This window comes from Lissotriton vulgaris, chromosome 9 (genome assembly GCF_964263255.1).
Source record: "Lissotriton vulgaris chromosome 9, aLisVul1.2, whole genome shotgun sequence".
NCBI classification, from domain to species: Eukaryota; Metazoa; Chordata; class Amphibia; order Caudata; family Salamandridae; genus Lissotriton; species Lissotriton vulgaris.
The window spans coordinates 639,151,816-639,440,173 of NC_141697.1; positions in this window are offsets into that span (position 1 = coordinate 639,151,816).

Genomic DNA, 288,358 nt, shown 5'->3' on the forward strand with positions numbered 1-288,358 from the left:
TATGCTACCAGATTACCACCTAATCCAACACTAACTCCTACAACTCCCATAATCCTCTGTTACTGACATCCTAAAACACTATTCAATGTAATACCACAACTCCAAATCAACCGAACCTTTACGGCTCGTACAGACTGATAAAACATTAGTAAAGAAATTGTCCTCAATGTATCGATCGTATGTCCAATAATTATCTTCTACATCTGACTCTTATAAAAAATAAACTCGCTCAATGAAGCAGGGTCTTCCGCCTTGCTTGAAGTATCCAACGTTTTTTTAAAAGTACTTTTCTGAAATGTCTTTCTTCTGCAGGGTGCTAACCCTTTGGGGCTGAAAATAGACGACATCACATAAGAACGGGTTGCACACCATTACTTAGCTCAAGTTTTTTTCGAATATTTAACCACAATTTTATCATTCGGCGTGCTCACTGCTTGACATGCCAAGCCCACACCGCATGTGACGAACATGAATATCAAAATTTTGAGGCTTCTTTTTAGCCCCACTCCGGTGGCGACAGCCTTCTAATTAACTTTGCATTTGCAACCATTTCTTCAACTGTATAATTTTCGCTTCAAATTGAAATCATTTCTTAATGCTCAACCATTGGTCCTTTCGTTTAATCATCGTTCTTTAAGACATCTTCAGGCAAAGTAATGTGAATTTCCTGGGTTTCTCATGTCTTGGTGGGCCAAACGAACCTCTCTTCCCAAAAACACGAACAAAAGCATGGTTCTTTTTTAGCAGTATATTGTTATCCAATGCATTTCGGACCCTTACATTGGTCCTTCGTCAGAGAAAACTGTGAACAAACAATAGGACATATCTTAACAATCGTTTTTAAATCATTTTTGTGATACATACATCTCAATTCATCATTCTAACATTTTAAAACTACGCAATCCTCTGGATTACCACTATTTACTAAGCTATCTGTAGCGTTAAGATGCCCTTTCCTTTCTAATTTCTCGTATCTACCTCTCCCCGCTGTGCATCTAATTAGTGGCTCTCAAATGTTTCACCATCCCTCCGGGTCTGCCGCCTTTCTTTCAGCTGTTAATTCCGTTAATTCTCTTTGCCCCCTCTTCCTACTACAAACCTCCCCTTATTATTCTTTACAAACATTTCTCAAACCTCCCCGTAACCTCCCATCCTCTCTCTAAATACTCCTTCCCTCTAACATCCCTTTGCCATTTCCGTCAACTATTCCCACCTCGCATACCTGCTAAACTGTTATCGTCCTCATCTCTCATGGAATCAAAAGGTGTTTGTTACCTTATTCGTTACTCCCCGTGTTTTAAATAGGAACTCCCTCCCTCATTTCTTCGACCCGCCTCTTCATTACGCTACCAGATTAACACCTAATCCAACACTAACTCCTACAACTCCCATAATCCTCTGTTACTGACATCCTAAAACACTATTCAATGTAATACCACAACTCCAAATCAACCGAACCTTTACGGCTCGTACAGACTGATAAAACATTAGTAAAGAAATTGTCCTCAATGTATCGATCGTATGTCCAATAATTATCTTCTACATCTGACTCTTATAAAAAAATAAACTCGCTCAATGAACCAGAGTCTTCCGCCTTGCTTGAAGTATCCAACGTTTTTTTTAAAGTTATTTTCTGAAATGTCTTTCTTCTGCAGGGTGCTAACCCTTTGGGGCTGAAAATAGACGACATCACATAAGAAGGGGTTGCACACCATTACTTAGCTCAAGTTTTTTTTGAATATTTAACCACAATTTTATCATTCGGCGTGCTCACTGCTTGACATGCCAAGCTCACACCGCATGTGACGAACATGAATATCAAAATTGTGAGGCTTCTTTTTAGCCCCACTCCAGTGGGGACAGCCTTTTATTTAACTTTGCATTTGCACCCATTTCTTCAACTGTATAATTTTGACTTCAAATTTAAATCATTTCTTAATGCTCAACCATTTGTCCTTTCATTTAATCATCGTTCTTTAATACATCTTCAGGCAAGGGAATGCGAATTTCCCGGGTTTCTCATGTCTTGGTGGGCCAAACGAACCTCTCTTCCGAAAAACACGTACAAAAGCATGGTTCTTTTATAGCAGTTTATTGTTATCCAATGCATTTCAGACCCTTACATGGGTCCTTCGTCAGGGAAAACTGGGAACAAACAATTAGACATATCTTAACAATCGTTTTTAAATCATTTTTGTGATACATGCATCTCAATTCATCATTCTAACATTTTAATACTACTCATCCCTCTGGATTACCACTATTTACTAAGCTATCTGTAGCGTTAAGATGCCCTTTCCTTTCTAATTTCTCGTATCTACCTCTCCCCGCTGTGCATTTAATTAGTGGCTCTCAAATGTTTCTCCATCCCTCCGGGTCTGACGCCTTTCTTTCAGCTGTTAATTCCGTTAATTCTCTTTGTCCCCTCTTCCTACTACAAACCTTCCCTTATTATTCTTTACAAACATTTCTCAAACCTCCCCGTAACCTCCCATCCTCTCTCTAAATACTCCTTCCCTCTAACACCCCTCCGCCATTTCCATCAACCATTCCCACCTCGCATACCTGCTAAACTGTTATCATCCTTGTTAGACCCGGGACCCTGGGCTGGCCAAGGCTCACGCCAAAGTCAGTCAGAGACCACCATGTCCAAGGTCAGGGCAAGGGAGTTACACACGAAGATAACCCCTGCTCACCCTCTAGGTAACGTGACGCAAGCAGCAAGGCTAATCTCGGAGGCGATGTGTAAATCGTTTGCGCGCGCACCCAGCAACAACACCTAAGGCCCACCACAAAGGAAACTCCACACAAGGTTATATAAAAAAATAGCCTTTGTATTATAGTAAAAACACATTAGATAACACACACACTTTACAATGTGCCAACAGGCACGGGCAGAATTTACAAGGGATTATGTACAGGGCAGGGCCACATGGACCACTGTCAGGGGTAGGCACTTGTTAGAAACAATACTTGTAGGTATAACACTTAGAACATAAACATATAATGACTGTAGCACTAAAATAGTAAATGTAACACACAAACAGTAATCACTGGTAAGGGTAAATACCTCCTACGCAATCCTAAACACTGTAGGAAAATCACGCAGGGAACTAGGACCTTATCATCAGGACCTATAGAAGGAAAACCATCACCTAAGCAGGTCACTTTTAGCAAAGGGAAGGAAACCTAAACAATCACCTAAGCAGGTCACATTTAGCAAAAGTAATAAAACATAAAACACCTAAGCAGGTCACTTTTAGCAAAGGGAATAACATAAACAATCCTCTAAGCAGGTCACTTTTAGCAAAGGGGATAAAACATAAAATACATAAGCAGGTCACTTTTAGCAAAGGTAATGGGACATCCACAATCCTCTAAGCAGGTCACTTTTAACAATGGGTATAAAACATAAACAATTGCACATGAGGCATTAAAACACATTCAGAGGTGCAGGTAGAACATTTGAGCAGGAATCACATAAGCAAGTAAATTACAATGCGCAGGGTGCACATAGCACAAAACTAGAACTGTCCCTCAGGCCAACTGGCCTCGCAAGGGCTGAAATGCCCTGAGTCCAAATTGTCAGGGAAGGCTGCGCAGGCAGCACAGAACACAAACCTAAACGTAGCAACTGTCCACTAAGTGCTGGACAGTTGTAAATAATGATGGCCAACTTGGAGCCTCGTGGGCTCAAGAACACAGGTGTGGCGAAACACAGCGTGGGAGCCACGGTGCTCTGACCAACTGCCTGTGTCCCCTCAAGAGCCTCTCTGGGCTCTAAACAAATGTGGGCACTCAAGAGCCTTTCTGGGGCTCTAAAACATATAGGGGCGCTGTGAACCTTCTCTCAGGGCTCAAAGAACAAGGACCTGGCCCCTCGAGTCTCTCGGACTCGTAAAACAAATATGGCCGGGAGCCTCTCGGGGCTCGTCACAAATGGGGGCGGAATGTTGGAGTCACTTATGGGGGACCCAGGATCAATACAACTTCCCCCAAGAGCCTCAACCAGCTCTTCACTCTGATGGGGAGGGGCGGGCACCGGCAATGTGCCCCGACGCCCTCCTCCCCGATTCTGCACACTGAGCCCCACTCACCGGTTGTCTCGCTGGTGGGACGGCTCCTCCTCTGGGCAGCGCGGGGCTCTCCAATCCTCACGGGAGGCCCGCGAGCACCGGCAGTCTCTCTCCTCTCCTTGCGCTGCAGTGCCGGGTCTATCGGTCGGGCCGCACAGGGATTGGCCGGCCAGCCAACCACTTCCAGGTTGTCGCGGGCAGCGCGGCGGCACGTTTCAGGCAGGCAGGCGAGGTGTCAGTATCCGAGGGGTGGGCTCCCTCGTGATTAATCAAAATCCAAGAACGGGGCAATGCCGGGTGGGCACCGGCTTTTAAATAAAATATAAAGCGAGGTGGGTACTCGCTCTGCCAAAAATCGGCAATTAAAGCGGGCAAATACCGGGTGGGCACCGGCTGCACAAAAAGCGCTCCCAAGCGCTTAGGGGCCTATAAAGCGCTCCCAAGCGCTATGAGCAAAGTAAAGCACTCCCCAGGGCTAGGCGTGGGCGGAAAATCCGTTCCGCTCGCGGATTTTGCGGATTTTCGGGAAATCCGCAATCCGCGAGATTTGCGAATTTCCCGCAAAATCCGCAAATCCGCGAGCAGCGGATTTTGCTCGCACTGTTCGCACTGTTAGCGTGAGTTCGCGCCCCGCGAATAAGTGCGAAATTGCAGAAATACGATCTTGGCAAAACTGAAAGTAACTACTTACCAGGTTCAAAAGTTCAGGCACATCATTAGTAGCCATTTCCTGTAGGGCTTCCTGAGGGGCCCCTCCAGAGTTCAGTTGCCAGTTGAAACTATTATGTGACCCTGCTCTGAACCTCAGAATAGTTACACATATGCCACAAAGGTCCTGAATTACAGCTAAGGGAGACAAGCAGGAGCCAGGCTGGAAGTTAAAATCCATTAATCAGCCCCTAATTCATTATTGTCAGTTGGGGCAGGGCAGGTGTTGTAACTAATTTTGCAACAATGAAAGCACTTAGCAAGTGCAAAAGATCACTAATCAGGGCGCACTAAGGAAGCAGGTGCCAGCTAAAAAAATATTCTGTGACACATTAATCAGCCCCAAATTAATTCAGGTCACTTGAGGCAGGGAAGGTGTGCTTTGCTTTGCCGAAAATAATGTACACTGGACAACCAGAGGGTGTAGTGATGAAACAGAGGGTGGCATGGGTGGGCCAGAGGGTGGCATGAGTAGTCAGAGAGTGGCAGTGGTGACAGAGAGTGGCAGTGATGAAGAAGAGTGTCCCAAACAGGCTGGACACGTAGAAACAACAAGTTCGCAAAACTTGCGACCCGACAGGTAAGTTCGCAAATTGCGAAATTGTAAAAACCCTCGCGAACTGGCAGAAACACGGGCGAACACAAAAAAAAAAAAATCCGCAAATTCGCGGGAATTCGCGGATTTTGCGGATTGCGAATCCGCAAATCCGCAAAATTCGCGGATTGCCAATCCGCAAAATCCGCTCATGCTTACCCAGGGCTAGCAGAGAGAGGAAAGCGCTCCCAAGCGCCAGGGGAGAGAATCAAGCGCCCACAGCGCTAGGGGTCAAAAGCAAAGCTCCAGCAAGGTCTGGAGGCAGGCAGGGGGCAAGGCTGGGCCCAGAGCCAGCTCACTGGGTCTCCAGGCAGGGAGACAATCCAAGTGGCGGTCCTCCTGGCCCCAGCAACAGCAGCAGCCCCCTCAGCTAGGATCCAACAGCAGAACCAAATTGTATGGGGACACAGCCCTTTCTTATACTGTAAATTCCTTTGTCTGTAGGTGCAGGGTGGGGGAGAAACCAGTCGCAGCTGGTTTTGGAGTACCCTTGATAGCTCAACCACCCATTTCATTCACTGGCAGGTCTAGGGTCATCAGTCGCACCACAGGGGGTGGAGCCATCATTGTGAGGGGAAAGTCTAGCCCCATCAGGGACCAGGTGCATTTCTCCCCAGCCATCGACATGCTAATCTCACCCTCACCACCGGGCAGACCCATCCAGCCTTCCTGGAGCCAGGCTCACCAGCCAGCTCCAGCCAATCACACGCCAGGCATATTTTACATCAATATGCCAAGTCCTAGAAGTGGCATTTCTACACAAGATACACTCATGCCACATACATCATTGCGAAGCATTCATTCTCACGAGCTCGCACATACCAAATTCGAGTCTGCACTCCCCACGCATCAGGAACTACCAGGGACACAGACATTCTACATGTATCTCTATGGGAGAATAGGCCAGCCTAACTACATGCACGCACTTTACTCTGGGACACAGGGAAAAAGTGCACACAGACCAAAAATCATCACCACAGATTACAGATTAAAAGCAAAAAGATTAGGGGTGAACCTGCCAGAAGGGCCAAGTCCAACAGTCCTCATCTCTCATGGAATCAAAAGGTGTTACCTTCTTCGTTACTCCCCGTGTTTTAAATAGGAACTCCCTCCCTCATTTCTTTGACCCGCCTCTTCATTACGCTACTATATTACCACCTAATCCAACACTAACTCCTACAACTCCTATAATCCTCTGTTACTGACATCCTAAAACACTATTCAATGTATTACCACAACTCCAAATCAACCAAACCTTTACGGTTCGTACTGACTGATAAAACATTAGTAAAGAAATTGTCCTCAATGTATCGATCACATGTCCAATAATTATCTTCTACATCTGATTCTTATAAAAAATAAACTTGCTCAATGAACCAGAGTCTTCCGCCTTGCTTGAAGTATCCAACGTTTTTTAAAAGTACTTTTCTGAAATGTCTTTCTTCTGCAGGGTGCTAACCCTTTGGGGCTGAAAATAGACGACATCATATAAAAACGGGTTGCACACCATTACTTAGCTCAAGTTTTTTTAGAATATTTAACCACATTTTTATCATTTGGCGTGCTCACTGCTTGACATGCCAAGTCGAACATGAATATCAAAATTGTGAGGCTTCTTTTTAGCCCCACTCCAGTGGCGACAGCCTTCTAATTAACTTTGCATTTCCATCCATTTCTTCAACTGTATAATTTTCGCTTCAAATTTAAATCATTTCTTAATGCTCAGCCATTTGTCCTTTCGTTTAATCATCGTTCTTTAATACATCTTCAGGCAAGGGAATGCGAATTTCCCGGGTTTCTCATGTCTTGGGGGGCCAAACGAAACTCTCTTCCCAAAAACACGTACAAAAGCATGGTTCTTTTTTATCAGTTTATTGTTATCCAATGCATTTCGGACCCTTACATGGGTCCTTCGTCAGGGAAAACTGTGAACAAACAATAGGACATTTCTTAACAATCGTTTTTAAATCATTTTTGTGATACATGCATCTCAATTCATCATTCTAACATTTTAATACTACTCAACCCTCTGGATTACCACTATTTACTAAGCTATCTGTAGCGTTAAGATGCCCTTTCCTTTCTGATTTCATGTCTCTACCTCTCCCCGCTATGCATTTAATTAGTGGCTCTCAAATCTTTCTCCATCCCTCCGGGTCTGCCTCCTTTCTTTCAGCTGTTAATTCCGTTAATTCTCTTTGCCCCCTCTTCCTACTACAAACCTCCCCTTATTATTCTTTAGAAATATTTCTCAAACCTCCCCGTAACCTCCCATCCTCTCTCTAAATACTCCTTCCCTCTAACATCCCTCTGCCATTTCCCTCAACTATTCCCACCTCGCATACCTGCTAAACTGTTATCGTCCTCATCTCTCATGGAATTAAAAGGTGTTACCTTCTTCGTTACTCCTCGTGTTTCAAATAGTAACTCCCGCCCTCATTTCTTCGACCCGCCTCTTCATTACGCTACCAGATTACCACCTAATCCAACAATAACTCTTACAACTCCCATAATCCACTGTCACTGACATCCTAAAACACTATTCAATGTAATACCTCAACTCCAAATCAACCGAACCTTAACGGCTCGTACAGGCTGATAAAACATTAGTAAAGAAATTGTCCCCAATGTATCGATCGTATGTCCAATAATTATCTTCTACATCTGACTCTTATAAAAAATAAATTCGCTCAATGAAGCAGGGTCTTCCGCCTTGCTTGAAGTATCCAACGTTTTTTTTAAAAGTACTTTTCTGAAATGTCTTTCTTCTGCAGGGTGCTAACCCTTTGGGGCTGAAAATAGACAACATCACATTAAAACGGGTTACACACCATTACTTAGCTCAAGTTTTTTTCGAATATTTAACCACAATTTTATCATTCGGCGTGCTCACTGCTTAACATGCCAAGCCCACACCGCATGTGACGAACATGAATATCAAAATTGTGAGGCTTCTTTTTAGCCCCACTCCAGTGGCAACAGCCTTCTAATTAACTTTGCATTTGCATCCATTTCTTCAACTGTATAATTTTTGCTTCAAATTTAAATCATTTCTTAATGCTCAACCATTTGTCCTTTCGTTTAATCATCATTCTTTTTTTTTGTGGAAAATTTCTTTATTAGCAGGATATATGAAGGTATATTGAGCAGAGCATAACAGTTTGGTGCATAAGTCACATATTTGCATCATATGGTCGCACTGACAGGATATATCCATTTTTAATTTTTCAGTATGACACTATAACACCCAAACTATAATCATCATTCTTTAATACGTCTTCAGGCTAGGGAATGCGAATTTCCCGGGTTTCTCATGTCTTGTGGGCCAAACGAACCTCTCTTCCCAAAAACTCGTACAAAAGCATGGTTCTTTTTTAGCAGTTTATTGTTATCCAATTCATTTCGGACCCTTACATGGGTCCTTCCTCAGGGAAAACTGTGAACAAACAATAGGACATATCTTAACAATCGTTTTAAAATCATTTTTGTGATACATGCATCTCAATTCATCATTCTAACATTTTAATAGTACTCATCCCTCTGGATTACCACTATTTTCTAAGCTATCTGTAGCATTAAGATGCCCTTTCCTTTCTAATTTCTCGTATCTACCTCTCCCCGCTGTGCATTTAATTAGTGGCTCTCAAATGTTTCTCCATCCCTCCGGGTCTGCCACCTTTCTTTTAGCTGTTAATTACGTTTATTCTCTTTGTCCCCTCTTCCCACTACAAACCTCCCCTTATTATTCTTTACAAACATTTCTCAAACCTCCCCGTAACCTCCCATCCTTTCTCTAAATACTCCTTCCCTCTAACATCCCTCTGCCATTTCCCTCAACTATTCCCACCTCGCATACCTGCTAAACTGTTATCGTCCTCATCTCTCATGAAATCAAAAGGTGTTACCTTCTTCGTTACTCCACCAAGACAAGAGAAACCGGGGAAATTCGCATTCCCTTGCCTGAAGATGTATTAAAGAACAATGATTAAACGAAAGGACAAATGGTTGAGCATTAAGAAAGGATTTAAATTTGAAGCGAAAATTATACAGTTGAAGAAATGGATGCAAATGCAAAGTGAATTAGAAGGCTGTCGCCACTGGAGTGGGGCTAAAAAGAAGCCTCACAATTTTGATATTCATGTTCGACTTGGCATGTCAAGCAGTGAGCACGCCGAATGATAAAATTGTGGTTAAATATTCGAAAAAACCTTGAGCTAAGTAATGGTGTGCAACCCATTTTTATGTGATGTCGTCTATTTTCAGCCCCAAAGGGTTAGCACCCTGCAGAAGAAAGACATTTCAGAAAAGTACTTTTAAAAAAACGTTGGATACTTCAAGCAAGGAGGAAGACTCTGGTTCATTGAGCGAGTTTATTTTTTATAAGAGTCAGATGTAGAAGATAATTATTGGACATACGATCGATACATTGAGGACAATTTATTTGCTAATGTGTTATCAGTCTGTACGAGCCGTAAAGGTTCGATTGATTTGGAGTTGTGGTATTACATTGAATAGTGTTTTAGGATGTCAGTAACAGATGATTATGGGAGTTGTAGGAGTTAGTGTTGGATTAGGTGGTAATCTGGTAGCGTAATGAAGAGGAGGGTCGAAGAAATGAGGGAGAGAGTTCCTATTTAAAACACGGGGAGTAACGAAGAAGGTAACACCTTTTGATTCCATGAGAGATGAGGACGATAACAGTTTAGCAGGTATGCGAGGTGGGAATAGTTGAGGGAAATGGCAGGGGGATTTTAGAGGGAAGGAGTATTTAGAGAGAGGATGGGATGTTATGGGGAGGTTTGAGAAATGTTTGTAAAGAATAATAAGGGGAGTTTTGTAGTAGGAAGAGGGGGCAAAGAGAATTAACGGAATTAACAGCTGAAAGAAAGGCGGCAGATCCGGAGGGATGGAGAAACATTTGAGAGCCACTAATTAAATGCACAGCGGGGAGAGGTAGATACGAGAAATTAGAAAGGAAAGGGCATCTTAACGCTACAGATAGCTTTGTAAATAGTGGTAATCCAGAGGGATGACTAGTATTAAAATGTTAGAATGATGAATTGAGATGCATGTATCACAAAAATTATTTAAAAACGATTGTTAAGAAATGTCCTATTGTTTGTTCACAGTTTTCCCTGACGAAGGACCCATGTAAGGGTCCGAAATGCATTGGATAACAATAAACTGCTAAAAAAGAACCATGCTTTTGTAAATGTTTTTGGGAAGAGAGGTTCGTTTGGCCCACCAAGACATGAGAAACCTGGGAAATTCGCATTCTCTTGCCTGAAGATGTATTAAAGAACGATGATTAAATGAAAGGACAAATGGTTGTGCATTAAGAAATGATTTAAATTTGAAGCGAAAATTATACAGTTGAAGAAATGGATGCAAATGCAAAGTTAATTAGAAGGCTGTCACCACTGTAGTGGGGCTAAAAAGAAGCCTCACAATTTTGATATTTATGTTATCATGGGCAAACACAAATCATGCATGTGCCCCTTGATACAGGCCTGTCTCACAAATTGCCGTCTTTTTGGACCTGGAGCAGCACCCAAAGTTCCCCCCCTTGTGGTGCCTTTTCCAGGAGTTAAGTATTGCAAGTGCGTGGTTGTAGTATACCGTGTAGTGATAAGCAGAAGCGAACAGGCCCTTTTTTGGTCTCTTCGAGACGTGCTGTATTCAGGATATGGGCATGAGGCTCCACCCATGTTCTGCCTATACATTTTATTGGCTCCTTGCAGTGTCTTTTAGAATTGTTTTTATTTCATTGGTTTAGTTGTTTAATAGTCCCTCCTTTTCCCTCTTTAGTACCTCCATTTTCTCAGTTATAACCTCCCCTAACGACAGCTCCCCTTACATGTAACTTTACTAGGTTCTTGTTATTTTCGCTTTCTCAGCACTCTTTGTTTTAATGACTTCTTCAAGGTAGCTGGAGATGCAGACACAACAGCCCCTTCTTCGACCACACTTCCCCACACACCCTGTTTTCAGCCTCCAGCTTGTTTTTATTTGCAGCACGCACTTTCACTTTAATAAATCCCATACCCAGCTTTCACTTTAGCAATGGCTGCCACACCCCTTTTGTTCTGCGCTGCTCGCCATATTCAAATTCTACAATATGCATGTTTATATTTTGCGGCACGTTATGCCACACTTTCACGTAAGCAATGCCATGCCTTGCTTTCACTTTAATTCTCTTTAAAAATGGTGGCCGTGCATTTCTTTTGTTCTGTGCGGCTCGCCGTATTGAAGTTGTTTGTAGTTCCAGTCCTGTTGCTGGTTGCTTTCTCTTCCTCACCCTGCCCCCTATTCCCCTCCCTCGCGTTCACTTTAATTCTCTTTAAAAATGGCAGCAGTGCATTTCTCCCCACCTATTGCTTGTAGCCCTGGTCCCTCTATCTGTCTGCTTTTTCTCCCAAGTGCAATTGAGTGATGCAAATTCTGACACAGTTAAGCACTGTTCTTTTTTAAGCTCCTAGCGAGCATTGTTGAACTTTCCCGTGTTCACGGAGTGAGTCTGTTCGAATTAGTGGACTTATGAAGTCAGTATTGTCACGCGCTCTGTCGGGTGGTGGAACATTGCGTACACATTATCACGAGAGCGTATCTAGCTACACAGTAGCGTTAGATTATACTTTACGGTCACCACGTCTATGGTATTTTCCTATCCATTTTTCACTCATTGTCGCATACTTCACTCGTTAATGGGCCATTATTTTTGAGCACCTTTTCAGTTTTAATATTAATGACATTGTTGCACCAACGCTGTAGGAATATGTCATGAACCCTGTTTCATTTGCGCGTAGACCAGTCACAGATTCTTTTTCTATTGTTAATATGGGTAATGCACAGATTATGGAATGCTAAGGTCCTGTATGTTGCTCTTATTTCACAGACCCCTGATGAAGGGTCATTCTGCAAGACCCGAAATGCATTGGGAATGTTGAACTACAGTGTCATAAGATAAAAATATTGAAGTTAAAGAAAAAATGTATGCAAGATTGCCTTTTGGAAATTAAAGAAGACAATCGTATGGATTACCAGATTACGTGTGATCTATGAAATTATTTGAATGAAGAGCAGAAACTTTGTGTTTCAAGTTGAACGAGCGCATACTTCAGTGATTTTCAAATCACAAAAGAATTGATGTTTTGAGGGCACTGCCTGACACAGTGCAACAAGAATAGCGCCAATAATAAACAGTTGGAACATTGTAACAATCAAGTGCACAGAGATAACATACTTTATAATATTGATTTTTTGTCTACCCTATCTCTGACTGCACCAACGCAATAATGCAACTCGGCGAAATTGCACAAATTACCTCGAACCAAGCTGAAACTTTAGCATTTTCATCTGATGCAGCAGAACAAATTTATGGACTCATGCAGGAGACCAAGCATTCAGTCCGAACATCACCACAACTGCACAACTCATCCGACAATTCAAATTCATGAGCAAAAAAGAAATCAATCAACGGCTTTAAACCACAACATTAATACATTATCATAAGAATAAAATAATACCCAGGGGACTAAGAATAGCCCTAAAACCAATGCTATACAGGAACAACAAAAAATCATAGAACAATGGTATCAAATTCTGAACAAATGTTCATTAGATTTGATTTTATTAATTATAGAGGACCTTTCAAAGGTTCTGAAGGATATAGAAGAATAACTTGAAAGAATGAAATTGGAATTGAGTAAACGTCCTGATCTAGAATCTACATTGGAAGACGTTAATAAGAAACTTGACAAATATGCCAAGGAAGTAAATGACCGTAAAGTGAGAAAATACAGACGTGACACAATTGATTATAAATTAGAGGAAGTAAACACTTGGGTGGAAATTTATAATCAAAAGAAATGGCAGCAACCACAGCAAAAACCCCAGACTAGCTCCTCACAAGAAAGCCTTGTGTCCGACACGGACATATCACAATCCATGCAACCAATAAGCAAAACTGGAAAACCAACAGAAAGACAAGTGCAACCCAGTACATCATCCAAAACATCTTTTTTTAGACATAAGCCCAGCTGCGAACGCACCACCACCAGAAAAACAAGGAGGAGCAAAAGAAACAGAGGAAGAAAGAGTGAAAAGAGTCACAAGGAGCCAAACGACAAAAATCACCTAGTGATTAATATTTCATCGAAGCCACTTAATACAGCACAAATGGCAGTTTTGAATAAAGGAACTTCCTTTGTTCCAACATACAGCTCAAGCTTACCAGAAACTGAAATTGCCCTGTTTAAATTCTTCAGAATTCTCAAATTGAAGCACTTCTTTAAGGATGTACAGCCTGCCATTGAAGAGCAGACTCAAACATTTAAACCTAAAAGCACTTTTTGCGCTCCCTATTCTCACAAAACGATAGAAGCATTTGAAAGATCAGTACTATCCGAGATACAGAAGATTCAGTTCGCCAAACCTAAGAAAAGAAATTTGTCAGCCACAGAATGGAGTACTCTGAAAAACTTGGCTAAGGAACCAGAGTTAACCTTCCAAAGAGCAGATAAAGGAGGAGCTCTTATAGTACTGGACAAAAATTTTTTATGAAACCAGCGTTGAGGAACATGTGAACAATCAAGAAATATACATGGCACTGGATAGTGACCCAACGGAGGAATACCAGCTAATCCTATCTCAAATACTCAACCACGCTTTAGAAATGCAGTGGATCAATGAAAAAACGTATAAATTCCTCGAAACCAAATTTCCACGCAGACCAACATTGTATATGCTACCAAAGATTCATAAGGATGCTAAAAAACCACCTTTTAGACCCATTGTATCAGCTTGTGGTTATATCTCAGAATCCATAGGAAAATATGTAGACTGCTATCTTCAACCCATGGTACAAAAATGCAAGACCTACATTAAAGACACCACAGCTTTTTTGAACTTGTTGAACAACATGAAACTGGATGAAAATTCAGAATATTGGCTATGTACCATTGATGTCATAGCCCTGTACACCTCGATTCCCCACAACGAGGGGCTAGAAGGTCTTGAGTGAAGTCTATTGAAAGAAGAAGAACTGGGGTCAAACAAAATATTTCTGATTGAGTTTTCATTATACCATAGTTATTTTGAATGGAAAAACAAGTTTTATAACCAATGCAAAGGTACATCTATGGGCTTCGGGGAGGGGCTTCCTCGTACGCCAATATATTCATGTCAAAATTTGAAACAGAACATATATTACAAAATCAAGAATGGACAGACCAACTGGTCATGTTTAAAGGTTTCATTGATGACATATTCCTGATTTGGAAAGGTGATAAAGATCGGCTAGAAAAGAATATCATGAAGATGAACACTCATAATGAGCGAATAAAATTTACCTACACCATCAATAAGGAATCGATTGCATTTCTTGATGTATTCGTCAGTATAAAAGATCACCAACTACACACCAAAGTGTATAAAAAAGCCACTGACAGAAATGCGAGTCTTCTATACCAGAGTTTTCACCCGGAGTCATTAAGAAAGCACCTTCCCACATCTCAACTTATCAGACTGAAAAGAATTACCTCAGACTCTCAGATATTACAAGAATCTTTCAAATATACTGGACAAATCCATAAAAAAGGTGAATAAACTTTCTAGAGACTAACTACTGAAACCATCTACACAAAAAGAGTCAAAGAAAACAGTTTGTGTACTCAAATTTTCCACAGAAGCCAAAACGATAAAAAGTATCATCAATCGACATTGATCATTGATTACAACTGAACCAGACTTACAACATTTATACAGTGACCCTATCACTTTTGCTTTTCAGAGATCCAGAATTCTCAAAGAAATATTAACCACGCCCAATGTTGAAGTCAGGAAGCATAAAGGCATGGTCAAATGCCAGAATTGTATACATTGTAATAATGTTATGACAGGCAACACCTTTATGCATCCCATGAAAGGTGGTGAAATCAATCTACAATACTCTGAAACGTGTGACACAAAAAATGTTGTGTATGCAATTAAATGCCCTTGTGGCAAGATTTATGTCGGCCAAACAGAGAGGAAAATCAAGGTCCGCATGACGGAACACAAAAGTAACATTCGTCTCCAAAATTTGAAATCAACAGTAGCCACACATTGGCTTGAAGCAAAACACCAAATTTCACAAATTAAATTCCTGGTTCTGGAGGTACTACCTCAATGCTGTGACATGGATCCTGTTAAACAGCGTTTAAAGGCTGAATTCTTTTGGATCAAAAAATTGCATTCTCAACGTCCCACAGGGATGAACTACAGGATTGAACTTTCATGTTTTTTATGAGCCCAAATAGCATTGCAGGACAGTCTATCTGAACCCCCTGGTATCATTTGTATATTGTTTTTCGCTTATTGAATAGAATATTATTGCGATGAAAATATTTTGAATATGCACACCACTGAACGTTTATTTGGTCGCTAACCGCGCCCGATATATTCTACATTTAACCATGACTTCGATCCACTTATGGTGCGCACAATTTTATTTCAGGTGCATTGTTCGACTGATTTTTTCTTTTCTTTTCATTTCAATTCGTTCACCTACTTTATTGGTATGTTTTTGAACATCGCGGGCTTTGTCTGCCATGGTGAAGCCGTTCTACTCACATCACATGACTCCAGCACACATTAGTATTGACACGCCCACTCACCAACGCTAGCAGCGTTTACACCCGAGCCACCGAAGGGATCGAACACGCTGACCACAATGGTGAATACTAAGTAAGTACTAACACTGGCATAGTCCGGTTAGGGTGCATGCCTTGAGCACGTAGAATCGTCTGTTGTATAACAGCGGGATCTGTTCTTTTTTAAGCTCCTAGCGAGCATTGTTAAACTTTCCCGTGTTCACGGAGTGAGTCTGTTCGAATTAGTGGACTTATGAAGTCAGTATTGTCACACGCTCTGTCGGGTGGTGGAACATTGCGTACACATTATCACAAGAGCGTATCTAGCTACACAGTAGCGTTAGATTATACTTTACGGTCACCACGTCTATGGTATTTTCCTATCCATTTTTCACTCATTGTCGCATACTTCACTCGTTAATGGCCATTATTTTTGAGCACCTTTTCAGTTTTATTATTAATGACATTGTTGCACCAATGCTGTAGGAATATGTCATGAACCCTGTTTCATTTGCGCGTAGACCAGTCACAGATTCTTTTTCTATTATTAATATGGGTAATGCACAGATTATGGAATGCTAAGGTCCTGTATGTTGCTCTTATTTCACAGACCACTGATGAAGGGTCATTCTGCAAGACCCGAAATGCATTGGGAATGTTGAACTACAGTGTCATAAGATAAAAATATTGAAGTTAAAGAAAAAATGTATGCAAGATAGCCTTTTGGAAATTAAAGAAGACAATCGTATGGATTACCAGATTACGTGTGATCTATGAAATTATTTGAATGAAGAGCAGAAACTTTGTGTTTCAAGTTGAACGAGCGCATACTTCAGTGATTTTCAAATCACATCAGAATTGACAGTCAAGCACACACTCATTAACTGACTCACTCACTTATTTTTATTTTATTTTATGTTCTTGTAAAGCGCCTGAATAGACCCCCGAAGGGGTATCTCTGCGCTGTTGCTGCAAAGGGAGTGTTCTGGATAGGTATGTTACGATGGTGGTACGCAAGCAAGAGAGGCATTAATTCCTGGGATACAGGTATGTTTTTAAGGTTTTCCGAAAAATCAGGTGACTGGTAAGTGATCTTAGTTCGGGGGGCAAAGAATTCCAGAGTACTGGTCCAGCACTTATTCACTAATTCATAGATTTGGACACTCCATGACACACTAATAGCTATACTAACACACCCCTCCACACACTGATGCATTGACAGTCTAACGCAATCATTACACATTACACGTTGATACATACACTGACACAACCCATGAACACACAGATGCATACATTGACACACCCAGAGAGTCACTTATGCATACACTAAAACACACTGGCATACACTGTGAGTGTGACATACACTTATACACCTATGCAGACACGCCAGAGATACACTAAGGCATACACTGACACACCCAGGCATATAGTAATTTATGTAGTGACAGGCCCAAACACAGACACAGGTAAGCACACAGTGATACATAGACAGACACACCCACTAACACACTCATTGATACACTGAGATACGCATCCACACATCTACATATACACTAACACACTCATAAGGACACTCACATATAAACTGATGCACCCATAGACAAAGACGTTCATTCAGGATGAGACCGAAACACACACTGACGCATTAACTGTTGGTATGGGGCATACACTTATTCATGTATTGACAGACCAAAACATACACTTACATGTACTTTGACACAAGTAAGGACACGCCTACACATATAGTTACACAGGTAGGCACACAGTAATACATAGACTGACACATCAATTGACACACTGATTGACTCACTGACATAGCAAGGCACACATCGATGGATAAACTGATATACCCAGACACACACTGACATATACTCTGACACACCCATACACACCATCATTCATTCACTGGCAGACCGAAAGCAACACAGTAATGCATACAGAGTTACACTGAGACATACACTGACAGGTAGTCTGACAAACTCGTGTACATACTTTTATCTGCAGAGACACATCCAAACACACAGTAACACATACATGGCCACATCAACACACACTTATTTAAACACTGACATAACCAGTCACAAACAGATGCATACACTAAGACAACCAGGTATAAAATTATTCATTTTGTAATACACCAAAGCATACACTAAAGTATATATTTCTATATGTAGGGACAAATTAACACATACACATCTATGGACATTTTTATTCATACTGAAAAAGACCCAGATACATAGTAACATATATAGTAAGATACTCACACACTGATTTATTAAAACCCTCATAAAACTCTAAAAAAATTAACAACATTAACATAGCTCTTTAAGGACGATGTGCAGTGTTTTTTAAAAACATTTACATTTTGCAGAAAAAGTACTCTATTTTTTATAGTAAATGCTTGGAGAGTAAAGTTCTATGCAACACTGTTGCATATGAACAAATACAACTGTGTTAAAACAGTAAAAAAGTAAAGAAATCATCAAACGTCTCCGTTGTATTTCTTGAAAAAGAAAAAAACGTCCTCAGATTTCCAAATAACATCTTGGGACAGTCACTATTTGAAGTTCACAGATGGTTGCATGATGGTACATCTTCATCATTCTCTGTCACTTGAGGAACTTCCACTCTGTTTTACAAATGTAACATTAGCACATGTCCTTGTGCGTTTGTAATGATAAAAAGCAACCAAGAAGAAATTAAACATTGAGTCCCTGAAGGAAGTCATGTCCTCTAAGAGAACCTCTGATTCACAAGACCTCCCCTCTATTTACACTAACAGGTCCAAAAAGACAAAACATTGTGAAAGCACTACAGGCCCTAGCGCCTCTCACAGTTCGGGAGGTCCTAGCACCTCACTTTGGATGGGAGGCCACTGCGCCTCACTTGAACGTGATGTCCCTCGGGACACTCCCTTGATCGGTGTCCATGGCGGCACAAATATGAACGGTGTCCCTCGCGGCACGCTTTGCAGTAGTGCTAACCAAAAAAAGAATGTTGCTTTTGACTCCTCTTCCTCCTCATATGATGGCGACTCCCCCAGAGATCCCTCAGACGAATTCGTCTTTGACCTAGATGAGGTCCTGCATGACTTTAATTCTCAACCTGATTCGGAGCCCGCCTCTAAAAATACCATCCTTAACCCTATAGGAGAAGAGATGTTCTCTCCCCTAAATATCTCTCGCCCTTATAGCTCGAAGTGGTTCCCACAGAAACATGTTTCCCAGTTCGTCACACGTTGGTTAAGAAACCTTCTAGATAGAGATACTAGAAACACAATGAGATCTGAATCTCCCAGACCTACTATTGATGAGAAGGTCTGTCAGACTCCAAACTTAGATCCAGACCTTATCAAATTCCTATCTAAATTAGGGAAAGACCCTAGAAAGGGCCTGGAGAGAGCTCTTAAGGGCTGTCAAGACTGACTTTTGGATGTCTTAAGTCCACTTGTTAGAATCTTGGACATGGCGGAACAGTCCCACCTCTCCTCTACCCCTTTGGATGTTGATCTCATTCGAGGGTGGAGCCAAAGAGCCGTTGTTCTACTTGGCAACGCTAATTCCAGAATAAAACGTTGAAAGGAGGAGATCCATTTTGAATTAAATTAACCCCAAATTAGGAGACATAGCAGAGAGAGAACCCTCTCAAAACCCTAAGGGCCTCCTTTTCGGGGAATATATTACCAAGGAGATTGGTAAATATGTGTCTACCTTCACTGCTCTCGATAGGGCTCAAAATAACCTAAGACGGGTATTTAACACCAACCTTTTTGGTCAGGCCGGTAGAAGGGGTCGCTCTTCCGGCCGAGGTAACCAACGACCCTATTCGTCATTCAGAGGAACTGGAAGGGGCTTCTACCCCCCGAGACAACCCTTCTTCCCCCAAAGAGGAAGGGGTCCAAGAAACCGTGGTTCGAGAGGTCGTGGTACTCCCAACACCTCCAATTCTACAAGTAAGTACTACTCCTTCTTTCCCTCCAATAGTAGGGGGCAGACTAAAACAGTTTTATCATGTTTGGTATTCAATCACCCACGATCCATGAGTTCTAGAAACCGTTATGGGCTTCAAGATAGACTTTTTGCAGATCCCCTTCCAATCACGCTTACCCCAACCCTTTATCTTTTCAGAGGATCAGGAAAAGATCGTGGAGGAAGAAATTATTTCTATGCTCATAAAGGGCGCAATAGTGGAGGTGCCCTGGTCCGATGCAAGATTCATAAGCACACTGTTTCTTGTTCAGAAAAAGGACAAAGGGTGGAGACCCGTAATAAACCTTCGAGAAGTCAACAAATTTCTGGTTTATCGTCATTTCAAAATGGAGGGTACCAACCTTCTAAGGGATCTCCTCCTCGAAGGAGATTGGATGGTCAAGTTAGACCTGAAGGATAGCTACTTCACCATCCCTATGTACAAAGAACATCAAGCTTTCCTTCAATTTGCTTGGAAGGAACGTCTTTACCAGTTTCAAGCTCTTCCCTTCGGCCTCTCTTCTGCCCCTTGGTGTTTTACCAAGATCATGAAGTGTATCGTTACAATTCTAAGAGAATGCGGTATCCGTCTCATCATCTACCTGGACGATATTCTTATCATGTCCCAGTCCCATTCAGATCACCTAAGAGATCTAAAAACTTCCATGAATTTATCATCTAGAGAGTCTAGGATTCATCAGCAACAGAGAGAAATCTATTCTCTCTCCCTGCAAGACCATAGAATTCCTTGGTTTCACTCTAGACACCGTGAAATGTCTTCTCCTTCTTCCTACCAAGAAGATTGCCAAGATCCGGAAGGAGATCAGGCCCGTCTTGAAACAAGAGTCTTTAACACTCCGCGAACTAGCCAGACTTCTTGGGCTTCTTTCTTCTTCCATCTAGGCCATTTTCCCCGGTCCTCTGAATTACTGCGCGCTTCAGAGAATAAAGAGAAAAGCACTCAATTCAGTTCTATGGTATGGGGATCTTGTCTCTCTGGACCCAGATGCCAGAGCAGAGCTCTTTTGGTGGCTGGAGAACTTAGACGCCTGGAACGGCAAAGCTATCTTCGGCTCATCCCCGGATTTCGTCCTAGAATCAGATGCCAGTCTTCATGGCTGGGATGCACGTTTGGAAGACCAGAACACCGATGGGGTTTGGACCCTGATGGAATCTTCTCAACACATCCATTTTCTGGAATTGACAGCTGGTTTATACGCTCTTATGAGCTTCAAACACTCCATTCAAGGGAGGTCTGTTGTTCTGAAAATGGACAACATTTCTGCTGTGGCCTATATCAATCATCTTGGAGGAACGAGATCTGCAGATCTCTTCAATCTTGCCAGAAAACTTTGGATGTTCTGTCTGGAACACAAAATTTCCCTCAGGGCGGAATATCTTCCCGGGAAATCGAACATTTCTGCAGATTGGAATTCAAGATTCCTTTTAGACTTCTCAAACTGAAAACTCGATGTGAACGTCTTCAATACCCTCTTCCACTTTTGGGGTTCCATAGACGTGGACTTATTTGCCAGCAGGCTTACTTTCCAGCTTCCCAACTACTTCAGTTGGATGCCAGACCTGGGCGCACTTGCTGTGAACGCCTCTCTCCAACCATGGTCTCACTTCCTGGGTTATGCCTTCCCTCCTTTCGCCATGATTCAGAGGGTCCTTCAGAAAGTCAGATCGGAACAATGCCTTCTGATCCTAATAACTCCTTTTTGGCCGTCCCAAGCTTGGTTCCCGACAGCCCTGGAACTAGCATGCGACATTCCCTTTCTGATCCCAGCGTCTCCAGGCCTGGTCTCAAACACAGACGGGGAAGATCATCATCTTATTCTCGAGGGGAATTTGAACCTTCTTGCCTGGAAAGTGTCAGGCAATCTAACGAGTTGTCTGGACTTTCGTCGACAGCTCTCTATCTTCTCGGAGAATCTTGGGCACCCGGAACACACCTTAGGTATCCAACATTTGGACAAAATGGTTTCATTGGTGCCTGGAAAGGAGTCTGGGTCCCGTGGAGGCTCCTGTCGTCAATATTGTAAATTTTCTGGTCGAACAATTTGACAGAGGCCTATCCTATCGTTCTATTAATTGCTTTAGATCCGCAATCTCCGCGGGCTATTATTATTATTATATTCTTATATAGAGCCAGATTCGACCCCCGAAGGGGTATCTCCGCGCTTGCCTTGGGAACCCGTCCTGGCTTTTCCCTGTGAGATAGCCCCTACAGGGCATCCCCAAGGTGAAAGCCAGGCATCCCACCACGGGTGGGCCGTTGTGGAGATTAAGCAAGCTTAATGCCCAGAGTTGCAGAGTGTGAACCCATGATTAGGTCAGGCACCGAAGCGAGAATTATCGAGTCCATGGACATTTGAGCTCAAGACACTGCCGCGTCGGGAATTGAACCCTGGTCCCGGGTCTGACCTTTGCTTCAGGGTCTGCCTGCTCTAACCAGTGAGCCACAATTCCCCTATCAACTGTAAATCGGTAGGTAAAAATGCTATCATTTGTAGAGTCCTCAAGAGTATAAGGCTAAGGAGACCCCCTAGACCTAAGTATCAGACCCTTTGGGATTTCAAGTGTATTTTTGACCTTTTTTGTTCTTGGCCAGATAACTCTTCCCTTAATAGAAAATTTCTCTCCTTCAAACTCGCCAGTCTCTTGTGTTTAGTCTCCTGTAGGAGAGTATCTGACATCAGAAGCTTAGATATTTCAAATAGATGTTACGATATTTTTGGTGTCAAGTTTGAATTACTAAGAAGAACTAAAACCATGTCAGATTTTATCTTTTATCCTCGTTTTGACAGTTTCCCTAAACTTTGTGTAGTTGCTTGTATGAAAGAGTATGACGCAAGGATGTCTCTCCTACGCCCCAACAATGCAAATCAACTTTTAGTTTCTTTTGTGAAACCTGTTAAACCTGTTTCATCCACCTCCATAGCTAGATGGGTTAAGTCTACCATGAGCCTTGCTGGTATCGACCTCTCTAAGTTTCAAGCACATTCTATCAGAGGAGCTATGGCCAGTAAATCCTTCTTTTCAGGTGGTAAGTTGGATGATATCCTGAAAGCTGCTGACTGGTCAAATGCTAACACCTTTGCGCGTCATTATTGCAAGCCTATCGAGCATATGTCTGATGTTGTCCTTCGGGGCTACGAACATGCATAATGTAGCCTCCGGTCTTGTAATGAAATTGCGATTCTCCTATTAACATGACCAGAGAATCTGGATTTCATTAAAGACATGGAGGCTGACATTATCCCTCCCTCCTCCCTTTTACAACTTTTGATATGTCTTTTATGAACTTATTACATCTTTTGATATGTCTTTTATGAACTTATTGATTGCTTCAATTGGTGTTACTCTATTATTATGCCTATGCTTCTGTTATCTTTCTGATTGTAATGAGGTCTTTAGCTCTCTAGGCTCTTGGTTCTTAATCATTTCTTTCTTTCAGGTAATTCCGTTTAACCGGCTGTCCATTGAGACACTGAAGTTTGTTCCATGATGTTTTTCAAGCTCTACTTGGATCTCTCCGTTTATGAAGTTCTTTCCTGCTGCGATTCTTTTAAAAGAGGCAGATCATCTCCTGGATACATCCTTTGTTCACTGTTGTTAACTCTAGAACTTTATCCTTTATGATGTAGTGCGGCTGCTGTGAGTTGCTATTAAAGGATAATGCGTAATGTCAGCCTCCGTGTCTTTAATGAAATCCAGATTCTCTGGTCATGTTAATAGCAGAATCGCAATTCCCCTTCACCTTTTCCAAAATGGTGATATTGTCATTATTTTATATTAAAACAATACCTTGACATTTGAAACAGTGAACAACCATGAATTTGAATTCTGTACAAGTTGGTGCAATGCTGACATTTCCTGAAAGTTGGTCGGACGTAGATGACAATTTTGTTGAGCGCACTGCATCATCAAGTGCGATGCAGTGCGCGCAATGAAATTCATTTTATTTATTTATATGTTTACTTACCTATTAAGGTCCGTAAGCCATACATTACTTACCCCCCACCCTGTCCCTCCCCCTCCCCACGTCACTGCCCGGCAGGTACTCCCTCTACCGGCCGCGGCTGTCTTTGCCACTACAAGATGTTGCTTTCTCATTCAGCTTTTTAAGATAAGCACATTGATGATTATTCTTGATGTGTTTCCACGTCTAGGATGTGCCATACTATACTTTTTCATGCACTGGCCGGCAGGTACTCCCACTACCGTCCGCGGCTGCCTGTGCCACTACAAGATGTTGCTTTCTCATTCAACTTTTAAAGATAAGCACATTGATGATTATTCTTGATGTGCTTCCACGTCTAGGATGTGCCATACTATACTTTTTCATGGTACCTCTTGAAAACAGCTTTCCACACAGCTTGCATTACGTATTCCTGGCTGTGGTTTTCTTTTCTCCAACAGGTGATATATTTGCTTCTGCCATAATGAAAGGCACCAATCAGCTTTCAATATTTCATCACTAACAGCCAAGATCAAAGTGACTGTTCTGGGCGTGGTTTTATCAAAACTTTAATGTGGTTCAAGAGGAGCCAATAAAAATGAAGGTTTGTTTTCTATTTTTGACCCACTCTGTGGATTCCACAGCAAATCCTCGAGTTTGCATAATAATAAAATAGCTCATTTGAGCAGGAAAGTGAAAAGAAATATTTTAAAAGGTTTCAAATATATTCTAACCTAAAACTATAATGTAATTATGAAGTTCCTATTCCCTAAATAATTATTTAGTATTTCGCCAAATCCACGGATTGTATCCGCAGGTTTGTTGCTATCATGTGATCACAACGAAAAACTATAGAGTTGGAACCAGGGCTTGGGAGATCAGCGGATTCCAAATTTTACATTAAAAAAAGTTTATAAAACTTATTTATAAAAAACTACCAGAGTTCAATAGTTCTTTTGCTAAACAAAAAGTATCATTATGTACATCTTACTAAGATTATAAGTCTGCAGCCACAGGCCATAAGATGGGGCCCGAGCCCTTGTATTGTTTACTTGCATTAGTCCGGAATCCCAAGAAAAAGAAACTCCCGTATAAGCTCCTACAATTAATACTGGTACTAGCCAGGCGCAGGGTGGCAATAACTTGGATGGGGCAGAAGGCCCCGGCGGTGCCCATCTGGCTTAAAGATGTTCGTGAGTGGTCCCTAGCCGAGGAAGCTCACATGCAACTCATTCGAAGGGATGAGAAAATACAAGACAACCTAATGGCTTGGTGGGTTATGTGTACTTCTGGGTTAGCAGAAGTGGAGCTCTCCTCACAGGATACAACTGACAGTGAGGAGAGTGGATTAGACCTAGCCATTGGGTCTGGGCCCAACGGGGAGTGAAAGGGTCCGCCCCAATAATGTCCGCAGTGAGACTCAGTGTCATGCCCAGTTCCTTCCTAACGTTTCTATGTTTTCAACTTATTTTTTCTTTCCCCCTTGTACCTTTCCCTACCTGATGCTACCTGTTGTCCTATGTGCCTTTAATGATGTCATAGATTTGACTGCATACAATGATCTGATGCCAGTTTGTGTTTTTTGTCGCTATAACCTGTAAACTGACAAATAAAGTTTATTTAAAAAAAAGATTAGCAGTCATCTGCAATCTATTTTTTAACTATATGTGGTATATTATTTACTACCTTTTTGCATTATTGTCACAGGTTTCAACTTATTATTTTTGTATCATTTAGAGAACTTTCTCAGTCTAGTTTTCTACGAAATTAATAATCTCACCTTTTTATGTCATATTCTGCATCTGAATATTCTTTATTTGTTAATAATGGGATTGGCGAAAGACTGTATTCATTGAACACATCCTGTAAACAATTACTACAGTATGAAAAAATATGAAAACAGATGTTCAAAAAAAGTAGAGAGATGTTATACTTAGTACATTTAATTAAAAGAGCTATAGTAATTTATATAAAAAAAAACAAAGGTTAGAAAACTGTTATGCTACTAAAATTTAAATTCAAAGAACTATAGAAATTCACTGAAAAAAACAAAGGTTACAGGGACTATATAGTTAGAAAATAGAATTAAAAAAAACATACAAATTCACTGAAAAAAACAAAGGTTAGATGAACCTCATAGTTAGGAAATATAATTAAAATAAACCTTAGAAATTCACTGAAAAAAACAAAGATTACAGGGACAGTATGGTAATACTGAGAGATCACTCATACATACAAAACCAAAGAAATTCATCAGTTATAGTTAGCTGGGCTAATTGTAACTTACGCCCCTGCAATTCACTGCTAATGACCTCACATATTACATATACGAGTGACATGGTCAGTTACATCAGTCATGACATCACTGATGACATCTCAAATAACATCACTGATGACACCATCCACAGAACCATTCACAGCCACACACACACACACCCATACCACCTCTCATACACCCATTCCCAGACAACCAGTGATATAGCCATTCACAGTACCGTACAAACAGTAACACACCTACTCACTGATACATACAGCCACTCACACATCAAATTACCCACATGGCTACTAATGTAACCACTAATTCACATATACAGGCCATCATGCACGTACTCACTTACCAATACACACACTCACATATCCATTCATACAGAGATAGACACTTAACCACCTAAAAATCCATATAGCCATTCACACACTGAGTCAGTCACTTATACACTTACTCACACATACTCACCTATACAGTTACTAACACAGCCACTCACTCACCACTACAGTTACTCACACAGTCACTTACGTACTTATACCATACTAACACAAGTACTCACTCTCTTATACCATTACTGAGACAAGCACATACTCTCCTATACAACCTCTCTCACACTCACTATGGAGGGAAGCTGCACGGCCCCCTCTACGATTTGAGAAAAGCTAGGCCCCAGGGAATGGGGTTGCCAGGGCCAAAATCAGCACAGGGAGGTGGGCCAAGCAGCCCCTCTCTTATTTCAAATTGGCTGGGCTCCAGGGGATGGAGTCACTGCATCTGAAATTGTCCCGGTAGGGGGGCAGCACAGTCTCCCTCCCTAATATTGTATTTTAAATTAAAAGGCAGGGCCCCGGGGGATGGGGTCCCTGCTGGCAAAAATTGCCCTCCCCAATACAACAGCCCTCTTTTCCCTCTTACTCTGCAAACGCACCTCCTGGCGCACTACTATTTGGGGGATGAAGTTCCCTTGACTCACAAGGGTCCTTGGAGGCCAACTGCCCCCCGTTACCTCCAGTAGGTCCCACACTGCGGGATTGCTGATAGGTCTTTGGAGGCCCTGCCCCCGTTCTGCAGCACTCTGCAAATGCACCTCCTGGCGCACTACTGCTTGGGGAATGAAGTCGCCTTGGTTGCTGAGGGTCCTAGAGGGTCAAGAACCACTCCTGTTACCTTCAGTAAGTCCCACACAGTGGGATTTCTGTGAGTTTGTTGGAGGCCCTCCCCCTTTCTCCATCACACTGCAAACAGAACTACTAGCTAAAAACCATAGCAAGTCAATTAAAAACAAAAGGTGACAGGGACACTATAGTTAGGAAATATAATTTGAAAAACCTTAGAAATTCACTGAAAAAACTCAAAGATTACAGGGACGTTATTGATAGGCTCTGATTTCACTTGTACAAAACCATTGAAAATCAGCAGTAATAGTTACCTGAGCTAGCTATAACTTACACCCTTGCAATGCACTGCTTATGACCTCACATGTTACATCACTGATGACATGGTCAGTGACATCACTGATGACATCTCAATGACATTATTGATGACCTCACTGATGATATCATCCACAGAACCTCTCACACATACACTCATACCCCCATACAACCTCTCATATACCCACTCACTCACCCACACAAACAATCACATACTGATTCACAGACCCATAACAGTACTCACACACCTACTCACTCTTCCATAGAGCCACTCACTTACTCACTCACTCACTTGTACAGCCACTCATAACACCACTCACTCACCCATACAACCAGTCACTCACCCGTACAACCAGTCACACAGCCACACATTCACCCATGCAGTTACATACACACACCCACTTATTTACCTACAGTCACTCACACGCCCACTCACCCACCCATACAGCCTCTCAACACAGCCACTCAGTCATGCATACAAGCACTTACACACTCACTCACACACACACTCAATCACTTACATACCCATTCTCACACATTTGCTCAGATCTATTAGATTCTATGAAGTTAGTTAGCTGACTGTTGATGATCTACTCAGTGACTTTGGCGGTGAAGGGGAGGAGAGAGCTGGGCCTGAAAATCTTGAGGTCCATCAGGTCTGCAGAGGGCTTCTTGAGGAGGGGTTTGACTTCTGCACGTTTCCAGTCGTCGTGGAAGGTGCCTGTTTCGAGGGTGCAGTTGATTTTCCGTCATAGTTCTGGTGCAATCCCAGAGGCGGCCCTGTGGTAGATGTGTGGTGGGCAGGGGGTCAGTGGGTGCACCAGAATGTATGCTCCACATGGTCTTTGTGGTGTCTTCTAGGGTAACAGGGGTTCAGGGGAGGATGGTCGGCTGAGTGGTGTTGCTGGTAGAAGGTTTTGGGTCGGTGCTTTGGTCGTGTTCGTCGAAGTTGTCGTAGAGTACCTTGATCTTGTTATGGAAGAAAGAGTCGAGTTTGTTTCAGAGGTTTTGGGACAGGGGGACATCAGAGGTTTCACTGGGAGGTCTGGTGAATTCTTGTACGATGTTGAAGAGTTCCTTGGAGTTGCAAGAGTTAGAGAATATTCTGTCCTGGATGAAGTTCTTTGTAGATCTGATGAGTTGGTGGTGTGCTGTAGGGGTGGTCCTGTAGGTGGTGCGTGCTTCCGGGGTTTCGTGGTTCCTCCATGCTTTCTCGAGTCTTCGTCACAAGGGCTTGGATTCTCAAAGGTCCGCAGTGAAGCAGGTGGCTTTCGTGATGTGTTGTCTGTCACTGTTCAGGAGGCGTACACGTGTTTTGGCGCAGTTGGCGATCCAATTGTGGCACCGTCTTATGTCACTGTTTTATTGTTAATCATGATTTAGTGGAGTACTTTATCAGGTCCTGTTTCATTTCTTTACAGACCCCTGATGAAGGGTCCTCTTGTGTTGACCCGAAATGCATTGGGTATCTTCCAAAAACTGTGAACAACATTGATAATTTCACCATAAGATGATGATTATGTCTGCAAATCACGCTGAATTTGAAAGATGAATATTATCAAGAACCTTGAATGGATTACAAATTTTTGAATTGAATAAAATTGAACCTTGTGAAGAAACCGGAGAGTTTCATGATATATTGTGCGCACATTTTGGTGGGCAGATGATCCTCCCCACACCACGCTTTGGTGTTGAGGAAGTCCCAGATTTCTACTGAGTGTCTGTGCAGGAAGCGTAAGTTGAGAAGGATGCAGCTCAAGTGTTTGGGTGCGCTGCCGTCCAGGGGGTTGGCGGTAGCTGTCAGGGTCTGGAGGTGGGTGAAGGTTCGGCGGCAATGTTGACAGGAGAATGGGCCTTGTGAGTTCATGCAGATTTTGGGGCTCTAACTGCTGTTAGCTGTGCCTGCTGTTCCTTTCCTCACGGCCCGGCTTGGCTCCGCCCCCCCTGCACTGTGAACGACCGGCCGGGCTTCGCTCCGCCAGTCCACCTCTCACCTCCTGCCTACAACCCCCAGGATCCCTCAGGGCAACGCTGACGAGTGACCGCACCAGAAGGCGCATAAAGCCGTGTCAGGGGCCGAGTCCCCTGGTGCTCTATTCACGCAGAATTTGGGGCTCTACCTGCTGTTAGCTTTGCCCGCGGTTCCTTTCCTCACGGCTGGGCTTGGCTTCGCCCCCACTGTGAACAACCGGCCGGGCTTCACTCTGTCGGTCCACCTCTCACCTCTTGCCTACAACCCCCAGGATCCCTCGGGGCAACGCTGATGAGTGACCGCGCCAGGAGGCGCATAAAGCAGCGTCAGGGGCCGAGTCCCCTGGTGCTCTATTCATGCAGAATTTGGGGCTCTACCTGCTGTTAGCTGTGCATGCTGTACCTTTCCTCACGGCCGGGCTTGGCTCCGCCCCCCTGCACTGTGAACGACCGGCCAGGCTTCGCTCCGCCGGTCCACCTCTCACCTCCTGCTTACAACCCCCAGGATCCCTCGGTGCAACGCTGATGAGTGACCGCGTCAGGAGGCGCATAAATCCGGATCTGGGGCCGAGTCCCCTGGTGCTCTATTCACACAGAATTTGGGGCGCTACCTGCTGTTAGCTGTGCCCGCTGTTCCTTTCCTCACGGCCCGGCTTGGCTCCGCCTCCCCCTGCACTGTGAACGACCGGCCGGGCTTCGCTCCGCCGGTCCACCTCTCACCTCCTGCCTACAACCCCCAGGATCCCTCGGGCAATGCTGACGAGTGACCGCGCCAGGAGGCGCATAAAGCCGCATCAGGTCCCTCGTCCTGCGAGGACGCGCGCAGGAAGCACCAGGCTAAGCCCGGGCAAAGGGCGGGCCATCTTTGGCCGTCATTGGCCAGAGGAGGCTGGGCTGGGCCACCCCTCTTGGCCTTGGACTAAGAAATAAGAAAGTAAGTTCATGATACATGGACAAAGTACTGTACTCTATCGACTTGGCTAAAGGATTGTTTAATCTCCTGGTGGTGTTTCGCTGTACCTATTGCTAACTTGTTAAACGTGTTCATACTGTATATAATATGGCTGCAAAAGGGGTCCCTAAAATGATTATTTTGCAAGGAGGATCCCTTAAGGGGACTTTGGATCATTTTTTAATGCGGGCAACAATAGCCGTAGAACGCAAAATTGTGAGGGCTGAGAGTCGCTTATCCTTAGAAACGATAGGTAATAAACACTCTTCCCTGGGACTACCTGATTCATCTCAAACCCCACCAACATCAGGGGTGGTAAATGACCCAAGCAACATTACTGGTACCCCGGTAGAGTTGGACTGTGGATCTATTAGGACCGCAAGCTGTGACTCGACCACGGGAAATCTAAGTATTGAGCCCTGTATGCAAATTATATCGGATGACAGACTTCTAGGCTCTCCACCTATTCCAATAGTTAAAGATAATTTGCAACCTATTGCACTTGGACAGGGCCTATCCTCTAAAAGGAAGCGGGGGGGAGTTAAGCATAGGGGGAGATTAGCGAAATCAGCAAAACTGCATATAAGTCCCCCGAAGGCTAGCAGCTGTGCCCTCAGAAATATGAAGGATCACTTAGGACCACAAATGCCCGCACAAAACCTATCCTCAGATCTACTGGTACAAATTGAAATATTAGTGAAATCCTTGATCTTACCACTAGTCAAAAGAGTTAAGAGAATAGGGGAGAAGGTGGGGACCATAGAGGAGGTAATAAAGTCAAATGCTGTACTTATTAAAAAATTGGCGGATAAACCGCAAACCCAGAACTCTATTCAAACTAACCTGGGTAAAACAAACGGGGAAGTGAAAAGTATTTTTCCAAGTCAACCGGCTTCGCTGACAGCACCATCTCCCAATGTGCAGGATCCAACACTAACCCCTAGACCTACCGTACCAAATACTGCTGCAATTAAAGATGGGCAGATCAATAAACAGATAACCTTAGATAGGCAAGGCACTAACCTGGGCAGATTAAATAGAACTACCACTCGTATTGATTTACCACCAGAGGCGGCACCCTTCGTGAGCGTCCTGTCAGGGGTGCCTGAGCTTGCAATTGGGAAAATTGAAGGGTATCAGGAATTAAAAAACAAAGTAGCCTTTTGGTTAAGTAAAAATAGACCGCTTCCACCTAACATTGACGGGAAAATTCTACACGTCAGAAGGGTGGGGTGGTTAGGACATATGACTAAGGATATAGAGGGAGATCTGGTTATAGTGAATTTCAGGGACAAAGGTGTGATTCCCTACCTCCAAAGTTGGAAACCTCAAATAGGAGATGGAGGAATAGTCATGTGGGAACTAGGCCATTTCTGTCCCAGACCACCACACATGACCTTCGAAAGACGCCAAACAGGAAACACCTATTTTGGGAGTACTGTAGGTCCTGGTTTAAATGGTTATAATATCCCAACATTTAACCGGTTTGATCTACTTTCAAGCCCAGAAGCGGTCGATTGACTTACCAGTGACACCCCCAGCCTCAATGTAAAACCCATTCAACAAGATAGTGTGATAGACAAGATTAATATGGAAGTACTTATGCCCTGCGAGGGGATGGCTGTTTCAAACAACTTAGACCTTGTCTCCTTAGAGGGATGCATGTCCCAAGAGGGGGAACTAACCAAATCCATTTCTGAAACCGATATAGCTTAGGTAGGAGATTGTTGAACATCTAGAGGCCTAGTTGTAACGGGTGATATGGTGAGGGTTGGGTCCCCAGTGTGGGTACTGTGTCTAGGAATTCTATTAGTACCATTGCAAAGAAGGAAACATGTTCTGTCATTTTTTGGAACGTGGCAGGACTAAAATCCAAAATAAATAATACTATATGGGAAAGCTTTGTAAATAGGTATGATATTATGGATTTACAGGAAACATGGTCAATAGAGCCCATACATATTTGCAGATATAAAACCCTGTTTATACCAGCAGTGGGGGGATCACATGGCAGGGCTTAGGGTGGTCTGTCTATGTACCTGTCCAACGAGCTCAAATATGAGAAAGTACAATTACTATCCCAAAATAGCTACTATCAGCTGGTGAAGATAGATATTAACAAGGCTGCCAGTGTTATTATCATACATTTTTATAACAACATCCCGATTATTGATATTGTTTCGACTATAAAAATGTTGGGTGTTGATTTAAAACATGAAATAGACACAAACATAAAAGAAATACCGGTTATTTGGGGGTGGGATTTTAATTGTGCTCTTTGTAAACGGGGCCGACAAAGCATTTGTGGTCTTATGCTGGACCAGGACACTAGCCTTACTCATTTTGAGCATACCACATGTGGGGACTTGCTAAATGAAATATTGTTCTCTTGCGATCTGGGGTTTGTGAATGAAATTGGTCAAATAGGATCCCCTTTTGTCCCGACCTTTATTGGTAGGGGAGCGTCCACCACAATTGATTTTATTGTATTCCCTACTAGGTATGGACACCAGACTAAAACATCTAAGATCCTTGATTTTGTCATGAGCGATCACCGACCGTTAGCTATGGAGATCGAAAACCCATTTCGGGACTTGGATAGGGAACAGTCAATTAGGCAGTTAGTTTCAGACGTGATACTTGGAAGGCAAAACGGTTACTCACTTAATGGAGTAAACTGGCCCCAGATAAACTTTTGCATACAATAGTGACTACATGTTCAGAAAGTTTCATGATTTGTCTGGATGAGCACGCAGACAGTCAGTGTATAATTAAACATTTTAACTTTATTGCATCCTCTATCAAGGAGAGTTTAGGGGTTGAATCATAGAATCGGGGAAAAACTAATAGGAGATGGTTTGATTCAGCATGCAAAAAGGCACTTTCTGATCTTAAAAATGCCCTACATGGGAATCCTCGCGACCTTTTATTGGTTAAAGGGCTGAGGAAAACCTATAATGAGGCATTGAAAAAACGGAAAGCTGCAATAAAAAGGGATGCCTGGGAATCCCTTTGTGAGGCTTCGCTTTCTAGAGACCCAACGGCATTCTGGAAAGCGGTAAATGCCCCCTTTCTCTATGATGACACAAAAGCACGCATAGAAATAGCGATCACTGAGGACGAATGGGTAACTCATTTCTCCATGTTGTATAGTCCTACACAAGGGGCATACCAATTACTACCTGATATATCTGGGGAAGAAAGGGTTAAGGACATGAAATTGGCTGTAACCCTGAAAGAAGTTAAAGCGAGCCTTAGAACAACCAAGGGCGGAAAAGCTGCAGGACCGGACGGCATCCCAGCGGATTTGTTTAAACACAATATTGAGCTCTGGGGGCCTATGTTAGTACAACATTTTAATGCTGCCTTTGCGAGGGGTCTAAATGCCTCATGGTTCACTTCGGTAATCGTCCCAATATTTAAGAAGGGAGATAGGCAAAATTGCGCATGCTATCGACCCATTTCCCTTTTAGATTTATCCATAAAGATTCTTGGGAGAATCATTTTAGGGAGACTTCAAAGCTGGGCAGAGGATAATGGGATAATCAGTGACCTGCAATACGGCTTCCATTAGGGAGTTGGAACAGTAGAGCAGGGCCTAAACCAATTTATTATGCACCAAAAATACACCAAGGCAAAGGGGGAACGTATATATTTTACATTTGTTGACGCGTTGATTCGATTGCGTCTCCCACAGCAAACTTTGGGCAATATTAGAAAGTTTAGGGGTTGAAGAAACTATCATTTGTTTCCTAGGGGAACTATATTCAGGTGCCACAGCAGTTGTTCGTTACGGGAAGGATGGAGAATGCACTAGATCCTTTGGGATAGGCTGCAGGGTACGCCAGAGGTGCGTTCTGGACCCCTTTTTATTCTTAGTCTACATTAATGGCCTTGAAAGAATTCTGCTTCAAGAGTGCAGGGATATGCCCATGGTAGGTAAAAGATCAATCCCTGCACTCTTGTATGCAGATGACGCGGTCATAATGGCACGGACGCCCCTTGCCCTACAGGGCATGATAACATCCTATAATAACTTTATGCTAAATTTGGATCTAAAAATAAACTGTACAAAAACGTTCTCCATGAACTGTGGCACAGGTAGCAGTAGACGGAGAAAAAACATGTATATAAATGATAGTCCCCTGGATTCCACCCCTACCTTCCCTTATTTAGGTATCCTGTTCCACGAGTTTGGTACCTGGGCAAGTGCTGTAAAAAAAAAGAAGCCTTTTGTTTTCCAATTCAATAATGGCCTTAAAAAACTTTATTAATAAAATGGGAAAAAAACGATCAGGGAAATTTTAACAATTTTTAATGCGACCTGTATATCAGTTGCTCTTTACGGCTCAGGACTCTGAGGATATGCCAACACAAAATCCATCCAAATAGTGGAAAATATGTTTCTGAGGCACATCTTAGCTGTACCTGAGAGTGTCTCGACTTATATTTGCCACACGGAACTTGGCTAGCCACACATTGAAGATACAATCAAAATCCAGCCTATACTTCTCTGGCTTTGGGTTTGGACAACCAATTAGTGTGTATTGAATCGTGCTATTTTGATGGACGTTCTAAATTTAGAACACGTGAGTAGGATCAAATGGCTTGTCTATGTTAAACGCTTCCTTGTTGAAATTGACTGCCACAGTTATTATGATGATACTCTTACAATGGCTAATATAGCGAGGAAGATACTGAAAAAACAATGTATAGAGTATCTTGAAGAGAAGAGAGCTAACGAGGAAGTAAAGAAAAAGACTGTATGTTCACACCAATTGATATTAACTCGGGACAAACTACAGCCATATTTAACCTTATATATGACCAACTATGAGAGGTTTGTCCTGACACGTTTAAGGTTAAATATTCTTTTTAGACTTTTGAGTTTCCCTGTTATGAACACCTGGTCCCATGATTTAGTTGAGTGTCCATGTGATTACTCTTCAGCCCTATCGGACATTCATATTTTATTTTTCTGTAAATTTTATACACTGCCTCGTAGGAAATTGATTATCCCAATTTTAGGTTTAAAGTATTTTATTAAGGCATAAAAAACACGGGGAGGGGAGCAGGAGGTCAGGCAAGCATACAATACAAGAGGCAAAACGTTGCAGCGAGTCAGAAGAAGAAGAGGGAGGCAGGGTGCCCCAGAGGGTAACAAGGCAAAAAACATAAGGCAGTAGGTCACTGTAAACAACCCCCCGTAGGCCCCCACTCCCTAGGCAAGGCCAAGCCAGAATAGCGCTCTGCGACACAGCAAAGGAGAAGCATACCATACCACCAGCCCCTCGACCCCAGAAAAGGAGAAGAAAGAAAAGCAAGGAGGAAAGAAAGGAAAACAACACCCCAACATCCCCGTCCGAAAGCAGCATTAGAAGCATATAACCCCACTTCCCGCCCCCAGCCCCCGGTCCCCAATCCGCGCAATCACTCCGCCGCTGGCGCCGGCGGTGTCAGCCTAAGGAGGCGCAAGTACCGTGGGCACGTTAGCTCGCGAAATTCCGTGGACAGCAGTGCCAAAAAGGGATGCCAGAGCTCCTCAAACTGGTCAACATTCCCAGCCACCGTTAGCGATATCTTCTCCATACCCAGTACCTGCCAGAGCCTATGCAACCAACCAGTGACAGAGGGGGCAGTGGGGGTGCGCCAAAGGACAAGTATGTTCTGAACGGCTGAGCCTAGCGCAATCGCAATCTGCCTGCCCCTGCGGGATTTCAGCGGATACATCAAGTCATTGGGGAGGCCAAGCAAGACATACGCGGGGAAGCGCGGGAGCTCAATCTCAAAATGCCTATCCACCTCATCTAAGACTTCCTTCCAGTAGGCCGACAGCACCGGGCACTCCCAGAGAATGTGCGTGAGGGTGCCCTCCTGTCCGCAGCCGCGCCAACAACCCCTATCGCCCAGTTTGCGCATCTCGTAGAGCCGCTCCGGGGTGTAGTACCAATAGGTGGACACTTTAGTGAAGGTTTCCGTCAGCCCAGTGTGGTACGCAGAGTGCCTCGCCCGATACGCAATCTTGTCCCATTCCTTGTGGCTCAGGGTCCTGCCCAGTTCCCTGTGCCAGCGCTCTCTCCCCGGGTTATGGTAGTGAAACGGCGGGGGTTGGAGAAATTTATACAAATCAGTGATGAGTTTGGCGTCCGAGGCCCGGGTCACCAACCATCGCTCATAAGGCGTAATCGTACGGGCGGCGACGTCACGCACTGAGGGTTGAAGAGCCCAGTGGCGGACTTGCATGTAGCGCAGTCTGTCCCCCTCCGTCAGGCCAAACTCCTGTCGGAGCTGCTGGAAGGGGAGCACGCCCTCCGGCCCGTAGATCTGGAAAAGCGCTCTACATCCCACACTCACCCAGTGGGAAAAGGCCCCCGGCTCCAGACCCGGAGTGAAGTCCGGGTTGCCAGCAATGGGAGTGAACGGCGACGGAAAAGTGGTGAGCTCCCGGAGCTCACACACCGCGTCCCACACTCTTAGCGGGACCCGGGTGATAAAGGAGGCGTATAGATTAGGCGGGCGGTGAACGCGCCGCAGGAACGGGACCTCCTGGAGGGTACGGCCCGCAACTGCCTGGTCTTGAAAGAGCCAGTGTTTGTCCGATTCCCACCGGCTCCACTCCACCAGGTACCGGAGCTGCGCCGCCTGAAAGTACTTCCGGAGGTCCGGGACCCCGAGACCTCCCGCCTCCGGGACAAGCATGGAGAGGACCCGCTTCATCCGAGGCTTACGGCCTTGCCACACAAAGCGGGAGATGTCTGCCTGCGCCTGCCGTATCCAGCCCACGGGGGGCTGAAGAGGTAGAGCGCGGAAAAGGTACAGGATCTGAGGCCGTATCGTCATCTTCACCGCCGCAATACGGCCCAGCCACGAGAGTAGGCCCTTGTTCCATCGGCCGAGTTCCTCCTTCATCTTCTTGCCCAGAGAGGAATAGTTAGCTGCGACCATGGCAGGCAGGGTGGGAGCCAGCAAAATGCCCAAGTAAGGCACCGTGGAGGAGGACCACTGCAGAGGGAAGAGACTTTGAAGGTCCCGTCTGGTGTCGGCAGAGAGCGACACATCCAGTGCAGCCGACTTGGTCATGTTCATTTTAAAGCCCGCAACGCGGGCAAAAGCGTTCAGCTCCTGGACGCAGGCAGGGAGCGACCGCCTGGGGTCATCTAGGGTCAACAAGACATCGTCCGCGTATAAGCTGACAGTGTGTGTGTATTGCCCCATCTTCACCCCAATGGCGTCCGGGTTGTCGCGGATCCTCTGCGCAAACGGCTCCATATAAAGGGCGAAGAGGAGCGGCGAGAGAGGGCAACCCTGTCTCGTGCCGCGCTCAATGGTGAAGCTGCTGGAGCTGTGTCCATTGACACGCACTGACGCCGACGGTCTCCTATAGCAGTTAAAGACCATAGTGCGGAACTTCTCGCCGATTCCCAGTTTCCCAAGGACCAGCTCGAGGTATGGCCAATGAACCCTATCAAAGGCCTTCTCCGCGTCGACCGATAGCAGCATCCGCTCCCCCGGGACTCGTGAGGCCTTTTCCAGGACGTGCGTCACTCTCTTCGTGTTGTCGACCGTCTGCCTACCGTGTACAAAACCGGCCTGATCAGCCTCCACCAAACCTGGTAAGTGTAAACCCAGTCTGGCCGCCAAGATTCCGGTGTAAAGCTTGAGGTCCACATTTAGGAGCGAAATGGGCCGGTACGAGCCGCACAAGGTCCGGTCCTTCCCCGGCTTGGGGATAACCGACACAGTCGCCGAGAGGAGGTCCGGTGGGATGGCGCCCGGTTCGGAGAAGGAGTTGAACAAGCGAGCCAGGAGAGGAGCAACAGTGGGACAGAAGGTCTTGTAGAACAAGGCCGTGTAGCCATCCGGGCCCGGGGCTTTGCCATGCTTCAGCCGTGCGATCGCGGAGATGACCTCCTCCACGTGAATGTCCCTCTCTAGGTGGTCCGCCTGGGAGGGGTCCAAGGCCGGGAGGGCCACGGATTCCAGATAGGCCTCAGCCTCTCCCGGTGGGGAAGAGTCTGAAGCGTACAGTGCCTCGTAAAAGGATCGAAAGGTATCGGCCACCTCCGCGTCACCAGAAACCGGGATCCCATCCACTCCCACCAGCTCCTTCACCACATTGCGTTGCTGCACAACCCTAAGCCTATGGGCCAGGAGTTTACCGCACCTGTCTCCGCCGGTGTAAAAGGCATGTTTCAGGCGCAGCGCTGCGTACTCCGCCCGATCTAGATCCAACGCAGAGAGGAGTTTTCGTGCCGCCTTCAGTTGCTTCCAAACCCGAGGTGCCCCCGTCCGGCGGTGGACCTGCTCAAGCTCCCTAACCTGCGCCGTCAGTTCTTCCCTCTTGCGCTGGCGTTCCTTATTTTCCGCCGAGGAAATGGAGATAAACTCTCCCCTGATGACTGTTTTCAAAGCCGCCCACTGTGTAGCCAGGGACGTGTCAGAGTTGTTATTGTGGGTCAGGTAGTCCTGGATGACCTCCTCCACTCGCTTCACCACCGATTTCTTATGGAGAAGCGTGTCCCGAAGCCGCCACATCCCTCTCGAGGGGGGGGGGCGCCGGCCACGCAAAAACTCCGGAGACCGGTGCATGATCGGACAGAGACAAGACCCCGATGTCCGCCGCCATGGCGGCCGAGCGAAGTGGGCCGCTCACCAAAAGATAATCCAACCGCGAATAAGTGCGGTGTGCGTGGGAAAAGTAGGAGTAGTCCCTATCGGTGGGATGCATGGTGCGCCAGAGGTCATGCAGGTCCATCTCTGCAATCTGGTCCCGCACCGCTCTAGAAAGCTCCCCTGTCTGCGGAAATCGCTGGGCAGACCTATCCAGAGTGGAGTCGAAGACCATATTCAGGTCTCCCCCCAGGATGACATGGCGATCGGGCGAGGCAGTAACGTCCACCAACACCGAGTCCAGGAAACGATCCTGGTGATCGTTTGGGCTGTAGACCGAACCAACCGTAAAGGTAACACCTCCTAAGCGCATGCGATACACTAAGAGTCTCCCCTTCTGCTCGGCATGTTTATACAGCACCTCCCCCCTAAAGGAGCTGGCTAGAAGAATGGCCACCCCAGCGGTCTTAGTCGCAGCAGAGGAAAAAAGTTGCGTGGGGAACTTGGCAGAGCGCAACCTATGGCAATCTCTGGAGAGTAAATGGGTCTCCTGCAGGAGGCAAATATCCGCCTGCGACCCCTCCAATAGGGAGAGGATCGCCCTACGCTTTACGGGGTTATTCAGACCCTTGACATTAAGGGTCACTACTTTCAGGGGTGGCATCGCCTCCAGAGAAACAGCGCGCTATGCAGCAGGTGGGGGATCAGCGGAGGGGGCGCGCGGGGTAGGGGCGCAGGGAAGGCCAGAGGCGGCATCGTACTCGTTGGGACAGCTTCGGACGGGACCCCCCCCACAACAAACCAACAATGAAACCCCCCCAAAAACCAATGATGGCAACCGGCCAAAACAAAAAGCAAAAAACAACACCCCATAGTCTCAGTCTAGCCCAAATGGGCGAGTCTGCAGAAAACAGTCAAGTGGACGTCCAGCCACACACCACCCCCCCGCCCCCGACCCCCAGCCCAGCATCGTGAAAGCTAAGAACCTCTCCCCCCGGAGAAACTTTAGGCCGTCAAGGCCACACCAGTAGATTCAGGCAAGTTCCTGGCCGCAGTCCTCAGGGCCTCCGCCATGTCAGCTCTGATGGTGGGCGAGTCCGGACGACTCACTGGCGCTGACGATGGGCGCCTTCTCGACCTTCGCCGGCCCCGCCGCTCGGGGCGCCTCCATGCGGGGGTAGCCCCGTCCTCCTCCGTAGCAGTAAGGCCCAGCACCCCACAGACATCTTGTAAGGAGCGCAGCTGGTGCAGTACCCCATTCCAACGAAAGATAAGGCGGAAGGGGTGACCCCAGGAGTAGGCTGTCCCGTGCTCTCGTAGAAAGTCCGTAGCGATGCGGAAAGACCTGCGCTTTTGCAGTGTGATGGCAGACAGGTCCTGATAGAGCGCCACAGGTCTTTCGCGGAAGGTCAATGGTTGCTTCCTACGGGCCTCAGTCATGATGCGCTCCTTTAGAGAGAAATCCGGCAAGAATGCCAGGATATCAGGCGGGGGTGCCGATGACTGGCGCTGGCGGCCCACCCTGTGTGCTCTGTCAATGCGGATGGGGAAATCCGCTCCCTCCTCCAAGATGTCACGGAACAGGTCCTGCAGATAAGCCACTAGGTCCGCACCTTCATCGGCGGATGGAACACCCCGGACCCGGATGTTGTTCCTCCTGGACCTGTTCTCGAGGTCCTCCGAGTGGGCCTGGAGCTCGACACATTGCTCCCGGAGGCGGAGGACGTCCTGTTGGAGATGGGTTATCTCCTCATCGCGGCGTTGAGCCGCCGTCTCCACAGTCTCGACCCGTTCGCCCAGGCCCTCGACTTCCCTGCGCACCTCCCGGACCTCTCCAGCCACTTCGGTCTTAAGAGTCTGAAATTCCTCCTTGAGGGAGGTGAATAAGTCCTCCATGAAGGACCGCGTGACCGGCGGCTCGCCCGCAGTTGCTTCCGTTGATGCCCGGGAGGCCCCCGGGGACGGCTGCGTCCTGTCGCGTAGTTGCTGGGACCTGCCGAGCATTTCCGGCAAGGTGCGATCACCCCGTGCCGCGCCACGTCTTCCAGTCATCTTGGGGCCCGGCAAAGCCCAGGGTCAGTTGCTGTAGGCGAGCGCCATCGCGGGCACCAGATGTGAGGCCTTCGCCGAGGACAAGGGTGGTGCGTCACAGGCGACAAAATGGCGGCCCGGGCATGGGCAAGACGGCCCTCGGGCCAGCAGGACCGGCAGCAATGTCCGAAGAGTAGGCCTCCCGTCTCGCGTTCCCAGGGAGGGCAGTAGATGAGCTGGCGCCAGAACGAGTCGAGGCTTCCGTGCGTGAAGGGCGCGGGCAGGGCCACCGGGCTCAGCCACACAAAGACAAGATGGCGGGAGGGTGGGACCCAAGAAGGCAGCCCGGGCCAGCAAGTCCGTGGGCAACTCTCAAATGATAACGGGTCCGGAAAGTGCAAACCCGGTGCCTCCCCCCATCACCAGTCGATTGCCCGGTTCGGGCACTGCTCGAACTCCGCCATCCAGCGCCTCCGGGCGCGGAGTTCGCAAGGCGTCGCCCCTCGAGACCCCGGGCAGAGGGGGGGTCGCCGGTACAGAGCTAAAGTCCGTCGTTCAGCAATGGTGCTTGCCACCAGGGCACCGCCAGGAAGCCACCTCGCTCCGCGGAGTCCGCCTAGTCCGATCCTTCGAGATCTCCGGCGTTCCGTGTTTCAGCACTCGGGCCAGCCAAGGTGCGCGGACAGCGCCGCACTACGCTCCGCCTCCAGGCTCCTCTCCTCGGGGCGACCCGGGCTCTAATCCTCGGAGCGATCTCCGAATAAACTTTTCGGGAACTTCCCCCGGGGCTCCAGAAGTCAAAGTGGCACCAAAATGTGCCCCAGGAACTCCGGCACAGTTCTCTCGCCCGCAGTGCAGCCGCGGGGGGAGAGAGGCGCAGGAATCGGGGCTCGAGCTGAGCCGGGCCGGAGGAGCTACGGGAGGAAGCGTCCGCTCACCCCGCCATCTTGGCCACGCCCCCCGATTATCCCAATTTTAAAGGAAAGGAATTTAAATCGATGCCTCCCAGCATTCTTAGAATTGCAGAGAATGGACACTGTATTAACTGTTGCATCTATTTCTGAATAAAAAAAAAAAAAAAAAAAAGTTTTTATACCAGGAAAATCAATCTGTATGGATGAATTTTATTAGCTTTTTAAATATAAAATTGCCTTTTTATGTATTATGTACGATACTTCCTTGTAATGAATTTTTATGTTGTGTACTTTTATGGTTATTGCTGATTAACCGAATAAAGTAATAAAATTGAATTGAATTGAGTTGTTTGGTGTCGAGAGCTGGCAGTTGTTGTTGTGTCCAGGGTTCAGTGCATGGAGGGTTGCTGAGTCGTAGCAGGAGAGGGTCGGGGGTCGGAGGACCAGTGTCCCTGCCTCTGGATGTGGTCAGATCGTGGACAGGTGCAGACGGGCTTGCATTAGGTGTGCCAGCGGCACGCCAGTAGCGCACCTTCTGCGTGCAGTGGCCACCATTAAGTAGGGGGAGGGAGAGCAGCTGGGAGGCGTGAACATGCAGGGGGCAGCAGCGGCAGGAATGGGACAAAAAACAAAACAGTGGAAGCAGCAAACAGGCACAAAAAGAGGCACAAAGAGACAAATGACGCACAGATAGACAGGGATCGGCTTGGCTCCGCCACCCCTGCACTGTGAACGACCGGCCGGGCTTCACTCCGCCGGTCCACCTCTCACCTCTTGCCTACAACCCCCAGGATCCCTCGGAGCAATGCTGACGGGCGACCGCGCCAGGAGGCGCATAAAGCAGCGTCAGGGGCCGAGTCCCCTGGTGCTCTATTCATGCAGAATTTGGGGCTCTACCGGCTGTTAGCTGTGCACGCTGTACCTTTCCTCACGGCCGGGCTTGGCTCCGCCCCCCTGCACTGTGAACGACCGGCCAGGCTTCGCTCCGCCGGTCCACCTCTCACATCGGCCTACAACCCCCAGGATCCCTCGGTGCAACGCTGATGAGTGACCGCGTCAGGAGGCGCATAAAGCCGGATCAGGGTCCGAGTCCCCTGGTGCTCTATTCACACAGAATTTGGGGGCTCTACCTGCTGTTAGCTGTGCCCGCTGTTCCTTTCCTCACGGCCGGGATTGGCTCCGCCCCCCCTGCACTGCGAACGACCGGCCGGGCTTCGCTCCGCCGGTCCACCTCTCACCTCCTGCCTACAACCCCGAGGATCCCTCGGGGCAACGCTGAAGAGTGACCGTGCCAGGAGGCGCATAAAGCCGCGTCAGGGGCCTAGTGCCCTGGTGCTCTATTCATGCAGAATTTGGGGCTCTACCTGCTGTTAGCTGTGCCCGCTGTTCCTTTCCTCATGGCTGGGCTTGGCTCTGCCCCCCCTGCACTGTGAATGACCGGCCGGCCTTCGCTCCACTGGTCCGCCTCTCACCTCCTGCCTACAACCCTCAGGAACCCTCGGGCAATGCTGACGAGTGACCGCGCCGCGAGGCGCATAAAGCCGCGTCAGGGGCCGAGCCCCCTGGTGCTCTATTCACGCAGAATGTGGGACTCTACCTGCTGTTAGCTGTGCCCGCTGTTCCTCTCCTCAATGCCAGGCTTGGCTCCGCCCACCCTGCACTGTGAACGACCGGCCGGGCTTCGCTCCGCCGGTCTACCTCTCACCTCCTGCCTACAACCCCCAGGATCCCTCGGGGCAACGCTGACGAGTGACCGCGCCAGGAGGCGCATAAAGCTGCGTCAGGTCCCTCGTCCTTCGAGGACGCGCGCTGGACGCGCCAGGCTAAGCCCGGGCAAAGGGCGGGCCATCTGTGGCCGTCGTTGGCCAGAGGAGGCTGGGCTGGGCCACCACTCTTGGCCTTGGACTAAAAAATAAGAAAGTAAGTTCATGATACAGGAACATAGTACTGTACTCTATAGACTTGGCTAAAGGGCTTTTCAATCTCCTGGTGGTGTTTTGCTGTACCTATTGCTAACTTGTTAAACGTATTCATACTGTATATAATATGGCTGCAAAAGGGGTCCCTAAAATGATTATTTTGCAAGGAGGATCCCTTAAGGGGACTTTGGATCATTTTTTAATGCGGGCAACAACAGCCGTAGAACGCAAAATTGTGAGGGCTGAGAGTCGCTTATCCTTAAAAACGATAGGTAATAAACGCTCTTCCCTGGGACTACCTGATTCATCTCGAACCCCACCAACATCAGGGGTGGTAAATGACCCAAGCAACATTACTGGTACCCCGGTAGAGTTGGACTGTGGATCTATTAGGACCGCAAGCTGTGACTCGACCATGGGAAATCTAAGTATTGAGCCCTGTATGCAAATTATATCGGATGACAGTCTTCTAGGCTCTCCACCTATTCCAATAGTTAAAGATAATTTGCAACCTATTGCACTTGGACAGGGCTTATCCTCTAAAAGGAAGCGGGGGGAAGTTAAGCATAGGGGGAGATTAGCGAAATCAGCAAAACTGCATATAAGTCCCCCGAAGGCTAGCAGCTGTGCCCCCAGAAATATGAAGGATCACTTAGGACCACAAATGCCCGCACAAAACCTATCCTCAGATCTACTGGTACAAATTGAAATATTAGTGAAATCCTTGATCTTACCACTAGTCAAAAGAGTTAAGAAAATAGGGGAGAAGGTGGGGACCATAGAGGAGGTAATAAAGTCAAATGCTGTACTTATTAAAAAATTGGCGGATAAACCGCAAGCCCAGAACTCTATTCAAACTAACCTGGGTAAAACAAACGGGGCGGTGAAAAGTATTATCCCAAGTCAACCGGCTTCGCTGATAGCACCATCTCCCAATGTGCAGGATCCAACACTAACCCCTAGACCTACCCTACCAAATACTGCTGCAATTAAAGATGGGCAGATCAATAAACAGATAACCTTAGATAGGCACGGCACTAACCTGGGCAGATTAAATAGAACTACCACTCGTATTGATTTACTACCAAAGGCGGCACCCTTCGTGAGCATCCTGTCAGGGGTGCCTGAGCTTGCAATTGGGAAAATTAAAGGGTATCAGGAATTAAAAAACAAAGTAGCCTTTTGGTTAAGTAAAAATAGATCGCTTCCACCTAACAGTGACGGGAAAATTCTACACGTCAGAAGGGTGGGGTGGTTAGGACATATGACTAAGGATATAGAGGGAGATCTGGTTATAGTGAATTTCAGGGACAAACGTGTGATTCCCTACCTCCAAAGTTGGCAACCTCAAATAGGAGATGGAGGAATAGTCATCTGGGAACTAGGCCATTTCTGTCCCATAACCACAACACATGACCTTCGAAAGACGCCAAACAGGAAACACCTATTTTGGGAGTACTGTAGGTCCTGGTTTAAATGGTTATAATATCCCAAAATTTAACCGGTTTGATCTACTTTCAAGCCCAGAAGCGGTCGATTGACTTACCAGTGACACCCCCAGCCTCAATGTAAAACCCATTCAACAAGATAGTGTGATAGACAAGATTAATATGGAAGTACTTATGCCCTGCAAGGGGATGGCTGTTTCAAACTACTTAGACCTTGTCTCCTTAGAGGGAGGCATGTCCCAAGAGGGGCAACTAACCAAGTCCATTTCTGAAACCGATATAGCTAAGGTAGGAGATTGTGGAACATCTAGAGGCCTAGTTGTAATGGGTGATATGGTGAGGGTTGGGTCCCCAGTTGTGGATACTGTGTCTAGGAATTCTATTAGTACCATTGCAAAGAAGGAAACATGTTCCGTCATTTTTTGGAACGTGGCCGGACTAAAATCCAAAATAAATAATACCATATGGGAAAGCATTGTAAATAGGTATGATATTATGGGTTTACAGGAAACATGGTCAATAGAGCCCATACATATTTGCAGATATAAAACCCTGTTTACACCAGCAGTGGGGGGATCACATGGCAGGGCTTAGTGTGGTCTGTCTACGTACCTGTCCAACCAGCTCAAATATGAGAAAGTACAATTACTATCCCAAAATAGCTACTATCAGCTGGTGAAGATAGATATTAGCAAGGTTGCCAGTGTTATTATCATATATTTTTATAACAACATCCCGATTATTGATATTGTTTCGACTATAAAAATGTTGGGTGTTGATTTAAAACATGAAATGAACACAAACATAAAAGAAGTATCGGTTATTTGGGGGTGGGATTTTAATTGTGCTCTTTGTAAACGGGGCCGACAAAGCATTTGTGGTCTTATGCTGGACCAGGACACTAGCCTTACTCATTTTGAGCATACCACATGTAAGGACTTACTAAATGAAATATTGTTCTCTTGCGATCTGGGGTTTGTGAATGAAATTCGTCAAATAGTATCCCCTTTTGTCCCGACCTTTATTGGTAGGGGAGCGTCCACCACAATTGATTTTATTTTATTCCCTACTAGGTATGGACACCAGATTAAAATATCTAAGACCCTTGATGTTGTGATGAGCGATCACCGACTGTTAGCTATGGAGATCGAAAACCCATTTCGGGACTTGGATAGGGAACAGTCAATTAGGCAGTTAGTTCCAGACGTGATACTTGGAAGGCAAAACGGTTACTCACTTAAATGGAGTAAACTGGCCCCAGATAAACTTTTGCATACATTAGTGACTAAATGTTCAGAAAGTTTTATGATTTATCTGGATGAGCACGCAGACAGTCAGTGTATAATTAAACATTTTAACTTTACTGCATCCTCTATCAAGGAGAGTTTATGGGTTGAATCATAGAATCGGGGAAAAACTAATAGGAGATGGTTTGATTCAGCATGCACAAAGGCACTTTCTGATCTTAAAAATGCCCTACATGGGAATCCTCGTGACCATTTATTGGTTAAAGGGCTGAGGACAACCTATAATGAGGCATTGAAAAAACGGAAAGCTGCAATAAAAAGGGATGCCTGGGAATCCCTTTGTGAGGCTTCGCTTTCTAGAGACCCAACCGCCTTCTGGAAAGCGGTAAATGCCCCCTTTCTCTATGATGACAAAAAAGCACGCATAGAAATAGCGATCACTGAGGACGAATGGGTAACTCATTTCTCCATGTTGTATAGTCCTACACAAGGGGCATACCAATTACTATCTGATATATCTGGGGAAGAAAGGGTTAAGGACATGAAATTGGCTGTAACCCTGAAAGAAGTTAAAGCGAGCCTTAGAACAACCAAGGGCGGAAAAGCTGCCGGCCCGGACGGCATTCCAGTGGATTTGTTTAAACACAATATTGAGCTCTGGGGGCCTATGTTAGTACAACTTTTTAATGCTGCCTTTGCGAGGGGTCTAAATGCCTCATGGTTCACTTCGGTAATCGTCCCCATATTTAAGAAGGGAGATAGGCAAAATTGCGCATGCTACCGACCCATTTCCCTTTTAGATTTATCCATAAAGATTCTTAGGAGAATCATTTTAGGGAGACTTCAAAGCTGGGCAGAGGATAATGGGATAATCAGTGACCTGCAATACGGCTTCCATTAGGGAGTTGGAACAGTAGAGCAGGGCCTAAACCTATTTATTATGCACCAAAAATACACCAGGGCAAAGGGGGAACGTACATATTTTACATTTGTTGACCTAACGTCAGCATTCGATTGCGTCTCCCACAGCAAACTTTGGGCAATATCAGAAAGTTTAGGTATTGAAGAAACTATTATTTGTTTCCTAAGGGAACTATATTCAGGTGCCACAGCAGTTGTTCGTTACGGGAAGGATGGAGATTGCACTAGATCCTTTGGGATAGGCCGCGGGGTACGCCAGGGGTGCGTTCTGGACCCCTTTTTATTCTTAGTCTACATTAATAGCCTTGAAAGAATTCTGCTTCAAGAGTGCAGGGATATGCCCATGGTAGGTGAAAGATCAATCCCTGCATTCTTGTATGCAGACGACGCGGTCATAATGGCACGGACGCCCCTTGCCCTACAGGGCATGATAACATCCTTTAATAACTTTATGCTAAATTTGGATCTAAAAATAAACTGTAAAAAAACATTCTCCATGAACTGTGGCACAGGTAGCAGTAGACGGAGAAAAACCATGTATATAAATGATAGTCCCTTGGATTCCACCCCTACCTTCACTTATTTAGGTATCCTGTTCCACGAGTTTGGTACATGGGCAAGTGCTGTAAAAAAAGAAGCCTTTTGTTTTCCAAATCAATAATGGCCTTAAAAAAACCTTATTAAAAAAATGGGAAAAAAACGATTAAGGAAATTTTAGCAATTTTTAATGCAACCTGTATATCAGTTGCTTTTTACGGCTCAGGACTCTGAGGATATGCCAACACAAAATCCATCCAAATAGTGGAAAATATGTTTCTGAGACACATCTTAGCTGTACCTGAGAGTGTCTCGACTTATATTTGCCACACGGAACTTGGCTAGCCACACATTGAAGATACAATCAAAATCCAGCCTATACTTCTCTGGCATAGGGTTTGGACAACCAATGAGTGTGTATTGAATCGCGCTATTTTGATGGACGTTCTAAATTTAGAACACGTGAGTAGGATCAAATGGCTTGTCTATGTTAAACTCTTCCTTGTTGAAATTGACTGCCAACATTATTATGATGATACTCTCACAATGGCTAATATCCCGAGGAAGATACTGAAAAAACAATGTATAGAGTATCTTGAAGAGAAGAGAGCTAACGAGGAAGTAAAGAAAAAGACTGTATGTTCACACCAATTGATATTAACGCAGGACAAACTACAGCCATATTTAACCTTATATATGACCAACTATGAGAGGATTGTCCTGACACGTTTAAGGTTAAATATTCTTTTTAGACTTTTGAGTTTCCCTGTTATGAACACCTGGTCCCATGATTTAGTTGAGTGTCCATGTGATGACTCCCCAGCCCAATCGGACATTCATATTTTATTTTTCTGTAAATTTTATACACTGCCTCGTAGGAAATTGATTATCCCAATTTTAAAGGAAATGAATTTAAATCGATGCCGCCCAGCATTCTTAGAATTGCAGAGAATGGACACAGTATTAACTGTTGCATCAATTTCTGAATTTTTAAAAAAAGTTTTTATACTACGAAAATCAATCTGTATGGATGAATTTTATTAGCTTTTTAAGTATAAAATTGCCTTTTTATGTATTATGTATGATACTTCTTTGTAATGAATTTTTATGTTGTGTACTTTTATGGTTATTGCTGATTAACCGAATAAAGTAATAAAATTGAATTGAATTGAGTTGCTCAGTGTCGAGAGCTGGCAGTTGTTGTTGTGTCCAGGGTTCAGTGCATGGAGGGTTGCTGAGTCGTAGCAGGAGGGGGTCGGGGTCGGAGGACCAGTGTCCCTGCCTCTGGTTGTCGTCAGATCATGGACAGGTGCAGACGGGCTTGCATTAGGTGTGCCAGCGGCAAGCCAGTAGCGCACTTTCTGCGTGCAGTGGCCACCTTTAAGTAGGGGGAGGGAGAGCAGCTGGGAGGCGGGAACATGCAGGGGAGGGGCCATGGGGGCAGCAGCGGCAGGAATGGGACAAAAAACAAAACAGTGGAAGCAGCAAACAGGCACAAAAAGAGGCACAAAGAGACAAATGACGCACCGATAGACAAAAGAGGCACAAAGAGACAAAAGAGGCACAAAGAGGCAAAAGGGGCACAGCGAGACAAAAAACAGCGAAGACAGGCAGAGCGGACCAACAGAAGAGCAAAGCTCTCCCACTGGACCACCAGGGATGAGGTAAAGGCAGGAGCCTGCGGGTGGAGGAGGGCCTTGAGCACCTGTCTGAACCAGAGAGGTGCTGGGGGCAGAGACGCAAACACGGAGCTGCGCGAGGGGAGAGCAGTTTCCTTGACCAGGAGGTCAGAAGTCTTGATTCTTTTAATTTCAGGACATCTTTTTCCTGCTATTTTAAAGTTGTTATGTGTGTAATTTATCATAACACCACTGAAAGGTACATTCAGTATATTAATTACTGTTTTCTTTTTCTTCTTCTTCATTTTTAGCTTCAAATTCATTTGACGTATAATCCAGATCTTTACAACTTTCTTATTTATTTTTTACAGTCATTATAGGTCCAACACCCAGAGTAGGTGGACAACAATCTTCCACTGGGGATACCTACACTCCTGACCAGGAATAAGCCTGCAGGGATGACTCCGCTCATGAATGTCTGGTCTGCCTAGGCAGAAAGCTCCAGTGAGTCATGGTTAGCCCAGACCTACACCCCCCACGCTAGCTGTTACCACCTTTCAGACTATGGATTCCTCCACTTTCTGTGTCCAAAACAACATCACCCCACTCTTGTGCCCACCAAACCTGGTTGCAGTTCAACAAACGACAACCTCCAGTTCATCCAGGAACCAGTAGGGTGGTGCATACTGGTCACAGAAACAGGGTAGTGAATGCAGGGTTCATTGGAGGGTATATGTGGGCCAACAAAGTGAGTCCACTGGGTTCACTGTTAGTCTGTCACCCAGGCCACAATCATCCAAGTCTTGGGATCCCTTCATCAGTCCCAAACCATGATGGGCCAGGTCCTTACAGAGCTCTGAGAGATGAAACTGTTGCACTGGGAGCATAATGTACAGATGGAGAATCTGAACTCCAATTTGGGCACCATGGCTGGGGTGCTGCCTGTTGAGTGAACGTCTGTGCTGCTTCCCCTCCAATACATACCAAGGGCAGGGCCCCCTCCGTTCAAGCAGGTGCGCGTGATTCCACGCACTAAGGACCCGCATTAGCAGTGGGGCATACACCAGCGGCACATGCACATACACCTGTTTGCCGAACATGCCAGCTTCCTTCTCTCATTAAGCCAGTGATCAAGAGCACGTGGTGTGCTTGAAACGCGTTTGGCAGCCGATTTGGGGAACGTGATGGCATGCTGATTTTTCTTCCACCGCTGGTGTATGTGCATTTCACCCCCGTGAGTGGCGTCTTCAATGGGGCAACCTTTGTTTTGGGATTTGTAGCGGCTTGTCCAGCCGCGAAGATGCCCCACTGCTAATGCGAGTCCTTGGTGCGTGGAATCACGCGCACCTGCTGGAATAAAGGGGGCCTTGCCTGCGGTATATATTGGAGGGGAAGCAGCACAGACTTTCACGCTTCCGAAAAGTGTGGACATTTTTAATATACTCACCCACTGTGGATCAGAATAGTTTCAAGGAGGAGGCACAGGCACCCACTGGTGTTTCACTTGCGGAACATTGGTCCTTGCAGTAAGATTAATGGGCTACAATGCCCTGAAGGCTATGTTGCAGAAGCCCACTGTGGCGGGACCTTAATTTGAATAAACACCTGTTTGCCGAACATGCCAGCTTCCTTCTCTCATTAAGCAGTGACCAAGAGCACGTGGTGTGCTTGAAACGCGTTTGGCAGCCGATTTGAGGAACGTGATGGCATGCTGATTTTCCTTCCGCCGCTGGTGTATGTGCATTTCACCCCCCGTGAGTGGCGTCTTCAATGGGGCAACCTTTATTTTGTGATTTGTAGCGGCTTGTCCAGCCGCGAAGATGCCCCACTGCTAATGCAGGTCCTTGGTGCGTGGAATAACGCGAACCTGCTGGAACGGAGAGGGCCTTACCTGCGGTATATATTGAAGGGGAAGCAGCACAGACTTTCACGCTTCCGAAAAGTATGGACATTTTTAATATACTCACCCACTGTGGATCAGAATAGTTTCACGGAGGAGGCACAGGCACCCACTGGTGTCTCACTTGCGGAACATTGGTCCTTGCAGTAAGATTATTGGGACTACAATGCCCAGAAGGCTATGTTGCAGATGCCCACTGTGGCGGGACCTTAATTTGAATAAACACCTGTTTGCCGAACATGCCAGCTTCCTTCTCTCATTAAGCAGTGATCAAGAGCACGTGGTGTGCTTGAAACGAGTTTGGCAGCCGATTTGAGGAACGTGATGGCATGCTGATTTTCCTTCCGCCGCTGGTGTATGTGCATTTCACCCCCCGTGAGTGGCGTCTTCAATGGGGCAACCTTTGTTTTGTGATTTGTAGCGGCTTGTCCAGCTGCGAAGATGCCCCACTGCTAATGCAGGTCCTTGGTGCGTGGAATCTCGCGCACCTGCTGGAACGGAGAGGGCCTTGCCTGCGGTATATATTGAAGGGGAAGTAGCACAGACTTTCACGCTTCCGAAAAGTATGGACATTTTTAAAATACTCACCCACTGTGGATAAGAATAGTTTCACGGAGGAGGCACAGGCACCCACTGGTGTTTCACTTGGGGAACATTGGTCCTTGCAGTAAGATTAATGGGACTACAATGCCCGCCCAGAAGGCTATGTTGCAGACGCCCACTGTGGCGGGACCTTAATTTGAATAAACACCTGTTTGCCGAACATGCCAGCTTTCTTCTCTCATTAAGCCAGTGATCAACAGCACGTGGTGTTCTTGAAACGCTTTTGGCTGCCGATATGGGGAACGTGATGGCATGCTGATTTTTCTGTCGCCGCTGGTTTATGTGCATTTTACCCCCCGTGAATGGCGTCTTCAATGGGGCAACCTTTATTTTGGGATTTGTAGCGGCTTGTCCAGCTGCGAAGATGCCCCACTGCTAATGCGGATCCTTGGTGCGTGGAATCACGCACACCTGCTGGAACGGAGGGGGCATTGCCTGCAGTATATATTGGAGGGGAAGCAGCATAGATTTTCACGCTTCCGAAAAGTATGGACATTTTTAATATACTTACCCACTGTGGATCAGAATAGTTTCAAGGAGGAGGCACAGGCACCCACTGGGGTTTCACTTGTGGAACATTGGTCCTTGCAGTAAGATTAATGGGACTACAATGCCCAGAAGTCTATGTTGCAGACTTCCACTGGGGCGGGACCTTAATTTGAATAAACACCTGTTTGCCGAACATGCCAACTTCCTTCTCTCATTAAGCCAGTGATCAACAGCACGTGGTGTGCTTGAAACGCGTTCGGCAGACGATTTGGGGAACGTGATGGCATGCTGATTTTTCTTCCGCGCTGGTGTATGTGCATTTCACCCCCCCCCCCGTGAGTGGCGTCTTCAATGGGGCAACCTTTATTTTGGGATTTGTAGCGGCTTGTCCAGCTGCGAAGATGCCCCACTTGTAATGCGGATCCTTGGTGCGTGGAATCATGCACACCTGCTGGAACGGAGGGGGCATTGCCTGCGGTATATATTGGAGGGGAAGCAGCACAGATTTTCACGCTTCTGAAAAGTATGGACATTTTTAATATACTCACCCACTGTGGATAAGAATAGTTTCACGGAGGAGGCACAGGCACTCATTGGTGTTTCACTTGCGGAACATTGGTCCTTGCAGTAAGATTAATGGGACTACAATGCCCAGAAGTCTATGTTGCAGACGCCCACTGTGGCGGGACCTTAATTTGAATAAACACCTGTTTGCCGAACATGCCAGCTTTCTTCTCTCATTAAGCCAGTGATCAACAGCACGTGGTGTTCTTGAAACGCTTTTGGCTGCCGATATGGGGAACGTGATGGCATGCTGATTTTTCTGTCGCCGCTGGTTTATGTGCATTTTACCCCCCGTGAATGGCGTCTTCAATGGGGCAACCTTTATTTTGGGATTTGTAGCGGCTTGTCCAGCTGCGAAGATGCCCCACTGCTAATGCGGATCCTTGGTGCGTGGAATCACGCACACCTGCTGGAACGGAGGGGGCATTGCCTGCAGTATATATTGGAGGGGAAGCAGCATAGATTTTCACGCTTCCGAAAAGTATGGACATTTTTAATATACTTACCCACTGTGGATCAGAATAGTTTCAAGGAGGAGGCACAGGCACCCACTGGGGTTTCACTTGTGGAACATTGGTCCTTGCAGTAAGATTAATGGGACTACAATGCCCAGAAGTCTATGTTGCAGACTTCCACTGGGGCGGGACCTTAATTTGAATAAACACCTGTTTGCCGAACATGCCAACTTCCTTCTCTCATTAAGCCAGTGATCAACAGCACGTGGTGTGCTTGAAACGCGTTCGGCAGACGATTTGGGGAACGTGATGGCATGCTGATTTTTCTTCCGCGCTGGTGTATGTGCATTTCACCCCCCCCCCCGTGAGTGGCGTCTTCAATGGGGCAACCTTTATTTTGGGATTTGTAGCGGCTTGTCCAGCTGCGAAGATGCCCCACTTGTAATGCGGATCCTTGGTGCGTGGAATCATGCACACCTGCTGGAACGGAGGGGGCATTGCCTGCGGTATATATTGGAGGGGAAGCAGCACAGATTTTCACGCTTCTGAAAAGTATGGACATTTTTAATATACTCACCCACTGTGGATAAGAATAGTTTCACGGAGGAGGCACAGGCACTCATTGGTGTTTCACTTGCGGAACATTGGTCCTTGCAGTAAGATTAATGGGACTACAATGCCCAGAAGTCTATGTTGCAGACTTCCACTGGGGCGGGACCTTAATTTGAATAAACACCTGTTTGCCGAACTTGCCAACTTCCTTCTCTCATTAAGCCAGTGATCAACAGCACGTGGTGTGCTTGAAACGCGTTTGGCAGACGATTTGGGGAACGTGATGGCATGCTGATTTTTCTTCCGCGCTGGTGTATGTGCATTTCACCCCCCCCCCGTGAGTGGCGTCTTCAATGGGGCAACCTTTGTTTTGGGATTTGTAGCGGCTTGCCCAGCCGCGAAGATGCCCCACTGCTAATGCGGGTCCTGTCCTTGGTGCGTGGAATCACGTGCGCCTGCTCGAACAGAGGGGGCCTTGCCTGTGGTATATATTGGAGGGAAAGCAGCACAGACTTTCACGCTTCCAAAAAGTATGGACATTTTTAATATAAGTAAGCAAACACCTGCGCAACCACAAAGTAAAACAGAACAATAATAAAGTCTTTGGTTTTGATTTACAGCAACAACAGAGAACAGTTGGTGAATGTAGCAATATTATTTATTGCGCCAGCCGACACGTGTTTCATTGGAGTGTACTACACTCCAAATCTTCAGGGCCCAATCCAAATGGACAAAGGCAGAATGATCCCCCACGACTGGTGATAATTCCAACCCAGTCCGGGTACTAGGATCTTCAGGTCAGGTGCACCGGTAGCGTGTGGAATATGCTTGTCTATTGGTTCATGCAAAGTAAGGGATTATTTGAGTAGATATCGGCCTCAAGGACGGTGGTACTGTAGTCAGTGGCTGTTAGGTTAGCAGTGACCATACAGAAAGCCTCGATGGGCAAAAGAAGTCGGCACCGCCCTGACGAATACAAGTAAAGAAAACCCAAATGAGTCGATAGTTAGCGTATGGGAAATCATAGAAGGAGAGCTACACGCCCTAGGTCGGGGATTGCTCGCTGTCTAAATTCAAGCTGCATACCTCTCAAACGATCTGTTTCGCCTTCCCTGGTGTGCTGCTGTCTCCGAGTCAGACTCATTTGGGTTTTCTTTATCTGTATTCGTCAGGGTGGTGCACCTGACCTGAAGATCCTAGTACCCGGACTGGGTTGGAATTATCACCAGTCATGGGGGATCATTCTGCCTTTGTCCATTTGGATTGGGCCCTGAAGATTTGGAGTGTAGTACCCTCCAATGAAACACGTGTCGGCTGGCGCAATAAATAATATTGCTACATTCACCAACTGTTCTCTGTTGTTGCTGTAAATCAAGACCAAAGAATTTATTACAGTTCTGTTTTACTTTGTGGTTGCGCAGGTGTTTGCTTACTCAAATTATACGTAAATGTTTGTACTTTACATTGTTTAGGGGTTGTACAGGTCACCCCTTTTCCTAGCTGCACCACCTCAACACAATCATTGTATAGACCATTCCAATTACCCAGTGGTGCGCATAGTATCCCTTCAGCTAAGTACCTGTTCTTTGTTTGGAACATTTTTAATATACTCTCCCACTGTGGATCAGAATAGTTTCAAGGAGGCGGCAAAGGCACCCACTGGGGTTTCACTTGCGGAACATTGGTCCTTGCAGTAAGATTAACGGGACTACAATGCCCAGAAGGCTATGTGGCAGACTTCCACTGGGGCGGGACCCTAATTTGAATAAACACCTGTTTGCTGAACATGCCAGCTTCCTTCTCTCATTAAGCCAGTGATCAAGAGCACGTGGTGTGCTTGAAATGCGGCCGATTTGGGGAACGTGATGGCATGCTGATTTTTCTTCCGCCGCTGGTGTATGTGCATTCCACCCCCCGTGAGTGGCGTCTTCAATGGGGCAACCTTTGATTTGTGTTTTTTTATATATATATATATATATATATATATATATATATATATATATATATATATATATATATATATATATATTTTTTTTTTTTTTTCTTTTTTTTTTTTTTTCCGGCACTCGTTTTTCACCAGCCTCCGCTCCGCTCGAACACGGGTGCCTCTCTCGCACGGTGAATGCGATACGTATTGGCAAAACTCAGAAACCCCAAAGCTCCCGGGTTTCAAGGAATGAGAGCACTCAAAGCAAATGTGGCGTAGGTCAGCCAAGTCTTTATTCATTACACTCCCTCGATAGTCAGTTAGCAAACGCGTTTCGGCGTTTCCGCCTTCGTCAGTGTAACTGACATTATTTACAAATCAAGTTTAAATCAAATAACATCGTGATCGTCATTGGTCACGTGTCAATTCATGTGCATTGACATAAACAAAGGTACTAAGAACAATATATTCACTGCTTCTGCGGCGGCCATCTTTGAATGTGTAATTCACTATATTACATATGTACATACAAATACAATGAAAAAGAACTAATAACTAATTCATTTGTCATATCCATTCAAATTAAAGAAAGGAACCATTCAATTCATTACAATGCTCGATATTTCTTATCACCCATAGATTAAGATGGTGAATGTGCCGCTAGTACCAACAGATGCGAGTTTCACTCAAAATTAATCGTGAAAGTCGTCTATGTTCACATGGTTTTACGTTACCATTCTTGCATCGCAGTTGTCATATATACAATTTCAGCCCTGGATGGGCATATGAATTATTTACATTATTTACATTCCAGCCTTGAATAGGCATTTCATCAATGATCAAATCTAATCAACTGATAAATAACTGCATTTGTATTAGTCAATACATTGAAAAATAATATGCTAAACATTAGTGGTAACTTCACTCTACTCTGTTTTAAGGAAACTATATATAAATTTACATCACTGGTTCTTCAACAAAGAGGGAAGGAAACAATTAGAGGGATGCTCAGATGTGAGTCCACATCTCTTCTTCATTATTCATCCCTCCCGGGGTTTTGGTCTGTAACTGGATAATGAATCGTGATTCCAGTGTTCTCAGCTTTTTTACCCAATTGCCCCCTCTTTCTGTTCTGACCAACTGATCTAGAATGAAATAAGTCAGAAGATTGCTATTGCTAGCATGTTCCTGTTCAAAATGACGGGCTACAGGGTAGTTGGGGTCTTTTGATGTAATCGCCCTCATATGCTCTAAGACCCGGAGTTTGGTTTGTTTGACCGTGCTCCCTACATACCTCTTTCCACAGGGACATGTTAGACAATAGACTGTGTAGTCAGAATTGCAATTCAACAGTTTGGTTATTCTACCTTTCCTCTTTTGACCAGGTATGTAATGCTCCTTGACTTTCTGCGAATTCTTACAGGCCTTGCACTTCATGCAAGGATAGAAGCCGGAAACAGGTGGTTTTGTCTTCCTTTTGTGTTCAAAGTGGCTATTTACAAGATGGTCTTTGAAAGATTTCCCCTTTCTGTAGGTTACCAAGGGGTGATCAGATAAGGACTTCCCTATTATAGGATCTGCTTTTAAGATCTTCCAGTTCTTTCGCATCACGTTAAAGACTTCTGGAGATTTTTCAGAGAAGCCAGTGATTAGCCTGATCTTGTCATCTTTAGGTTTGGATCGATCTATTAATAGATCCTTCCTTTCGACCAAATTGCTCTTCAACTCTGCTTGTGTGAGAATTCCTTTCCCATAGCCTCTCTCAGAAAATCTCTTTTTTGACTGTTCCCTAGAGCTTACAAACTCCTTAGGGGTCGAGCAATTGCGTTTCATTCGCAAGAACTCTCCCAGGGGGATGTTGTTAATGACACTTCGGGGATGATAGCTACGTGAGTGCAGTATAGTATTACCCGCCGTGGGTTTTCTGAAAACGGCGGTTTGTATTTTCTTGTCTTCCACGAAGACCCGTAGGTCTAAGTAGAACACCTCACTTTGACTAATGCTGCTTGTGAAGCTGAGATTTAGACTGTTTTTATTTAAATCTGAGATATATTCCTCAGCCTCATTCTGTGAACCCCGCCACACCAAGAACAAGTCGTCGATGTAGCGGGTCCAAAGAACAATATTGTTCATCCACCGTTCGTTAGTCCCTGCCCAGGCCACGTGCTTCTCCCACCAGCCCACGAAAAGATTCGCGTAGCTGGGAGCGAAGCACGTGCCCATCGCAGTTCCCTGCAGTTGCAAATACAATTTTCCTGCAAACAAAAAAATGTTATTACGAAGACAGAAGTCCGTGAGCTCTAATAACATGTGGTTGTGGCTTCGGTACTTGATAGGTCTTAATTCAAGGAAGCTTCTCATCGCCATAAGGCCGTCCTCATGTTTGATCGATGTGTACAGGCTGGCAATGTCCAAAGTTATAAGGAACATATCTTCTTCCCAAACCACATCCTGTATGATCCGCAGAAAGTCCTTCGTATCCTTTAGATACGAACTGAGATCCTTCACGAAAGGGGCAATGAAGCTGTCGATATAGCTTGATGTTTTCTCTAGTAAGCTGTCCTTGGCAGATACAATCGGTCTGCCTGGGGGCCAGATTTTACTCTTATGTACCTTAGGCAGGTGATAGAAGGTCGCAATTTGCGGGTGATCACATTTCAGATTTTTCCAGTCTTTGAGATCAAGGATGCCTTTGTCCTTCCAATTATTTATTAGGTCATTGAATGCTTTTATACTTTCAGTATATTTAATGCATTTGATCTCCACATAATGTTTCTTGTTGTTCAGTTGGGATAGGGCCTCATCCTCATATTGTCCTCGTTTGAGAATAACAATATTGCCCCCTTTATCACTGGGTTTGATGATTATACTGTTATCATCTTTTAAATTCTGAATTGTTGCCCATTCATCCTTGGTCAGATTCTTCTTGTTGGCATTAAAACCTTCCAATTGGAGATACTTAAGTTCCTCAATGACCATCTCCTGGAAAGTGTCTATTCCGTCATGTGGTGTTCTCGGATTTATCTTTGATTTTATGATCATATCACTCTTGCAACCTTGTTGAGTAATGCCACAGTCTTCCAGAGTCTGTGTAGGTTGAACCTCCCAATCCTGGGAATAACTAGTTCCAATGAGTGTTTGTGCTACCGCAATTGCCTCAAAATCTTGTCCTGTAATCATTGAGAGTGGATCTTCTCCTTCAATATTAGTTCCATCAGATGCTTTCGGGTTCAGAGTATGAATTTTATGTAATTTCAATTTTCTGATAAATCTAAAAAGATCTATCCTGGTTTGTGTGTAACTAAACGCAGGAGTCGGGCAAAAGGTAAGTCCAAGTTTCAATAGTTCTTCTTCTTTGGGAGTCAGTATCCGGTCCGAGAGATTGATTATGGTGTTCTCTGTTGTATTCATTGTGGTCCTTTCCAAGTCTTCCCTCGGGCACTCCTTGTTACCACCGGTGTAGATCTTCCTTGGGCGCCCCCGCCTCCCCCTCCTCGTTTTCCTTTTGGTGTTTTTGGAGGGTGTGTTGTTGCTGCGGGTCGCTCTCTGAGTCCTCTGATGACCTCGTACTCCTCGAAAAAAGGATCGTCTTCAGTAAGATCGTCTCTAGCCCGTCCCCCCTCTGCACCTCCCGATTCCACGGTGCTCCTTGCTCTGATTGATTCGTCCTCTGAAATTTCAGATTCTTCAGTGCTAGCTGGGGTTCGATTCTTGAGTTTGTCCTGTTGTATCTTCCTTCTCGGGGCGTCGTATTTTCGTGCAAATGTTAATATCCTCCCATTTGCATAGTCCTTTTCATCTCGGATGTATTTAGATTGCTTCCTCAATTTTATGGTGTTTTCATAATCTATTAACCTTTTCTTCATCTGTTCCCGCAACTCCTCACATTTTTTTGTATCTTTTTCGTCGCTAATCTTAGCTTCTATTGCCTTTATTTCTTCCTGCAATTTATTGCGATCACTCCATGCGTGTTTCACCAGCAGTTTTAGCATTCCTTGCATAACATCACTCATAAATTCAGACCATTCCTTTAAAAGTTCATGGTTGGGTTTTTCATACGAGGGGACCAATAGGATTCTCAATCCCCTAGGAACCCTCCCAACTTCCAAATATTTCTGAAGGCTGGTGGCCTCCCACCACTTGCGGATTTCTCGCTCATATGTCTTTTCAAGGGTGGCAAATAACTTTGTTAATGTATCAGGTATGCTTGCTGCCGTTGATGGAGTTGTTTTCTTCCGTGCCCCTGTTTGGGGGATAAACAGAGAGTCTGCTGCTTGCTCTCTTTCACTATCAGTGAACATAACTTTGATCGAGGGGTTAAATTTCTTTGCGTGGCTCGACCTCTCGCTCAGGTTACATACCTGGTCAAAAGAGGAAAGGTAGAATAACCAAACTGTTGAATTGCAATTCTGACTACACAGTCTATTGTCTAACATGTCCCTGTGGAAAGAGGTATGTAGGGAGCACGGTCAAACAAACCAAACTCCGGGTCTTAGAGCATATGAGGGCGATTACATCAAAAGACCCCAACTACCCTGTAGCCCGTCATTTTGAACAGGAACATGCTAGCAATAGCAATCTTCTGACTTATTTCATTCTAGATCAGTTGGTCAGAACAGAAAGAGGGGGCAATTGGGTAAAAAAGCTGAGAACACTGGAATCACGATTCATTATCCAGTTACAGACCAAAACCCCGGGAGGGATGAATAATGAAGAAGAGATGTGGACTCACATCTGAGCATCCCTCTAATTGTTTCCTTCCCTCTTTGTTGAAGAACCAGTGATGTAAATTTATATATAGTTTCCTTAAAACAGAGTAGAGTGAAGTTACCACTAATGTTTAGCATATTATTTTTCAATGTATTGACTAATACAAATGCAGTTATTTATCAGTTGATTAGATTTGATCATTGATGAAATGCCTATTCAAGGCTGGAATGTAAATAATGTAAATAATTCATATGCCCATCCAGGGCTGAAATTGTATATATGACAACTGCGATGCAAGAATGGTAACGTAAAACCATGTGAACATAGGCGACTTTCACGATTAATTTTGAGTGAAACTCGCATCTGTTGGTACTAGCGGCACATTCACCATCTTAATCTATGGGTGATAAGAAATATCGAGCATTGTAATGAATTGAATGGTTCCTTTCTTTAATTTGAATGGATATGACAAATGAATTAGTTATTAGTTCTTTTTCATTGTATTTGTATGTACATATGTAATATAGTGAATTACACATTCAAAGATGGCCGCCGCAGAAGCAGTGAATATATTGTTCTTAGTACCTTTGTTTATGTCAATGCACATGAATTGACACGTGACCAATGACGATCACGATGTTATTTGATTTAAACTTGATTTGTAAATAATGTCAGTTACACTGACGAAGGCGGAAACGCCGAAACGCGTTTGCTAACTGACTATCGAGGGAGTGTAATGAATAAAGACTTGGCTGACCTACGCCACATTTGCTTTGAGTGCTCTCATTCCTTGAAACCCGGGAGCTTTGGGGTTTCTGAGTTTTGCCAATATATATATATATATATATATTCACTGAAAAAACTATAGGTTTCACACCAGTTATAGTTAGGAATTAGCATTTAAAAAAACCTATGAAATTCACTGAAAAAACCATAGGTTTCACACCAGTTATAGTTAGGAATTAGCATTTAAAAACCTATGAAATTGACTGAAAAAACCATAGGTTTCACATCAGTTATAGTTAGGAATTAGCATTTAAAAAACCTATTAAATTCACTGAAAAAAACATAGGTTTCACACCAGTTATAGTTAGCATGAAGTTTTACTCGCATAAAACCATTGAAATTCCCACGTTATAGTTAGTTGGACTCACTATATCTTGCGCGTGCAATGCACTGCTGATGACGTCACATATTACATCACTCATGACATGGTCAGTGACATCACTCATGACATCACTGATGACACCATCCTTGTGACAGACTGACAGACCTCCTTTCAGTGTAATGTATTTTTGCATTGATAAAATCCTAACTATAACTACCTACTGGCGACCGCCAGTAGGTAATATATATATATATATATATATATATCTTGCTCCTTCACACGCCATAGGCGGGGCACTTCCTGGTCGGGTGCAGAAACGCGGTGGCGTACCGCGATATAAATCCCAGCTCCAAAATTTCCCTTTATCCTTCAGGAAAAAATAGCACTCACGAGGATTCTGTAGCTCAGCAGCAGTTTATTCAGGACAAACGCGTTTCGGATTTACATCCTTCGTCAGTGTCGTAAACTCTGAACAAAATACTGGCGGCCATTTTTATTAAAACATTACATGTCACGTGTTCATTGTGGGAATAAAGGACGGACTTGGCGTCTTTGTGTCTAACGTGGGCACCATTTTAACACAGTAAATACTGGTTGACAATTACCATATTTCACAACAGAACCCAATTTAGGATATCGGTTTGAAATTACAGTTGTAATACATTTCAGCATTAACGCAATTTATCAATTGAAATGATATTCATGAGTTATAATTTAGCCGTGGATCGGCAATGCAGCCTTCTGAAGAGGCTGCTGGTCCAATGTTGCCCACATAAAATTATGCAGTGTATCGGCTCAAGCGACATGTTAGAAAACGAAATGGTTGCAGACAATGCCTCATGGATCATTCTCAAAAATCACAGTGTTTCATTTATTCAAATGGATGGCCAACTCCTCCCCACTGTTCAGCCCTTTCGGTATTTTCGTTCCCAGATCGATAATATAACGGGACTCTAGCCTCCTCAGTTTTAGCAGACGATCTCCCCCTCTAATATTTGAAGGTAAATAATCCAAACAATAATACTGCAACAGGTCCCTATTGCTATTGTGTTGTATTGAGAAGTGTCGTGCTACTGGGTAGCTGAAGTCCTTATTTTTTATAGCCCGCATGTGCTCTAATATCCTCAGTTTAACCATATTGATGGTGCTTCCCACGTACTTTAGTCCGCAGGGGCACACGAGACAATATACTGCAAAGCTGGTTTGACAGGTCATGAATTTGTTGATCTGCTTGTTTTGCTTCATGCCCTCTATCTTATATGATCTTACTCTTTTGCTTGCTACACAGGTTTTGCATTTCCCGCAGGGAAAGAATCCTTTCATTTCCTTGAGGGTATTTTGAGTTTTAGATGGGGACTTGTCTAAATGGCTTGATATCAAGTTATCTTTGAGAGAACAAGCTTTCCTAAAGGTCACCAGGGGATGGATAGGAATATCTGAGGCTATAACCGCATCCGTTTTAAGTATATGCCAGTTTCTTCTCAGAATATTCCTTATAATGTTGGACTCCTTGGAGAAAGTAGTGATCATTCTGAACTTTCCTGTGTCTTTGGTAGTTTTCTCTTTTTGTATTAAAAGATATATATATATATCCAAAACCAGACAAATTTTCCGCAGTTCCGTTTAGGCAAACAGAGGAACACGAACCCTGGAAATAAGGGCAATGATCTTTATTGCTCCTCAGATATGACCCGTTTCGGACACCACTTGTCCTTAATCATGTCTCAACAAACGCAATCTGTTGTCTTTTTTAAATATGCTTTGTCCCTCAACCATATGATAAATAGACATAAAAGACACACTGGCACAACAATATACATAGTGGTAAGTCTGTTTTCCTTTTTTTTGCTACACATCTTTCTATAAAATGAAATAATGCTTCGTATGTTGGTATTGGTTGCATAAAATACCCAAACTATTACATTATGTTCCATTAAAACGATATATAGAATTCTCAACAACCTAGTTAATTCTAGTTGTGAATAATACATCATAATCGCATCCTTGTAACATTTATAATAAGTACATTCTGCTCCGTAAATAAATAGTAAAAAACATGTTTCTAAAAATGTTATTTGATAAAACCATGAAAATACTATTAAAAATAGCAAACCGAAATGTGCAAAAATCGCATGGAAACTGTAAACGTCACAATGTGCAAAATGCTGCAAAAGACTAAAGAACCACGGTTTCACCATCTATATATATATAAGTGGCGTTTCATTATAATTTAACACAGCATGTAATATTGACACTTTTTCTTAACAAATACCATTTTTTATCTGTCTATTGTTTTAAAAAGAAATTGTATATATAGTACATTTTAAATGTATTATTTACACATTTTTTTGTTATTTCTTTCCACCAAAATACTATCAACTGAAGTGTAAACAATACTGCACAACTTTTGCATTTAACCACAGTAACACACTACATATAAATGGTTATTTTTAAATTACTGAATGACATTATCATTTTGTATATGTAACAAACTAGCCACCATCTTGAGTGGTGGTGATGCACTAAACATTCAGAAACAGATGATCTAAAATGGCAGCCGCCTGACCTCACCGTTAGGATATTTGGAATTAGATGGCCGAGGCGGAAGTTGACCAGGTAGTGGTTGGGAATCTCCACGACGGACACAGCCAAAGACTAACGTTTGTGAAAGCAACGTATGAATACCAATGGCTGTGTCCCTGTCCATTGATAATCACATTTGTCATGTACATGAATGCAGCTTTTTGAAAAAAGCTCACTTGTCTCCTAACACTACAGCCAACAAGACCTCCTCAACATTTTCTACTGTTCCCGACCTCTGGGAACCGCGTTGCCTGCAAGAACAGGTGAAAAGGTCCTGGCCTTCTTGCCATAGGAGCTGGAATTGCTAGCAATGGAGGTCTTGTCCCTGTACAGCCAGCTCTATGGGTCACCAAAGGAACAGGTATATGTTTAAAATGTATTTGTAAATTTGTCTGTCTTTTAAAAAAAACACAGGTTAGAATGTCCCTTTCAGTTCCTTAGTGAAGAGTAGTGATTGAGTGTCATTTATTTTTTACATTACACAGAACAATGATTGTGTGAATTTGTAGGCACTTTATGAGACAACAACATTTGAATGTGTGTGTTTTAAGCCCTACATTTTATTTGCTGTGTATTTTGAGATGTACATCTATGTATATGCATGCTATTCATGTGAAATGTAGAGATTTCGCATCATGTAAAATTAGAAAACACATTAATTTTTTTTTACAACTTTACAGATATAGAATTTTTTAAATACCAAATAAAAATTATCTTTGTTATGTATATTGTGCCACAGGTCACTCAGCCTGGATCAGGTGTCTCCAACCAGTCGGTTGGGAGCTACCAGTAGCTCTCAGACACCTTTTGAGTTCATTTTCAAATGAGCACAAGGCCATATTTTCAGTGCAAAGTTAAGGGAAGGCTGTTTTCATTTGGCATCAATATAATCAGACCGCAGATAGTAGGGCCTGACGATGAGCAATGTTCAGTTAGGTGTATGGGCCAGGCTGACTCACAGAGGTGAACAACTGAAACGCTGGGGAATTTGACTCTTAAAGATAATTCCTTGTCAGCTCAAACTTGGAGTTGTAAACAAAACGATGCATCTGAATGTTATTAAATGGACACAAACTAAAATGGAGAGTTACCTTAATTATTGAGTTATCATTTCATTTCAATTTTCTTCTATTTGAAAGTGTTGCATTTACTCCCAGTTGGCAGTCTACACAGTGCCATAAGTATTTAGGAAAAATACAGCCCTATTTTTACATGAAAGAAATTAAAAGTACAGAAAAATGTTTCATGATATGATGATATGAAGTGTTTTGTAGAATATTTATCTGTACTTTTAATTTCTCCAAATTAAAAGGAGCATACAATTGTATGTTTGTGTCATTCATTTAACAGTGCCACACATGGTGAAAGGAAAGTCCTGTGCTGGAAGTATAGACATGACACAGGCTCTCAGTCGCCCATACAAATATATACCCTTCGCACGCACACATGTTCATACATCCCCAAAGACCATGATCTCACTGACACACATGACAGCCCTTTCATTGTGTCCTTAGTCATAGTGCTCAGTTCAAACCATTGTATCTGGCTCGATGTACATTAGGCTTCAAGTTAATGTAGCTGGACATTGCCGTGTCTGGTTACAATGTGCACGTTTTTTAGCATTCAGTATTCCAAATTATGTTTTCTGATCGTAAGTAGCTTCCATTACAGATTATATGGGAGCCACCAGGCCTAGATAATGTCACCGGTCTGGATTAGTGATTTTAGGAAAATAGTAGAGATAAGGGTAGTCAACAGGATGCAATAAAAGTATAATTTATTGTTTTATGTTGGCAGAATGCAGAAAAAAATATATTGTGTAGTTACTTGTGACTAATGCTTGTAATTGATGTAATAAAATTGTGTTACATCAATACAGACAAACAAAAATTCACAAAAGATTTTTTTTGTTCTTTCAGTCTTGTATCCATACAGGTCAACGCCCATTGGAAAAAGTCCATTTGAAAGGCCATCGCCAAGAAAGTGCGGACCCTGTCAGTTTACAAGCAGCACAACATTGATTGTCAAAAGATGTGGAAGGACCTAGGACACTGGTCCAGGAAGTCATCAGAAGTGCAGCTCGGTCAGTCATCCCAACGTGGGAAATGCGTGCGCTGCACCCTGATCCCCTAATGGCTGGCATTCCTGTAGTGGCCTATACGGAGCTTGATGGGCAGCAGCATCAAGGCGGTACGTTCTAGTTTGAGTTTCACATGCTAATTGACTATTTTTTGTTACAGCAACACATTATGCCATTAACATTAAGGATGCCACATGTCCAATAGCCAAAAAGAGTTCTTAAAGGTGAAAGTTTTGCAAAAGGTGTATGATGATGTGTTTTGTATATGCATTTGTGGAAAAGGATACAACCTAATTTCCATTAGTCTTTATTATGTCACCTGTGATGCTCCTTCATTATTGTGAGTGATGTAATGTTAGCCCTATTACAGGTGACACAGCATAAAATGCACTTATGATACATAGTGGATGCTTCAAATGCCACACTGGTAAATTCGTTTTATACACAACAAGAGTGAGCATGTAAGCCAAAATGACTAGCAACATCAGATTAAATGGCTACAGTTGTCATTCAAAACATATCCCAAATGTGTCTGCAAAATTACATTAACTTTAAAAGTGACAGATTTGCCTGATGTCTTACTCCTTCACAAATGTGCATGTAAGTCAGTCTGTGTTTTGGGAAATTAATCATGAAAGGCATACAATTTTTGGAAAAACACAGACAGGAATGTGTACAAATTGGTGGCAGAGTAACAGATACCCAAAACAATTTTTCAATGTCCTTTTATGTCCAAGGACAAATAAATGTGATAATATTTTTGCTCTGTACTAAAGTGGATTAGAAATGAGCTACGCACTAAATATATATCCATGCTGTAGAAGTCATTTGTCAATTCACCCCAAAAATATTTCTTAATTTCTTCTACAGCATAGGTATATACATAGCGGGTGATACATTGATAATCTACTTTAGTACTGAATCCAGATATTTTTTACATAGTGTCATAGCTAGGGGGATGGAAGTGAGCGCAAGGTAAAGGCTGTCACCATCGTCGTCTGTCACCACCCCCGCCCCCCACTCTTACCTGCACATCTGTCACTGGGCGTCAAACTGAGGGATCGCCCCGGGAAAGTTACTTGAAATAAGTGTTGCCAATGTGAAATGCCCAAACAAAGGAAACAGGCTTTTGGTTTATACAAATATTGTTGCAACATTGCAGTATTTGTTGAAACATTGATTCATATCTTACTTTTGGTGAATGAAAATAATGCAGCTTTTTTGGTTTTGTACAGACATTGTACAAATGTATTTTTGGTTTATATCCTTTTTGGTGATATAAGTTCACTATTCTAAACAACAAAGCCCAACCATTCAGAGGTGTTCAAAAGTTCATGTAGATAATTAAAAATGCCTAAGAACAAGATCATAAAAAAAATAGAAGCTATCATGGGGAATTATAAAACTGTGATTTTTTTTATTTTTTTTTATTTTTGAAAACCTTTATTTGTGTAGATGGTTGCATACAAATACGGGCCTACAACCCAGAGACCGGCCACAGAACAAACTGGAAAGCACCAATGTCAATAAAAAGTACGGAGTGGTTACGCAATACTACACAATGCTGCGAGTCCATAATGCTAACTGAGTGTAACCCCCCGGCACAGGATCACAGAAGGTTAATTTTATGTTAAAGAATAAAGGATCGGTTGTATAATAGGCGTCCTGGTGCACAGGGCGGGGAACAGAACCAACAACATTATAATAGGGAATCCATAGATCTGTCATCAGAATAGTCCAAAGCATTCAAGCCATAGATGCGATGCCCTTGCAATTCTTCTTCGGTCAGTGTCCACCCGCAACCTCATGTGCCCAAGACAAGCAGAACATCACTCTCATGATAATCAAATTATCAGCGAGACAGATAAAGTTGCAATCATTATACAGCCCAACCCGGAGAGTAAAAGAAAACGAAAATATTAGAAAAAAGGAAAAGAGGACTCCTCGTTACTGTACCCGCCCAACGGCAATAATGGCGATCAACAATCCAGACAGCAAACGTTCTTAGGGGCGGGGCGGCTAAGTCAGGATAAGCGGAACCTGAAAGTACCATATTATATAGGAATACCCAGGGGGGCGTGGCTAAGCACGCAACGTGAATGGACGCCTCGGGGTAGAGCTCCGCTCCGAGCTCCCCTTCCTGGTGTAATTATCCGGTGAAACACATCTGAAACCGGCCGAAAACCGACGGCGCAGCGGTGGGACTCCATCCTCCGGCTCCCTGCCGACTTTGAAGGCGATCGGCGCACATACGCCGCACCGAGAGCTGCGACTCGCCGGAGCCGCCCAAACTACATCCCGCTCCGGCTAGAGGACTACGCCAGGCCGAGGCTTCGCCACGTGTTATAGGCCTCACTCTGCGGCCTACCTGCGACTCATTTGCATGCAGCTGGCGCACTAGCGGACTGCCTGAGACAAGACCAGGCGCGAGACCACTGCTGGGGGCGATCCAGGGACAGGCCCCCGCGGCCCCCCGCCGGCCAGTTGAGAACCCCCCCAAGGCCTACCACAGAACAGCAACCAGGCTGGGAACGGACCGCGCGCGGCGGGCCCGGGCCTTCTCCCATTGTCTGATCGCGGCGAGACGATTTCCACCAGGCCACTGAGCTGAAGTGGCGGGCTACGACTGATGTCTACTGGGCCCAGAACTCGAACCGGAGCGGGGGCGGGCGGCCCCAATTCAAAGGGTAAAATGGACAAATCGGGGAAAGGCCCCGACTCGGACCAGACGGCGGCAAAACTGGACATCATGTTGGCGGCCATGGAGAGACTGGAGGAGTCCATACAACTGACCCGCACGTCCCTAGCCACGAAGATAGACAGCGTTGCCATAGACTTGACTCACTTGCGGGCGGATCATAAGAAATTGTCGGAGCGGACCACATCCCTGGAAGGCGATCTACAAGCGCTCAAGCCTCAGGCAGACCAGTCCCATAAACAGATACAGGATCTGCTTAACAGGGTGGAATTTCTCGAGGACAGGACGGAAGGCAGGGCACGGCGGAACAACGTGCGCCTAGTGGGGGTCCCGGAGAAATGGGAAGGGCGTACCCCTGAAGTACACATGGAACAGTGGCTGAGAGACCTGCTGCCGGAGGGATCGTTGTCCCCACACTTTGTGATCGAACGGGCACACAGAGTCCCCACCAAACCGTTGGCGACGGGGTCCAATCCCAGACCCATGCTGATCCGTATCCTGAACTACCGGGACAGGGACACGATTCTGAGAGAAACACGCAAACTCCATGAGATCCGCATTGACAATGCGACCGTGATGTTCTTCCCGGACTACACAATACAGGTACAACGTCACCGCCATTCATTTCTGGACGTGAAAAAGCGCCTGAGACAGCTGGGGCTACAGTATTCCCTGCTGCTCCCGGCGAAGCTACGGGTGGTGGCGGGAGAGCGCACTCACTTCTTCACTGAGCCCGCGGACATGGAGGCCTGGTTGGACAGTGGTGTGGACACAGTCCCCAAGACCCGCACGGGACCCGCGCCCCGCCGCCAACCCGGGGGTAACAGAAGAAGGCGCAGGCCTCGCCAGCAGTCACGGCCGGATGCCACGGGCACACCGCAAGCCTCCCCCCGGAGGACGCCTCGAGGAAGGAGAAGCAAGACGCCCTCCGCCTCGTAATGGAGCTCAGTGGATCCCCTACACGCAGCGAGACTGCAAGTGGCAGCGTGCGAGACCTCCAAAGCGACGATGAAGCCATCTACGGAATGTCGGACTCACAGACATCGGGGAATAGACCGGATGTCACTCCACAAACTTCGGACTACATTGGCTATAATAGCCGGCACCAGCCACGCTGCAGCAGACCTCTGTGGGTAACACTAACGAATGCTCCTTGCCTGCTGAAGTGACTCGCACCGACCACGGGACCTAGCGACTACACATTGTGAGGTCCGGGAATGGCTTCACTGGTCGGGGAAGACGACGGACACGTAAAGTATGCCGATTGCTATGTACTCTAGTGGGGTCCCCTGCCTAGCCGGGCGGTACGGTCTGGCATATCACCCCCGGGACAGAGGCGATCCCACTCACGAAAGTACTATAGACTCTTTGCTGAGAGATACTGTGCACATAGCAATTCCACCCCCCTGAAGAAGGTTTAAAACTTTGTTGCTCTCCTAGAGAGTATGGACGGGAGCACGTTTTGCATCCGACCCTTTGGCATTTTGATAGTTAGAGTTGTTCCATGGCTACATGTTCTGTTGGCCGAGTTTCCCCCTCTTCCCCCATTTGTACTACAGTGGTCAACTATTATTTGCCTCAACAGGCCGGTGGGTGGGGACAGCCGGGTGGAGGAAGTGGCTTGCATGGGGGTGGTCGGAGGGACCTGGAGGGGGGTGCTTGCTTGTCAATGCAATGTCTGCGGTTAGATTGTGCATGTGGAACGTGAGAGGCATTCACACACCGGCACGCCGCTTTCAAATTCACTCTTACTTGAAGCGCCACCGCGTCCAAATAGCTCTCCTCCAAGAGACGCACCTGAGTAACGCGGAGGTGCTTACACTAAGACGCAGGTGGCGAGGGCAACTACACGCCACGAGCTTCTCCTCCTATGCCAGGGGTACATTGTTATGGGTGCGACCGGGCCTACCCTGGACGACACTGGGGACACATATAGACACTGAGGGGCGGTATTTTCAAATCGGAGGGGGACCCCACATCAATTTAGGCAGGTCGATGGGGAAAGCAACAATCAAACACTGGGAGGGGACCTGCCCGCAGTATTTTTAGTAAGTGGCCTTGGAGAGGTCCTTTGTATTATAGAAATTGCCCTGAACCCAAGCACATCATATAACACATTGAGTTTTATCAAAATTTATTTTTTTATTTTTAAGAATTCATTATCATTGTGTATAGATATAAATAGCTTAGCATCAAAATAAATAAGCATCTTCACAACAATTAAATAGTGGTTCTATCTCCATACTTGCATACCATTAACACTCATACAAAAAAGAACATTCACACTTCATACATCCTACAACACTAGGCAGAGATGAATTTAGATGACATGGGGACCGATGATCAAATGTCCGGGTTGGTTCAGTGGGTTCCTAAATAGGAACAGACGCCAACGCGCGTTTCGGTGTATGGCCCCGTCCGGGGCAGCACCTTCATCAGGGCAAAGTGGGGCAGAGAAGGAGGAACCACAAGTGTACAAAAATTCTGTATGGGAAAACATATTAAAAACATATATTTAGAAAGCATACTTGCGTGGGTTCAAGGCATAATAAGGTATGATAGCTTCGATACTCATACAAATAATGACTAACAGTTTGTCCCGACTAGACTAGGCCCAGAGACACCAATTGTACAGTGAGAACACCACATCAATATATTAACGTTTTAGATGAAAGAAGAAAAGGACAAACACTTAAACGCATGAGAGGGGATATCGACAAAAGGCATCTCCAATTGATAAGTACAAAATGCGTTTGGCCCGACATAAAAGTAGTGCTGTATTGAATTTTACCTATTAGTAGCAAATGAGGCTGGTGTAAAATAAACGCAGTAGATGGCGATTTGATAGTGCCAAGAAGAGATCGCGTTGCCTTAGGAAGTATCTGGTCCCAGTTATACGTGGCGGAATCCACCCCATGGGGGGTAGCGCATGGATGGTTAAGAGATGTGTATCCCTGAGATGGAAGAAAAGGCACATCAGTATACTTATCATGCCTAAGGCTGGTCTTGCCTAAGAGTAGAAAGGGCGTTGAGAGAGGGCGTACCTTCAGATCAGAGGGAAAATACCATAGGGGATTCTAGATCGATGCTGACCTTGTCTGTTATCGGTACAAAAATGAATAAACCTGAAACGTAGGAGATAGCGGCTTAATTAAGCGGTAACTGCAGTATCGTCCTGACTCAATACCAGAATACATTATAACAACAAAAGGAGTTATTCCGGGGGTACCTTTTCAGTGGTGAAAGGAGAGCCACGAATTGGATTCTGGTCAGTGCTGGGGCCGCCGACTGAGGGTATAGGTAATGCTAATCTACAACGAGAAAAAGTGGGGTGATAGGATGAAAGGAGGTTAGGCTGTGGAAAGAGCCGGCTAAAAGAAAACATCAAGAAGAGACACTACCTACCAATGAGGATGTCTTTGGTAGTCAGTCAGTTCTGCCGTTTTGGTCGGGTCCCTCCTGGAAGGAACCTAGTGGGCGACAGACGTGTATTACCGAAATGCGGGAATCGTGCAGAAGTGGTGGTTATAGACTAGGAATGAGACTGCTCGATTTGGTCTGCAGAGTTAGCTTACCTGGCGTATTAGAAGGGGGCAGTCTCCAGTCGGCGGTCCGGGTCGCACGCACGGGAACAGGCTATGCGTACTGTGTTAGATCCGTCTATATATCTGGAAGGCGGATGCCGTTATTGGATTCAGGTGTGGAGGCGTCGGGGAATCCTAGCGTTTAAGCGATATAAACGACGGGTCTAAAAAGGTACGACCCCTACATTGCAATAGCGGCGGCCATCTTATAATGGGGACCCATCATTAAACAACAAAGGTTCGAGATGGGATCTCATCGAAGATAATGAGACTTAATAGGATGGTCGTCCAGGGGTACGATAATCAAACTGAGGGTATTGGTTCTAAATGGAATCCAGCCATTAGCATAAAGATACGGTCAAAAATTACGGTCGAAAATTACTGCCGCGTCTCGAGTTACTATAAGTGGTAGTGATATACTTAACCTGCGCTATATATGGAGATAGAGCCCCCCTGCGATATGTTAATTGTGGAAGGACAGGGCAAATGTTAAAAACGAAGATGGGAAAAAGAATAAACGGAAAATAGAAAGATAAAATAATACAGAGTTTTTGGATACTTTAAGGCAATCGGCAGACCAGAAGGGTACAAAGAGCAGGGAGCGGGGCTCAGCGTTACCGAAGTTTATAATAAGGCATTCGCCCATGGGCATTCCTCATTCAGGCCCTTCTCCATGCTGTTGAGAAAGAAGATCCAAAAGACCTCACGTTTTTTTCTCAGCAATGTGGGATCGGTGCCTGCCGGGGTTTGAATTTTTTCCAATATGGACCATCTGAGGTCGATTTCGGAATGCCCCTTGGATGCCCAGTGCTCAACTAGAGGGGCTCCTCTTTTGCCAGTGCGGATGTTTGATTTGTGCTCTCCGATGCGCAGCCTAATCTCCCTTCCTGTTTCACCAACATAAGGTATTTTGCATGGGCATATGATGATGTAAATACAGTTGGAGGACCTACAGTTGCTCATTTTAGAGAGGTAGATGGTACGAGTGGGAGTCACTATTTCCTTTCCCACTATTGCATTCGGGCATGCCTGGCATTTCCCGCATTTATGGTTGCCCGTCACCGGGCCGGTCCCAGTGATGGAGCTCTGAGTTAAGGGTTCCGGTCCTCGCAATTTACCTCTCACCAAGTGATTTTTGAGATTTTTGTTGCGTTTAAATGCAAAGATGGGTTTGGGTAGTGCACTTTGGTCCTGGTTCAGATTGAGCAAAAACCAGCTGGAGTTGATGGCTTGTCTTAGTTGGTTGTTGATGGTCGAGTGTCGGGTGATACAGACAATGGATTCTCTGGGGTTGGGATCCCTAGGTTCGAACATAGCTTCACGGTTATAATATCGGGCCCGTTTGAAGCTATCCTTAACCAGCCGGTAAGGGTACCCCCGTTGCAGCAACTTCTCTTTAAGTATATCTCCCTCAGTCAAAAAATCTTTGATATCTGTGCAATTCCTTCTAATTCGAAGGAATTGACTGAAGGGGATGTTGTCACGTTGGCAACGAGGGTGGTAACTTCCATATTGCAGTATGGTGTTTCGGGCGGTAGGTTTGGTAAAGAGAGACACAGTGATCTCCTGGTTGCTATGTTCGACCCATAGGTCCAAGAATTCAATCTTGTCTTGATTGAAATGGCTAGTGAACCTCAAATTGGGGTCCGCTAAATTGAGCCATGCAATGTATTCAGTTAGGGTGATGTCATCCCCCTCCCAAATAAAGAAAACGTCGTCTATAAAACGAGACCAAGATCGCACGTTTTCGTAGAATGGCGACATCTCGTTGTAGATATTAATACGTTCGAATTCGCCCATGTATAGGCAGGCAATGCTGGGGGCGCAGGCGGCGCCCATGCTTACTCCGCCTACCTGGTGGTAAAAGTTGTTGTTAAACTCGAAATAGTTCTCCTTTAGCACTATTTTTAGGCAGTCCATGATAAAATTGGAATTTTGTATTTGGGGGTTAGATGTTAGGATATCTTGCACTACAGATAGGGCACCATCCTGGGGGATGTTGGAGTACAATGACTCCACATCCAAAGTCACCAGGAGTTCCCTGTTGTGATGGTATGGGGTTCCCTCAACCTTGGAAATGAAATGGCCGGTATCTTTGATAAAGGAGTCTAGAGCTCCGACCAGAGGTTGGAGAAATTGGTCAATATATTTTGATAGGGGCTCCAAGGCTGATCCTATCATGGATACAATGGGCCTCAGGGGTGGATCAAGTTGGTTTTTATGGGTTTTAGGGACCCCATAGATGATCGGTATCCTGGTGAATGAAGGAGTAAGAAACTCAGCTTCCTGTTCACAGATATCGCCATTAATGACTCCTCTTTCGGTCATTTGCAGGATACGCCGTTTGAGGGCGGGTTCCGGATTTCTGGTGATTTTGACATAGTATTCATGGGCAGACAAAAGGATGTTCATCTTCTCTATGTAGGTAGGTGTGTCAAAAATGACAATACCCCCACCCTTATCACAGGGTTTTATAGTGAGGGAGTCGTTTGTTTCGAGGGACTTTAGGGTTTCTTCCTCAATGCTACTTAGATTTTTGGGTCCCTTAGGGACAAATTTCAGAATTTTGTTAATTTTGAGAGTAACCGTTTTTTCAAATGTTCCTACCTCATGGCCAATTTCTTCCAAGCTAGGGGTGAACGTAGATGGAGGTTTGAGACCTGATTTGTTATCAGAGTCGACCAAAATTGGACGACTTGAGAAGAATTTTTTGAGGCGTATTTTTCTAAAGAAGGAATATAGGTCCCTCAAAAATTCAAATTTATTGAAGTGAGTAGTGGGCACGAAGGATAGACCCCTGGTGAGAAGTCCCACTGTTTCAGGGGACATGTGCTTATTGGACAGGTTAAATACCGGAATGGTTTTCACCTTGTCCAGTATTGTTGATGTCGGGTTTGTACATATGGCTGAGGAGGACCCTGATGGTAATTCCCTCTGTGGGGGTTCCGATTTCTCGGTCTGTAATTCCCCCGGCGGTTCCCTAAAAAACGATTGGGTCGTGGGGGTCGATCTGTATTGTCCTGTCTACTTGTCTGAGGGTAGTTGGTGTCATAATTAGGGTCATAGTTGGAATTATGCCCATTGTCACCATCGGAATCCGTGGTGTCGGAAAAAGTGGTTATTCGTTGGTTGCCCCATCTTTGATAACCGCTTTGCTGGTCAGTGCTGCTTTGAGTGTTGTAGAAATTGCTGGTAAGGAACGGATAGGCTCTCTCTTGGGTGAATAAACGGATGTCCTTACGGAACTTATCCGTTTTCCTTTTTAATAAATACTCAGAGAATGAGTCCAGTTCTGCTTCGATCTCCTCGAGTTTCTTTTTTCCTAGGTCTACGGCATCTTCAGATTTTAATTTAGTTTCCAGTGTCTCAATTTCTTTGGCCAGGAGATCTAAAACCTGCCGGGCGGTCTCTATGATGAGCATCATCCAGTCCCTGGAGCAACGGTTCGAGATGAGAGCCCATTTCTCCAGGAACTGTCTGATCTCAACAAAGAGACCAGGGATATTCCTTACTCTCAGGCCGATGGGAATTGTGCCTGCTTTGAGGTAGTCTAGGATAAACTTGGCATGCAGTTCTGTGCGTTTGGATTTTTTACGGAGATTGAGGAGTTTAGACCAATCCCCTTGTAATCCTTTGGGTAAGGGGAACGCAGATTCGTTACTAGATGTGGCTCCGACCATTTTGGCGAAGTCCTCGTCAGAGAAGCCAAAAGATTTAATACTTTCCATCTTGGAGTGTCTGAGAAAGAGAAACTGGGCCGTGAAAAAACAAAGATCCAAAAGATTAGAAATGAAAAAGAGAAATTAAATATGAATTAGGCAAAGACCTAGAAGGTAAGAGAGACACAAAGGTCAAAACAAAAGCTGAATATTCAAAAGGCCTAGAACAGGAAGTCGGATACAATACTGAGGTCATACATCAACAATAAGACAAACAAACCCCCACAGCAAAGGCTGTGAAGAAACTTCAAATCGGAGGGGGACCCCACATCAATTTAGGCAGGTCGATGGGGAAAGCAACAATCAAACACTGGGAGGGGACCTGCCCGCAGTATTTTTAGTAAGTGGCCTTGGAGAGGTCCTTTGTATTATAGAAATTGCCCTGAACCCAAGCACATCATATAACACATTGAGTTTTATCAAAATTTATTTTTTTATTTTTAAGAATTCATTATCATTGTGTATAGATATAAATAGCTTAGCATCAAAATAAATAAGCATCTTCACAACAATTAAATAGTGGTTCTATCTCCATACTTGCATACCATTAACACTCATACAAAAAAGAACATTCACACTTCATACATCCTACAACACTAGGCAGAGATGAATTTAGATGACATGGGGACCGATGATCAAATGTCCGGGTTGGTTCAGTGGGTTCCTAAATAGGAACAGACGCCAACGCGCGTTTCGGTGTATGGCCCCGTCCGGGGCAGCACCTTCATCAGGGCAAAGTGGGGCAGAGAAGGAGGAACCACAAGTGTACAAAAATTCTGTATGGGAAAACATATTAAAAACATATATTTAGAAAGCATACTTGCGTGGGTTCAAGGCATAATAAGGTATGATAGCTTCGATACTCATACAAATAATGACTAACAGTTTGTCCCGACTAGACTAGGCCCAGAGACACCAATTGTACAGTGAGAACACCACATCAATATATTAACGTTTTAGATGAAAGAAGAAAAGGACAAACACTTAAACGCATGAGAGGGGATATCGACAAAAGGCATCTCCAATTGATAAGTACAAAATGCGTTTGGCCCGACATAAAAGTAGTGCTGTATTGAATTTTACCTATTAGTAGCAAATGAGGCTGGTGTAAAATAAACGCAGTAGATGGCGATTTGATAGTGCCAAGAAGAGATCGCGTTGCCTTAGGAAGTATCTGGTCCCAGTTATACGTGGCGGAATCCACCCCATGGGGGGTAGCGCATGGATGGTTAAGAGATGTGTATCCCTGAGATGGAAGAAAAGGCACATCAGTATACTTATCTTGCCTAAGGCTGGTCTTGCCTAAGAGTAGAAAGGGCGTTGAGAGAGGGCGTACCTTCAGATCAGAGGGAAAATACCATAGGGGATTCTAGATCGAGGCTGACCTTGTCTGTTATCGGTACAAAAATGAATAAACCTGAAACGTAGGAGATAGCGGCTTAATTAAGCGGTAACTGCAGTATCGTCCTGACTCAATACCAGAATACATTATAACAACAAAAGGAGTTATTCCGGGGGTACCTTTTCAGTGGTGAAAGGAGAGCCACGAATTGGATTCTGGTCAGTGCTGGGGCCGCCGACTGAGGGTATAGGTAATGCTAATCTACAACGAGAAAAAGTGGGGTGATAGGATGAAAGGAGGTTAGGCTGTGGAAAGAGCCGGCTAAAAGAAAACATCAAGAAGAGACACTACCTACCAATGAGGATGTCTTTGGTAGTCAGTCAGTTCTGCCGTTTTGGTCGGGTCCCTCCTGGAAGGAACCTAGTGGGCGACAGACGTGTATTACCGAAATGCGGGAATCGTGCAGAAGTGGTGGTTATAGACTAGGAATGAGACTGCTCGATTTGGTCTGCAGAGTTAGCTTACCTGGCGTATTAGAAGGGGGCAGTCTCCAGTCGGTGGTCCGGGTCGCACGCACGGGAACAGGCTATGCGTACTGTGTTAGATCCGTCTATATATCTGGAAGGCGGATGCCGTTATTGGATTCAGGTGTGGAGGCGTCGGGGAATCCTAGCGTTTAAGCGATATAAACGACGGGTCTAAAAAGGTACGACCCCTACATTGCAATAGCGGCGGCCATCTTATAATGGGGACCCATCATTAAACAACAAAGGTTCGAGATGGGATCTCATCGAAGATAATGAGACTTAATAGGATGGTCGTCCAGGGGTACGATAATCAAACTGAGGGTATTGGTTCTAAATGGAATCCAGCCATTAGCATAAAGATACGGTCAAAAATTACGGTCGAAAATTACTGCCGCGTCTCGAGTTACTATAAGTGGTAGGTCCCCTCCCAGTGTTTGACTGAGGGGCGGTATGTCGCAGTCCATGGCAAACTCGACGGCAACCCGCTAGTACTGGTCTCGGTGTACGCACCCAACACTGGGTTGGCGGATTTCCTGGCGAAACTTTCAGACACTCTGGCCCCCTGGCATGGCGTCCCCTGGGTTCTGGGAGGAGACTACAATGGCACCTTGGACACTGCCATGGACCGTTCACACCCTCCACCCCCCAACTCATTAGCCCAACACACTGCGAGCTCGCTCCGTACATGGGCCACCCAGTGGGATATACACGATGCATGGCGCACCCGCAACCCACACACTCGACACTACTCGTACTACTCGAGCGCACATGCACTGTACGTTAGACTGGACAGGTTCATGGTATCTAGTGAACTCCTACCACACGTGACTGACGTTTGTTACATGGGCCGCACACACTCTGATCATAATCCCCATGTCATGGACATGCTTTGGGAGCAGCTGCGGCCTCCGATTCCGACATGGAGGTTGCAACCCGATGTCCTACTAGACGGCCAGTTCAGGGACTCAATAGCTGCCCAAACAGCGCAATATTTCGAGGATAACACTGGCACTGCATCATCACCCCAGGTAGAATGGGATGCGTTCAAGGTGGTCCTCCGGGGTTACTGTCTGGGCACGCAGGCCCGCTCCCGGCGCCAACTGGAATTAGACCTCACACACCTAGAGTCCACCCTGCACCGCCTAGAACAATCTGCGACCAATGACGACGACACAGCCTTGCTGGAAGCGCGAGCGAAACACGACAGATTGATCGACCGATTGAAACACATTAACTATGCGGCCCACTCAGCGCGCACACATCACAGGGGGGATAAACCTGGCAAATTATTAACTTGGCTCATACAACGCGAGGAGCGCTCGCCACCAGTGACTGCAATTCGGCTGACCAATGGCCAAGTAGCACACACACAGGCGCAGATACATGGTGCATTTGTGACGCACTACAACGACCTATATCAATCTCGCCTACTAGTCACGCGGGAGGCCATCGATTCCTACCTTGAAGACGTAACACTGCCCACCATAACCGACGATCAGCGCGACGACCTAGGTGCCCCTTTGGCAGCTGACGAGATACGGGAGGCCATCTTCGCACTTTCCAACGGTAAAGCCCCTGGCCCGGATGGGCTGCCAGCGGAATATTATAAGGCCTACTCTGATATCCTCATACCGGAACTCCACCGGGTGTACTCGGCGGCGCTCGAGGACTCAGCACTGCCTCGGTCTATAAACGAGGCGACACTGGTGTCTCTTCCAAAGCCCGACTGTGATGGCATGCTCCTAGGGTCGTACAGGCCGCAGGCGCTGCTCAACACGGATTATAAGATATTAGCGTCGACCTTGGCCAGACGTCTGGCGGCTTCTGTGCCAGCTCTGGTACACGCTGACCAGAATGGCTTTGTGCCCACCAGATGCACCTCCCAGAACATAAGGAGGCTATTCGGTGTCCAGACCTACGCAGTTCCGTCATGGCCACGTTCGGGCTGCCTGGTTCTTGACCTGGAGAAGGCGTTCGACTCGGTCGAATGGCCCTACTTACTGGCAGTCCTGCGCAAATTCGACCTAGGCGACGACTTCATAGAACTGGTTGGGTTGTTATACAAACAACCAGAGGTGCGTGTCCGCACAGGCAAACTGATGTCTGATCCCATCAGGATTAGACGTGGTACCGGACAGGGCTGCCCATTATCCCCCCTGCTGTTCTCGCTGGCGATAGAACCCTTGGCCGCGATATTGCGAGACAGAGGCGCGCGTTGGGGTATCCCCCTAGCGGACGGCCTACACATAGCTTCATTGCACGCCGACGATTTGCTTTTATACATCAGGGACCTCACATGCATACCACTGGAACTGACGGAAATCTTCCAGTCCTTTGGCGCGCTGTCGGGCCTTAAAGTTAACTGGGCGAAGTCGGGGTGTACGCATTCGACCAAAGTGTCCCTGATACTGAGGTAGTGATCCAGGGGGAACGGTTACCATGGCACCACACCATGTTTTGGTATCTAGGCATCTATATCTATAGGACACCCCAGGACATATTAGATGGCAACCTCACACGAGCGATCACATCCATCAGGTCCCAGATTTACTTCTGGAAGACGCTCCCGCTCAACGTACCAAGTAGGGTGACGCTTACGAAGATGATTGTCCTACCCAGGCTCCTGTATTATTTTGCCAATATCCCAACATACGTCCAAACTCGCACATTCCGGGAGCTGGAATCCATGCTCAGGGATCTGATATGGAATACCGGGAGACCTAGAGTGGCCTTGAGGAAACTCTACACCCCTGTAGCTGATGGGGGTCTCGCGGTCCCAAACCTAGAACTCTACTACCTGGCGGCGCAGTTGCAGTGGGTGATGGCCTGGCTAGTGGGCAGGCATCTGCCTGACACAGCCACGGCCGATGATATGTTGACACACGCCCAGATCCACTCCCTCTTCCACCCCTTGGCGCCCACTAGGAGGGTGACCCAGCTGCACACGACAGTTGCTGTCAAATGCTACAACAGGAGCCTGAAGCTCACTAAGCATGTAAAACCATACGCCCCAGCCCTGCCACTCCTAGGCACACCCACGGCCTCAACTGTCATCTCAGATGCAGCGCTAGAACATTGGTCACGCACGGGAATAGACACTATGGCAGATCTGTATACCGACGGCACACTGCTTCCTTTTGTAACACTGGCGGAAGACACCGGCCTACCGGCGGGGCAATATCTGTTGCACGCCTCCATAGTACTGACTTACTCGCGAAAGTGGGGATCAATAGCGGAAGAACCACCCACACACCAATTAATACAACACCTACATGTTATGGGGAACGGCACGCATGTGGTGCATTGGTTGACATAAGCATTGCTATCGCACACACACCACAGCCTACAGTCATTGAAAGATAAGTGGGTGACAGACAGGGGCAGGGACTGGACGGAGAAGGAGTGGGAAATGGCGCTAGCGGGCCCGAGGATCATTCCACGTAATGCACGATTTAAACTCATTCAATTCTACATCCTACACCGCGCGTATCTATCCCCGGACAAAATCAACGCATACTTCCCGGGGGCCACGGCTAGTTGCCTACGATGCACCCTGGAAGGCGCAGATATCCTACACATGCTCTGGGGCTGTTCACATCTCCGGACTTACTGGCAGGCACTAATACGAATACTGGAAAACTGCACTGATCAGAAAATACCACACACGTGGGAGGCATGCATACTGGGTGTTTACAAGAGAACCAAGCATAACAAAGTCCCCTCACGTTTCTGGGACCTGGGCCTCATAGCAGCTAAACGGCTGATTACGAAACACTGGAAGCGGTCCACCCCCTCTCTGATGACACACTGGCGAGCCTCCCTAGATAACTGGGTGAAAGCCGAGAGCACCATTTTACACAACGAGGAAACTGCGGGTCTGCGGAAATTCCCGATCGCAGACCTATGGGACGCGATGCTGGGCTCCCTACACAGAGACACCCAGGCGGACCCTACTGCATCGCCGACTGCACACCGCGCCATTGCCCCTCCTGGCGGCAGCCCACCCACCCAGCCTCTGGGCATCTCTGCGGCACCCACTGACACAGACACGCTATAACTGACGCGGGACGAACCCGCCTGACACCACACATACACCCAACGCCTCACGCCGCAGGCCCCCTCCGGACCCCCCCCCCCGGTGCTGGGCGAGAACCCATCAACAATGCTCCGAGACATCCGAGCCCGCGCGGCACGCTTGCGGGTGCCAACCCGCGGCCACACACCCATTACAAATGAAGTTGACGACCACGCACACACCCAGACCCCCGACCTCTAAATTCATTTCTTTCTTCTTTCTTTTCCATGTTTCTGCACCCCTGTTTCGCACTGTTCACTCGTTAATTTCGCATATTTCTTTATTGTGCAAAAACGCTACTGTACTGGGCAGATGGGAACGGTCACTCCACGCAATCGTTGAACTGCATGTAACATCATCCAATTGCGAAATGTGATGCACCTGCTACTATGACAGACATCCTCAGGATGTGATCGAAACCATGATGTACTAAAGTCATTGTATTTTATCCTGTGATTTGAATAAAGGATATATATTTAAAAAAAAAAAAAATTATATAGGAATACCCAAACCTCCCCCCCAGGCACTCACCCCGCGGGAATCATGCACAGTCATGGGGACCCAAGAAAAGGGCACAAAAGAGCCATAGAAACAAGTAACTATCTAATAGACCCCAATCCACCCGCCCAACCCTGCACCCCTGCAGAAGGCTATGGCCTACCCCTCCCAGCAGCGTGCCTGCCGCCCTAAACATGAACCCGAAATATAGAATGAGATAATATAGGGAAAGGGAAAGAAAACAGATAAAAAGGGAAAAAGGAAAGCCAGGGGGGAGGATACCATGTAACAAGGCGCACGGCCCCCAGCCCCCCGCCCATACAAACAATTAGTGCAGCCCAAAACGAAACTGGCATGTTTTCAGGTAGCCATACATAGTAAGGATTCGACAAATTATCTCAATTTGGGGCAGTCCATAACTCCGTGCACCGAACAGCAGTCATCCGGATTAAAAACCGGGCTCACCCCAGTCCTTTCTTAGCTATCGCCACGATGTATGTCGAAGTAGCGGGCATAAAACAAAGCGGAGAGAAAAGGCCGTGGAGCAGCCGCCGAACGGCCAATGGAAGCAACCCATGGGATTTCCTCCGCCGACGGTAATGCTAAAGTGTTTACGGCAGTCATGTACATCAGTGTCATTGATCCCCAGCAAATCTTCCCGCATGCGAACCAAGACATCGCTACCCCCACCAAAATGCGGGAAACAAACAGCTACCACCTCAGGCCCATCCGCACCTCTGAGGGACGGCCCGGGAGCAATGGCGGTTACCACATTGTCTTGCACACAAGAATCCCGGGCCAAGGTCACTTGCCAAATCTTCAGCGCTCGTAGGACGTCGCCAATCGTGGGTTCACGCTCCCCAGTGCAGGCCCCATCACAGTACAGAGGTACAGCATCGACTTCCCGGGGCGGTCCACAGCACACGGCATCAGCCGCCATTTTGCGATTACAGCGCCGTCTTTACGGAACCAACTCCTGGGGCGGGCTCACAAGCAGGGCCCTCGCGGGATCCCCCTCAAGCATCCAAACAGCAACCTCGATGCAGAAATGAGAGCCACCAAAAGAGGGGGACCCGCCGGCGCCACCACTCCGCTGGAGCCACTCTCTGCCACAGAGCGATGAAATTCGGAATGGCCGGGCAAGGCAACAAGGGGGGAGCCACCAACACGGCGTCCCCCACACACAACTTGCCGCACCTCACCTCTGGATCACCGGATGGTAGTCCCAGGCGCTTTCAGTTGCCTCCGGCTATTTCGCACAACGGCCTCCTCCGGCCGGCCGACATCCTCCACCCGAGGCTGCCACCGACACCGTCTCGCCACCTACTCGCTGAAGGCAAGGCCCCGGTCTCCAAACCACGGAGGCCGCACTTCCTGGGAGGATGCCGCTGCGGACCCACTGAACGCCGGAGCCACCAGGACGAGTGGTAAGTATCAGCAGACCTTCATCTATAAAATGTTATCGTTTTTGGGCAGGATGGGCGGCAGGATAGATGAGTTTGGGCAGGGAGGCCGGCGGAGCCGAGCTACCGTGCGGCCATCACGATGTCGAGCTTGGCTCCTCCGCCATAAAACTGTGATTTAATGGTTTCTGATGATGTTCCCTACATCCATGAGATAATGATAATATAATTATACTCAAGAAGGGTATGGATTTCCTCTGAGTCCAAGTGAAAGAACAGGGAGATACTGGAGGTGGGGGTCGCCCCACACTGAAGATGAAGGGGGAATCCCCTTTTTGGAACTAGGGCTCTCACACACCTAGTGAGCTAGGTGTCATGCTTCATCATATGAGCCTACCCCTTGCCAGGTCGGCGCTGCAATACCTGATGGGCACCCAGTACGGGGCTCTTTGACGGGGATCCTTTGTTCCTGCCGTTAGGTGCAGTGGGGGTGAGGGGCCTAGTAGGTGTAGATGTGGTAGGGAAGTGAGTTTAAAACAGTTCAGTTAGTCCTAGCAAATATCTATTAAGAAGGTAAACTGTCTGATTAAAAATATAGAGAGTGGCGGTGAACTAGAAGCAATGTATCTATCTATATGCGCCCCACTCCTGGTCGGTCAACATGTTTCGTGCCCTGTGTGTCAGGAGGATCTAGGCACTTCTTCAGGAACAAGTTAAACGCTATCTACATATTGTGGTAAGTGTAAAACTACATACCACGTTCTCAGATAAATAACCTGCAACCAAAAGAAAAGAACAAATATTATATAAGATGGGATGCAACCACTGTACACAACACGTATCTCATGGAACTGTTCTTACGGTTCCGGGATGGTAGGTGTGCTAAGTGAATTTGTATAGTCACACTTATACTTAACACCGTGTGAGGGGTGAGATTAAAATTAAAAGGCAAGGTAAGGGCCCTCATGCACAAAGAGATTCATATTAAAAACAAGGTCTCAAGACGGAGTATTCCTCTAGAGCCGTCAAAAAAACGAAACAGAGAAAACAGACCTCATGCTCACCTATACTGTTGTCTAGTTAGCACTGCAACAGTATCCAGCGGTCAGAAAGAACACCAAATTGAGTCCTCTGTAAACAAAGGAAGAAAGCTGAATACAGTAACAACCTCATAATGCACAAACCAGAAACGCCCATGCGTCCTGGACCTTCAATGAGCAGTTAAAACCCAGTGAGCACCCAGTACCTCAAATAGCCCTGCAATACAAACTCACCTACATTGAGACTGGGTCTCCAAGTCTGGAACAAGAGAGTGACTACTCACCAGCATTCGAAGAGCGCTTCGTGTGCGACCTACCCTGCCGCCGGAAACCGGGATGGTGAATGGTGCCGCAACTCAGGCATAGATGTATCACTGGTCGGGGTCAACGTGGGAGGAGTCTAGTGTGGTGGCGTGATCTCGCAAGACTTAGGGTCAAGGGTGTTCGATGACTAGAGTGAGAAGTGGAAGGCGCGGCCATCTTAGGATGGTCAAGTTTCTTCTTAGGTCGATGGTTTAAGGTGAATGGACAATACTAAGTAGGCGATGTTGGCCCAGGGGCCAAGAGAGTGCAAAGTGTAGTATTGGAGGTGTAGCTGCATCAGTCACAACTGCTGGTACATTCGTTTGTGGTCTGCGCAACCGAAGTCGTGGAGATGAATGTAATCTCGTGAGACTTGGTTTTACAGGGGGATTCCAGATAGGATCTGTAACGGTTGGCACGGCCATTTTGAGATTGTCAAATTACAGCTGCTACTCGGGAGCACAACTCAGCGTTTGCCTCCATGGTGGAGCAGTGTTGCTTGGTCAGGTATGGGCTGTGAAGGGTATGTCTACCAGTAGTGTTAATTAGCATGCACTCCGTCTGCGCCATCGCTGGACAAGTCCTAGAGTAGGTGCCTAATGTGTGCTAAAATGGGAGTAAAAAGGCCAAAGCGCGCACTCGATGGTCTAGAGTGCGGTTAGTGGCTAAGCAAATCTCAGTGCCAGTGCAGTGTGGGAAATCTACTTAAGGTATAGTACTGATGTTGGGAGTTCTTGGTGTAGAGCATCAGTGAGGGCATGCGAATATGGTGGTGCACTAAGTACGTGTAGGTACAGACGTGGTGGTGGCTGGCTCTTATTGCATGGTGCCTTATAACCCACAAAATGTGCAGCAACGCCCTCGTAATGGGTACAACCTAGATAAGTGAACCCCATGGAATGTCGTCATTAAGCCCTTCACTATGGGTTGCAAGTCTATAGACCCATCTCTGCTCAATTCTAAACAAAGATGACTTCGATATCTGTGTGTGTTTCCAAAATTACCCCTCTTAGTGAATCAGGGGGTGTTTTGCATCCTTGAAGTGTGTGTAGAGTCTAGAGGTAACCCTCTGGCGCCGTGTGTTACTTTTGTGCTCGGTTATCCGGGTCTTGAATGATCGCATGGTGATTCCTATGTATTTCAAGCCACCTGGGCAGGTGATCATGTATATGCACTGGTTACAGTTGCAGTTGGTGTGCTTGTTTAGTTTCCATTGGAAATTGGCCGAGAGAGAGATCTACCTGACCGCATGAGTGAGTTTGCACACTGCGCAGGAGCCACAAGGATAGTGTCCTGTCACTGCCGGAGACCCCACAAGGTCCTCTGTGTGTTAGGTTTGGTTTATTTTGGTCTTGTGTGAATCAGAATGTCTTTCAGGTTGCGCACCCTTTTATATGCAAACCTAGGCCTAGGTATGCGCAGGTCACCTGTACCTTGTAACCCCCAGTGTTTTAGGATATGTTTCTTGATTCTGGCGGAATCAGGGGCGAATGATGTGACACACGTCAGTGTAGCTGTCGTAGGTTTATCGTGTACCTCAAGGAGTGTTTCTCTAGGGTTGTTCCTAGCTCTTTTCGATGAGTCCCTCACTTGCCTTTCCGGGTTACCCAGCCCTGAGGTCGGCAGACAAGGAACAGGCTTTAGATTTGTAATCAGCGACTGTCTTGCAGTTGCGTCTGATACGCAGAAACTGGCCAAAGTGTAAGTTGTCTTTCAGCGCCCTTGGGTGTTGGCGGTTGTATAAAAGTAAGCTGTTACGATCAGTGGGCTTTCTATACAGAGTAGTGCTTAGTGATCCCTCAGTGAGTGTGATGTTCAAAATCAAGAAACGGGACAGCAGTTTCAGAAATAGTGTGAGTAAATATCAGATAGTCATTCTGGTTGTTGATCCACCCCACAAATTCTGAGCAAGTAGAGCGATTCCCTTGCCAAAAGATGAGGATGTCATCTATAAAGCGTTTCCATAGTTTCAAGTTATTAAGGTATGGGTTATTAATGTTCTAGATGACATCCTTCTCAAATGCTGCCATATAAAGGCAGGCCAAACTAGGAGCAAAGGTGCTACCCATTGAAGTACTGTGGCGTTGATGATATAGGTGTTTCTTGAATTCAAAGAAATTCTCAGTCAAAGCCAGGTAGCGCACTCCATGATAAAAGATACAGGAGTATGTGAGGACCACTCCAATGCATTCAATGCAGCCTCCACAACTGATAAAGTGGCTCTCTGGGGAATGTTGGTATATAGAGCATCCACGTCAAGTGTGATGAGGAGGTCTATTTCATCAGTATTTTCGGTCTCCTCAATAATTCTCAAGATATCTATGATGTCTCTCACAAAAGATGGAGTCTCTCTCACAATTGGCTGTAGGAAGTGGGCACAGAATTTGGAGAGTGGCTCAAGAAGGGAGCCAATGCCAGAGACTATAGGGTGGCCAGGAACCGGGAGGTGCCCTTGTGAATTTTTGGTAAGGTATAGAAGTATGGTATCCTCAGTTCCTTGGTGATTAAAAGGTCCGCCTCCTTATGACTGATCTATCCATTGGATTCAGCTTCATACACCATTGTAGAGATGATGGAGGTCAGGCATGTTGTGGGATCAATTGCGATGGGGGTGTAGTACCTGTTGTTTGAAAGCTGACGATTGCATTCTGCATTGTAGTCTGTAGTGGACTGGACTACAGTGGCCCCACATTTATCAGCCTGTTTGATAGTGATGGTCATGACTTCAGAGAGCTTTGTCGCTGCTTCCAACTCAACGTTGGAGAGGTTGTGGAAAGAGGTCTCGCTGTGGGGTAAAGCTAGTTCCTTAAGTACTGCTTTCTTAAAGGCTAGGACCTCTACGGGGACCATGTTGTTGTCTGTCTTGAAAGCACGATTTCAATTGTATCTTTCTGAACAGGTTTTGTACCTCACATTGGTCTCTGAACTTGTCCACGCTGGGTGTGGGGACAAATCCGAGGCCCCTCTCTAGCACTGTTTTCTCTTGTTCTGCAATGGTTCGGTGTGAGAGGTTCACTACTAGTTCCTCTTGCCTCGTGTTTTGCTCTGGGTTCCCATGCTGTTGGCTGGTTGGTTTTGCCACTGGACCTGCTTCTGAGATCTTCTTCTGTTGTGCCCTCTTCCTCTGCCCCAGCCTCTGTCTAAAAAAGGGGGGTTGCTATTGTGGAAGAATTGTGGCGAGCCATGTTGGTATGGTTGAAACTGTGAGAACTGTGGTTGGGGTCCCTGATAGAATGGTAGGCCTTGATACGGTGGTACATTGTAGTACTGGTTAGGGCATGGAGTTCTCCTTGAATTGTTGCTCCCCCAAGTTCCTGTTCTAGAGTCGCTATCAATGGAGCCTCTTCTGTCTGAGTTGTCATCAGATGAGTAGCTCGTTTTAGCTGATGTATAGTCAGCTTTGAGGTATGGGTACACCTATTCTTTTTCGAATTTCTGCATATCCTTTTGAAGCTTTGTTATTTTTTGCTTCATCAAATAGTGTTTATTATGAGAGTTCTCAGCATTAATCTCCACAAGTCTGGCTTTATAGGCTGTGATCTTCACAGTTGTTTTGAGTGCTCCCTCTGCAATTTGGATCCTGACAAGGAGTGTGTCTGCAAGCCTTCTAGCTGTGTTAATAATTAACACAAAGCCAGTCCCTAGTGCATTTCCACACGACTAGGGGCCATTCCTTTTTAGGTCTCACCTACGCAGCACGCATGCACTACATAGGCAAAAGACCTTTTGCAATCGCTTTGGCTTTTCAGCCAAAAACATGCACGTGTTCCATTGCCTTCAATGGCAAGGTGTGCACGTGTGGCGATTTACTTGCGGGAGCGAGCACCGCCATATGGTAGCAGTTATTGCTCCCGCAAGTGAATCGCGCAGGCCCCCCTCCTCCCCTCTGCTGCCGTGCAAGGCGTGCACGCTTCTTCACTTTGGGGTCATGCTGGACAATTGTCTGTGAGTCAGTCTGGTGTCTGCAAAGTTGCAGGCGCAGCACAAACAACAGGCACGTGAATTAAACATTTAACACTATCCCCGGCAGGTAATGGATACACAAGTGAGACTTTGAGCCAGGGGCGGCCTTCTCCAGGAATTCACACATGCCTTGGCAATTTGCTTTCTTCTTCCCAAACCCCTCTTTCCTCACGCCTCATCAATCAGTACTCCTCAGGAAAAACAAATATCTGCCTGTCGCCTGCTGAGGCAGTAAACCTGGGCTAATTAATGCCCGCGGAAAGCAGGGTGAGAATGTAGCGTTTATGATGCCCCCTTTGTCTGCGCGAATGTTCCAGTCAATTAGAGCCCTTTACCTGCCCTCTACTTACATTGGCTAATGGAGGGCACATTCTACCCAAACCTGCTGCCCACCTCCTTCGAGCCGAAGGGCGAGGTGTTGGTCACGGGACCCTGTTATCTCACCGTACACACACGGTCCAGCATTCCTCCTCTCCCCCACCCCTGTGTTATTGACGATGTACCAAGTAAATACCCCGGACCCACCTTAGATAACCACCTCTCTCGTTCCCCAATCAGGCGGCCTGCACATATTTCATGCTCATGGCAGCAGTTGTGATTTTCAGGACACGAGTTCGAATCCCGCCAAGGCCAACTTTGCTTTCATCCTTCCAAGGTCGGTAAATTAAATTGGATGTCATTCAGTTGGATAATATTAAAGCCTGCTGTTTTTAGTTGGAAAACGACAGGAGTTCTGGGGCATGATTTATGTGGAAACAATTTTCAGAAATATAAAAATTCCTAAATTCAGTGAACTCTCAGGCATGTATAAGCCTCAGTAGGTCTTACAAATGAGGCAATGGAAAGTGTGTTCCCCGATTAGGGAGCAGTATACATTGGGCAACAGGGTCGTGTACACGTCCTCCCACTGGGGCCAAAATGGCCACCAGGTCAAGGTGTATGCAGCATCAGCAACAAGATTTTTTTTGTCCATGTTGTTCAGCATCAGCAACAAACATTAGCAAAACCAAAAGATCGGCCAAACTCGTTTAAAAGATGAGACCCAATGGGGGAGCGTTTTTTGGACTTGCCTGTTGCCACTGCCACTGGGGAGCCCAGGTGGAGAGTTGCTGACCTTTTTGCCGCTTCACTTGCTGGGGTCGCCGCCTGCCTCCCGCTGCCCGCTCCCATTTCCACCTGGGGAAGCGCCGGCTGCCGCGTGGAATGCAGGACAGGGGACTGCAATCCCCAGCAGCCCATGGGAACCACGTACAATCCCCTTCGATTCCCACCAATTCACCAAACTCTTTACTACTTAGGGAACTTAATGCAGTTTGCAATACTAGGTACATTCCTAGAGAGCAGGGAATTGAACAAACCGGTTCCCCTAAAGTGCCCTACTGGTATTGGAAGCCCTGAGCCTAGGAAATCATATCAACCCAATAAAAGTCCCCTGGAAACTCCTATCGCACTAACAGATAAATCTACCATTCAAGCGACAGCACATCCCCAGGTCTCTTCCCAGAGCAGAAAACGTAAAGGTATGGAACATAATGGGAAACCAGCGAAATACCCAAAAATAAACTCAAGCCCCCCTCCGGTTATTGACACTACCACCCTCGAGACACCCAAAGCACGTCAAACACCGGAAACCCCTGTATCCCGCTTACCTTCTGTTTTGCTGGTCCATCTAGAAGAACTGGTCTAAACCTTACTATTCCCGCATATTGAGAGGATAGAGAGAATTGGGGAAAAGCTTTCAAAAATAGATGAAAATACCAAGCCAAACAACCAATCCCAAAGCATGGTTCCCTCAAATAAGCTTGACACCACTGTAAACAGCAACATTGCCCAGAGCCAGCTACTGGATCCCGTATCATTAGTTTCTAAAAGCAAGGAGGTACCCCAAAAATCGACAATGGCCCCTAGCTCTGCTCCCAGAGCAGGGTCGAACAAAGTAGGAATGAGTTGTGAGGGGTTAGCTGCAATTAATAAATGTATAAACTTAACACCGGAGGCAGCACCCTATGTGTGTGTCCTCTCGGGAGTGCCTGAGCTCACTATCGGAAAAATTGAAGGTCAACAGGACCTTAAAATCAAAGTACAGTTTTGGCTGACGAAGAACAGACCCCTTCCATTTAATATCGACGGAAGAATTCTAAATGTGAGAAGGGTGGGGTGGATAGGTTCCCGACCCAAGACCTGGTAATTGTTAACTTCAGGGATAACCAGGTCGTCCCATATCTGCGTAGCTGGTAGCCACAAAGAGGAGATGGGCCAACACGGGAATTGTGCGATTTCTAACCCAGAACTGCGTATTTTCCAACCACAAGATGGAGTGTAGAGGAAAACCACTGGGTGGACAGGAGGGGCCCTGTATCGATCAGCTACCAGCAGATACCCACATATAATCACCAAAACCTACTTCCTGGCTTAGATATGGTGATCCGATAGGACAAGGATATTGCCCCAATCAGTAATCATTAATGCACAGTTATTATTATTTTGGTATGATGTATAATATCGCTTTGCCAAAATGTAACGAACCTCAACTTTCGTCTTTAATTGCTTTATCCTTTAACTTGTAACTATTCCTGGAGGTGTTGACTGTTAATTGTGTGATCGCAAGGAAAACTGATCTACATTTTTGACTTTGTGTAATATTTTAATATAAATGAAGTTTGTACTTTGTATGCTTTTATGGTTATTAATTTATAAACGAATAAAGTACTTTGAATTGAAATTGAGACCCAATGGCTTTTGCCAATGCTTTTTGTGTCTGTTATCAGGCACTACTAAGCTACTCGTGGGAAATATATTGCCTTTAGAACACTAGAGTTGGAATTTATTCCCAGCACTCCTCCTTGACTAAACTGTGTGATCCTGGGTAAAGAATTCTAATTTAGTGTCCAGAATCTGCTAAATGCCAAGGCCCCTGCTTGAATGAATTGTGTGATCGTGGGCAACTTGTAGCCTTGGTTACCATGGCGTACCCGGTTATACACCTTCTATATACCTTTTAAAAGTTGAAAGTCTGCTAAATACTATGAACGCTGAGAGGCGGCTCAGTGTGCACTGGCCCGTCATGCAAGAAACATTAGTTCTACAAGCGTTTTATTTAATTTTTTTATACACGCGTTTTTATTCAAGATATTTATTAAAAAAAGATGCAAGCACAATCCAAAAAGATGTCCTTGTTAGCAGATTCGTCTTCCCCTCAGTGGTATAGCTTTCAGTAGTGTAATATCTGTAGTAGCCCTGCAGCCCAAAATATTACGGCTCATTGCTCTCCAGTCAAGTGGCTCCTTTTTTTTTTTTGTAAAATTTTTATTTTGCAATTAACAAAAAGAACAAGAAAACACAACAAGCCGCACCGGGGCGTCATACATGTTCCCACACAGTGGGAAATGAAGCAATTTAAGACGGTGATAATGCCACAACGCTAAAAGAAAGATCAGGCAATGAGTCCGAGCACCTGTAGAAAAAGAAAAACCATAAATGATGCCCCTTAGGAGCTGAGTCTCGCAAAATCAAATTGTCCCTTCAAGCAGGTCTTCGAGCAATCCAAAGCTCACAAAAATGCACCAATCGTTGAAATGAGGTACCCCGGTTGCAGCATTGAAAAGAAAGGAAAATACAACTCCCCAGCCCCCCCCCCGTGACGGCGACACAAGCATACCACATTCATTCAGCAGGCACACTAAAGTTGGAAGAGGTGTAAGGATCTTAATGATGCTGGGCAAACCGCTGAAGGTAGGCCAGTAGATAGGAAGGTTACCAAGGGGCCCCACACGTGCTTAAAGTTCTTGTAATTACCGAGGAAGATGTCCGCCATTCTTTCCAGGCTCAGAAGTCTCCAGAGTCTCGCGTGCCAAAGGGAAATTGCCGGTGCCTCCTTCCGTTTCCAAGCCGCCGCCAGCGTAAGCTTGGCTGCTCCCAAGCACAGCCATAGGATTTTCTTATCCGCGCGTGTCTGGTGCTCAAGACCGGGGTCCCGCAGGCCCAGGAGCACAAAGGCCAAAGAGTTCTCAATAGGGTATCGTAGGATATCCTTGATATGGGAAAGAATTTCATCCCAGAACGGCTTGATTATTGGGCAATCCCACCAAATGTGGCGGAAGTCCCCCAGAAGGCCACAACCCCTCCAGCACTTGTCCGAGGTAGCCGGGTAGATAGGATGGAGCCGAGCCGGAACCATATACCACTGCGTGAGAGTCTTTAAGTGAGCCTCCCGTAAATGGATCGAGTGATTGAATTGGGTCATATCTCTCCACAGCGCTGACCATTCAGCGTCGGCGATATCCCTCCCCACCATCTCCTCCCACTGCTCCATATAACGTGGCCTAGGAGACAATTCAGATTGAAGCAGCAGCTGATATAGGAAGGATATGGCTACCCTCATGGTGGATGTCCTGAGCAGAAAAGCCTCAAATTTCGAGGGAGGCCTCGTGGCTGCCTCCAGCACTCCCGGCGACGTGGCCCAATGTAGCAGTTGGACATGCTTATATCTATCAGTTTGCGGCACCTGGTAGTCCCGCATGCAATTATCAAAGGTCAAAGGATCAGAGCCGTGAAACAAGTGAAGCAGCGCCCTGCAACCACCTTCCCTCCATGCGTCAAAGGCCCCCCCCTGTAAGCGCCGGCGGGAAGGCCGGGTTGAAATGTAATGGTGTGAACGGAGATGGGAAGGTCGTCCCTCGCTCATCGCCAGCCAGGGTGTCCCATACCTTCAGCATAGTGCCCGTGGGGGTACTGATGTAAGCATTCACGGGGCGATCTTTCTTCGGTTTCCAGGCTAAATCCCAGATGGACCGACCCGCCACGCTTCGGTCCATATGCAGCCAGTGCTTTTCAGAGAACTGCTGCGACCATTCCACCATGACCCTCAATTGGGCAGCCTTATAATGGAGGCGCAGGTCCGGGAGACCAACCCCTCCTTCCGACCGAGGTTGGGGAAGAACCGCGAAGGACAGACGCGCTCGGCACCCTTGCCAGACAAATTTCAATACCATCGTCTTGAGTTGCCGGAAGTAAGCGCTATCCAGCGGAATGGGCAAGGCTTGGAATATGTACAAATATTTGTGGAGAAGGACCATTTTAACCGCATGCACCCTACCTAACCAGGACAGGAATTTAGGTTTCCACCTCTCCAATTCCGCCCGGGTCTTCGCTAGGAGGGGCGGGAAGTTGGCCGCGAATAACTTACCCACCGTTGGAGTCAGGTGAACTCCCAGATAGACAATCGAGCCCGAAGCCCAAGCCAACGGCGTCAACGCCCACACCTGAGCAACATCAGCCTGCGATAAAGTCAAATTCAAAATGTAAGACTTGCCATAATTTACTTTAAATCCAGCCACACCCTCAAATTCAAGCAAAATGTCCCTAACACAGGGCAGAGAACCAGCTGGATCAGCCACCGAGAGCAGGACGTCGTCCGCGAAGAGAGAGATCTTGTGTTGTTCTCCCGTGAACGGTATGCCCTTCACCCCTTCGTGTTCCCTCACCGCCATCGCCAGGGGCTCAATGCTGAGCGCGAATAACAAGGGGGAGAGGGGACACCCCTGTCTGGTGCCCCGCGAGTGTGCGAAGAAGGCCGACAGGTGGCCATTCACTGCCACCCTCGAGCGCGGGCTTCAAAAGTTCGCCTGCACCATGGTAATGAATTTATCAGAGAAGCCGAAGGCTCGCAGCGTATTAAACAGAAAGCCCCAATCCACGCGGTCGAAGGCCTTCTCCGCGTCCAGACCCACCAGCACAGCCGGAATGCGGAACCTGTCCGCTTTTTCAATGAGGTGAACCACTCTACGGGTATTATCCTGGGTCTGGCGACCCTTAATAAAGCCAGACTGGTCTGGGTGTATGATTGCCGGCAGCAAATCTTGTAGGCGGGCAGCCAGAATCGCCGAGTACAGCTTTGCGTCAATGTTAAGCAAGGCTATGGGACGAAACGAAGTACATCGCTCCGGGTCCTTCCCAGGTTTCGGCAATACCGTAATCATCGCCTCCGCCAGGGTCCCCGCATTCATCCCGGACGTCGCCATATCATTAAAGAGGGCAACCAGAAAGTCACACAACTCAGTAGCGTACGTCTTGTAGAAGACCGCTGTGTAACCATCCGGACCCGGGGCCTTGTGTAATTTCAAATTTTTGATGGCGGAGAGAACCTCTTCTCTCGAGATCGGTGCTTCTAACAGCGCGTTCCATTCCCTAGACACTCGGGGTAACGGCAAACGTTGTAGGAACTCCCGCTGTGGCTCCGCATCCAGGGCGTCGCCCGTATACAACTCGGCGTAAAAGCGCCCAAAAATGTCCGCCTTCGCTCCAGCCCGATGGTGCAACACTCCTGCGGCATCTCTGATCCCTCCTATGTATTCACGCTCCCTCCTGTCCCGCAATTGTCGCGCTAAGTGTCTACCAACCTTGTTGCCGCAAGAATACGAATGACGCCCCAGTCGCAGAAGCGTAAGCTCGGCCCTATTGGCATAGTGTGCCTTCAGTTTGCCCCTCACTGCCGTCAACGGGCGAAGAGTCACTCTCGAGGGGTTGAGTTTGTGAGCTCGTTCGAGCTCGACCACCTCAGCCTCCAGTGCCTCACGTTCCTTCCTCCGCAATGCGTTAATCTGCGAGTTGAGTCCCAGGCATGTGCCCCTGATCGTAGCCTTAAAGGCGTCCCACGTGGTCGACAGTGAAGTGTCCGACGGGGGATTGAGGTCGAAGAATTCTTGGATAGCGAGGCGTAATGCCTGATTAGATACATCGTCCCTGACCACCGACGCCGGGAAATACCACTTCCGATGCGATGCATCAGGTGGCGACCAACGCAGATTAAGCACCAAGAGACTGTGGTCCGATACCGAGATTGGAAGAATGGCGGCATCCAACACGTCCCCGCGTAGGGACTGGCTAAGGAAAATGAAATCTAAACGGGAGTAGGAATGATGCACGTGGGAGAAAAATGTGTAATCCTTCGTGGTAGGGTGGAAAAATTGCCAGCCATCAACTAGTCCCAGCTCCCCCACCCCTTGCTGTGCCGAATCAGAAAACACTCCCGTACCCGCCCTATGTCCCCCTGAGCTATCCAGATCTCTGTCCCACACCAGATTGAAATCCCCCAACAGGAATAAGTGACCTTCTGCAAAGTCCCCCACCTTCACCAACAGATCCTGCAAATACTTATTTCGACCAACATTGGGTAAATACACCACCACGAAGGTGCACAGTCGACCTTGTATAAGCCCTTTGACCATCAACCAACGGCCCTCCTTATCGTGACGGACCTCCACAGGCTGAAAGTGCAGCGCAGCCCGGAAAAGGAGTGCCACCCCCCTGTGTTTCGTAGCAGCGGAAGATCTATAAATAATGGGATAGGCCCTATGGCGGAGCCGCATCTCATCTTTCCGCGCCAGGTGGGTTTCTTGCAACCCAACAATGTCAAGGTGGTGGTCCACTACATACTTCAAAACCTTCTGCCGCTTCTGTGGCGAATTCATGCCCTTAATATTCCATGTCCCTATGCTAATCGGCATAACAAAGACGAACCCCGAAAACTGCTCTCATCCCTCCAGGCGTCCCCCTCCCCACAACTATGCCAACACTCATACAAAAGACGTCCAACACTCGCCAGCCACCCATTGCAGTGATATCTACAACGCCATTGTACCCACACACCCGCAGCCACACATCAAACTACTTCCCATTCCAACCGTCACGGGTCCCCACCCACACCCCAAACTCCCCAACTCCCACCCCTCCCCCAGTTGAAACACAACCAAAAACAAGAGCAAAAGCAAAAATATGAAAGCAATTACAGTACTCATCGTGTCCAGAAGGCCGGAGTCCGTAAGAGGCCTTCCTTCCAGGAAGCAGGCCGGGGGGACTAATGCACTATCCCCCATGGCCACAGTCGAGGGTGTCTCCTCCAAGAGTACATTCATACCCCCAGACCAGAAGGCCCGGACCCCCTCTGGCGCCGATCCATCAATGAGAGGGAGGTCACGCCGCTCCGGAGCTTTGCTGCGTATCAGCCAACGTGGCCGAGGCCACCAATGCCACAGCGTTGCCCCGCTCTTGCAGGCTGGTAGCGAGGTCCGGCCACCGCCGGTCAGGCGAAGCGCCCACCCTATGCCAGGAAGACGAGCGGTGGCGCCTCCGAGATGGAGAAGTAGCTGTGTCCTGCGAGGGCGGCACATCCTCCAGGCCCAGAAGGTCTTTTGCTGCCTGAAGCGTGCGGATTTGTGCGAGACGATTCTGCCACCGAAAGATGATCCGGAATGGATGCCCCCAGGAATAAGTGATGCCCCGTTCTCTCAGAAAGGCAGTCACTGGGCGGAACTCCCTTCTTTTCCGCAGGGTGGAGGCCGCCAGATCCTGGTACAGTTGGGGGTGGTGGTCCCTAAATTGCAATGACGTGAGTGTTCTGGCCTTGCGGAGGATCCGCTCCTTCACCTGGAAATCATGGACGCACACAAGGATATCGGGGGGGCCCCCCCGCGCCTGGGCAGCCCTACTCTATGCACTCTGTCCATTTGGATCTCCCGTGTATCCTCCTCATCCAGTATTTGGAGGAATAGATCCTGGACATAACCACGCAGGTCCCCTGCCTCACCATCCCAGGGCACAGCCCGGATACGAATGTTATTCCTGCGGGAACGGTTTTCCAAATCCTCCGTGTGCGTCTGTAAGTCCAGGTTCTGCTCGGTGAGGCAAATGATATCCTGCTGCAGCAAGTGCACGTTGTTGGCCATACTTAGATCATGGTCTTCCAGGGTCGCCACCCTCTCGCCTAAACCGTCCACATCTCTCCGCACCTCCCGCAGGTCAGAAGCCAATTGCGCCCGGAGCTCGGAGATATCCTCCTTAATGGAGGCAAAGAGTTCAGTCATGAAAGCTTTCGTTGCCGGCGCTTCATCATCCGACTGCTTCGACGACCCACTAGCTCCAGGGGACGCCGGCTGTTGGGAGGATTTCGAAGTGCCATCCTTCCCCGGGCGCCCTTTGCGCTGCGCGTTAGACATGGCGGCAAGCAACGCTCCACCCGAGCGCCACGTGGCCAAACAAGATGGCGGGTCTTGTCGCTCGGCCTGCGATCTCAAGTGCCAGGCCGTAAACTATAGTCCGCAGCACCCCTGATATGACTGATATGACTGATACGACGTTCACAGCATGTACAGCAGCTTGTGTCTTAGGCGTCACAGGTGCACGGGGCAAAGCTCAGGCCCGTGGATAAGCAGGAGTCCAATGGCGGCCATGCGCGGGTGCCGTCGCTATCCCCCAAACTGCTTCCGTCCCACACGTGGCCCGGGCTTCACCGGGATCCGCTGATCTGGCACTGCTCACCACCACCGGCCTCGGCCAGGGTAACCGCCACCACCCAGGTTCACCGCCTCCGGCGTTCAGACGTCTCGGGCCACCTCTCGTCGGCCACCGCCGGACGCTGTGGAGCCTTCTCAGCCAAGCCCCGCGTGTCTGCTGCTCCTCACAAGCCAGGGGACTCCAAGCCACCTCCGTAGCAAAACCCTCCGTTTCGCCGATTCAACGCGACTCTCCACCTTCCGCCAGCTCTGGGGACTCCAGGCGGGTTTTCAGGAGCTCCGCCCTCCTCCCACACCAGCCGCCGAGATCAAGAGAGGCCGGGGTTGCGCAGGCCGTGGAGTTCAGTCGGTCTCGTGGGCGATCTCGGAGTTTCTTCGCCCCACCGACGGCACCAAACCACTCCGCTACGCCAAGGAGACTTCCACACCACTTTTGAAGCGGCGCCGCTCCCTCAGGACCGTGCTATTAGATGCTTTTGCTGGATCAGCGCCGGAGCGGCTCGGAAAGGCGTCCTACTCCGCCGCCATCTTGGCCACGCCCCCAAGTGGCTCCTTTTTAATGCTTAATCAAGGGATACGTAGCCCCTCCACACGTCACCACACTGGCACACAGCTGTGACAAAACTCTAGCCTTTAGACACTATGACATAGTAGCAAGTCATGGCAGTAAAGGAGTGTTTGTCATTAAGTCGAGGGAAGGCAGAGCGAAACTACAATAAATGGAATGTTTGAAATAGAGGATGGACCGTTTCCTTTGACTATTTATTGACTGTTTGCAAGCTATCTTAGTCCACAGGATTCTATAATAAAAGGGCAGCAGGTTGCACCAAAGGTCCATCAAAACGGTGGTGTTGCTAGGCGAGAGGAGAGTGAAAAATTGACATAATTGCAATTTACCTGTGGCTCTGAAAAGCTTTCGACCGAAGGCGGGAATAGCCAGAATGATACAGCAAGGGTTATTCTGAATCTCAGGATGGCTGACTCATTTTCTCGCCATTTTTCAAATTAGCTTCCTAATCACTGCCGCATTACAGTTGAGGCCTTCTGTACAGTGCGTCCTGCAGCGTGTGGCATTTCGCCCTAATTTCCCCCAAAATAATCTTTGGCTATTCCCCCTACCCATTTTCTGCACCTCTAGGAACTGCAACTATGTGTTCACGTACTGGGCCTGGGGGAGACCCTTCTGGCTGTTTGCTCCCCCCCTCCCAGCCTCCCCATCCCGGCCCCCATTTGCCTCTCTTTCAGCAAGACGCTGCAAACGTTTCTCTTCATTTGTCAGTGTAGGTAAATCCACAGTTTGAATTTTCAGCGCCACCAAACCCTTGGGGCCTTATTTATGAAGGTCTTGCGCCACTTTTGCGTCACTTTTAAAATGGGAAAAAGTGACGCACCAGTGGCGCAAGGCCTTCATAAATAAGGCCCTTGGTGTTTACACGTCCTGCCTAAATGAAATAATATAACACAAAATAATAATAAAATGCAACATCCAGGCTTATATAAAGTATTCAAAGATGGACTTCCTTTCATATTTCTCTAGAAATCTGAGCTAATGGCCTCAGATATTGGCTCTTTTGGATTACTTGTTTCAAATCATGTACAGAAAAGCTCAGTGATGCCATGCCAATGGCAAAGTGTGCGCTATAAAAATACCATCAATATTACAAATATAAATGAGGGAAGATACCCTGGTTACAATTCTTGGCAAAATGTAAGCTAAAATTTGAGAATTTGTAGGTCATAAGTGTCGCTCCAAGGTGGTTTCTTAGGCTATTGAGCAATAATGTTTTTTATTACCTTCTTCAAAGATAATCGACTTTGGAATGATGAAAGGCTGATTGGACAAGGCAAGATTCGCATATTCGTTGTGCAGGTGCATCAGTCTACCGACCTACTAGCGAAAAAGTATGTCCACCTAAGCATTGGCATAGCCAATAGGTCTTCCCTTTGGGATCTTATAAGTGTTTAGTTATCCAGCACAATATCCTTGGAGCAACAACATCACCTGTTGCATTGCTGAACCCTTATAAGGTCCCAAAGGCGAGACCTAATGGCTATGCAAATGCTTGGTAAAGGTTGCATCGTCCAAAAACAGTCTCTGGAAGTTACTGACAATCAAGCTGGAGGGGGCAATATTGGCCGGCAGGTATTCTGTCATAAGGGCGCAATGGAGGGTTATCTTCAACCACTCCCTTTTCAATGATGTTAGGGCGTTCCTATCATCCGGATGTGTGCCAGAAGCTGAAATACCATAATTTCCCAAAAGGGAAGGAGTTCTGTCTAGAATATGTTACTGCTTCCTCACCGAAGCTCAGACCGTGATGGTTATCCATAGGTAATAAAAAGTGCTAAAGGGAGGGCCAGAAGGGATACAACCGTTATCCACTGGTAACCTAAACAGCAGTCCCAAGGGTGTGTCCCGTGCTAACTATGATTCCAAATAGGAGGACACTGGGGCAGGTTTAAAGAGGTCTAACATACATGCCCCAATAGTACAATATACAGGAAGGGTATGGAGTTCCTCTGAGTCCAAATGTAAGAACAGGGAATACTGGAGGTGGGGGTTGCCCCACACTGAAGATGAAGGGGGAATCCCCTTTTCGGAACTAGGGCTCTCACAAGCCAGCCACCACCACATCTGTACCTACACGTACTTAGTGGACCACCATTTTCGCATACTCTCACTGATGCGCTTCACCAAGAACTCCCAACATCAGTACTATACCTTAAGTAGATTTTCCATACTGCACAGGCACTGAGATCTGCTTAGCACACTAACCGCACTCTAGACCATCGAGTGCGCTTTGGTCTTTTTCCTCCCATTTTTGCACACATTAGGCACCTACTCTAGGACTTGCGTGCTAGTTAACACTACCGGTAGACATACCCTTCGCAGCCCATACCTTACCAAGCAACACTGCTCCACCATGGAGGCAAACGCTGAGTTGTGCTCCCGAGTAGCAGTTGTAATTTGACAATCTCAAGATGGCCGCGCCGACTGTTACAGATCCTATCTGGAATCCCCCTGTAAAACCAAGTCTCAACGACTTTGGTTAAGCAGACCACAACCGAATGGACCAGCAGTTGTGACTGATGCAGCTGCACCTCCGATACTCCACTTTGCACTCTCTCGGACCCTGGGCCACCACCGCCTACTTGGTATTGTTCATTCACCTGATACCATCGACATAAGAAGGCACTTGACCATCCTAAGATGGCCGCGCCTTCCACTTCTCACTCTAGTCATTGAACACCCGTGACCCTAAGTCTCGCGAGATCACGCCACCACACTAGACTTCTCCCACGTTGACCCCGACCGGTGATACATCTGTGCCTTAGTTGCAGCACCATTCACCATCCCGGTTTCCGGCGGTAGGGTAGGTCCCACACGAAGCGCTCTTCGAACGCTGGTGAGTAGTCACTCTCTTGTTCCAGGCTTGGAGACCCAGAACGCTATGGTCTACAACGGAGGTGAGTTTACATTGCGGGGCTATTTGAGGTACCGGGTGCACTACTGGCACTCCCCCCTTGTGACGTACTCTCTAGTGGTGTACCGGTCATCTCAGCTGTCGCTTTACACTCATTGGCGTGCCCGTGTGACATATTCCTTTGGTAAACACAGCTACCACACGTGTGTGTGTTAAACTAGTGGCAGCGCCCCGGTACACCTAGTTTTCATGGGAACATGGTTGGTCTGAGGGGCTGCAGCCATTACCCTTGGGACCTTCTTGCTCCAGGCAATTGTTCACTTCTCATTGAAGGTCCCGGCTGCCTGGGCATCTCGGGTTTGTGCATTATGAGATTGTTACTGTATTCAGCTTTCTTCCTTTTATTTACACAGGACCCAATTTGGTCCCGCCGGATACTGTTGCAGTCCTCACTAGACAACAGTATAGGTGAGCTTGATGTCTGTTTTCTCTGTTACGTTTTTTTGACGGATCTAGAGGAATACACTGTCTTGAGACCTTGTTTTTAATATGAATCTCTTTGTGCATGAGGGACCTTACCTTGCCTATTAATTTTAATCTCACCCCTCACATGGTGTTGAGTATATGTGTGACTATACAAATTCACTCAGCACATGTACCATCCCGGTACTGTAAGAACAGTACCATACTATACGTGTCACGTACAGTGGTCGCATCCCATCTTATATTCATATTTTTTCTTTTCTTTTGGTTGCAGGTTATTGACCTGAGAACGTGGTATGTAGTTTTAGACTTACCACGATGTGTAGATAGTGTTTAACTTGGTCTTGTAGGAGTGCCTAGATCCTCCTGACACACAGGGCACAAAACATGTTGACCGACTGAGAATAGGGCGCATATAGCTAGATACATTGCCTCTAGTTCACTGCCACTCTCTATATTTTTAATCAGGCAGTTTACCTTCTTAATAAATATTTGCTAGGACTAACTGACCTGTTTTAAACTCACTTCCCTCCCATATCTACACCTACTAGGCCCCTCAACCTAACTGCACCCAACGGCAGGAACAAAAGATCCCCGTCAAAGATCCTCGTACTGGGTGCCCGTCAGGTATTGCAGTGCCGACCTGAGGTTGGGGCAGGCTCATATGATGAAGCATGACACCTAGCTCGCTAGGTGTGTGAGAGCCCTAGTTCCGAAAAGGGGATTCCCCCTTCATCTTCAGTGTGGGGCGACCCCCACCTTCAGTATCTCCCTGTTTTTCCACTTGGACTCAGAGGAACTCTATACCCTTCTTGCGTATAGTACTATTGGGGCACATATGTTGGACCTCTTTAAACCTGCACCGGTGTCCCCCTTTTTGGAATCATAATGATAATATAGAAACAAAGTTTAAGAGCCTTGAAGCAGGTGAAATATGAAAACTTAGAAAATGTTTTGTGATCAAAGTTCATGATCAGTCCTATTTACACAGATACAATAAAACTATTGTATATGTTTTTCAGACTCATCAGGAGCAGGTGAAGGAGAAATTGGCCACATAGGCTGGACACTGTGTTCAGACTGGTGAGACCACCGACTCCAAAGGCTATTGACCTCCTATGCACCATTTCTGTCAGCCAGACCGCACTCCTAAATGCCATCCAGGGCCTTTATTCCCAAATGCAACAAATGGTAGCATACTTGGAAGGCATTCATTGTGCTATTGGGCTTCTATTACTAGCCACCTGCCTAGTTTCTCCCCCATGACAGTCGACACAGTAAATTACTTGCTACTAGCTACTGCGTCAGGATCCCCAACCGATCAGTGCCCACCAGACATCATTCATGGTGTCTCTAATAAAGTCTGTGACCTACTTGTCCCTCTCTTGAATAATGATATCAGTACTGGTGTCTTCCCGGCTTCCTGGAAGAAAGACTGTTTCAGACCCATTTTAAAGAAACCTTCCCCTGACCCTTTCGAAGTAACAAACTACCGTCCGATCTCCTGCCTGCCCTTAGCAGCAAAAGTTTTAGAAAAAGCCATTAACTCAGAGCTCACGGACTACCTCAATATCAACAATCTCCTAGACTCAACCTAACATGACTTTCGAGCAGGCCACTCCATTGAGTCTGCACTAATCATGGCCACTGAGGAAATACGTTGGCAAATTGATAGGGGTGGCAGGGCTATCCTTATCCTACTTGACCTATCAGCCGCGTTTGATATGGTTAATCATACTGTACTTACAGGACTGCTGAAAGCATTAGGAATTGGAGACACCACACTAACCCCTCTCACCTCTTTCCGGACAGCCAGGGAACAGAGGGTGTGCAGGGATAACCTTGAATTAGACAAATTCCATCTCCCCGGGAGAGTTCCACAGGGGTCAGCACTCTCGCCAACGTTGTTCAACATTTATGTGACTCCACTCGCCAAACTAATCAGGGACCAAGAGTTCCCATTAGTACCGTATGCTGACGATACTCAAATTATTATTTCCATCTCCTTAATGGCAGACTCCGTGGTGGACAGATTCTACAGTTGTCTTGGCCATATTATGGAATGGATGCATAAGAACTATTTAAAATTAAATATGGATAAGACCGAGGTTATGGAATTTGGAAATGGTCTTCCCATCTGGAACCAAGCAAGATGGCCAGCAGTGGCAGGAGTCTGTTCGGTCCCTGTAGGCAAAATGAGAAACCTAGGTTTTCTATGTGATGTCCAGTTTAATTTCTCAGGGCAGATTACCAGGTGACATCAGCATGCTACTTCCTTTTAAAAATGCTACGTACATTTTTTACCATTTGGTGGTGCTTGTTCTTTCCCGCTTAGACTACTGTAAGACCCTGTACTTAAGCATTGACAAACATCAGCTATTGAAACTGCAATCTCAACAGAATGCTGCAGCCCGTACCTTGCTAAATATACCAAAATATAATTAGATTTCTGGTGCCATTAGAAATCTTCACTAGCTTCCAGTTATGCAACAAACTGAGTTTAACCCACTATGCCTGGTTCATAAAGCCCTGTATGGAGGCCTAAGGACTTACAACAAATTATTCCAATGGCACATCCCCACCAGTTGCTAAGATCGGCTAATAAAGCTCTGGTCCACGTTCTAAGAGTTAAGAAGTCTAGATGGGGAGGCAGCTGTCTCTCATATCTAGCATCCAAACTCTGGAATGAGTTAGTACTCAACATTAGGTTTATATCCTCCAGACCCCAGTTTAGGAGCCTGGTTAAAACCTGCCTCTTCCCTTCCCAGTAGTGACCGAGTACCTCCTGGTTTCCCTGTGCTTTCTTGCATTCCCCAGCTCCAAGACGCCCCGACATTTGTGCCCTTTACAAGCCCTTTACTTACTCACTTACTATGTCTGACCTGCAGAGATCATTAACAGGACTAGCCTCCTCACTGCCCGCTCCCTCCCAACCTTCCCAACTTTGTGCCCCAACTCAGGCACCTCCCCCATCCAATTCCCAGCCCTGTCCAAAGCACACTCACTACTTTTCACGCACCCACTCCAACAGACACAAGCAGCACACCCATTGAAAATCAAAAACACACAAAGAAATACACACAAACACACAAACAACATATAGGCACCACACCCACCATAACCACCCCCATAACCACCACTACAACCACCACACCCACCACCACTAGCGCTCCCACAAGCACCACACCCACCACCCCAACCACCACCACAACAACCGTCACCACCATACAAACAAGCGCCACCACACCCACACCAACCAAAATCACCACCACACTAGGCCTGGACAGAGCTTGTGAAGTTGCACTGAGTGTGTTTTCTCTGCTCGTGTTCTGATCTTGAAACTCTGCAGGGACCTTCCCTAGTCATCAATTTCCTCAGAGCCCACCTAAACTCTACCCTCCTGAGTTTCTTAAACCCGTAGGCCCCCCATCCCCCGGATGACAGATCAGGTATGCCCGTGACTCCTGCAGCCTTGACACAGATACAAAGGTGCACATGTATTTTCTGTTTCAGGCAGTCAGTGCACAGCAAGACTGAAATTACTCCCGGTTACTGGACTGAATTATTGACAAATATTTCCAGTTAAGCCCTGGACTTGCGGTTTCTGAAAATGTGCCCACTCTCCAATAGGGACAATTTTCCTGAAGATTTAATGTGTGCTGTGATTGGTGATGTGTGCTCAGGGTGGCAGTGGCTCCCTGTTCTGCTATCATTACACATTCCAGAGTCTATAACCGCTCATTCCTTAGATGGGCCCGTCACACCATGTCAAACCATGAAGAAAAATAAAAGCAAAATACTAGTGCCTTAAATTAAATAAAAAATTCTATAAATGCTTAATTGCTGAGCTACACTCTGCAGTTTATTAACCGAAGAAATTCTGGTCCTGTCATGCCAGATCTGCCCTCTCCCATAGATAGCATTGCCCATAATGGGACAGAAGCTAAAGAAAAGCAAAGAGCTCTGCTCCAGACAGTTGACCCAATAAATGGGAATAATAATCACAGAGTTCTCTCAGATTGATTTGGTTTGCGCATTTATAAAGCGCACGGTCAATCCGGCAGGAGCATCTTCGCCGTATGCAGGTGTGAACAAAAGATTCAGACCAATATAGAATACACCAAAGAGCGTCAGAGGGAGTCTGGAGCTGTAAAGATCCAGATCTTAAGTGCGTTCCTGACGAGCGTCGCTGATTCCAAGAGTCTTAGTTGGTAGCTAAGATGTTCCATGCTCTTGTACCTAGACTGGCCACAGACTGGCCACCTATAGATTTGAGTTTAAATGGGTGGGGGTTTAAACAAATTGGCTGAGGAGGATCTGAATGGTCTGACCGTCACATATGGTGTAAATCTAGCGGTCAAGAATGAGGGTCTTGTTTTCCTAAAAGCTCTGAAAGTGATTATAAGAAGCTTGAATAAAATTCTCTTGTGTATTGACAACCAGGGCAGGGTTTTCAGGACTGTTCCACCCGGCGAGCGTGCCAGGAGTTTCATGACCAGTCGAGCAGCCACAATTTGAACCATCTGCACCTTTTTTAAGACCTGCTTGTTTGCCCCGGTATATAGACTGTTGCAGTAATCCAGTCTAAATAAGATCATGGCTACTGCCACAGTTTTCCTTGCAGCAATGGAAATTATATCAATTTTTTTAATGATTTGATTAGATTAAAACACATTCCTGCTACAGCAAAGGCTTGTGGCCGTAAAGAAAGAGTGACGTCAAATTTGACTCCCTGATTCTTGATTATGTTCACTGTATCGGGTGAAGCCGGGATATCTTCCAGCCACCAATTGACTGGTTCGAATGGGTTGCCTATTGGCATTTACTCAGTTTTGTCAGTATTAAATTTAAGGGGGTTAGAAGACATTCATGAATGACCTCTGATAAGCATTTGTTAAAGTTCAATTCAGATTCATTTGAGTCCTTATCCAAGGCTAAGATGAGCTGCGTATCATCTGCATAGGATGTCATTTTAATTTGGAATTATGAGTTTAATGATATTAGTGGGGCCATATAGATGTTGAACAAAAGGGGGCTAAGGGAAGAGCCCTGTGGTATAAGGCGTTGGAATAAGGCGTGCTTAGAAAGGAAAGGACCTAAGGCAACCATTTGCTTAGGATTATGTAGAAAAGACTGGATCCAAGCCAGGACCATATTTGCTATACCACAATTTTTCATTTGAGATAGGAGAATATCATGGCAAATTGTATCAAAAACAGCAGACAGATCCAATAGGATCAGTACTGCATTCACTTCACTGTCTAAAGAAAGCTTAAATCTGTCTACCACCTCTAGTAGGGCAGATTCTGTTTAATATCTAGGTCTAAATCCTGACTGGTGGGGAAGAAGATTGCTGGCCTTTTCTAAAAAAACTGATAATTGCCTATTGACAACATTTTCTGTGAACTTGCCAAGTATATGCAAAAGTGAAATAGGACGCAGATTAGAACGTGTGGATGGATTCTCGACCTGTTTTTTCTGGAGTGGTTTAACCACTGCCAACTTCCATTCCTGAGGAACAGTTGCTGTGGCTCGTGAAGAATTTACAATGTTATTGATGACTGGATTTACAATCTCCGCAATTGTATGAAACACTGCTGGAGGACAGGCATCCAATGGGGACCCAGATTTACATGAGAGGATGGCTTAATGAGACTGTTCCAAGGAGATTCTATCGAAGGCCTGAAGCGACAGCCTTGTGTAAAAAGGATCTAATTCCAGATCCAGTGGAGGTGTAGATGACGTACTGAACTATTTTTTAATATTATAAATCTTTTCGGAAAAAGATTGAAATCTGATCCAATAAGGTCTGTTAGGGGGGAATGTTCTTAACTAATGTTTTTGGATTGGTAAAGGACCTTATAATTGAAAAGATCCTTTTTGAATTTTGTTGGTCTCTGATATTATTTTTGAGAAATACTTCTTTTTTGAAGACTTACATTGTAGGTGATATAATTTCCTGGCTATTTTAAACCTGATGTGTTCTTCTGGGTCATAACTGTAGTAATGGAGACTACACTGGAAGTAGGTTCAAGTAGATTTATTCACAAATCAATTGAAGAAAATACAGTAGCGCCTGACAATGCGGAAATTAACTCGTGAATATTTGGCAAAGGATGTTTATCAATCCATATTTCTTTATTGAGGCTGCGCAAATCCGCACATAAGTGAAGTTCGCCTGAACTCTTAAGAGAAATCACAATAGGCGAAACCCAAGGGGAAGATTCAATTGGTTCTATTATATTCCTGTTTACTAAGTCATCTAGGATTTCTTTTAATTTGGGTCTATAGGCTAAAGGGACATTCCTTACCCTATGCCTGACAGGAACAGCATTATCATTTAAGACAATTTTATGCTTGAAACCAATATATTTTCCCAGTTTGTCATTAAAAATTTCAGGAAAATTCTTCAGTACACTCTTAGTGAAATCAGTGTTGCTAAATGTATTCAAGCCAATAATTGTGTAGTAATGGAGACTACACTGGAAGTAGGTTCAAGTAGATTTATTCACAAGAAGAACAGCTTGACAACCACAGGTAGCAGGAAATGTCTTCATACCCTCAGCCAGGGAGTAACTGTTACAATCAAGGGAAAACACTCTAAGCCCCACAGACCATTCTAAATGACATGAAGAGATTCCAGATGACAGAGGGTCATGGAATGACATGGGAAGATTCTAGATGACATAAGGAATACCACACACCTCCCCCCCTTTAAAAAAAACAACAACAAAAAACAAACTAAAAAAAAAACTAAAGCCTTAACAGAAACTAGAAAATACAATAAGCATTTAAGTTCTAATATAATCTTTAAACTTTGAAGGAGCACATTTCACGCGCTCACTACGTCTTAACGAAATATCTTCACACTCTACATTTGATCGGTTGTCTATAGCGACACATGGAACAGGTCGAACATCAGAGTTGATCACAACATCAGAATTATTTACAATGACCTTTTCTAAATTGTCATAAACCTCATGCATACCAGAAAAACCATCTGGATTAGGGTCTGAGACAAGTTTCTCTGGAAGAGTAGTTTTTTGAGAAGGGGCAACAAAGGGTTTGCATAAAGAAATCCTTCTCAAATTCCATATTTTCCCCCCTTCGACTCTGACAGCCTTGCTAAAAATTTCAATAACTTTGACAGGATCAGACCATCTAGAGACATTCTTGTGAAACAAACCACCCATTTTTACACGAACTTGGTCACCAACCTTTATACTGCAAGTATTATACTTCTTTTTAGCAGAATGCTGGATCATTCTTTCCTGGTATTTCCCAATCTTATCTCTCAACTCCTTAAAGTCTACCTCGTAGGAAGAATCACCTTTTAGCCACCAGGGTAAAAGCCGAGAGCCTGGTTTCCTCCCTCGCAATAATTCAAAAGGGGATAGACCAGTGACTGAATTGGGAGACAACCGATAGGTTAATAAGGTTGCTTGAAGTGCTTTCTTCCACTTCAAACCACTTTTAATAGCCAGTTGGCAAGATTCTTTGATGACTCTGTTGAACCTCTCAACTTGACCGTTAGCTTGCGGAAAATAATTAGAGGTCCTTTTGTGAATAATACCACAATTTCTGAGAAAGCACTCAAACTCATTGCTAATGAACTGTGGCCCATTGTCTGAGATAAGTTCCTCCGGTAAACCCTCCCTAGCAAATATCTCATCAAGAAAATCGATTACGTGCTCTGAGGAAATTTTCTCAACAATTTTTAATTCAGGCCACTTAGAGAAGGAGTCAATTAGAACTAATGCAAACATTTCCTTACCGGACTGATAACTGAAAGGTCCAATAATGTCAATTGCTAACCTCCGCCAAGGACCATTAGCGTACTCAATGGGAGTAGTGTCAACAGCCAAACTCTTCACAGATTTGTCACTCAACGAGCAAGGGGAACAATTCCTGACCAAACTATCTACCATGGCATCAATACCAGGCCACCAGTAGTGTTCCCTGATCCTTCTTTTGGTGGTGGACATTCCCATGTGCCCTTCATGAGCCAATTTGCAAATTTTTTCTCTCAGACTTGTGGGAGGTATGCTTTTATCTGATCTGAGAATGATGTCTTGACATAACATTAAATCATCCTTAACTTTGTAAAACGACCCCAACTCACCAGAAAGCTTCCTTTCTTCAGGCCAACCTTTAATCAAATACTGCTTAACTAGATTCAAGACAACGTCATTCTCCATAGCTTCTGACCAATTCTTTTCTGAAAGAATCAAACAATTTTCCTGATCTGAAATTATATTGACATCTGCAAACGAGTACGCAACATCACAATCTATGCTGTCACCAACTTCTACACTGGCTGGAAAACGCGACATGCAATCTGCGTGAACATTTAAACGACCTGGAATATATAAAACCTCACAACGGTATTCCTGTAATTTAGCCGCTAGTCTCGCTAAGCGAGCAGTAAGAACTCTTCCACCACCAGCAGCTAACATGGTGATCAGGGGCTTATGATCAGTTCTTAAAGAACATTTTGTCCCCCACAAAAACTGTCTGAAATGCTGAGAAGCCCAAGTACAAGCAAGTAATTCTCTCTCTATAGTTGAGTAATTCTTCTCAGCATCACGTAGAGCTCGAGAGGCATAAGAGACAACAAACTCACCAGATTTATCTTTTTGCATTAGAACAGCCCCTAAACCGACATTGCTTGCATCAACATAAACAATACATTCTTTACCCACTGAGTAAGGTTTCAAAAATGGGGCTTCAACAATTTTGCGTTTTAAAATTCCAAATGAATTCTCTTGTTCTTTCCCCCAGACAAATTTTTCATTTTTTTTAGTAGAATTCTCAAGGAATGCACAATATCAGAATAATTTTTAACAAATTTGCCATAGAATTCAGTCAGTCCTAGAAAAGAAGGTAACTGTTCCTTTGAATTGGGAGAGGGAGCATTGACAATATTTTGGACATGATTAAGTTTAGGTTTAATTCCATGACTTGATATTTCATGTCCAAGGTACTCAACTTTGTCTTGTCTGAATTTGCACTTGTTATATTTCAGAGTGAGACCCTTAGAACGGACTTTCCCCAAAACACAAGATAAATTCTCATCATGTTCAGTATGGTCTTTCCCAAAAATCTAAATATCGTCTTGGAAAGCTATGGCCCCTTTGCAGTCTGTCAATAGTTCTTTCATAAGATGCTGGAAGACGGAGGCTGCACTTGCCAACCCGAAAGGCATGCGTAAATACTGAAACATGCCCTCTGGGGTAACAAAAGCAGTCAATTTCCTTGAGTCTTCATCTAATTCTACTTGGTGATAGGCACTAGCCAAATCAATTGAAGAAATTACAGTAGCGCCTGACAATGCGGAAATTAACTCGTGAATATTTGGCAAAGGATGTTTATCAATCCATATTTCTTTATTGAGGCTGCGCAAATCCGCACATAAGTGAAGTTCGCCTGAACTCTTAAGAGAAATCACAATAGGCGAAACCCAAGGGGAAGATTCAATTGGTTCTATTATATTCCTGTTTACTAAGTCATCTAGGATTTCTTTTAATTTGGGTCTATAGGCTAAAGGGACATTCCTTACCCTATGCCTGACAGGAACAGCATTATCATTTAAGACAATTTTATGCTTGAAACCAATATATTTTCCCAGTTTGTCATTAAAAATTTCAGGAAAATTCTTCAGTACACTCTTAGTGAAATCAGTGTTGCTAAATGTGTTCAAGCCAATAATTGTGTAATAATGGAGACTACACTGGAAGTAGGTTCAAGTAGATTTATTCACAAGAAGAACAGCTTGACAACCACAGGTAGCAGGAAATGTCTTCATACCCTCAGCCAGGGAGTAACTGTTACAATCAAGGGAAAACACTCCAAGCCCCACAGACCATTCTAAATGACATGAAGAGATTCCAGATGACAGAGGGTCATGGAATGACATGGGAAGATTCTAGATGACATAAGGAATACCACAATAACCTCTTCTCCATGTCTGTACAATGCGCTTGCATTAGAGATGAAGTTCTGCTAAGGACGACGAGTACCAGGGAGCTAAGATTTTCAGAATATGTTTGTTAACAATGTTTCAAAACAGCACTAATTATTTACTAATGGAGGCAATCCATGCATAAAAGCTTTGGGAATCATCTGCTGTGTTTCCAGATGTGGTAGGTATAGATGTTTGAACTATAAGTGAAAGTTGTGGGTTGGATATCATCTTAGCCCACTTGCAATGAGGTACTGGGCTTGAGTTATCGAAGTGAGCAGGCTTGTTCTTCAGACAGCAATTGATGTTACACAGGATTAACCAATAGCCCAACTACACTTGAGGGGATGGGGATAGACTCTTAAGGAACAAAAATTGGAGCAGACCCCATCAAGTATATGGCCTGCCTGATGAGTTTGGGATATAACCAGCTGGTGAAGTCCAAGGGTGTTTAATGTGTCGAGAACGTTTGCCAATCCTGGCTCATTACGACATTCCAGATGAAGATTAAAATCACCTAGTAGCATAACATTTGAATAACGTGATGTCCTAATGTGTCACCTAAGTTATCCAGAAACTCTTTGTAGGGGGCCAGGGGATGATAAATCAGACCTCCTGTGAAGGAGGTGGAGCCATTGAGCTGAAAGCGAAAACCCAGGCTTCCCTCTCCCATCAGCGTGCGGAGATCAAAGTGTGTGTGTAGTGATAGCAATTCCGGTAGATGATTGGTAGCCCTCCTTCCCTAGTCCCAATTCTATCCTGTCTGCAAATTGTATAGTTGGGTGGAAGGGCTAGTGAAATATGCGGATTGCACCATTCCTTAAGCCATGACTCTGTGATAAACAAACATTTTACCTGCAGTTCAATTATCACTTCGTAAATATCTTGTGCATATTTACAAAAGGAACTAGGAATAATAGATCCTGCCTTTATCACAGTGTCAATGGGAAAGCTCACAGCGGGATCTGTACTCATATCAGCACACATCAAAACTATTTTACAATTGATACAGGTTAAGGGACCTCAAATCTTATTTGGTAGCAGATGCACATTACATGTATGCCCAGTATTGAGAGATTTTAAAAAGGTTGCTGACTTAGCACTACCTGGGATTAAACAGGCAGCATGGCTGGTGCTCGCCGCCTTCCAGACATGGATGGGCGCAGACGGGCTTGCCTTTGGTGCGTCCGCTGCACGCATCCGTGGTGGCAGGCACATCAAATACTGGTGCCTGCCAACCACTAGACCGTACCAGTATAAAAATGCCTGCCCCCAACTGTAACTTCCTCCACCCAGAAGGGGAGGATTAATGTGCAAGTATGCAAACCAGAGGAATCCCTACCGGGTTTCAAATGCCCACAGGAACCAAGGCAAAAGATGCCGACTTCAACCAATTTCAAGGTAACTTTCCCCTTGAAAAAATTTGCGCTGTTTCCCCCGAGCAGCAACAATAACAACAGGCAAAATCAGATTCAAAAGAGCATTCCCTGCAATGAGTTCTATTCTATAATTAATTTCCCCTCCAAGCCAAATTAAAAGAATTGAAGGTAAAAAACGTGCTTCAGATTAATAACATCTTTATTTTAAAGAATACACAACGTAGTCCGGTAGTACTGATAAGCAGCCTAGCTTCTGCAGGGCTGCCCCTCGAGGGCGGCCCCACTTAGTGCCACAAGATGGCACACAACGAGTCAGCCTCCCAGTGTTTGGGATCCTCGAGGGTCCCCTAGGCCGATGTCAATTCCGGGCAGGAGAGAGCGGGGGAGAGGTACTTATACCTCTCCCACCCTCTGAGCTCCCTCTTTCTCTTGCTGCCCTGACGCTGTTTGGCTCGTCCTGGTCTCGGGTCAGGTTTTCTGGTCCCCGGGTTTCCGGAGAGTTGTTTTTTTCCTGTCCCCGAGCCTGTCTGCGTGCGTGCTTGCAGTGTAAGCAGCCTTGTTGGGCACGGTCTCCTGCCGAGGCTCGGGAGGTGGATGAGAGCAAGAGCTTAGTGTAGTTTTGCTTCAACGTTACCAGGCAGTGTTCGATCCTGTCGCTGCATGTAAAATTGCAGAATTCTTCATGTGAATTTGTACGATGCTTAGGCATGCGCGGTGCTTGGGAGACACTGCCTGACATGATCTTTTAAATTGTCCGACTTCCGCAGCGCAGGCCTGCACGGTCACACATAGTATGCATAGTATCCAGCATGCCCCTCCCCCTTACCACATCTACGCTTGTGGGGCCCAGGGGGCGAGATTAGATGAGTTAGAAGCCTCACTGGCCAGCACAATTGCCGTCCTAGGGGGCAGGTTTCAGAGGCACTGCGTTAGATTGTAGGTGCTTTGTCGTTCCCACGCCTTCTGGTCGGCTGTGCCAGGTCCAGGGGTCTGACCCCCCCCGGTAGACGGATGAAGTCGGATCTTCCGGAAGAATTTACACAATTCAGTTTTGACAGAGAAGTTATCAGGTATGTTCGTGGGAACATAAGATAATCCTTTATTGAGTACTTTTTGCTCATCATCAGTCAAGATATAGGAGGATATATTGACCAGAGGATTGGTTGAGGAAGTTGACTTTACCACCGATAGGTCTTACGGCGTGTTGTCCGTTCCCCGTGTTGTTCGGGTTGGAATTGTACCTGCTTGGTTGGTTGGCCTTGGCCCGCAACCCATGATTGTGCGATCTGAGATTGACTGCGTGTTTGGACTCTGGGCCAGTTGTTGCCTCTGCCCGAGGTGGTCGCCAGGACCCAGGGCCTTGAGCTAAAAAAAGGACTAAATTGATGAGGATAATAACCAAAATCCTGGAATGAGTAAGTATTATTGGGACCAGGGTACGTGTGGCTAGGGCCTGCTTGGTCCTGCTCTCCCTCTGAACTATACGAAGAGTCAGAGAAGGTGGAAAAATGTTGTCGACCGCGGAAAGAACCACGGCCTCTATTCGTGAATCTGCCTTGATTATCCTGACGATAATAATCGTCCTGTAGGTACGGACAGGTCTTTTTCTTATCGTACAACCGCAGATCACGTGCCAACTTCTCGAGTTTCTTGTTTTGAGTGGTTAGTTCAAAGTCTTTAAGAGAGGTGTCCAAGTTAGTAAGAGTTTCTTTGGCAGAGGCAAAACTGGCATGGGCGGATATCTCAGCCTTTAATTGTTCAATCTCAGTAGTGATTATTTTAATCTGCTCAGCCGCAGTCTCCACGCCCAACACCATCCAGTGGCGTGAACAGTTATTGGAGACGTGGCTGAAACCTTCCCTGAATTTAGGAACTTCAGTAAAGATCGCGGGTTCGATCTTAATTTGCAGACCAATGGGAATATTATTTTCTTTCAAATATTTGGTTAGTAGGTGGAAATGCCACCGAGTTCTTATCAATTTCTTTTGGAGACGTTCTAAACGTGAGATCTTGTCTTTCAAAGTGATATCAATGTTTGGGACATCAGATAAAAGAAAATTGTTTTCAGGGTTGGCCAGTAGTTGGTCGATATATTCTTCAGAGTAGGAGAGAAGCTCACTCTCCACCATGATGTGCTAAACTCATATTACTATCGTGGATTTGTTCCTAATGGCAAAACATTTTTTGCACTAAATAGGTCTGTGTCCCTGTCTCCCGTCCTGATGAAGACCCCACTGCAAGGGATCAATTCAAGCCTGCCTTTATAATAGGGGTCGAAACGTTGACAGTTTTTTGAGTTTTCAGCTTCATCCCAATAATTATGTTATTAAATATATTCATAAAGCATGTTATTTTGGAGTATTACATTTGAACTTATGGTCTTTTACAATCTGAATCAGTTTATATGTTTTTCAATATTGTATAGCCTTTTGGCTTTGTTTTTATGTCACTTACCCTCTCCTACACTCACTGCGCACTTCCCCTTTCCCCTTTCCAGGGCACTACACCAAATTTGCGAGTGTTGTATCAAGAATGTTTGCCTTAACAATTGGCTTAGCTTCATTGTAATTAAAACAATGTTAGCAGATTGACTTCTTTGTCTTTATAATTGATTTATCTTAATGTTTAGGAAATAACGTTTTGTGTGATTACTGGGACCCCTTTTCTCTCAGCACCGTTCTGTAATGTGCAGTTATTAATGTGATCGCACGCCCTCCGCCCCGTGCATTGCCCCACAATCCGCAACTAGCGGAGCGCTGAACCCTGCCCGTTCCCAGGGCAGAACGTGAACTACCGAAGGCTCCGAGGGGGGCCAAGCAGGGGGGGGTGATTGTGAACCTGTCTTGCCACGGGTAAAGAGCGGGCCGGGCAGAGCAAACGTGCAGTGAAAACACTAGCGGCCCCATACACGCGGTCATAGATTTGCCCGCTGTGGAAAAACCCGGGACAGCAGGCCGTTCCCAGAAGCACCGGCCAATTCCTCCCGCCCACCCTCCCACCGAACGGGGTAAATATTGTAAAATATTTTAAAATATGTTAACTTTGTTTTGGTTATACACGAGTCTGTCAGAGCGCACTGTTTTGCGATAGATTAGGACTGCAATTTGCATATTGCATGTTGTCAGGTTTGCAGGCTACATACAATGCAGTGTATTTGACGATGGAAGGGTTTGATGGGACAAGGTCAGGACAAACTGTTGGGCTGTTCGGATGTTATTTCAGTCCATTTAGCATTCCGCCTTGGGTATTTACGCCAACGGATGGCGCTGCTCCACTGTTCCTTCCTAGAAACATTTCTTTAAATTGATTAATTTGCGCGTGATTTTCCAGGGTTGAGGACAACAGATGCTGTGGTTTCAAGGCAGTCATTTCACAACTATTTTATGTTAGGGTCAGAAAGAGCACACCAATAGGCAATCTTGGGAGTGCGTTTGTTTCATGCAAGCTTATTGTACTGGACTGCATCTTTCGTTAATTGTTTTACAAGGTGGCGTAGAGTGTGCCTTAGAGCATATGCACAGCGCTGTTCCTTTGCATGTGATTCAACTTAGTAGATCTCTTTATTGAGGTGCTCCAAGTTTGGGGAGCTTCTTCTGGTTTGAGCGGGTATTTTTGGTTGTTGCGGCCCCGGGTCTTTGTTGCACAGTGTAGCGGGCGAGAAAGATGGTAGGTCATGGCCGTTAAATTTCACTCTTGGGGGTACCGAGGTTATGGAGGTGTCAAACGGAGGCGGCACACCCGCAGATCGGGGCAGTCTGAGGGGGTCAATATGGACTTCCTCCCGGGGCAGTGCCCACGCAGTGGGTAAGCATTTTAAATGGCGGTGCCCTCACCTTGGGGGGCGGTGCGGGCTCCCCAGGGTCCTGAGTGACCGCGGTAACAAGGGCCCAAGGCCTGGGCGTTCGGCAAGTGATTAGTGCATCCCTGCTGAAATTTCCATTGCAGGATGCAGTGTGTCTGCAGGTCGTGGCGGCGATGATTCATGGTCACAGCAGGAGTGCTGCTTGTTCTTCGGCGTGGAGTTCGTGGCCCATGCTCCAGCATGTTTCCGGGTTTCGGTACCTACTTGTCCGTTCTGTCATCCTACGAAGTTCTTTACACTGCCTCGGGTGGGGCACGCTCGTGGATGGTCCCCTTGTGTAAAGGGATGGACTGATGGTCTTTATAGTGAATCATGCGCTGCCCGAGCGCACACTGAGCCGGTTTAACATGCGGCGGGTTGGAGTTTGCTTGCGTGGGCGGTTACCGTATTGACAGGGGTAGGTACTAGAAGACATTCAATCATCTAGATACAGAACAGTTTAAGTGACCTGCTTTTGGTTTGGTTTACTGTGGGGGGGGGGTACTCCACTCACCCTTTTTCAGACTTGTTCCTGCCTTCCCAGTCTGTTTCGTTGAAATCCCTAGGTGCCGGGATCTAGAGATAGAATTCTTGGTGTGTGGGAAATCTAGCCCTCTTCCAATGGGAGTACGCACTGTTTCCCAATATGTCGAAAGGAGAGGTAGACAAAACTTTGCTTTTACAGGTAGTACGCGTTTTACAAGGGCACCGGTCAGATTAAGTGAATAGGTTCAGGTGAGCCAAAATCAGCTGCATTGGTTTGATTGGTTTTGTTCAATTTGCCTGGAGAAGAAACCTTGGATGTTAAACGATAGGCCTAGGCACTAGTCAGCGCCTTCGATGATCTTGTATATGCGCCACCCACCTTGCCAGTTGATCCTTTTGCCAGTGGGGCTGATGCTGCTTGGTCTTTCACAAGTTATGCCTACATTGTTGGCGACATATTAGGGTGTCCAGCTGGTGCAGCGTAGGTTGCAGGCCAACTCAAAGGGGATCCAATATCCGCTGAGTTTGAAGGGGCACTGTCTATTCTAGGGGTTGGGGGACAGGTCACCCACATGGAGTTTAAAACTAGTGGGCAAGGAGACTACCCGGTTGAGACCTCTTGTTGGGGAGAATAGGAGCATTGATAAGTGTAGTGGATTTGTAAATTCCTCTTGGTACTACTTCCTAGGCTCAGTAGGAGCAGTTCAGAATTGCGGCCTTTGGCAGATCAGTATTTTTGACGCACAATGGGTTTTGCCCACAGCAGAGGAGGGGCCCGCCCAGGTAGTCTTGGGCAACGCCATTGTCAATTAGTACCTTGTTTAAACCCACAAAGTGAGACAGTCAAGTCTGGACTTCCGTAAGCGCGTAAGGGACCTCCACTGATTATCAGCAGCGAGTTCTCCTGTGGTATATTTGACTAGGTGGTTAAATAATGTTGTTTCCTGGTGGGAAGCACCGTCACTATTGTCGCCACCGGCCCCCTGACAGTCTGCCATGTGGCGGCACTGTCTGGCTTTTAGGGAGGTCCACTAAAATCAGGCACTCAGTAAGTCAAGATCTTGGTTGACGATTGCCTTCGGCAAAAGCCATCCTTTTAGCCTTGGGGGAGCCTGGTTTTGCCTCATATGACACACTTCGAGCCCAAGTTACATAGAGGCTTGTCAGCCCTGTAATGTCGTGTGCAACGCTGACTGCATGTCATGAACAGAGGATGAAAGTCGCTTGATAAGTTATGGTTGCATGTGAGGTTTACATTGGAAACTTGGCAGGAAATCAGGCATTGATGAAGCACAATAGCGTCATCAGGATAGGGTTAACACGTGGGTCAAGCGGGGCTAGTTGGATTGGATTTCCTCATATTGTTTGGAGAGGAAATATCCGCTGAGTTTGGAGGGCCACTGTCTGTATAGGGGTGATCGATGCAGCACCCAATTCTCAGGGTGGGCTCATCTCTGCAGGCTACCACTTGAGATGTCGATGTCTGCAGTTACACAGGGGCTGATGCTGGTTGCAGCGACCTTGAGCAGACACTGCAGTTACACTTGAGGTGACACTGTGTTCAGTTACACATGAGCTGACAGTGTGCAGTACACTTGAGTTTGCATGGGGCAGTTACACAAGAGGTGCGAGTACTCAGGAAGTGACACAGTTTGCTTGCACACAAGAGGACACAGTGTGCAAGTGCACATGCGGTAATGGGGTAACCAGCACAGGCTTGCTCCTGGGTTTTCATAGTTGTTGGGGGGCCAACTGGTGCTTCACCATGCGTATGCCAGATGTCACAGTGGAATACTAGTGCATGTCGTGCATAATCAAGATTCACAGTTTTGGACATTAGCACGTGCCCTATGCACAGTTACGATTAGGTACTGATTCCCCTACTCCGGCACAACACCACATATATTGTACATTCATGGCACATGTTAAACGTCACACCGACCCTGATGAGAGGTTACCATGCATCGTCAGCGGTGTCAATCATGACGGGTCAAGAGGGGCGAGTAGGGGTTGCAACAAGACTCCCGGACACGGAGTGCCGCCAGGCGCCAAGGAGTGGGTGAAAATTAGGACTGAAAGTTACCGCTGGGTGCCTGCCACCTGGCCACTGCAGGGGTTTATGGGGAGCTCAATGGGCTTAGGAGGGTTCATGGCGGAGTAAACCCGGACTGATTCTCATTTCACAGGTCTCTCCCTGTCGGGGCTATCTAACAATCATCTCATTTTACTTCAAACTTACAGCCTCTTGTTTTGCCATCTGTGAATAGGTTAGCTACAAACATAAATAAAGCGTTGCATGGGCCCGCTAATGATATAGTACAGCATCTACTTTACTGGTTCTATATGGGACCATCATTAGCAACAGCAGCTGCGCACATGGGTAGCAGTAAAGCTTCTTTTAGTTCGCCCATGGTTGGGGCTGGCAAGGTCATTAGCTTGGCGGCCGGAAACGGAACAGAAATAATCATATCTGTGAAGGTACAATGCGCACTCAGCAGTCAAGCAAGCTAATTTTTAGCAGAATCCTGAAATACTGTCGGGAATTATGCAAGGTTATGGGCTACATATAAATACGCCTTTCTGTGAGGAGGGGGCGTGAGTGAGCCATTCCCAGGAGGGTGCGATTTGCCTTAACCCCTTCGATGCTGATGACGAGCTCAGCTCGTCATCACCCACGGGTGTCGTGTGCTGATGACGAGCTGAGCTCGTCATGGTGCCACTAAAATAGCAATTTCCAGCACAGGAGGGGGAAAACACCTAGCAGCCAAGGTGTTAATAGTGCTGAAATGGAGGGAATGGAGCACTAATACGGACAACTCCAGAGGACAGCTTGCAGTCATAGTTAAGAGGATCAGGGACAGTTTTCATATGTTTACTCCAGGTCCCCTGATCAAAAAGGAGGGCATGTTACCGGTCGCTTCAGTTATCAAAGTGTCCTTGGGAGATTGTCAGCTAACATTAGGATCGGCATTGTGGCAGTCAGCCGGCTGGCAGACCTTTTATATGTAGAGTTATCGCGCAGGCATGTCCAAGTAAGGGTTAGGAGGCCAGAAGCCAGACAGGGGATACAAGTTCACAGGCCTGTAGAGCGGCAGAACTGTTAGGGTTTTTTTCGTTGCTGGTCAGCACAGCTGTCCAGATTGGGAAAGGACCTGTCCATGTTTGATCTGAGGGAGGCCTTTGAATCAACCGGCTGTAGGCAACTAGGTCTATAGTGGTGGGGGGCCCTGGGGTGACGGTGGCCACACCCAGTGCCATGGCGGAGTTACAGGGGATCCAGAGGCTGTAAGGTACAGTAAGGGTACCCTCTGCAGGAGCACAGTAAGGGTGCGAAAGCCAAAATCCCCAGTGAGGTCCTCCCGCTGGACCCTGGAGGAGCGACGGCGCCCCGTTAGTCCTTCAGACGGCTGTGGACCTGAGCAGCCGGGGGTTGCCTGCAACTCTCCGCCCCCCCTAAGCTGGGAGGGGCGTGAGTAAGGGGTGGACTTGCGGTCCGCCGGTGGAGGGGCTAGACCCTCCCCTAAATCGACAAACACTGGTTGGCAAGGACCACCAGGTAGATTGGCTCATCAGGTGGGCTTGTGGCGAGGGGCTGCCTGCCCTGGGATCGTCCGTAAGATAGCCCACCATGTTGGCATATTTGTTATGCAAATAAACCTGCAGCAATTTTCTCCACTAAAAATGTGTTGTGTCTGATTATTTCTCTGAAGTATTGCTGTGGAAGGGATGGGGAGTGTTGCCGATATTTGCACTATGCTTTGACTGCCAGAGATCAGACAGAGACCAGCAAGGAAGCCACATATAATGGAGCACTACACATACACTGGGCCTTATTTATGAAGGCCTTGCGTCAGTTTTGCGCCGCCGGTGCGTCTCTTTTTGTGACGCACCAGCGGTGTAAAAAGTGTGCCCTGTTGCGCCATATTTAAAAAGTGACGCATCTAGGTAGATGCGTCACTTTTTAAACCCCTGCGTCACATTATACCTGCGGCAGGTATAATGTATGCAGAGGGGGCGTTCCCCCGCAAAAAGCCTCATAATAGTGACGCAGTGAAATCTATGAGATTTCACTGCGTCACTTTTAGGACGCTGTTGCGTCAAAATCTTGCGCCTGCCTCACAGCAGGCGTAAGACTGGCGCAAGCCCTTTCACATGGGGCTTTCCCCATGTGAAAGGACGCATTGCTGGAGTTGCGTCACTTTTGTGACACACTCCAGCAATGCGTCACTTTTGCGCTTAGATATGTCAGAAATACTGACGTATCTGTAACTCCTTGCGACATGATGCGTCATACATTAAATATGACGCATCAGGAATGTCGCAAGGAGTGCGCAGTGAAAAGTGACGCATCGCTGTTTTCACGCAGCGATGCGTCACTTTTCATAAATGAGGCCCACTGATTCCCACCCTCACCCACGACCTCAAAGAGACCTGCTGACAGTGGCAGAGCTATAAATAGGAAGCAATGTACAGCAGAACTATGAAATGTAGTGGAGAAACCTTTCAGTGGTAACCCAATAGCGGTGAAGGGGTGCTCAACATTTCATCAGTGAGTGAAAGCAACAAAGCCAACTCCTGATTGTCTATCATTCCCCACACTGCTTCACGTACATGTTGCCAGCCAGGGGAGCTTATGAGCATAGAAACTATTTTTGGTTCATCCAAACTAACGTGGCCTAAGGCATGCCTATCCCTTGAAGCACCTCAGCAGTGCTGACGTTGTACTTACAGCCTTGGTGACATCTGCTGCTCACCCTTCCGCTTCGTCATCACATGCACCCTTGGCATTCACTCGGTGCCATTTCCTTTCCTTCTTCCGCTGTCCTTTAGAGCTCACGCCAGCCTACCTACGAAGTTCAGCAATGACACTGGTTGAGTCATACCACATTTCTGTTTCTGAAATGCAGTTTGATGCAGTGACATCCATTTTCTGGACTCTAAATCATCAACAGGATAGAGAGATGGGGGGAGTGACTGAACCTCCGATCACGTATTGCACTGCCCTTTGTTTCACTGCGACATTTATCTGTAGGTGAGGGAAAAGGGAGGTGTGAGCAAAGGGAGGTGTGACGCAGCATTTCCATAGGCCACCCTCAGGCCTGCTCCTACCATTAATGAAATGTGGGCTCTGGTGGGTGAAGCCTGGTGCAGTGGACTCAAGTATTGTCTCCAGAATAGTGATAGGCACCGTAAGTAAAGTAACTCAGCTCTGTCGGCGATTAGCGTTTTCCTTGTTGCTAAACTCCGCTTTCCAAGCAGAGTGCAGAGTAGCAAAACTCTGCCGGTGGAGAGGAGTTTACTGCCTCCACACTGGAGTTCTGGACTTTTTTGGTTCCGTCCAGAGGTGTCAGGGAACAACACCCAAAGACCCCGGAGTTCCACCTGTCTTGGTGCACAAATAAACAGAAACACGGGCTTCTCGATGGTGGCGTCAAAGACCAAAGGTTTATTACTGCAGGGACACAGAAGTCACAGAAACTACGCATGGGCAGTGTCTAGGAGCCTGTTCGATTTGTACAAAGAGGGTTGCTCCTTATATACTAAATTTTAAGCTGGGGGCAAATTCTTTACATGCAATACATTCTCAAAACCTTTGTGTCTAAAACAATAAATATTTGGCGTTACACAGGAACCGTTGATAAAATCTGATACCAAACATCTACGAAGAGGGGTTCCCACTAGTTCATCACAATCCCTTGTCAATATTGTATTTAAGAGCCGGACCGCCTCATCGTAAACTTCGTTACCTCCCCCTAATAAAGATTTGGAAAGAAAGGAACGGAGCCAGGTGTGGAAGATAGGAAAGTGGGATAAGGGATGTTTGTGGGTTGTAAATGGGCAAGGCTACCGACTTCGGCCGCCTAATCGTGATCAGGACAATGGACGCGAAAACCAGTTTAGAAGGACTGGCCTCGGGCAGAGGAGGCAGCCTTTGTCGAGTCATGCAGCTACAGCGTGATCTGGTTTAAGGTGCACGTGTCATGAAAGAGGTGAATCTCCGGCTAAGGCTACGTGTCCTTAATCGAAATGAAGTGATCAGAGGTTATTGCGTATGTGAGGGCAAGAAACACAAAATGGCTGCCATGATCTAAGATGGATGCCATGGGTAAATCAGAAATGTGTTTGTTACAGGAGTACTCTTGCTCGTAGCATAGCGAAAACACCAGGATATGCTAAATGGATCATTTGCGGTTCGCTGATACTAATATTATGTATTTCCGACAATGTTGAAAACACGGGTTCAAATCGTCACGGAACCTCAGACCCTCCTTTTGCCCTTACATAGGCAATTACTCAGTCTATGTCAGAATCTAGTTCTATGCTCATCAGGTCAGTGACATGTTGTTGTATCATCATCCTTTCTCGTGCCTTTTCTCCAAACGCAGGTGGTTTCTTAAAACAAGTTGCAGCACAAAGACTACACAGAGCAGGACCACACTGGATAATCAGGCAGCATGAGAATAGGAATACTAAGATGACACCAATGACCATCAGAACCTTCCATCCCCACGCGGATATCAGAGTCCAAAACCACTCCATGAAGGACCAGTTTCCCTTGTCTACATGAATAGAGTCGGAAATCTTGTGTAGCTTAGAGATCGCCTCATAGACTGTTGGAGCATTATTGGGAATAAAGACACAGCAGCTCGATTGGATCATTCTGCATACCCCACCTCGATCTGCAAGTATTACGTCTAGAACCATACGGTTCTGCAACGTCATGAGTCTATCCGCCTGAAGCTCAGCTGTCAAATTGCTAAGGGCACCAGCAGTTTCGGTGATAGTAGATTCAACTACCCGTGTTAGCTGACGTATGTTTCTACTATTGGCCATAGGCCCCCAGAACGGAAGGAAGCCTTTGAAGAAGTCTCCAGCTTCCTGACCAGCGGTATCTTCCTTGCTGAAAACACCTCTCGCTACTCTGGTCTTGTGGTAGTCAGATGAAGCAGTGTATGTTGGAGGCAACAGTCGAGCAATATAACATGAACCTGAAACGTCGGCAGGCAACCATGTATACGCTCTGTCTAGACAGATGAAGTAAGTACCCCTAGCAGTAAGAAAGGCAGGGGAAGAGTTAGCCGGAAACACGTAAGTCTCTACGCACTCACTTCTCCCTAGCCGAGCTCTCGGATTTCTCCCATTACCTTGCAAACAGACCTGACCTCGGTGAGGTACGACCCAGATTGGAGTTGAGCTTTTACGCTTGCTTTCTCCCAAACTAAGGCGATACTCTGAAGAGTTCCAACTCAAATATACCCGCAATTCATCTCTAGGGTAAGATGGAGTATTATTGACGTCCTTGATCATGTCAATAATTCCCTGGACTAAAGCTTTGTTGGCAGAGTTATATTTAGTGGAACGTGGTGGACGCGGTGGATAGGTTTCAAGGGCATAAGCAAAGATGGTTCGAAAGGCCTGAAATGATCCATTGTAGCTGAAAGGCAAAACCAGATAGGGAATACCTTTATCCATAGTGTGGGGTATCAAGCCACACACCCAGCAGTCTGTAGTGTTAACTACCAGTTGGTGTTGGTGCAAGAGCTGTACAAAAGTGTTGTTGATGAATTCTGAGCGTCGAGCTTGCTCATGTTCAGGAAACGAGTGAAAAGAGTGTATAGAAGAAACAGTAGAAGTAGCAGGATCAAGGGGAGGTACTGTAGTTACTGGCACAAAGATCAAATTTATACTAAAGACGATTCCACCCACCAACGTTATCAAAACAATTAGAAATGTAATAGCACATTGCATTAGGAAACATTTGCTATGGAGAATTCTGTAAAGTCTGTTTCTGCGAACATAAATCACATTTTCTCGTTGCAGCGCAGGAAGCTCCATCTTCTACAATCCGCTCGCGACCACTGATGATGTGTACGTAGATGAAAATGCCTCTATCAGCCCTGGGAGTTCCCAGAACCAACAGAAAGGTCGACCTTGTGTCAGACCCCCGCAGATTCAACTAGGCACACAGCCACGACCCTACGGCTACCGAGACGGCAAGGCAATTTTTAAAACAATAAAACAATAGCAAACTTCCTGGCTAAAGGCAAAAGTTCAAAATATCAAAATATCACAATGGGCAGTTGCCTGCTTTATTTGTCCATGTTACGAGGTCGTAAATTGTATCTTTGCTTTGCAGGTACTGTTTGATCGGCAAATAGCATATCACGAGTAGTTGTTGCAGTGTTCAAGTTCGCAGATGACAGAGTTTTTTCTGATGCAGAGGACAAATGTTCAGAGTTCAAAGGAGTCTTTTCAGGAGGAGAGTCAGAGTTTGGGGTGTCAGTAATCAATTCGGCATCGCTGAAAGGGATGAACTTTGGCGTTTGTTCAAATTCGGAGGCACCAATTCCCTTCTTCACCCAGTCGTCGTAAGGAAGTGGCAAAGGCACACGTTTGACATGAGATGCATGGATCCAGTGCTTGCGACCAGCTACACGAACTGCGGTTCTTGTCACAAGCAGCACCTGGAAGGGGCCAACAAACTTCGGTTGAAGATTCTTCGTCCTCGCAAAATTTCTGACCACAACGTGGTCGCCTGGTTTCAGCTGATGCCCTGGACTCTCTGGAGGCTTTGGCAATGCATCGAGAACCTGTTGGTGAATAAGACTCAATTTAGCAGTCAAGTCGTAAAGGTAATCAATCAACATAGGATATTCTAGAGAACAAAACTCTTTAGGTCTCGGCACACCCCAAATATTTGCCGGGCGGCCAAAGACAATCTCATAGGGACTAAGCCCTACTCTAGAATGTACAGTTGCTCTCGTTGATAACAAAGCCAAGGGAAGTGCGTCTGGCCAGGATAAACCTGTGGATGCTTGTATTTTAGCTAGTTTTAATTTGAGTGTGCCATTGTAACCCTCAACTAAACCAGCAGACTGGGGATGGTTTGCACTGTGAAACTTCTGTTTGATGCCCAGACCGGCACACACACTCTGCATAACTTTCCCTATGAACTCACTTCCGTTATCTGACCATACAATCCGTGGCATTCCGAACCTAGGGAAATATTCTTTGAGAAGAATTTTGGCAGTTGATAGGGCAGTATTGTCCTTTAGTGGATATGCTTCGATCCATCTGGAAAAAGCACAGACTACCACCAGGACGTATTTCAAATTATTACACCGATCCATGTGAATGTAGTCTAACTGAATCACTTCAAAGGGGCAGGAAGGAGGAGCGAAGTGACCAGCAGGAGTTGGAGTTCCCTTGCCAGGATTATGCATCAGGCATACCATACAATTTTTCACCACTCTCTCTGCACATTTACTGATCCCATCATTCTTCCAGACGGGAGCCAACATCTTACAGATTCCTTTAGAACTTATATGCGCTACTCCATGCGCCATTGTCACCACTGCAAGCACATACGCATCAGGCAACATCCAACGCTGCTGTTCTGACAAATCAATCCAACACCCACTCGAATCCAACTTGCCCGTACTTTCTCTCCATGCCCGTTTTTCCTCCTCAGTTGCCTCTTTCTGAATCTCTTTCACACTTTCCACTGTATCCTCACACATTCCAGATTCAGAAACCCATCTTGCAGACGTAGCAACATACATTCTACTCATCATGTCTCTAGCTGTCTGTTTAGCAGTTTCATCAGCAAAAGCATTCCCACGACCAACATCATCGGTGATTGCTTTATGAGCGCTGCACTCCACAATCGCAACTTCAGTCGGCAAGGTTAGAGATTCCAACAGATCGTTAACTAGCTGACCATGTTGAATCTTAGTCCCATGGGACGTAATGAAACCTCTTTCTCTCCACAAACGGCCAAAACTATGGGCCACGCCAAATGCGTACTGACTATCTGTGAACACATTCACTCTCTTTCCCTTAGCTAAAACACATGCTCTTGTTAGAGCTATTAATTCTGCAGCTTGGGCAGAATTCTGATTCACTCTTGCAGTCTCCACAATCGTCTTCAAAGTCGTTACTGCGTAAGCAGCAGTCACATCACCATTCTCCAATTTAAAACATGACCCATCCACATACAACGTGCCGTCTGGATCTGACAATGGAGTGTCTTTTAAATCAATACGTCCTTTTGTCTCTTCTTCCGTTCTAAAACAACAATCATGTGGCTCGGAATCACTCGACTCTTGATTAGCCGGCAACAACGTTGCTGGATTCAATACATTACATCTTTTGATCTGAATATGACTCGCTAGCAATGTCAGCTCATAACCAGATAGTCTCGCACTGGTAAGGTGTTGTGTCTTGGTTCGATTCATGAGTGTATCAACAGCATGAGGAACCATAACCACCAGCATGTTGTTCATCACCAAACCAGCAGATTGTCGAATGGAAACCGCAGCTGCCGCTGTGGCTCTCAAACAACTAGGTAACGCTCTAGCTACCGGATCCAATGTTGATGAGAAATACGCACAGGGGCGTTGTTTATCACCAAATTTCTGTGTCAGAACACTCAACGCGCAACCTTCTCTCTCGTGAACATAGAGCGTGAATGGCTTGCTGTAATCGGGTGTACCCAATACAGGAGCTGAACACAATGCTTTTCGCAACTCAGAAAAACTCTCCTGACATTCATCAGACCATGGCACCGGACTCGGAACATTTTTCCCAGTCAAGGCTACCAATGGTTTCGCTAAAAGAGAAAAATTTGGGATCCACTGCCTACAGTAAGAGGTAATACCTAGAAAGGCACGTACTTCTCTCTGTGTGCGGGGAACACTCATCTGCATAATTGCTTTTATTCTCTCTGGGGTCAACTTCCTTCCCTCCTTTGACAAGAGATGACCTAGGTAGGTCACTTCTTGGCAGCAGTATTGCATTTTCGAAGGTGATACCTTGTGATTCAAATTGGACAAATGATGCAATAACGAAATCGTAGCTGCTTTGCAAGTTTCCTTATCATCGGCAGCCACTAGAAGATCGTCTACATACTGCACTAGTGCAGAGCCTGGAGGAAGGACAAAGGAATCCAACTGACTTTTTAACGCTTGACTATAAATAGATGGGCTCTCACAATAGCCTTGTGGAGCGCGTTTAAATCTGAAACTTCGACCTCCTAGACAGAAGCCGAAAATATCTCTGCTTTCTTCGGCTATCGGAATGCTGAAAAAGGCATTCTTCAAGTCGATGACTGAAAACCATGGCTGTAGCAGGAATCAATGTTAACAAGGCAGTAATGTCTGGAACTACAGGAAACTGCGGGACCACAATCTTATTAACTTCTCTGAGATCAATGACAAACCTATACACTGGAGGCTTCGTAGGATCAGTCCTTTTCAAAATCGGTAATACAGGACTGTTACAGACATTTCCTCTAGTTTCTTCAACCACACCTTTCTTAATCAAATCTTGCACAATCAATAGAAGTGCACGTTCACCTTCACTAGAAATTTTATATTGAGGAATTCGTGGAAATTTTACATTTGCTTTCAAAGTGACTACATATGGTGGTATTTCTAAAAGGCCTACATCATTAGGACCAGTCGCCCAAAGAGTATCAGGGAGCGAACGCAGCTCTGGCGGGAGTGCATCCATTGACAAGTACATCGGAGAGGTTATTCTTTTGCCCAATGTAAGCTGTACTCCTTCTGGAGAACAGTACAATGTCGCATATAGTCGTTTTAACAAGTCTAAACCAAGCAGATTTTCATTACAACCCGTCGTCAAAATCAGGGGTGCTTTCAATTGACACGGTCCAACAGAAATAGACAAAGGGCCAGATATGGGGTTGTAAACAGGGGCGCCTGAAAAACCTACAGAAACATTCGTTAAGCCGGACAAAGGTGCGCCAGGGAGTTTCGCATGAATGATAGAACTTTTTGCGGCACCAGTATCCAACAGAAACGGTTCGACTACACCTGATGTTGCTACCGCGACATAAGGCCCACTCTGATCCACTGGAACTGATACTACTCCCTCTCTCTGTCCATGGCTATCCTAGTACCCATTTTGCTGAAATCCCTCATCCACTTCACAATAGTCTTCAACAAGATATTGTTGAGATCTATTTTGCTGGGAAGACTGTCCATTTCGTTGATCAAAGTGATTGGAAGGGCGATCATTCGTCTGTGGAGGCATAGCACCTCGCCCTCTACCTCTAGAATTTTGCACAAAACCACCACGACCTCTCTGAGCTGCTGCTGCATTATTTTGCGCTAAAACTGGACACTCATTCTTATAGTGACCCTCTTTCTTACAGTACGCACACTGGTTCCACTGATATTGAGGCCTAGGTGAACTATAATCTGTCCTTTGATACGAACCTTGCTGCGTATTAGTCTGATTCGTGCGAGGCGGATACGCCTGCTGCAAAAGAACTTTAGTCTTTAAGTCTTTCGTTTTCTTTTCTGATTTCTCTTTCTCCTCTTTATCCCTATTCTCATAATACTGTGCAGTCGCAAGTATTTGTGCAGTTGTAGAGACAGCCCACGCACTCTCGGAATCCTTTAATTTATTGCATAACTCAGGTAACAAATTATGCACGAATTTATCGACAAACAGTCTCTGTCCTCCTTCTGTACTCATATCCTGACCACTATGATCTACAAAAGTCTCTTCGAACCTCGTGAAAAAGTCGGAGACACTTTCGTCTTTCTTCTGCCTGCATGCGGACAACTTGTCCCAGTTAACGCGCAATGCTGGCATCAGAGTCTTCATCAAGTCGATTATTCTACCTGGAAGATCAGCAATTAGAGGTTCGGGTTTGGCACCACCTATTTGCTGACCATCTGCGGCAATGATAGCTGCCCAATCACCACCTAGGGCAACTGGATGATTCTCTTTACGAATTTTAGCCCAAATTGGTTGCGGAACTACATTGCCAAATAACATATCAATGTCCGCTAAGTTCATTATACAAGCCTCAACTGTCTGCGTTAATTCCTTATAGTATCCGGCAGGATTTTTACGCGGATCTGGCAAAGCCTGTTTTACTGCTAGCACTTCGGCTCGTTTCCATGGAATGTGTATCCACACTCTCTGGAATTGCGCCGGAGCAGCTACAATACCATTCGGTGCGTCCGCTTCTATAGCTTCGCGCCAAATTGGAGGAACCTCCCTCATTGGATATTGGCGACTTAACTTCATCTTACCTTTCTCTAAATCTCTTGGTGAACGAAGAGATGGATCATTTCTAAAACTTAAGATCAGTTCCATCGCTTCTTTTATATCTTGACCTACTATCATTCCTGCAGCAAACTCTTTCTGAACCTTAATTAAGTCTTCTAAATTCGATTCAACATCATCTTCTTCTATTTCCTCACGTAAAAGCGAGCACATCTCATCAAAGACATACCGTTGCGTTGGCTCCTTCCATTGCATAAATGTATCTAGCACATCTCTCGTACTATATCTCCTACTTTTCGAAATCCATCTAAGAGCCGTGGAATCCAAGATTCCCCGTTCCTCAGTACTTGGGAGCTGACTGCGTCTCTGAACAGAGTCAGAAGTAGGAGTCTTAATTAAAGTCTTATAGAAAGGAGACAGAATATTAGAGACGGAATCAGTGATTCTTCGACGAACAGAGAGCGGAGTCAACATACTGGCAGATGCAGAGAACACAGTAGAAGTAGGAACAGATAGCGGGACAGTAGGAGTATCGAGGAAAATAGTTTGTGGAACAGTAGGTGTAAGCGAGACAGGTATAGGTAGAGAAGTCGGCAACCCAGGAAGAGGAGGTGCCGTAGGAACATTCACATTGACCACAGGAGGTACAGGAACTTGATTCTGAGGGGCAGGAGCAGGAATACCAGGTTGTCCAGCAACCGGCAACTGAACATTCGGTACAGGTGGAGCCACAATACCCTGTGCATACGGTGGAGGTGACTGTAACAAGTAAGACAACAGAGGATCGTTTTCGGGATCCTCCAGTATCTTAGTTGTACTCGATGGCAAGGCAGGATAGCACTTGTCGATCTTCAAATTATGCTCTCTAATGGCCACCTCTACTGCCTTCTCAGATTCGTTGACTTGCAGCTGCTTAACAGCTTGCTCTAGAGTCAACTCTTCTTGCTCTTTCTGTTCCTTCTTCAATCTCTTAATCCCTCTCTGTTTGGATTCTTTTCGCCAGTAACGGAAAGAATCAAACATTGCCGGCCGGGCTTTCTTCCTAAACAATTTCGCTTCTAAATTATCAAGGATTTCGGGTTCAAAACTACCATGCAGTGGCCAACTAAGGACACCATCTTTCTCAGTGTATCGGACCCACACCTCATTATAAGATATAGGACCCACACCATCTTTACAGTACAAGTCATATAAGGGAGTCCCAATCGGAGGAACCAGACATGAGTCCTCCAATCGTGAATCACTGTTGCAACCAAAACAAGACAACATACAGTTTCTCCGACTTACCATTTTCAGTCCGGAACACAAAAACAAACAAAACAAGAAACAGATATGTGCACTTGAACCAAGAACTTAGGCCTACCAAAACGAACTGATGTATCGATACCCAAACTAAACCAAATAGATTATCGTAACCAGAACAACCAGTGATAATCTTACGAAACCAAACCAAACCAAGGACCAAAAAGGATTTTAACAACCCTCACAAAGTAACCAACGAGCAACCACTAAATACTTAACTGAGGCACTGAAGACGTCACCAAGGAGAAACCCGTCACGTTTCGCTGTACTAAGGACTGCACCTCGGGTCCAAGACAGGGCGACGGTCAAGGCAACGGCCCACTGCAGCCGTCCTGAACGGGAACCCTCGTGGAAGGGAACTTCGGGCCACTTTTGCGATATGCCGGGATCGATGAAGTGGGGCGCCTCCCTCAGGAATCTTCACACGAAGCTTCTCGAACTCTTCAGGCTTTTGGACCGGTACCGAATGACGTGGCCCTACGTTGGGCGCCAATTGGAGTTCTGGACTTTTTTGGTTCCGTCCAGAGGTGTCAGGGAACAACACCCAAAGACCCCGGAGTTCCACCTGTCTTGGTGCACAAATAAACAGAAACACGGGCTTCTCGATGGTGGCGTCAAAGACCAAAGGTTTATTACTGCAGGGACACAGAAGTCACAGAAACTACGCATGGGCAGTGTCTAGGAGCCTGTTCGATTTGTACAAAGAGGGTTGCTCCTTATATACTAAATTTTAAGCTGGGGGCAAATTCTTTACATGCAATACATTCTCAAAACCTTTGTGTCTAAAACAATAAATATTTGGCGTTACACAGGAACCGTTGATAAAATCTGATACCAAACATCTACGAAGAGGGGTTCCCACTAGTTCATCACAATCCCTTGTCAATATTGTATTTAAGAGCCGGACCGCCTCATCGTAAACTTCGTTACCTCCCCCTAATAAAGATTTGGAAAGAAAGGAACGGAGCCAGGTGTGGAAGATAGGAAAGTGGGATAAGGGATGTTTGTGGGTTGTAAATGGGCAAGGCTACCGACTTCGGCCGCCTAATCGTGATCAGGACAATGGACGCGAAAACCAGTTTAGAAGGACTGACCTCGGGCAGAGGAGGCAGCCTTTGTCGAGTCATGCAGCTACAGCGTGATCTGGTTTAAGGTGCACGTGTCATGAAAGAGGTGAATCTCCGGCTAAGGCTACGTGTCCTTAATCGAAATGAAGTGATCAGAGGTTATTGCGTATGTGAGGGCAAGAAACACAAAATGGCTGCCATGATCTAAGATGGATGCCATGGGTAAATCAGAAATGTGTTTGTTACAGGAGTACTCTTGCTCGTAGCATAGCGAAAACACCAGGATATGCTAAAGGGATCATTTGCGGTTCGCTGATACTAATATTATGTATTTCCGACAATGTTGAAAACACGGGTTCAAATCGTCACGGAACCTCAACACCACACCCACAACGACCACCACCACACCCACAAGCACCAACACACCCACAACCACCACAACCACCAGCACACCCACAAGCACCACAACAAGACCAGCCACCTCAACAGCACACTCATGTAAACATAGATATTCACACAAAACCACACCTGCACCCACAGCAACAGCAACCACAACCAAATGCACATGCTCACCCAAACACTAAACACCTGCCAAGAAACACACACCCTAAAGTACAAAACACACCAGACTCCCATGCAACTGCACAACAGACAGACACACACACATCAATCACCAACTGCAGCTCCCTCTACCTCCCAAACCCAGTGCTCTTCCACCCATGCTGTCCATTCTCCTCGTTCCAATTATTTATTTGGTCTGGGCTTGACCCCTTCAAAACCAAAACCCAGCCCTCCCAAAACTAAACCAACCCCTCCCAAATGCAAATCCACCCCTCCCAAATTCAAACCCGCCCCTTGCAAACCCAACCCCACTACTCCCAAACCCACCACTCCAAAACCAAAACCCACCCTTCCAGAGGAAGATCATTGATGTGCCTGTTCTGTGCCCACTAGATGCCCCTTCCTGAGGAGGTTCGCTTTGGCAGTTCTATTGGAGGCAAGTTACCAACAAGAGCACAACAGTGCAATCTGAAAATTGTCATTTGTATATATTATTATTTAAAGATGAGCAATGAGAGAAGAATCTCATAAGTTAATTAAATCAAGATTTTTCTTTTCACCAAGTTAGTCCTGACATTAATTTTCAGTGGTAATTGTTTGATTCCTAGACATGTTATGACTAAAACTTGAAGTACATTTTTTTATTTACCATTATGGCAGCAAATAAAACATATTTTTTAAATGTCTATTTTGTTAAGTGCATACATAGGTTAATATAGATTGTGATGGTAAGCTGAATTTAAGTGCAAGCATTCATCATGATAATAGTCACTTAAACCAACAAATAGATGCTTTTGTTAACTGTTCAAACAGGTGTGTTTATTTCAACTTGATAAGTGATAAGAATAAATACATATGCATTACACCTCATACAGGAATTGCACTAGACAAGGGGAAATGTTACATGGATACATAAGTTAGCTGATTCAATTTGGGACTGACATTGACTTTAAAGATATTTAAAAAATCAATGTCACACCTGTTCTAGATCAATTTACACAATATGTTACATTTCACTAATCCCAATGATGTTGTTAGGCATACATTTTTAGTTTGACCATTTACGCAGTTTACTTAAGCACAGCTGTATAGCCACTTTTTGATTATTTTGATTGCTGTCCATTTTTGTGTAAGTGTCCTGTTTTTTAAGGCCAATACTGTAACCTCAGTAGATCACCTCTATTTCTTCGGCATTGGAATTAAACTCAATGTGCGAGCAAGACTTGCAGTTCAGTCTGAATAAATCACTTTTTATTAATACATTTCACCTGCAGGTTCACCACACGAGAAAGACACCGGGCAATGTAAGTTCATAGGAGTAATGCTTGTCAGACGAGAAGGGATGTTGTATGAAAGTGAATCAAAGTGGTGCTAGTCAATTTAGAATGATTTGGCAATTGGTTTGTCTTTACAGTTTTTTGGCGTCGGGTCAGGCTACAGTCAATCCAAGGTAAGAGGCATTCACACTAAGTGCCAAGTGGCTAGTAGTACATTTCTCTAGAAATTCACACTCACAGTGACGGAGAATTTCTTTTTTTCTTCACAGCTATGAGGTCCTGATGAGAACTCCGCACTAAATAGGAGTTCGAAACGCGTAGACCACTGTTTTTACACAATAAGATCTCCAAAACTCATATTACCATTCAAAAAGTTGTTTAGAACAGAAATACTGTTATCTATGGTGATGACTAAATGTACTAATGTATATTGAATTGTATATAAAGTTTGACAGTTGGGTATGTGTGAGAGTGTGAGAATGTATATTGGATTGTTGATCAACAGAGGATGAAAGTAGAGTATGAATTTGTGTTAGTGTAGGAGTTTTTATCACAAATTTGTTCTTTTTGTATGTATTGTTGCAGCTTATCAATGTGTAATTGGTGAATTAGAACCAACAAATTAATTAAAAATGTATTAATAAAAAGTGATTTATTCAGACTGAACTGCAAGTCTTGCTCAAACATTGAGTTTAATTCCAATGCCGAAGAAATAGAGATTATCTACTGAGGTTACAGTATTGGCAATTATTCCGTTTTGTTGTTAAACAGATGCTTGGCCTTTCTGTGTGGAGCCCACACCCAGTGTTGTTTTCCACTGTTTTTAAGGCAGCTTGCACCTAATTTAGAAATACAATGTAATCATACAGGTGCGGTTAGTTAAATTTCATAAATGTCAATATTACACAAAAGCATTGCACATTGGTTTGCTATTGCTTGTGAGAGAGATTTAAAAACTGCACGAGTCCAGAGCTAAGGTAAACAGACAACTCAAAAGGTAACAGGTAAAAGAGAAGCTGACCTTCAATTCTGGCCAGTTCTGTGATTTTCTTTGTTGTCAAGCAACAGTAGAGGCCGGACTTGGATGATTGGGTCCATGGCGAAAAAGGAGTGTGAAAGTGAGAAAATGTGAGTTCTGCCTTATATCCCTTCCAATCCACCAACTCAGTTGAGGAGATTTTGCCGCAGCAGTTGTGTCTGTGGGAAGGCATATTGGGATTGGCCGGGCGGACAAAGTGACTGTACTCCCTCCAAAAGCTGCTTTTCTCTATGGCATCATCGGCACGGGTCAGAAATTCTGACGGAGATGGAGCCACCCTGATGGTCTTTTACCTATGGACCCGCCAGCATCTAACCAGAGTGGGTGGACCACCTTGTAAGCGGACAGGGAATCCGGAGCACAGACCATTACCACCACAATCGAAATCAGGCTCTAACCTTTGAAATAAATAATGGTGAAAATGAGTAGGAAAAAAAAGTTTGTGACAACATTTTCATCTGTAACTTCTTATCATAATGGCTGATTTCCAAAAACAAAATACCATTATATCTGCCAGACCATTCGACATGCAGCAATATACAAGGTTTGTAGGTTCTCCAAAAAATCCCATATCCAAGCTGCACCTTCCAATGATTTTTCATTATGTACTGATTACACAGCATTTCATAGGCTAAAATATATAGAATGAAAAAGCGGGTATGTGTTTCTGAAATGAACACAAGATACTGAGTTTAGGAACAGTGTCTTTTCTATACCTCTGAATTTGTGGCTACCCATACTATTGTGATTTAGAGTGGGTTTTACAAAATGTCTCCATGTTACAAACTGGCTTACATTTGGAAGTCACAAATATAGAGAAATTCAATTGGTAATAACATATGTGCCACTATTCTGTGTTTCTGCATAGCTCCCAATAAAAACAGTATTTCATTTGTGTGGCTGGGCCTAACACCTCTGACACAAACGCCCCAGAACGTGACCAGGCGGGATCATATTTCACCAAGTAGAACCAGCTTTTTTTTTTTTTTACAATGTGGTTAGCTGTATGTTTTGGGCCCAAGCCACCAGGGAAACGTACCATACCAAGACATTTTTGAGAGTAATGTGACTGTTCTTACGAGGTTTTGTTTCCCAGAGGCCCTTGAAAATCTCACATTTTGACTCCAAATACTCATTTCAATGAGGGAAGGTTCTGGAATCTGCAGTATTCCATATATTTCCTGCCACCCAGCTTTCCCCCAATTGCCCTGATAAAAATGGTTGGTCCTGGCACCCAGGGAAACCTACCAAACCCAGACATTTCTGAAAACTAGACATTTGGGAAAGACAAGAGTAGTGTAACCTGTGTTGATCTCACAAAATCTATTTACCCAGAAGCCCTAGCAAATCTCAAACACTGGCTAAAATAACAAATTTTTCAGAAATGTCTGTGAGGGAAAGTTCTGGAATCAGCTGGGATCCACAAATTTCCAACACACCACCTTTCCAACATATCTCTCAAGAAAAATGGTACCCTACCTGTATTATTAAGCTTAGCACATGTGATAGGAAAGAGTCTAAAACAGAAAATGGACAGATCTAATTTTTCCTCTCAAAATCGATCCTTTTTTAGGCGTGGTCGCCCATGACTGCCACATTGAGGAAATCTTGCCATGTGCCATCCTATTGGCCATACATCGCACTAGGGGATGCCAATTCTCACCCGCACTAACCAACTAACGTTGGTGAGCCACACGAGAGAAAAAACTCCACCAGACGGCAAGTGCAGGAGTTTAGGTGCAACTCTGCTTTAGAAGAATAATGGAGAGTGGGCAAAATACAGAGCACTCGACCGGCAGAGTGGAATTTATCGCCCACCCTTTTTTAGGTAAAAACCTACCAGACAGTGCTGCCGTCTGGTTTGCTAACAGCATCTTGGTAACATTCGGAAAGCTTCCCTGGGAATGCCTTTTGCCGGTTGATTACCATTGGCTTTGTGGTTTGTAACTTACATTTGCTGCTTTCTATTTGCTGGGTCTGTTTCTTTTAGGCTGTTCAGCTCAAATTTGTGTTTTCCTATGCCAAAACCCTATTTACTGTATTCATCTACTGTTGCTAGATTTCTGTAAACGGGCCTTTAAATCTTGTTCTTATCTTGAATACATTCAAAGACAAAGATCAAATGGCAGGGAGCTTGGTGTTTACTTTTCTTTCTCTGACTTCAAAGTGAGTGGATTTAAGTGACAATCATGTTTACTCGGGGTGGGGTGGGGGGTAGTTCTTGAGGAAGGATGTAAAATGCTAGTTTTTTTCTAGCACTCAACAACATTTAAATGTATGTGAATGAACTGTGCATATATTTCAGAATTAAAAAAGCCGAGATGAGGCACATTTTTTGATAATTCTGAAGTCTGGGGAAACAAATATTTGAAAACGATCAAACAAATGAATATACTAGGTGGAGACATTTCCACAAATTATTGTTTGTGCGCTATATGCTTTTATGAGTGAAACTGTATGCCTGTGGAAATGTAATGGGGTTTTCAATTGTAGATATGTTGTTTGTAATGGAAATGTGCTATCACATCATGCATATTCCACTCTATGTCAGTCCACTCTACTCTGCACCATTCCACACTATGCAACTCCACTCCACACCACTTCACATTGTGTCACTGCACTCTAATCTACACCATTCCACTTGATGCCACTTTGTTCTACACCTCTCTACTCTAAGCCACTCTACTCTATGCCAATGCCTACTACCTCACACTACTCTACTATGCACCACAACACTCTACACTTTGCATCACTCCATTTAATGCCACTCCACAACACTGCACTCTATGCCACTGCACTCTACACCAATACACGCTGCTCTGTACCACTTCACTCTGCACAGGGTGCGGTCTATGCCAATCCACTCCACATCACTCTAATCTACTCTGCATTCTATGCCACTCTCCACTATTGTACTCTACAGTGCACCACTCCACTCTACCATGAAACAATCTACTCTATGCCATTGCACTCTGTGCCACTCCACTCTATGAAATGCGTAAACAATGGATAATGCCATGAGAATACCCTGGCTGAAATATATTAGATCTACTTTTGCTACGCTGGGAAGACCGGAACTTTTTAATGACCCAATTAACATCAGAAGGGAAGATATTGGATGGGTCAAGCAGGCATTCCTGGAGAGGGCTTGTATGGCAAGAGAGGAGTCGGAACTGAGGAAACCCTTGGTAAGGGCGCATATAGTTTTAACGACCACTCCCTCCCTGGAACCGTACTTAAAAATTGTGACCAACCCACTCCATAGACTCCTACTTACAAAATTCAGGCTGGATCTAATTCATTATTCATTAGGAAATGTTCCTGTGTGGTCAAAACCTGAAGATGGACCACCCTGTGATTGTGATCAGTTCTCAGTACAAGACACCCTCCATTTTACATTTTTCTGTGATTTCTACACTAGGGAGAGGGTAAAATATTTACTTCCTGTCTTAAGGGCTGCTGGCTTCATTCAAATAAGGCCAGCTTTAATGTTTCTTCAAATGTTACCAGATACCCATATTATGTTCAGTGTTGCCCGTTATTTAACAGCTGCATTCAGATCAAGGAAGAAAAGATTACCTAAGAAAGCCTTATTTTAATCCAAACTTGGTTTTAAATGGAGATTTTTAACTACTGTAATAACTTTTAACTTTTGTAATTTTTGGAAAAATGAAGTTAACATGTTATAATTCAGTAACTAGATCAATTGATGTTTTAAACTGTATTTGTATGTTGTCCTTTTATGATTTTAACAAAAATCGAATAAAGAGTATTTTGACTGACTGCGTAAACAATGGTCGAGTTTCAGACAATCTTTGATAATGCGTTGTGTAAATATAGTTTCATCTTTTGCCCAAATGGAGCGCCATAATGAAATTGAGCGGAATGCTGCTAAATCAGCAATGTAGTTTAGGCCCACTTCCTGGTGTATAATCTCTGTGGAGGTGGATGGTGGGGCACTCAACAAGCGTTTAATGAAATTATTTTCATCTTGTTGTAAAGACTGATTATATTGATGGCCCCAAACACCCGCTCCATAAAGTGCAGAAGATACACATCTGGCATTATATATAGTCACCATGTCTTTAACTCTTCGTGCTCCTACTTTTGCAGAAAATCTAAAAATGCTATTAGTATCTCTATACACTACGAAAGAATAACTGTGGGTCTACGAGAAAGAATATATATCTAAGTAGTCTATGTGTGTCTTAACTCCTAGTGTCCAACATGTATACCAAGGCATACAACAGGATATTACACTATGTGAAAGAATATCCATCAGTTACTCAAACTGTACCGCCCTTTCCATCATTTGTGCCACTTCACAGAGTGGGGAGTCCATGTTGTTGCCACTTCACCAAAAACTGATAGTGAAATGACTAACCCAGTGTGTGTTGGGACTCGAGAGGATAACAGCTAGCATGTGTTGGTAACTGAAAGCAGTGCGTGAAGAAATGTGAATAAAAAGAAAAGTGCTCTTTAAAATTGGAGAGTGAACGTAAACAACACTTCATTCAATAGCTGCCCACTTCCAATAGTTAAAAACAATGTGAGTGCAAAGAATCAGTAGGTTTAACAAATAGCTACTGACTTGATGTTTTTGGTCGACATGTTTCTGCAGATATTATGATCCACTCAGGTATCTACTGCTTCATCAGGACCACTATTGACTTTGCTACTGCTTTATACTATATACACAAATGAAAGAACAGAATAAATGATAAAGATATCACCTGCTCAATCCTTTCGGTCCTCCTGTGTAGAGGGGATGTTTCCAGACGTAGAAGACACCAAGACACAGACACAACATAGACAGACAAAGAAGTAAAGATAACAGTACTATCATTAGTTAAGTTATCATACATTAGAGCCAGTCTAGTGATAATGGCTCAATGCTGTTAATTCAGTTCCACCCATCTCAATATAATGGAAAAGCCTCTAGCTCACATTGAATGTGACAGGAACGTGCTTCTCCTCACCTGGCTACAGCTCAGGATTGTGGGGCACCGCTCTATAATTCAGAGAGATATATGCAAAACAGTGATGATTGACTAAGCGACGGCTGAGCAGTGTTAAAATAGTGTAAAAATTGACTCTTCCTTCAAAGTCTAAAGTCGCGATTAGAGCTGTTCATATGTGGAGTACAGCAAGCTAATCATGAAAAAATGCTGTAGGTAACAAGAGCATTAATCCTACAGACCAACGTACTGGCTAATTATCGAGTGCCTCTAAATTGTTTGCTCCTAGTTGGAACTGTCAAGCCTCATAACATCTAAACTTCGTCAGTGCATCTTAATACCATCCTAGGCTAAGGGCGTTATTGCAAAAGAGGGCTGACTTCATTTTTATAAGAGCTGGTCATTAAATCCCCTTATTTGAAAAGGCAACCTCAATATTTCTAAAAGGATGGTATATGTCTTATTCACGACAAAGCAAGCATTGGTGCCAAGCAAATGTCCAACTTAAGTGAGAACCAGACAAGAGAAAATGTCCTTATGTTCGTATAAGTGAACACGCCGCATTAAAAGCCAAATGCTGCGTACTTAACGAATTCGCTCTAGAGGTGTAGCACTGACTCATGCTGAAGCGGGCAAATGGTCTGAATAAAGAAAAAATAAAAAACGCTCGGTTGACGGGTAAAGCCGGCGTTTCAATGAAAAGATTTCAGAACGACATAGTATCATAGCCGAAGCCCAGCGAACCCATAGAGAGTAAAACTATAGACTAGAAACGGATATACAGAGCTATAGTGCCGGCACTCACCTGTCCGTCGGTACTCCACGCAGCCAACCTGGCTGTTTGGGGAGGTACCGGGACAGTCCGGGAGGCCATCTTTGTTTACCATGGAGTGCGATCTGATTGGACCTTGGTTGCGTCGTCACAACGCGACGCAGGATCTTGGGGAATGTAGTTCCCAAATGATAACCTCTTATATGGCATCCAATAAACATTTGAAGCCTAAACTTGCGGGCCCCCGATGCCTATGGGACATGTAGTTAGAATACCGGAATACCTCTATTCCGTAGTTAGATCGCGGTCCGAACTTCGAATAGAATGTTAAATATGTTCTATAGATTCGCCCAATTTTATTGAAGAGTGTATAAACGGGAGGTTGGTATTGTGAAGCAACCTAATGCAATATATAACCCATATCGCCCGATGTGTAAGATTGTTAAATGAAAAGTAAGCTTATAGTAATGGCAAAAAAAGGACCCGTTATAATTGCAAATATATTCAATCGGGGCCATATGTCGCATAAACAATATTATGTCTGATTAGGAACAAGGCTAGGAGTCTATCGTGAAGCTTATGATAACGGCAACTAACAAAGGAGTGTCATTGAATTGTGTAGAAGGTATCAATACATAAATGCTGGTGTGGTCTGTAATGTACATTACTCCCAGCCGGGGGCAAGTGTACAATTCGTCGTGTGGAAGATCTAATTGGTGTCAGAATATATTTTATATATATTATGTACCTAATTCTTACTCAGAGATACACTTGTTCCACATAAGACGAGGTTGTTTGGTGGATATATATAATGTACATTGAATGAATAAGCCTCTATCTTATTAGTGTCCAGAGAGTCACTATAGCGACATCCATGGGATGTCCTCATTCAGGCCCACTTTGTCAGAATTTAGTTTGTACACCCACTTTTGTTCAAGTTTGAAAAGATGTTTAGAAATGTCAGTCACATGTGCTGGGATATGTGGTTGCTCCAGTACTGTCCACTCGAAATCAGTGGGTTTGTGTCCCACTTCTAAGAAATGGTTAGTAAGTCGGGTTGCCTGCTTCTTGCACCTAATGGTGCTCTTATGCTCAGAAATTCTGATTCTGAGCTTTCTTGTCGTCATCCCGACGTACCTCAGATGGCAGGGGCATGAAATCATGTAGATTAAGTTGTTACTGTAACTGTTGGTAAATCGCCTCTGTTCCCAGGGGCGGCTGCTCCCAATATCGATATTTGTGGAGCGCCTAGTTTGTGGACAGGCTGCACAGTTGCCGCAGGGATGGTGTCCTGTCACCGGTGGCATGTCCCATAGTGTACCCACTGGATGATTCAGTTTTGTGGGCGGTCTGGTGTGTACCAGTTGATCCTTAATACTGGTACCCCTTTTGAACGCAAACAGAGGCTGTTGTAAATTGTCTGTACCTGTATTAAGAATACTCCAGTGCTTTCTAACAATTCGTTGAATGGCATTTGATTTAATGCTGAAAGTATTCACACAGGTGATCTGTTGGTTCTGTGTTTTAGAACGAGCTGGTTCGAGCAGTGATTCACGATTATTGTTAGCTGCTCTTTTCATGGACCTCCATATTAGTTTCTTGGGGTAATTCCTCTGGCTATTTCTACTCATTTTATAACGTATATTAGCATATTCATGTAGCCATTTCCCATTTCCTGCAAATGTTACCCCAAGATAGCAAAAGGATTTAACTGATTGCATTTTTGTTCCTTCCAAATAAAAAGATTTTCCAGATTTAGACGGTATATTACCACAAGACATTGCATATGTTTTAGATTTATTAATTCTGAGTTTCCTATCATTAATAAAAAGTGTAAAATTATCAATAAGACGTTGAAGGCCAATTGAGGTGAGTGACAATAAAACCGCATCATCTGCATATAATAAGATTTCCACAGCCTGGTCCTCAATCAGGTGGGCGTCCGCGGGAATGTTTTTTAAAACTGCATCCACCAGATTAATAAACAATGAAAACAAAAGTGGGGCAAGTACACACCCCTGTTGGATGCCCCTTTTTACTTTGAACAGGGGGGTGCATTCACCTGCTGTTAAGAACAACGGATTTTGACTTTTGATAGAGTTGTTTCAGGATGAGGAATGCATGCAATAGTCACGTGATTGCAGGAGTAATGGACTTCAGTAAAGTTTGTAGTACACGAAGGCAGTGGTGCAAGCACTGTTCTAAGATAGATTGTTTTTCTCTTACAGAAAGTTGACTGAATTGAGTACTTAGACAGATAAATTTAGGAATACCAAAGAATAATGATGTTAAAGGTGAATCCTGTGCTTTATTACTATATCCTCGGGTCCATGGTGCACATGGGTGTTGAACTTATTACTTTCTGCAAATATAAAAATCCCCTTTCCTTTTACTTACAACTTCACACAGGGTGAACTACGATTTTCTTATCTCGCTTTAGCATTTACTTTTCTGACTTGATCTGGGATTAAGGTTCAAGTTAAAATAACTATGAAATGTTTTTTATGGTACATTGTTTTTATGTTATTAGTTTTGGGTTGCAGCCATGATGAAGGCATAATGCAATAGAAAATGCATGACGAAACACGTGTTGGCTGTACTTATGAAGATCACAAGTAATACCTTGGACTTGTACTTGAATAAAGAAGATTTGTGTTGAAATTGGAACGTATTCTGGACTTGTGATTTACTGATGGATTGTGACTAAACGAACATGAAAGAGGACTTACTTCTTTAAATGTGAACTCAATATTTTGACATCTATATTTGGATACTGAAGTTAACCTATTTGGATGACCTGCACCTCAGTTCAAATTGTATTGCCATATTAGAGTACTTGGATTAATTAAATGTTTAACTGTGTAGTGCTCAGGGAGGAAATGTTATATATTATTGGCTGCACCCACTTGGTGGGTACCTGTGGGATTGTCTGGTAACCGATCCCTCCACCCTTTAGAAGCACTTCGTAACTTAGGTAATACTATACAGCCCAGAATAGTCAGCAGTGCACCCCAATCTATACCTGGTTACCATTATTTGAAGTACTCTATGTCACTAATCTCTGGTCTGCAACACTTTACGCCACTGCAGTATAAGCCACTATACTCTACGCCATTGTACTCTAAGTCACTCATTCTACTCTGCAGCACTGTACACTATGCCACTGTTCTCTACGTCACTCTATTCTGCACTAATTTACAGCACTGCACTCCACCCCAATGCACTCTACCCCACTGTACTCTGCACCACTTTATGCCACTCCACTCCACACTAATGCACTCTGCTCCACTCTTCTATATGCTACTGCACTCAACAACAATCTACTGCGCAGCACTGCACTCTCTATCACTGCACTCTCTGCCACTCTATGCCAGTTCCTCTGCTCTGCATCACTCTACTCCATACCAATGCACTCTATGCCACTATGCTCTGTGCTACTGCACTCTACCCTGCACCACTCCACCCTACTCTGCAACATTGCACTCTCTGCTACTGACCTCTATACCACTCTTATCTGAACCACTGCACTCTATGCCACTCCACTCTACTCTTCATCACTCTTTGCTACTCTACACCAATGCACAGTACGCTGCTACACTCAATGTCATTGTACTCTGCACTACTGCACTCAATGACACTGAACTCCATGTCAATGCACTCTACGCCAATGCACTCTATCTCAATGCACTCTGGCCCACTACACCCTACACTACTACATTCTACCCAACTACAATTAAACCACTGAAACCTATTGTGCACCACTGCACTCTACCCCATTTAACTCTACTACTCTCTACTCTGCTCTGCACCACTCTGCTCTATTCCAGTGCAGTGTTCCCTATTCTGCTATGCACTACTGCACTCTTCGCCACTGCACTCTACAGCATTTCAGTCTAGACCACTCCGCTCTACTGTGCACCACTCCGCTCTACACCACTCTACTCTACAGCACTGCACTTCATGCCGCTGCACTCTATCCCAATAGACTCTATGCCACTACTCTATGCCACTGCACTCTACCTTGCACCACTCCACTCTACCCTGCACCACTCCACTTTATGCCACTTCAATCTACTTCGAAACAATCTACTCCATGTCACTCCACTCTTTACCTTTGCACTCCATGCCACTCTGTGCCAATACAGCCTATTCTGGGCCACTGTATACCACTGCATTCTATGTGACTACTCAATGCCCCTGCACTCTACCCTGCACCACTCCATTCTACACTGCACCACTCCACTATGTGCCACTTCACTCTACTCTAAAATAATCTACTCTATGGCACTACACTCTATGCTACTGCACTCTAGGCTACTCTGCAACACTCCAATATATGCAACTGCACTCTACACCTACTGTAAGCCACTACACTCTATACCAATGCACTCAACACCACTTTACTCAAAACCAATGCACTCTATGGCACTGCACGCTACCCCAACTACTCTGCACCACTGCACTCAATGCTACTATGCTCTACTCTGCGACACTCTATGCCACTACAGTCTATGTCCCTGCACTCTATGCTGCGCCACACTACTCAGCACCATTCTACGCCCCTCTGCTGTAAACCACTGCACCCTATACAAATGCACTCAACTCCACTTTACTCAAAATCAATGCACTCTTCGCGACTGCACTCTATGCAACCTATTCTGCACCACTACACTATGCGTCACTATACTATATGCCACTGCATTCAAAGCTGTTGCATGCTTTGCCACTCTACACCATTGCGCTCTGCGTCACTACTCTCTATGCCACTCTCTTCTACTCTGCACCACTGCACTCTATGCCACTGCTCTCTGCACTGCTCCACTCAGCACCACTCTACTCTGCGCCACGGCCCTCTAAACACCGCAAACTAGCAATCTTTGTCACTGCACACTATGCCACTGCAAGCAACGCCACTATATGCTACTCTGCGCCACTCAAATCTAATGCACTCTACTGCACTCTACGCCAATGACTGCCCACCATTCTAATCTATTCTGTACCACTGTACTCCATGCCACTGCACTCTACACCACTCTACTCTGCACTACTCACCTCTGCCAATCTGCTATGCAACACTGCATTATATGTCGCTGAACTATACACCAATGGACTCTATGCCACTACTCTGGGCCACTGAACTCTATATTGCACCACTCCAGTCTACCCTGCACCACTACACTCCACTCTATACCACTTCACTCTACTCTGAAACAACATAATCGATGCCACTGCTCTCTACACAACTCCACTCTGCCCCACTGCACTCTACTTTGCATCACTCTACAACACCACACTCTACACCATTACTCTATGCCACTAGACTCTACCCTGCACCACTCCACTCTACCCTGCACCCCTTCAACTACTCTGAAACAATCTACTCTATGCCACTGTGCTCTATGCCACTCCTTCTAAACCACTGCTATCTATGCCAGTGAACTCAACACCACTTTACACAAAACTAATCCACTCTATGCCACTGCACTCTGCACCAACTACTCTGCGCTACTGCACTCTATGCCACTGTACTCTACCTTGCAAACCTCTATGACGCAGCACACTATTCCACTGCACTCTATGCTGTGCCACTCTACACCACTCTGCTCTGCACCAATTCAGTCTAGAGCACTCCGCTCTACTAAAAACCACTCCACTCTACGCGACTCTACTTTGCAACACTGCACTCTATACCACTGCACTCTATCCCAATAGACTCTACACTGCTACTCTATGCCACTGCACTCCACCCTGCACCACTCCAATTTGCACTTCAATCTACTTTGGAACAATTTACTCTATGCCACCGCACACTTTGCCTCTGCACTCAACAACACTCTACTCAACTGTGCTCCACTGCACACTACTCTGCACCACTCTATGCCACTTTACTCTACGCGACTACTTTATACCACTGCACTCTACCCTGCACTACTCCATTCTACACTGCACCACTCCACTTTACACCATTTCACTCTACTCTGAAACAGTCTACTCTATGCCACTGCACTCCATGCTACTGCACTCTACACCACTCTGCACAACTCCACTCTACGCCACTCTACTCTATGCCACTTTACTCTAAGCTACTCCAATGCACTCTGCACCACTTTACTCAAACTAGTGCACTATATGGCACTGCACTCCACACCAACTGCTCTGCGCCACTGCACTCTTTGCCACTCCAATCTAAATCACTACACTCTATGCCAATGCAGTCAACACCACTGTATTTAAAAACAGTTTGCTCCATGCCACTGTACAATATGCCAACTACTCTGCACCACTGCACTTTGTGCCACTATACTCTAACCCACTGCCCTCAACACCACAGCATGCTGTGCCACTCTAGGCCATTGCGCTCTATGTTACTGCACTCCACACCACTCTTTTCTACTCTGCACCACTGTATTCAACACCACTGCCTCCTGCACCACTCTACTCTGTGCAACTCCGCTCTGCACCACTGCACTCTACCACACTCTGCAAGACTACTCTCTACACCACTTTACGCTACTCTGCACAGCTCAAATCTAAGCCAATCTACTGCACTTTACTCCAATGCACTATACGCCACTGCACTCCATTGTAATTTGTTATGCACCCCTGTACTCCAGGTCACTGGCCTCTACACCACTCTACTCTACGCCTCTTCACTCTATCCTTGCCCCACTCCCCTCTACCCTGCACTACTCTTCTCTATGCCATTTCACTCTACTCTGAAACAATCTACTGTATGCCACTGCACGCTACACCACTACAATCTACTCTGAACCACTCTTCTCTACGCCACTGCATTCTACTCTATGCCACTCCACTGTATGACACTATATGTCACTCCACTCTGCTCTATGCTACTCGACCTCCCAATACTCTATTCCACTCTATGCCATTCCACTCTACTACATTACTCCACTCTATGACAATTTACTCCGCTCTACGCCACTCTACTCTACAAAACTCTATTCCATTCAAAGCAACACTCTCTATGCCACTCCACTTCGCTCTACACCAATCCATGACACTATATGCTACTACAATGGCACACTACTCTACTCTGACACTCTACTACACTCTGTGCCCTTTCACTCTACAACACTCTACTCCCTCCAAGTCACTTAACAACACTCCTCTACACCACCCCACACCACTTCATGACACTCCAGCTCACTCCACTCCACTCAACTCTACTCCTCTCCACCCCATACCACTCTATAACCCTCCACTCTACTCCACTTTATTGCACTCTACTCTACGCCACTCTCCTTTACCCAAATAACTTTTAGCCATGCTGAACTGAAGCCTCCCTTGTGTTCAACATGGCCAAAACCTATTGACACAGCCAATAGTCCTAGCAGATCTGCCAACTTGAACACAAATCTCACAGTGTGAGGAGGGGGCAGGGCCTTGGAGGGGTGAGGCCTTGTGCCGAGAAGTACCTAAGAGGCCCTTTTGCCCCTACCCTGCCCCCAAACCCCCTCCTCCCACAAAAAAAAGCTTGCTGAGTTTTCTGCAGATGTCCTGTGGTGTTTTACTCCCCTTCATGGATGTCAGCAGTTTAAAGCCTCGGAAAAATGAACTGGCAATCCACTATTTACAGTGAATTATGGCTTGTTTTCCCTGCCACAGTGTGATATTGGCTATTCACTGGGTGATCGTGTGATTGAAATTGATATTTTGTGTCACACTGTGGCACTGTGCGAGTTGGCAGATCTACCCTTGCACAGGCGAGACCCATTGGCTTCACCAATACTTGTTTGCAATGTAGGTAGGTCTGAATTTTCGCGTCTAGCTTGGCCGGCACCCAGGTAAATCTAACAAAACTAGACATACTGAGGAGTCCAGAGTAGGGTGAGTTCCATGGATCTTACAAGGTTTTTTTTCTTTACTTAGTAACCACTGCAAACCTCAAATTTTGGCTAAAAACGTATTCCGGAATCTACACTGATCCACAACTTTCCTACCACTCAGCATTCCTGCACACCTTTCAATATAAAATGTACCCCACTTGTGTGGGTTGGCCTAGTGTCCGTAACACGAAAGGACCCAAAACGCAACTTGGAAAAATCAAAATTTTGCACTCAACCCAGCCCTTTTTAGGTCTTGCCTAAGCGATTGCGTTAGCGATGCTTTGGCGAGATATTAAGTAAGGGCTTTCAAAAGTGCTCCCAAAGTGCGGATCGGGTACAGTGCTGCCTTTTAAGTGCGCTGTAAATTACAAGTGAACTGTAGGTTCACCCTGTTTTTATTTCTGTTCTTACTCCATCTCACCACCACATGGCGTGTTTCATGGGTCTATTTCCATGTGTATAGTATTTCTCCCTTCCTCCGGTACTACTACCACCGCAGTTCTCGGTACTCCACGTAGTATATCTGTGCACTCTGAGGCAATGGTGGTGTGCCTTCCAGAGCATTACTTCACCTGCCACTCCTGTCTACACAGTGGTCCCTGTGGGATGCCTCTGCAGGCAGTGGCAGAGCGAGGATGCTATATTCCCTTATGTGAGTTAACAAAACAGGCACCCAGCCCCTGTTTGCACACTGTAGTACTGACATGGTAGGATGGAGCTGCACCTGCTGCGCCAAAAGCTACGCCTCTGCCTTCACTTGTGGCAGCTAATGCAGGACAGGAGTTCTGCTAGAAGATGAAGATGCAGTAACTTTGCTTGCAGCATGACCGTTTTACACTATAGTTTTGAATGTTTACGTTTTCTTAGCTCATGTACTCCTGCAGCATATGCAGCGTGCACGCCCCAGTGGTTGTGTTGGAACGGTGTAATTCTGGGTCCCTTGTGTAAACAGTGCTCCATGCCACGTAGAACAACATTGCACTGCTATTTAATTTGTTTTAAGTATTTAAACAGGGTTAGTCCTCACCTTGTTTGTGCCAATTGTTGTATGTTACACAAGGCAGTCCCTACTTACATAACTAAACAACCCCGTGCTCTGGTGGAGGATTTGGCTTGAGTCAGGTGTCCGCTCTGAAAAGAACAGTTTTCTCATGTATTGTGTACCAGCGATGTCTAAGCCTGTATCGCCCCTTTCAGAAGTACGTGGCACCCCAATTGTTTCTTCTGACTTGTTGTCCCTTGCCTGAATGCTATTTGTTCTCTAGGTCATGTAGATGCTAAGAGCTTAATTACATCATATATGCTAAATAGCCAATAAAATTGCATCATTTACAAACGTGTCCTTTTAGTTTTATTTCACATTGACACGTGTTTCCCTGTTTTTTTCATTTTACCTGCTGAGCTGACAAACATGTTTATTTGAAAATACTTTTGTTTTAAGGGGATGTCACATATTCAGTTGGCTATGCAGAGCAATACTTTAGTTGTGTTCTTTTGGTATCAACTTCCATGTAGCTCTCCGGGGCAGCCTAGATGCTGTACTACATCAATGCGAACATTTTGGGTGGAGGACCCTGTGACTTAATATTGGTGGCTACTTTTATTTTCTGCGTGGCGGACAGATTGGTTCATTATTTTAGTCTTTTGCTTTAGGGAATTTATTTTGATGATCCTGGATGAACACTTACCCTTTGTGACTGTGGGATGGAAATGTTCCTTCCAAAAGGCCCTTGATGCCAATGCTATCCTGCCCCTCCCCAAGCTCTAGAATGTTTGTAAAGGCTAAATGTAAATGGGGAAACGTGGATATATGGTGATATATATATATATATGATCCCACCCTCCATTAACTTTAAACATCCTTTACTTTCACTGTATATGTACGTTCCATACATTACCCACATGGGCTTGCATGTATGTACGTCCACTTGCTCTGCAAATGCTTCATAAAGGCAGGCTGATTCTGTACAACACGTGTGTATGTATGTACACACATATGTGTGTGTGTGTTCACACATCAGGGTTAGTGAGAAGTGGAGTGAGATTAGTTTTAAAAAATGGACTGTACCCCCTCCTTTCATTCATTTTCTCAGGGATTTTTAGGTCTCGCCTGCCAATGTGCTTGTACATTGCTGGCGAGAGATATAGAGGGGCACCAAAAAATCCTACCAAGAGGGCTTTGGAATGCAGATTAAGGCCAGTGCATGTGCGACGGGCGCGCGCTCGCCATTTGCTCCCCCCCCCATCAAACTTGAAAGGAAGCCGCTCGCACATCACCATTTGTCTGAGCCTCGGCCTCAGACTTCAAAGGCTGCCGCGGCACAACATTCACCCCTAAACTTTTACGCCCCACCACTTTCAAAAGCAGGCCATTTTCACTCTTGGGGTGCACTTAAACTATTTGTTCACCAGTCCAAAACAAAGAGAGTCTCTTCTTTCTCGAATTGATTACATGGTTCAGTGGTCAGGTTAGGCGCATATGTTAGTCACATCGCAAGACCACTCTTTAATTTACAATAAATATTTATTTACTTTCCCTAGTGCCACCTTCATCAAACATGTTTATAGGCATTCAACTAAGTTATAGGCATTCAACTAAGCGATGTGCGTTTGTACATGACAACCACTAGTTTTATTTAGTAATCTCCGAGCGAACTTAGTTTTTTTTTTCTAACGTTATTGGTGCCCTTTGTTACTTTAACAACCTCAGCGTCCTGCTGTCTTTGATTTGCATGCCACAGATGCTGCAAACGAAAGATTACAATCTTTCACGCTCAGCTACTTCACCCTTAATTAGCCTGCCTGGTTCCCTTTCTCAAGTGTAGGGATTTACACATAAAGTCACACTCCAGTAGACATTCAGTCTGCCTTTTTCCCCCAAACAATTGGAGTTTAGTTGCAAACACGTAGCTCCAGCCTTCCTTTTGAGAAAGGAAGTGCTAAGCTCCTAAACAATTCGCCAGATCCTCTGGCTCCCCTCAAGGAAAGGTGGGAACAGGAGGTAGGCGCCCTAGATGAGTGCGAGTGGAATGAGGCTCTGGCTTCACCGAAAGAGGTGGGCATATCGGCTAGGATGAGGCTAGTCCAGCTAAAGGTCCTTCACAGGGTATACTACACGAGGACACTGCTACACCGCATCCACAGAACACCACACCCATTTTGCTTGCGTGGCTGCGGGGAAGAGGGCACCTTCTTTCACACGTTTTGGGACTGCCCACGCATACAAAATTATTGACGACAAATACTGCGTACTGTATCCCAGGTGCTAGAGATCTCGGTTCTCCCGGAGCCAAGGCGGTGTCTCCTCAACATATGGGAACCGACAGATCTGTCCCGGCATGGTCGACTCTGGGTGACACTGGGAATGATGGTAGCGAAGCGGGACATTGCACAGCGTTGGGGGGCGGCAGACCTTCCAACAACGTCACAATGGTGCATGAATATGGACAGAACAATGGTAACTGAAAGGGCGGTGTCCTTGAATCGGGCTTGTCCAGGCAAGTGGAATAAGGTGTGATCCCCATGGAATGCGTACCGAGGCGACATTTGCGATCCACTGCCAGAAGACGATCCGCTGGACTCAGATGACGAGGGGGGGATGGAGTGAGGGGGAGCGGTTGAGGTAGAGGGACCTTTCGGGAGGGAAGTGGGGGGGTGGCAGTTTCCTATACATTCTACATTGATCCTAGATAATACACGGCACCTTATCATGTCCTGGGGATTCTTCCTACAGCTATCCTGCAATGTTATTTCTCATTGATCGCACTGTGGTTTCCTGCTGTTCTTTTGTTTCCTTTTTTCATTTTTCATCAAAAAACGAAAAAACGAAAACCTCATTTAATTTGTATGAAACGTGTACTAATGACCTCCATTTATTTCTGTGGCGAGCCTTTCATTACAGTGGCTTCTTTACCACATGGACCCTATTTCTGCAAGGCTGTCATTGCTATCTCTTTTCATTTAGCGGCCGGCCCCTCGGGGTTGTAGGCGACTTGCTGTGTAACTGTAAGAAGGTACAATAAAGGTTTTCAAAAAAAAAAAAAAAAAAAGAAAGGAAGTGCTGGTGTTGTAAATTGCAAAAAACACAGTTGATGGACAGAATGTAGAACAATGTCATACATTCACCCCAGTACAAGGATCTGGGCCTAAATCCATCGTTTTTTTGCACTCCACACCACCCTGGGTTAGACACTGTCTATATGCAAATCAGCTCTGACCCTGTGCCTCATGGGAACAGTCCAGTCCGAACTACCAAGCCATGTCTTTCCCAGACCGGAATCAAGCATCCAAGGACCGGTTTCTGGCTATCAGCCTTCATCAGCCTGGATAGCTTGACTCCAGTGGTGTGGAGAGCCTGGGACTCACGTCTGAGTATACCCAGCACACTCGGGGTGAAAATTGCAAAAAACACAGTTGATGGACAGAATGTAGAACAATGTCATACATTCACCCCAGTACAAGGATCTGGGCCTAAATCCATCGTTTTTTTGCACTCCACACCACCCTGGGTTAGACACTGGCTATATGCAAATCAGCTCTGACCCTGTGCCTCATGGGAACAGTCCAGTCCGAACTACCAAGCCATGTCTTTCCCAGACCGGAATCAAGCATCCAAGGACCGGTTTCTGGCTATCAGCCTTCATCAGCCTGGATAGCTTGACTCCAGTGGTGTGGAGAGCCTGGGACTCACGTCTGAGTATACCCAGCACACTCGGGGTGAAAATTGCAAAAAACACAGTTGATGGACAGAATGTATGGGGTGAATGTATGACATTGTTCTACATTCTGTCCATCAATTGTGTTTTTTGCAATTTTCACCCGAGTGTGCTGGGTATACTCAGACGTGAGTCCCAGGCTTGGAGGTAAGATGGCGCCCGAACGCCGAGTCGTGTCGGACGTCTGAGCACTGCTCTCCACTGACCCACAGGTTTCCTATATGTGAGCACACAGTGGGACACACGGAAAGGATTGTTAGCTGCTGCAACTGAAATAAATGAACACGCGAGCGGTATTTTCTCCCGTACCTGCTTATGCTGAAAAGCTGGAAGACGCCTGAAGACTTTGAAAACGCCGGGCACTTAACGCTGTAACTGATTACAGCACTGGTAGAGCTGACGAGATTTGCTGAGCGTGGTGGGCGTTTTTTTCAAACAGCTGCCGTGAGTGCTGCAAGCTAGTTACGTTTCTGAACGCTGCGAACATCGTGTCCTGAGAGGCATGGAAAGAGAGAGTAACAGTAAAAAGCAAAGGAGATTTGCCATGGCTCCCAAAGGCACACGCACAAAACGAGAACCGGAGACCAGCACAAATGTGAGTATGAGTGCTGTTGAGAAAGATGGGAGCATGGCTGTGCAGAAGAAAACAGTGGGAGTGGTATCAGTGGAAAATTCTCATGCAGCTAAACAAACGATTACTACTTTGTTTATGGCAGCAGAGGAAAAAAAACGGAAGGAAGCGTTGCGCAGCCCTCAGACAGCTTTTTCAGTAGTTAATGATGTCAATGGTGAGCTTAATACACTTGTAAATGCAGGAGAAGAGCTGCATGGTGGATGTTATATCAAATGTAGCGCCGCAAATAGTAGTAACGCCAGCAACTGCCGCACCGGTAAATCAAGATTTAGCCATCAGTCCCTCAGGAGGTGACTCCAGCTCCAGTCAACCGGGGGAGGCTATCGTAGATTTGGCGGATGGGCTTAATATGATAAATCCAAACCAGGAAACAAAATTAATTAATGAGACAAAGTCACTGGACTTTTACTCTGTCTCTGAGAACTCTGCTTCTTCATGTGAAGATCTAGCCACTCAGTACTCAAAACAAATGTGTTTGGAGGAAGGTGAGAGCGAAATTGACGAAGAAGATGAAGCAGAGGAATATGTTGAAGATAGCCCTAATACAGTGAGAGGTGAGGGAAATGCCTCCCTAACAGAGGGAGCTACAGGAGGTCGCCAAGAAGACTTAACCGACAATATCACATTAGCAACGATTTATCAGACTATTTTAAGTCATATGGACAAAACGGAGCGAGATAGTCAAAAAATTCAAAATTCTTGTCGGAAGCTACAAAGCTCTATACGCAGGCTGGCAAAGTCACACTTGGATTTTGGGGAAAGATTCACTGAGGTTGAGACCAGAGTGTCTAATATTGAAGATGAACTAGCAAAACAAAAAACTGTTACTGAAAATTTAAATGCTAATAAGGAGGATATACTTTGGAAAATGGCAGATTTTGAAAATCGCTCTCGACGTAATAATCTTAGGATAATGCAAATTCCGGAGGGCAAAGAAGGACAAGACCCACGCAAGTTTATTGTGGAACTGTTTCAAAGGGCATTCCCTGATCTGAAGAGCAGGGACTGGGATCGAGAGGTTGAACGTGCCCATAGAAATCCATTTAATATTCAACTTAGGCCTGGGGAAAATGTCAGCAAACCCAGACCGATTTTGGTGGCCTTTAACAGTTTCCGGGCTAGAGAAGATGTTTATATGAATACCAGACCAAACAGTAAAAGCAGGGGGGAAGGGTTTACCTTCTTTGCGACACCGGACTACAGTAAATGTACGATGGACACTCAATGGCAGTTAAGACAATTGGTGAACCCTTTTAAAAAAAAAGGCACACAAGCATACATCATGAACCCTGCTAAGTTGAAAGTCATTTATAAAGAGAATACTCGATTTTTCACTAATGTGGCAGCGGCTAAAGGATACTTGCATGATTTAAAAGACTCTTAAAATGCAGTTTATATATGATTCAAAAGTACCTATGAAAAAACATCAGATAGGAAGATAGTTTAGAAGTTTCCACTGGCATATGTTTAGAAAATATGTAAGGTTGGATATAATTTTCATTTAATGATGAATGAAATGTTAACTTGTGGGGCAAGTCAGTGGAGATGTGGAGCTCAGTACCATCACCAGGACTAGGAGTCCGAAAGCCTCGGTAATGGAGGGGGGGAAGGGGGGGGAGGGGGGTTCGGGGTTGCTGGTGGAGGGGGGCACTGGGGTTAAAGGGGGAAAAATTCACGTTGGGTCCTAATGACTTTATAGAGAAGACAAAGAAATTAAGTTCTAACAAGAGAGTATTAAATAAGGGTAGGATGGGATACAGGATGGGATGTACTAAAGTAATTACTGACTACGTAGAAGAAACAGAGGACTGGAAATCAATATAATGGGTAGTAATATCAAAATATGTTCCTTTAATGTCTCAGGCCTCAACAACATAAATAAAAGGAAAAGGATTGCATCTGAAGTTCGTTTTTTGAAACCAGATATCTTGTGTTTGCAGGAAACCCACCTTCCCTGGGAGAAAAGAGGGCTAGCTACCGAGTTAGGATATATAGTTTTGGCGGCATCTAAGCAAACAAGTCTGATAAGAGGGGCAATGATTTTGATAAGACCGAATCTAGGTACACTTGTACGCAGCTTAGCTGATAAATGGGGTAGATGGGTGATAGCAACATTAAATCTAGGAGGCATAAATATAACGATATGCTCTATATATGGATCTAACTTGGATGAGGGGGAAGTATTCAGCTATCTAAATTCTGAGCTGGCTAATTGGGGTTCTCCCTTAGTGTTATGCGGTGACTTAAATATAAATTTGGCAGGGGGGGAATTAGAGGCTGGCCCAGAGAAATACAAGGGGCGTAAACCTAGTGTATTCAAGGCACTATATAATTTAGTTAAAGATCACGCGTTGGTTGACATTTGGAGCAAAAATTTTCCAGCACTTCCTGGGTATACTTATTATTCTTCACCACATAGAAAGTTTGTCCGGTTGGACTACTTCTTTACTTCAACTAGTATTCAATCATATACTAAGATCCAACTCTATCCCAGGGTAACATCGGACCATTCCCCTTTAATAATTAAGATTACCAAAATCGGTGAAATGCGACAAAACAGGAGCTTCTCGTTCGATAGGAAATTGTGCTTGGATGCACAATATAGAGAGCACATGGGTAAATGGATAGTAGAGTTTCTACAGAATAATATGGGTTCCGCTAATATTGAAATAATATGGGATACCAGGAAAGCTTGTTTTAGAGGGGAGGCGGTGAGCTTTGGACTTTATAATCAAAATCTACAACAGGGGAAGATGCGGGAATTGTATGATCAGTTGGGTAAAGCAGAAGATTGAGACAATGAATTATGTCTAATGTACACTACACATATCTTTAGTTCAGTTCTTTTCCTTCAGATAGAATCATCAGAAGGATACAGTGCATCACACACTGGTTTTCTCTGATTCATAAGAGAGCCTGTGTGGGCACTGTTTGGTTCCCAGATGATGACACTGGGCACGATAATGTGTAGTGATGGGATACCTTAATATCCTTGCATGATTCTTAGTTATAGTTTTGCTCTTCTCTCACACATAAGCGGGGGTACAAATAGAGTATTCCCCTTTTTTCGTTGAGATATACATTGGTCGTAGAGTATATCGTTAATAGTCTTCAGGATTCCGTTTGGTATAGTAGTTGTAAAGCAGAAGAAAACCTGATAAAAGAAATAGAGAAGAGAGATAATATGACTAAAATTCAGGAATATGAGGGGATAATCGCCAAATGTCGTGCCAATATTACAGGAGTCTGGTGTGAGGAAATAGCTAAGAAATATTTAATTTACAGAAGATACATCCATGAGTACGGAGAGTCTATAGGAAGGGCATTAGCCTTAAAACTAAAAATGAAGGACTCAGCCCGTCAAATTAAGAAAATGCAAGATAAAAATGGGGCAACGACTGAAGACCCAGAGAAAATACTGGAAATACTATATCAATTTTACACTGAATTATATACATGTCAACCTAATCCCTGTCCTGAAGCTTTTTTGCAGGAGGGTATATTCAATAAATTAACTAATCTTGAGAAAGAATTATTAGATCAACCTTTCTCAATAGAAGAACTGGAAACAGCAGTAAAAAATATTCAGAATGGAAAAGCAGCCGGTCCCGATTATATCCCAGGGGAAGTGTACAAATGTTTTTATGAACCTTTAAAAAACTTTATGTTGGAGACATTTAGAATGGCACAATTGGGGAGGGCCCCACAGTCCTGGGACGATGCTTCAATTGTAATATTTCCTAAAAAAGGGAAACCACCGGAACAACCGGCCTCATATCGACCCATATCTTTGGTAAATTGCGACAGCAAAATCTATTCAAAGATGCTTGCAAATCGAATATCTAAGGTAATAACACCATTAGTATCACTGAGCCAACATGGGTTTATCCCAAATAGAGGGACCATATCACATATTAACAAAGTGATCACTTTGATAGATATAGCAGAAATTGAGAAAAGAGACTTGGCGTTGATACTACTCGACGCTGAGAAAGCGTTTGATCGCGTAGAGTGGGCATATCTGTGGGTAGTAATGCAAAGAATGGGATTTGGTAAACAGTTTTTAAGAGCTATTAAAACATTGTACCGCTCACCTAATGCGAAAGTTATAGCTATAGGTAGAAAATCGGAGAAGATAATTATTACAAGAGGTACTCACCAGGGGTGCCCTTGCTCTCCACTTCTTTTTGCGTTATTTATCAACCCATTTTTATTAAAACTTTCACAATCACCATACATTAAACCATTTGTAGTCTCATCTATACCCCATTCAGTATTCGCATACGCGGATGACATCGCCATTACTACCACAGACCCAAGACAGGCTATGACAGAGATTGAACGTCTGGCTATTGATTTCGGAATTAGTTCTGGCTACAAATTAAATGCTGCGAAAACGCAGGGGCTTTGTTCAGATTCTGTTCAATTTAATTATCCCAGGGTCACTCACGAAGTGATATATTTAGGTATTATAATTAAATCCCATACACAAGAGATAGTAGAGGCTAACTGGGATAAAACTATGTTACAAATTAAACAATCTTTAGATAGGTGGGGGAGACTTCAATTGTCTATAATAGGGAGAGGCAATATCATTAGAATGAATGTATTAGCCAAAATCTTATATATATATCGCAGTATCCCCTTAGAGATATCCTTAAATCGTATATACAAACTGCAAAGTTTATGTACAACATTTTTTTGGGCACCCGGTAAAACAAGACGAGCAATGAAATGGCTGACCCTTCCTATTGAGAGAGGAGGGCGTGCGATTCCGGATTTTCTGTTTTATTATTATGTTTGTTTTTTACAAAGAATGAGAATATTGTTGACGGGAGAACAAATTGAGGATCCGGCAGAATCCCCGTCGATATTCTATTTATTACTAGGGGAACATGCGAAGGGATGTTTGTTAAAAGAATTGGAGGGGAATTATTACAAACACACCCGATTTAAGGTGCTTGAATCTGTATATAGAGTTTGGAGAAGGGTTGTAAGGATAATGAAGTTGGAAAGAATTGTGTATCATACTCCCTTTTCTGTGGAAAAAATATTACCATCAATATTTTGGGACAATGTAACAAAGGAATGGAGCAGAAAAGGTATGAGTAGAATTGGAGATCTATATGACACCGACGGAATTTTCAAATCTTTTTCTAATATTTGTACCAAATTTCATATATCACAGTCATCTTTTTTTAAATATCTTCAAATTAGAGATTTTTGCTTAAAGAAATTAAACAGACCCTGCCCTAATGGGATAATAGAGGTTGTCCAATCAAAAAAAAAGATAGGCATGTTATATCGATTGCTGATGGATTATAAGCCAGATGACCTGAACAAATATAATGTATACTGGCAGAATCAGGAAGGAAACTGATTTGAATATTGCGGATTATATCTTGATGGCCAAGGATATATGTTTGTCTGCCAATTTGAAAGCGCAGGTATATAAGACAATATTCAGATTATACTATACCCCTAAACGCATGACAACATGGGGAGCTATGTATGATGGAAAATGTTTTCGATGCGGAGGGGAAGATGCAGATATTGTTCATGTTTTCTATAAAGGCTCGAAATTATCTTCCTTCATATCAAGCATAGAAGAATTTATCTCCTTTGTCATCCACCACCCGATTAAAATATCCCCAGCACTTATGTTAGTAGGGGGAGGGCAAATCGTGAATGAAAATGAAGACATTTGTAAATTTAAAAATTTCTTATTTATGGCTATGACTATAGCTCGATTATGTATAGCTACAGAATGGTTACAACTTGAAGCACCGACGTTTGAATTCTGGAGAAGGAAAATGTTTAATATATATGAATTAGAATGGAATTTGTATGCTCTGAAGGGTATTAGAAAAAAACGATTGGGTATATCGACTTGGGGAATACTCAAAGAGTACTTAGAGGATTAATCGTTTTCTTTTTCATAGGGAACCCATCCTTCCCACCTACCTGCCATAATCACATATTATTGTAAAAGAAGATATTGATTGTTTAATGTCATGTAAAGCTATGAACGAACTATTTGTATTGTCAAATGTCCCAACAATGGTAATAAAATAATTTAAAAAAAAAAAACTGTGTTTTTTGCAATTTTCACTCCGAGTGTGCTGGGTATACTCAGACGTGAGTCCCAGGCTCTCCACACCACTGGAGTCAAGCTATCCAGGCTGATGAAGGCTGAAAGCCAGAAACCGGTCCTTGGATGCTTGATTCCGGTCTGGGAAAGACATGGCTTGGTAGTTCGAACTGGACTGTTCTCATGAGGCACGGGGTCATAGCTGATTTGCATATAGCCAGTGTCTAACCCAGGGAGGTGTGGAGTGCAAAAAAACGATGGATTTAGGCCCAGATCCTTGTACTGGGGTGAATGTATGACATTGTACTACATTCTGTCCATCAACTGTGTTTTTTTTGCAATTTTCACCCGAGTGTGCTGGGTATACTCAGACGTGAGTCCCAGGCTCTCCACACCACTGGAGTCAAGCTATCCAGGCTGATGAAGGCTGATAGCCAGAAACCGGTCCTTGGATGCTTGATTCCGGTCTGGGAAAGACATGGCTTGGTAGTTCGGACTGGACTGTTCCCATGAGGCACAGGGTCAGAGCTGATTTGCATATAGCCAGTGTCTAACCCAGGGTGGTGTGGAGTGCAAAAAAACGATGGATTTAGGCCCAGATCCTTGTACTGGGGTGAATGTATGACATTGTTCTACATTCTGTCCATCAACTGTGTTTTTTGCAATTTTCACCCCGGGTGTTGTAAATAGGCAGCAATTTTACATTTTATATGTATTTTACTACAAACATGCATGTAACTCTACATTTGTTGTTTTGTTTCTTAAATAAAAATGTTTTTTGTGTGCTTCTTACTTTGAGGGAATAGTAGTACTTAGTAAAAAAAATGCACAAAATAAAAAAATATCGCCTTTAGTGGAGCTACGATACCAACTCAATTTATGTGTACCTACAAATACTTGGCTGCAGCTGCTGTCCTAGTTCATAATTTGCAAGAAATAAAAGGCCGGTGCTTTTATGAGGCAGCACCTTAACACTATTTTTTTTTAATTAGCAGAACAAAGAGCATATACGCTAAAAAAATAAACTGTATTAATTGCAGTGTTTTTCTACTGCTTAATTTGAAAGGAAACATGTGCTGGGGCTATTATCAGACAACAATTGTCTGCTGCTGCTGAGCGCCACAACCCACCAGTTTATATGTAGCATTGCTCGATCTCTGTTAATTCTGAGACGAGTATGTGCTGTGGCTTTGGACATGTAGAAGCTTCACGCCAAGTATTTTTTCCGGTATAAAAAGACGACTATAGACCTGTTTTACCCCACCCTTGCTATTTACCAAACTAGAACAAAAAACATAGTGATTTACTTAGCCTTTCCAATGAGTGAAAGTTAATCTGTGCCCAGCTAGCTTGAATAAGTTAAACATGCCTGAAGTGTTTTTTTTAGGGACTAACAGCACTTAGAAGAAAATGCACACGACCAAAAAAGTACACCTAAAGTGGAGCTACGCTACAATAAAAAATGATGTGTACCTACAAACATGTGTCACAGGCATGGTAGAATTATTAGCCATATTGTACCTTGCACTTACTGGTCCATAGTAATTAAAGAGCGTATGCGAACAATGCCTATTATTAGTATTCTAAAGTGTATTTAGGTCAACCAGGCTTCTTGGTGTTGAATGATTAAATACAGTGCCAGAATACATCGGATAAATTACTTGATGAATACCCAAGTCTTTACACCGTGCGCTGAGCAGAATTCCGCATGGAATTCTACAACCTGTGGCCTTCATGCAGAATGTTGATCCTTTCTTGTACAGCTGTCTAGAGAAGGGCGTCGAAACATTATGTGTAAAATAATGGGGTGATTTAAGTGAGAAAGAGGGGCCTTATCAAGAACTTCCAGATTTGTAACAGATGAACTAGGGTCTCTAGGAGTTGGCCAAAAAAAACGCATTAGAAATCAAGCCCCAAGAAGGGCCTGTTCACATTAATAAAGTTTCACGCCAACCAATATGGCAGTGCCAAAAGAAATTCAAGTAAAGCAGAACAGGTTCTAGGATATTTTCTGTCGATCATCAGAAAGATCCAAAGTGCATACGTAAAAGAGGAAATTTTAAGTTTGAATAACGAAAAAAGGGAAGCTAGGCACAAAAATTAACTGTACCTGGAACGACAAGCCGAGCTTGCCGAAAGTCAAAGTATGAACCTGCATTTCTTCACCAATTAAGGGCAGAGATCTCCATGCACACACACTACCAGACGTCAGTGCACGCTTCCACCAAGCATACACACCACCAGCCGTAAATGCACACTTTCACCAGGCACACACCCCATCTGTCCTCAGTGCACGCTTTCACCGGACACAAACACCACCCGCCGTCAGTGCACACTTTCACCAGGCACACACACCCTCAGTCGTCAGTGTACGCTTTCACCAGACACAAACACCACCATCCGTCAGTGCACACTTTCACCGGACACAAACACCACCAGCCGTCAGTGCACGCTTCCAACAGGCACACAGCACCAGCCGTCAGTGCACACTTTCACCAGGCACACACACACCACCAGCAGTCAGTGCATGCTTTCACCAGGCACCCACACCATCAGCCGTCAGTGCACACTTTCACCAGGCACAGACACCATCAGTTGACAGTGCATGCTTTCGCCGGGCACAAACACCACCAGCGGCCAGTGCACGCTTTCACCGGGCACAAACACCACCAGCCGTCAGTGCACGCTTCCACCAGGCACACACACACCACCAGCCATTAGTGCACGCTTTCACCAGGCACACACCACCAGATGTCAGTGCACGCTTTCACCAGGCACACACACACCACCAGCCATCAGTGCACGCTTTTACTAGGCACACGCCACCAGCTGTCAGTGCACACTTTCAACAGGCACACACACCCTCAGTCGTCAGTGTACGCTTTCACCAGACACAAACACCACCATCCGTCAGTGCACACTTTCACCGGACACAAACACCACCAGCCGTCAGTGCACGCTTCCAACAGGCACACAGCACCAGCCGTCAGTGCACACTTTCACCAGGCACACACACACCACCAGCAGTCAGTGCATGCTTTCACCAGGCACCCACACCATCAGCCGTCAGTGCACACTTTCACCAGGCACAGACACCATCAGTTGACAGTGCATGCTTTCGCCGGGCACAAACACCACCAGCAGCCAGTGCACGCTTTCACCGGGCACAAACACCACCAGCCGTCAGTGCACGCTTCCACCAGGCACACACACCACCAGCCATCAGTGCACGCTTTCACTAGGCACACACCACCAGATGTCAGTGCACGCTTTCACCAGGCACACACACACCACCAGCCATCAGTGCACGCTTTCACCAGGCACACACCACCAGCCGTCAGTGCACACTTTCAACAGGCACATACAAACCACCAGCGTCAGTGCACGCTTTCACCAGGCACACACCACCAGGCATCAGTGCACGCTTTCACCAGGCACACACACACCACCAGCCATCAGTGCAAGCTTTCACCAGGCACACACCACCAGCCGTCAGTGCACGCTTTTAACAGGCACACACACACCACCAGCGTCAGTGCACGCTTTCAACAGGCACACACACACCACGAGACATCAGTGCATACTTCCACCAGGCACACACACCACCAACTGGCAGTGCACACTTTCACCAGGCACACACACCACCAGCCATCATTGCACGCTTCCACCAGGCACAAACACCACCAGACATCAGTACACGCTTCCACCAGGCACACACACCACCAACCAGCAGTGCGCACTTCCATCAGGCACACACACCACCAGCCAACAGTGCACAATTTCTACAGGTACACACACCACAAGCCATCAGTGCACGCATCAATTGTTAAAGCATCCACAATTAACTATTGTAGCAATCGCAGTATGGCGCACTTTACTTTTAAACATATTCATCTAAAGCGCAGCATGCCACCATTTCTACAAAAATAAATACACATTTTTTGGGCCTACAATTTATAGACTTTTGTTGCAATTGGTGTTGCAATATTTAGCAATGCCAAAAGCTCAAACTTAATTAATGCAAAACCTATTGCATCACTCTAGGACACCACCACATCACTTGGGGACACCACCACATCACTTGGGGACACCACCACATCACTCAGGAACACCACCACAGCACTCAGGAACACCACCACATCACTCAGGGGCACCACCACATCACTCAGGGGCACCACTCAGGGGCACCACCACATCACTCAGGGACACCACCACATCACTCAGGGACACCACCACATTACTCAGGAACACCACCACATCACTCAGGAACACCACCACTTTACTCAGGGACACATCACTCAGGGGCACTACCATATCACTCAGGGGCACCACTCAGGGGCACCACCACATCACTAGAAACACCACCACATCACTCAGGGACACCACCACATCACTCGGGGACACCACCACATCACACAGGGACACTACCACATCACTCTGGGACATCACCACATCACTCAGGGACACCACCACATCACTCGGGGACACCACCACATCACACAGGGACACTACCACATCACTCTGGGACACCACCACATCACTCTGGGACACCACCACATCACTATAATACACCACCACAACACTCTAATACACCACCACATCACTCAGCCCAACCACATCATCACTCAGCAGCACAAAAACACTGTCCTTGCTTGCTACCAACAAGCATTGCCATAGCCAATAAGACTCGCATTAGGAAAGTGTAGGCTATTGGCTTTGTGAATAACAATGCTATCAATTTTTGTATCTTTTCAAAGCCAACACATATTAAGAAAATCTATCATTTACAATACCAATAGCTCACACTTTCCTATTGCGAGATCTATTGCATTGCAAATGCTTGTTTTTAAATCCGACCTATGCAATGCTTAATTTGTGTAAATTCACTGGAAGGCTGCCTGCCCAGAGGAAGTTGTAAAAGTCACATACTTCACTATTCGTTGCTTCGCTCTGCCCCCTGCGTCACCCCGCTCTCCCAAGATCAAAGGAAGCGGACATTTGTTTAGAGCTTGTAAATTCAGAACCAATTGGCCTGAATCCCCGAATGTGAAAGGGGCTCATTAAGATCTGCTTGTAGGCCGTTGTCTGGCGTGTGCTGCGTGTTAACACCTCAATACAGTTCAGGAGCCTCTTCTACTGCAAGCTGTCCCGGTGGCTCAGATCAAACCCGGGATAGCTAGATCAGAGGGATTTTAAAACACAACAACATAAACTCCCCAATCCACTTAGAAGGGCTCTCAAAATCTCAATGGCCAGTTCTGGTGAGATGCCACCCTAATTACAGCAGATAAAGTTTTTTAGTTTTTAGTAGTCTGAGGACTGCATACCTTGTTTTCTTTTTTTACATGTAATAAATGTACACGTGAATGCAAGCAGCAGCTTTCTCTGAATATTCTAATTAACAGCACTCCCGTGCCTCTGAGAGGTGGATGTGTATATACATGATACACAGTGAGGCCTATCTACAAAGGCATTTGGGAGCACATACAATAGGACTCCAGTAATTTTCTTTTACATACTATCACATGCTTCTGTGAATTGGCTTCTATTATCTAAAATGGGAACCTTCAGGGAATATTCGTTTAGAATATCCTAGAATAGAAAGGACTGTGTCAAATAGGAGCTGCGACTAATAGGAAGTTAGATGTTCTTGGGCAGATGAGAGTGCATATCAGAGTACTCCTTACTGTACTTATAAATATTTTTGTCCTCAGGGTATCTGAAATAGTAGAACTACTATTCTGGCGAGTAACTACATCATCTGTTACCGTTTCCTATATATCAAGCCCTTGATATAAGCTTCTACCAAGCATGATCGAGAACAGGTTTCGTGTGAAACCCGTTCACTAGTCTCCGCTTAACATACAAGCAGTAAAAGCCCGGCAAACCTAGGGATCTCTTTTTTGCAGAGGCGCAGAACACACAACCACACACACAACCACACACACGCAACCACACACAAAAAAAAACACACACACACACAACCACACATACAACCACACACACACAACCACACTTTCACCAGGCACAGGCACCATCAGTAGTCAGTGCACGCTTCACCGGGCACAAACACCACCAACCGTCAGTTCATGCTTCCACCGGGCACACACCAACAACCGTCAGTGCACGCTTTCACCAGGCACATACACCACCAGCCGTCAGTGTACGCTTCCACCAGGCACACACACCACCAGCTGGCAGTGCACACTTTCACCAGGCACACACACCACTAGCCATCGGTGCACAATTTCTACAGGCAAACACACCACCAGCCATCAGTGTACACATGAATTGTTAACGCATCCACAATTAACTATTGTAGCAATCGCAGTATGGCACACTTTACTTTTAAACGTATTCATCTAAAGTGCAGCATGCCACCATTGTTACAAAAATAAATACACTTTTTTTGGCCTACAATTTATAGACTTTTGTTGCAATTGGTGTTGCAATATTTAGCAATGCCAATAGCTCAAACTTAATTAATGCGAGACCTATTGCATTGCAAATGCTTGTTTGCAATGTGGGTAGCTCTGGATAGTGGGCCCTGGCTCATCCAGCACCAAGAAAAACCTATCAAACCCAGATATTCCCGAAAACTATCCAACCGTTAAAGTCCAGGAATGGTGTTACTTGCATGGATTTCACAAGACTTTAATACCCAGAAGTTCCTACAAAGCTCAAACCTTGGCTAAAACACAGACTTCCCTCATATTTCTGTGAGGGAAAACCTGGAATATACAGAATCTTCCTATACAAGAAATTTCCTACAACCCAGCGTTCCCCGATGAAAATTATACCCCAATTGTGAGGGTCAGCTTAGCACCCCCGATAGTAGAGGGTCTTGAATGCAACATGGACAGATCAACATTTTCTACTCAAAACTGATCAATTTTTTTTTCATGTGGGCAGCTCTGAATTTTGGACCCTTGATCTGCCGACACTCACAGAAAACTATCAAAGCAAGACATTTTGTAAACTAGACCCCTGGGGAAACCCAGGGTGGGGTGCCTTGTGTGGATCCCACAATGTTTTCATACCCATAATGCCATGCAAACCTCAAACTTTGTCTACAATCACGCATTGTCCATGCAATTCTATGGTATAAAATCTGAAACCCACAGGGATGCATAAAATTCCTACTGCCTAGTCTTCTCACACTTATCTTGATAAAAAAACACTGACCCACTTCTAATTGAACATGGTGCCTGCTACAGGAACTGATTAAACGAGGGACAATAAGAGTCCTTTCAAAGGTTGTGGTTTATGATGTGTATGAATTAATGGAAAACAAAAACTGAGAAACCACATTGGAGGAAACCAAATCATGGAAAACCAATTTAGAAGAAAGCCAATTTTAGAGACATACAAAAAAATCAAAAGTTCATTAAAACATTTTAAAGGAAAGATAATTTTACGGAAAAATCCAAAATTACATTACACTTTGGTGGTGTTTAGGATTGCTGTGGGTTTTTTGGGTTCATAGAGGGGTAATATTTGGGGTGATGAAGGTTTTTTAGGGGTCAGGAGTGATTAGAGTTTGGGCACAGAAAGGTGTTTTAGAGTTCAGAGATGGGTGGAGTGTGGGAGTGGTGAGGGGTTTTTAGGGTTCACAAATCAGTGGTGTTTAGGTGTGTGTGAGGTGTTTTTAGGTTTCAAGGATACATAAAGTGTAAGGGGGGTAAGGGTTTTTTTCACAAATGGGCTCAGTTTAGGACTGGGGAGGGTTTTCAATGTTCAATTATGGGTAGTGGCTGGGGTGGCAGCAGTTTTTTAGGGTTCAGGATGGGGTGGAGTTCAGGGTGGGCAGGGTGTTAAGGATTCAGGGATGGGTAGAGTTTTGAGTTTTTAAGGTTTAGCAATGAGTAGTTTAGAGCAATGAGGAGTTCTTACGGGTCATGAATGGCTGATTTATAAGGGAGATGAGGGATTTTTAGGGTTATGGGATGGGTGTAGTTTGGGTGTGCTGAGGTCTTTTAAGGGGTATAGGATCGGTGGGGTTTAGGTGTTGAAAGGGGTTTTTAGGCTCAACACAACTCCAAAGTCTAAGCTAATCCGTCAAAGTTCACAATCTGTTTAGCTGAAACAAAATATATATGTATATGAACATTGGCACTTATCAACATACCAACAATATGGACAGTAGCATGTCAGTAACATAAGCAACTTTCTAGACAAACAAACTAAACTGCAGAAAGTATTTCACACTGAAAATGGCAATACAATGTGGCACATATGTAGGCTATCATATTTTAGGTTTAAACCTATAATAACTGATAAAACCCCAACGAAAGGGAAATAGCCCTCACCAGTGTAAACATATAAACACTGAAAAAACACCTGACAACCACAAACTAAATGCCATACAAAGAAAGGGAAAAAAGAGTGAAAGAGTCATTTTTATTTCATCCTGAAGGGGCCAATGCAATGTAACTCTCATATACAAGGAAGTAGCAAGAAAGATTGGGCTAACGTTATTCTGCTTGGGTTTTGTTGTTTAGGGATGTCTCAAGAAATATGTTTCTTCTTCCTTTTCTCAGTTTTGTGGTCTTTGGTCTAAAGATGCAGGGTTTAGAAGCATGTTTTAGGTCTTGTTTAATTATTTTATAAACTGTAGAGAATCAGGAAATATCAAAATCATATTTGATATTTTGGCTATGTTTGATTCTTTCCTTGATAGTTTAAATTGCTGGTTTCATAAGAATCTTTCCCAAAATGTACCATCACATTTACTCATGGAGAATGGGAAAAACCCCTTGATACATCAGCTTCCTTTTCTAGCGAGTTAGTATTGATAGTGGGTGAATTGCCAAACAACCCAGGCTTTAAACAATCAATGCAAGGTATAGTGACAGGTATATGTGAAAAGAGTGCTGTCACCAAGCATCTGGGATAGTGGTGAAAACATGACACCAGACTTTTGGAAAACATGGAGTGCAGTGTCACTTGGAATGCTACTGTAAAACGTTCTTACCAAGTTCAACAAGATTGGAGTGATGTTGTTTGTATTTGCAGTGATTCAGCCACGTATATGAAAAAGTTGTCTTGACATGTCAAAATCAATACCTGAGTTGAAGTGCTTTCCTGTAAGAGATCCTTGCCACGTCCTTTTAAAGATGCTTTCAGCATACCATCTATTTTCATAGTTAATGAAGAATGCTATTGACTTTTAGGTCCATTCTGGTGCACAGTTTTGTTTTGCTGGGGAACTAAAACACAGATATTTCTGAGTTTGTGCTTTGTGTAGAATCAAAGATAGAGTCATCCCAACTGAGTCATTTAGCTTGTGGTTCTCAGTCCTAGAGGCCGTGAATGCTGTATTATCCATGTGGCAACTGTTTACAGAATTTTTGCTAAGTGAAGATGCCAAGGGCAAGAAATATGAGGATCTCCGGTTGCATATTGATAGTGATGTGAAAAAAGTACACTGCATTCTTAGATTTTTACAGTAACTCATTACTGCTGCAGAAGACAGAAGAAATCTAGAGTCTGAAAACACTCTTATCTACTAAGTGTTCAGCATGATTGGTGTTATATGCTAAACATCTCCTTGAGAGTAGGCTGGGTGACACTTTTAGTGACTTCAGCACTGCAACATGTTCGATGTTAGAGTGTTTGCCACTTGGTAAGCAACGAAGTGTTGAGGAGCAGTTCAGGACATTTTTATTTTACAATGTATGAGAAATGGCTTACAATGATGCCTAGAAATGTCCCTTCACCAACCATGGCGTTTGAAGTCATGAACCCTCACTGTGGTACTCTGCACAAGTTCTAGATCCCTTCCGTAAAGGGGAGTTTTCTCTGGATTTTATAAAGTACTGCTTCATTGTTGACCGCTTTAATAACACGGAGGGCATATGCGCCCAAATCAACACATCTGTTGCAGAACCTGTTCCAGAGAATCACAACCTTCAGGTGCACCAGTATTGGCATGGAAGCAATGTAAGTGGCCAGAGTTAGGAAATTGTGTACTGACTGTTTTGGTGTTGCCCGTCTCAAGAGCCAATGTTGAGAGGGCCTTTTCACAGTTAAAAGTTTACATGGGAAGGAAAGAGCGAGAGTGCATGACCAAAGACTCACTAAAGAAGTATTGTATGGTTTACTACAATAACTTTGATTTGTAAAAATGTATTTGGGCCTCATATACACTGTACATATACTGTCTATATACCATGCATTATCAGTGTAGAAAGCATTAATAAAAGCAAAACGTTCCATAAACACCGGAAAACACCGGAAAACACTGTTTCTGTTGTTTTAATGGCGCAAAAATGTATAACCACTGATAATCACTGTTTTTAAGGTATTGATATCACTTGAGAACACTGAAAAAACCCCACCAGAATTGACCAAAAATAGAAACTGAAAACAGGAAAGCCTACACATATGCAACCTTCGCCCAATGTGCTCTGCAGAAAGATCAAAAAATTGGATACGCATACAGCCTCAAAACATTTATGACACAGTGACAGGCAGTGTGAGAAATCTGTGTTTCCTTCACCCTCGATTCCATAGTCTAAAACTGTGGCCTATCATGAGGACCTGAGGCACATAGTTCACAGTAGCCACAATACATGGGTAATGGATGGAATATGACAGTACAGACATACACCATCCAAAAAAAGCAGATGTTTTCAGAGAATGCACAATGACATAAAACATGACATTTCCTGCCCCGTGATGAAGGCTGGCCAAAAACCTGACCACTGCCTGCACATCAGATCTCTGTTGCCACTATGCGGGTGTCAAATGTGGCATGAAACAGTAATGAAATCCGCTATTGGGAAAAAGCAGAATCTTTTATGCAATATCAGATGACAAAAACCATGTAAAGTTAACCTATCATGAATACCCACCAACAACCAGACCACTTCAGACAACTCAGGTCACAACATGTAGCATGAAAAAGTCCTATAACAAGCTATTCAGAAAAAAAAGCTTTTTATATAATGCAGCAGGACACAAAGCAGGAAATGTAGAGCACCATCATGAACACTAACCAACAAACTGAAGACTGCAGGCAGCTCAGTTCAAAGTATCCACGATGCAGGGGTAAAGTGTAACATGTAGGATGAAACAGCCTAGAAACACACCTTTCAGAAAATGTAAAAGCTTTTATGAAAAGAAGACAGATGTAAAGCATGAAATCTAGATCCCCATCACAATGCATGTGTAACACGTTGGATGAAACAGTCCAGAAACATGCCTTTTTGGGAAATGTAGAAGCTTTTTTGAAAAGCAGGTGGATGTAAAGCATAAGCTGTAGATCCCCATCATGAACACGCACCAACAACCTCAGTTCACAGTATCCACTATCCAGAGGTAGCATAGCATGAAACAGTCCCGAAACACGCCACTCAGAAAATGTGAATACTTTTATGAAATGCAGGATGACATAAAGCATAAAATATTAAGCCCCATCGTACATATCCGCCAACAATCTGACACTCCAGACAACTCAGTTCATAGTATACACTATGTAGATGTCACATGTGGTATAAAACAGTACTGAAGTACTCAATTTGGAAAAGCAAAACTTTTTATGAAATGCAAGATGACATAATTGTTGTCATCCTGCTCTTCAGTTCTAGTGTTTGTCTTGTGTATCCTGATTCCACTTTGGACCAACGTGAAGGTTTTTTCTGGACTCCAGTATATTCTACTTACTGGATTATTCCCTAGAGCAGTTCCAGGCTCCTAGTTTTTATTCTGGCATCCACTCCTGCCCCTAGTGATAAACAGCCTTAGCTTTATGCAAAGAAGTGAGCTTCAGGGTCGCCTAGATGACCAGCTCTTGACAAGAGTTACCTGCAGTTGTTTGGTAGTTGGCAGGTGTGGATGCTCATTATATCAGTGAAGTCATTTGAGATGTCATCACTGATGTCACTGACCGTGTCATGAGTGATGTAATATGTGAGGTCATAGCAGTGCATTGTGGAGTAGTGAGTTATAGTTAGCTCAGATAACTATATATGATGAATTTCACTAGTTGTTTACGAGGGAAATCTGAGCATAACTTTAACATCTCTGTAACCTTTGGTTTTATCATTGAATTCCTAAGGTTTTTTTTAAATTCTGTTTCGTAACTATAATGCCCCTTTAACCTTTGGCTTTCAAGTGGATTTCAAAGGTTTATTAAATCCTATTTCCTAACTATAATGTCCCTGTAACCTTTGTTCTTTTTAATGAATTTCCATGTTTTTTTAACTAGTAGTTGCATTTGCAGAGTGGTAGTTTCAAGTTTTCTTATTTATTTGATTTAGTTCTCTACTGAGAACAATTACGAAATAGTTTTAAAAAATTCAGTACAAATTTTTAAAAGTTTTTACAAATTTAAACAGGTTATGACACACAAGTTCATCTGGGGGAAATTTAAAAAGCAAAATCAAACTCTGCGCAGTTCCGCTATTGTATCTAAGTTGGATTGGTTTTAAATAGCGCCTTCTTGCCACAACTAGTTTCCAGTTCGGGCTTACCGACAGAACGTGCTTCAGGTCTTGCACTCCACTATTGCAAAGATTGCATCAACTGGTAACTTTTTCTTTGCCTGTCCATTTAAAGGTGATTGAATATAAAGGAAGTAACCCAAGCCAAAGTAAGATAATATAATGATGAATTCCATGCCTTAGGGTAAAATGGATATATTGTTGGGCTTGTTTGTATTCTATCGATTCAGCATAGAGTACATAATGGTGCAATTTGGAACTGTACAGAGTGTCCAATTCAAAGCTGATCCTCGGAGTCAGATGTTTCAGGTAGATCTTCAGATGGGCAGGAGGCCATGATTTCAGGAGTTCAGTTATGCATTTTGTTAGTTTGAAAACTGTTGCCAGATTCCGGTTAAAAATATATTTAGTTGATTCAGGCTCAAATATTTCAGTTTTTAATAAACGTCTTAAGGTGGCTTGAACAGCATGTAGAAGATTGTAAGCCCATCTTACTATATTGGTGATGGCTCCGGCAAAGAAGCTGACTAAAGAAAATTCCAAACGTAGTGCTTGTGTGGAAACAGCTTGTTGGACCTTAGCCAATTTGCCGAGAATTTTCCTTCTTTAGTTTGAATTTGGTGCCACTGGGTAATTGGAATATATTCCAGAGCATAGGATAAGGTTGGGGTGATCTTTGAACTGTAGACCTGTAATAAGGAAGAAAGATGCCTTTGCCCAGAAGAAGAGTATAGTCTTAGAAGCGCCCCCGTGTGAGTGTCTGCTTTGTGATTCAGATGCTGCAAGTGAGGAGAGTTTGTTAATGATAGAGTAAATGTTTGTCCCAGGTAGATGTATTCTTTTACCACTTCTATTGTGTTTCCTCTCAGTGTCCAATTGTATTTTGTATATAGATTTTTCCCCCTCAGTGGGACTACTTTCGTTTTTGTTATGTTTGGAACCAGGTAATTTTCTTTTGTGCATCTAGATAGCACATCTAAGTTCCTTAGTGCAGATTGGTAGAGAAAGTGGGAGGGCCTCCAACCAGCTCTAAGAAATCCTGCTGTGTAGACCTTACTGGAGATAACAGGAGGGCTTCTTGGCCCCAAGGACCCTCAGCATCCAAGGGGACTTCATCCCCCAACCAAGAGTGCGCCAGGAGGTGGGTTTGCAGAGTGGTGGAGAAAGGGGCGAGGCCTCCGCAGACCTCTCAGCAATCCAGCTGTGAGGGACTTACTTGAGGTAACAGGGAAGCTTATTGACCCAAGGACCCTTAGCATCCAAGGGGACTTCATCCCCCAACCAGTAGTGTGCCAGGAGGCATTTTTGCAGCGAGGTGCAGAAAGGGGGCATGGCCTCAAATGATCTCTCAGCAATGTGGCTTTTTGGGACTTACTGGAGGAAACAGGAGGGCTTTTTGGCCCCTAGGGACCCTCAGGAGTCAAGGGAACTTCATCTGACAACTAGTAGTGCACCAGGAGGTGCAGTTGCAGATCGGTTGTGAAAGGAGGCAGAGCTTCCAGCTACTTGCCCGGACAGGCTCTGTTTTCGAATGACTTTCATTTATTAGGGAAGGGGGGCCGTATGACCCCTTAATTCCCTGGGCCGATTTTCGTCCCGGGCACCCCAACTATTGGGGCCAGGCCTTTTTGGAATGGGGAGTGGGGGCTGGAGTGGCTACCCTCCCCGGGTGGATTCGGCCCCAGGACCCCATCCCCTCGGACCTGGCCATTTAGAGATGGGGCAGGAGGCTGCGCAGCCCCCTTCCCAGGCCACATTTGGCCTTGGGGTAAGCATGGGCGGAAAATCCGTTTCGCTCGCGGATTTTGCGGATTTTCGGTAAATTCGCAATCCGCGAGATTCGCGAATCTCCCGCAAAATCCGCAAATCCGCGAGCAGCGGATTTTGCTCGCACTGTTCGCACTGTTCGCGTGAGTTTGCGGCTTCCCAGTACAACTTCGCGCCCCGCGAATAAGTGCAAAATTGCAGAAATACGATCTTAGCAAAACTGAAACTACTTACCAGGTTCAAAAGTTCAGGCTCATCATTAGTAGCCATTTCCTGTAGTGCTTCCTGAGGGGCCCCTCCAGAGTTCAGTTGCCAGTTGCAACTATTATGTGACCCTGCTCTGAACCTCAGAATAGTTACACATATGCCACAAAGGTCCTGAATTACAGCTAAGGGAGACAAGCAGGAGCCAGGCTGGAAGTTCAAATCCATTAATCAGCCCCTAATTCATTATTGTCAGTTGGGGCAGGGCAGGTGTTGTAACTAATTTTGCAACAATGAAAGCACTTAGCAAGTGCAAAAGATCACTAATCAGGAAGCACTAAGGAAGCAGGTGCCAGCTAAAAAAATATTCTGTGACACATTAATCAGCCCCAAATTAATTTAGGTCACTTGAGGCAGGGAAGGTGTGCTTGCGTTGCCACAATAATGTACACTGACTGGACAACCAGAGGGTGCTGTGATGAAACACAGGGTGGCAGGGGTGGGCCAGAGGGTGGCATGAGTAGTCAGAGAGTGGCAGTGGTGACAGAGAGTGGCAGTGATGAAGAAGAGTGTCCCAAACAGGCTGGACACGTAGAAACAACAAGTTCGCGAAACTTGCGACCCGACAGGTAAGTTCGCAATTTGCGACATTGTACAAAACCCTCGCGAACTGGCAGAAACCCGCGCAAACACAAAAAAAAAAAAATCCGCAAATTCGCGAGAATTCGCGGATTTTGCGGATTGCGAGTTCGCAAATCCGCAAAATTCGCGAACGCGAGATTCGCTAAATTCGCCCATGCTTACCTTGGGGATCCCGTCCCCCAGGGCCTGCCTATTTTCTGTGGGTACCCCTAGGGCACTCACTCTCCTCTGGGACTGTGGGGGGAGCCTGAAGGTCCCTGCATTCCCTGCCGGCTCTGTGGGAGTCGGCATTGCTTTCAGACATAGTGAGCTAGTGGAAAAGCAGCTCCCTATGTCTGAAATTCTGCTCTGCTTCTTGCAAGCAAGAGCATTTTAATGCTCTTGCTTGCTAGAAGCTGAGCATTTGCTGTGGCTTGACAGGAGCAGTGAAGCTCCCGTCAAGCCACAGCAAACAGCTGTCTACCGGAGTGTGCACCACCAGACATATCATGAGCTGATTCTGTGGTGTGGTGGTCACCAGGACCATCCATGGCTCCAGGAGGAGGGCTGCACTGCCTCCCATCCTTTCTTATTTGTAGGGCCTGCCCCAGGGAGGTGGCAGTTCCCAGGGCTGAGAACAGCCCTGGAGGGTGGCCGAACGCCCAACCCCCAATGTTTGAGAAAGAAGATGGCCCCAGGAGGGTGGGGGGCCCTGAGGAGTCCCTGAGTTACACCCCCTGGGCCAGAGAGTCTCCCGCTGCAACCCAGGCAGTGTGTCAGGTATGGGGCCACCCGATATGCACACCGTAGCTGCTGCTCCGGTAGTGGGTCCATGGACATGACCTCCACATCCATGGCTACCAGTATGGAGTGCTATGGGTATGGTGGTCAAATCCATAGCACATAAAGAATTAAATATTTGTCGACCTCATCAATCTCAGAGTAAAGGATTTGCTTAGGAAGAATACAAATATATAATAACAATGATTGGAGAGAGGTAGACGGAAACCAAAAAGAGTCAGAAATTAAAGGGCTCTGAGATTTTATATAGACTAATGCGCATAGTCAAGACTGGTCTTGTGGAAACCAAGTTCTGGGAATGAAACCATGTTCCTTCAGTAACAAACCACTTTTCCCATAATTCTTTCATCTGAAAAATTCAAACACAAGACTAACTTGCCCTTGGTGACCTGTGGCTGTGAGGTCCTTCATTCTCCAGCCTTAATATATGTAGTCAGACCAGTTTTTCCTATTTGATGGCTCATTGAGATCCTGAAATATTTGGCAACGTCTCATTTCCTGGAGGAAGGTCAAAGTAAAGGTTCTCTGCTCTCTTTTATATTTCACATGATAATTTTGCATTGCTATGCAATGTCACACTTTGTGCCTTGACACCTTCGGGTATACTTGCGCTTTAGAAATTCCTTTTTCATTTCATTTCACACCTAATGCAAGTATTTCACAACTCTTCAGCTTTTTCATGAATGGATTCTGTAAATCTGTATCATTGTCCAGCACAGGCCTCCGTCTCCATCTACCTCACTGTGAATGGTGCCACGGTGTTAGTCATGTCCCGCCTCCCTATTGTGGCAATGCTCCAGTGAATCAAACTCATCTATGATTGCTAAAGCTGTTGGAACTCTTTTTGATTTGTAAGACTAATCACAGGTAATTCATTGTCTGGCATTGTACATGTTTTACAGATATCAACAAATATTCTGAAAGAAACACGTTAAAATATTAGATGATCGGCTGCTGACAACAGTGAACACATTTGGCAATTTAAAAAAAGGTTAATGGAAAATCAAAAGAGTGATATAAACGAGATTGCATGGTGATCCATTTTTCCAATGATTTGGTAAATTTAAAAAAAGGGCCTATTCACAGAAGCATTTTTGACAACAGTAAGTAGTACTCCAATAGAACCAATTTGCGTTCTCAAAAATTATATTTACTAACATCCAGGCAGAGATCTCTTCCTACGGTTGGCCAATATTTGATGTGTAGATACCTCGCCATCTACATTTCCCTTTGTGAACAGGGTCCAAGGAGCTACTCACAAGATGGTAACCCAGGAAACAGATCCCATTTCGCACAATCAACTGGAAATTGGAAATTTACTCCCAAAGGTTTGTAACTGCATGTTTTGGGAATGTTCCAGGGGTTCCATGAGTACACCAAGAAATTCCCATTTTTTACAATGAAAAGGCATTTACACATGAATCAATGTATAGAGTATACAACTGCATCGAGGAAAATACCTCTTATTAGATAAACTGAACTTTCAAACTTTTTTTGTCCATGTCAGAAATGTTTTTCTTACTTGAGAAACACCTTTAACCTACACCCTCGACACATTTGGAGTTTTTTTTATTTGCTGTTGGGATAGCAGCATTTCAATTCACAGAAATACTTCTCATTACCACAAATTAATTTTTTTATTTCTGAATTCTTATAAAACGGACACAACCTCAGGTATCAGGGTGCTGTACAATTAAACAACGGAGATGCAAGCCATTATTTCAAGGAACAAGAACATACTGAAAACAAAATGTATCCAATCAACCCGATATGGATGTGACACACCAGAAGATAATGGAGTGACGCCTGAAAGAAGGAGAAAAATGAGAGTAACCTAGGGTGTCTAAAAAGAACCATTAAAATTATAAATACAGCTTCTGAAAATCTACCTGCATGGTGTATTTTAAGCAGAGTAAGTGTGGGATTAGAGGTGAAGATATTGTTATTCTAGGTGAGGGTTGGAAGGTGACCATGAACAATGCTTGTAGCATTCACAGACAGAACTTTGTGAATAATCAGAACAATTTTGTATACCTGTGTTAGCCCCAGAAAATGTCTTAATTTATGTATTTCTAAAAAGAGGAGTCAGTGTGTTTTAAGGCTGAGAAAAAGGGTGCAAAACTTTCAATTTTTGATAAGGTTTGTAGATGAACTGGTATTTTTATACGGAAATAAATCCTAATACAGATGGCAAAAGAAAGAAGTTGCATGAGTTACAGCACATAATCTACCGTTCTCCTGTACATTGCCCACACTGGAGACAATCTTAAGAGGTTTATATGAGGCAGAACAGGTATAGCAGGTCCACCCTTTTAGTTTTACCTCATAATATAGACTCCTTTCTATTCTGCAGTACTCTTTTCTTTTACATATGTGCTGTGTTTTAGGGATGAGAGGGGCTTGGATTCCCAAGGTTAAGTAAACTGGAAGTCTTGTAGATGCTGATAACCAACTATTCAATGGAGAATGAAATATACATCTTATTCCTCTACCAGAAATAACTATACGCTACAATCGTACCGCCGCTCCACCTAATTATCAATAGGAACTACATGCGACAGAGGGAGATATATCTATGTTTCCATCAAAGTTAAAACAATGACAGGAATGCAATCAGGAATAATATAGTACTCCAATTACAAAGGACACCCTGTAGCACCCCTGAAATGGTAATGTACACTGGTGTTCCGCACACACATGTCCAAAGGACATGTGTGTGTGTAACATACAACTTAGAAAAATACACTAAAGTGTATTTTTCTAAGTTTTTGCTATTTACCACGTAGTTAGACTTCGCGGTAAATAGCGGCCCCATATTGCGAATTCGCAATTTTTAAATGGTTCATGAATTGCATTTAAGGAATCTCAAATTGAGATTCCTTACATGCAATTAATCGCAATTTAGCGATTTCTAGAATTGCGATTTTTGCATTTGGGATGATGAATCCCAAATGCAAAAATAGCGCCGCAAAGGGCCAGATTCTCAGAATCTGGCCCTTTGCGAGCCGATTTCGACTTGATGAATCTACCTGTAAGTTAATGTGACAGAGCAGTAAAAGTTCATTCGGACAAAACACATTATGTTTGACTACAGTCTTAAGCAAATGGAGTGTGTTTACAGGTTCATCATCAATAAAAGCGACCGGCAGCCGAAATGTATGTTTCAGAAATTGATCCCTTGCCACAAAGTTTGGTTATTGCTAGTTGTTTCCATTCAGCTGTTGGAAATACAAGGAATAATGAGCTTAAACTTCGATGGTTTCCAGTTGTCTTGCATGCAAAAGCAAAAAAAAAAACGAAAAGTACCACAATCCAAATACAAGCAGCTCAGAAGAACACTAACCAAGAAATCAATCAGTACTTAAACAAATGGTAAGTAATGGGTGGGCTAAAAGAACCTTTATAGATTATTTTGTTTTTTTAGGCACAATAGATCATCGTAAGCAGTAAAAGGAAGAGGTAAAGGGAGGTGATGGTGACTTGAAGGCTGCGTGCGTGGTGGGTAGATGTAAAGGTAGGTGACAGTGAATTGAGAGCTCGGTGTGTAGAAGTAAAGGGAGGTGTTGGTGAGTTGAGGGTTCAGGGGAGGATGCAGGTAAAGGGAGGTGAGGGTGATTTGAGGGTTCAGGGGTGGGTAGAGTTAAAAGGAGATGAGGCATGCACGTTGTCTCAGGCGAGACATAAAAAGAAAAAAATGCCAGTGCACGGTATCCTTAAGCCACAACTGGCATTCCTTTTCCACATGCTGCTTCCGCCATGTCCTTACATATGCAAAACATTAGCTGAAAAGTAAGTGCATATTAGGGAAGAGCAGGGGAGTGCTGGGATGTAGCATAATAAATGAGCTTGACCTAGTTCTATGTTCCATGGCATTTTATATGACATATCCCAACAGCCACAGTTCTTCTCTCCAGAGAAAGGGCTGTTAGCAGCCAACAGATACCCAGTTCTCCACTATACTCCAAGTAGATGTAGTTTCAAAGCACATATAATATGCTAAATAACTGTTATTTAAATGAACATAGCAAACACAAGGAGATAATGGACGGAGCGCTGAAACTTTTGAGACACTCACTGCCAGTCACAGATCTGGGTTGAATCCATCATCGTTCTTAGCTCACTTCGTCACCCCAGTTCAGACACAGCTAATGTTACCTCGAAAGGGGTCCCAGGATGCTTGTTTTCAGTTCAGGGAAGACCTGGCTTGGCAGTTCAGGCTGGACTGTTCCCAGGGGGCACAGGGTCAAGACTGAACTGATTTGCATATAGAACTGAGGTGGTGAAGTGAGCTAGAGAAAAATGACGGATTCAACCCAGATCTGTGACTGGGGGTGAGTGTCTGAAAAGTTTCAGCGCTCTGTCCATCATCTCCTTGTGTTTGATTTAAATTAACATGACATTGGATATTTGGTCCCTAATGTTGTCTTTGTCATAGATATGCATTTGAGTATCACTTTACACCGCATTACAAAGTGACAATTTTTCTTCCTTTGACTGCAGAACTGAAAGGTTTTTATGTTCCTCTCATTTCATTTAATGGGCCATGCTTGGCCTAATTTGGCTTATTGTTGATGTAGAGAATGGACCTAAATGTTTTAATTGCAGCCGACCGCTACTTCATTTGTATTTCGAGACCATGTTCTCTCAGAGCGGTTATTTAAATATTCATGTTGTCCTTTAAGGCTGGCGTTTATGTTTCTACTGAGTTTGGAGAGAAAAGATTATCAGCCCGTTTTATATGTTGGCAGTAAACATACTCCATCATGACTTTCATAGAGTATCCTTATCGCCAATATAATGGTTCGCCCGTCAAATATTTTTGCCGGCAGAGCATATTTTGGCAACAACAGAGACTACTATATGCGGGCCCACCCAATTCAGATGGGCGGACATATGGCCATTCTTTACTGTCCCTCACCACGAATAATACCTTGGCAGTGAGGGGCAGTAAAAAGTAAAAATGCCCCCCTTGCCATGGGAAAAGATTTGCTGAGCTTTGAAAGGAGCTCATTTTCAGGGACCTCTAATAACAGTTTTTAGTAACTGTGGCCTGTAACTGTGTCTGACTCCAAGGACCTCTAGTAATGGCCTAAAATGCTGCACCCTGTATTTGTTTTTGACTACAGGGACCACTGAAAAGGGTTTAATGTACTGCAGCCTGGTCTTGTGTCTGTCTTCAGAGACGTCAAGAAACAGCTTCATGTAATGCATACATCAAAATCACGAATTTGTGACCTACTCCAGGGCGCTCTAGTTGCGACTTAAGGTACTGCAGGCTGCATTTGTGTCTCACTCAATGGACTTCTACCTTAGCCAACTGTAGTCTGAAACAGCAAAGACTTGGTGCTGATTTAAAAGAGCATAAATGGCAGCTGCTGAATGGGAAAGTTTTCCTCATCTTGCGAGGGACTATTTTCTCTTTCTCTCACTCTCTTTGCTCCCTCTTACCCTAAAAACCCCATCTCTTTAATTTCCCCCCTTCCTCATCCCCATCCCCACCCAGCATCAATTTGCCTCGGATTAATTAGCCGACCTCATTTCATGCGTTGTAGAGGCACCTTACAGAGCAATTTCTGCTTGTACAACACTTTGTTCTACTAAATTTCCCATAGCTCTTACATAAACTGATCACTATATATTCATTCATTTTTAAGTGATAATGACACTGCCATATGCTGGAACTTCCACAAGATAGCCTCATAATCACAGTTCTAAATGTTTAAGAATTGAAGTAGACCAAGAGGAAATGATCCACATGTTTATTCATTAGACATATCTTATTGGGTAGATAGAGGCAGCTCTTAATGTGATGGAGCCTAATGCATGTATGCGTGAGCGTGTGTGTGTGTGTGTGTGAGTGTGTGTGTGGGTGTGTGTGTGTGTGTGTGTGTGCATGTAAGGCTTTTGTGCATGTGCCCTGAGTTCTATTTTCCATCAACCTTAGTGTTACAGTGGGTTGTTTTTTTGTTGTCCTTGTCAACAAGAGTTAAATGTCATACCTTAGTGGCCTGGTGTGGATTATAGTCTTGTTATGGTCGGGTGTTTTCTTGGGGTGTTTTCTTGTTGTCCTTGTCAACAAGAGTTGACGCGAGCAGCTGACGCGCCGGACCTGCGCCGGAGTCATGCCAGAGTCCTGCCCGTCTGCGCCCGTCCGCGCCAGCACGTCGCCTCTCGCCAGGAACCATGGCGACACAAGGGAGGATGTGATACCTTATTCTAGGCAATATATACTATCTCTAAAAGGTTCGGATAGCGAATGTGTCAAACATAACCCCTCACGTAGGAGAAGTCATCCTATATGCCCTTGTGGCTTCGCCCTGACGATTCACTCCCTACTACCGTCCCTTAATAAAGTTAAATCCCAACAAATCAGAGTGGGCCAGCTGAATGTCAGATCTATGCAGAAACACTACTCGGAAATTCATGAGTTGCTTTCCAACTACTCCCTAGATATTCTATTTCTGACAGAGACTTGGCTTCAAGACGATATGAACTCAGTCATCAACCTAGCCACCCCTATGGGGTATACTGCGTATACGCTGAATAGGCACTCTAGGGGAGGGGGGATAGCAATAATGGTTAAATCCTATTTTACCTGCCATCTATCAAGATTAGAAATCAAGGATAGTGAATGTGCACGCTTCAATATTAAGATTAATTCTCAACTTAGCCTCGTGGGTCTTTTGATATATAGGCCCCCGGGAGCAAGCATGAGCTTCATAACCTCGCTCCTAGAGCATATCTGTTCTCTGATCACCGAAACCACGAACTTCACCATCATAGGAGACTTGAACATTCACTTTGATCTTACTTCTCACACTAAGATCAATACCTTGCTAGCCGATCTCGCTGCCCTTCAGCTCTGCAAACTTGTGAGTGGTCCTACACACAGCAGTGGGCATCTCTTAGATCCCATCTTCTCGAATTTGAGCAATGTTAGTGTTGAACCCCCTATCCCCATGGTCTGGTCTGACCACTGTTTGGTGAGTATGACCATACCTCTCAGTACTGACTCCAACTTAAAACCCGTCCAGCAAGTCCTGAAAAGACCATGGAGGAAGCTTCGTCTTGAAGACTTCCAGGCACTCCTCACAAAGAACCCCCCTCAACCCAGCGAGGACCCTGACCGAAACTATGACCAGTTTTGCGAGTGGATCAGTAAAGCCTTAGACACCCTGATACCAGCTAAATGGATCAAGGTGCGCTCCCGTGAATCTAGCCCTTTGTTCAACGTAGTGCTCTCCTTGCAAAAAAAAGAGTGTAAAAAAGCCGAACGAAGATGGAGGAGAGACTATGATCCGACACTCAAGGCCCTCTATGTCCAATTACAAAAAAACTACCACTGCAATATTTGCAGGACTCGAGCAGAGTATTACACCACTGAGATTAAGAATAGTGACAATGCTTCTAAAACCATTTTTAGAATACTAAAAGAGCTCAGTGCCAAGAAATCGATAAACAACTCCAGTGCATCTTCCGCATTTTGTAATAACATGGTGTCTTTCTTTATCGACAAAATTAAGAAAATCTATAGTACCTTTCCAGCGACTCCTCACCTTGCTTCTTTAGCCGACCCGAATAGGCCCAATCTTTCCGATATCTCAGCACTCAGCCAAGAAGATTTCCTTAAACTCTGCTATAAAATCAAGTCGGGTTCACCTGCAGACCCCCTGAAGCCCGAACAATTTAGAGAGTCAGATTGGACGGTCATGGGCCCTCTTAGAGACATGGTAAACCTGTCCTTCTCCACGGCCATTATACCCACAAGATGGAAGCAAGCCTGGGTGAGTTCCATCATAAAAACACCCACGCTAGACCCTACCCTACCCGAAAACTTTTGACCTAAATTACTCCTCCCCTGGCCAGAAAAAGTAGCGGAAGCCCATGTTAATACCATCTTGACCAACTCTCTGACGTCCAATTCCATTCTGGACAGGTCCCAACATGGTTTCCGCGCTGGCCATAGCACCGAGACAGCTCTCTTAAGTGTGACAGAACATCTCCGTACCATATTAGATTCTGGAGGGACGGCAGCACTGATTCTTTTAGATCTCAGTGCTGCCTTCGATACAGTGTCACACAAGATTTTGCTGTTGAGGCTGGAGGAGATAGGGATTACAGGGCAGGCTCTCAATTGGTTTAAAGCTTTCCTAACAGGCAGATCCTTCAGAGTTTCCACACCCCCTTTTCTCTGTAAAGAGTAACCTATTGAGCAGGGTGTGCCCCAGGGGTCAGCTTTGAGCCCTACCCTGTTCAATGTCTATGTCCAACCCCTGGCAGAAGTAGCCAGGAGACATGGACTTTCACTCGTGACTTACGCCGACGACACCCAGCTGGTGGTGGCACTGGACAATGAAAGCGGTCTCAGTGCACAAAATTTCAAACAGACGCTTATTGACATCACCAGCTGGATGACGGCGAACTATCTCTAACTAAACGCCGGCAAAACGGAGGTGTTACTAGTGGGTAAAGAAACAACTGCCTGGGGGAACAGCTGGTGGCCAGAGACTCTCGGCCAACCACCTGAGTGCAAAGTCATGTAAGAAACCTGGGAGTCTGGGTGGACGCTGACCTGGACTTTTCTCACCATACCAAAAAAGTGGCGGCTACCTGTTTTGGTATTTGACGCAATCTTAGACCGATTTTAAAAAATTTCAACCGCCAAACCCGACAAACTAGTGGTGCAGTCAGCAATCCTGTCAAGGCTGGACTACGCCAGCTCCCTCTTGTTAGGGGCAAACATAGCAGAGAAATCTAGACTCCAGCGAGTCCAGACCGCCGCCGCCAGAGCGCTGACTGGTCTCCTGCGTCATAAGTCAGTGTCCACTGTCCTCACGAAACTCCACTGGCTCCCCGTGGAAAAAAGGATCCACTATAAAACCCTTTGCCTCGCATTTAAAATCCTCAAAACTGCCTCCCCCCATGCTATGTCCACTTCTGACATCCTATGTTCCCTGACGCATGCTGCGTTCAGAGGGACAGAACTTGGCCTTAGTGCCCCGCTTCAAATTAGCAAGAGTGGGCGGCCGGTCATTTAGATACCTTGCTGCAAAACTCTGGAATGAACTTCCTATTCAAATCTGAGGAATAGAAGATCTACTACCCTTCAGGAAAGCCCTAAAAACTCACCTTTTCTGTTAGTGTGCAATTTCCCTACTATGACAACACAAACACCCCCTGCCTGTGCAACTTCATGCAGCTAGCGCCAGGACGCCCCTTGGCTGGGGCAGCCGTGCGCGTTACAAGTTCATATAACATTAACATTAACATACCTAAGTGGACTGGTGTGGATCGAAGTCTTGTTACGGTGGGGTGTTTTCTTGGTGCCCTTATCAACAAGGGTTATCATACCTAAGCGACCTGGTGTGTATAGTAGTCTAGTTCATATTTATAATGCTTCAAGATGCAGTTCATAATGCACTGGAATCTTCACTAGCTGTGATAGCGTTATGTAGTAAACAGTGAACACAATCTGAAGCCGGGAGCTGAGAATCATGTCACCACTGCTCCCAATAGATTCAGTTTGGCATTCTGTACCATTATTGTCAAGACAAGGCTGACAGGAATGCCTGACCTATATTGAAGCAGCGAGAAGAGCCACTGATAACAAGATATTCCTGCAGTATAGTACAAATAAAAAAAATATGCATTGTTCCTAATGCTTATGTCTACTGAATCAGATGGGATTAAAACTATTTGTTTACAAAGAGTGAATGAAAAGCATAATTAGGTATTAGATCTGGCTAGTCATGAGGAGGATTTACATGTATTTTAAAATGTAGATCTAGCATGAACATCTTCACACTAAAACGAAAACACTGCACTTTGCAAAACTGCATTTCTCTGTGCTTGCCTAAGCTATGCTGATTGAGGCCTAACCTCCATCTCGAATCCTGATGCAGCCATGATGTGTGTTTTTATTTCTTTGCTCACCATACGTAGCAAAATATACAATTGAAAAAATGATCTGCATTGAGATGCTGTTCACAAAAAACTCTGGAGTGCAAGTCTTACTTTTTATGTACCAGATTGATGGCTTTTCTTGTCTGTCACTGTAAAACGATTCGTAATATGAAACTGTCATTGTTTTATGGATTACATTTGTCTTGATACATCTTATTACAGCAGCTCAGAGTAGAAACTATTAATATTCATTTAGGGGATAGTACTACGGTAGTGGTATTAGATTACATTGTATAACTGTGTATTGTGAACTGTTAAACCTTTCCTACCTTTGTTCACCTTTTGCTGTCTGTGAAGTTTACATTAGTTTCAATTGTCAATTTAACCCCTCCCATGCTCGTGACGGAACCGTTCCGTCACGAGCCTCGGGTGGGCTGTGCTGGTGACGGAACGGTTTTGTCACGGCCCGCTCGCCGCGCCTGTGCGGCGCGAAATCCGCGCCTGCGCTGGACGTTCTGAAGAGAGGGCGGGCCGTGACGGAACCGTTCCGTCACAAGCACAGTTCACCCGCGGGCCGTGACGGAGCGGTTCCGTCTTGAGAACGGGACCGCAGCGCGGCCCCGCCTCCCCCTTAGCACTGCGGCGGAATAGCCGCTGCAGCGAAGAGGTTAATTATTATAAAAAGCCATGAATCTAAAGGTGAGGCAGTCTGGTTTGCCACGACTCTTTGAGAACAGATCTACATTAGTCTGTCTAACTTCATATCAGGTCAGACTGTTGCTTCATTGATTGAGGCCAAGGGTAATTCCCTATATTTATCCCACATATATTATCATGCATTTTGGCTAATTATTATTTTTGCTTTCTGTATTGCACTTTAATTATCCAATAAGCGATCGTGGTTTCGAAACTTACTCTACTCGAGTCTGCCTGTATTATGACATATTTCATTTACTATGTCTGACATATCTACTGCTAAACTGTTATTTGTAGAGACATATTGCCTCATATATTGTCGAAGTTAACACCATCTCCGATAAGATAGAATCAAGTTGTGCTGAAGAATGCGGGAACTGCAGATAACAAATCAGAAGACAGAGTAGATAACATCTAGAGATACATTTACCCCCTTCCTGAGTTTCTGTTTATACTCTTATCCAGATTGGATTGCTTACACTGCTCCATTGTTCCTGAGATGTTCATGAGCAAGGGAAAGTGAGAAACAATAGGGTGGATACATTGTGATGGATTTTGGCTTGTCCCTGTGTATTGTGGTCTTGAGGTTGATTGCATGCAGATTTGTGTGATGTCATGAATTATAGTGCGTGCAAACCTTTTGGCGATGTGGTTCTGATTTGTTGGTTATTAAGAGTCTATGGGGCACATGCATCAAGCATTATTGCCTTCGCAAATGGGCCAATTCGCCGAATCGGCCAGTTTGCGAACAAAAAAATGCTTTTTAGATGCAGCAAACCCTAATTTGTGATTCAAAAACTTGTTACCGAATCACACATTGGGTTTGTGATTCGATATTTGAAAGGGGTGTGTTTAGGGCATCCCTTCCAAATACCGAATCCTAACGGTATGCATGAATGTTTTGTAACTATGAATGTGGTCGCAAAACATTTGCATATTGCCACCTATTTCAAGTAGGTGGTAGGCAATTTTCAAAAGGGAAGGGGTCCCCAAAGAACCCCTTCCCCTTTGTGAATGATTGTAAAAGCATTTTTAAGAGCATGCAGTGGTCCCACAGACCCCTGTGTACTATTAAAAAATGAAACTGCAAAGTTTCATATTGTCTCTTTAAGTGCACCCCATTTTCCTTTAAGGAAAACGGGCCATATTTAAAAACAAAAAAGACTGCTTTATTTAAAAGCAATCACAGACATGGTGGTCTGCTGACCTCAGCAGGCCACCATCCCTGTGATGGCGTAGATTATGGCTCGCAAGTTGCAACCAACCTCATTAATTTGCATAAGGTAGGTCTATTTGTGACCCATTAAAAATCGCTAGTGAAACTGAAAACAGTTTCATACATTAGGATTAGCAATTACGTAAATGCAATTCGGAGAAAATCGCAATTAGGTAATCGCTACTTGTGATAATGATACATGTGGCCCTTAGTTCTTGTGAGTTTCATAATTTTGTGGTATTTCTTAGGCTAAATTTGTGATGATGTACTTGGGTGCTATTGTCATTTTTGATGAAATTTCACTGAATACATGTCTCGTAGAATGTTGAAATATCGAGAATCTTGTTGAATTATCATTTTGTTGATTGGTACAGTGATTTCTCGAATTCCAAGATCTCAAGAGATATTCATTTTTATTGCACTTGTCTGAAAACTGGATTGTGTATTGCAATGCACCACATACACAGCAAGATAGGGATTTTCCTGAACTACTAAATGGTAGGTTGAATGCTTTCTAACCTAGATTGGCGTTTGTTTATTCTTGGTGCACAGGAATGAACGTGCTGCTTCAAGTTTGAGACTCCACTGGTCGGAAACATGCTTTGTGTGATTGCCAATGCCGGGAGGTACAATTCCCTCGTTGAGTACGTTTATTTGTCCTCACTTATATTTCAGTTAGGCTGACAATAATTGTTTGTTGCTTAATTACTTTGTGATTCTGCAATATCTTCAGAATTGCATCATAGCAAGTCACGCTGCAATTGATTGATCGTCACAGTGTGATTGGCTGATTGTCGTAAGTGGTTGCACTGTGTTTTGTGGTAAATAGTGACATTATATAGTTGTGTCGCACTTTGATTGGTGGGTATTTGCAGAAACAGTGCAGTGAGTGGTTGATTGCCTTTGTTTATATCACAAGCGGTTGTGCTGAGTGAGATTGAGTGAAAGTGGGTGCTATGTTGAAGACATCTAAGGTTTCTGTTATTGTAAGAGAGAAGATTCCTCCAGAAAATTCTCATGTGTGTTTAATGATGTTAAATTCAGGCTGTCATGTATGGATGTGGTTAAAGAATGGAATATTTGAGGCATATGATGTATGAGAGAAAATTACAAACGAACCCCACACATATTGAAGCATTGAATGAGTGGGATCATGTTGCAATTGAGAACGAATGAAAAAATGAAGGGCTGTTGTCCATTGGTTAGACTCAAAATGAGGAGGTTTGAGAAGAGCTTGGAGAGAGGATGTGATGCTGGGTGTGAGTGTGTTTCCTGCATTAGTCAATGAGACTGATAAGAAGCAAATTGATGATAAAACAATGAAAATAAGAATGGGAAGGAGAAGGAAGATGCAGAGAATAATTCAGTGAGGAAGACAACCTTTTAAATGACAAACCAAAGCGTTTGGTCGCTTTGGTTGGTCGTGGGACACCCCCACCGCATACGAAGAAGAGCTGCTCGAGAAAACTTTTGGCAGCCCGAGTTGGCGGGGCAGGTGACAGTGGTCTCCACGTAAAGCAGACATGAAGCTGAGGAGGGTTGCCCTACTGCCCCTATGATTCAATCAGCACAGTCAGAGCTCTAGCTGAGGGACTCCATCCTGCGAGGGTCGCACCAAGAGAATGCATGAGCTGCAAGACGACCCCAAGAAAAGGAATGAGTACGCAGGCACACATACAAGAACACAATCTTTTAAAAAAATTACAATACACTTTACCGACCGAGACAAGATGGTGGCGCGGACCGACGTATACTTTGCAGCGGAGTTGGGAGAGACAAAAAGAAGCCACAGCACTGCACACGGTGGCGTCAACTCTGAAAACTGAGGAGACTGTAACCACACTGCCTAACAGATAAGTGACTATGCAATGTGCATGACGGCGAACTGCGGTACACATCCCTGTCTGTCTATCGGGAGCATGGCCGGCGCACAGAACGGAGGCTCCGTATAGATACCACCTTAATTGCACGCATTGGAAGACAACTGCCACTGCTGTATAAACAAGTCGAAAATAACATATATATTTGAAGCAGCACTAGATTGCCGTGGACCTCCCACAATTGGCGATTACTACAGCGCTGTAACTACGGGCGGCCATTATGTCTAGATGACTAGTGTTTTGAATCAGGACTAACTCATCCGCAACTGATAGCGCAAACATCGACTTGAACACCTGATGAAATATTATAGATTGCCCAGTGCTAAGCCCTACCTAGTGATAAAGCGGAAGGAAATTCAATCTCCTGCCAGATAGGTAACAGCACAAGCCTTATTTAGACGTAGGGGGAGGCGAGCGTCTTAAGAAGCTACCTCTCCCTGCTCCGGACCTGTTAGATAGATCTGACACCAGAGGGTAGCGGTGCTTGAGCCCAGTGGAGTACATCGCCCTGGAATGCCCTGATACGAATCCAGGAGCAATTAAAGGCAGGATCGGAGGCCAGTGTGCGAGGCCCCTCCCCCCCTGAGATAGCTATATTGCTGAGAAATGTGGCTGAGGTGGCAAGTAAGTGCAGAGTACAAGGATTACTGTGGCAGTGTCAGCACTGTCCTAGATCCTGTAAGTGGGAATCTGATGGGAGAGACCAGAGTTTGTGCGGGCCTACGCTCCGGGGCCTTCGGCCGGGAAACCACAAGGAAGTCCCAAGTACAGTACTGAGGGTCCTGGGCCGACTGGGGTCAACTGTGTTCTTCTTGGGGGTGAGACTGACCTGGGCATCTTCGTTTGGCAGGCTATTAGGAGGAAAGTGAGCCCCATGGGTATGAAACTGATCACCATTAGGCTCCTTGGACACTCTGCGCAAGGTGCAAATCCATGTTACTTCCTAGGATTGGGGCAATATCCGACTTGCCTGCTGATCCGGAGATACTGGATCACTGAAGGGGCAAGACAGTCCCCTGCCTGACCCCAAGATTCCTGCCATAGTGACCCCCTCCACTTTGTTTTACTTCCCTGGGACAATAATTGGACATTGACCAGACCTTGAACCTATCCCCTAACCTGCTTCAATATCAGGACTTGAACCTGCGGAACTTACTCCAGACTGTGGAGACCAAGCGATTTGGCTGATGCCCTGTGGAGCTACCAGATAGCTAAAAGAAGAGATTGGTTGTGGGCTTCTACCCTGCCGTCACCTACCCAGCTGGACCTTGGGCAGATTTTCCCCTTGTCTCTACATACTATCTTCCTCCTACCCCTTTACCCTATCCCCTCACCCTTCCTCGCTCAATCCACCTTGTCCCCTATGTTCTTTAAATGCTTTTCTTGATACTTATCTAACTTTTAACTGATGTAAATTGCAACATTATAGTTTCTCATGTAAAGCGCTCTGATTCCTTTGGGTCTAGCCGTTGCTACACAAAACTCATTAATTAAATATGCTCTCATTTAGTACTCTTTCTCTCTTTGTCTATTTCCCTACCTCCGATCCCCTCTCCCCTGAATCTGTCCCCTTGCCTGCTACTCTGCCTAGCCCCCTGTCCTTTGTGCCCTTTGACTAAGCACTCCTTCTCCCCTTGTTGGGGAAAGATCCAATATTTATACTCTTGAGTCTCAGCGAACCCGCTGAGAGGCCACCCGCCAAGGGAGCCACTCACACTTGAGGTATGGTATCGCACCCCTTGCCAAAGCACTTACTCTCCCCTTTTTGGAGAAGGATCCAGTATGTAGGCCTTGGAGTCTCAGAGACCCCTCTGAGAGAGTCCACTGCGTAAAAGGAGCCTCTCGCACCAGAGATGGGGAAGTGATACCACTTCCCCTGGGATCACAGCCTACTGGACTTTGGACGTTGCTTTGACTCATCTACCGGTTTGTGTCCCCGTCACCCTTCCCCTCCTCTTCCCATGCTGTGTCTCTCTCCCTCCCCTCCTCTTTCCTGCCTTCATTATCTGTCTATTTCCCCTGCTCGTACCCCCTCCCCTGAATCTTTCCCCTTGCTGCTTTTCCCCTTACGTATTTGTGCTAATTGTTTATCTCGACCTTACAAGTAACTATGCTGCCATACTCTAAGAACTGTATATCCTTTGTAACAATGTAACCTGTAACTATGATCTGATGCTCATGTAAAGCGCTCTGATACCTCCGGGTCTAGCCGGCGCTATATAAAACCTTTAAAATAAAAATAAAAAATAAATAAAAATAAATTTACTTCACTCAAGACCTTCACCATATGTTTCGCAAACACCCAGACCACCTCAAGATTTAGAGAGCAGGAGAAGAGTGCATGGGTACACATGATAGAGATACAATGGTAGTACCTACTGCACTGTTGGTGAATGCACAGATATTAGTGGGATTAATATTGCTTATGGTAGTTAACCTGCTGATATAGCTTCTCCTACTACTACTGTGACTAAAGTATAACCAAGTAAACTGACAAGGAGAGAGATTACTGTTTGCCAATTAAAGGCTGAATTTGCAGACATTTTACAGGGTACAATTGGCATAGAAAAAATGGGTACACATAATATAGATAACTTTAGATTTCTGAGCAAGAAGCAGCTATGTGTGTTTGATGTATATGGAAGTTTGAAGAATTGGCAGAAGAGTATGATATTAATTTGCTTAAAAGAAAAGATTGGCACGGAAACTATAGAAAGGATGTGGGTTATAAAAAAGTTAAGGAAATGGCTTTGGCAACTATACATGTGTTTATTAGTGAATTGATGAGCAGTATTAAAAATCGTCACATTTGAAAAGCCACAGAGATAAGTGGAGAAAGAAGGGAGGTGGCAAAGGAAAGAAGAAAAAGATAGAAACTGAAAAAAATCAAAGCGATTATGAGTGAGCCTGAAACTGGAATGGTTGTGTCTGAATTTCCTTTGTGAGAAGTCCATTATGTGATAATGTGCATGTATCTTATCAGAGATCTGATCTCTTTTTATTTATGACAGATTTTCCAAAACCTAGGGTAGATCCAGGTAAATGGTATATGGAGGTTGGGAGATTAGTGACAATTTCAAAGGTGCTTTGGGTAGATTTAAATACATTGTTTTGAAATTATTGTTCCTAAGGATTTGTAGGCTGAGTTCAAAGTGGCTGTAACTTTGCCAACAGAGTTCCCCAAAGAGTGCTTCCTCATAATAATTTAGCTCCTGTTGTTATGGAAAAATACAAGGAAGTGAGTGCACATTTGAAACAGAAAGTTCTAGAGAAAGAGTTGAATTGGTCGAAGATCAGGAGCCAAAAGAATAAAAATATTATGAGTGACGAATATAGATTTATTGAAAGTATAGTGGAGTCAAAGATCTGACAAAAGAAGGCATGAGAGAATTTATGTTAGTTTTTGTCCATAGCATAATTCTCATATACAGCAGAGTATGATGTGTTGGCAGACTAAGAGTACTGATGAAATATTCAAATACGGGAAGTACTTTAGCGATTACTTTGATGCAACTCCAAGGAAGCTGAAGGAAAACTAGTAATTGTGCAGAAAAAGCTTTTCCAGAGAAACAGTAGAAATCAGGTGAGTGATTTGAGTTTTCATTTTGGCTCTGTTGATGATACAAATTTTAACATGCAGGAAGCAAGAGTGCAGGTAAAGTGTGTGTCTATGGTGGTTCCTCAGGACAGAGGTAAAGGTTTTATGAATACCTTGAATGGGATGAATGCAAACATTAATGTCTTGAAAAAGAGTACTCCCTGTCACTATTGTGGGTGCGTTGGACACTGGAAACGAAAGCGCAGACAGAACTTGGATCAAACAAAAAAATGTTTTGTTCCTCAAATGCAGCAACATTCAAATCGGATGTAGAAAACTGGAATAGTTGAACCAGCACAACTGGCTTCTGTGCAGGAAATGCAAAATCAGAAGCAATTCAGTATGAATATACCTGCGACTCAAGTGATGATGCAATACATGTGCAACAAAAGGCCTGTTTTCCGGGTAAGTCCTTTGCTGATTAATAATGATTTCTCAAAAAATTCAGCAACTATGATTAATTCACAATGATAGTGCCTGAGGGGGAGGAGGACTGTATGCTTAGTGCAATCCTAGTAGTGGACCAGAGTGGCTCCTATATAGATGGTGAGTTGAATGTCCACCCAGTACCATTTTTGATCTGTGCAGGTGCTACCCGCTCTACCTGATGTCCAGTGGAGGTTCAAACCTACATTCAAGTAGTTGGATCAGTAATAAATGAATAACTAATCAGGTTTCTGCAAATTTCCCGGTAAAACTGGCCCACTGAGAATGGTCATGTTTTTTAAATTTTTGATTATTTGTGTTTTAAAAACCTATTAAATAGAGATCTCATCATCATCAATCTGCTCTGCAAAATGAACTGCATCATTTATTGCACAACGGATGTCGTGGCCATTCAAATGGAGGATGAAGACTGTGAATTAAAATTAAAATTGCAAGAGTCAAAGTTCATTTGGTCCCAGGAGTCACAAAATATAATTTGCCTACTGACTTAAGACACAGTAAAAGAGGAGATATGGAACTTTACAGGTAAAGAGATATCACTAAATATAAATGCAGAGATAGTGAAAATAATATTGAAGCAAAATGCAGTTTTCCGTCGAATTCTGCAGTTCAACCTTACACAGGAAGATGAGGAGGGAATGAAACCTGTAATTGATCAAATGATCGAACGGGGAATTCTAATATAAGTGCTATGTAGTCCCTATAATTCTCTTGTGATGATAATAAAAAATGGAGGGTAGTTCAAATCAATAAAATTTTAGTTCCATGTTCTCCTGTGGTACCGACTCCTGCTGTGATTTTTTTTCAGATTTCTGTGGATGCAATGGTACACAGTCATCAACGTGTGCTAAGCGTTCTTCTCCATTTCTCTTCATGAATATAGTCAATATCCTTTTACGTTCAGATTGTTAACTATAGTTCTGGTGTGGTGTTGTATCCCACTAGGGTATACAGAAAGCCCCTTGATCTTTAATCAGATTCTAAATAAGGATTTGGAAAGTCTACAACTGGCTATAATTCTGCTGGTGCACTGTATAGGTGACCTGATGGTGGTATTTAAAACAAAAGGAGATTGCAAGTTGGATACAATTGCGCTCCTGAACCTTCTTGCTGACAATAATCAAAAGGTGTCTCACGCAAAAATGCTGTACTGTATGAAAAAAGTTATTTATTTGGGTTACCAGAGTAAAAAAGGGGAGAGAAAAGTGTCTAAAGCCATGGTACTCATAGTACGGCCTATGGGCTGCCAGCAGGTGATGTACCCATGGCCCCCCAGAGAGAGATAGAGAGTGTGGCGAGGGAGAGTGTGGAGAGGGGGAGTGTGAAGAGGGAGAGTGTGGAGAGGGAGCATGTGGAGAGGGAGAGCGAGTGGAGAGAGAGAGCAAGTGGAGAGAGAGCGCGAGTAGAGAGAGAGAGTGAGCAGATCGGAGAGAGAGCAAGGAGAATGAAGAGAAAGAGAGAGAGAGAGCAAGGAGAGTGCAGAGAGAGAGCATGGAGAGTGGGGAGAGAGAGCGTGGAGAGTGGAGAGAGAGAGCGTGGAGAGTGAAGAGAGAGAGCATGGAGAGTGGAGAGAGAGAGCCTGGAGAGTGGAGAGAGAGAGAGCGAGGGGAGAGAGTGAGTGTGGAGTGAGAGGGAGTTTGGAGAGAGAGGGAGTGTGGGGAGAGGGAGTGTGGGGAGAGGGAGTGTGGGGAGAGGGAGTAGGGGAGCGGGAGCGTGGGCAGAGGGGGAGAGGGGGAGTGGGGAGAGAGGGAGAGTGGAGAGAAAGTATAGAGAGAGACTCCCTTTTTGATGGAGAGATTGACTGACAGAGAGAGAGAGACTGACTGAGAGAGAGAGAGAGACTGACTGAGAGAGAGAGAGACTGACTGACTGAGAGAGAGACTGATATAAAGACTGACTGACAGAGAGAGAGAGAGAGAGAGAGAGAGAGATAGAGAGACTGACAGAGAGGTATACTGACTGACTGACTGAGAGAGACTGACTGACTGAGAGAGACTAAGTGACTGAGAGAGACTGACTGAGAGAGAGGGCCTGACTGAGTGAGAGAGAGCCTGACTGACTGAGAGAGAGCCTGACTGACTGAGAGAGAGCCTGACTGACAGAGAGAGAGGGACGGACTGACTGACTAGGAGAGAGAGACTGACTGACTAGGAGAGAGAGACTAACTGACTAGGAGAAAGAGACTGACTGACTGGGAAAGACTGAATGACTAGGAGAGAGAGAGACTAACTGACTAGGAGAGAGAGACTGACTGACTAGGAGAGACTCACTGACTAGGAGAGAAAGACTGACTGACTGAGACAGAGACTGACTTACTGAGAGAGAGAGTGACTGACAGAAAGAGAGACTGACTGGCCGACAGAGAGAGAGACTAACTGGCAGAGAGACTGAGAGAGAGATGACTGGCTGAGAGAGAGACTGACTGACAGGGAGACTGACTAGAGAGAGAGAGAGAGAGAGAAACTGACTGACTAAGGGAGGGTAAGACTGACTGAGGGAGAGAGACTGACTGACAGAGACTGCCTGACACAGAGAGACTAACAGAGAGACTGACAGAGCGAGTGACAGACAGAGAGACTGACAGAGCGAGAGACTGCCTGATTGAGAGAGAGACTGACAGAGAGAGAGAGACTGACTGACTGAGAGAGAGACTGACAGAGAGAAAGAGAGAGACTGAGAGAGAGACTGACAGAGAGAGAGAGAGACTGACTGCCTGAGAGACTGAGTGACTGCGAGAGAGATAGAGACAGACTGACTGAGAGAGACTGACTGACTGACTGACTAAGAGAGAGACTGGCTGACTGAGAAAGAGAGAGAGAGAGAGAGAGAGACTGAGAGAGAGAGAGACTGACAAAGAGAGAGAGACTGTGATGGAATTGGGGTCAAAGTGTGTATCAAGCTATGCAAAGCCTCTTAACCCCTTAAGCGCTGCCGTCGGCCAACGGTCGTCGCATGCACTACCTTGGTAGTGCTGCGCACGTCCGTTTGCCGACGCGGCCCCACCCGTTATTCAAACGTTCAGCACTGGGCGCTGAACGTTCGACGCTCTAAACGAGTTAAGATTGCTATTGTCTGCTAATAAAAATGTATTATCAAAATGTGCTCTTTGTAGTTACATCTGCTTTTGAAATATAGCATTTTTACATTGTCTAATGTTTTGAAATGGGTTTGATTTTTTTTTACTCTAGCGCAGCCTCCTACTGATCTCGCCCCTCCCCTGACCCCACCCCTACTGGTGTGGCCCTTGGCCACAAATCACACTGTAATTATGGCCCAGAAAGAAAGTTTGTGAATACCCATAGCCTAAAGAATACATTTCTGAAATCCTGAGAATAGATTCTCCAAACATAGAAAGAGAAGTGGGGATGTTTTTGGGAATGGTTGGTTATTGTAGACCATGGATTCCAAACTTTTCCCTCATTGTAAAGCCTTTACTGAAGCTTACTCACAGCAATATTGCTGAACTGATTCCATTGATGATGAATGCATGAGTGCCTTCCTCAAGCTCAGAGAGAAACTTTGTAACACACCCACTCTAGGGATGCAAAATTAAGATTTGTACTGTCATGAGAAAGAAGAGTGTGCCTTGTCAGGTCAACATGGCGAATTCAAGAGGCCTGTGACTTATTTTTCTGTTGTATGATATCCAATTGCTGATGCACTTCATGGGTGTCTAAAAATGGAAGTAGCAGTTTGTCTTGCAATTCAGCATTAGAAAAGGGACTAGGATGGATTACATTCTGATTGTGTTAGTTCCTCTTTCAGTTTAGACCTTGCTGAATCATACACAAACTCATAAATTGAAAAACACTTGTCTTGATAAATATGAGTAAAACATTTTGGGGGCTGAAAATATTTCAATCAGAAGCTGCAATACCCTGTAGGAAGCTGGCTCTGTATATACTATACCAAAGTAAGGTATAGTGTGCACAGATTCCAGTGGATCTCCAAAGGTAAACAGAGGTAAAAGTAGATAATACCGTACTCTCTATTTGTGGTAGTGTGGCGAGCAGTAAAGCTTTATCAGAGGGTAGTATTAATCAGTTATTGTATACAATCAGGCAAGAAATGATTTCACACACTCAAAGACTGAACTCTTACCAATTTGTTTTGTATAAAAAAGTTGGTATTTAGTTGTATTTTATTTCTTGAACAAAGCCAGGCCTGGTTCAGGTAAGTATAATAATACTTTGAAATAATTATGCAGTGTGATACAGTTTGAATGCAGTTGAATGCAATTGGATTGGTTACAGGTACGTCATTTGTTTATAAAATAGTTTTAATCACTTTTCAATTACCTTTCAGATGACTTTTCAAGATACTTTTCAGATGACTTTTCATGTAACTTTTTCTACTCAGTGTGATATGCCTATATATCACCCTGGGACATTCCCCAGACAAAAGGTAAGCACATCCGTTTTTGTGCAAATGCAGTTTCTTAAGGTTTCATACAAACCAACTCCCCACTTAGAACAATTTTCACAAGAAGGCAGTCAATGCAGTCCTATGGGAGAAAACAATGTTATCGGCTTAACTGTAAGGACTTAGGTTTGGGAGTTGGTTTTTTGGGGTTACACCCAGGGTTCTCCCAGGGTCAAGGATGCACTCTCAAAGCACCTTCAACTGCACAAGGGCGGCCGGGTGCAGAGTGCTCTGGCCCAATGTTATCCAATGGGGGCTAGGGAGCCTCTGGTTGGTGGCTGCTCACGAGCAGGCCACAAGGTTGTTGGAGCAAAGCTCCTGGAATAACTCTCAGGGCAAAGGTGCTCCTACAGCGACACTGGGGCGGCTGGGTGCAGGGTGCTGTTTTGGCATCAGGTGCTCTGTTGTTTTCAATGGGAGTTGCCAGTTTTGGATTTTGGCTGCAGGCTCAGTCCAGGAAGTCTTCTGGGAGGAACCAACAGCTGGGCAGGTAAGCTGGAGGGCTTGGGGCACAGGTGCACCTCAGGTCCTCTTCTTCAGGGTGGAGAGCGGCTGGATGCAGGTGTGTCTATTGGGGTCAGATTTCACCTTCCCAGGCCACTCAAGGTTGGGGGTATCCGTGCAGAGGCTGCAGGTGACATCAAGGAGTCCTGGAGGGGTCAACCCATGGTGGACTTGGACTCTGGAGTGCTGGGGGGAATCGCTGGAACCACTGGCTCACTTGGATTCAGGCTGTAGGTGTCGGTGCAGTGGTGGTTCCATACATTGGGTTTCTTTGTCCTCAGCAGGCTCTGAGTCTTTCTTTGGTGTTTCTTTTTAACAGAGCTGCTGTTCACAGAAGATCCTGTCTTTGTTGAAGGCAGTCAGTCCTCCCAGGGTTTCTGGAGGTCACTGGCTGCAGGACAAGACGACTTTTGGCGCAGGGCTCTGGAAACTGCAGACTGGCTGGTAGAGCTGGGGCCAAGTAAATTCTACTCTGCAGTTTCCTCTGCTGGGCGTCTTCTTCTTGGTAGGTTGTGGGAACCTGTCTACCTGGTTCAGGGCTACCCCCTAAATACTGTATTTTGGGGGCATTTTAGGGGTCTTGAGGTCAGTAGCCAATGGTCCACTGACCTTAGGGTGACTACAACCTTGGTGTGCTCATCCCACGTGGGGGAGTGGGAACTATCCCTAATATTGATTTAAGAGTGCCTGCCATCTGCAATATATTTTGAAAATCAGTATTACTTACCTTAAGTCAATATTCTTGAACACAATACTGCTGTCAATATTTCTGAACCACGATATTTCTGATTCGATATTTGTGCAACTTGATATTTTAAACTCACTATTCTGTCTACACACTGGATTAGACTTTGGGCTGCAGAGCATGCCTGGGAAGACAGGTCGGAGGCCTCTGACAGCCCGTCATGTGAGGAGTGCGGGGAAGAGACCGGCATCAGCATTTGCAGAGAGGAGCTGGAGACTGCCTAATGGAGTGATGCCCCCAGGGAGCTGAGGGCCCATACCCTTTTTTCACATCACACCACCTACAGGGACCACAAAACAATGCTGGGGATCTATGTGTAGGTCAGAACCCCTCATCAGTGGAACAAGTAAACGGAGTGGCTAAGCCGCTGCCCGGACTGGTGGGCCGGAGGGCTCAGAGCTGGGGGTCTCTCCCTTTGTTTCCCAGCAAAATAGGAGTGCCTGCCGTGGAGAGCCAGTGGATACAGGAAAAAGACACCATCTTTCCTTTCTTTTGCCCTCCCCACACTCACAGAGGCAGTACTAAAGCCCAGTGCGTCTGGGATAAATGTTGGGGCTGACACTGTAGAGCAGCACAGGCGGCAAGGGAGGCCCAGAGACGTTGGGTCCAGCCAGTTGTGACTGATGGGCGTTCCTGCTGAAAGAGAAAAATCCCACAGGCATCTAGGTTCCCGGTGGAGACCTGCTCTACACATCCAGGGTGAACATTGGCACGAGTGCAACATTCTGAGACCCTGGTGGAGTGGTCTCTGTCTAGAACTTCTGAATATAACTATGCCGTTGGGGCTACCACGATCATGAAGGTGCACTAAAACCTTGGTCCACCCAGAGGTGCTGGAAGAGCCAGGTGCTATGGTAATCTTGGAGGCCTCCCTCTCAGGTCACCCATTTTACACCCCAGTGGCACACACACTTACTAAAGCTCCCCCCAATCCACATGACACATCCAGGACACCAGGGCTAAAGATCCGAATTGACTGACACCGCCTGCTACATGGTGAGACAATCTGGGGTGGAGTGGAGGAAAAAACAAAGTGGCAGAACCTAGGAAGCATCGGAAGGGAGGTGGAACCGAAGACCCCGACACAGAGAGTAAGGCAGTCACGGTGCGTACCTGTGGCCTTGCCACATACCTCTTTTACCAAGAGTAGGTCAGACCCACACTATGGCTAAAGACCAAGACCCCAGGCCCTCCAAATAGGGCAAGAATACGGATAAGACAGAAGTCTTATTTTTTAATCAGAAATCCCCTATCTCCACTAGCCTCTGGTGGCCGGCTGAATTAGATACTCCCCCTGTACCTGTCCTAGCTGCCCGCAATCTTGGCTTCCAATTCGACACAGCCCTCTCCTGCAAAACTCAAATTAATAAAGTCACGGCATCCTGTTTCGGAAAACTCCGTATGATCAAAAAAATCATCCCTTTCCTACCATTTGATTCACGCAAGACAGTAGTCCACGCCCTCATAACATCCCATTTGGACTACGCAAATAGTTTGTACGTTGGAGCCTCAGCGTACCTCATTATTCGATTGCAGACAGTACAGAATTCAGCGGCCAGGTTGATCTGTAATGTTCCCTACCGTCATTCCATTTCACCTCACCAGATCAAACTGCATTGGCTCCCAGTGAGACTACGTATTCAGTTCAAATCCCTGACCCTTGCTTTTAGAGCTCTTAATGGTCAAGGCCCCGCCTACCTGAGGCATAGACTGAAGATCTCACAAGCATCTCGGAATCTCAGATCTAACCATCTTCGCTTAATGCTCTGCCCCCGTTTTCGTCTAGCGCGTACGGGAGGAAGGGCCTTTGCAGTGGCCACCTCCAGACTATGGAATTATCTGCCATTGGAACTGAGATTTCTGACTTCAGAGCCTCTTTTTCGAAAGAAACTTAAGACCTGGCTCTTCTCTTTGATCTAGCCCATTCTTTATCCCCCTGGACATCACTGAACCTCACTAGATGTTGTCTTTAGCGCGGGACACCCCCGTTGGGGGTAGCTGTGCGCTTAACAAACTTATAAATAAATAAATAAATAAAATAAATAAGATGGACTGCTACACAAAGGTGCTGATATCTCAGGCAGAAGCAGAGACAGTGTTCCCTGACTTACCGAACAATGCAACACTCCTACTAGCAATCCAATCCTCTCGGGAGGCACAAGAGGGGAAAATAGGAAAGGTGCACTCCAAGGTCTCCATGTTGAGGCATGACCTGTGAAAATTGTCTGGGAGGGTCACAACAGCCGAATCCAGGATATTAGAAGTGGAGGACACAGTACAGGGTATGAGAATGGAAATGCCTGCGCTGTAATGGCATGCGATGTAAAGGATGTTGTGTTGTAATGACGGCACTGTAAAGGCAGTGCAATGTAATGACTACGTTGTAAAGGTTGTTTCTCGAGTTATTTGGAACCAAAAGTGCTTCCTGTTGATTGGCGAATTTGTGTGTGTGGTTGTGGAGATGGGTGAGTGAATAAACTTCAGAATGAATCAATGTGTGGATGTGAGCGCATGCATGGAGAAATTGGTGCGTGACAAGGTGAAGGGGCGACAAATGAATGGGTGAGCAGACAGCTATACATGGAGACAGGAGAGGGCCTGGGGCAGATGGTCCTGGCTCAAAGTGGAGAAGTGTGGCTTACTGGTTAGAAGCGACAGACCCTGAAGCAGAAGTCGGCCCGGGACCAGGGTTCAATTCCCGACGCGGCAGGGTCTTGGGTCAATGTCCGCGGACTCGATAATTCTCGCCTCGGTGCCTATGCTAACCATGGGTCCCACTCTGCAACTCTGGGCAATAGCTTGCTGAATCTCCACAACGGCCCCAGCAGCGCCGGGGATGCCTGGCTTCACCTTGGGGGTGCCCTCTCACAGGGAAAGTCAGGACGGGTTCCCCAGCGGTATACAGTGCCAGGACACCACGTAACGAGGTAACAGTGCGCTTTACAAGTATACATACATTACATTACATCAAAGTCCGCCAGCACACATCCATGCTGCAGAGCAAGAACTTAATTCATTGATAATTAATTAGGGTAATGTTTATTTTTTTGTGGGTTTTGGTTTTATAGGGATAAAGGGTGGGGATTAAATACATTTTACTTACTTTATAATTAGTTGTTAAATACTATTCGTTTTTTATTTGAAAATACATTATAACTGTGTAATTGATTTTTTTACAGTTTACTTTCAGCTGTGGGTTGTAGGGATTATAGGAGTAAAGGGTGGGAAATGAATTACTTTTTTGTGTTTTAATTTTTTTTTAATTGATAATATTTCCTAAATTGATAAATAATTATGTTAATTATGATAGTACATTTTTTTTCAATTTAGATGTGGGTTGTAATTCCTGTGGTGTTATAGGGTAAGAAATAAAAAATCTACATTTGTGTAGTAATGTTTTTGTTTCTAAGTAATTTCTAATTAAAAATATGTATTTGCTTGTAAATTGTTTTTTTATTTTATTTAATATAATATTTGTAGTTATTTGTCATATTTATTTACCATTATGATATATTTTTATTTTTCACAATTTTTTATATTAAATATATTTGTATTTTAATTTTTAACATATATCTATTTTTTATTTGGTTTTTTAAATATTTTCTGTTGTTGATATTTTGTTTGTTTTTAATTTAGGACTGACTGGTGTTGGAATACTAACTTTTGTTAATATTAATGTTAATGTTACTTGTACTTATAGAGCGTGAATTGATACCCGAAGGTGTCCTGGCGCTGTGAGAAGACCTACTTTAAGCTGGAAGGCAGAGACATCGAATTAATTCGAGAAAAGCCATGTTTTTAACGCCTTTCTAAAAGGCCAGAGGTTCGGTATATTTCTAAGGGTTAACAGTAGAGCGTTCCATGACTTGGCCGCATTGAGCGTAAAACTCCTGCCGCCCCAGTTAGCTTTTTTTACCCGAGGGATGTTGATGAGTTTTTGGTCGACTGACCGTAATGCTCTCTTAGGCAGATACCAGCTAAAACGACCTTTCAGAAATTCTGGTCCAATACCATGAAGGGCTTTAAATATTAGACATAGCGACTTAAATTGAGTATGTTTACTGACAGTGAGCCAGTGAAGTTGTTTTATTTTATCTGAGATAGGCTTGTATTTAGGTGTAGCTGGTATAAGCCTGGCTGCAGCATTCTGCAACATTTGTAGTTTGTTCATCGACCCTTTGTGGATCGTAAAATATAGACTATTAAAATAATCTAGTCTAGACATTATAAGGGCCGAGACTACGGGTTGTTGTGTTTCCTTCAGCAGAAGGGGCATTTTGTTTTTTGCAGGATTTAAGGATGTATGAGGTAGTGGAGGCAACATGGTTAACTTGGTCCCTAAAACTCAATTTGTCATCAATCAAGACGCCTAGGTTCTTGACCTTCTTATTTGGCGGGGCAAAGATCCCATCTCTTCTGGCCAGCAACTAGGGGTCCAGAAAGTGGGGTTGTTTCCAAAAAGTACTACCTCCATCTTACCGGAATTAAGCTTTAAGCAGTTCTGGGACATCCAGGTTCCCACAGATTTCATACAATCCTGCAGCCTTATCGCAGTTTCCTGCATGTCCTCTGGTAATAATGTCACCACAATTTGGGTGTCATCAGCGTAGGACGTTAGGGTAAGCCCAAAGCTCTGAATTAGGGGAGCTAATGATGACACGTAAACACACGCAACCCTCTGCAATCTAACACTTTCTCTAATGTTGCACTGACTGGAGTGGGAATAGTAAATTTTATCCCTCCACTATCCAACACTTTCCCTACTGTTGCACTCACTGGAGTGGGATTAATAATTTTTACCCCTCCGCTATCCAACACATTCCCTACTGTTCCACTCATTGGAGAAGGAATAGTAGTTTTTACCCCTACTCTATCCAAAAAGGTTCCTTCTGTTGCACTCACTGGAGTGGGCATAGTAATTTTTACCCCTCCGCTATCCAACACTTTCCCTATTGTTGCACTGACTGGAGTGGAAAATGTAAGTTTGAAGATTTTTAATTAGTTGTATGTTTTAATTTATGATAAAATGTTTTTTTAATAGATTTTATGTTATTGGTATATATATAGGTTTCTGATTAAAAGTGATCCAATTGTAGGTAGTCTAATGTCTCTATCACCCAACATCACATTCAAGAGAGCAAAAAGTATGCAGAACAGCCTAGTGTCCAGTAGCCCTGAGCTAGTCTCGGGTTCTTGGTTAGGGGGCAGCAAAGGATTTCTAAAATGTGCAACGTGCAAGGCTTGCAGAAATGGGATAAGTAAGACAGAATTTAAGACACCTCTATCCCCAGTACCAATTAAGATCAGGGAAAAACTTAACTGTAAAACAGAATTTGCTGTTTACGTATTGGAATGCCCATGTGGGCTTAAATATGTTGGCAGCACACGTCCTCAAGTACATAAAAGAATCTTGCAGCACTTGAGAGCAATTAATAACGCTGATCCAACTTACCCTGTGGCACGACACTTTGAAGTAAAACATGATAAAAATCCCACGGGCCTCATATACTACGTCATTGACTGTGTCCCCCCACAGAGGCGTGGTGGTGACCGGGAGATGTTGTTGCGAAAATTAGAGACTAGGTATATTATTATGCTGGACACCAAGACTCCTAATGGCCTAAACAATAGCGAGGATTGTTACACACACCTTTGAACTTGATACTATACAGTCTTCAATGCAACCTGTAGTTCTGTATAATATGGATGTATTATGACTATGCCTTTTTATCTGTACTGTTAATTAACATCTTTACAGCTTGTGATAACATTCCCTCTGATCTCCACATGATGATTTTAACACATATTGAAATTGTACATCTGTAAGTATTTTATCATGATTAGTTCCACCTTATATTTATTCACTGGTAGCACTTTACATCACATTTTTTAACGCAAATTTTTACTTGTAAATAACTAGGTTCAATCGCACTTGCGCAATTTGCACAATCACCGGGACCTCAGCCCACATGGGCTAGACGTACTATTAAATGCTAAATTGTCATTTCAGGTCCACTCCAGAGAGGTTTTAATGTGTGTTATGTTTACATATCTTATTGTTACTATTTTAGTATACGGTTGATATTTTAAACATGATTTAACTGATTAGTTTTAGATCCAGTTGAAAATATTACATAGTTTTATGGTATTTTAGCTATTTATAGTTGCAGTTTTACTTATAACATGTAATGCACAATTTTTAACCTCTCCTATAGATTAGGTTATTCCATATACAACATATGGAATTTATGACCATACAGTAGCCAATGTATTTATACGGTGATTATGAAATGTTAATTGGGTTAAACAACCTTTATAGTGCTAACCTAGACTGTACAAGCATTTATGCAGTTATATATAGGAAAAGTATTTCCTCTATGTCTATTTGCGTGTCATGCACCTTTCACTTTAAATGGGTGGCCAGCCCCCATGACTGCGTCATGTGATCAAGGCTTTGGCCGAAACGCGTCGTGGCAAACTGGTGTTTGGGTTCAAATTAAATAAATAACAACACCTAAGAAATCGGGTCTCGCATCTTCCTTTGGCTGCAAGTAGCTGAGCTTTAACAAGCTGAGGACGACACATACTGCATATATATATATATATATATATATATATATATATATATTACCTACTGGCGGTCGCTAGTAGGTATAGTTAGGACCTAGTTTCCATAGGAAATCCTCAACATTCTATTTGGAATAACTTTGGCCCTGGTTGAAGAATCTTAGCGAATTTCTCAAAGAAGATGGCTCGGTCCGCTGCGCTCCTTCCCTAAAAGTTTGGGGGGGATTGGTCAGGTGGGGGCTGAGATAAAAGGGGGGTCCCAAAACGTGTTTTCTCCATGTTATTTTCCATAGGACCTTTAGACTCGGCTACAGGTCGAACGGGTGAATGGATTTATAAGAAATTTGGCAAAACTGTACAGTCCGGCTCGCAGATTACGCTTTTTTTGGAATGGTGTAAATCCGTTCAGTAGTTGCTGAGGAAATTAAAGTTAAAGTCAATTATATATCTATACGCGCGCGCGCACCCAAACGGCTGCGCGCGCGAGCGGAATTTTGCTGCGTGACGTCTGTTAACGTTCGATTCGAAGGAAATCAGGAAGTGTTGACCGCCATTTTGTCATTGCGAGTAAATATATTGTTGATTTCAAAGCGTTGGAATATGGAAAGGGGAGAAGGTAGAGATTGTTTTGCTGCGTAGGTTTTCTCAGGGTGTGCAGTAAGGCCCTTAAAGGCCAAAATATATATATATTTTTTTTTTTTTAAAGTTGCGTGGTGCGCGCACTCGGTCGCGCACACCTTTTTATTAGAGTGTGAAAATGGAGATAAATCAGTAGTTTGAGTGCTTAGATATAAGGTGGCTCTGAAAAGAGCCCTTGTGTTAATTGAGTGTTTTCTGCATCTATAAGTAAGTACCGATGCAGAGCCTGATGTTGCAGAGGCAGATTCTGTTTCCCTCATTCGTGAAATGAACACCGTCTCTCCTATAGACGTCTTGCATGTGGTATCGCAAGTTGTTGTGGTAAATAGAACCCATGCTATAATCTCTGAGGAACGCAGAAACAGATTTATTTACATGTCTCCTTGCTTTCTCAAATTGTGCACAATGTTGATTGGACCATTTCCATTTCTGTCTTTGGCATATATTGGAATATACCAAGGCAGATCGAGGAAAAAGTGTCATCAATTGTCGAAAGGTGTCTTTTAGAAGCATTTCCAGACCTACCCCAGTGATTGTGCCTAGATCGTTCCCACCACAGTGCACAATTATAAGGTCTGGTTCTGGGAGATGCATAAAAGTTTTCACCAATGGAATCAATTGGTGACATTTCAATCCTCTTTTGGAAATCCATGTTATGTGTACATTTGGTAAGCTGAGGTTGCAAATTCGTCTGCTTACTGCATATTTTTCACTCCAGTGAATATAACTGTGTCCTATTAGCCAGACCTTCATTTTCAAGGGATTTGTAGTCGTCCTCCGATCGGTTCTGGAAGTGGAATGGTAGTTAGAAGTTGAAATTCTAAATAAAGAAAAAGGAAGAGGCTGGGTGTGGTTTAAAAAATAAAAATGATTGGTTGATTGTAAGAAGTGGAGATTGAACAGTACGTTGCATGTTAATGTTTATGTTAAACGAAAAGTACTATTGGGTGTGAAAAAAAAAGACATGTAACAGAGCTGTGGATTGGCAGGTGTTTCTGGAGGGAAAACAGTGTTGTTACTTTGCTGTAGAACGTTGAGATATGAACTTTTGACCTGTGCCTTCAGCCAGGTGCAGAATGAGGTGTTACCATGGAAACAGCCAGAGATGGCAGTGGGTGATGGGTGACTTTTATGTGACATTGAAAATATTGTAAGGGAGAACCAACTGAAATGTAAATGCTTACGTTACGCACTCCGCATTGCTTCCGGGAAGCTGCGCTTCGCGCCTCGCGCACCGGAGCACTTCCGGGTGCGTTAACGCGGTGCGTCATATGACGGATTACGCAACAACGCGATACGTCGTTGGGGCTCCACCGGAACTGATCGAATTGCTAGTCTACAGTGTTTCTGGATGTTTCAGACTGAAGCTGGCGTCAGCATGAGAGCACCCCGTGGCTACGTTGTGGCCATTCCGTGAGCAATCATGGCAGTCGCTCCCCACCGGAAGTCTGCAGGAGTCGGGGGCCTCGGTGACTCTTGTAGAATCTTCAAGGCTGAGGGGACGCTTTTGGGAATGGGGCTCATGCCCTAGCAGTCAAGCGTCCGAGTTCCAGGGTTGCCCAGAGCCATCCTTGCAGGCCAGGCCCAAGTCTGTGGAGCCGACCGCCATTTCCTGAGCTCCGTGGCAGCCGCCTGTCGCTGTATCGGAAGAGTGGGTGCAATTCAGCCGGATGGCGGGTGAGACGGTGTAATAGCAAGAGCAGGCGTAATTCAGCTGGCCGAGCGAGGCACTGTGCCGCAGGAGCAGGCGGAACTCAGCTGGCCGAGTGAAGCGCTGGGGTGTAGCTAAGAAACCTCCACCTGGTGAGGTGGGAGAGGCTCGTTCGCGCCGCCTCTCCCTTCCAGTGCACCCCACGCCGTCTCCTGGCGCAGGTATATGTGATGGTCGGACCAGGGCACCGCAGGACGTGTCTTCAGGTCAATCGGATTGTGGGACAAGGTCCAGAATGAAAGAGGCATCAATAGGCAAGAAGTTCCGCCTGACCCCGGGAGCCGGCCGCCTATGTCGGGGGGATCTCAGGCCATACCAGGGGAACAAGACTTGGGGAGGGGGCAGGAGCCAAGCGCCCCCTCCGAGTCCGCGTTTCTTGGACCCTGAAGTATGGCACTCAACATTCAGAACTTATGACATTTGTGCAAGGCAGGGACATCGAAGCCTCTCAGGGACCAAGTATATCCAGAGTCCTTCCTACAGAAGGTGGTGGGGGTGGCGGCATTAGCAAGGCATCCCCCACACAACTTGTCGGACCCTGAAGTATGGCTCTCAACATCCAGAACTTATGACATTTGTGCAAGGCAGGGACATCGAAGCCTCTCAGGGACCAAGCATATCCAGAGTCCTTCCTACAGAAGGTGGTGGGGGTGGCGGCATTAGCAAGGCATCCCCCCACACAACTTGTCGGACATGACCTCTGGATGTACTGGGTGTTCAATTTCAGAATTGAAACTACTAAGAAGCAATTAGAAGTGTTGTTTTCATGTTGCAGTAGGCTGCCATGTAAATAGTTATTTAATAAAACGTTTTATCCTGTTACTTTGCTGGTGTGTTGTATATATTTATATTTGCATAGTGTTTGTCGTTATTTTGGGCGGGGTGGGCGGCGGAGCCGAGCTGTCTTGCAGCTATCATGGCGTCGAGCTCGGTTCCTCTCTCTAGTTTCATGTTTTTTCTAACGATTTATATGTTATAGTTTGCTAGCACGATACAGCGGATAGTCCGCATTTTATATATATGTCCTTTTTATTAGGGGGGTCCTCCGGTGGAGTCGGACGATCTACCTCTAATAAACGGTCCGGGTTGAACCAACTACCAACAAACGGGGCAGAGATAGGCATGACGGGTTACAAAGGGGACAAAAGTGTGCACTACCTATCCTTCACTATCTGCAAAAACTAAACAGAGTATTGCGACTTTATGCTTATTTGTGAACAGAGAATGACCCAAAGAGAACCAATTTCGAACAATCATAGGCTATTGGTAGTGGGCAGAGAGGCCATGACACAGAAAATGGCTGTTACTTACGTGCATGATGGGGCCTAAAAGGGACTAGATGGCGTGGCTACTGTTTTGCGACTTTCATTTACTTTTAACAATGGCTGTGGTGAACATAAATGAACGCCGCTTATGTATACCTAATTTTAGTCATTTTCCACAAAAAAGCTTTTGATATTTGCTATTAAAAAACCAAAGAAAATCACTGAAAAAAACATAGGTTATAGACCATATATAGTTAAATATCTGAAGTCCATCTCTGCACTCGATGGAGATGCAGGTCGTCGATCAGAAGATGTGCTGGCCACCTCTAATGGTAATAGCGTGGCCAGGGCTCTTGTAGTTGCCTCTGCAAATTGCAGAGGGTGCACTTGTTTGACATGCCGCACCATGGTATGTATGGAACAGGAATATTTTTTTGCTGGATTTCTTCTTGAGAGAACCAAGTCACATATCGTGCAGGTTACTTTTGGTGCATTCACTTTCTTTTGATCTTCAGGATAAGTGAAAAATTGCCAGATGAAAGATTTATTTTTTCTTATTAAAGGTAGTCGATCATTTTGGTCAGATTTGGAAGATGAATGAGATACGGTAGCCATTTCACCAAAGTCTTCCGAAAGATGTAGGACGTTGTTCTCTCTTGAGAGTAGAAAAGATAGTGAGGGAAGTGGGTGGAGTGCTGCGTGTAAATTCCAGAATTGAAACTATTAAGAACCAATTGAAAGTGTTGTTTTCATGTTGCAGTAGGCTGCCATGTAAATAGTTATTTAATAAAACGTTTTACCCTGTTACTTTGCTGGTGTGTTGTGTATCTTTATAATATTTGTCGTTATTTTGGGTGGGGTGGGCGGCGGAGCCGAGCTGTCTTGCAGCCATCATGGAGTCGAGCTCGGTTCCTCTCACTAGTTTCATATTTCTCATGAGGGGTTGTTCCTAATTTTTCTATTTTAGCGAGGTCAAAAAAAGATCTCATCAGTGGCCTACTGATTTTGCTCGATTCCTTTTGTTTTTTCTAACGATTTATATGTTATAGTTTGCTAGCACGATACAGCGGCTAGTCCGCATTTTATATATATGTCCTTTTTATTAGGGGTGTCCTCCGGTGGAGTCGGACGATCTACCTGTAATAAACGGTCCGGGTTGAACCAACTACCATCCTGATTTTGTATATCTTCTGAGCTGGATTTAAGCACACAATTGTTAAAGTATGAAACGTTTTATATTTCTAAAAAAAATACTAAGGTGTGTACATCCGGTAACGCACGAAAGTTTAAAAAGACATTCGGCTCCATTTACTGAAAAGTTTCATAAGAATAAAAAAGAAGTCTAGGTACAGTCTCTTTGACGTACTATAAGTTCTTTGAGGGGTGTATGAAGAAATTCAATAAGTTCAAATCGCAAGGTTTTTACGAAATATATAGGCCGGTGCGCGCACTCGGTCGCGCACGAAAGCCTGGAAATGCGATATCCATTTTATTGACAACTGTTGCCGAGAGTGCGCACACCGGGTCGCGCACGAAAGTTTAGTAAGGCTATTTTTATTTACAGACAAATTTTAATGTGTTTAAAAAAAGGCAAGGTACAGACTTTCGAATTCTGTATTGCTTTACAAGGAGTGTCTATGCAACTTGAACAGTGAAGAAAACGGCTTGTTTTCGAAAAAAATATTGCCAGAACTTTATTGCCAAAAGTATAGGTTGCATACACGACATTTTTCTGAATTAGCATTTTAAAAACCAATGAAATTCACAGAAAAAACCATAGGTTTTACACACGTTATAGTTAGGAAGTAGCATTTAAAAAACCTATGAAATTCACTGAAAAAACCATAGGTTTGACACATGTTATAGTTAGCTGGAAATTTTACTGACATAAAACCAATGAAATTCCACGTTATAGTTAGTTGGACTCACTATAACTTGCGCGTGCAATGCACTGCTGATGACGTCACATATTACATCACTCATGACATGGTCATTGACATCACTCATGACATAACTGATGACACCATCCAGTGAATATGTGTCTTTCTGAAAAATAAATATTAGTGAGTAATGTTTAAATATTTAAATATATATATTAGTGTTTCACTTTGTGTATAAGTGGCTACATGTGTTGGTAAGTAGCTACATGCGTATGTATATGGGGGATGTATGACGTTACAACGCATACTATTACAACTACCTACCGTTACAACGCGACCATTACAACGCATACCATTACAACGCATAGCGCTTTGAGGTGCTGGATAGTGGTAAGTATAATTTACTATTCTAACTCCAGTCCCCGTGGACCCTAGGGAAGGTGTTGGATAGTAAATTATACTTATTCCCTATCCTAGAGCGCCCCCCAGCGCAATGCGTTGTAATGGTATGCGTTGTAAAAGTCGCGTTGTAATGGTAGTGCGGAGTAAAAGATGCGTTGTAACGGGTGTATACCGTATATGGGTTATTAGATGTTTCTCTTAGTATCAGTATGAGTGTCTATATGGTTTGGTGGGGGTATTACTTAGCACATAGATGCATGAGTGACTGACTCTCTGTTTGTATGTGTTTTGAAGACAGCATATGTGCAGGAGTGTATGGGTGGATGAGTGTGTATATGTGTTTGTTAGTGAGTGAATGACTGTCTCACTAGTGTCTTTATCAGTAACGACATATGTTTTAATCTAGTATATGTGAATATTGATGTATATAAGTGAGTATATGTGAGAGTAAGAGATTGAAAGAGTTCCTGTTTAAATAAGTATGTGTTTCTATAAGTGATTGTTTAAGAGAATAAATATGTGTAATTTTCAATAGAAGTAAGGTGGAAGTGTGTGTATAACTCTATATTCAAATAAATGGATGTTCAATAGTTTATTTGCACGTGTGAGTATGTGTGTGAGTAACTTTTCGATGATTGTCGGTGTGTAACAGGATGTATAGGTGTATCACTTCATATGATGAGTGAGTATATGTATGAGTGGATGTGTATATAGATGGTGGAATTACTGAATTACTTGTTGTAACTGATATGGGTATCTGCATTTTTTTAAATTTCAGTTTCTATTTTTGAATATGTGTTTCAAGGGTTACATTACAGTGAAAGGAGGTCTGTCACTATGTCACAAGGATGGTGTCATCAGTGATGTCATGAGTGATGTCACTGACCATGTCATGAGTGATGTAATATGTGACGTCATCAGCAGTGCATTGCACGCGCAAGTTATAGTGAGTCCAACTAACTATAACGTGGAATTTCATTGGTTTTATGTCAGTAAAATTTCCAGCTAACTATAACATGTGTCAAACCTATGGTTTTTTTCAGTGAATATATATATATATATATATATATATATATATATATATATATATTTCAAAAACAGTTTTGCCCGCAATGGAGACTGCCACACTGAAGGTAAGTTTCTTGGCCCAAACGTATTTTATTGAAGGATGCAACGAGGATTTCAGCTGGAACAGCACAAAAAATACATCCAAAGCCTGACACGTTTCGTGTTAGCACACTTCTTCAAAGGCGTGGATTTACTGGTTCAAAGGCACGGCAATTAAGGCAACATACGTTTTATACCCCACCCAAACGGAAATGCAGAATACGTATCTTCAAGGGTAGCAGGTGCCTTTTGTTGAAGAATGAACAATGCTACGGGGATGTGAGGTGAACACCACTACCCACTTGGGTTTTAACTTTCTGAAATTTGTACAAAGGCACGCCAGCTCACTTGAGAATCACAAGGCACTACAAAGACCAGAGAACCACAGGAGTGGCTACGCCCCATTTGGGCGGGGTATAAAACGTATGTTGCCATAATTGCCGTGCCTTTGAACCAGTAAATCCACGCCTTTGAAGAAGTGTGCTAACACGAAACGCGTCAGGCTTTGGATGTATTTTTTGTGCTGTTCCAGCTGAAATCCTCGTTGCATCCTTCAATAAAATACGTTTGGGCCAAGAAACTTACCTGCAGTGTGGAAGTCTCCATTGCGGGCAAAACTGTTTGTGAAATATATATATATAGGCGGACCGATTGTCTCAGCTATCAAAAGTATCTATCAAAAGCGCCAGGACACTCTTGAGTATTAGTGCGCGTTACAAATACTCCATAACATAACATAACAGAACACTTCCAAGTAGATTGATTTTTAGCGTCAAGACTTTGTGGTTCAGTTTCCAGGTTTTATAAAGGATACTACAGACTTCCTATTTTCCTGCCTATGGACATCACTGCCGTATATACTAGTATAGCCCATGAGGATGGACTTAAGGCGGTGGAATACTATTTGGGCAAAAGACTGCTTCAAATGTACTGTCACTATCAAATGCTGATATGTATGATTAATTGGTGTTTATTTAACAATGTATTCATGTATGACAACACAGTATTCCAGCAATTGCGGGGTGTTGCTATGGGGGCATCCTTCTCCCCAAGCTATGCATGCTTGCATGTAGGCTGGTGGGAGGAGCATGTTCTCAGGGTACAGCACACCCAGGAATGGTCTGAGCATGTAATCAAATGGTGGCGTTACATCACCAATATTTTTGTTATTTGGAGGGGAACCAAAGATCAGGACCAGAAATGTGTTGATGCTATTAACACAAACACTCTAAATTTGCATTTTACAGCCCATATAGATGAAGCAAGTGCTAATTTCTTGGATATCACAGTCCTATCCAAACCTGGTAAGGTGGAAATAGCTTATATAGAAAGCCCACATCTGAATACTCAGTGTTACATGCTAGGAGTTTCCACCCGCAGCATACAATAGCCAGTATCCCCTATGGGAATTTTTTGCGGATTCACAGATCATGCAGTACAGTTGAAGCTCGTGATTTTCACCAGGAACAAACTACAAAAAGGCTTGAGGCAAGAGGATATGTTTCCAAGAAGTTGGACATAGCTAATAGAAAAGCCTACATGGAAGATCGGACTACACTGTTAAACCCAGATAGAAACATCATTAGTGAAGATACTGACACAGACAACCAAATGCGTAATGATGGTGGTGCGTTATGGTTAGTGACCACATATAGTAAACAGGCCCAAGGCATTAAGACCATTATTAGAAAAACAATGGCTGATAGACATGACTGATCTGACACTCAAGAAGGTCCTTCCAGAAAGTCCCACCATAACATTTTGCAAAGCTTACTCTATGTGGAATGACTTAGTAAAGAGCAGCCCCAAAACTACAACACCTGTTAATTGGCTATCACCTAGAAAAGGGTTTGCTAGGTGCAGCTCGTGTAGAGCCTGCAAATTCGGTATCAATTCATCTACATATAAGACACCCTTCTCAGATAAAGAATATTCATTAAAAGAACACTATACATGCAGGACTGACCATGCAGGGTATGTACTTAGATGTAGCTGCGGTATGTGCTATGTTGGTAGCACGAAACTGCAGGTACATGTTCTCATCCTGCAGCATCTGCGTGCGATTGTGAATTCAGACCCAGCTTACCCGGTCGCAAGACATTTCAAAGCTGTACATGACAACAATTTAAAATGTCTGCAATACTTTTTCATTGACGCAGTACCCCTCAACAAAAGAGATGAGAACCGGGAGAAACAGCTACTACAGCTAGAATCTAAATACATCGTAGAATTAGATACTAAGTTTCCGCCTGAGCTGAACACAGGAGAAGAATTACATAATTTTTTATAAAGGGGGTGCTGTTACTATTTCTATTTCCATGTGTCTGTTTTTCAATCGCAGTTCCATTTGGATTTAGTCACTCTAGCTCGACATATTGACATTTCAGATATCTTCTATATATATGCCAACTGTGTTATTTTATTTTATTTTTATTTTATTATTTCCATCATGGGTACAAACGGTGATGAGGTTTAATGATTCAGGAATGTATAGAACGTTGTTACATAGTACTTGTACTGAAATAATTTGTTTACATTCTCCACAGTAGACTCTAGTTAACTACTGCTGCCGCTGCATAACCCCTTTTGGATCTAGGTTGTATATCCCTTAGAACTTGTGCACATTTATTGTTTAATTTGCACCATCTTCACTTTTAGCACTTTCCAATTGCGTGTAGGCATGAGATTTCCATACTTGGCCTATTGTGCTCAATAGTACGTTTTTTGCACATCGAACATGATGTATGTGTTTTGTTTACAGGAGGAACAACGATATATTGCTGCTAAATTTTACATTATTAGAGAAATCCTATGTGTTTTAGCCAATTGGGTAGTTAGTATCTTAACATTTTTAGCAATATATTTAAATAAGTTACATGTTGATGTTTACATATTCGTATTTGCACAAGATATATATGCTAGATCACCTCATGATGTATGGTCTAGTGCCTATATATTTTTGCACTTTTTGCACATGATATACGGGATATATATGTTTATATACATGTGTTTTGTTTACAGGAGGTGTGACAATATATTGCTGCTAATTTATACATTGTTTTAGATTTTATATATATATATATATATATGAATTTACATGTGTTTAAAAAATTCAGGCATTTAGTATTTTTAGCAGTTTTAGCGTAATATTTAAATCAGCTTCCTATCGATGTTTACATTTGCGTAGTTGCACACGATATAGATGTTACTTTCACCTGTGTTGTATGCAAAGACGAGTCTAGTACTTTTGCATTTGTGCACTTTATTGAAACAGAATTGTTCACATATTAGTAATTTGGTGCTTGAACATCATGCATTTAATTTATGGCCATCGGATATCAGTTTAGAGCTTCCTTTGTAAATATGATACTATATTGTGTAGTATTTTTTCACTGTTTATCATCATGCCGAGCATGTTACTGGAAGTGCTAGGTTTGTATAAATTTTCCGCTTTGGATTGCGTCACCAAGTGATCCAGGAGACATAATTTGAGTCCGAAACGTGTCTGAGGCTGCACCTTTTCACTTTGGAATAAAGCACGAATATTGGCAACAGCTATATCCTGAGTCCGTGGTCCTGTTTGTGCGCGCTGGCACAAGGATACTGCTAGTGGATGTGTGTGTATAGCAATATATATATATATATATATATATATATATTATTTGTTAAATTATCATATAATTTTAAGATTATAAAATAAATTAAAATTAATAGTTTATTGTTTAAAAGTAAGTATAGATATAATAATTATTATATATTTGTTATAGCTTTTTTAATTAAGTTTATTTGTTATATTTTTGCAAATGTATATTAAATCTAAATACGTTTATAAAAATTGATTTTAGTATTTAATATATTTAATATGTATTATTTTATTTTATATATATATATATAAAAAACAATATTTTAAACAACTATATTTTTGACATCGATATTTTTCTCTCAATATTTTTGTACTTTCCATTATAAATATAAGATGTCGATATTTTTTACATCAATATTTATCCCTTGCCTGCGGCCAGGATTTCCCTGCAGTACGGAAAATCCCACACGTACGCAGATCGGACAGCTCCCGGCCGTCCGTCGCACACTCCCTCCGGGATGTCGGACGGCCAGGGGCCGTGAGATGCAGGCAAGGGGTTAAAACTCGATATTGTGATATGGAGATTTTTAGGTGTCGATAATCTGTCAGCGAACCTGTTGAACATCATTGTGCTATTTATTTGTTTGTTTATTTATTTCTTTATTTCAAAAGTGCTCAAATAACAGCAGTTTTCATGCTACTGAGACAAAGAAACAAAACAACGCAGTTGTACAAAAGAGCAACAAAAAGAACACAAAAGGATAATTGATTTGTGTTGGAGGAAGGTTTTCAAAGCTTTTCCGAAGGAAGATAATTTGCAGTTCCTCAGATCTCAATAAGCAGGCTGCTTCACAGCCAGGTTCTTCTTGATTATTAGCACCTGAACAAATGGTGCAACGAAAAAATCTCCCCCTCCCTTCAGCAGAATGTGAAGACGGGTCCCCGAGACTCCCGCATCTCATAGATATTCATTGGCTTTAAGCAGAATGGGGGCCCCAGCGAAAGTTTCAGGGCCCTTGAATGGTTGGGGGCACCCTGCGTCTCATGGGCTGCGGGGGTCTGCGTTATGCCCCAGACCTGAAATTGAAATGAAATGGAAAGAGCACACGGTTCGACATGGGATGTAGTAATTAAGGAGGCCAGAGAGCTCTGACTTCTCTACCCTATGAAATATTTTATAATTCAAAGAAAAGCTTTTAAGTGTACTCTCTGCTCAATGAAGGCCATATGCAGTTCCCAGAGGGCTGCAGAATCCTGATTAAATTTACACACATTTTTCACAACCAGAATTCTACACGTGCTGAAAGGCTGCCACACATATCTAGGTAGGACTAATAATTGGATTTTGCAATAATTGATCCTGAGTTGTATAACAAGCAGCTAGGAGGCTTGATGAATCCTGGGCAAAGAAAATTAGAACCCCATTCAACTGTCATAGTAGGTTAAAACAAGTGCTAGCAAACTTACTGATTTTGCTTTTTTGAAGAGGCCTCTTTTTCAAGAAGTAGGGATTTAAAATTATCGGCAGGGGTAGGTGCCACCCCATGCAGTCTGGCAACAAAGCACGTTCCTGTGCTCTTTGTTCTTGACAAAAGAAGGAGGCTGGTCTTATTGCTTTGAGTCTTGGGAAATTGTTCCCATCCATTGATTGATGGCCACCAGACAATTCCTCATGGCATGCTTGCCAAGCAGAATGATAAGCTGCATATCAGTGGCATTGGACAGGGCTCTGCAGGTGAAAGATCTAACCACCTATGAGCGAGGGCGCATGTGCACTTTAAATAGAAAGGGTGACAAGAACCCCACAGAATACCTCTACTTTAACAGGTATAATGGGGGAAGGGACAGAGTCGTTAAGCACACCTGGTCCATTCAAATTTGGTAATCCCAAATGAATGTGCACATTTTCTATCATCTCCCAACTCTTCTCATTATTGTACAGCTCTTTGTTGCTACCCAGCTTAATTTATGCAATATAAATACCAAAGCTCTACGATACAATAGTATCCTTTCCAGAAAAAGTCAGAGGAGTGTAGTTGTGTTGCTACATTAAATGGCAGTGTATTTGAGACAGCAAACTCTAAGGTGATCAGACTCTCGGACTTCTAATCCAAGTACTTCAAATCAATTCAAATCAGGTGTTTGTTAAGCGTGATTACTCACTCTTAGGGGTGTCAAGGAGCTGGGGGTGTGGTTCCAGTCCATCAAGAAGGGGGTCTGTTAAAGAGCCAGGTTTTGAGGTTTCTTGCGAAGATGGGGAGCGATGTTATCTGGTGGAGCGAAATGTCGTTCCAGCCACTGGCTGCGCAGAAGGAGAAGGAGCGGCCTCCCGATCTGGTCTTTCTGGTGCTGGGGACCATGGCGTAGGAGAGCTGGGCTGATCATAGGGTCCTTTGAGGTGCGTGGAATTCGAGTCGGCTGTTCAGGTACGCTGGTCCGGTGTCATGGAGGGCCTTGAAAGCGTGGGTTAGCATCTTGAAGGTGACTCTAGCTTCGATGGGGAGCCAGTGGAGTGTGAGCAGGTGCTGGGAGATGTGGCAGTGGCTTGGCAGGTTATGGACCAGTCTAGCGGCAGCATTTTGCATGTTCTGTAGCTTGCGGGTGAGGTTTTTGTTTATTCCGGCACAGAGTGCGTTGCCGTAGTCAAGCCTGCTGGTGACCAGGGCGTGAGTGACGGTCTTTCTGTGTTTGAGGGGGATCCATTTGAAGGTCTTACGTAGGAGGCGGAGGCGGAGGGGGAGGAAGCCGGAGGTCGAGACGGAGTTGATCTGGCAGTCCATTTTGAACTCTGAGTCCAGGATAAATCCCAAGTTGCTTGTGTGGTCTGTGGGGGTGGGCAGGCTTCCGAGGGCGAGGGAGCAACCAGGTGTGCTTCCAGGTGTCTGGGTTTGGGCCCATGATGAGTACTTCTGTTTTGTTTGTGTTTAGTTGTAGGCAGCTGTTTTTCATCCATTTGGTGATGGCTTCCATGCCTTCTCGAAAGTTGTATCTGGCGGTGTTGGGTTTGTTGGATAGGGAGAGGATGAGTTGGGTGTCGTCTGCGTATGACACAATGTTGAGTCCATAGGTTCTGACCCTGGGGGCGAGCGGAGCGATGTAGACGTTGCAGAGCGTAGGGCTGAGGGAGGACCCCTGGGGTACTCCGCAGGTGGTAGGTGTAGGGTCTGAGAGGAAAGGGGGGAGCCTGACCCTCTGCGTTCTGCTGGAGAGGAAGGATCGGATCCAGTCAAGGTCCTTGTCTTGGATCCCTGCATCGTGGAGTCTGCGTATTAGGGTGCGGTGAAAACTGTGTCAAACGCCGCTGAGAGGTAGAGGAGGATGAGGGCTGCTGTTTCTCCTTTGTCCAGTAAGGTACGGATGTCGTCTGTTGAGGCAAGGAGGCCGGTTTCCGTACTGTGGTTTTTTCTGAAGCCGGATTGGGAGGAGTCGAGGATGTTGTGCTCTTCGATGCATGTGGCTATGACTTTCGCTGGGAACGGGAGCAGGGAGATGGGTCTGTAGTTTTTGAGGCCAGTGGGGTCCGCTGAGGTTTTCTTCAGGAGGGGGTTGATCTCAGAGTGTTTCCAGTCGTCAGGGGCGAGGCAGTTGCCAGGGAGCGGTTGATGGTGTGGCAGAGCATGGGTGCAATGGTGTTGGCGGCTCTGTTGAAAATGTGGTGAGGGCAGGGGTCTGTGGGGGCCCCGGAGTGGATTGACTTCATCATCTTCAGTGTGTCTTCGTGGTGAGGGCTGTCCAGTTGTCGATCGCTGGCTTCAGGGTGTCGGGTGGTTGTGGGGGTTCAGTGTGTTGGTTGTCTTTGTCAAAGTTGTCGTAGATGCTCTTGATTTTGTGGTGGAAAAAGGTGCTGAGTTTGTCGCAGAGGTCTTATGAGGGAGGGATGTCGGTGGACTTGCTGGTGGGTTGGGCGAACTCCTTGATGATGTTGAAGAGTTCTTTGCTGTTTTGTGCATGAGTGGAGTGGAGTACTTAGCACGATTTTACTGAGATACTTTTAAAAGGAGATATAACATGGCCACAAGGAACCAGGAAGGCTTTCAGAAGAGGACATCTACTGTTCACCAGTGCTTTATGAATGAATGAAGGGATGATCAGGACCTTGTAGTTCATGTTGCTACACTAACAGGGCGTCCGGGCAATGAGCTTCATTGTCACAAGCTGTGGTTCACAGGGATCAAATTGGATTCCTACCAGAACTAACTATTTCGACCAATATCAAATCCTTGTTGCTGGCTATAGACTATTTCTCAAGCAGTGAGATTAAGGCTGCTATCATAATGCTTGATGCAGAAAAAACCTTTGATTTAGTACAATGGCCGGTCCTACTTGCTATTTTATATCGGTTTAATTTTCCTCTAAAAACTAGTACATTTGTTGGAAAATCTATACCATAAAGCAGAAACCAAAGTCATCGTTAATTTTGTATATGGTTGGAACTCTGTCAATTAGCTGTGGTACATGCCTCGTTGCCCTAGATGAAGAAATTCGGCTCTCCCACTTTCTCAAAAATCCAAAGCTTCCAAAACACACCAGATACAAGTATCCCCATACATTGTTTTTCAGATATATTCAACACAAAGAGGAGCTTCATTTTCCCCAATTCCATCCTCCCATGCCAATAAGGGAATGTGGTCTACTGGGCTTACAGGTGAAGATCGGAGTCATTAAAGGCTGGGAAAAGGTGGGAGTTTATCAAACAAGTGACTTTACACTGACAGGGACTATGAAATCCTGGGATTAGTTGGTAATGGACTATCCCGCGATCCCTTCTGCACTGTTTTTTTCCTATCTTCAAAGCTATAATTTCATGCAAAGTATTCAGCCATCAATGAATTCATTAGCATTTACCATCAGCCAAGCATACTTTATTGGTGGCTTGGCAGGAGTGGGCAACTGGTATTGCATGCTCCAGCAACAACTTTATGCACTAGTAGTCCCTGCCTCTTTAACTGAGATTGAAGTCTACACTGATTTGGTACAATCAAATGGCTCATAACGCCATTAGGTGGGGCAAATTTGAAAAGAATGGCTTTTTGTCTAGATGGATGCTTTATTTTACAGCATCTTGCATACACAAAATGTTCCCTACTACTTCTGGGGAGTGTTTTAGATGCAGCCGTAATATAGGAGATTAACTAGAGGTAAGCTTCACCTGTCCCGCTGCTAAACTTCAAGTGGCTTTGACTCCAGATTCCCTTGGAGCCCTTTTTGGAATTACAGAACAACACAGCTGCCAATAGTGGACTAAACTTCGTAATAATGTTAGTGCTGACCTTTATGAATGAAACATACCGGTCCGTTTTTTGTTTACTGTCACTAGTTTATTGATTCATTTTTCACTAGTGAAACAAATGATACTTTATACACATGTTACTCATTTTTTGTGCATACAGAAAAAATTCCCTCTTTAGTCTGCTTGACAATAGGCACCAAACCAGGTCTGACCACCATCTCTTTGACCTGGTTTGGTGCCTATTGTCAAGCAGATTAAAGAGGGTTTTTCTTTTTATTTGGATAACAAGGCTTTGTTTCCAAGTGATTGCTCTGACTAAATAGGATTGCTAAAGACAAAGTTATAAAGTGTATTACCATCTATATGGACAAACAATCATTTTTTGACAATAGGTCCAAGATAATGTTGTTCGTGGTATATTTGTATGTATGAGTGAAGTATGAATGGATTGGCCAGAATGTGTGGTGGATGTGTTGAAAACTGTAAATGTATTGTACACTAAAGTGATGTTGTATTGCATTGTATTGTTTTATATCTGTTTCTGTGTGCACAAAAAATGAGTAACATGTGTATAAAGTATCATTTGTTTCACTAGTGAAAAAATGAATCAATAAACTAGTGACAGTAAACAAAAAACGGACCGGTATGTTTCATTCATAAAGGTCAGCACTAAAATTATTACGAAGTTTAGTCCAGTATTGGCAGTTGTGTTGTTCTTTGGTTACATTGGGCTTAGCCTTACTGGGTCAGAGCCACGACCCTGTGTTGTTTTTTCTTTTTGGAATTACGACAGCACAAAACCTTTCTGTAAAGCAATGACAGCTCTTTTGTTATAGCATCTCTTGTGGCTAAATCATTATTACAAAAGTGGCAAACTACGGAAGTTCGACGATTCCTGGTTAAACAAAATTGAAACAAAAAGTCTATGCACAGAGACTGGGGACACTAAAGAAATCTGTGATTGTGAGCTTTTACAATGTCTGAATAATGCGAATGACATACACATTAAGAAGACATAATGTTATTGACTTTTATGAGAATCATATATATGAATTTTGGGCAAAGGGGAATCATTGTCTATCTTCTATATGTAATATTTTTTTATTTTCTCAATACTAATTAAATGATTGGCTATTCAGACATTTTCAATGATTGTTTACTTATTAGTATTCTTATCGACCTTTTCTATATGATCAACTAAATAAAATATCTATTTTTTAAAAGGATTTGGTTCAGATTCAGGAAGAATACATTAATTACCCCTGTCCTTCTCAGAAAACAACACAATGAAAGATATATTCCTAGGCAATATTTCTATGTAATATTTCTTGTTCTGTGTGTCCTAAAAAGAAACTTAGTGTACCGACAAAGTAATACAAAAATTACAAAACTTTATTTTAGAGTCCAATGCTCAATGTTATGGTACATAATAAAAAAAACACAATATTGTTTGTCAGCATACAGTTCGTATCATCATCAGTTATGAATTTAAAAATCCCATTACTATACAAACGCAATATAAAAAGGCAATCAGGTGGCTGAACAATAAATCTTTGACGAGCGTTTCGGCTTAAAGTATGCCTTTGTCAGGAAAAGCCACAACATTTTATATCTATGGCCAAATAGTTACTGCATCACTGATAGATGGCCAAGAAGCGCCATTGTCTAGGCCATTCTCGAGTACAGTAGGAGTCAGGCAAATATGTGTCTTAACCTCTGTCTCTTTATTAAATACATCGGAAAACTGGCCAACTGGTTAATGTGGACATGGGTGAGTGACACTATGGTAGGCTCTGCTCTGCCATCACTAACCGTTTATGCATACTAATGTAAAATGCCCTGTCTATGCTCTGAAAGTTCTATCACACATTCTGTCTGGAAAGTGGTCTCGAGGAAAAACCCAAATCAAAGATAATGTCAATACTGGAGGTGGAGCTACACATGCAATTAAGTTAATGTATATTTGCTCTTGATGATGCAACACATTGTTCATGTTGAGATAACAATATGTATTTGGTGTGATGGTTAGACTTTTGCTAAATGAAAAAAAGGAAACCACTACACGCTCTGTGTACAAGTGGTGTGTTGTGTGTAGGTGTTTGATGGCGTGTATGGGTGTCTGATGTTGTGGCTTGGTGTCTAAAGTATGTGAGTATCTGATAGCATACAGGTGGACGGCTGATGTGTGTGGGAATCTAATTATTGTCCGTGGGATTTGACTGTGTATGTGGCAGCGTGGCTGTCGAGGCATCTGAAGGTGGGTCTGTGGGTGACTGCTGGTGGGTGTCTGGGCATCTGACAGGGAGTGTGAGGAAATCTGATTTTGGGAGTGTGGAGATTTATGGGAGTTTGATTGTGGGTGGGTGGGTATGTAAAGGTATGCCTAGGTGGGTGTGTGATGTGTGCAAGGATGCGTCTGATGTGGTGGTGGGTGTGTGTGTGTGTGTCTGTCTGTCTGTCTGGGTGACATTGTGTTTGCTAGTCTGTTCTTGTGTGCTCTAAGGCTCTGCCAATGGTGCCTGCAGGGGAGTGTAAGACTTGTTTTTTTCTTTTCTCTAATCAACACATTTACCTGAAGGCATTGCATACTTTCCTGCCCCTCCCCCCCATGAAACATGTATCTGTAGAATTCAGAATTATATAAGAGACTTCCCAGGAGTGAGAGCATGCTAAATGCTTTGCCATGGTTATTCCTTTTTGGAATCAACACATCTACCTGTGGGCATGGACTTTCATGTGTGCTTTCCCTCACTCGCGTGGCAACATTTATCTGTAAAGCACAGAGTTTATAGGAGGGATTCTGGGCTTGTGGGAGAATAAAGACACCAACGTTCAAAGTATAGACCTTTGTTGGATGAGAGACATCCTGGGCATAAACCAATCACAGGCAGCAGCGCCTTCATGCTTGCTGCAGTGAGTGGGAAGTTATCTAGGCCCAACCAGGCCTGTGCCCAATTAGGATTGTGCACATGTTCGATATGTTGGAGATGTCATTGGGACCACAAATGCATCGATTTCAGTCCAAAATGTAAGAGATGAACAGATGCAGTTGCAAGCTTGCAATAATTCCTAAGTTCAAGGGCCACAAATACACGTGAATAAAGGTGTATATGTACACATGCCTTAGTCCATGCTTAGGAGACAGTGTGTAGCACTGAAAACCCTGTGTGCCGAGTCCATTATGTAACTTGCTCCTCACGTCAACCTTAGTTTCGAACTGGTATGTTTTCCTGTGTAAAAAACATGTACAACAATTCTCCTACCAAGTGCTCCACATGATATGTCATGTTTCTCAAAACATGGTAATGGTAATAGACACCACTACCTCACCCATGGCCAGGCCAAGACTCTATTAATGGTTGCTTACAGCTGTTTATGCATTCGGGGACAGGGCTTTCCATATAAAACCCAGTGGAATTCTACATACTGGCTCCTTCAGGTAAATCTCTGCAGTATATCATATCATTTGCTGACCTCATCCTCCTAGGTATAGGTGATGGAGGACTGAGAGTACCACAGTATATGATGTTGGGTACCTATTTTCTGGTTCTCCGATATATGTATGTGGCCCCTAAGGGTATTGAGTTCTTCAAGCATTTAATGGTTGTCAGCATCTGCCGCAAATCCTATCTCTATATATTCAGAAAAGCGACTACTCTCAATAAACCCACATGCCTCAAAAGGCATTTTAAGCCAACCCCATCTCTCTGACTTTGGATGTACATACAGTGAATAAGGAAAGAAGGACCTTTTTATTCTATTGGCTCTGGACCTAACCAGTCAAAGCATGTCACCATGGGACCGGCCAGAGCAACACATGTAGGCTCATAAGAGGAGGCAAGGCCTACACACTCTCCACATAGCAGGTTTATTAATCCCTGCCTCTTGTGCTTTGTGCAGCTAAAGGTAGAAGTGTATGAGTTTAGTACCTGGCTTAGAGTGGCAATCTCACATTACCATGAATCTGTGGCACCCTGAACCTAAAGGAAATGCAAGTTATCCTGATCTGCCACCAGATCCAAAAGCTTTATGACTAGCTTTCAATTTGACTAGATAATTGAATGGTCTAATTAACCCAAGACTGGATACATCCTGACTCCTGCAGTATATCCAGTGTTCACCTTTTACTTGAAGAAGCTATGTGTACACTTGTGTTCAAGAAGGTGAGGAAGAGACACATAATTTTTGTCTAAGCCCATGTATGGGTTGGGGCCATATCTCAGTGAGGAGACGATCTGCTGCTGAGCCCTGCTTAAGGCGGAAGCATGTCAGGGTGCTTTAAACGTGACTTTCACTGCCTGAGAATGAGATCCACTGGTGACGGTAATGCCATGAAGTTCTTAGTGCTGTTAAGTGTGACCAAGACTTCTGGCACCGTGCTGCTGCCCAGCCAGACCTGAGGAGGCTAAACAATTTGTTAAGCACACTTGAGAAGTATATTCTACTGGCTTGAGGTCAATGTTGGACACAGTCTTAGTACCCCAGGTTGTTGGCCATCACCACTATGAGCACGTCCAGCCAAGGCATGGGACTCCCATCAACCAACGTCATTTGGTCAGCATGTGTGACCCGTCTCAGCACACCAAAGCATGGCCCATTGTCACCTCCTGCAACCATCTAGAGTTTCTGACCACAAGCAGGCAAGCCTCAATGAGATCAGTGCAGCATCAAAACATAGAACCCTGCAGCCCCAACCATCTGGCACCCTCACTCAGACAGTGCAAGCATCTGAAGAGGTCTCATCACCCACACTGGTGGCCTTTACACCTTGAGACCCTCACATGAGCCACCGTTGTGCAGTGCAGTGCGGACGAGGCCCCCGCCTATACCTGACCCGGGTGTCCTTGCAGAGACACCGAACACGCATGAGACCCTGCATGAACAGTGAGATACAGGCACAGTAATACTCACTCTGAACAGATGCTGCACTTTTCTATTTCAGTGAATTATCAGTCTGATTCTAAATCTACTTTCTTAACAAGCATCCCTGACCTCTGCCAACCCTTTCTGGGCACAAATAAGAATAACAATTGTGTGCTATTTATACTAATTAAAAAGAGTGCCCTAGAACTACTTAAACTTACTTACTTACTTAAACTCCTTAAACTTACTTAAACTTACAGAGCATATTAACTGTATATTGTTACAACGTATCACTGCTTCAATAGATGTATTGCAAGTCATACTTGTGCTGCAGGAATTAGGTTTTTTGCCCAGCACCACTCGTCAGTAATGAGCCTGCACTGTGTGGCATCACTTTGGCCCGATTATGATCTCATTCGGAAAGCATACTGACCGAATCAGTTCAGTGATGCTTTCCATACGGCTCACATTGGGGGAGTCTGACCGAACGTGTAGAATGCATCCGTATGCATCCGGATACGATTCGGTCGGACTCCAATTGACTTCAATGGGAGCCTGTATTATAAACGTGGTTAGGTTAGGAAAAACAAGGGTACCCCGTTAGGCGAACCTGGGGTCATAATGCATATAAGAAGTAAAATGGTTCAGGGTTGACCTAGCTAGGTCCAAGGTGAAAAGGGGTTATTTTTCAGTTACTAAATAACTTGTGGAGCACAGTATGTAGGGCAACATGTGCAATTTTTAATCAAAAAGGTTTCAATTTTAGTTTTTCTCAGACATGTTCAGGTGCTCACATGAGTGACAGAAGTGCGTAACGTGACTAAGTGAAAGTGAAAATACATGGAATATCACAACAACAACAGAAAACCCATGACGATATATACAATGATAGATTTTCAATGGGGGGGGGGTCAACGGCGTTTCGATCTTTGTCTAGTCAAGATCATCATCAGGACAAGGTAAGCAGTCTGAAACTGGAGTAAAATTTGAGTTTAAGTTAGCACTTTGCCCTACTTGACATTAACTTAATTGATACAGTGCTTGCGTGCTCCAAATGGTAAAATATTATTCACGTATATTTACTTTAAATGTCTAAGCAGTACATAGTTTAGAATAAAACATCCCATTTGTGCGAGGGAGGGATTGGAAATAGCGTGTTTAAGTTATGGGGGTAGCAATATTAGGGTGACTATTGTATTCCTTATCATACAGTCACATTTACTCAATAGGTGAGGGGTGTTTGTTGATTCAGGTTCTTCAAAGAGGTACTTGATTATGAAGGGACCTGAAGTGGTAAAGACAGTAATCATCCCACACATCCAAAGTTAGAGTGGGAATTTAGGTACTAATAGTGCATGGTGTGTTCAGTTACTTACATCTCAATTAGTTGCAGTGATTTTTTTCTAGGGTTATGGCTTACAGTCCAGGTACGTATTGCGAAGGCAATGTCTAGAAGAGAATAAACAGTTGCAGAGTGCTTTCTAAGGCTTATGGCTTAAGGTCCAGATAAGCATTGTAACAACAATGTCTCAAAAAATTAGCTTGGTACTAGGCTCAGGTGTTAGAGTGGTGATTAAGAACATGAGCAATGCTTACTTCAATGTGCTTGGTAGCGGACCTGTGTAGTTAAAAAGGAAGGCCGGTATATCCACTCGGCGTTCTAGAAGCAAGTAATATGCACTGTGAATAAGGATGCCATCAGGATTCTGCATGTTATTAAGTTACACCAAAAACCATGCTTACTTAGAGATTGCTGGGTTGTTGACCTGTCTATTAATTGGGGAGGTCGCTCTATCCACTTAGGGTCCTAAAAGCAAGATATGTACATTACGATAAGGAACCAAACATGTTAGCTAAGTGACCCCTAATTGCGGTGAGTCGTGAGAGACAATACGTCTTAAAGCAGGCATAATTACCAATAAAAGCTTAGATATTTGCCGTCTTGGCCGGGATCTGCAAGAAGGGGTACACTTGTGTTAAGGATGAATTTAGAGTCTATGCAAATGTCTAAGGATTGTGTGGTGGGCGGGTAAACCTACTAAATAGCCGTATCCACGAGCGGGAAAATAATTCCTTCCGCCGCGCAGTAGTCACCGGGGTAGCTGTAGCTCGAACAGGGCGATGTTGAGGAAAGCCTGTGTAATGTATAGTTTAACTCGCTTGCGCACGTACGCATGAATACGCGCCGCGTCACACGCGCCTGTGCGTTAGGTTCCAATACAGCCCCTGAGAGGCGAGACACTAATCAATTGTGCATGGTCCCATTGATACTGTAAAAAAGGAGAGATCAGAGGCTACTTAATGAATATTGTATCAAGCGCCCAGGAGCTCTTATTAACCATTATGAGTGGAGCACAAACCAGGCATGGGACACTATCTGGTGCGGAAATTAGGCCGTATACAATATTAGCAGCATGTGGCCAACTGTGTGTGGTGGCTCTGCATTACTGATGAGGAGTTAGTAATGGGGAAATTAGTAAAAGGTGATTTATTGCCTGTATGCCATATTTTTACTGAGAATGAATGGTATATCTTATGTGTGCCTAATAGTTACATGAGGGCTAGACCTAGTCAGTGTGCTAAAAGTGGCAATGAAGGCATTTGCAGATATGAAGCCCTCACACATTAGTGATGCAACAAGATGACATTCATGACGACATAATGATATAATGACATTCATAATGTAGGCTTAAATAATATGGTGATCTGTAAACACGTACAATCCACATAGAAAACTTAGTATATTATTATTATTATTACTTTATTTCGGCCAATTTGGCCATAAAAGTCACATACATACATAGAAAATAAGCAATCAAGCAATATGCATGGCAACAATTAATTAAAAATGGTACTTGGAAAAAGATAGTTTTTACATTTTCATTTTAAAAAACATTTCATTTTAAAATTTGAAGGTTTTGTAAACATATACACCTGTCCAGATCAAAGTACCTGTCCTTGTTTCTTACGGATTATGTAAACAGAATAGAGGAATTTACTTATGCTAAATACAATGTACTGGGTTGAATTACTTTTCATGATCCTATAGGCTATAGAGCAGGATCTGGTTCCCAAGAGGTTACACATTGGTTTTAGCCATTTCTTTCTAGCATTCATGTATGCACTACAAACAAAAAACATATGAACCTCGTTCTCTATGCAGGCATTGGAACACATAGGGCAACACCCCGTTTTAGCATTCAATTCTCCCAGTCTTTTTTGTGCCCATCGTTCTGTATTGTGGTTCAGCATAAGTATCCCGTATCTGAACTTTAAATAGAGGGTCTTTGCGATGGGTGGCTCTATTTCGTCCAGAAATGATTCAAAATGGAACTCATCCTTAAATGATAAAAAAAACCTGAACTGCGGACCCAACACTACTTCCATCCACTATTTTTCCACTCATGTGAGTCCAGAAGGCTCGCTTGACTATTAGTTTGGAAGAGGTAGGCATTTTGTCAGGAGTCTCCCACATTGAATATAAGCCCAGGAGTGTAAACCATTTTTTAATGTGCACTAGCCATTGTATGGAATTAAGAGAATCAAGAATCAACAGTTCTTGTAAACCATTTCTGTATTCTATCAGCTCCGGGGTGGTCCAAAGCCTAACCCAGAATATTAGTGGTCTTAAAATAGCAAAATAATCTGTTCTCCTAAAATTCAGGTCAAGTTGGAGGGGTAAAAGAGGTGTACTATTTGGAACTCTTACAGTGGCACGCATGAACTTATTGTCCATGGTCTGAAAACTATTTTTTGCCCAAGGGCCCCATATCTCTGCTCCATATAGGACAGCAGATTGAATTTTAAATTTAAAAAGTTCTAAAACAGGGGTTACACTTTTGCTTGTGCTGGCATTCATTTTACATAGGATTGGTTTGACATTTTGGGCATATGACATCTTACTTTTCTCGATTTGGGCCTTCCAGCTTAGTTTCGAATCGAGTACAACACCCAAATAGGAAAAGTTTTCTACAGTACCTAGTTTTTGACTATTCAAGGTCAAGAGCCCTCTGTCTGGTATACTGGGATTTAATGACATGCATTTTGTTTTGTCAGCATTAATTTCCAAGCCCTTAGTCGAGCAGTAGCAGCTGAAGGAGTTAAGGAGTGCCTGGAGGCCCTTTTTTGTTTGAGATATAAGTATTGTGTCATCTGCGAAGAGCAACGCAGGCACCCTTTCTCCATTAAGCTGCGGGGAATCATTGACACAGGCATTCAAATATTCAGGGACATCATTAATAAACAGAGAGAACAAGGTAGGGGCCAAGACGCACCCCTGGCGAACCCCGCGTTCAATAGGAATATTGCGTGTCAACTCACCATTAGGGCCCCACCTAATGTTTGCAAAGTTGTCAGCATGCAGCTCAACTATTTGGGCTAAGAGGCATCCCGGTAGACCTGCTTCGCTTAGAGTTTTCCAAAGCAGACTGCGCGGGACAAGATCGAATGCAGCCCTCTGGTCAACGAAGGCTACATACAAGTGACCTTTTTTGATGTGCACATACTTCCAGATCAAACAACAGAATCGAAAAATTTGGTCTATAGTGCTGGTCTTGCTCCTAAACCCAGCTTGGAATTTGGAGATTATGTTCGAGTCTTCCAGCCAGTCGTTGATCCGGAATAGCAGGTGTTTGGCATACAGTTTTTGGAGCGTGTCCATAAGACTGATTGGTCTATAGTTAGAAGGTATCAGTCTATCCCCCTTTTTAAATATTAACACAACCTCCGCTGCACGCCAACTATCTGGAAAGCTGCAGTTTGAGGATAAGATATTAAACAGGCGGTTCACGTAAGGGGCCCAGACATCAACATCGTGTTTGTATAGATCCCCTGGTATTTTATCAGGACCAGGGGCTTTGGAGTTTTTAAGTTCGTTGATCGCCCTTACCGTCTCCTCCAGTGTAAAGTTAAGGGGTTCAATAGGAGGAGGGGACCATATGCTCCTGTTGTTGGCACCATCGTATTGCTTATAGAGAGTTGTAAAGTGAGTTACCCAGGTCATCTCGTCCAGGAATACATCTTTCACAACTCTCCCAGCATGCCCCCCATTTGCCACCAGCCTCCAGAAGCCAACATTATCATTGGTTTTTGCAGCAGCTAACATTTCAGCCCAAATCGATTCCTCCCAGAGTTTTTTAGATGTTTTTTGTACACGTTTGTATTCCACCCTTGCGAGTTTAACTTCTTCCTTTGCCTTGTTTTTGATGGCAAGCAATAAGTTTCTTTTAGCAATCCTGCATGAGTGGTCATACCATAATTTTCCGTGATTGGCCACTCTTTTGTTGCTTTTTCCTTGGCATTTTTGACAGATATGTTTTTAGTTCTTTGAAGAAGACATTGTGGAGTTCAATGAAATGGTCAAAGTGTTCAGGTAAGAAGGTATGATCAACTATATGTGCAAACGTTTGCTCAAAAAGAGAGTACACCGACGCTAATGCCTTACCATCCGCCAAAACGCGGGGCCATTTTACTGCGCGTCTATTGTTGTTTATGTGGACGTCCTCACACATGCTTCCATGGGTGTTCTCAGCTGTTGTTGAGATGGTGTCACTAACCATATGCACATTGATGTAAAGTTCCAAAGGATAGTGATCACTTTCCCCCCTACTTGTCACTTTCAAGTCAATCAAAAAGTGCCAGATGCTAAGAGAAACGAGTACAAAATCTAGGTTGCTTTTAGCTTTGGAGAAGGTTGGTTGTTTTTGCAAATCCGACGGAAGGCGGCCATTACATGCTCTAAGACCATGATCTACAGTTAGTCTTAGTAGTTGGTCGGCCAAGGTAGAATATTTGACAAATTTTGTGGTCTCAAGCTGGGGAATTTTATACGCTTGGTCCTCGTCTTCAAAAACATCAGAGATGCCCGGAACAGGTTCGAAATTACAGTTTAAGTCTCCTCCCAAAATAACCGGGGTGTCTCCAACTACGTTTTTCAAGAGGAGATCCAAGGCTTCAAGTGTTGGCGAAACCTTGGAATGGCCGATCGGTCTGTTGTAGACATTGATGATGTAACATTCATTTCCATTAGTGGGGATAACCCTTAGGGCCAGAATATCAGGGGTGCCTGTATCAATAAATTCAACCTGCATGACCAGAGTGATTTTTAGCCAAATAATTAGGCCCCCTGATGGTCTCCCTCTGTTAGACTGGACTGCCTCAGTTCCATAAGTTTTGTATCCAACCCGGTGTGGAACTTCAGTCGCCCAGGTTTCTTGTAACAGACAAATGTCACAGGTGTCAATATAGTCTGCCCAGTCGGGGTCTTTTAGGTTCTTGCCAACACCTGCGATGTTCCACGATAGAATAAGTAAGCGAGGTAGTAGGCTCTGGTCGTCAGGGGAAGGCTTGGTTACACGCTGGTTAGGTACACTGTCTAACTGAAAGTTTGGCATGTCTTTCTCTACATCTTTGGCTCCTTCTGTAACTACAGTATCAAATCCCCCGTCCGGTCCACCCCTAACTAGACTATAGCATGCATTTCCAGCTGTTGGAGATAATTCCATTTTCTTATGATTTGAGATGGTCCTATACATCCTATCCTCAGTGACCTGGTCATCATCATACAACTGTAGGACATTTGTGAGATGGGGATTACCTTTATCCATGTTACAGAAAGTGTCATACAACTTAGAGATACAGTCAGGCATAGTTCCAAGTCAATCAACTGCATCTAAACAACTGAATCTATTGAAGGTGGGGATGCCAGACCACATATTATGATCACCCTGTCTGGCCAAGTTAGGTGTGTAGCCATAATACTGATTGACAGGGTTCCACTTGGGGCCGTGTTGAATGGGTCTAGGTGGAGGGTAAAAGAATGATAAGGGCCTGGCTTCAATGGGAGGAGTTGCACCGTACGATTTCCAATTGCAGATCTGTTCAGCACTATGGGGTTCCTCAAAGGATATAACAATGCAATCACCCGTGATTGATTTGGCCATGGACCCTACCCACGGTAACCTCCGGACCATAAGGATTTTGCTTTTCATCTGGTTCGGAATGGGTTTGTTTGTATTTAGCCAAAAAATCACTTTATTTTTTAGGGATTGGAAGTTCTCTTCATATTGGCTATCCAATTCAGGCACCCCTGTGAGAACAGCTACAAATGGACTGGCGTCAGGTGGGAGATCTATATACCCTCCTCTAAAGTTACTGTACGTATGGCTAGACTGAAAGTTTGATTTATAGGTGGTATTTATAAAAGATCTATCAGGTAAGGATTGATTGCTTGCAGGGGTGATATGAGGGTGTACGGGCGGATTTGATGGGGGTTTTTTTGGGGCTGGTGCACTCTGCATAGAAGAGTGGCTAGTGGTGGGAATTGGCAATTGTGATGTGTTATTATGTCCGTGACTTTTCTGCGAGGGTTTACTAGTGGTATTTACAGTTGTAGAGGTTGAGGGAGTTGGATTTAATTTATCATTAGTGCTAGTTGGCTGTTTGATGTTTGTATTTCTTACTATCTCCTCCTTTTTTTGCTGAACATTCGATGGGTTTGTATTCATTGGTAAAACCGGGGCGGGAACTGGAGCTTGTTGAGGGGCCCTAGACACTTCAGTACAGTTGAGGCTTAAACTTGACAGGGTGATGACACTTTTCTTAGTATATGTCAGAGGTGGCTCATCATAAAGATAAAAAGATACAGAGGGTCATGATACACTTCTGGCGTGGTTTCAAATGAAAGTATTCCACTCATCAAGAGTGTTCAGTCCATTTTGAATTGTCTTACAGTTGTAGATCCATTTGCACTCTAGACGGTTTAGTATGGATTGTTTATTACCCCCCCCCCTTGTGCTGGGTACCAGACTGTCTATCACCTGCCAGGTGAAATCCGTTTCGAATGTCCCATTTCCAAAAAAATGTTCCACCAGGGGTGCCGAGAGTGCTTTACACCAGATCCAGATTCTATGTTGTGAGATCCGGGTCTTGAGTTGCTGGGTAGTCTGGCCGATGTAGTGTAGTTGGCAGGGACACTTGATGCAATAAATTACATTTTTGGAATTAAATTGGAAAAAGACTTAAGTGCATGCTTACTGTTACCATATTCAAAGACTTTTGTGTTATGAGTTGAGTCACATGCCATGCAATGATTACATTTGTAGAGTCCAATTATTGGTGGTAAATTGAAACAAGCCTCATTGTTTGTATTTTTACGAGCTGGTTTAGCTGCTCTAACCAAGTGGTCTTTAAGGTTCCGTCCTCTCTTAAAAAAGAAAAGAGGGGTTCCTGTACTCAGTTCGAGTTGGTCCAGTACAGACCAATGTTTTTTAACTAGCTTCGTTAGTCTATTGCTTACTGTACTGAAAGTTGTGACACAGGTGATCCTAGTTAGGGGTTTCCTATCATGTGTTTGGTGTAGGTGATCTCGGTGGGCATACCACGGTCTTTTCATTGCATGTTTTACCAATTTTTGGGGGTATCCCTTGATGTTAGCTGTCTAGAGAGGATCTCAGCCTCATGGAAAAAGTCATCCTTGAATTTGCAGTTACGCCTGATCCTAAGAAATTGTCCATAGGGAAGGCCATTTCTGAGTGCTCTAGAATGCACACTATGGTATTCAAGCAGTGTTCCGTTCCGTGGGCTTTACTGTATAGGGTAGTATACAAACAGATGTCCTTGCACTTGATAGTTACGTCCAGGTAGTCAATCTGGTGTGCATCATAGTTAAATGTGAATTTTAGTTCAGTTTGGCTTATGTTCAGCCAAGTACAGAATTCTTTCAGTTCATCTGAGTCCCCGCCCCAAATTATAAGGACATCGTCTATGTACCTACGCCAAAGATGGATCCTATTGATGTGGGGATTAGTGTAATTGAGAATGATGTTGGTTTCCAAATCATCCACAAACAGAATAGCAAAGTTAGGGTAAAAAATTGCCCCAATTGAAGTGCCTTTACACTGACGGTAATATGTGTCGGTATACAACAAAGTTTTTACCACGCACTACCACTACAACGCAGGCATTACCACGCATACCATTACAACGCATTGCGCTGGGGGGCACTCTAGGATAGGGAATAAGTATAATTTTATATCCAACACCTTCCCTAGTGTCCACGGGGACTGGAGTTGGAATATAAAATTATACTTACCACTATCCAGCACCTCTAAGCGCTATGCGTTGTAATGGTATGCGTTGTAAATACCGCGTTGTAATGGTATGCGTGGTAAAAGTATGTGTTGTAACGTCATACATCCTATGTGTCTTTAGATCAGAAATCATTCTTAGAGCAATCTCAAGTAGGCTGATTATAAAATCAGTGAGTACTTGATGGGGAGCCATATGGTTATTTAGATGTCTGTTGATAACGTCTATACCTTTCTGCTGGGGAATATTTGTTTACAGAGACTCTATGTCAAGAGTGACAAGGAGTTCTGTATCGGGGTTGAATGCTGCTGATTCAATCAGATTGATAAGGTGCGTCGTGTCTTTGACATAGGTCGTGGTGTCACGGACAAGGTCTTTTATGAAATGATCAATATATTTCCCTAGAGGCTCTAGGATGGAGCCACAACCAGATAGGATGGGCCTTCCTGGGGGTTCCTCTGTCAGGTCCTGGAATCCTCAGAGTCGTACGATGCTAAAGTGGGTTCCACCTCCAGACAGCCCCAAGTTCTGAGTGAAAAGACATTGCTGCAGCGCTATGATTAAATGTTCTCTCGAATTCTTGAAGAAAGGAATCTCAATCCCGCAAAATAGGGTCATCCCTCTTTACTAATGGCACAGCCCATTGCGCTGCATCCCCAGCCAAATATGATATTAGAAACGCTACCCTAGCGTGATTGGTGTTGAACACTTTTAATTTACATGAGAAATGTAATAAAATTTGAGTTAGGAACACCTGAACCTTACTACTGTCCCCATAAAATCTTTATGGGGGTGCTAAGGGTATGGGTATGGGAACCTCCACTACTACGGGTGTTGCCTGAGACTTACCCATATCAAAATGATTCCTGGCCATCCGATCTACCTGGGCCTGTAATGCAGCAGTTTCTGCCCTAGAAGCATTTAGTTCAGTCTGCATTAAAGCCAAAGCGGCCATCACATCCTCTTAGGTGGCCATTACAACGTACGACCGGGAGGATAACAATTTGTGGGCCGTTTACTCTGTCAGGTCCTGGAATCCTCAGAGTCGTTCGATGCTAAAGTGGGTTCCACCTCCAGACAACCCCAAGGTCTGGAGACAGACACGTTGGAGTGGTCAGGCGAGGGAAGGGAAGGATGGGAACAGCAGGAAGGGAGACCTGTAACAAGAACAAACCACCATAAGACAAACATGTATGCACCTACACATCTATTATCAGACCTCTAGTAAAACTTATAAAGATGTGCATGCAGAACACAAAGCTGTATTACCTGTAAAGGAAAATAACTCAGCTAGACTTGTGATAAGAAAATCCTCAGTTACGCAGCCACTAACAACCTAAGAGTGGAGAAGATAAGTTAGCATATCAAACTATATACTTCTTGAGATGCTATTTTAGTCATGAAGAATCATCCACATACCAAAAGGTTCACAATGGCTTTTATCAGTGGAAGGAGATAATTAGAGCCGGTTCAGATCAAGCTCCACAAGCCCCTGTTGCGTAAGCTACATAAATAAACAATGTTATACTCCCAGCGATATGCTGGAATAAGATTCGTCTGTCTCAGCGTTAATCTCACCCAGTTTATAAACAACTGACATTGATGGACGTGGTAAAACCCTGAATATGGAACCGCAATATAGACAGGTTCCAGTAATGGTTAAACAATGAAATATGTTTCATTAACACTCTGTACTGTGCCCCTTGGAACGCACAAAAGAACAGCCCCGCAAGAACCTGTGGGAAGGTTCAGCCAACGGAACTGAAGAATGCAGAGCACAAAGTTCGAATTCCGAACACCAGTATCTTTAGCCCATAAGAAGCAAGAAAACGGAATGCAGCAGCACTGGCATCCACTCGAGGATAGCTCACGCAGCTCCGCAAGAACCAGAGAGGCGGTTGGTCCAATGGGACCAAGCAGCGATCGAAGGCACAGTGTAGGAAGCCAAATGCTAGTGCCGCCAAACCAAGATAAAGGATAAGTAAAGATTGGTGTAAAACACCCCTACCAGTTCTCCATTACACGATAAGACGCTGAATAAACGGCATCCGCCCGTGCCCTGGAAGAAGTCAAATGTGAATAGCACGCTGACTTCAAACGCAAGTCAGTCCCAGCGCCTCATGGGAATCAGAGTTTTCCCTCGTTACCGCTGACCATGTAATATCTTCGGTTTATGGCAGTGTTCGTAAGTAGCCCCCTCCATGTGCTACAACATCCTATGCATTTATATGAACTTTGGGCAGGGTAGACAGAACCGGGGTGCGTGGCTCCTTGTTATTGAGGAACAGGAATTCATTTTTACTAATGAATCCATTCTCCAAGCCTGCTTGGGTAATCTGGAGGATGTCTTCACTGATCATTTTAACAGGATTGATGTTCAAACGTTCGTAATGCAGGGTATTATTTACTTGGCGTAGCATCTCAGAGTCGCAGGCGGTTCTGTCCTGAATGGTAATCCTGCCCCCCTTGTCACAGGATTTTATAACAATATCCTCATTCTGTTTTAGCTTAGTCAGGCTGTTTCTTTCTTCCACGCTGATGTTGTAAGGAGTGAATCTGTAGTCAATTTTGAGTATAGCCAGGTCTCCCAGTACCAGGTGCTCAAAGGTAATAACCTCTGGGGGCATAGTTCCACTTGCTGGATTAAAAGTGGACACTGGGGGAAGTCCTGTGACATCAGTTTTGTGCGGGGATGTGCGGTCTTGAAAAAAGACTTGCAGTCTCACCTTTCTGAAAAACTGTAGTATTTCTGCCTGGATATTAAACCAATTAGGCTTTTCTGCTATTTCAAATGACAAGCCCCTGCTCAGTAGAGTTATGTCTGCTGAGTTAAGCTGGTGGCGGGAGAGATTGAAGATCGGTATTGTTTCAATGGTGGTTTGTACTTGTTCTTCAGTGTTTAGTATTGGTAAACCCACTGGTAAAATCTGTTCCTTGTCTGGCGTTCGCCTGGGGGAAAATTTGTATCTGGTTCTGCCTCTCCCTCTCCCTCTCTAGGGGTCTGGTGGTAACAGTAAGCATGCACTTAAGTCTTTTTCCAATTGTAATTCCAAAAGTGTAATTTATTGCATCAAGTGCCCGTGCCAACTATACTACATCGGCCAGACTACAAAGCAGATCAAGACCCGGATCTCACAACATAGAAGCCAGATCCAGTGTAAAGTACTCTCGGCACCCCTGGTAGAAATTGTTTTGGAAATTGGGCATTCAGAAACGGATTTCACCTGGCAGGTGATAGACAGTCTGGTACCCAGCACAAGGGGTGGTAATCAACAATCCATACTAAACCGTCTAGAGTGCAAATAGATCTACAACTGTAAGACAATTGAAAATGGACTGAACACTCTTGATGAGTGGAATACTTTCATTTGAAACAAGCCAGAAGTGTATCATGACCCTCTGTATCATTTATTCTTTCTGATGAGCCACCTCTGACATATACTATGTTTTCTTTGTACGTGTTTACAGATCACCATATTAATTAAGCCTACATTAAGAATGTCATTAGATCATTATGTCGTCATGAATGTCATCTTGTTGCATCACTAATGTGTGAGGGCTTCATATCTGCGAATGCCTTCATTGCCACTTTTAGCACACCCTCTAGGCCTAGCCCTCATGTAACTATTAGGCACACATAAGATATACCATTCATTCTCAGTCAAAATATGGCATACAGGCAATAAATCACCTTTTTCTAATTTTCCCATTACCAACTGCCCATCGGTAATGCAGAGGCACCACACACAGTTGGCCACATGCTGCTATTATTGTATACGGCCTACTTTTTGCACCAGATAGTGTCCCATGCCCGGTTTGTGCTCCACTCATAATGCTTAATAAGAGGTCCTGGGCGCTTGCTACAATATTCATTAAGTAGCCTCTGATCATTCCTTTTTTACAGTATCAATGGGACCATGCACAATTGATTAGTGTCTCGCCTCTCAGGGGCTGTATTGGACCCTAACGTGCATGCACGTGTGACACGGCACGTATTCATGCATACGTGCGCATGCGCGCTAAATTATACATTACACAGGCTTTCCTCAGCATCGCCCTGTTGGAGCTACAGCTACCCCAGCGACTGCTGCGCGGCGGAAGGAATTATTTTCCCGCACGTGGACACGGCGATTTAGTAAGTTTACCCACCCACCACACAATCCTTAGACATTTGCATAGACTCTAAATTCGTCCTTAACACAAGCGTACCCCTTCTTGCAGATCCCGGTCAAGACGGCAAATATCCAAGCTTTTACTGGTAATTATGCCTACTTTAAGACGTATTGTCTCTCACGACTCACCGCAATTAGCGGTCACTTAACTAACATGTTTGGTTCCTTATCCTAATGTACATATCTTGCTTTTAGGACCCTAACTGGATAGAGCGACCTCCCCAATTAATAGACAGGTCAGCAACCCAGCAAACTCTAAGTAAGCATGGTTTTTGGTTTAACTTATTAACATGCAGAATCCTGATGGCATCCTTATTCACAGTTCATATTACTTGCTTCTCGAATCCCGAGTGGATATACCGACCTTCCTTATTACCTACACAGGTCCACCACCAAGCATATTGAAGTAAGCATTGCTCATGTTCTTAATCGCCACTCTAACACCTGAGCCTAGTACCAAGCTAATTTTTTTAAGACATTGTCGTTACAATGCTTATCTGGACCTTAAGCCATAAGCCTTAGAAAGCACTCTGCGTCTGTTTATTCTCTTCTAGACATTGCCTTTCGCAATACTTACCTGGACCATAAGCCATAACCCTAAAAAACTCCCTGCAACTAATTGAGATGTAAGTAACTGAACACACCATGCACTATTAGTACCTAAATTCCCACTCTCACTTTGGAAGTGTGGGATGATTACTGTCTTTACTCACTTCCGGTCCCTTCATAATCAAGTACCTCATTGGAGAACCTAAATCAAAAAATAAAGAGGGCTGTACACCCCTCACCTATTGAGTAAGTTTGACTGTATGACTAGGAATACAATAGTCACCCCATATTGCTAACCCCATAACTTAAACACTCTATTTCTAATCCCTCCCCCGCACACAGGGGATGTTTTATACTAAACTATGTAATGCTTAGACATTCAAAGTAAATATATATGAATTGCTATTATTTTACCCCTGGAAGCACGCAAGCACTGTATCAATTACGTTAATGTCAAGTAGGGCACAGTGCTAACTTAAGCTAAAATTTTACTCTAGTTTCAGACTGCTCACTTTGTCCTGATGATGATCTTGACTAGGCAAAGATTGAAATGCCCTTGACCCCATCATTGAAAATCCCTCATTGTATATATCGTCATGGGTTTTCTGTTGTTTTTATGATATTCCATCTATTTTCACTTTCACTTAGTCATGTTACGCACTGCTGTCACTCATATGAGCACCTGAACATGTCTGAGAAAAACTAAAATTGCAAGCTTTTTGATTAAAAATTGCACATGTTGCCTTACATACTGTGCTCCCCAAGTTATTCAGTAACTGAAAAATAACCCCTTTTCACCTTGGACCTAGCACGGCCACCCCTGAACCATTGTACTTCTTACATGTATTATAAACGTGAACACAGGCTCCCATTGAAGAAAGGGGTGGTTGGGGAAAATCTTGCACCCTGTGACAGGCACCCATTGGTGCATGCTACACTGTGCATGGTTGGGAAGAGGGGAACCATGGGTACCCTCCTGGGCCCAATTAGGAGGGCCCCGGGTGAAAGGGGGCCTGCTATGGGCCCCCAAAGACTGATTCCGGCAGCCGTTTCGTTCCGGGCATACCGAATAGGAAAGACTGTCCGAATTGGTCATCGTTCTTGCCCGCTCAGAAACAGAGTCCATTAAGCTGTACGAATCGGATCTGGAAAGGCTCGACCTGTCAGAATGCCATTCGGAAACAAATTTGTCAGCCCTAACGGTTTCCAGGCATCGTTCTTGGTCATTCGGAACTGAGAACAAATCTGTCAGAAACAAGGGCTCCAGATCGGATTCGACAAACCCTTATGTGATTTGGAGCCCTTCCGACCGACATCGAAATCGACCCCTATGTCTTCAAAGACAAAGTAAGATTGGGGGGTCTTCAGATTTGGGTGCATGAGAGGGAATGATGGGGCAGTAGAAAGGGAGAGATATGAAGATTGTAGGGGTACTAAGAGAGAAAACACAATCTTTTGAAAAATAACCAATATTTTTGAGGACTTTTAAAACAGAGAGGGAGGGTATGTGTGTTTTTGTCTGTATGTATGTAAAAACTCCTGGTGAAATCTGACTGACATCTCACAATACCCGACTGAGAGCACCTGTATCCAAATATTTGTCCGAAAATAAATTTGTTAGCATGATGTAACACCCCAAACACCCCCTCTGAAGCTATGCACCTGAGTCAAAGCATAAAGAGGAAGCATTTGACAATTCAGCGAGCTCACAATACTACTGCTCCTGTGTTTCCAAGGACAGTGACAACACAGCAGTATGTACATAAACAAAATGGAATCCACTCAGGTAGTGGTAGTGGTCCCTACAATGGTGGGGAGCACACAGTGTTGTTTTGAATACCCCTCACACACCAACAGGCCCCTTGGTATCATGCTTCATCATTGGGGTCTTCGCACCCCTCTACGGGATGCGGCGTGCTACGACTCACGACTGCGTAGGAGCACTTGAAGTGTACTATGTGTTGGTGTGTGTAGGGAAAATAAGTGTGAGTGGTGAGGTGGTGTAAATGTGATGGTTAAAAGATACCTGGCTCGTAGGATGAAAAATAAAATGTATTAAGCCCTCGGCTGGTATCGTTAAAAAGGGTTCAAAGTGAGGTTGCTACTGTGTATTAAGGTACATCAACCTCAGAAAGTGTGTCAACATGTTTCGGAGTGTAAAAACTCCTTCTTCAGGACAAGGATATGCACAACTCTCCTCACCTTACTCACATGTGGTGTAGGTGTAAAAGTGAACTCTACAAAAATTATTTAAAATTAACTGTAGGTGTAATGTTCCTAATAGTGTTTCAATATAGTAGTCTGTTGCGCCCAATTGGCGTTCATAGAACAAGACTTATAAACTAAGGCTAGATGGCCTCATGAGCCTTTGCGTGGTATTGGGGGTTGTCTTCCAGCTCAATGCGGCAACAGTTTCTACAAGACCCGGTAGGCTGCCTTCCCCTCAACGCTGCTCCGACGTAATCACAAGGATAGCCTGGTTGTACTTTAGTCACACATGTGGCAGAGAACTGAACTAACACATTATCACCTTGGAGAAGGAGGGCATGTGTGTCAAGAATCTGAAAAATGCATTCGGCAAGGCTCACTGGATAGGAACGGAGGATTCTGTAATGGTCATAATATTTGTGTGTCAGTGACATGGAGGCTGGTGTTGACAAGCGGGTGGTACAGGCTTTGGAACACACAAGGTGAGCTACACACATGATTGGTCATAGGGTTTCAACAAGAGCAGCGGTGGATGCTGAGGTGTTTTATGATGATTAGCTTGGATGTCATCGTATGTTTGTGATGTTACCTGGCAATATTATGTCATTGTGAATGATGTGCTGTAGTATGTTATAATGTTCTTTGATTTATTGCTTTGCTATGTTATTTCATTTAATGTTATGAGAATGGTATATTACAGTATGGTATGTTTTGTTATGGTGTGGTATGTTTGCTATGGTGTAGATTGGTTTAGAAATATGTGGTGTGAAATCCTGTGGTGTGGTAATCAAGGTGTGGTAAATATAGTAATACTACATTATATTATTTTACACCTGCCTTGACATACTGCACCCCTCCTAATCCCTTTTATTGCTTTTACTTGCAGACATGTGTCTGTGTTTGTGGGTTTGCCTATGCAGGGTCACCTCACAATGTCCATGTCAGAACACAGTACCGAACTACAGATCCCAGAATGCGTTTGTCTGAAAATAAGGAACAGAACAAGATTAGTTCCTCCTTGGTGACCAAGGCATCTGAGGCCTCGCCGGCTTCAGTTTATTAACATGCTGTAAAACCGGTTCCTCCCATGGATGACTCTCTGAGGCACTGAAATATTTGGCAATGCCCCATTACCCGAAGGAAGGTAAAACTGAAGCACAACAATTCTCCTCCAATGTCAATTTAGTAATTTTCTCTTCTGGGGCACGCCTAATTCATGTAAATCATAGGTCTGTTACTTTAGCAATCATATTTTTGTGCATTTGTAGGACCAGGAGGGAACTACATGACTAAGGCTCAAAGCCCGTGTATGATCTGCACCAATCCTGTAATGGGCACAAAGTTCAAAACTAATTGAGACTAATTAATTGTCGACTTGGCACTCAACTTTGAATAAAACTTTAAGCGGTTTTGACAACACGGTTTTCAACAAATTGTTAAAACAACACAAGCCATTTTCAAAACAGCGGCTGCTCAGAAATTAATAAATCACAAAAGTAACATCAGAAATTGTGTGAGACTCTCCACAGCCAAAATTGTATTATAAGGTTGTGGCAATCACCTAGTCCTCCATCTAAGGAGGTGGCTGCAATGATCCAGACAGCATCACATGAGCATATAATATACAAAGTACACGACCAAGAAGAAATATTTTGTTATGTCGTCTTAATGGGTATTTCTTAAGCGCACAACCAGCATGGCTTTTTGGTACTGTCCAAGTACATAGCCCAACATTAATAGAAAAGAAAGATTATGATAAATTATAAATGCTGCTGCTAGAGCTCTGGTGGGCCTGCCGCGCTTCTGCTCTGCTACCAGCACCATTCAGAGGCTGCACTGGCTTCCTATTGAAAGACGCATCCACTTTAAGACACTCTGTCTTTCTTTTAAAATTTTGAAACTCTCGAGTCCCGCCCTGCTGGGCAACTTGATCACCCACTATGTTCCTTCTCGTTCTCTCCGCTCAACAGAGCAACACTTGGCAGTTGTGCCCAGAATTAGGCTCGCCAGGGCGGGCAGACGCACTTTCAGGTACCTCGCGCCCAAGTTGTGGAGTTCCCTTCCAGTACATATCCGCGCCATTGACTGTCTGTCTGTTTTTAGAAAAGCCATCAAGACCTTCTTGTTCCCTTCATCTTAGTCTCCTGTAGCTCCTTTATTCGTCTCAGTCTGGTTCATATCTGTGTGCCCTTCATAGTTAGCGCCGGGACGCCCCTTCGCTGAGGCAGCTGTGCGCTCTACAAAACGGTTAACATAACATAACATAACATAAGCAGCTTAAAATAAAAAAAAACTCTACATTTTTTTAAACCTAATCAGGAAGGTTTGAGAAAGCAAGCATGCTTCAAATACTTGGCAGCTGCAATGAAAAAGGTTATTTCACTATATGAAGAGCGAACTTTAGGAAAATCGAGAAGAATTTTAGGACGGGGGAGTGACTTAGCCGGCTGCAAGATGGCCGCACTCTAAGTGGGCTCTGCCGGCCAAGCCGTTAATCTGCCACTATCCTGCGTACATCGACGGAGATCTCACCTCGCTACAGGGGATCCAGTCGCTCCTCATCCCGGGGCGACCATCGATCCCTCTCTGGGGTCTCGAAACTGCCGCTGCACCGACTTCTCACTGCTGGAGGCTGAGCACTTTTGCTGAGCAGCACCACGTTGCTGTGGAGCCGCCGCCTTTGCCCCGCACCTTGAGCCATCCTACCTGAACCAGTCAGCCTCACTGGAGCCTTCCTGCCGCCCAAACCCTCCTGAGTCCAGTGAGATACGCTGCAGTGGGGGCATCAGTGGTTGAGTTGGGGGCACGCACACCGAACCGCTGTGCCTGGGCATACCTCCCCTATGGCAGGAACCCGCCATCTCTAGGCCTCCTCGCTGGCCCGCGATGTGGATGGCACCTCCCCCATGTCCCACCACCTCAGCCCCCGCGGGCAAATCATCTCCCGCTGCGCACACCGTGGGGGCCAGAGCCTGAGCGGCTAATTCTCGCCTCATTGCAGCCGGCTTTACGGACACCTCTCGCTGCCACCCGCCTCCATGCCGGGGTCTGCGGCTTGCTGGGTGCTTCGCTCTGCCCTTGACCACAAGTGGCATCATTTGAAAACTCTCCAGGCCTGCTCCTTCAGTCCTATATGCTGCTGACCCTGTGGGTGCCCTGGTCCACGCTATTGACTCTGGCTGCCTGTCAAACTCGCCACCACTGCAGTAGGCACCCCTCTTCTTGAGGATTTGCAGGCCGGGCACCGCCATCTTTAAAAGCGGACTCTCCCTGAAGTATGTGCCTATCCTGGTAGCAGTTCCTTACACCCTCGCCACCTTCCTACCGGGATCGCTGTTCGCCGGGGGCCCTGACTTGCTGCGCGAGTGACTTCTGAGGAAAAGAGAACACCGTGTGGTTTTTGCTACGAGCTACGCCTGCTGAGAATCGGAGTTTGATAACGAAGTGCCTTAGAGTCGAGCCGGTCATCCACGTGTTGTACAAGTTGTTGGAGTAGTAGCAGGAGTTGGTTTGGACTTTGAGAAGCTCATGAGAGCCAGAGGCAAGGATTCACGTGTTTCAGTTGTTGCCCCTGATGAAGGGACCCTACTTTAGTCCCGAAATGCATTGGGCGAATTACAACATATACAAGAGAATCTAATGCTTTTCTTCTTTTTTGTATAAATTGTTTAAAGCTGCTTTGACTATGGATGTAATCATGCTTATGTAAATCATTAGACAATGGTTTTTGAAGAAATTGACTGATTGTTAATATGAATATGAATAAATAGTTCGTGTATAGAAAGCATAAAAAGTTTGATCGATAAATTTTATTTAAGTTGTGCGCAGCTAAGTCTGTGTTAACAGTGTGTTGACCAGCCACATTTTCATGTTTACTTTTAGGGTATTTGGGTATACTCTATTAGTTGCAGCACACGGATCAATAGAGTAGGCTTAACCCAACTAGAGTTTGGTAAAAATAAGGAGTGCTCAGAACACAACAATTCAGATGCCTGTCAAACTCGCCACCACTGCAGTAGGCACCCCTCTTCTTGAGGATTTGCAGGCCGGGCACCGCCATCTTTAAAAGCGGACTCTCCCTGAAGTATGTGCCTATCCTGGTAGCAGTTCCTTACACCCTCGCCACCTTCCTACCGGGATCGCTGTTCGCCGGGGGCCCTGACTTGCTGCAATTTCCCTACGCAGGCCCGAACCTGCAGGCCCTCACGACGGTCCGATGTCTATCCTCTACTGCTTTCACCTCCGGGGACCTGCACCTGCCGCTCTGCTACACTCATCCTCCACGGAAATAGCATCTGTACTCCTCGTCCACTTTGCTCGACGTTACCGCCTTGCCCCTCCCTATCATTGGCAACATTCCCCACAAGACTGTGCTTGACCATGGGGAAAACTGACCCTAAGCAACCTAAGATTGCGTTTGATCAATGCCGGTAGACCTGTCAGTGCGGTGCGTTCACTGATGCGAGCGACTCAGCCTCCCAGGCTGACACTACTCTGGCACGAGAAGACGATTTGAAGGCCATCATGCTGGATGTAAAATCAACAGTCTCTGGCATCGCTGTCCAACTCGACCAACTGTCGACCCAACTGGACGCTGTCAAAGCCCGAGTCGACACGCACGACACACGCTTGTCCCAAGTTGAGGCTAGGGTGTCTGATGCTGAGGACGCCGCCACACGGGACCACTGCAAGCTTCCCCAAATGGATAAGGTCCTCGAGGTGATTCGGAACAAGTACAAGGATTTGGAGGCGCGTTCCCGCAGAAGTAACCTTTGCATCAAAGGCGTGCCTGAATCCTCCAACATCTCCAAAATGGAGGACTTTGTGGAACAGCTTCTTTGCAAACTCTTTGGCAACGTCCTCTCATTGTTGATCGAGCCCACGGCCCCTCGGCCCCGTCCAGCTCCTGGTCTGCCGGCTCGCCCCATCATCGCCAAGCTATTGAACTTTCGAGACCGCGATGCCGTCCTGCGAGGTGCTAGGGATAAAGGACGACATTCGCCATCATGGAAACTCTTTGGCCTTTTTTCCCCGACTATACGATGGCGGTGCGGGCTGCTCGCCGTGAATTCCTCCCGGCTAAGCAAATTCTTCAGATGCATGACGTCTCCTACTTCCTGGCATACCCTTGCTAAATTGCGAGGCTCCAAGGAGCATGTCTTTTTGGAACCGAAAGCTGCGCTGGCCTACGCGAAGAAACTTGATCAGGCTCCGCGCTCTCCTCCTGCTGGCTTCCAGTCCACTGTTGATGGCAACCTGAGTGACAATTACTGTATCCTATTGGTATTTTTGTGTTGTTCTCCACAGAATTTCCAGGTGTACAGTCATCTATCATGGTCATCTCCAACTTTGTTTCATTAGTTATATGCAGCCCTCCTCTCCCCAAATGTGTTCTTGCCTGTTGCTCTCCCCTATCTGGGGCTTGTCATGGCCGCGAGGCCGTTCTCCTTTCCGATATGGTTGACTCTTGCTCTCCCTTCTGTTCCCTGTGGTCCCTAACCATCACCTCTCCAGATATATCAGTCCTTCTGGTGCCCTGTCACTTTCTTTAAAGTAAACTGATGTCTGCAATATCTCTTGGCTTGGCCACCCTGACCCTTCGGGCAGGGGTGTTTTCTGAGCGGAGCCATGCCTCCACGGGATAACTCCCTCCATCTTAAACTCCTCTCTTCCACTTCCCAGTTGGGGTTTCCCTGGGTGGGTGGGTTTGGTCTCTCAACATGATTGAGGGGTTGGTGTGGGTGGTGGTGGGGGTTTATTGGGCCTGTTGCCTCTATTCCGTGGCCTGTTGTTTCTCTCATTCTGCAACTTTTTTTGCACCATGTTTTTTGCTATACTGTCATCTGCCCTGCACATCCCTTCACAATCACTTCTGACTCCTTTTCCGCAACTATTTACATTCGTCACTCACCTTCATGACACAGTGATATGACGGCCACCACATTCTGGACCTAGAATGTTCGCAGTCTTAATGGCCATTGGAAGGCCCGCCTAGTACATGGCCACCTCATCTGACATAAGGTTGACATCTGTTTCCTCCAGGAAACCCATCTGCTACCCGCCACTGCCACTAAGTTTCAATCTAGACATGACATTGGAGCAAAATGCACTCCTCTCTCTACTCCTGCTATTGTCATGGGGTGTGCATCCTTATGCGTAGGGGGCTCCCCTGGCACACATCCCAGGTTATTGCTGACCCTGATGGGCCCGTGATCATCCTCCATGATACTCTACTGGCCCAACCCCTAATCCTGGCAGCGGTATATGACCCCAACCCGACGGTGACTTTTTTGCACAAGTTTGGTGACCCTTCTCTTCCATGGGCCCTGCTGCACTGCTATGGGGGGGAGAGGGGGGGGGGTGACTTCAACATCACACCCTCAGCCACCCTGGATCGCTCTAGGCCTCACGCACTGCACCCATGCACCACATCTCTCCTGCATTCCATACTATCTGACAACTCACTGCTTGATGCATGGTGGCACGCTCACCCGGAAGCACGCGAAGGCACATGCGTCTCTGGCTCTTCTGGCTGCTGGTCCCGCCTGGACCTCTGGATCACCACTCAGGACGCTTTCGCTTGGGTCACCTCTGTAGAGCACATGGCACGCACCCTTTCTGACCATGCCCCGGTCCGCCTTAGCTTGTTCCCCCCACACTCCCCGCAGCACATGTTCGCCTGGTGGCTGCCCCCAATACACCCAGCGACTCCGTTTTCTGCGATGAAATTCAAACCGCAATCATGAACTACTTTGACCTTAACGCAGGCTCTATGGACTCTCCTTCCACACTTTGGGAAGGTTTCAAGGTGGTGATTTGAGGCAAATGTATTCCCAAGTAAGCCTGCGACCTGCGCTCCATTCGTGGCACCCTGGAAAAACTGGAGAGAGAAATTACGGCTTTTGTCTCTTCACACTCGTTTAGCCCCTCTCCCGACACTCTTGCGCAGCTCCGGGGTAAACTTTCCGAATTTAACGATGAGGCCATCAGGGAACTTTCCTTTCTCATTAGGGAGATGAGGGCATGCCAATATGGTGAGGGGGATCGCCCAGGTAAGACTTTAGCCAATCTCCTACGGCAACATCACGCTGCCTCTTATATTACTGCGCTCCAGGACGGAGGTCCAGAACGAACCAACTCTCCTGCTAAGCTGGCGGCCAGGTTCACCACCTTCTATTCTCAACTCTACACCGCTGGGTTTGTTCCTTCTCACAATATCCTTGACCAATATTTTGACACTCTTGAGCTTCTCTGGCTGGGCAACAGCCATCAGGAGTACCTCGACAAACCCTTTTCTAAGGAGGCAAACCTGGCAGCCATTAATAGTCTGCCTGGCGTTAAGGCTCTTGGCCCCGACGGTCTACCTGCATCCTTCTACAAAACCTTTGTGCCCCTCCTCGTTCCACGCCTTGCTGCTATGTATAATGACTCCTTCGAGTGCGGCCACTTCCCTCTGTCGGTTCGCGAGGCCCTGTTGACACTGCTCATGAAACCGGACTAGTCCCCCGAGTTCCTTGACTCTTACCACCCATTATCGCTCATCAACACCGACAAAAAGATTTTCACCAAGTTATTGGCTTCTCACCTACTTCCTCTCATGCCCCTGATAGCCTGCTCTGATCAGTCCGGTTTTATCCGTGGTCGTGCCGCGTCGCATAATCTTCGGACTTTATTTGCTGTTCTCCACCAAACTAACCCTGCTCTCACGGCCGTGGCTGCCTTTTTAAATGCTACTAAATCCTTTGACACTCTATAGTGGCCCATTCTCTTTTATTTTCTCCCCCACTTAGGCTTCAGCCGGGTATTGCTGCGCAAAGTCCACCTTCTTTACTCTCTCCCTACAGCTCACCTTCGTATTAACGGTCAGATCTCGGAGCCCATCCCCGTTTCTAGGGGCACTAGGCAGGGGTGCCCACTCTCCCCTATGCTCTTTGCTGTGGCTATAGAACCCCTTGCCACCAGGCTCCGGCAGCATTACACCCAAAGGGGCCTTGGCATCGCGGCTCGTTCATTGGTCGTCTCTATGTATGCGGACGGCGTCACACTCTATGTCCGCAACCCCCAAGAAAATTTCGGCCCCATGGTTTGCGAGGTGGTGTGCTTTGGGGGCTTGTCTGGTGTCCAGGTCAACTGGGGTAGATCGATTCTTTTCCCTCTAACAGCCACAACTGTCCCCTTTACCCTGGACAACCTGTTTGTGTGGGCTTCAGGACTCACCAGATATTTGGGGGTCTGGCTCAGCAGAAATGTGGACGAACTCTGGAGGGCGAATTTCGGCCGGCAGGCGACTGGCTGGAGACTAAAATCCTCCTCTGGCGCTGCTTGCCTCTGTCCTTAGTGAGGCGCATAGCCATCGCCAAGATGGTGACGCTCCCGAAGTTTTTATATCAGTTTCTCAATATCCCCATCCCACGTATGGCCCAATTTTTTCATACACTTCGCTCCCTCATCATCTCTCTCGTCTGGGCTGGGCTTCGGCCTAGAATCGCATATGACATTCTCACACTCCCATTAACATGCGGAGGGCTTGGTGCCCCAGATTTCAAATGATATGCCCTTAGTGCCCAATCCAGCTTCCTTCACCTCTGGTTGCATCCAACGCCCTTTCAGCCTCATGTAGTGGTGGAGGCTGACCTTGCAGCCCCCTTGTCACTCCAGACAGCTATCTTTGCCCCCGCCAAACCTCCGCGTGGGGAGATTGATACGGTTGAGACTCTGCACTGGGCCTGGGAAGGTCTTCGGAAATTCTCCGGCTCGAGCTTGCTCTTCGCCAATGCCATGCTCATTGCATACAATCCAGTATTCCCTTCGCTGCAAACGGCCAGGATGGTAAAACGTGCGACTTGCCTGGGGCTCTCCACGCTATCTGACCTCTACCCTGCTGGCAACTTCTTTTCTCTTCCAGCTAAATTCGGCCCCAGGTACACCCTGCTCTACTACCAACTTAGAGCGGCCTGTCTGGAGCTGCAACCCACGTTTCCACAGCCCCCTCCTTCGATGGCTGCCCTCGACCTTGCATATACTTCCGCTTCCCCCCGTAAGCTAGTCTCCAGACTTTATGCCCTTATACTGGCAGCTTCCTCGATATCCACTGACAGGGCCCGCATTGCGTGGGGTGAGGACCTAGGCCCGACCTCTCTCAGGAGGTCTGGCTGTACTGATGCAAGTAGATTAAACGGCTGTCCCCTAACTACCACCTGCGCCTCATACATTTTAAATATTTGCATAGAATGTACCTCTCCCCTGCCCAGCCGTGTAGAATAAGCCTCGCTCCCAGCGATCGTCGCCTCCGCTGCTCTGCCCCGGCCACCGACTTTTCTTATCTTGCATGGCTGTGCCCCTGAGATTACTTCCACACCTGTTTTGCCTCACCCATTGCTATGCCTTTTAGGCTTTATGAAATACTGTCCCGATGCCTCCCGTTGGCTCACTGCTATGCTGCTTTTCCTCGCATGGCGCAGGGTCGCAATGCATTGGGGTCGAAGACCCGCGCCCAAGGTTGGCGCTTGGCTTAAGGATGCGGCGTGTTGTCAGACACTTCTGTCCGAATTCTGTGACTTGATGCCGGCGACTAGCTGGCTGCTTAACATCTGGGGTCCCTGTGTATCATACCTCCAATGACAGAGCAACCGGCCCTCTGCGACCTCTCCTGCGCTCCCTGCCGGCTACTCTCTTACGGCGGCCACCGGTGCTGGCTCGTAGAGGATTGCTTCCCCTTCTCTGCTCACTACTGGCACTCTGAGGCCTCTCCTGTCTGCACTTTGCCCCTCCTGAGCACTACACCTTGTCCTTCGACTCTATCCCCCACTGTTTCCTCTCGTGCACTGATGTGGTCTACCAATGCACAATTGCTCTTATGATGAATGTATCAGATGTGTTTCTCCTTCCTAATTTGCGAGATCCTTGCCTGTATACCTTGCAACTGGAGGTGCAAGTTTTTCAATAAAGCTCTTTAAAAAATATTTGGTGTGGTAATTTGCAAACCAACCTATGTAGTACTAAGTCGATTAGCAAATTTCCAATTCATGGTTCGTCGCAATTCAACCTACCTAATAAATATTAATAAGGTAGATCGCAAATTGCAACCCACTAGCAATTGCAGTCTTCACAGGGATGGTGGCCACCTGGGTTCAGCAGATCCCCATTGTATTTAAATAAAGCATTTTTTTAATGCAACACATTTCGTAAAGGTAAACAGGATACCTAAAAAAAAGAAAAGTATAAGTTTAATTTTTAAAGAGTAGGCAGTAGTCCCTGGGACACTACATACTCTTAAAAAATGTTGTTGTAAACATTCAAGTAGAGGAAGGGTCCCTTGGGGACCCATTCCCATTTTGGAATGGTTTACCTCTTCTTTTGAGGTGGTGATAAGAGATTAACATTTTGTGACCCAAATTCGGTCGCAAAACATTAATACATAACAATGCAATTCCGCATTTGGAAGGGCTGTTCTAAACACTCCCCATTCAAATACCAATTCTGGCTTTGGTCACAAACCAAAAATGAGATTTGGTAACATGTTATCTAAGCTCAATTTGTGGTTTGTACATACAGAAGAGCCCTTTTGCAGTCAAAAGCGGCCTAATTCTAATCACACCCTTTGCAACTATAAAAAGCCAACATACCTCAGTGCCCTAACATACAATGCAAGAGAGATTATGAATCATTAACTTGCTTAAAAGAAACAAAGGGGCATCACCATGTGCCCCCTTATGCAGAATTGTCCTTTATGAATCACACCCAGATTGTGTTGCCACAAATTGGCATTCACAAGATGGTGAATACTAGACCTGGCATCCCTGGCGGGGTCTTCCCCGTAACTTTTTGCCTTGAGACCGCCTGTTTTGCTGACTTCATTTTTGCTGGGTCTAGGACTCAGTGCACTTTACCACTGCTAACCACTGCTAAAGTGATTGTGCTCTCTTCTTAAAACATGGTAAAATTGGCTTATACCCAATTTACCTATTTAATGTACTTGTGAGTCCCTAGTAAAGTAGCACTACCTGTGCACAATGTCTGTAAATTAAATGCTACTAGTGTGCCTGAAGCAATGATTGTGCCACCCACTTAAGTAGCACTTTAAACATTACTCAGGCCTACCATTGCATCCTGTGCGTGTGCAGTTTTAAACTGGCTTTTCAACCTTGCAAAATAAACCTTTTGCCTTGTCCAAACATTCCTTTCCAATACCCATAAGTCACCCCTAGGGTAGGTTCTGGACAGCCCAGATGGCTGGGTGCGATATATTTAAAAAGTAGAACATCGGAATTACCTTATTACATTTAATAGGCTTTAATTTCCATATGAGAACAGGTTACCAGTTCATTTTGTTGTCTTTGGAACTGTAATGAAAAATCCTAACTTATCGTGAAGTCCAATTTTGAATTACAATTTTGAAAATGTCACTTTTAGAAAGGGGGCATTTTCCTGCCCCAGCCATTTAGTGCCTGCAGCAGTCTTTGGGTCACATGAAAGGGTGTGGTTGACAGTTGGGCTTAGTGTATTCCTCCTAGACAGCCACACACCATGGTGAGCTTAATTGCAACTGGATAGGCCATCACTGACAAGATGGGAAGGAGGACCTGGGCCCCGGCCTACTTACACTTGAATAGGCTCTGTCCTGCCTCCACAGAAAGGGCCACATACCCCCTTCAGTTATTCTGGAGCCAGGGCAAAGAAGACACAGCATCTGTGCACTTCAAAGGCTTCTAGAAGCTTCTCCCAACTTCAAAGGCATAACTGGGTATAAATACTGGACCTCAGACAACAACTCTTCAGTTTACTTCTGGACCTGTGGATACACTGCCAGGAAGAAGGACTGCTGTGCTACTGAAATGACTGCCACTCTGCTGGACTTCTGCTCTGATCAACTCCTATCCTGCTGTGCTGACCTGCTGCTTATTGCTCTCTTGCCTGAGTGAGAAGGACTGGACCCACATCTCTAGAATCCAGACCCCAGAGTGACTCCAAGTACTATCTGGCTGGCCTCCTGATCTCAATCTTCAGGGACGCCACTGGACTTTCAACAACCTTGCACCTGCACATGGACTCTGCCATCTGTGAGGCTACCCTACCAAGTGGTGCCACCCCAGTCCTGTACCCTATAAAGTGGGCTTAAGGTGCTCTGCCAGCCTCTGTGGATCCAGTAAAATTAACACATCTCCTCTGCTGTGCAGCTCACACCCAAGAAAAACCATCACATCATGGATGATGCGTGGATTCAAAAGGTCGCAAAGACCCTTATCCCCTCCGCAACCCCATTGGAACTGCCACTGTGAGACACATTCTTAGCATCGATGCCTGCCTTGATGGCGCCGCCAGACTCCGCATCGCAGCTTCACAGCTTCTTTGAACCGACGTATCTCCCCGACTGTACGCCACATCCTCAATGCTGGACTTTACATCACAACCCCATCGACAGGATCTTCGACAATGATGCAGACCTTCACATTGCAGCCTTGCCACGTCTCAGAACTGGCACATCGATTCAGCTGTGAGACGCATCTTCGCCTTTGGTCCTCGCAATGCACCACAAACCAGGATTTAAGGTACTCTCTTAAGCAAGCCTAACTGGGTCCTTGTAGCTGGCCTGCACTCTAACACGCTCAGCCTGAACTTGTGACTTTGTCCCAGTGAAGTGCAACCAGATATCCACAGTTGGCGCTTTCTGCTTTTTGGTACTATTTTCACAAAAATCTTTAAAATTGCATTTCTCTGATTCGACTAATTGGATTTTTATCACTTTGGTCTTGTTTTATTTATTAAAGAAAGCTCTTTTTTCCAAGTTGGTGTCTTTTGTGGTGTTTTTCACTTTAATGCTGGTTGAAGTGTTGCACAAATACTTTACACATTGCCTTTAAATTAAGCTTAACTGCTCTGTGACAAGCTATGAGAGGGTTAAGCACAGGTTAATTTAGGGATGGCTTATATTGCATCATGATAATGATTGTGATTGCTATTTAACCAGGGCTCAAACCCAGTCAGCCAAATTTCTTACAGTTAATTAATACAAACAGTGCTTCAGAGTACGAGGATGGACACAAAAGTCAATCTGGTCGAATGTGTGTGAGCACAAAGGTGGAGGGATGAAAGGTCCTCCTCAAATCACCTGGTGGGAGGGTGACAGTATGACACTGTAAGGTTACAATTCCAATCATGAAGCTTTATTTTAGAAACAATGCCTTTCTGGTTCTTACTATCAATTTGGTTTCATAGTGAACCGCAAGGACAATTTACAGATCAGTTAGTTAGATGAAAGTCAAAGACTGAAAACTTGATATCCCAGTTACATGAAGCCATATCAGAACTCCACATGGTGAACGCATCTAACACCTTAACCAATATAGTGGGTGAATTTGTCTATTGCTGTTGATGTCTCCCACTGTTTCATATGTTTTGTCCTTTTCTTGCTTTTAGACCCCTCTTTACATTCATTTATTCATTTATGTGTGTATTCATTATCATTTACATACATATTTTAAAATGGATAGTATTTGCAGTATGATGCTTTATTATAAGTTGATAGTGCATCAATTGTTCATATGTAATGTATTTCTGTAATATGATTTATAGTAACACATGGAATAGGTTTATTATAGGAAAGTGCCTCTTCTTGCATGATTACTCAACACTTTTTGCCTGGCATCTGATGCAACCTGACTTGATGTGCCCTGGGTCCCTGCCAATCAGGTTCCCAGACCCTGTGTTCTTACCCAAAACTGTACCTTTGTACCCACAATTGGCACATCCCTGGCCACAGGTAAGCTCATTGTAAAAGTTACCATGGGTACCAAGGGCACTGTGACCAGGGAAGGCCTCCAAGGCTGCAGTACCTATTGTGCCACCCTTAGGGACCCTGTACTTTAACACACACACACTGCCACTGCAGGCTGCATGTTTTGGTGCAGAGAAAAGTGAAGAGTCAACATGGCACACCTCCCTGTGTGCCATGCCTGCAACCCACTGCCTAAGGCCTAGTAAGTCACCCCTCCAGCAGGGTGCACTATCCCCCAGGTGAGGTCACAGTGGCATGAACCCTGTGCATCTACAGTGTCTAAGTCCATTCATAGACACGGCAAGTGTAGTAAAGCCATAAAGAGTATATGATCTGGGAGTTGGTCCTTACAAACTCCACAGCTCCATGATGGCTTTAATAAAAACTGGGAAGTTTGGTACCAAACGTCTCAGCACATTAAACCCCCACTGGTGCCATTGTGGGATTTATGTAAAATGCACTCTGAGGGCATCTTCGAAATGCCCCCTGAAAATTGATCAGCCCTGGTGTGGTTCCTGAATGGCTGCCTGCCATTTGACACCACCAGACAGGTTTCTGGACCCCTTGAGTAGAGAGCCTCCGCTCTCTGGGTCTAGAAACAAAGGCAGAGGTGCCATGCCTCTTCATCCAGGATGGGCTGGGTCCATGATGGGGAGGCTTCAAAGGCCTGCTGCCTTTGTGAGCTGACCCTGTCCTTTGCTGCCCCCAGCAACTGGCTCCCACCGGTACTGCCCCCACTTGTGGATGGGAGAATCTATGGGAAAACAAAGCTTGGAGGAGCGGTGTGCCCACCTTTGCCTACCCCACCTCTCAGGTGGGGGAGGTAAGGTGAAGTACACATGAAGATAAGGGGACCCAACCAATTAGGAAGAGGCTCATGCCCCCCTCCCACTGGATGCTTGTTTCCGTCCAGGGATGACCTGGCTTGGCAGTTCGGGCTAGACTGTTCCCATGAGGCACAGGGTCAAGACTGATTTGCATATGGCCAGGTCTAAACTGGGGTGGCATGGTTAGCAAAAGAATGATGGATTTAACCCAGATCTCTTGACTGGGGTTGAATGTTTTGATTGGTTCTGTATTCCGGTCATCAATTGTGCGTCTTTTGCTTTCTCGCCCTAAGTGTGCCAGGTATTCCCATTTGTGGGTCCTGGGCTCAATGTGCCACTGGAATCAAGCTATCCTCGCTGAAGAGGGGTGAAACCCCAAAATTGGTCCTAGGATGCTTGTTTCCGGTCCAGGGAAGACCTGGCTTGGCAGTTCGGGCCGGAATGTTCCCATGAGGCACAGGGCCAAGACTGATTTGCATATGGCCAGGTCTAAACTGAGGTGGCATGGTGAGCAAAAGAATGATGGATTTAACCCAGATCTCTTGACTGGGGGTAAATGTTTTGATTTTTTTCTGCATTCCGTCCATCAAATTTGTGTCTTTTGCTTTCTCGCCCTAAGTGCGCCAGGTATACCCAGACGTGGGTTCTGGGCTTACTGTGCCACTGGAATCAAGCTATCCTGGCTGAAGAGGGGTGAAACCCCGAAACCAGTCCTAGGATGCTTGTTTCCGGTCCAGGGATAACCTGGCTAGGCAGTTCGGACTGGACTGTTCTCATGAGGCACAGGGCAAGACTGATTTGCATATGGCCAGGTCTAAACTGGGGTGGCATGGTGAGCAAAAGAATGATGGATTTAACCCAGATCTCTTGACTGGGGGTGAAAGTTTTAATTGTTCTGCATTCTGTCCATCAAATGTGTGTCTTTTGCTGAGCTCAAGAGGCCGCCATACCCTGGGTAGAACACCCCCTGCACACCCACCAGAAGAGGGGAACCGGTAAGCGAATAATAGGGCAACATAATAGCCTGCTTCAGCCAGTGACCAATGGTGGAAGAAGAAGCCTTTCCCCACAGGAGGAAACACCAAAAGACACAAACAGCGAATCCGAAGTGTGTTATCTTGATAGACACACAAAACCCGGCAAACATCCAGCAAAGACCAAGGAAGGTCATCCACAGATCAGAGCACAAACCACGCAACACCAACTCTGGGAAAGATGGAACTGAGAAGGAACCTTGGGAACAAAAGAGGAATCCAACCAAAGGACAACCCCATCCTCTAATAAAGAAAAAAAAGTATCACGAGCCATCAGAGCCCCCAACTCCCCAAGTTGACTGGCCGAAGTAATGGCCACCAAAAAGACCACCTTCAACGTCACAAACTTGATGTCCACCTCAGCCAAAGGCTCAAACGGAGAAGCCACCAGAGTACGCAACACCAAGGGTAGGTCCCAAAAAGGAAACAAGGGCCGCACCATAGGACCGGCCAAGAAAAAACTCTGCAGCAACCTAGAGAACAAGTCATCCCCATCCGACGAATTCCCCCTAGGGGAACGAAAAGCCTTTTCTGCCGTCCACAGAGCCCGCAAAGTGAAAACAGACAACTGCTTCTCAAACCCCTCCCAGAGAAATTACAGAACCCCAGGCAGAGAGCAATTCAGGGAGGACAAGGCCAGAGAATGACACCGCCGCTGGAAATTCCCCCAATGCCAACCATAGGACCGGAGAGTTGAAGGCTTCCAAGAATGTTGCAGAGCCAAGGCTAAATGCTCAGGGAAAACCCTGATGCCCCCACCCCTGCCTCTCAACCTACAAACCGGCAGCAGTGGGAGGGACAATCGGGGACAACCGCAGGGGAGATGGAAAGCAGGGGAGCAACTAAGGACCCTGAACTGCCAACAGCCGCAGAGTGTGAAACCAAGACCGGTGAGACCCAAAAGGGACCCCCACCTCCCTAGATTCCATCACCAGGTGAGCCAAAAGCGGGAGATCAGAGCAAGGGGCGGTAAGGCATAAAAGAGGCATGACAGCCATGGAACCGTCAGAGCATCCACCCCCCAAGCACCCTCCTGACGGACCCAGAAGCATAAGAGAGGAAGCTGAGCATTGTGCCAGGAAGCAAAGAGGTTGAGAAAGGGAATACCAAACCACCCACTCACCAGCCAAAAGGCCTACAGAGTCAGGAACAACTCCTGGAAGGTGGGGAATTAATGACGGAGAGCATCCGCCACCCCATTGATCACTCCTCAGATATGGACAGAGGACAGAGACAACAGGTACCCCTCCACCCAGCAAAACAAGGGAATCACCACCGCATTCAAGGACCTGATTCCCCCTGATGACACACCATCACATTGCAACCAAACAACAGGCAGCGGTATCCCATGACAGCCCAGGCCATCGCAGTCAACTCCTGCCCATTTGAAGAATGCCTCCCCTCCAGGAGGGATCAACGACCCTGAAGGGACCCGGACTCCAACTTCGCCCCCCACCCAAAAGCCCTGGCATCCATTGTCAGGACCACAGGAGGAGAAGGCTGCAATGGAAGACCCCTGTAAAGATTGTCAGACACCGTCCAACAGTGCGGAGTCAGGAGGATGGAGGGAGACACTAGAACCAGAAGGGCCAGAGCGCGAGACAAAGGATCCCAGAGAGCCAAAAGATGCACCTATAGATGCCTGAGATGAAACTGTGCCCAAGGCATCATAAAGACTTCCGCCGCCATGAGACCCAGAAGCTGCACTCAGAGACGGGCCAGGAAGGAGTACCCAGTCAAGAACTTCAGATCCAGGGCATCCAAGGTCAGAGCACGCGAGACAGCAGGAAAACCCTGTTAGGATCAGTCAAAAGCGAGCTCCTATGAAAGTCAAATCATGAGAGAGCTCCAGTTGACACTAAGGGAGGTTCAGCAGAAACCCATGAGCCCTCAATGCAGAACATACCAATTCCTGATCCCTCAACAACTGACCCCAAGAGGGAGCATAGATCAGCCAATCGTTGAAGTACAGGTAGACGAGGACCCCCTGAATATGGAACGAGGCCACTAATGGTGCCACCACCTTGGTAAACACCCTGGGAGCAGATCTCAGGCCAAAGGGAAGAACCCAGGACTGAAAATGTCAGCCCTGAATGCAAAGTCTCAGGAACTGGCGAGAGCAGGGGTGAGCTGGGCTTCAGCAAATCTAGCAGCATCTCTTTATCAATGTATTTACCCATATGCTCCTCACCCCCCTTCCAATCCTCATCAGAGTCGGAAGAATGAGATGGATGAACAGGAATAGAGCCCTTTATATGCCCCCATCTCCTGTAAAGTCTCCTTATTTAAACGTTTGATCCTGGCATCATTGTCCTCCTTGCAGCATTTGGACCATGCCGGAGAAGGAGAGGACTCTGAATAGGAAGTGGAGGAGAGCTCTACATGCTTGCGCTTCCTAGAATGCTTCGCCATGCTTGCCAACACTAAGAGGCCACCAGGTGCCAACAGTACCAGGAAGTCCCAGTCAGTCACCCAACTAGGGACTACCCAGCCCTGACTAAGCATGGGTGAATTTTGCAAATTGGCAATTCGCGAATTTGCGGATTTGCAAATTGGCAATCCGCAAAATTTGCGAATTCGCTGATTTTTTTATTTTTGCGTATTCGCGGGTGTTCGCGAGGCGCTTTGCAATATCGCTGTTTTTTTTTTTTTGCCTGCTTAATCACTGCCACCCTCTCGTTTTTTATGCCCATCTGCCCTCTGTACCACTTGTTTCTGTGCCCTTCTGCCCTCTGCCCCACTCATTTTTTGTCCCCTTCTGCCCTCTGTCCCACTTTTGTGCCCTTCTGCCCTCAGCCCCACTTAGAATGGCGCCGGCAAGCTGCCAGCGCCATTCTAAAACAGCTAGAAATAGCTTCAACAGGAAGCACTAATAGATAAAGTAAAGCAGGTGCTCCAGTTGAAGGTCAAATTAAGTTACACAATCATTAATCACCCCAAGTTTGGGGTGATTAATGATTTTGTACCTGAATTTGAGCAGCACCTGCTTTACTCTATCTCATAGAGCTTCCTGTTGAAGCTGACTTTTGTAACTATTTTAGAATGGCTCTAGCAGCTTGCCGGCGCCATTCTAAAAGAGTTACAAAAGTCAGCTTGAACTTTTGACCCAATCCGTTCCGTTCGTGGATTTTGCGGGAAATTCGCGAATCTCGCGGATTGCGAATTTACCGAAAATCCGCGAGCGGAACGGATTTTCCGCCCATGCTTAGCCCTGACCCTGCTCGATGCGTGAGAGCAGACAAGTCAGTGAACAAGACGAAAGTATGTGCGAAGCAAGGAAAGGCGACTGTAAATGAGGCACACCAGGAACTGCTGCCGGCGCCTGAAAATATCCGTAGAACAATCCCAACAGCAATTATCAAGCCCGATCCAAGGGCAGGAGAGACCAGGAGCAAAGCAAGCAGCCCGCAACACACGGGTCCAGGATGCACCACATCAGCTCGATCTGTCAACATGGAGAGAATGCAGACGGAAATAGCAAAGGAATCCAACAACAGCAAAACCACTATGCAATACTTACCCCGGCCAGCCGTCTTAAGGGTTTCCGCAAACACAGCCACCCAGCTGATGGACAAACCAGCGCCTGACTTCCTGGGCCACCCCCATTCCAGAAGTCAGGCAACGAAAAGCCGGAAAGGAACCACCTCCGGTGAGCAACATCAACCAGGAAACTGACAAGGGTACAGGCAGAAGAGATGAGACGCTGCACCTCACGAAGTGCCTGGCAACCAAGGAGACGCGGCCTAGACCCCCCTCCCCCGTAGCACTCCTAGAATCCATGCAGGAGGACTCCAGCATGTCTCCCCCCCAAGCCAGGCAGGGAGGGAGACAAAAACACCAGCGACATCCCGTCCGCCCGACAGCAGAGACTTCAGTATACCAGGAACCCACTAGCTCCTGACACGTTCTACTCTGTCGATAGAATTGAGAGAAGGCTGGGTAAGGTAGGAGTATATACTTCTGGTGGGAAGGGTTGGGGTAGGGCCAGCATTCCTTCATTCTTTTTTTCTGTTGGTGAGATAGGATTATCTCACTTGTTTAATGAATGGGACAAGGACAGGAGGGAATTGGGGGTAATGAGTGTTCCTGAGCTTACCCACAGTACTTTGGCACAAGTTGTCTAAGGGGTCAGGCTTTTCTTACAGAAAATGCAAGTGGAATATCAACAACAACAACAAATCAACATTAGAGGTACCACACAAGAACATGAAAGTTCCAAAACAAATGTAGTTAAAAAAGAAACCATTTTAAGGAAGGAGTAAAAATAGTGATAGAGTGGGAGTTTCTACAGAGAGATTGTCGGACGCATCTGAAGGCCCTGACTCTCTGCGCAATGGCACTCCGCTTGACAACTACACCCATCAGAGTGCTAAGGGATGAGAAAGAGCATGAGTCAGAGCCGTGTTTACTCTGAAAACAAAAAAGGAGAGTGAGACCTGCAATATGTGGGAGAGGTGTGATGCAGTGGCCAGAGCGACTGATTCCAGAGTGCAGGGCTCACAGTAGGATAACCAGCGTCGGTAGCAGCACAGGTCAGTATTATGTGACTCTGGGCAAAAGCTCACTTAGGGCCATATGTATCATTGAAATTCGCATTCGCAAAGGCCGAAATGCGCCGAATTTCGGCCTTTACGAATGGGAATTCGTAAAATGATATGTTTGAAGGAAAATCCAATGCAAAATAAGGAATCGCTAAATTTGCGATTCCTTATTTTGCGATTGCATTTAAGGAATAGCAAACTTTGTGATTCCTTAAATGCAATGTAAGAAGGCAAAAAAAATTGCTAAATGGACTTAAGGAATTGCAAATTACCACCAACTTCTAGTTGGTGGTAAGTTGCAAATTCCTTGAAAAATGCAAATGTTTGCATTATTCAAGGTGCCATGTGACGCACATACATGCCCTTAGGGCATGTATGTGCACCACATGTGCACCTATGCTTATTTCAGGGGTGCAACAGGGTGTCCTTTGGACACCCCTGCACCCTTGAAATTATTCTCAATTTGTGATTAGCAAATTGCGAATTCGCAAATTGAGAAAAAATTCCCATTCCTTCCTATGGGCCTCCTGGCCCATAGAAATGAATGGGAAAGTATTCCTTAATTGCGAATTCGCAATTTGCAAATTCGCAATCAAGGAATATCAAGAAATCGCTAAAAAAAATTGTTCTTCTTGATACATACCATTTTGCGATTCTGAAATAGCGATTTCTTAAAAATCGCTATTACAGAATCGCAAATTGGTTCCTTAATACATATGGCCCGTAATCTCTCTGATGGCCCCAAGCGCCTTGAAACCCGTAAGGGTGATATGTTCGCGCATTACAAATAGGAATTAGAATTAATACGTGTAGGGACGGAGCAGCACCGGGGACACACTCCAGATGAGCAAGAGGCACTGTAAATAGAAACAGTGGTTTGTCCCACTAGGTGTAAGGAGCAGGGTTGAGATGGCGATAGCTGTTTTGGGGACAGGTGCAGCCATTTTGACACTGAGCTGTGAGAAGGACCACTGCGCCTGGTAGGGATAAGGTGACCCCTCAGGCAGAAGTGGGAAAATACTGGGTACCCTCTGGTGGTGATAGGGGGAGCAGAGCACTCCTAGAAATAAACATGGTCTTGATCTTCCCCTTGCAGATCAAGTTAGTAATGCCGCCTAAAAGACACTATAGGCGACAGGTAGAGAATGCCTTGGGGCCTGAACCTATTGAATGACCACCAGGATAATTTCCATGAAGCAAGAACACTCTATTCAAAGCAAAAGTTAATGAGAAGAAGGCGAATTGAAAGAGACCTCATGCACAACAGGATATGCAGGCCTGGCACATGACAATCATTTGACAATAATCTGAAGAATTGGCTGGTGATTTATGGGGCTTGTCTTATAGAGGCAAACACTTTCTTATTTGTTACCTGGCGTTATCCATATAAATCATCAACCATTCCTGCAACAGGGCGATGTGCCTATCATAAGTAGTTTTTCAATGTGAATGTTTTAAAACTACATCCTCTGATTGTTTGCTATCTCAAAAACCCTTCTCCCACTATCAACCTAAAGCCCTGCATGAGAAGTTGACCGTATCCTACTCCCGGCTTGATTCCTCTCATTTCTTTCTTCAGAGTGACCGTCTCCTTGCAGTCCATCCTCTGCATGCCTTCTATTTCTGAGAATAGCCTCCTCTCAGTCTCATGCCTGTCTGCCTTAATCCTTCTTATTGTAATTCTGCAGTTGGCTGATTCCTCATTTCATAGATCACAACCTCTCCTCCTTAATCCATATCCCTTTAACTTAACACTTATCTGATCATTGCCAGCCTATTTATCTCACCAACCATTCTCCTGAAAACACATAGCCCCCACTAATGATCACACCTAACTGGTAAGAATATAATCTATCACAAAGTAACTAGAGTAAATGAATGCAGTGTTTTTTTTCTATAGAGCATATGCCTAATCACAAAACCAACTCGATTAAACACAAACCTTGGTTAACGGGGTAGCGTGCTACTCACTGTAAAGCCAGTCAGTCAAACCACTTCATTCAATTAATTAAAATAATAAAAGTGTAAGCGATTCAACACCTCTTCAGGGGTAGAAAATGCTATACAAATACATTTATAATTAGAATAGAGGTATGATTGGTTGGCTCTCCCTGGTTATTTTGCCTCAGTCTTGCAAATACATTCCTGCTATGGCACAAAGTAAAGAAATAATATAATGCACATGATTGTTATATTTTGACAATGAAGGTGGAAAAGGGAAGTTATGTCAAGCTGTTCAAGATGTTAACACTTGCAATGTTTTCATGATGTCAAAGTCTACCAGATGTGTCATCATTGCATAGGCTCCTAGGGGCAGATTTACAAGCCCCTTGCGCTACGTTTACGCCGCCTTGCGTGACGCAACAGCGGCGTAAACGTGGCGCATCCCTGCGAGGCATTTACAACGTGACGCATCTAGGGAGATGCGTCACATTATACAGTCCAGCACCACAATGGGGGCGTTCCCACGCAGGGTGGGCGTTCCGGCACCTGTGCACCTCGCAAAAGTGCCTGCGTGAAATCTACAAGATTTCACACAGGCACTTCCGCGACGATGCTACGTCAATTCCTTACGCCTGCTTGGAGAAGGCGTAAGTACTGACGCAGCATGTTAAGAATTGGGCGGCCCTGAGTATTGCTGGAGTTGCGTCGCGCTTGCGACGCGACTCCAGCGGTGCGCCGCCCTTACGTCATAAGATGTGTCACGCATCTGCCTACCCTTGTGCCATGGCATGCTGCATTGTAAATACGGCGCATCTGCCGTGACGCAAGGGTAGTTTTGCGTGACGCATTTGTTCTGGCACATCTCTGCTGATATGCAGAGATGCGCCAGAACTCCTAAATATGCCCCTTGATGTCTATCGTCTTATTCCTCACATTTTAAAGTATGCACCCAAAGAATTCTGAGCAAATTAATGTTAGCACTAGATTCACCTGTTGCTTCAGTGGCTCATGACTGATGTAATAAAATAAGCTTCCCTGCCTAATACCAAACAGTGGTCATGTCTTTTTATGTGTGAGAAAAATTCCCAAATGTGTGTACTATTACAGAGGGGTGACTCTTAGCCTGTGATGAGGAGTTTACTTCCTGTAGCACGTCATTATATAGAGAACTAAACGTGAACACTAAAAAGGAAACGTTTCTGTTTACAGCATTGACTATAACACGTGAACTCCTCGGGGAGAATAATGAGAAAATTAGGGAAGCAGGCGTGAATGTTTCCTTAGCATTTCCGTGGTTGATGCTAAATAGTTCAGTTGAGCTTGAAATTCCTGTCCGTTTGTTTTTATAACAGCCACGGCTACGTCAACACTGTCTACTGATTGGAGTGCCCCGCCTGGAGTTGGCACACCTCAAATTCGGGATCCTTATTGAAGAAGCACCTACCAACTCTCATTTTTTTTTTGAACAGCGCAAACAATAACGCATTACATAAGCCATAGATAAAAACATAGTAGGATATGAACAATACATAAAATAAAGACAAATTAAAAAAAATCAATACGTCACGAAAAAGGCAATATATTATGTGATTATAATTAAAAGAAATAAAGCTAGATGGAGAAAAAAAGAGATGAAACAGGAGAGAGGAAAGTAAGAAGGATATCAAGTACATTGTGAGATAAAGTCATAATATAGTAAGAGATGATAACAAAAGATACTATTAAAATCCAAGCGAACTATAGCATGAATATTAACTCATAACAAAGAGGAAATTCATCAAAAAAGGTGGTTAGTCTTGTGAAAACATAGTAGCATTAACTATAGCCCTATAAGGTAAATAATTGGTAACCACAGTTGGTCATGTATAAATACCAACTCTTAAATAAAACATGAAAAAGTGAGGTCAAAAGACAAAGGATCTTTGTCCTTAGATAGCCCTCAATAGGACCCACTCTCTGAGTTTGTAGTTTGGTGTCCTTCTTCACTCATATCAAATGCAAAAGCGTTTCTGTTTTTTATGAACGTTAATTGCTCATTTCGGTAACTTATGTGCGCTTCCTTGCGCTGCTTGTCACAGTGCCTCAAAGCCACTCTTCGAGGTAAGAGGGGAGTTCTTCCTGCTCATTCATTTCTTTGGCCTCTTTGCACAGACTGCCCCAGGGACTAGCAGCCTGATTCATCAACGACCCGTTTTGAAAGTCAATAATAGCGATTCATAAGGAATCGCTATTACAGGCTCGCAAAACGGGATTCATGTAGGAATCGCAAAAAAAATGTGATTCCTACATATTCCTTATTTGCTGGATCCCCACCGAAACTAGAAAAACGGTCACCCACGCACTGGTCACGAGCCGCCTGGACTACGGTAACACCCTATACGCCGGTACCACCGCAAAACTCCAGAAAAAACTCCAACGCATCCAGAACGCCTCAGCCAGACTCATACTAGACATCCCGCGTAAAGACCACATCTCCGGACACCTGAAAAACCTCCACTGGCTCCCCGTTAGCAAGAGGATTACTTTCCGCCTCCTAACCCACGCACACAAAGCACTCTACGAACTTGGACCCGAATGCCTCAACTCACGACTTTCCTTCTACACCCCCTCCCGCCACTTACGATCCTCCAACCAAGCCCTTGCAACTGTACCTCGCATCAACAAAACCACCATGGGAGGCAGATCCTTCTCCTACCTGGCAGCTAAAACCTGGAACTCACTTCCCACTCACCTTCGCCTCACTCAGAACCACCATACATTCAGAAAGCAACTTAAAACCTGGATATTCGACAAGTAATTCCCCACCCTTCCTAAAGCGCCTTGAGACCCTCTGGGTATGTAGCGCGCTATATAAATCACTTGACTTGACTTGACTTGACATGCTCCGCCCCAACCAGACCCCCTCTTCCGGGGCCCCCTACCTACGCTCCCTGCCCAGGGCCACCATGAGCCTAGAGCCGGACTGGCTACCGGGCGTTTTGGCATGCTGCCAAGCTGGGGCTGATGTCACTGCGGTGGGGGCTAATTTTGTTGATGGAGACCTGCTTGTGCTTTGAAATAAACAAAGCAAAACGAATTTCGTTCAGTACACGCAGGTTCCAATCAACTAAATCAGCCCCCAGCGCGGAAGCGTGCCAAAACGTCCAGTAGCCAGTCTGGCCCTGAATGGTGCAGGTCCTGATTTCCTGAGGCGTAAATTTCACTGGTACGTCCCTGGAAGAATGTTACGGTCAACAGGAGCTAAGCAAGTTCTAGTCCCCTCATTTACAAAAGCTAACTGGGGAGGCAGGAGCTACATCACCTGTCCTTCTAGGGCATAGAATGATCTCGCTTTTCATCTCAGGGATGCCCCGGATCTCCTCTCATTTAGAAAAGGGCTGAAGACATGGCTCTTTTCTCAGTAGCATACATTGTTACGTTCCCCAGCAGGCAGTGCTTAGCGCCAGGACACCCCAGGGTAAGTGCCATTAACATAACATAACATAACATAACATAACATTACAACTAGCCTGGAAGTTGTAGAGGGTAGCAGTGTTTTTTTCTTATATGACAGGCCTCAGTATTCTCTCACTTTCTAATGCTGATGAAAGAAGATTTTGGGTTACCTCTTTTCGAAGTTAAGGGTCAGCCTTCCTGCTTCCAGGGAACTTGGGCCTTTCAAATTATAAAAAAAATCCCAACACCCTTCTATTGTCATCCCCAGAAGGTGAAGTATGCAGAGCCCTGTCATCTTGGATAAGTCAAGCTACCTCCTACAGCTTCAAGGCTGGCTGCAGTGTCTTTGGCTTTTTAAGACGTTTTGTTTTCTGTAGTCCTACCTAAAGGGTAAGCCCCTACCCTGCATGGCCCAGAGAGGAGCACAACTCAGTGGCATAACACAGGCCCCCGCGGTGCGGGGGGGGGGAAGCTTCAGGAGGCCCCCTCAGCACAATACTCTGGCTTGAGAGCTCCTGACTGAGCCCGCAGGGGCCCCTCCTGTACCTTGCAGGAGGAGCCCCCTCAAGTTTTGTTATGCCAGTAGCACAACTACATGGCAGGAAGATCTATGTGATCTCTGGTCAGTAATATTTATTCCCTGATTTACCTTTTGGGAACAAGTGAGCAATGAGTTACCTGAAGAACTGGAAGCACTACACCTTTCCCTCCAACAGGCATGCCATAGAAATGTGCCCACTGTCTGGTTTGTCCCTGAGCTGATGGAATAAGTATGGCAGCTAATTAGTTAAAATGTGGGGCTATTGCTTTGACACCATCTCAGATCTGAGGTTTTAGGTAGGCTATGTGAAGCACATTTGGGGCGGGGTCAGCTCCTTTTTATAGGACAGATCTCAGGCAGATTGGATAGTTGACCAAAATGCTTTCTCCAAAAAAGTGGTCTGCAGCACCCAGGAGCGCTCCTACATTAGCATGACTGTACTGAATGTGTATGTGATGCTATTAGCATCCCAAATTCCTTGCTATAGTTTCACTTTCAGTGGTTACAGAGAATACACAATAAAATGTATGGTGAGACTGATAAGATCCATGGCAATTTCTACAGAGATTGATTGACATGGTTGACTGGGTGAAGCTGAACAAAGTCCAACTGAACACTGCTAAAACTGAGGTCTTCGATGTGGACAATTAGTTCAGCATTTGCGCTGATTGTTGGTGGCCAGTCAGCGTGGGCCAGCTGCACACTCCTCCAGAAAAAGTGAGGTACTTATGCGTGATCTTTCTGTCCAAACTCAGGTTAGACCCCCAAATTACTGAACTTACAGAAAGGTATTTTGGGGTATTGAAAACCAGTGGCAGTCGGTAATTTGAGTGGGGCAGCGGCGGACCACATACTCAAACCCATCTCCATTCACACCAACTCACAGCCATACATTCACAAGCATGCCGATATACAACTACCATTCACAAGCATATATACAGTTATATACCCTTTCAAATTACACACGCACAAACACACACCCATTCATACATACACACACAAACATTTGTTTTAAAAACATCAGCAGCAGGGTGATCTTGGATGGCAGGAGAAAAGTCTTGTTTTTTTTGTTTTTTTTACAGAGTTTTATATAGCGCGTACTTGACCCAAATCAGGTATCAGAGTGCTTTTACCACCAGTTGCATTACATGAGGACACATTCATTTTTGTTAGGCATGGGGAGATTAAGTGATTTGCCGAGAATCACAGGATGTTCAGCGTCATTGCCGAGACTCGAACCCAAATCCCCAGATTCGAGGTCGACCACCCAAGCCATTAGGATTGAGGATTGGGACTGCTGCCTCCTCTCTTTGGCTGACCTTGTCATAGGTCACAGAGTGGGATGAGGTCAGTGAGACTGCTTTCCACACCTCACTCTAGGATGAGCTTCACTTCAGGGCTCTAAACTGAGGCACACAGGTCAAAATCTATCAGTGACGCTTCCCTTCATCATAAGGGGGAGGCTAACTGAAGACTTTGATCGGCTGAAGAGGTCACACCCAAGGGCTGTGAAATGTTCAGCCTGGCAGAGTTCAGCTCAGGCAGTCAGGTGCTTGCCTATTTAGCGTATGTACAGTGCCTGGCTGCCTTGAACATGAAGAATGTCTGTCAGGCTGACCTTTGCTCAACCTATCAGACACTCTTCATGTTTGCGAAAAGGTGTAGCGTTGGGCCCCATTGCTTTTAAGAATGGCATGCTATTCTATCTCTTTTGCAGAAAAATGGTAGTCCAATATGCCATTTTGTCCCGACTAGATGTTTGACAATTCACTCTACTTGGTACAACACAAAGATTTTCTGGCCAGACTTTAAATGACGCAGAATATTTCAGCAAGACAAATTCTGGGGCTCAACAAGTAAGGTTATTTTTAAATATCTGTGCCTATCACATTGGGCTTTTTATGATTCAAACTCTACTTACTTAAGACAAATATTCGAAAGTACATCCTTATTCGAGGCTTAAAGCCTTAGGGCCAGATGTACAACCCTTTTTTGCAGCCGCAAACGGGAGATCTTACTGTTTGCGGCGGCAAAAAAGGGTAATAGCAGGTACAAATGCTATTTTGCGAGTCACTGACTCGCAAAATAGCATTTGCAACTCTCGCGATTAGGAATGGGCGTCCCTTCCTAACAGCGAGTCAACATGCTATGTACTAATGTTTTGCGGCTGCATTGGTCGCCGCAAAGTAGGTGGTAAACCATTTGCAAAGGGGAAGGGGTTCCCATGCTCTTTCAGTGGAATTGGCTGTGGAAGTGCAGATATCATGGCTTTGAGCTTCTGGTGTAAAGCCCCTGCCGGTAATGGAGTAGTTGCTTCCCCTACTGATAGCTCTGTAATGGAGTGATGAGGAGGGAATCACTTTTCCATTTCAGCAAAGTCATAATGCAGGATAAATGACATAGTGCAATCATCCACAAAATGCTGTGACTCTGTGTTTGTCTACAGGCCCGGACTGGTCATCCAAAGCAACCCTGGCAATTTTGTAGGACCGGCCTGAGGATGGGGAGGGGGGTGCAAGTCTGAAGCACTGCTGCTTTTGGCACTGGGGGCCGATATTGCAGTACTGCAGCCAAACCGTTCCCCACCCTTCTAGCCTCCCGGGAAAATACCGGATGCCCCCTACGGCCAGTCAGGCCCTGCTGTTTTAAATAATAGTACTTGGGAAAGAAATATGAGTACAGAGTCTTTGACCGGATGTCAGTGCAGCAGTGCAGGTGAGATCATAACTTATCAAATGACTCTAATGATAAGCAGGTGCACATAAGTGTAAAGGGAGACACCTGTAGAAAAATGGCAATCAGTATGTGATAGGAATGCCACAGGCACGCCCAAATGGCATGAGTGACATCAGGAAGAGGATGCAGGCAGGGAGCCAACTAGAACATCCAAGAGAGCATCTGGAATAGGGAGGAGGTGAAACAAGGATGGCAGCAGGACTGCAGCTCCCATTCGAGTCCAAAGGCTCAGATCCAGGGGTTAAGGAACCTGAGATGCTCCATACTCAAAGGCAGATTTGGCACATCTGTCTATTCATTGTCATTGTGAGTCCTCTGCTTGGATGACTGAAAGCCCAATCAGCACTGGTGGGCAGTGATGTAGATGGTGTCTTTGTCTGTAGGCAGTTCAAGATTCCCTCAGGCCAAAAGACAGAATGAGGCTATGCTGTCAACTCTTAGACTGTTAAATCAATTGTTCTTTTTGCGTCTGTCACCCGGATTGGGATGGGTATGCCCAGACGTGGGTCCCGTGCTCTCCATTCCACTGGAGTCAAGCTATCCTGGGTAAAGAGAGGTGAAACCCCAAAACCGGTCCTAGGATGCTTGTTTCCAGTCCAGGGGGGACCTGGCCTGGCATTTCAGGCTGGACTGTTCCCATTGGGCGCAGGGTCAAGACTGATTTGCATATCACTGTGTCTTAACTGGAATGGCATGGTGAGCAAAGAAACAATGGATTTAGGCCCAGATCTCTGTACTGGGCTGAATATATGACATTGTTCTGCATTCTGTCCATCAATTGTTCTTTTTGCGTTGGTCACCCAGAGTTGGGTGGGTATGCCCAGACGTGGGTCCATTGTGGGATGGGTGTGCCCAGACGTTGGTCCCCTGCTCTCCATGCCACTGGAGTCAAGCTATCCTAGCTGAAGACGGGTGAAACCCCAAATCCGGTCCTAGGATGCTTGTTTCCAGTCCAGGAGGACCTGGCCTGGCAGTTCGAGCTGAACTGTTCCCATTGGGGGCAGGGTCAAGACTGATTTGCCTATGGCTGGGTCAAAACTGGAATGGCATGGTGAGCAAAAAAACGATGGATTTAGACCCAGATCTCTGCACTGGGGTGAATGTAAGACATTGTTCTGCATTCTGTCCATCAATTGTTCTTTTTGCTATGTCACCCCGAGTGAGACGGGTATGCCCAGATGTGAGTCCTGTGCTCACCATGCCACTGGAGTCAACCTATCCTGGCTGAAGAGGGGTGAAACCCCAAAATTGGTCCTAGGATGCTTGATTCCAGTCCAGGGAGGACCAGGCCTGGCAGTTCGAGCAGGACTGTTACCATTGGGCGCAGGGTCAAGACTAATTTGCATATGGATGAGTCCAAACTGGAATGGCATGGTGAGCAAAAAATCGATGGATTTAGGCCCAGATCTCTGTACTGGGGTGAATGTATGACATTGTTCTGCATTCTGTCTATCAATTGTTCTTTTTGCGTTTGTCAACCGTTAACCTGGCAAGCACAGGGAAGGGGAAATCAGACATTACTGAATATATTGATGGGATGGCATTGCTCTCCTCCGCTGCATTGCGAATTCAACGGCGAGGGTGCCAGAGGGCCACTCCTGTCATGGTATTCGATCCTCTACCAGGAAGAAGGTCTGCTGAAGACCGTAGGCCACATTTACATGGCCATTGTGCTGCCTGTGCGTCACTTTTTTGACACAGTGATGGCACAGTGTGCTTGCTTATATTTACTAGGGCATGTAAAGTCACCATGCATGACTTCTTATAGCCTTGTAAATATGGGCCCCTTTAACGCATTACTCTGGATGAAAGGGGTGTTCCATATGTGTTTCTCTGGGTGTTCCCATGCAACATCCATGGAACCTGACACATTCCCAGATTTACAGGGCCTCATTTATGAAAACGATTGCATCACTGCGACAAAACATCGATGCAACAGTTTTCACTGCGCCCTCCTTGCAACACGGAGGATGCGCCATATTTAATGTACAGTGCTCCATGTACAAGGTGTGCATCTCTTTTCTTGAACTCATTAGTATAATTTTTGTTCGTCTTACACTGAGATTGCACCTAAAATGACAATCGTGAACAGAAGAGAACATGAGAAATATGATTAAAGTAATATTATAAATGACGACAAGCACAGGACCTGGGTTCTCCCCCATGTTGAAGTATTGGAAAGAGATAATCACTTCATCCAACAGAATATACCAAAACTCTCTTTTGGAAAATGGACATTCATTTAGATAATGATTTACAAATAGATTTACCCCAAAGGAAATGTAAGCAGATCAATGCGGGCACTTTATAAAGAAGAATGTTAAGGGATATTTACATGGTATTCTGGGAATTGTAGTATCACTGTGTGAAAGCGATTGATGAATTAGAATTTGCGTAGTCCTTTGTTAATGTTTATGCATAAGCTTTGGAGGCACACACATGTAATGAATTACCTTCTAACGCTGAATATGGGTGGGACCACTTCAAGAAAAGGTTGTTGCAGTGAGTAAATTTCACTCGCACCAGAAGCATTTTTACACGCTGTGAAGGAACCAAGGAACGTTTGATTTTAAATAATATGGGGAACCACCAGTCATGGTAAGCGTAAATTAGTACATGTTCAGGGATAAAGAGTGCAGTGATGTGTAGCACACAGTGGGTAGAATTACTGGGTTACAAAGTGCTGAATATTCATGATGAAACCAAGGAGGGAATGTTCTTGAATACGGGTTTTATTATTGTTTAAATGGTTCGTGATTCTGGTTTCGGTTGTAAAACTGATGATATTTGTTTTTAAATTTGATGAAGCGCTAAATACAGTTGAACACGTCGGCTAAAATCGGTTCCTGTATTTGGGGATGCCCCTGAAGAAGGAAATGTACTTTCCAAAATGCATTGGGCTGTTTTAATAAACATCATGGGATGTGAAACCCACTTTGGACTCCTGAGCTTTTGTGAAACATTTTCGTCTACTAAAAAATGTAGTAAAATGAATTGACTACAAAACGAGACAAAAATGATTAAAACGGTTTAAATAATGATGAACAAACAAGAGAAAAGCAGATAAAACATTGATTCATTCGATTCAGTTCATAAATGTGGCAGTGCAACCTGATGGAATCGGAAAAGGGGTTCTTTGTGGAAGGTATTTTGATACAGCGCACCGAGAAGAAGCGCAAAACAGGTTATTGCACGCTGTTGAAAGTAAAAAACGGTTAAGAAAAGTGTAATCCAGGATGACAAGGTGTGCATCTCTTTTCTTGAACTCATTAGTATAATTTCCGTTCGTCTTACACTGAGATTGCACCCAAAATGACAATCGTGAACAGAAGAGAACATGAGAAATATGATTAAAGTGATATTATATATGGCGACAAGCACGGGACCTGGGTTCTCCCCCATGTTGAAGTATTGGAAAGAGATAAGCACTTCATCCAACAGAATATACCAAAACTCTCTTTTGGAAAACGGACATTCATTTAGATAATGATTTACAAATAGATTTACCCCAAAGGAAATGTAAGCAGAACAATGCGGGCACTTTATAAAGAAGAATGTGGAGGGATATTTACATGGTATTCTGGGAATTGTAGTATCACTGTGTGAAAGCGATTGATGAACTAGAATTTGCGTAGTCCTTTGTTAATGTTTATGCATAAGCTTTTGAGGCACACACATGTAATGAATTACCTTCTAACGCTGAATATGGGTGGGACCACTTCAAGAAAAGGTTGTTGCAGTGAGTAAATTTCACTCGCACCAGAAGCGTTTTTACACGCTGTGAAGGAACGAAGGAACGTTTGATTTTAAATAATATGGGGACCCACCAGTCATGGTAAGCGTAAATTTGTACTTGTTCAGGGATAAAGAGTGCAGTGATGTGTAGCACACAGTGGGGTAGAATTACTGGGTTACAAAGTTTCGAATATTAATTATGAAACCAAGGAGGGAATGTTCCTGAATACAGGTTTAATTATTGTTTGAATGGTTTGTGATTCTGGTTTTGGTTGTAAAACCGATGATATTTGTTTTTAAATGTGATGAAGCGCTTAATACAGTTGACCACGTCGGCTATAATCCGTTCTTGTATTTGTAGATGCCCCTGAAAAAGGAAATGTACTTTCCGAAATGCATTGGGCTGTTTTAATAAACATCATGGGATGTGGAACCCACTTTGGACTCCTGAGCTTTTGTGAAACTTTTTCGTCTACTAAAAAATTGAGTAAAATGAATTGACTACAAAACGAGAGAAAAATGATTAAAATGGTTTAAATAATGATGAACAAACAAGAGAAAGGCAGATAAAACACTGATTCATTCGATTCAATTCATAAATGTGGCAGTAGACCTGATGGAATCGGAAAAGGGGTTCCTTGTGGAAGGTATTTCTCTGAGTGTTCCCATGCAACATCCATGGAACCTGACTCATTCCCAAATTTACAGGGCCTCATTTATGAAAACGGTTGCATCGCTGCGACAAAACATTGACGCAACAGTTTTCACTGCGCCCTCCTTGCAACACGGAGGATGCGCCATATTTAATGTACAGCGCTCCATGCCGCAAGGAGTTACAGAAATATCAGTATGACTGACGTATCTGTATGCTCAAAGTGACGCATTGTTGGGGTGTGTCTGAAAACAGATGCAACTCCAGCGAGGTGCCTTTTCACATGGGGCAATCCCCAAGTGAAAGGGCCTGCATCAGTCATATGCCTGCTGTGAGGCAGGCATAAGATTTTGAAGCTGTGGCATCCTAGAAGGGGTACAGTGAAATCTGATAGATTTCACTGTGCCACTTCTACAAGGCTTTTTGCGGGGGAAACGCCCCGCAAACATACATTATACCTGACACAGGAATATTGTAGCACAGGGCTTTACAAAGTGACGCATCTGCTTAGATGCATCACTTTGTAAATAGAACGCAACGTGACTCATTTGTTACGCCACTGGTGCATCACAAAAAGTGACACAACAGCAGCATAAAGTGTCTCAAGGCTTCATAACTAAGGTCCACAAAGTTTTGTAAAGCTGGGAATTGTCATAATCCTGCGCATCCTTACGGGAGATATAGGAGTGGTGCAATGAGGAGGAATACTTTTATCGTTTTTTCTTCTTTCTATACGTGCTGCATTCTGCACCCATAGAAAGAGGAAAATGCCATCAATTATTGTTTATGTGTACAATCATCTGTGCACCCTTGCAACATGACACAAGGGTGCCCGCGCTGGTGCATGGCAGCCAATTGTGTACCAGTGCAGGGGAAAGCACAGGGTTGCATTGGTTAATACGATGCATCTCTGTGCTTTTAAAATGATGCAACTTGGTGCTGCGAAATGGTAAATGTAGCTACAGGTGAACCTTGAGCTTGTGGGATCATAAGCTGAGAATCCATGTGCAAATAGAGGAGGAGAATCATGGCACCCGTCAGCGAGATTGGGGTTTCAACAGCATTCAAAACATCAATGCTATCACATCAGCATTTTATTGTTCAATGTATTAGGTGTGGGGCCCTAATATCACAGCATAAATATTGGCTACAAATATATTTTTCTTAAGTCTTATTTACAAATTATTGCGTCTTTGGAATTCTTACCAGAAAGTCTGCACTAAAATGCATACTTTTCCTGGCATTAATTGATTTTAAAAGGAAGGTAGCTGTGTAAAAACACACATCAGGGTGTTGAAGGTTAAAAAGCAGTCTCATGGAGTCCTTTACAGTCCTTACTCCAAACTTTACAAACACAGGTTTAAGATAAGCAATCCGCAGGTGTTTATACAGTTGACAAAACAAAAGGAAGTGCATAGTGCTTTGTAAACAGATGTTATCACATGGGCATGGGCCAACAGAGGGTAAACGCTGTTGTGGGAAGGCCACTAGGTTGTGGGCTATTGAAGTTCTCAATCTAGTCAGCACATACCTGTGGGACTTCCAGGTCGCCTGTGATAGGTACGGTTAAAGCCCGAAAAGTCATTTAAATCATGATATAAAATGCAAGAGGAAAGTTCAACATTGTCTTGGTGCCGTCTGTTGGCTTGGTGATTTAAAAAAGAGTTCTTGATTTCATGTTTAGCTAGATCAGAGGCACCACAATTGTTAGTAAAAATATCCAGGCCAAAAATCTCCTGGAAACTATCCACATTATATTTTATCCATGGTATCCTTCGATAGTTGTCCAGGGACAAACAGTCAGAAATAATTGATCTACACAAGGACGTCTCTTCTTTCATCCATATCGAGCACCAGAGCATAAGTGGTCTCAGGAGAACTAAATCGGAGAGATGGAAAATACCCAATTCTTTGTGGACTAAAACGTTGGAAACTGAGCTGGGTAGACACAAAAGTCTCTTTAAAAAGGTGTTCTCCTCTGCCTGGAGCGATCCCGCAGGGGCATGGCCCCAGACACCTGCCCCATACAGGGCCGTGGAAAGACATCGGGACTGAAATATTTTAAGCATATCATAGACACGCCTGTCACCCAACTTCGTAGCCAATGTAAATATACCGTTTGAACTCCTGGCCATCTTAGAACTTACGTTATTGTGCTCACTAGACCATTTGTTATATTTATTGTTTGAAAAGGTTACCCCTAGATAGGAAAATTTATCAACAAGTTGAACCTTGTGCCCATCGATGAAATATGAAAAGGGCTTCTTTCCGTTCCTCCTCCCACAATCCATTACAAAGGTTTTGGATTTATTGATCACTAGCTTTCTTCCTTTGATAAATAGGGAAAAACCATCCATCAACCGTTGGAGGCCTATGGGGGTGCGTGAAATTAGAACTGCGTCGTCCGCGTATAATAAAACTGGGATGCCATCACCGTGTATTGTTGGAGCATCCACTGCCATAGATTTTAGAATGGAATCTATCTCGTTGATGAAAAGAATAAAAAGCAGTGGGGCCAACACACATCCCTGTCTGATTCCACGCCCGATTTTAAACTTGGTGGTACGTTGCCCTTTGGTACCGTAACGTACACAAGCCCGTAATTTGGAATACAGTTGTGCCCAAAAAAATACGATACCCTCAGGAGCCCCCATTTCAATAAGTTTGGCCCACAGGATGGCGTGATCCACTAGATCGAAGGCGCTACTTAAATCCGCGAAGCAGAGATAAATAGAGCCTGTTTAGCAAAGTCAAAATGCTGGCAACCATCCTAGACTAATTGGCTTTAGCAATGCTTGTTCACTCATGGTTTTCCTAATGTGTTTTTCCACTTTATGTACAGTTCCCTCACTCATCCTTTTTCTCCCCTCACAAGCACAATTAGTTAATAAACACAAACAAACAAAATATAAAAGTTATTTTATTCAGTGTTTTTTCTTGTAATGTTCTGAACGGATAACATGTGTAATGTTACCTAACAATGCATCCCACATATGTGCAGCCTTCCATTACCTTGAAAAAAAGCAACTTGTGGCAATCCTTGAACTCAGGTGAATGTAGCAGACAAGGTGTTATAAGGGTTCACCTTAAAAGGGTTCTCATGTTATGGTTTGAGTGCCTTAATGATCAGGGCAATGGAATCCTTGGTTTCAAGCCAATAAACTGAGTCTTGCCGATAACAGAGTGAGTCCTCCACCTGTCAATGACGTCCTAGTACATGTGAGAGCAAATATGAGTAAGCTCAAGCAGCATTCACGTTCCAATGTTTGAGTTCATTAGATTGGAGGTGGAACGCCCTGACTCATTATTAGATACAATGCTAATGAGGTTTTAAATACACAGGAGCTGGTTGGAGAAAGAAAATCAAGATTTCAAAAATGTTGCTTTGGGTTTTCTTAATCACTTGGCAATATGCTCCATATCAGACAAGCATGGTGCCATGGGCAGACTGGGAACCGAAACCGGCCCTGGCAAACAGCTCGGCCTTCCCTGGCGGTGGGGGTTCGGGTAGTTTGCCAGGGCCAGTTTCTGCCGCTTTTGTTACAGTGGGCCGATATTGCAAAACTGCCCCCCCCCCCTAACAAACCCGGCCCACCAGGGGTCCAAAACTGAACCCCACTGGTGGTTTCACCAGGGAAATGCCCGGTGCCTGCTACGGCCAGTCTAGCTCTAATGAGTGCCACGTCAGAGGGGCGAGTGGCTTAAGTGGGCATGTGGTCTCCATGTCACTCCTGGTGTATTGGGTTCCTTTTGGAGGCAGGAGGCGGCGGAGTTCTAAACCCTGTCGTTTGCAGTGAAGTTACTTTATTTAGGTGCTGATGCCTCTTTATGTACAATTCTGGCTGCATCATTTTTTGGCGCCCCAAATGTGGGTAACTGTATTGTGACCTAGAGAGGGGTGGCAGTGAATGAGAGCCAACAAAGTTAAGCATTCTATTGCCCAGAAAGTAAAAACAGATTTAAATGAGCAATTGTGAGGTTGTCCCAGGAGGGGTGACTTTAGTGATAGGCATATCTCAGAGAAAATATGTGCTTTGGCTTAACATAGGCCCTTGCAGTCTCTGTGGCACAGAGTGGCCCACAACCGTTCAAGGGGCCCCAGTCAGCCCAAGGCCAATACATATCTGTGAGATATGGCAGTCTCAGGGACCCCTCATCACAATTTGCAAGGGTGCCCCATCGTTTTACATTACACCACTGAATGTGTGTACAGCATTTTAGCAGCATCAACACGAAATTAAAGATAATAAAAAGAAGACTTTAAAGAGCTTTGTGCTTTATGAGTCCTGGATGAAATGTTCATTCACAAGTGACAGTCACTCCTAAATTTTGGCTTTAGGCTTTGTCTCAGGACTTAGAAAAACCTTTAACATCAATGTCTAGAAGTCTCCATACATTGCCACTGTCTGATATTCACAAATAAATAAATACAGAGAAATGCACAAAAAATTCTCAAGGTTTTTGGATGTTACAACATAAAGCATCCTAAAAACAATATGTTCATCCGTGTGTTAATGTGTAGCCACTTATGCATAGAGAAGTTACCCTTTGTATAGCGAAAAGTATAATCACCGGGCTATAGTATATTCATGTTTAACCAGATGTATTTTCTTAAGTTGGCATGACTGTGAGTAGGCCATAGCTGTTCAAAAATAATTCTCTATTAACCCTAATGTTGATTTTGAAATGTGCTTCCAAGTTTTCCTTCTCGTTTCAGGAGCAAGATAACAAGCTTTGTTAGAAAAGGAACTCATTGTTTGCTTTTAGAGAAAATTAGAGTAGATGATTTTAATTTCCAGTTAGTTGTGATTTGCACTGTGCATAGGGATGAGAAAGTACCTCCTGCCCCTTGACCGCTGATACATCCAAGGTAGTGGAGCAATGTGCGCTTGTGTTCAATGATAAGAACGAATTTAGTTTACCTGCTCCATGAAGACAGCGCACCGTGATTGGCCCTATCTCTGGGGAGTTGGTGGGAAGACGTTCTGGGAGAAATTAAATATATTTAGTTGTGGTTCTCAAAATAGTGGTTAGGGGATCCTGTCCTGATTTTGCTGAGGGAAGACCTTTCCCTAGCTCTGCTCTCTGAAACTCCTATTCTTAGTTCTTGAGTTAGACACTTGAACGCTTATGCTCTTTTCTTGCCCTGAAGCTTTACTTGGTTCACTTTAGAATGGCACCTTCGGCCTAGTATTTTCCCCTGTCTTTCTTAAATGTCTTATTCAGTGTAGATAAGTTCCTTTAAGGAACTGCTGCTTTCTCTGCTTTTTTGCATTTTGTACTCTGTAAACAATTCATGCTACACATGTCATGATCAACTTTACCAAATGTTATGCTTAATCTTACAAATCACTAGTTAAAAGAATAAAGTCTGTAACTTTGACTAATTTGTTAATAAACTTTAATGGTTTGGAAAACAATCCTTTGTGGGTTCAAATGGGTTTCACCGTAATTAGATTTTTTTGTACCAATGTTAGCTCATAGAATACACAATCAGCTGATATCTAAAGATCAATATGACCATTGGAGCAATTTGTTCGAAGACTACACCAAAGGCTATAGGCATTTCACAAAATTACACTGTATCAGTGCTGAGATTAATCTTTTTTGTGCTGCAGCAACAAATGATGGACGAAATGCTGAATTAATCCAACATTCACCCCCAGTCAAGTTTTTCTCACTACGCCCCCCCAGTTTGCACCCAGCCATATGGAAATCAGTCTTGGCCCTGCTCCTCATGGGAACAGTCCAGCCCAAACTGCCAAGCCGGGTCCTCCCTGGACCAGAAACAAGCATCCTGGGAACGGTTTCGGGATAACATCCCTCATCAGCCAGACTAGCTTAAAACCAGTAGCTCAGCGAGCAAGGGACCCTTGTCTGGGTATACCCATCGCACTTATGGCAAAAAGGGCTGTGGCTAAAAAACAATGGACAGAATGCTGAATTAATCAAACATTTACCCCCATTCAAGAGATTTCTGGGTTAAATCCCTCATTCTTTTGCTCACTACGCCACTCAAGTTCGTACCCAGCCATATGCAAATGAGTGTTGACCCTGCTTTTCATCGTGGGAACAGTCCAGCCTGAACTGCCAAGCCGGGTCCTACCTGGACAAGAAACAAGCAATAAAAAAAGCCATAAATGAGGCCCACAGTGAAGTGCCATGTTTATAAACATTGGCCTGATGGTGGTGTAATCCTTTGTAGTGGTTTCCGGTCCAGGGAAGGCATGGCTTGGTAGTTCGGGCTCGACTGTTCCCATGAGGCACAGGGTCAGACTGATTTGCATATGGCCATGTCTGAACTGGGGTGGCAGAGTGGGCTAAAGAACGGTGATGGATTAAACCCAGATCTGTTGACTGGGTGTGAGTGTTTGATTGGTTCAGATGCTCCGTCCATCACCACCTCCTTTTGTACCGCTTTGTTCGCCATAAGTTGGCAAGGTATGCTCAGATGTGAGTCCCTTGCTCACTTTGTCACTGGATTCAAGCAAGCCTGGCTGAAGACGGCTGGAATGCCAGAAACCGGTCCTAGGAAGCTTGTTTCCGGTCCAGGGAAGGCATGGCTTGGCAGTTCGGGCTGGACTGTTCCCATGAGGCACAGGGTCAGACTGATTTGCATATGGCCATGTCTGAACTGGGGTGGCAGAGTGGGCTAAAGAACAGTGATGGATTAAACCCAGATCTGTTGACTGGGTGTGAGTGTTTGATTGTTTCAGATGCTCCGTCCATCAGCACCTACTTTTGTATTCTTTGTAGTGGCGTACAAAAATCTCTGCCTTGAGCAGTACACAGCCTTGCACTAAGGCACAGAGGTGAGCACGTGCTGTCTACCAAAAGATTTTTTCCAGAGTCATACCCTCCCAGTACAAATTTGAATCATAGGAAAATGTAGGCGCATTGGATAGCGGTGCAGTGCCTGGATTGAAGAACAGCCAAAAAAGCTGACAAATCCCTTGTGCACAATTTTGGAAATTATTTGCTGCCTTACTTTTTAATTTACGTCATTTCGTCACTTTAGGTGCACTCGCTGCCAAATTGTCAAATATTTTTAAATTACCTTGCTCGACATTTTAAAAATTGTAGCCACTTACTTGCACTATAAAATTGTTACAGATCATCTCGCTGCTTTACCGAGAATAGAAAGTCAGCGTTCTCCCTCAGCGCCATCTTGTGTGTAGGGACTTGGGTTTGGCCGCACCTTCGGGGTTGCGCTCTAGTGTTTGGGCACTTGCCTGCCTATTTAGAGCAGGCAGAGCAAGCGTGCAGCTACCTGGATTGAAGAACCACCAAAAAAGCTGACAAATCACTTGTGCACAACTTTGGAAATTATTTGCTGCCTTACTTTTTATTTTGCGTCATTTCATCACTTTAGGTGCACTCACTGCCAAATTGTCAAATATTTTTAAATTACCTTCCTCGACATTTTTTAAATTGTAGCCACTTACTTGCACTATAAAATTGTTACAGATCATCTCAGTGCTTTAGCGGGAATAGAAAGTCGGCGTTCTCCCTCAGTGCCATCTTGGGTGTAGGGACTTGGGTTTGGCAGCACTTCCGGGGTTGCGCTCTAGTGTTTGGGCACTTGCCTGCCTATTTAAAACAGGCAATGCATGCGCTTAGCGGGTGCATGCAGCGGGAGCGCCTTTGGCACGCCAGAGGCAAGCCCGTCCGCGCCCTGGTCGTGCACAGCTCCAGCAATGCTGTCTGTGGCGATCAAAACCAAGGTAGATTAAAATATCCTAGGGAACAGCTACTTACCATAGGTAAGAGGGACGAAGGGGGGATCTGTCCACTGCCTATAGTTGCGGGTCAATGCCAAAGCACTTTAAACTGCGGGATGATTAACTGCAGATCCCTGGTGAAACACTATCAAGAGGTGTCCAACGTGTTAGAAAACATGGATCTGGATGTCCTTTTTCTAACAGAAACTTGGACCAGCACAGATTCATTGGTACAAATGGGCCTTGCTTGCGCAGACGGATATAAAATATTCCACAAACCAAAGATTACTGGGAGAGGAGGGGGGGTCGGTGATTTTTAAGGAAAAATTGAATTTTGCACCCCTACAAGTAGATGAGGTTACTGGGATTGAACAATTGTGTTTTTCACTTTCGGAGGTCAAAGGCAGGCTACTCACAGGGGTGGTCTGCTATAGACCCCTGGGGGCAGACACCCAGTTTCAAGATCTGTTTAATTCCATCACTGACCTGCGCTCGAGAATGATTATACTAGGAGACTTTAATTGATGGGATAATGGCAGCCTAGATAACCATCTGAGAGACTTAAGGCACACTTGTGAGAACTTTAACCTACATGAAATGGTACTACAACCGACTCATCTAGGAGGACATGTCTTAGATCTCCTGCTTGCAAATCAGGCTGAGACCGAGGGGGCCGACATCCTGCCTCAAAGCTTGACCGACCACTCTTTAATCCATTTCTGTATTAAGATACCTAGTTCAGAGGACAATAATAACCAGTCGTCGACCTATCCAAAGGGAAGAGAATGGGCTAAACTGGTGAAAAATAAGACGCGGCTGACTTTTCAGGATCAGAATCTCTTTACTTCCTCTGCTTCTGTAGGTGAAAACTATCAGACCTACTGATACTCTATAGTAGGAACCCTTGACTTAATAGTTCCAGTAAAACGTCTCAAAAATAGGAAAAGAACTTCGGCCCCTTGGCACAATGATGAATTAAAACAGCTACGGGTAGCATGCAAAAAGGCTGAGAGGAAATGGAGGAGGGCCTATCTAGAATCAGACAAGAAACCTTTAAAATTTATACAGGCCCAATATGAGGACTGTATTACTAGGGTCTAAGCAGATTTCCACGCTAAATCCATCCTGCAAACCCCAAATAGCACAAAAGCGCTCTTTATTATCTTTAGGGATCTATCTAGTCCAGCCTGTACGAGCAACAAGGTGATCGCATCGCAGGAACTCTGCGCTGAGATTGCCATTTTTTCGAGGAAAAAATAACTAAAATTGTCGGAAAGCTACATTCTAACGGTCTGGATGATTCAGCCTGGAAGTCAGATGTAGAATTCCAGATAGATACCTCTTTGGATATCTTTTATGCCCCCTCGGAGGACTCTTTCAACCATCTTGTTCAAAGTGTGTCCTCTGGTTTCCCCGTTAGATCCTTTTCCTTATAAAATGTGGAAAATCTTTGGTCAAGAAGCCTTTCCCTGGCTATGGAAGATCTGCTATCAGTCGCTGGAGGAAGGAGAGGTACCAGAGGCATGGAAGCAAGCAGTAGTAACTCTGCTCAAAAAAACATCCCTGGACCCTACCAATCCAGCAAATTTCAGACCAATCTCTTTACTCCCTTACCCGATTAAAATGTTAGAGAAGGCAGTTAGTAAAAGTCTACAGTGCTACCTAATGGACAACTTCTTGCTAGACAGGTACCAATACGGCTTTCGCCCGGGACATGGCACTGAGACTGCCTTGGCAACCGTAATGGATAATCTGCGAATGCGTGCTGACAATGGGAATTCCTTTGTCCTAGTATTATTGGACATTTCAGCCGCATTTGACACGGTGAGCCATGCGGTGTTAGTGGAGAGACTGGAAAGTATAGGGGTGAAATGACGGGCCCTGCAGTGGCTACGATCCTATTTGTCAGGAAGACACCAGGCTGTGTCTCTGGTGCCGTTTACCTCAGGTATGTCCCAGGAACATCACGGGGTGCCACAGGGCTTGGCGATTAGCCCAATTCTTTTTAATGTCTACCTACGCCCTCTGTTTCCCATTAATAAATCCTATGGGGTAGACCTGGTCAACTATGCAGATGATACCCAACTGGTGTTCTCCCTGGAGGGAAAACTAGCTGTATCTATGACTACCTTCCGGGAGTGTATGCACCAGACTGCTGGTTGGCTTAGGAAAAATTCCCTAAGCGCAAATATCTCCAAAAGCTAACACCTGCCCCTGAGCAGTCCTTAGCCATGTTATTCAATGGTAGGTGGATAACATGGCTAAGAGCATTAGCTCGGTAATGCATGAATATCGCTGACTTTTCAGCGATATTCATGCATTTCGGCCGATTTTTATCGCTTAGGAGATATACCTTGATAATAGCAAGGTTCCTAAGCGATAAAAATCGCCGCAGCTCGGCGATAAAAAAATCGCCGCAAAACCAACATAGCGATAATTATCGCTAGTTGTTGGTAATATGCCCCATGCTGTTTTAAATGCTTTTAACCATTTCTAGTGTCGTATATGGCATATTTAAGACCCACCTATTACAAATTACAGGCCTTGAGAATAAAATACAAATAACATATTTTCTGTCCAGGTAATGCAATCAATACTTTTGAGAGTTCTAAAAGCATTACAGTTTTAAAATCAGTTTCCCCACAGCTCAAGCTGTCAAATGAAGCAGATAAAATAACGGTGCCAAACCTTAGGGCAACCTCAAACATGTGGAACATCTAAACCATCCTTGAAGAACCTGCACTAATTGCTGATTGGTACGCATCCAATTTAAGACACTCAGAAGGACCTACAAGGTATTCCA